Here is a 242,527-nt window from a genome sequence, read left to right as displayed (position 1 = left end):
ACATGCATATGGAAGACAAAATGCACACAAAACTAGTCCATGTGCTGGAAGGCTATAAAAACATTCTCAGAGGTTTTGGCCTGGCAATCTGAAGTTTCTTGTCCAAATCAAACATCATACTCTCCTCTGCCTGAAAACAGTTGAATGTGCCAACACTACACAGCTGTCACTTCATGATGCAGATAGATAGCAGATTAATTTTCAGTAGACTGACTGTTAACATCCAGGTTGACAGAAAGTCAGCATATTTCACAGTCCTGTGTGTGATCCGAACAGCAAATTTCACAAGAAGGGGAATCACATTTCCTCCATTTCACTCCACCTTGGTCTAAGCAGACCTACTTCCACATACCACAACTTTGAAAGAATCCAGCAGACCTTGTAGTTCTGCACTGCACCAACAGCCCTGCTCAGCAACCGTCGTGGACACACATCAGACCAACACTGAATGAAATGGAAAATGGTTGTAGCTCAGCACATTTGAAAAGCCTTCGGCACCTGTGATTTTCCTTCCTTTGAACATGGGCAGAGTCCATTTTCCATGCTGGTTTATTCTTTAGCCTGCTCACTGAGTTTGCTCTAAGGAAGGTTCACAGGGATTATTAATGTTTGGAAACACACAAATAGGACTCAGAGAGTGGAAAAAGAGTAGAATGAGTTCCTCAGTTTATAACAATTTTTTTACTTCTTTGGAGAAAATTTTTAACTGCTTTGAATGTTACGGAAATCCTGATTTTAATGAGGGGTACAGCCTCATTCTTTTGATCTGCTGTGGCTTAAAGCAAATTCAAATATTAAGGATACCTAGGGACAAAGTAGGAATTTCCACTGTTTTTTCTGCCCTCCTCACTCAGACTTTATTACCATTTTAAAATATGATGTAAGTAGTTGTTCCACTTTAATTCTAATTTGTACAAAATACCTGTTTCCTGTTCTACTATCAATCAGATATATGAAATACCATCAGTAATTATATTAAAAATTAAAATATTCTACTTTTACTACACTGAATTGTATTTTTTCTTATAAGCTCATTTAGATGATAGCTAAACTCCAAGGGAAACAGGGTACATGTTTACCACAATCCTAACAGAAAGCACTTCATCATCTTCAGTCATCTCTGCCTGACTGCTTACCACCGGGACCAGTGCTCCTGTAGGAAGCTTCAAACAGACTGTGTTCTTCAAGAGAAATGTTGAGAGCACAACAGGTCCATAACATCAATGTGACTTGAATCTTAACTTCTGCTGTTCCTCTGAAAGGCATCTCACCTGGCATGAATAAATTAATTAAATTAAATAAGAGAATAAATTAGTAAATTAATAAAGTAAATAAGAGAAAAAATACATACGGGGAAAAAAACACTTAAAATTCCATTTAACACATTGTTTTGTTACTGAGAACAAGAGGGAAATAATAGAGATTATTTCTCACATCAGGAATAAAAAAGAAGCTATGATTAGGGAGGGAATTTTTGTTTCTTTAAAGGATTCAGACTAAAAGAGATTCCCTTTCTCTTCATGAATGTTGTGTGATGAGTATCCAGATAATGTGGTTTAGTCTCACACTAGTTTCAAACATTAATGCTTTCTTTCAAAGTAATGGGAACTAGTCCAGAAATGAAAGCCTACTGTCCATTCTGTCTGTACCAAGTTCACAAATGTCCTTTAAAAATGACACATTATTAGAATTATTTCCCTGTTTTGCCCAAGCTCACAGTTTTCCATGGTGTGCTGTCAAAATTCCAAACACCTACCTTACTTCTTAATATATAAAAGCTTTATGTATTTTCCTGTTTAGGAACAGCATCTAATAGATTGCTAAACATTCAATCAAGCTTTCACTTTGTCTTCAATTTGAATTCCACTGTCACTCCATGCATTTTGAAATGTATTACAATGTCAGTGAGTAGCACTAATCAGGATCAGACATCATTTTTGTCTTAATCTGGGTGATACTTTGTCATCAACTTTTTCAGTGATGTACTACTGACTTTAGTTAATGTAGTACTGATGTTCATTTGCTTGCAATCATGCCCTACACTGGCTTGATTAGACCTACTGTATGGCTGGTTGATGACAAAATCCCATTGATTACATGTGGTCTGCTTCTCATTTCCAGTCAAGTTTTCTGTCTTGAGACATGAATAGTTTCATTAATTAGGTGAACTAAACACATTGACAAGCATTCAAGCTAGTCTGGTTCTGGCATAATAGTCCCAGTATTATGGATTCATTTTCTGTAGTTGATGAAAATTTGGTTATTCATTTAAATGAAAGCAGAATCAAAACTGATTGGTGTTCTTTTTATTTGATTATGCTCCCAGAATATATCCAGTACAATTTCCTCCTACTTTCAGAGGCTGTTATGCTTCACAAGGAAAGATAGCAATTATTTATTCCAGATGTTAAAATCCCTCCTGCCCTAGGTTCTGGATGCAAGGCAAAATACTAAGAATTTACATTGAGTCTTCTATTAAAGATGCAGTTGTTTAGTAACACATCAACTGTATTAAATACTTGGAAAAACTGAAGTCAGATCTTTGGGACATTTCATTACTGTGTTGATCTGTACTTGCCTTACATTGCAGTCCTCCTCAGTAACCAATATTCATTTTTTCTCCACCTTGTCATGTTCTGGAGATGCATTTTCAAATCTTTTCAGCAAATTAGGGCTATATTTTTGGATGCTAGCTTTCATCCCAAGGTTTATTTATCATTCCATTTTACCAATGGAAGAGTCATCCCATCAACTTTTGACTGGAAATGGGCATTTCCTCCCCAAGCAGCACTCTAATCCATTAATCTGCTTTAATGCAATACAAGCCAGTAGTAGTTAGACCACAGCAAAACCCGTAGCAGCACTGATGTGCCTCTTGTGGAACAGGAGAGCAGGTACACTCCCTGAAGTGGGACAAGCAGGACCTGTAGGTGAACACAGCATGGTGGCTTCCCCCTGGCAGGACCAGGACAGTAACGGGCTCCACTGATAATCCAAGGATGATCAGGTGCAGGGCCCATCCAGAAAGTCCAGTCAGAAGACAGGAGAAGAGACAAAACTACAGTAACACAGGTTTCAAGGCGTACTCAGGAGATGAGGCTGGAGGCAGGGGCTGCCCATACCTGAGCAGAAATGCTGCTCCAGAGCCATGGGCCAGCAGATGCAGAGAGGAGGCTCGTTGGAGCAGTTAGGGTTTTATATTGCCCTCAGGAGCTTGGCAGCTGGACGGAGGAAAAAGTATACAGAAATGGGGTGAGGAAGGGGTGGGGGAAGTAGAATTTAGTACTCTCTGGGAAAGCAGTTTCCGAGAATTAAGATTTCTACAAGCAATCTGGTCGATGAGAAAATGAACAAGCCGGCAGTGTGCGCTCGCAGCCCAGAAAGCCAGCTGTACCCTGGGCTGCATCAAAAGGAGCATGACCAGCAGGTCGAAGGAGGTGATCCTGCCCCTCTATTCTGCTCTTGTGAGACCTCACTTGGAGTATTGTGTGCAGTTCTGGTGTCCTCAACATAAAAAGGACATGGAACTGTTGGAACAAGTCCAGAGGAGGGCCATGAGGATGATCAGGGAACTGGAGCACCTCCCGTATGGAGACAGGCTGAGAAAGTTGGGGCTGTTCAGCCTGGAGAAGAGAAGGCTGCGTGGAGACCTCATAGCAGCCTTCCAGTATCTGAAAGGGGCCTACAAGGATGCTGGGGAGGGACTCTTCATCAGGGACTGTAGTGATAGGACAAGGGGTAATGGGTTCAAACTTGAACAGGGGAAGTTTAGATTGGCTATAAGGAAGAAATTCTTTACTGTTAGGGTGGTGAGGCACTGGAATGGGTTGCCCAGGGAGGTTGTGAATGCTCCATCCTTGGCGGTGTTCAAGGCCAGGTTGGATGAGGCCTTGGGTGGCATGGTTTAGTGTGAGGTGTCCCTGCCCATGGCAGGGATGTTGGAACTAGATGATCTTAAGGTCCTTTCCAACCCTAACTATTCTATGATTCTATGAAGAATGAAGTAATTATTGTTAGCAATTCCACTTCATTAGTATAAGCAAAGTATGAGCATCATCTGTCCTGTTTCTCCATGACATAATGAGCCATTAAAAAAGCAATTAAATACACAGTAAAAGTAAGTTTACGAATAGCATTTAAAAGGAAGTGGGAAGTGTCTTTACTTTTAAAGATCAGCTGACACATATTTTGATGTGGTGCAAAGATACATTATCTTTTTTGAATCGCATTGACAGTGTGCTTCATATAACCTCATATGACCATGGGAAGTCCCTCTGCAGAAATTTTGTCTTTCAAATCATGATAGCAGCAATACTTTCTCAGGACATATGAGAAATTACTGGATACCCAAGTACTACCATGGTGTGACTGTTATCTTTCTCAGAAGTCATTTCAAAGCACTACTTATTCCCATCATGTACACTGATCAAATAATTCTTTGGACTTGCATGGTGGCAAGACCACAGAAATGAGCAGCACTGGAAAAAAGAAACCTCAATTATGATGGAAAAAAAGCAGGCCATATTTGAAATCATCTGGTCACTTCTGCTTCTCAATACTTCCATTAATTTCCATGCTGCCTTCCTTGACAAAATTAAGGAGATAGGAATACTTAGGAGAGCAAGCAGGGGAAGGGAAAATGGGGGGAGGGGAGGAAGAGTAATCTATCATTTTAAGTCTAGTTATCCAGAAATACTTTCATGCTCACCCTCCATCCTGCTAGCAGAAGATGGAAAACAAAAGGGATTTGACAGACCATTGCAGCTGCTTTTTGTCCTACCTCCACTGTTCCTCTTGGTCTTGAGCACAACCACCATGTAGAAATCAGAACTTCACATAGAGACAACTGCTCAGCAAGGTCTAATATTTCATCACCTTTCAGTCCTACAAAAGAAACATTCAGTGCAACTTCTCAAACCCCTGGTATCCCAACAACAGCTGGGAACCAATTCCTCTAAAGGATCAATCATTTATAGGGCAGTGGGGTTTTAGCACAAGGAGTGCAACACTCCACTTCTGTGCTCGTCAGATGATCCTTGTGCACAGCAGTAGACAGATGACAACAGCTTCACACTTCAGTCTTGAGATGAGGGAATGCCAGAAACAGTGAGTGCTTTGGACCTTCGTGGGGCAGTAATGGCACCATGGGGCCAGAAAGGGATTTTCATGCCTGTCTCCTCTGGCCTTCACAAAATGCAGCTGCCAAAGCCAGGGACTACTGTTCATGCAGGGTTCAACTTTCCACAGGTTATAAAGATATACTTTAATTGTCAGCAATGAACCGAGATTGGGCCTGGGTTCTCAGAAGAGATTTGTATTATAAACATTTATTTCTAGAAGTTTTTCTTCTGCAGCGGAATTCCTAGGCAGCCATACTGAAAGGGTTAAAGACCCCCCAACACCGTCCCCCAACCCTCCTACCCCCAACTTACTTCTTCTTAAAAATAAAGAGATTTGCAGTGGCCATATTATGAATGGTTTTATTGCTGTCTGACAGTCTGTAATACATTGTTACCATTCCAGTCTTTAATATGTAGACTAAAAAAATAAACCACAGATCTAAAAGTACACAGTATTAGTTTAACACATAGCCAATATAGCAACTGATTCAAGGTATGCTACAAAGGCACTTTACAAAAAAGGCAAAAGTAATTTAAATCCACGTTTCAAGGATATTTAACATTAAATTCCAAAGGTTACTTCTGACAAACTCAACTACCCACAGAGCTGCTAGTGTGACTGTTTCCAAACAAAAGCTCACTGAGAGATTCTGTGTACTTACACATAGTATTTCAAAGCAGTAATGCTCTCTTGTGTTTAATGAGATGTTACAAACAATATATTCTTCATTTGAAAAATGTGTGCAATATTCAATGCAGAAATTAAGTTCATTTTTAAAGTGTAACACAAGTATAACCAAGTACATACACTATATACAGGGTGTTAAGAAGTTAGTAAGGCCACTTAATCTTTTAAATCTGGCACGTAGTACAGAAAAGATGTTGTGGAAATTCCCATGAAAGTCTAAATCTAAGTACTTTCAGAAATGTCCCAGCTACTCTGAATACTATTGGACTTTGTAACTGAAGCAGAAGTTATTTGTAGGGTAGTTCCACTATAGCCATATTGGATTTCTTGGATGGATATGTTACTTCTGGAGTAGAACATAAGAAATGCCTACTTGACTGGCCTCTAGACAATCTAAAATTTCTCACTGGTGCTAACATCTGCATGACTAGGCATGCTCTATATTCATTTATACACACACGACAAGAAAACATAAACATCTTCTAGCAGGAAACGGGAAACATTCGTAGTAACATTTCTTTAGGAAAACTTGATTGATATATACAGAATATATTAAAAAACAAAACCAAAAAACCCAACAACAAAACTACACAATTGTCAGCATACAAAAATATGAGTTCAGTATCTTTTTATACTTCCAAACCTAATTATGAAAAACCCATGTATCCTGAGACAGGTATGTACTGTGCATCTAAATTTACCAATGCTAGTGTACTACTAGAGTACATTTAGAAAAGCACTACCTGCATTTATCAGCAAGTACGGAGATATAGTACATAAGGCAATGCATTAGTTCTTTTCATAATATTAAACAAAAATGGTGCAAAATATGCATAAAATGCTGGCAGAAGTAGCTGCAACATAAAGGGTATGGAACAATATGTATATATACTATAGTTACTGATTTCACAATTTAAATGAAAATAAATGAAAGCTACTTTGCTTTTTTGAGCATCATGCTTAACCGTGATGTGTATACTCACATTCAGGCAGTTGTCTCAAATATATATATACACATACACACACTACATCTGACAATGAATTAACAAAAAAAAAAAAAAAAAAAAATCACTGCTGTTTGCTTGTGAATTTCTATGGGTAAAGAGGTCAATAAAACTGGTTCTTTTTTTTTCCATTAGATGATAAATGAACTAAATATGATTATTATAAATCCTCATCAACTTACATTTAATTGTTTTCGCTCTAAACCAGTAGAAGAGCAGTACTGACCACTACTGACTGCATTAAAACAAACAAATAAAAAACAAACTGAAAACCTGATGTGTTTCCTAAACCCCAGTGAAAACTACCTAAAAGGCCAATAAAGACTGTAGCTCTCTCAGTGGACATAAAATTGGTTGTTTGGTACAGCCGATAGCAGGAATATTTACTTTAAAACGGATCTCTAAACACAAACATGTTGGACATTCAGAAACTGGAATAGATACATTTTTGTATTCATTTACATTTACAATCTACAAGGAAAAGTGTTATGAAACACCTCATTTGGGGAACTATACTGAATCAATGCTCATCTCATAAATACTGTTTAGCATCCCATTATTCATAGATGATGGTTACAAAGATAGGCCAAACCCGATCAGCTCTACTTCCTATGGCAACTTCACTGTTCCTTGGCCCTTAAGCCTCCCTTCCCAGCTGTTACATCTCCTATACAAACCCCACAGACTATCACCGGCAGTCAATATTTGGTAGTGTATACCTCCAGATCCTTGAATTTATTCCCAGAACTGAATTTATTCCCAGAAGATTTGTCTTGGATGAAAAAGTAAGAATGACACAGAGAATGCTTTCCCTAAACCAGTACAACACATCCTTTCAAAAACAGGCTGCACAATCTGTTGCTGCAGAAGCAAAGATTTAACAAGCTACGGGTGTTACAGTTCTTGTAAATCATCACTCTCGGTTACCTCTAAGTCTAAAAATTTATGAGAGGATAAACATACTATGATGAGAATGGATTTCTTTCTTTTAGCTCTGCAAGTGCACCTTGCATAGGGAACAAATACATCTGCTACATATACCAAACAAATAATAATGAACATATGTAAATGTATACTTCATGAATGGGCTTCTTATAGTTTCATCTAATGTTATTAGAAGCCAGATGTATTAGAATGTGTTATGAAAACAGAGGGAAGAGAAAAGCAGTTTGAAATTCTTCACAATATTTCAAGAGAACACTGGCTTTTAAAGGAAATTCTGAGAACTTAGTCACCTGCTTTCCACAGACAGGCAGTGGGACATTTATGCTCATTTTCCTCTGGAAATCCTGTACTTACACATGCTACCTATAATCTCAGAAAATCAAGATGTTTCTCAGCCCCTTTGATACCAGGCTAAATAGACACTTTATTTTGCAGTACGGGTCGCCAATGAAGCTCATAGTGCTGATCAAGTTTTTGAAAACTGCCTCTAGGGGTAAAAAAAGAACAAAAACCAAAAAGAACAAAAAATGAGATACAAACCCAAAAGGTCAGGATTTCTGATGCACACAAATGAAACAATAGCTAAAATATCTGTCCAGTGACTGGCTCATAAGTATTTGTCCCTCGGTGTTTACAAATGTCTATTAGCCCATGTTTTCATAACGAAAAGAATTTGGCACTGTATTATACAGGGAGACTGTTTTGGTACATTTGCTCTCCTACCATTTTCAATGCAATAAAGACTTGTTACAATAATGCATGTGCATGCAACAGATTCTCTCCTCTAGGTTATTTTGTATTATACAGGATTAGCAGCAACATGCACCTGACAGCTGATTTGCCTTGTAGTGAAAAACAAAACTCATGTGGGCAAATCTCACAGGAAGATGTGAGCTCACAGCTGGGCTCACACTGACACCATTCTTGGCATGAGGTGATTATGGCTTCTCTAAACTCCTGATGTCTGAACAAGCAGAAACTGAACCATTTTTTTGTGCTTTTGCCTGAAGCGGGAATTACTAGAGCCAACACTGCCTCTCCAAATGAAACACATCCAGAAGTTTGAGATCCTGACTAGAATAGCAACTACACAAATTGTGACTCTTTTTTACATACATGCATTAGATCATCCTAGACAAAATGTGTAATTTCTAAAGAGTAAAACTTTGTTTTCTATTTTTGTTTGTTTTAATCAAAAAGATTATAGTCCCACAGCTTCCAGTAACTCTGAAAGTGTAAACTTCAAAGCACAAAGGTGAAGTTGTTAGTGAAGTGTTCATTACTGCATATCTTTGTCACAGTTTAAGGCAAACATATTTAAGATTGTACTAGTAACTGATATGACTACATAAATATATACATATTGAAACTCACGTATATTTGCAGACATTTATATCTGTGGATATATAAAAATATTTATTTTCTTAGCAAAGTTAAAGTCTGTGTAAAAACATTAAGAATAGTGAAAAAGGTAGGAACTCTAATTCCTCCTTTGGAGAAAAGTAGTAAGTCCCCTGGATATCCTATATAAAAACACTCTCTGCAAGAGTACATCTCATTTTGAATTCTCACTTATCTAATTGTGGACTAATATATTTGTTGAAGATTTCATAAATAATTAGATAATATTCAACAATTATGTTGTGAGGTTTGATTGCTACAGCATAACTATAGGCCGCTGTTGTACAGAAAATAACATTTACTCAGACAGTGTATGTCCTGCTGTAACAGACTGCGTAGCTGCTACAAGTAGAACTATTTCAGAATACAGTTTTTGTTTCAATGTGTTCACATATGAAACCTCATCTGGGGACACCTTCTCTGAAAATTCTTCGGCCAAAAGAACAGCCAAATGCAGATACATTTTCCCTGGTCCCTCTAAATCTATAGCAATTACCACTCCAAAAGAACTGACATGCTGTAAAAAAAACCTATTCTGACAGAATACAGGAAATGCAACAATACATCAACCCCCCAAACTATGCTTCAACTTATACCACAGACATTTCCAGTTAAACATAACAATACTGCCTCATCCTCGCCTTCTGTAGATTTGCTAGTATAACACTATAATACAAGAATATACACAACTCTGGAAAACTCTGAAATGCAGAGACTCAATAATGTAAAACATCTACTAGATACAGTCCGAAATTCAGTCTAACCATGGATGAAGATCTTGCATTTCTTCTCCTTCATTAAAATGGCAACTGAACAAGGGGCAAAACTTCACCTCATATGCCATATAGGTACTCTTTCCAACGGAGTATGACAAAGGACACCTTAAGACATGACTCAGTTTACTGATTACAAGCACATGCTCCTAGCAGTAGTCTGCCTGTAGCCATTAAACACAATTCTAAGATTTTCCACCTTTAAACCTCACTTACATTATACACTTGTAACAGTAACATCACCATTCTGAAAAATTATGATAGTGATGGGAAAAAAGGGGTTATCAGTGCAAAGGGCCCTGTATGAAGTGCATGCTCATTATCAATCTTAGTTTATCTAGGCTTTTATTCCTTCCAGAAGAAGACATTCTGTACAGTGTACAAGTGAAGTCATTCTCTCCGAACAAGACATCTGTATTCCAACTGCTGGCTATACCTATCATGTGGCTGAACAAGACACATCAAATGAACTGGATTCCAGTGTAAAATTCCCAAGGAAGATTCCTGTTCTAGTAGCATATGACTGGAGTGCACAGATTCCAGAAATACTTTTTAGAAGTTGGTTTTGATTTTTTTTTTTCACTGCCAACAGAGAATATTTAGAGTATTTCTTTCTTTATCCTGAGTAAAGGGTTTTTCTATTTATCAAAGCCCTAGGCACACACTGCTATAGTGCAGTTAGATTTTTGTCATATAGTCCCAGTATCCTTAAGGTCATTATTGGAATTTTCTGGAGCAGTTCTCCTCATTCTTCTCCAACAGGTGGTGGTGGCTGGCATAGCTTGTATAACCTGACAATGACAAAAAACAAAGCAATTGTTATTCTGAGAACTTGGTCATTATTAAAATGGGTAAATTTAAGGAACACAAACTAAATCTAAGTCTTCCTGCACTGCAAAACAAGAGACTGAATTCAGTTTAATAACACTGATATAATGCCAGTAGATTTTTATTAATGAGCATGAATGTTCACAATGAAAGTGGTATCATTAAAACACACATCTATAAGCAATCTTATAACTAAAGACATTCCGATTTAGTCAAGTTTTCATATTTCTGCACTGACGACACCGGTCTGGAAAAACCTAAGTCTCCACTAATCCAATTACCAGTCGTTGCTCTGAATGTCTAAATCTGAAAAGCTGCTTGGTGGACACAGCTGCCTCCAATTTTGGTTTGGTTTGGCACAGTCACACCTCACTCTAAAACAGTTCCCTATAAAACTGACGCTGTTTGAAGGACCTAAGACAAATGTCAGATACCTGACAGGCCAGCACTAAGATTTTAAACTCCCCCCCCACACACCCTATTTCTACATGTATGAAGTCAAGAGCAGTTAAGATGTGGTACATATTAATATCGCAGTACATATTGGAATAGCCACTCCTTCATTTATAATGTTTTTTGAACTTCTAGTAAGCCCTTCAGTATGGACTTGGTTATTAGCAAGTGTTTAAAACTTTAACGTAATGTCAGGAATACTGAAAATAAATGGCAATCATTCTGACCTCAAGCTCTCTGTCCTGTAAGTATGTCCAGCATACAGTATCTCTGCTGCAAGCACAGCAATTAGAAGCAGCGATAGACATGATCTCATCTGGAGATTACATATTTTCCTCAGGGAAAGTGTCTCATTGAAGGAACAGTAAAGAGAAGAGACCAAGGATAGCATGGGAAGGAGAAAAAAGCATCAGAAGAAATGAAAAGACAATGACACAGCATGTGCATTAATTATGAAGAATCTCAGATATTGAAGTACCGAAACAATAGAAATAGCAGGTTTGGTAGATCTGGCTACAGGCAGGGTTGTGAACTGTCCAGTAGCTTGAAAGCTATTTAAAATCACAGTATCATAGAATAGTTTGGGTTGGAAGGGACCTTCAAATATCAACTGGTCCAACCTCCCTGCAATGAGCAGGGACATCTTCAACTAAATCAGATTGCCCAGAGCCCCATCCAGCCTGGCCTTGAATGTCTCTAGGGATGTTGCATCCACCACCTCTCCGGGCAACCTGTTTCAGTATTTTAGCACCCACATTGTAAAGAATTTTTTCCTCACGTCCAGCCTGAATCTCTCCTCTTTTAGTTTAAAACCATCACCCCTCATCCTGTCATAATAGGCCCTGATGAAAAGTCTCTCCCCAAGATGCTCAGGATATCTGAGTTTTCCACATATATTTTGAAAATTTGCCTGCTAAACATCACATTTATATGACTCCATTTTAACTCATCATAAGTTTCAAAATCATACTACAAATCAACACAGAAAACAAAAGTCCATACATGTGGCTGGGCTCCACAAACAATTCAAGATTAATGGGCTGCTGCCTTCTTAGCAGCTACAGAAATTATGTGAGGCACAATATGTATGGCTGCCCCCATGAGTATGAAAATGCTCTTCAACTTCTAGTCATATCCTGTCAGAAAAAGCATCCTGTGGCTATGCAAGAGCAGGGCAGGATAGCTGCTGTTCTCTGATTTCAGTTTCTCTAGGAGTTAACCTAGGATACTGACAACACACAATGGCCATGTGCTCAATAACTGTTCTCCAAATCTCACTGGAAGTGATTGTCAAGCACGGATGGTAAGAATGGGGAGCATCAATTCTGTCAGTCACACAGCAATTGCAAACCTGCTCTCAAACCTCCACCATGATGTGTTCTTAAGATCACTGGGCTCTTCCACATTGTCACCTGGCAGATTCAGAAACGTGATCATTTAAGGTCACATTGTGCAGGCACCAATGTTTTTGTTTGGAGCCATAGATAAGGCAGTATACATGTATTTCCCCATCTCCCATTACCAATGAGAGAATAAGATGGCCTGATTTTATACAGACAAGTATGCCCAGTAAAATAAACAGAGCTTGAGTTATTTGATTCTGCTAATGTGATAAAGCAATAATATTCAAAGCTGGCAAAAGACAGATAAAATTACTGTCAGAATCTCCTCAAAGTAACTGGAGCAAGGTTAGTTCTTTGTGATGTTTCTTCTTTGTGATGTTTTAGCAAAACCTAATTTCTCTGGAACCACGTGCAGAAAAGCTGAGCTCCAAGTTCTGTGTATTCTTCAGATTGAGATGGTAATCATTAAGATTACTTGTCTTCAGAACAAGTGATATATGGGAATTATGAAGCAAACAAACAACAAGGCTGCATAAATTCCTAAGGAGGTATAGTTGATGAGGAATGACAGAGTAGAAACAGCCTGTTCTGGGTCAGTATGTATGGAACTACTATCTGAGACAGTACAAACAGGTCAGCTGAGAAAAGACAGAAAGCAGTGGCAACTGCAGAGAACTGAAAACACTGTCAAGTGATGCTAAATGGAACCCTATGTAATGGTAAAATTCTTTTCAAGGTAAAGAACTGAGAACCCACAGTATCATCAAAATTACACCCCTGCTGGCTATTCCGACTTATGTGACATGTCGCTAATGGTACACCAAACGCCTCAAACACTGAGATCAGTTCCTGTGATATTGCTGTTGCTGCTGACTGGCAAGCATGCTGGATGCATCTGTCTATGTTCTAGGAGCTCTCATACTTTTTCTTCAGCATTTCATTGCTATGTTGTGGGAGTGTTAGCTGGAAAGAAGTGATCTTTTCTCAACTGATGCAAAGTCAAAAGATGTCTCATAGCTTAGTTTTTCTTTGTAAGAACTTAGATTTTTCCTTTATCACAAAAGCTGAATCTAGATGCACGCTCTGTCATTTAGAGGTAGGAAAAGTCTGGTTTGCAAAAATTACTTGGCTGTTTTCAGGATTATGTCATGAAGAAGGAGTCCATTTAAGTTCAAAACCATACCATCCAAAATACAAAAAGCTTCTCACAGCTTTTACTGTAATAAAATGTTTTTGTACTGCCTTAGCGTCTCACAATGCAAGACAATTGGTCAGGCAATTTTGGTCCTGGATTGCCTCTAAGCTAATCGTTACTGTGAGAGAAGGGATGCCCTCATCTGCTTGGTAAAGGCAATGGCTCTGTTGCTGATAGATTTACTCTAGAATCTAGTACTTCTGTTTGATCTTACCTAATGTCTTTTATGAGGCATGCAAGATGTGTACATGCTCCAACAAATGTTGCTACTCATCAACAGAACAGTAGCTGCTACTCCGATTTACTCACTCCCTGGACACTTAAGGTACACATCTTTTTTAGAGTCAGATCAAGCACAGGAACCACGTGCAGTGGTTAGGTACAAGCAAATTATGAGCAGTATCTTGATTCACTACTGGGAGAATGGAACCACGTGCAGTGGTTAGGTACAAGCGAATTATGAGCAGTATCCTGATTCACTACTGGGAGAATGGAACCACGTGCAGTGATTAGGTACAAGTGAATTATGAGCAGCATCCCTATTCACTACTGGGAGAACCTGGGACATCAAAGAAAAGGGGAGCAAATTGTGTAAGAAAAAGTTCCTGAGTATTAGTGGTCAGAATCCAGAAGACAGTCCTTCCACAAGTCTATGGACAGCATCGTTAGTCAACAAAACCCATTATGTTTTAAACTGGTTAAAAAAAAAAAAGTCTGAATTAGAGTTGGATTAATAAATCCATATATTAAGATAAAATTAAGAACACTGTTGTTTGGTTATTTCCATTTATAAGTGCTGTGCTTATTAAGAAACATTTCAGGTACCTGCAGTCCATCACAGCATTAAAAAAGATGGATAAATATAGAGCAGTCACATTTTTCATACTAATGAATGTTTCAGAAAGAGACAAAGAAAGATTACATCATCTCTAAAAGCAACTAGGACATGATTTTGCTGAGATAATGCAGTACAGTATTTCATTAAAATGGGGTTATGGATTTAGTTACGAATATTTCCCTCAAACCACTAAACATCACAAGTGATGAAAGACTTACTCCAGTGTTTTCATAATTAACATGAACTAGGCTTCAGTTTTCAAAAATGGCTGTGTTTTGTAGTGCTACATAGCCTGAACTTCTGCAACTAATTACGTAAAACTGTGTGGCTAAGAATGTAATTGATTTTATATACATTAAAGCCAAATCTTACCAGTTTAGTGCATAATGCAGAGTTTTGAGAGCTTTTGAGCTTTTGAGCAGCTAGACCAGAATTTGGCACAAACTAGACAAAATCATGGTCTAGGACACAAACAATCAGTTACCTTGGCACAGACTGTGGTGTTCGATCCCTCACTCCCAAATTCTTGGCTGTGTTTTGTACTCTTGCACCCTGTGAAAGAAAAATAACAACTCTGCTTCATTTATTCCAACACAAGTTAGAAAGTTTCCTGAACTTTCTACATGAATGTAACTATTGACTATAATTAATACGTATGCTCCATGTCCCGAAACAACTCTCCTCTTCTAAGGTGGAGAACAAGTTAGAGCAGTACTTTAATTCTCAACTTAGAGAAATACGCAGAAAAGAGGCAAAATCTTTCCGCTTGTCATTAAATAAATATCAACATGAAAGACTTCATAAAAACCTAACATTCAAGGCTTAAAACAATCCAAACACATCTTGCTTGATTTTTGTCACCATTCTTTGTAGAAGGCATGGATAACAAAGTCTTTTTCTGAAATGTCACTTATTTCCTATGAACTTATGAACAAACAAATATTATACCTTACTTCCTACAAATAACTTTCCAGTTAGAACTAGGAAAAATGGCCTAAATTAAGGCACTAAATTCAGCTTAGAAAAATGCAGGCCCTGCTCTTCCTTTATAATCACAGAATAAAAAAAAAAAAAAAATTAGGTTGGAAGGCATCTCCCAAGATTGTTCAGCCCAAATAGCCATGCTTAAAAGCAGGGTCAGCTAGAGAAGCTGGTCTCTCTATACCTCAACTGATCCTTTGAAAAACAATATTGGAAGTATTTTTGTCTTACTGACTCATCTAGGAAGGAGGAAGTTGAAACATGAAGAATGTTCATATACCATGATAGTGAAAAAAGCACTCTTCTGCAAACAAACTAATTTAGACTTATGAAAGAACTTAGTAAAAAATTGATTTTAAATTATGAGGTCCAGCTTTTAAAGTGCAGTTTTATTAATGTAAAGTAGTCATCATAAAGAAACATCTGTTAGATTTAGGTTTTTTATGTTTTCCAACATTTTAAAGAAGATGGCAACTACTTCTTCTGTCTGTAATACATACATTGACTCTCCCTTTTTTTCACCTTTTGTACTACCTAAATTCAGGACAAAATAACAGGGAACATAAATACATAACCTCAGAATTCTTCCAGTGAGATCTTAGATTGGTGTGAAATTTCAAAGATAATTTACATTCCAGAGCTGCAATGGCAGATGCACATGGTGTAATAATTAGGTAGAATCATTGATTCACTATGTAGAGTAAGACTAGACCTTGAATTTGACTGAAATGTGGTACCCAGGTAATTTAGAAGGTATTATTTCACTGTTATGGGCTCAAATGAAAGATGAAAAAGGCTGGCTGGTTACACACAGGTAGGTTCTCATCATTTATGTAAATCAACATGTGACAAAAATACTGTGTCCTTACTTTTTGGGGGGGGGCTTGGGGGAAGGGATGAGGGAGAAAGTGGTAAAGACAGAGGAAATAACGAGAGTACCTGCAGAACTAAAGGCAGAATATAAGTGATTTTACTAGCTTTACATCTAGTTCAGTAACCTTATCTCCACCAGGTGCAAAAGACACGTGATTACAGACAACAAAAAACATACATCTTTCCCCAGGAACTCCTCCAGAACTCAATCATCAGTCACTCAATACTTCTCTGTTCAGCAGTGAGTATTTAATTGATTTCAGTGATTCTCTTCTTTCCCATCTCATCTTGAACCCACAAATAATTTCACATCACTAACCTCCTTCTGGGAGGAGATTCACATCTTGGGTACAATCTTATCTTGTTGTGTCAAGAACCACTGTTTTCACTTAGTTTGAGTCTGCCAGATGCCTTTAGTTTTGCTCTGATAAGGACTATGGTCAGTCCCTATCCACACTACATGTTCTTTACACCTCTATCATATTCTCCTTCACTCATGAAGCTGAACAATCCTAGATTATTTTGTTGGTTTGTCCTATCCTGTCTATAAACCATACCCAACTGTTGATATTTTTATTTTTTTAAACCTTCTCTGAACTTTTTCCATTCAGCTATATCCTTATGGAAAGGATCAGAACATCAGTTCAAAATGAAGGGTCATGACAGCATGATTTCTATTTTGTCATCTGTCCTTAACTAAACCATCGTAAATTCTTATTTGCTTTCTTGATAGCTACTGAGAATTGAGCTGATGTCTTCTATCATATCCCTGAGGTCTTGAACATAAGATGTAATGGAAAGCTCACAGTCAATTATTTTGAATGTGAACTTAGGGGTTTTTTTTCCCTTGTTTTAAGCGTGCATCACTTAACAGTTATCTACACTGATTTTCATCTGCCATTTTAGTCATGAAATGTCTAAAAAGACCCTTTTGTATTTCTTCACAGTTACTTCTCTTCTTTAATAAAAACTTGAAAAGAGTTCAGAGAAGAATAGGTAGAATGATTAGGTAAGAAAACACAACTGAAAAAAAGAAAGATCACATTAACTGACGTTCTTCTATCAACACAAGTGGTGGTTTATCAGGGAAACGATCATCAAATTCAGGACAGACAGGCTCCTCTAAAGGGGCCTGTAGCAACAGGACAAGGGGTAATGGTTTTGAACTAAAAGAAAGCAGATTCAGACTGGATATTAGGAAGAAATTTTTTACAATGAGGATGGTGAAACACTGGACAGGTTGCCCAAAGACATGACTGAAGTCCTGTGTCTGGAAACATCCACAATACTGCAAGTCTGCTGCTAAAAAAGGGAGTAAAATCTGGTCTCTCAGACTACAGTATGCTGGATGGAAAACAGGACAGTTGAATCGCAGGGGTTAAAAAAAATAAAGAAAGAAACCCCAAGATGACAGACTGCTGAGACTGGCATATGATCAACATAACTGTGAGACAGAATATACATATACATGACAAAATTATCTAAATTAATCACATGTAGATCCTGAATGTCAGTGCTGTGACTACCTCTGAAACAAAATCACCCTATTTTTATTTGCCTCATTCACTAGACGTATTAATTTTAGTATCCTGCTCATGTAATAAATCAAATGCATTGATTTAAAAAGGAGTCTAGCTTTATACAGCCATGTAATTTATTGTTTAGCAGGGGAACAAATTAGACCTTACTAACAACCACCAGATTCTTATTTCTTTTGAGGAAAAGCCCCCAAGAATTACTAGCAACTTGCTACTTGACATCTTTGTCTCCACTGAGCATCATTGTTTTTTTTATTTATATTCCAATACACTGTTAATTTATGCTTCTCCAATATCATTCTTAAAGCTATAGCAGTGTAAATATTGACACTGTCTCACATAGGTGTAAGGGACAGTTGTGCTATGCAAGCTCCAGAACACTTCCCTCTGCATACCAGTTTAGCCAGAGCACTGGCGAATGGTGCTGGCAACACTGAGGAGACACCGCCATCAATCTAGAGTCTTACATACAAACTAGTATTTACACTGCCATGAGAAAAAGTGATAGGTTTATTTTCAAGCTACACACTAATTTGAAGTTAGCAAGAAACAGTCACATAAAGAAAACAGATTTTCTTTATGCCGTATGCAGAGAGCTCTAAATCCGTACAATTCTCATGAGAATTATTTAAAATGTAGTGCTGTTATTATACTCATGAAAAGGCATGGAAAAATTATTACTTACTTAAAAGACAAGATAAATTCTCTCCTAATCTTTTCTGTGTATCAGATTTTTAGTTACCTTTCTTCCTCAGAGCCCTGCACCCTCCTGCAGCTCCTTTCCTACATCTCTGTCCTTTCCATGCTTTGCTGCATCCTGAAGACACATCCTGTCATGATGCTTTACATAGTATTTTGTGGGTACAGATGTTTACATGAATAAACATATATGAGTAAATAAAATTACCAGAAGATAGCTGGGCCTTTTTGTCAAAAAAATTATTTTATAAATCCAGCTAGACTGGATAAGCAGATAAAAAGCTGAAACCAGTTAACAAAAACCATGCCACAGACCCAAGTTCATATCAACTCTCACAAGTTGGTCTCTTTTCTGTAGTTCTCATGGAGCAGGTGCTTGTCAATACCTCATTAAAACTGACAGGGCAATTACTTTGAAAATCTATCCAACGCTATCATGGGGGCTATTATGAGTTGTCATAAACATGATCACAACCTCATTCAATTTACAAGGGAAAAAAAAAAAAAACCAGTTTCTGAGGTCATCCATTCAATCAGGTGTCTTAAGTTATTCAGTACTGATGCCCCAAGCTGGAAGAGGTACCTGCTTTGAGCAGAAATAATTTCTCCTTCTGGAAAGCTGATGCTACTAGGAGCTAATGTTGCAGCCTTCTCCAGAATAACAGATGGAATAGATGTTCTTTCATTTGCACTTGCCTGTGTCTAATCTCTTTATACCACAAAAGATTCAGGGTAAAATAGGCTAACAAAGTTTTTGTTTGTTTGGGGTTTTCTTTTATATTAAGCCAGGAAAAAAGCCTGGCTTTTGCCCTTAACTAAGTGTTCTGCAACAAACCCCAAGAAGCTTTCTCCGTGCCTCCTGCAAGTTTTATGGCCTGCATTATGCTCCTGACAGTTAAATCCTACAGATAATTTCAACATTAAATCTGGAACTGTTTTCTAAAAAATACCATAGTGCATTGTTAAAATTACTCAAAAACATTTAGAATTTAATGGAGGGTTGTATTTCTACTTGAGAACTCCAAGACTGATTTAAATTTACAACAAAAGATTATTACTCTATTAATTGCAGCAGTGATTTCCTGCAAGAGAAAGAATGTGTGAAAAGTCTGGCTTGATATACTAGCAGACTTTCTTGCAGTGTCTGTGGGTGGTATTGAGATATTGGTATCTCTAACAGCTATTGATCACCTGCTGTTTTACTTCAAAGAATGTAGCCTCACTGGAGGCTTCTTTCTACATCTCTATTTGAGCAAGTGCAGCCACTCAAAACCATGCAAGTTACTTTTATTTTGTCTTTCATTTTCATTTAATAAACTGCACAACCACAAATGAATCAGCATTTTTTTAACTGTGTATTGAAAATGCACCCTTGGACAGAATACATCCTGCAGGCAGACATATGTAAAATTCTATGTTCACGGCTTTTGATTGCAAAATACCCAGATATGACTTTTGTCTAGAACTTCAGGAGGAGACATATCAACCTATACATGCAAGTTTATCCTTATACAGCGGTAGCTTTCAAGTCAAGTTAAAGCTGTAATTCCTGAGCAGACCTACAAGTTCTGAATCGAGAACCTTGAGGGTATTTATTAACCACAGAAACTTATTTTATGCACCAAATAAAGTGGAAGTCCAATATGAAAAGGAATGAGCATAATCACTTTGATGTACCCATGTTAGGCAGTAGCACTTACATATAATCAGAATCTATAGCTTGAGGGTATCTCCACAATTGCTTTAACAGACTAAGGGTTTGATCTAGTACATGTGTATTTTTGTTTACAGCAATTTAGAATTAAAGTGCAGCTGGTTAATCATTTTCATAACTCAACTGTGACTGCTGCACAGAATATGGAGCAAAATTAATGAAAATAATAAAATTAGATTCAAATTAAACACCAGAATTTATAAATCTTGTCTTATCTGTGATTAATTGTTCTGATATTTAATTATCTTTTTTTTCCACTTCAAAATTGAGTGCATCCTGTATCTTGTTTATGCTTTTGTCATAAGGTTGAAAGCTACCACAGGCTGAGATATATGTTCCATATTCACACAAGAGTGATTAAATCCCCACTCAACTGCTCTTTGATCAACTGCATAGGTTGAGCTCTTTAATCTTCACTTCATAAGCCTTGTCTAACCACCTATGGATCATTGGTACTCCTCCTCTGAACTCCTTCCAAGATTCCAAACATCCTTTTGGAAGTATTTATCCGATAACAAAATATTCTAGGAAACATAGTGCAGATACAGTAGAGTGTATCCCCTGCTTTCAGTAGATACTGCCTTTTAATCCAGAATTTTTTGTTATATCTTAGCACTAGGAGTCCATGTTGAGGCGGTTATCTGTCCACAACAGCCTCTAAATCCTAGTATTTTATTATGACCAAAGAGTGAAAAAACACTATTTTGAAATAAGCACACTGTTCTCAGAAATCTTGCCTGGAAAACTGAGAACCACAGTATGTATTTCTCCCCTTCCCTCCTACACTTCCCCTTCATTCAGTACATGAGTCATTTTTTATTAACAATAGTCAATAATCTTAAGTTACTTTTATAGATATGTATTATAATTAAGACTGTCTTACTCAACTGACTATTTTGATGTAAGGTGATGCCACAGCAGTTCCTATACAAATACCATTAAATAAAATCATAACCCTGTGAAAGTTATGATCCATTTACACATACAGAGAAAGCAAGTTGGTTAAAAACAGCCTGTTCCACTATTTAAAAACACACCTTTCAGTCAACAACAAAGAAAGAGAATTAACAAATCCAACAAAATACCCAAATTATGAAAATTCACAACACTAAAATGGAGGTTAAAAAATTCTCGTCATTCAATTCAAGTCATTCTTGTTTCATGATACCATGTCTTGTTTGGAAGCATCAGTTCTTACCCACAGTAAGCATCTTACCTGTTTGCGCATGACGTCTGTAGCTTGCATGATATAGCGCGGAGGTAGCCCATGGCTCCGAGCCAGAATGATCGCCTGTTCCAAGGTAACACTCAGAGTGCAGCTACAATGAAAGACAGAAGTCAGCTATCTGCTAGCAGTGATCTCCTTAAAATAATTGCTTTTAGATCAATTCGCTTTTTATAAAAGGTTATCAATGAAACGATTACATAGTAGACCTGACCCTTAATCCTCTCCCACCCATGTAGGCATTAGCTTGAATGCTAAAATGTGTCTTAAGTAGAAAGATTTTGAGTGTGGCAAGTGTTCCAGCTGATTAACAACCAAAGGCATTTGCCTTGTAAAAGACAACCCAACTGTGGCTTGGCAAAAGCACGAAAGAGTGACAATCCAAGGAGAACTTTTTGTAATTGTATAAATCCTTTTCCAGGTGGTTTCTGCCCATGTTATCTCTCACCCTCCACTGTTAATGCAGACCCTAGCCTTGCTACCAGGATCCTGGCATCTTGCCATTGATTTAGCTTAGTTATTAATCTCATGGCACGTTAGTGCAGTTCAGCCCAAAATTAAGAGATATTTACCCCTTTCAAAAAAGCAACTAAATAGGGCATTCCTTCAAACAAACCATCTTCTGCTACTTTGCCAATATTCTTCAAGTAAACACTTGAGGACATAAACTCATCATGGTACCACAGCCTAATGAAAAGGTTGTAATTGCTTTTGTCACAGCAACCGGGAAAGTTTCAGAGCGAAAGATCTTGCTGTAGGACAACCTGTCACGACACTAGACAAGCAGCAGTAGAAAAGTCATTTTGGACATGCCATCTGATTTCAGTTGTCATGGCGAGGACAAGGACAGATAGCTGGCTTCTCATGCAATCAAGACCAAAGCTGTACAAGACTCACAGGTAAAGGCAACAAAACTGAGTTGAAACCGGGATTTTTTTTAAAGCACAACATGTTTGAGGGCTGCTATCATCCAAAAGGTGACAGCGGCTCCATTCTGCACCAGTAAGCTGCTTGGTGATTTTTCTTTTCACAACCAAAGTACTGCAATAATCAAATATCTTCAATCAGAAAGATGAGTTTTACAGCAAACAACCCTACCTTAGCAGACCCTGAAAAAAGCTGCAGATTTCAAGCTCAAATAATAGAACTGAGACACATGGTTAAAATATACTTTTGAGTAGCCTTTTGGCAAAATCCTGACCAAAAGATTTTGCACAGTTTATATTATGCACACAGAACAGACAGTATGTTTCAATCAAACACTCATCTTGCTGAGCAGAAGATCTGTAGGAGGAAAAATGTGTCTGCACTTATTTTCTTACTGAAAAAAAAACCACCCTGACATGTTTTAAATACCACTTAAGTAAATTTATGGACTGTAAAAAGTTTCACAGTAGTGAGTGTAGAAGATACTAAATTTGATCTGTAGCTTTATTAATGGTCTTTCATTAAAAATTTATAAGCTCAGTCATTTTCCTTGGTAATGAAATAATTTTTATTCCTCTGTTTCTTGTGTACACTGACCTCAGAGTTACCTTGAAGCAAAAAATCTATTGATCTTTTGTGTTATATTTAATCTTTAAGGTTTTATATTTAAGGATTAAGGTGCATAATAGTTAAATATTAGGCTAGAAATTCTAAACACTGTGTTTTCATCTTGTCTTTGAAAGGTGTAAGATTGCATTAATAAAGTACATGCTCATCATATTTGCCAGCACCAAAATCTAAACACCTGACCTTCAGGACCAGACTGTAAAGGAAACTTTGATCCATTGACAATGAGAAAAAGCAAAAGTATATGAAATCTGACAGGTGTAATCTAAACCAGAGAAAAAGGGGGAAAATGTCTCCCCGTGGGTATAATAGAGGCTAATGGGCTCAAAGTACAGCTTTCAAACCAACCAGTTAGAGAGCCAACTTTCCCATAAATCCCATCTTCCTGGAACCCAGAAAGAACAGAAAAAAATCATATTCTGCCTGTGATAATCAAGACTAACAAAAGAACTTCTTAAATGAAGGTCAGCTTGAAGAATTAGGTGCAAACACTAATCTTGAATTAGAAATGACTGCCAAACTGTTCCCCATCCAAAACCTGATGAAATGGCTGTTGATCATGGTACAAACCATCTACATTTTGACAATGCCAACCACAATTCAGAAATAAAGTTGCCAGGTTTGTAGATGAAGACAGGACCACAGTGGGAAAAGTGAAGACAAACAGTAAAAAGCCTAATTAAGATTTCTTGAATGGGCTACTGGAGAGGTAGGCAAAACCTACAGTACAATCCCAAAACACTGAGGCTAAAACTGAAAATCTCACCTTAAGGCAAAAAAGAATAGTAATTCTAAGGACAGTAGTTTTAACACTTACGATGACAGCATTGATGATGTTAAGTATTATCACACCTCTTTAATGGAACCTTTTATATTAGAGGGGATGCTGGTTAGATACACCCACTGTTTCTTTTAAAAACATGGTTACTTGTTAGCGTATATAAAAAAAAAAATAGCATCAGTGACTTGATCGCATTTCAATATCCTATTTTCTTAGAGATGTAATTTCATATCACTAGATTTTGTGTTTCTTTTAAGGCACATAAAGGTCTGATGAATGTCAGAATTAAATGTAAATTACTGGTTATGGCTTTTGTCATGTGACTATGAAATAAAGTTACTACTTTCTAAATACTGAAACCAACAACACTCAAATAGCTTTATTTTTGTTGAATACTGAGTCAGTGAAATGTTATCTTCTAATAAAACTGATTATAGAAACCTTTCATGGTGCTACGCTGAACTGGCTCACTAGTAAACATGCATTTACATGCAGGTGCTTTCTCCTAGTTCTTCAAATATGTTTTTGAATCTGAATCTACATATCTGTTACCACAAAGCAAGCTACCCTGCAAATCAGCTGTGAAAGAAACAAATGCACACATAAAACATCAGATGACAACAATATCGTAACTGGAAGTACCTCAGCAACAGGGCTGCCAAGCACAGGGAGATCAAGCAAATGCAGGTTTAAACCAACACAACTTCTACAATTTTACGAAACAATATGAAAGCTGGAAATTCCTCATATAGTAAGACTGTTCTGGTGGTTTGAGCAAGGTTCAATATAAAAGACTGTCAGCAAATATGCACAATATGTAATAATCCACCCTTCTCCTGCATTTTGAGAGCTGATAAGCAGGTGGCATTAACGTTTGCAAAGCGATTTGGAAGCAGTTCTGACCGCTGAAAGCTTCTGGTCACTTGGATGCAATCAGCCCAGAAAACCAAACCGGAAAATATTAGGGAAAAAAACTCCTTTAATGTTCTTAACATTCTGTTACAGGAAGCATAAATCCCAAATCTGTGTATTTTACAGTGCAAACAAACCAAGATCAATTTTCATTTCCCCTCTTTTCCTCTCATCCCTTCTTTTATGCCAGAAAAACAAAAGATCCAAATTCATAATCTCAGAATTTATACCAGCTATAATCACAAATTCCCTGCCTTGACAGATTACAGCAGCAAGGCAGCACAGACGTTTGGCTTTCCCAGCACAACTGGGCTGAGAATTCTTCATTTCACCCATTTGGTTTCCAAGAAACAGAAGGGGCTGCAGCTGCTCCCAGCCCCTGCCTGATATTCCCAGTCTCCCATCAGTCATGACAGTATTGATGTGAAAACTAAATACAAACTTTCAAACATCTTCTGGATCAGACCATCCTGAACAAAATAGGTTAAACCATCTTCTATCACCAACAGCCCATTTGTTTCTGATTGAGTGTGATTTTTACTAAAGGGCTGCAAATTGACTGGATAGACACACATGTACAATGAAAAATGGAGTTGTAAAAGGGGAAAACAGATTGAAATTTCCTAAGAAATAAATTATTTCATGACAGCTTGTTTGATATCCCCTGAAAAGAAAAATAATTTGAGTTCATGTACACTACCTACAGAGCTGCCATTTGGCAAACTGTATATCTGTGTTACCAGAGTAAAATGAATCTAAATCATTCAATTCATTTTCAGGTTTCAGTTAGGATTCCAGCCATCCTACATCCAAAGATGCATCAAAACATCCTGTGGAAAAATGCCCTGAATAGAAATGATGAGTTGAAACAAATTGCCTTAGTAGTTGCCACCATCAGAGATGCCAAAATGAATTATGTTCTAACTATGTGAAAAGGAAGGAAAAAAACCAACATAAAAAGGATGCATCTACGCTTAATCTAATGAAAACTTAAAGCTTCTAATCAACATGCAATTTAATGCCATTGTTACTAATTACTTTTTTCCATACATCATAAGCTAACCTACATTTGACCACCTTTTTAACCAGTTATACTATGAAGTATTCATTTGTTTCTGCCGTCATTTAAATTAATGCTTATACAGCAGCTATTATTTACACCAGTGTATGCAACAATTAAAAACTTCAGTTTTAAAGTAAATCACTTTGGGGTAAACATTTTTTGGGGGTATTTCTCTATAATTACTAGTGATGGCTGGGTAATATGCACCAATTCTGAAGACTAACCCAGAAAAGAAAATAAGCCATGATAAACCTAAAAATGAGGGGAAATGTTTTTCAGGACTATAAAAAACCCCAGCATAATAAGTACAGGCAGGCCTAACTCAAGACCCTCCCACAATTTCTAAGCTGTTCTTATTGTGGGAATATGTCTCCATGCAAGTAAAGTTCAAGCTTGCATTCTCTGTGCCTGTATACTGAAACTGCTAAATAGAATTTCATCTCACAGGGAGAGATGGGCCTTAGGTTGAGTCCCTTTGTGAAGCTGAGATGCTCCCAGTGTGGCAAGACCACTGCTTTAAATCAGCCTTGGACTGAACCCATCCACTGACAGTTAATCCAAAACCTTTGTTATTTTTGCCAACATACAGAAAGCCACTACTCTCTCCACATGAACTGTATTTATTCCATTATGATGGTTCAGTAATCATAAACCATGATTCAGAAAGTAATTACTGTACCACACAGAAATGGATCCAAAAGATTCAAAGTATCCCATGTCTTTTGTTTGCTCATTTCAGTCATACTTGCAAAAACAAACAAAAAAATCTAAAGTCAACTGAAAGCCCAGGTTTGGCCATTATCTCTTCTTGTGTGTGGAAAGTCTTTCACGTTAAAGGCTTCTTTCCATGTAAGCGGGCAAGTAAATCTGATGGAAAAATTGCAGTGTACTTCCTGTCCTGTTCAGGTTATTCATAGGATAATAGTTCAGGTTATTCACTGTTTACACCTCAAAAATTAAAGAAAATCTGGACAAGTTTTTGCTTTTGTATAGTTCAAGAGGATCTATTAAAGTTTTGTTGTAATGTAGCAGTTTTTGTAAGGAAGCATCAGATTCTCCAAAGTCCTGGACTGCAGATATGGCAATAGTGTAGGAACTGAAGCATGACAGAATGATTCTGCAGAGGACAGTGATCAAGTTGTTTGTCAACCCTGCTACTAAATGTCCATAACGTTAAAAGGAGTTCAAATACGAAAAAAAAGAACATATTGAAATCCGTATTAGTAGCAACTTAGATCCATCTTACCCGTTTCAGTGCATTTTATGCACTTTTCTCCATTTTCAGACTGCATTTTACATGAAAGTGTTTCAGAAATTGAAACATGCAAAAGAACTTTAAGACTATAGTCCTTCACATACACACACAGATAACAAAGCAAAAATGTACCAGATTAACTATGAAAGGCAAATATAGATCAAAATAAAAATGATCATCACTGTAGGAACAATCTATTAGTGCTAAATGTCTTGTTTGTCTTAAGACAAATTCTCATGTATCTGACAGTTACATAACTGTTTCCAAATCGTAACCAGCACTGAACGAAATACTCTACTATCCTAAATTATTTTACAAAAAGAAAAGTTTGTGCCTTAGTAGGTAAAGTATCAGAAAAATACACTAATTATAGACAGACATGAAACTGCCATTTAAAAAACCAGAAGGGAATCTTGACTAAATGGGAAGATAGAAGGACTAAAAGCACAGTTTAGATCAGATGGCTGGAAAGGAGCAAGGATCAGTCTTTCATCCTGTGCTGACCTGTCTCCTGAAAGTAGTCCCATCGATTCCAGGAAGCCTTCTTACTGTGAAGCTAATATGTCAGCATAAATGTAGCTGCAAAACTTCAAGGAGACTTTTGGTTTGTAACATACAGTCATTGAGTTCAGGACAAAATTCCTACAGAAAATTTTCTAAACTAATCTAAAAGGAAAAATTCCCATGATAGAATGTCTAAAATGTAAATTCAGAGTACTTATTCTTCACCTTGTTTAATTTGATTCACAGAAAGGCAGCTGGCCATGACAGACAGCTTATGGAATTACTCTGCTCTGCTATGTGGAAGATGAAGCAGGTTTAGCTGGATTGCAGGAGCTGTGCCAGCTACAGGAGACAGCATAATCAACCCTTGGCAAAACCTGCCTCATCATTCAGCTCAGTCTCTGCCAGCCAGAACCCCACTGCTTGAAGGATGGTAACACTAAGGAGAGACTTTTTAGAGGGGAAATTAAAATTCAGAAAAGAAAATAAGACAGTGATTTTTTTATTCACAGGATACTTCTTTTCTCTTGATCCTCCAGGAAATGCAAAATTTTAAATAAACTTGGGATTTGTTTCATTTGGATGCTTTATATGATTCCTTTGAGCCTGTAAGGCCTGTGGTCCCTGAATAGATTTCTGCAGCTGCTGCACCTAATTTCATTTTGGCATGGAAAGAGACTAGGACATGTCTGTGCAGTACAGTTTCCCTCAAGCAGAAGCTAACATCATGATTCAATAAAATTTAAAAGTGCCTTTCATCACCTACATCTGTACAGGGTGACTGCAACTTCAAACAGAACAAATACAAGTAAAAAAAAGCAGAGCATTGTTTACAGGGTGAAAGCTGACTGGCAGGCAGAAACATAATTATGGATGATAAAAAAGGGAAAACAGAAATGCAAACTATTGATTTCTTAGACTAATTTAGTGCTCTCTTCCTGATGTTGATCAACAAGGCATATTCATTTATGATAATCCAAGGAGAGTCTGTAGTACTTGCACATCACTTAGGACAGTGAAGGTTAAAGGGACTTAACCTTGAAGGACTTTTCCCCTAACCTTGTTTTTCTAGTGATTGAAATACATTTGAAAAGAACTGCTGTCTGAAATACATATAGGGTTTCAGGCTCTAATGTAAATTGGTAAACATATAGTCATAATAAAAATCAAAGCAAAGCAATCACCAGCAATACAAAATCCCCAGCATTATCTTGGATACTGGGATGGAAATATGAACTCTGTCAAGCTGTTTTAGCCTAGTGCAGTGTAAAAAACAATTTAATATGGATCACAGTGAAGTCAGAAACCAAGACACTGCTGATCTAGAGAGCAGCAATCACTGTCAATGCAGACAAAGCTGCTGTTTCATAGTTCTTGGCCCCTTCCCAATTGGACTGCCACCCAGCACCTTCCTCCCAGGCTATCTGGGATTTGGTTCTGCTTAGAAGGAGGGGTGGCAGACCACCCCCAATAAATCCATTATAAATATTATATATACATATAGTATATATATTTTTTCTATTTTATATTAGTAAATAAATAAATATATAAAATACCTAAGTTGAGAAAACATAGAAAGGGCTCTGCAGTCAGTTCTCTAAGAGATAAATTGAGTGAGGGAAGGTTCATATGTATATTTTTGGTTAAAGTCTATTAAATATATCTAAATTCTGACAGATTAGATGGTTTGCTCAGTCCCCACTTCCCAGGAACAAAAGGAAGATGCTGACCAGCAGAGCACTCAGTACTCTTCCCCCATTACAGACCAATCACAGAAATTAGGGTAAAATGATGGCTTTTTTTAAAGGAAGTGTACAGAAACCTTGCTCTGAGTTGGTTATTCTTCATTTTCAAGCTGGCAAGGGTGATAAGTGAAGAATATACTTTAAAGATTAACCTGCAAGGACAATTTACATCTTTCCCCCATCAGCTTGCCTAGTAGCATCTGTAGATAATACCAGTTTTCAACTCATTTAATATCCATAGCATAGTGTTAAAAAACAGTCATGAGTAATTGGTCTAGGCCTCCAAAATGTGGATTTCTGCAGCTGATCGAAATCAAGCACTTCACAGCAGTTAGTCCCTAAGAACACAGGAGGACAAATATACAGCCAGAGATAAATACCCTCTTTTACTGAAAATCAGTAGCTTCAACTCTAAGGAACTAACTTACAACTTAAAGAGCACTATTTCACAAGATCTGCCCTGATTAAATAGTATTTAAAAAACAGAAGAAAGAAGCCTTCAAGATTGCAGGGAACAAGCAAAATCATGTTTGTCTATGGGACTCGATCACATCCAGCATCTTACACTCCTTCTTCTGTCCTCATCCCAGGATTTCATGGTGCTGCAAGACAGTTTCAGTCTGCAGAGGAGCAAGGGGTGTAGGTTCACAAAAATACTTCAGAAGTTAGCAGTAGAAATGTTGGGAACAAAATTCACCCAGCAAGCCTAGTGGCTGGAGTCAAAACAAGCTTTCTAGCTACGCAAAAGCAATTTCAGAATGCCAGAAAGTGGAATGTACTCAGTGCTGGGACAAACTTTGCTGCAAACGAAGAGTTGTGGTCAACAGCTCGATGTCCGGCTGGAGACCGGTAACGAGTGGTGTCCCTCAGGGATCGGTGTTGGGACTGGTCTTGTTCAACATCTTTGTTGGTGACATGCACAGTGGGATTGAGTGCGCCCTCAGCAAGTTTGCCGATGACACCAAGCTGTGTGGTTCGGTTGGTACGCCAGAAGGAAGGGATTCCATCCAGAGGGACCTCAACATGCTTGTGAGGTGGGCTGATGCCAACCTTATGAAGTTTAACCATGCCAAGTGCAAGGTCCTACACCTGGGTCGGAGCAATCCCAGGCACAGCTACAGGTTGGGCAGAGAAAAGATTCAGAGCAGCCCTGCTGAGAAGGACTTGAGGTTGTTGGTCGATGAGAAAACGAACATGAGCCGGCTTCAGTGTGCGCTCGCAGCCCAGAAAGCCAACCATATCCTGGGCTGCATCAAAAGGAGTGTGACCAGCAGGGCAAAGGAGGTGATCCTGCCCCTCTACTCTGCTCTCATGAGACCTCAACTTGGAGTATCGTGTGCAGTTCTGGTGTCCTCATCATAAAAAGGACATGGAACTGTTGGAACAAGTCCAGAGGAGGGCCACGAGGATGATCAGGGGACTGGAGCACCTCCCGTATGAAGAGAGGCTGAGAAAGTTGGGGCTGTTCAGCCTGGAGAAGAGAAGGCTGCGTGGAGACCTCATAGCAGCCTTCCAGTATCTGAAGGGGGCCTACCAGGATGCTGGGGACGGACTCTTCATCAGGGACTGCAGTGACAGGACAAGGGGTAATGGGTTAAAACTTAAACAGGGGAAGTTTGGATTGGATATAAGGAAGAAATTCTTTACTGAGAGGGTGGTGAGGCACTGGAATGGGTTGCCCAGGGAGGTTGTGAATGCTCCATCCCTGGCGGTGTTCAAGGCCAGGTTGGATGAGGCCTTGGGTGGCATGGTTTAGTGTGAGGTGTCTCTGCCCATGACAGGGGGGTTGGAACTCGATGATCTTAAGGTCCTTTCCAACCCTAACTATTCTATGATTCTATGAAAAGAAGTGTGGCCTTGGGAGGCCAGCAAGAAAAAACCAGCACACAAAGTCATTTTATATGACTTCAAATTCAGAGGAAAGAACTTCTTCATCCAGTTGTACGCACAACAGTAAGTTCAGGAAACTGTTAAAAAAATTTCTCCAACTTTTACCACTCCAAAAAATAATAGCACACGAATCCCTTTCTAGTCTCTAAATACATGAGTTTTCTTCTGAACTTTTAGAAATTAAGGGCAAAACCTCTTTGAGTACCTATAAAATCTCAAGTAATGCATTCCTTTCTCCTGGAGGGCCTATCTTAAAATTTCTCTGATAATGCCAAGAGGTGATGTTTCTCTCTCTGAAGAGATGGTAGCCACAAAGGCAGTATTAACGTACAACTGAATTAACAGTATCTTTCACAAAAGCTTAAATGGACTCACTTTAAAGCAGAACTAGTCATGCTTTGGAGAAAAGTGTTTTGCACCTTTGCTTTATATAAATAGGTGATCTTGAATCCTTTAACATCTAGATGGAATCCCACACATAATATTTAAATACCATTCCCAGTGGTCATAATGAAATGTCTTGAAATCCAATATGCTGGTTTTCCAGTATTTTGAGGTTTTTAAATATACTTAGACATTTAATAGTTTATACCTTCGAATTAGCCCTAGTTTTGAGCAGAAATTTGACGAATAATTTATTCTCAGGTAAGATCAGCTCACATTCAGAATCAAGCACACCACCATTTATTCAGTCACCAAATTATTCTGAATAATCTGTGACCCACACACTGTGGGTGGTAGTTCATTGGGGCTATTAAAATTCCTCTGCCTTTATTCCTAAACTGTAAGAACGTTTGGCACAAATTCACTGGCCAATTCAGAACTTAACGCACAAAATCATGATGAAACCCGGAGGTAATCTTTTTCAGCTTTACAAAAAAAAAGGCAGAATTAAGCCCAAAGTCTTTTCTAAACACAGAAGACATGCAACTGAAACCCAAATAAAGAGCTGTATAGTTTCGCGGTCTTCTGAAACGACAAGTTCATGATAGTCCATGCTACACAGTATCCCCATCTTCATCTTATATAGTGACTAGTGTTAAATAATACAGCCTTTTTCTGTTATTGCCTAAAATTAAGTACAGTATACAGCATATTATATACACTGATATCACTGATGAGGAGTAATACAAATAGTCTGTTGCAAACTGTGTTAAAAGAAATGGCAAACAGTATTTTTACACAACTTAATTGTGTTGGCTATATCTGGAGTTCCTGCTTTTCATGCCTGATAATCTGCGTTGCAGCTATGTTGCTTGCTTTTTGTTTTTTTTTTTTTTTTTCTTTTTTACATTTCATCCCAAAGCTCTTTTAAAGAAAGGACATTACTTAAAATGAGACGAAAGCAATGTTTGTTCTAACACAATGTACTGGTAACCAAACCTGCTAAAATAAGGATTTGTATAAATCAGGAACTACCGAGCCTATTTTTAACATAAAGCTACCTATAATCTACAGTTTGGAATTGTTATAAAAAGATCAGATATTTAGCATCAGTTTCCTGGTTATGTTGGGGTTTTATCTGTTGTCGTGTTTTCCCCCTTTCTAATTGTAATCTTTACAATTTTTTGGTATAATGTACCAAAAAGAATTGTTATCTACCCAGCTGGAACATAAACATATGGCTGCCTTTGATAAATATCATTAAGTACTAGAGAGCTGTATGACGCTATGGTTGTATCTCTATTTGTCTTTTAAAATCTCTTAGCATTGATGACAAAGATCAGTTGATTATAGCTCAGTTCACTTTCTGAGAATTTGATAATTCAGCCTATAGAACCAGTTGCTCAGTCTATAGACTGAACTTCTAGTTACCATAAGGTACAACTGCAAAAATGCATCTCTCTTCTGTTTCATTTTTTTCTTGAAACAAGCTCTATTACAACTTCCCCTAGCATACATGTAAATACAAATTTCATAATTTCTTGCCTGTATTAAGAGTTTAATATAGTAGGTATTATTCACCTAGGAAACCTTCCTTTTTGTGCTTTAGCAATTAAGGTTTCTGTCTTTTACTGACTTGAACAGGAACAATCCATTACAACTCCACAAGGCAAAATCATATTGGTCATTTCTGTTAATCACTACAAATACACCACAGATCTTTCAAGTGTGTTAGCTATTCAGTCTAAGATATTAGATATTTAGTGTAAGACCATTCTATAAATAAAAAGCAGCAGTCTCCAACCTGCAATGACTGAATAACTGACTGAAACAAAGGGAGGAAAAGAAATTGTCATACCGGTGAACTCCACTGTTGCACATAATGATGTGACAAGCTCCAAGCCTGCTACAGAGTTCGGACGACACTGAAAGCAGTCCAACTCCAGAAGCACTGCATGCAGTGTATGCACAGGCAGCGGTGCGCTTGGATCGGATAAAGGACCCTATGAGTCGGTAAAGTTCATCCAAGCAATTGAGAGGCCTCATCAGCTGCAAGAGAGGAAGAGAAAAAGAAATTTAAATACTTGCTTCTGAAAGCACATGAAATGCTGCTTTAGAGTACATCAACACATGCAGATGGGACAGCAGGGCTGGCTGAGAGAGCAAAAGCCAAATTCCATCACGTAGATACAGAGCAGACTTCTGTAACATAACCTATGACACCTTTTTCAAACTTTTCAATTCTTGCCATCCCTGTTTCATTCCCAGTCCTGCCTACAGAGGTGTCCGCATCTCAATAGATTGCCATTTCCATTAAAGGTACTGGCAAAAAAGGGAAGCCATGAAGTGGAAACCTACACCCATAAGCATATACAGGAGGGATACCAAGACTAGTTAATTAACTCACTGAAAAATCAGCTTGTAATTAAGATACACTGTCCTTTATTTATGCAAATATCTTGTTCCTAATCCTGACTAACAACACGGAAAAAATAAATTAACAGAAGGGACAAAAACATACTACAAACCAAGAACAGTTAACTTTGTAGCTGGACTTAAAATAAACTCAGCTTTACTGTACAGAAAATAAATGATCCACCTAATAAAGAAGTCCTCGGACACTTTCACGGATGGGGCATCCCCCATGGATGTCCTCCTTCCCCCCCATGCAGCCCAGCATGGATCCAAGAAAAGGGAATTATCAGCCTTTTAACACCCATGCTGGATGATACCAACATAAAATTTTAGCCTGTCATGGGGTTCAGATGATTATCACTGTATTTCTCAAGCACACTAGCTCAATCGCTTCAAGTCAGTATAGGCAAGACCTGAGGAACTTCTTTCCCCTCTGCTACGGGGCTGCAATATGGTCATTAACTCTCCAACAATAGGAGAGAGCATTAAATGAATTTTCAGAGCCCCTGGGATCTGTCAGTCACAGAGGTTTAGAGAAAGATGAAGGCATTTGAAGAAAACCTAAATGAGGAGGTTCAGAACAAAGCCATCTGAGCAGGATGCTGAAGGAGTATTTCATTTGGAACAGCACTTCCAGGTTTCAGAACAAAGAATTTCCACTTGCACCTGCTCTCCCACCACCCTACCCTTCCACCCCCTGCATGCTCCTAGAGCAATTGCATCACCCTGAAAGCACAGTGGAAAACGAAAGCTATGGTTCCTCTTCTCAAATAGACTGATACCCTCCAGCCTTTTTGATACAGAACCACATGGCACAATACACCCTTAAAAACACAGGTGGGACAAATTACTGCAAGAGAGCTCCTCCTTTCCATGCCCCCTCCCCAATTTAAATAATACAATTTTTCAATGGAATTAAGAAAGCCTCAGAGAAGGATTACACAGTGTGTAACATGCAAAGTTTAGTTAGGCACTTAACGTTGTTATTTACCTTATCTATATAAGCTGCTTTAGATGTTGAATTTGGAGGCAAGTTTGACTTATCCAGGTAGAATGCCCTGAAAGAACAAACATAATAAGGCAAAAGCTGTTAGTTGCTTAAACTCCTGAACAAAATGTATGTGGCTATCAGACACCATCCTCACATTTGATTATTTTTTTTTATTTCATGCTAAGAGAGGGTCAAGCAATAAGACATGGGTGAATAGGCATTATCCATCTTTCTTTTAAAGTAATAAATATTTTTTTGCTCTGGAGACAAAAAACTGTCCCTCTGACAGTACAGTGCAAAAAAATTAATGTCTAGTTAGTAGAAAAAACAGATCTGAAAGAGATTTTCACCAAGAAAAGGTTTGTGGCAACTGTCTAGATTTAATAGTGACTTTGGGAAACTTGCCCTTATGTAAACAACACCTCAACTAAATGCATTACAAACTTTTTTTATATTAGCTGTATTTAACAGTAACAATATAAAACCAGAATCCCAAACATGAACCACAGCACAGAGAGAGAAAATATGCACAAGCTCACAATATAAAAAGAAATAAAAAAGCAAAAACCCTACAAGGGGAAAATATTCATCATACAAGCAAACTGGCATTTGCAATTCCTTCACTCATGCATGCATGTGCAAGTACAAAACAACTGCCTTTCTTTACAATTTCTTTGAAAATGAATTAGTGCATGAAAGGAAAAGCTGAAGAAAAACTGTTATATACCTGCAGAACGCAAATGCAATAGAGAAACCATGCTTACTGTATCGGGTTTATCTACTGTGTACTAAAGCTCATCAACACACATTCTCCCAGTTCCTTCTATAACCTTTCACTTATCACTGAACAGTACCAGAAAAAAGTTTCTATAAAATGAGCAGATGCGATGTGCTGTTTTAAAAAACAAAGGTTGGCTAATTTCTGTGTGGCACAAAGGAGGCTAACATTCTGAACAGAGGGCTTCCATGCTATCCTCCCCTAGAACAGGAAAGCTCTTACTTAACACCAGAAAGGAAGAGCTTTAGCAAAGAGCACACAGGCAGCACAGAGCTTTTCTGTCTCCTTCAACTCAGAAACCCTAGAGGCTTTATTTCCTTCTTTCTACCTTATAAACAAATTAACTGCTCACCACAGATGAGCTATCATTAAACATCTCATAGACAGAGGAAGTTATCTTACATCTCTCTCTGATAAGACCAGTTTCTCTGCCTCTGCAGAATCACATAATTAAAACAGAAATTGTCCCTACCTACGGCATCAGGGTTGGACCAGATGATCTTTAAAGTTCCTTTCCAAACTAAACCATTCTGTGATTCTCTGATCACAAAATTCATTCTGCTTGTTGAAAAGCTCCTAAAACTTGCTGGGGCAACTGAAAAGGCTTCCCTGCTTAGATGAGGCATTCAGTGAGAACCAGGCAAACAGCTACCACTGCAGCAGTTGTGGACAAGGTTAAAATAAAACTAAACAAGGAAACCCCACTGACCTAAAGAACATGCAAGAAAGAAAAGAAAAAACAACACAGATTCCCCAGTGGAAACCTCAAGGTTCCACTGATCCAGCTGCATTGCCTGTGCACAAGGAGGAGACCTGACTAAAGATCACAGCTGACCTAGGCAGGAGCTATGGAGTGGGGTAACCAAATTTCAGTTGCAATAAAACAGGAAGAGAAATGCACTGAACACTGGAAAGAATGCATCCTTGCATCTTAACTCTCAAATGACAGAATCACCTGGACCCTCCAGTCATCAGAACATTGATTCATATAACATGCACAGATAAAAACTGCCCTCCCACCTTTTTTTATGGTTTTATCTGTGAGAGAAGTTATTCATGTTATTAATACTTGAAGGGCAAGGGTGCACACTGCAGATCTGAATAGCCTTTTATTCTTCAATAATCTGGAATAAATGAGCTGATAAAAAGAAATCAAGAACCTTTAATCCCAGTAGATTTTCTTTCCTATAGCTTTGCAGTTTTGAAAAGCATCTTCTCCCAAATTAAGGTTTGAATTTATCCCCTGAGAAAGCACAGCAAAGCTAATCTAGTTCTATTATTCCATTAAGCCTCTTGCATGATCCAGAATGTACTCTGTGTCAGAGGAAGCTGGAGACTATTGGAAGGAAAAGAGGTTTGCAGAGAAAATTACTCATAAATCACTCTGAATGGCCACAGCACATAAAAGCTACCTCAGCAACGGCAGTCCAACCTTTTTCTTTGTTAGCAAAGCTAAAAAACAAAGCACCACCCTGCCATCCACTGAACCATTATCAGACTGAAAGCCTATACTGTTTTCTACCATGGCACAGGAAAATCTGCTTCACTGAGAATCTGTTCAGCATTCCCATTCTCTTTGGACTGTTATTTAAGCATATTCAGCTGCACTAAACGAAACCAGAAACCAAATATAGAACAGTACACACATTAATGGAGTACATGGAAAATAACCAACTCAGGGTACAAAATGAAGCAACATGGACACAAGAATGGGATATACAATTATAGGAATTACTCCATTAATTCAGTCAATTATTCATTAACCTAAAGAACAAACAAAAATCAACTATACACAACATTAATTTTAAATATCAAAATATCCCGTTACAAATGAAACTATCTTCACCCCCCCCCCCAATCAGATAACTCTCCCAGATGTCTCTCAAGTGCTTTATTTTCATTGCTTTTCATCAAAATTTCTTCACTATTTTACAGAACATGACAAACTGTGGACAGCATATAAATTTCCAAAGCACTTCATTTAATTACTAAATGCTTGTTAAGGTCCTCAATCATATTTTACGGGAAAAGTTAATGGCAATCTTGGCATGGTGCCCAATTTGGACAGTATTTTCTAATCCATTTGAAATGAACAAGAATGAAATCATAGTTCTTTGTCTGCAAATGCGATGCCAGTTTTGCCTTACCATTCCTCTAAGCTGAAGCAGGAAAGCCTTGCTTAAAAAAAAAAAACAGGTAGAAAATCTAAAAGGCATTAAAACTGCAGGGGATTATTGCTGCGTTCCACTTTTGTAAGATACCCCCTATGCAACAATACCAGATAATGTCAGTCTCAGGGAAAACTTTCACTGGAATGAGGTAACAAACATCTTAGGGTTCAACAAGAAAAATGTATCATAAGGTGAATGCATTCCCAAGATGTAAAATCCTGAAAATATGAAATATTGAAAATTGAATTTAAAGGAGGCTCCAAACCTGTAGAGACACAAATTCCTGAGTAACTTTATACATGCAAATACTAAAAACAAAGCCAAGTTTCTAGTCTTGCTTGGTTTGTTGTTGCAGGAAACCCATAGGGTAAACCTAAGTGTTGATCATCTTCAAAATACAAAAAGAGTAAATAAGTGATTGGAAGGGGAGAAAGAAATAAGGCAGGTAATTGGGTTATGGTGTTAAATAAAGGCAAGTGGGGGATTTTGCTCTAGAAAGGATTTGCTTTGATGTTATAGAAGAGAAAAAATTAGTATTTTATATTTTCTTCATCACTGTGGCATGCATATAGATAAATTTGTACTGTCTTTAACAGAGGATAGAAATATAATTTAATTCTACTCGATCTGCGTCAATCACAAGATGTTCAAGATCATGTTGTGACAGGATGAGGGGTGGTGGTTTAAAATTAAAAGAGGGGAGATTCAGGCTGGACATGAGGAAGAAATTCTTTACAATGAGGGTGGTAAAACACTGGCACAGGTTGCCCAGAGAGGTGATGGATGCATCATCCCTGGAGACATTTAAGGCCAGGCTGGATGTGGTTCTGAGCAACCTCATATAGCTGAAGATGTCCCTGCTCACTGCAGGGGGGTTGGACCAGATGAGCTTTGAAGGACCCTTCCAACCCAAACTATTCTGTGATTGCTCAACAACATGGCAAATGATACATCAGTACAGAGATTCAGGGTCAGGAAGCACTATAGCTAGTGTCGCTAATTCTTTGCTTCAGCTCAAACTACAGAGCAACTATTTATGACATAGATAAACAATATCTTCATGTATTTACATATATATGCACACATACTTTGATATTTCTTTAAAAACAATTCTGTGCTGTGCCATCTGGTTGTTAACTATATAGGTGAGCATGTGTATAGTGTGTTTATCATATATACAATATGCACATTTGGAAATACATTTTTATGTATGTATAAAAAAAATAAAACTATATAATACATATAAATTCAACTGTTTCTATAGTACAAAGTATCAATGGCAGAAAATTATTTGATGACACACAAAAAAAAAGAGTAAGTGCTTCACATGTTTCTTTCACTAAATGGTAAGTCTCAATCAATGATAAATTACCAAGTACAATTAACGTCTCAGCTCATATTAAGACCTACTAATTTTAAATAATGTGTCCTAACATCCATTAGTGATAAAATCACTACAGTGTCATTAGTAGTTAGAGAAAGTTTTAATCATAACAAGAGAAAACCTTCATGACAGTATCATGGTTTTAAATTCTCAGCATACCTGATAATATTCACACCTTCCACAACTGTTGTGCAAACCAAAGTGCAGAGCAGAAAATTTTAACACCATGGGGCTCTGAGTTTACAATGGGTAATTCATATTACATGTGTAAGCAACTCAGTAAACCCTTCCTTTGTACTCGGCACTGGTGAGGCTGCACCTCAAAGACTATGTTAAGTTTTGGGCTCCTCGCTACAGGGAAGACATTGCAGTGATGGAGCGGGTCCAGAGAAGGGCAACAAAGCTGGTGAAGGGTCTGGAGCACAAGTCTGATGAGGAACAGATGAGGGTTGTTTAGCCTGGAGAAAAGGAGGCTCAGGGTAGACCTTGTCACTCTCTACAACTACCTGAAAGGAGGTTGTAGCATGGAGGGTGCTGGTCTCTTCTCTCAAGTAACAAGCAATAGGACAAGAGCAAATAGCCTCAAGTTGTGCCAGGAGAGGTTTAGGTTGGATATTAGAAAAAATTTCTTCACCAAAAAAGTTATCAAGCATGGAACAGGCTACCCTGGGAAGTGATTGTGTCACCATCTCTGGAGGTGTTTAAAAGACATGTAGATGCAGTGCCTAGGGACACGTTTTACTGGCAGTGTTAGGTTAACAGCTGAAGATCTTAAGGGTCTTTTCCAACCTAAATGATTCTATGATTCCTGGCTTATTCCAGGTACAAAGTGACAAGCCAGCTTTTGTCAGCTTCTCCTGTAAGTGTAAGCAAACAGAACTGTGAGAAACAGTGCAATCTATGGAGAGGAGAATGTGACTATAAAGTGAGACAAGCAAAATACACAGTATAATTAGATTTTGTTATACACAGAAATACCTACAAGTGGGGAGTTATGTTAAGAAAATTTCAAGAAATGAAATATAAGAGCTTTCTTAGCAACTGTTTGCTTTACTGGAGTAGTCTGGGAGCTCAACTCGGACACAGACTTTCAACCCTGGAAAACCAAATTCCTAAGAAACTGGACTCTTAAACAGAGGGGATGGTGCTTCAGAGTGCAAACCTTCAGCACTTGGCTAAACTACTGGTCTCCCACCAATTGTAAAGAAGGCATTTTGAGAAAATTTGTGTTTGGATGAGTACAAGTATCTGAGGTGCAAACTAAAGAGGATGCTTGAAAAGGAAGAGCCCTGCTATCCCAGCAGGTATATCACAGCTCTACTCACAAACCTTTATGAACACACAAGCAGAGGATCATAGAAATGTGAAGACAGAAAATCATGGATGACAAAAATAAATAAGACCAAAAAAAAAAAAAACCAAACCATTTGCTCTATATAATGCTGTCCACTTTTCACACACTACATTTTAACCACTTTTCTTCTAGGAATCTCTATCTACTTCCAAGATCACTTGGAACCAACCTATTTGTGATGTGAAAGGGAAGCTTTTGGGCCACAGACCAGTTATAGCTGCCTTCTTGTTTCTCCCATCATTATCCAAAGAGCCAAATCCACACTGAATCCATTAGTACTAACTAATTGCTTCCACATTTGCCTTTCAGACAGTAAACTCCTCATATTCCAGACATGGAATACACTGTTAAAAAAGACAATATGCCAAATAGTCATTGGGTGGTCAGGGCTTATATTCCAGCTACAAGCTGTACAAGTTGTAGTCTTGGGCTGGATGCCTATCAATGATGAGGAGTGAAAGAAAAGGCTCCACCTCCGATCACTGCAGATACACGTTCTCTGCATTTGCAGAGGATGAAGAGAGCAGAACGAACCATATGTCCAGCTCAGTGAGCAAACACTCAGTACACATAGTCTATCAAGACACATAATTTTCAATTTCAGAACATTACCTATAATAAATACTGATTATACTTTGTGAAAAGTCAAAAGAAACAATGAATTTACCTTCACAGAAAGAGCACAGCACCGGAAAAGAAAAAAAAAAACTAAATTCAAGCCAGCTGGCAGTATCTGTTAGACCAGCTAGACGAATTTAATTTACTTGTCCAGGATTTCTCTATTCGCTCTCTCTTCTTCCTTCACTTAGATGAAATGAATCTTAATTTCTGGTCTAACTAAAATGCTTCTCATTATGTTCATCAGGAGACAAATTTAGCTATTATTTCCTTGCTATGTCCTTCAGAGTGAATGCTTAATTTTCAATCTCTCTTTCATAAAGATTTTGCATTTAGAAAAGTGTTCAGCCATGAGTATCCAGTTCATTTGTAACCACATCATAAGAAACTAAAAGGCATTAGATTTACAGGTTTTATAGTCTTTTAAGCTACATGATAAATTTGTGTATGAAGCATTGCAGTCCAGTTTTATGGTTGCTTTCTTAAACACAAAGCAACACATCAAATATCTACTATTGAAAATAGGAAAACAGGTTTTCACCTGCTTTATAAATATCCCACTATACAGAAAAGGAACTATTTTCGCAGACTTACTCTCTGGAACCTGCAGCTCTCCTCAGGTTAAACTCCTCTCTGAATTTGACTGCAACAATAAATACTGTTAATGTTGCTAATTAACATGTCACTCACTGAGGTGGGTAGACATGAGAGAAAGAAGAGCAAGACTAAAATCACAGGACAACAGCAGCTCAAGGACAAACAGCATAAGATCCTTAACCACATGAGCAATTTGGTTTGGAAAAGCTTTCCAGTGGAAACAGTGGGGGAAGGAATCTGCCAGTTTTAAGGTGGATCTTAATACATTTATTAGAGGAATTTATATATGATTTGGTCTTTGTGATAATGCAGGTATTGCCTTGTGAGGACCCATCGATCTGTTCTAGAGACAGACAAGCTCTTTCTTTCATAGTAATTAAATATCTCTAGAGTGGATATATCCCTTATGTCACTGTACCTCATTTATACCAAAGTAACCATTACAGAATTTTAGTTTAGCCTGAAGCCATAAGTGCCATCACATCTATTTTCTGCTTTGACTAAATCATACAGGACACAGAAAACATCAGCCTGCCAAGAAGCCTGCAGCTTGAGAGGCTGCTGTGTGTGTATACATATGTGTATAAATAAAAAAGATGATACATTCCTTAGACAGATTTTATTCCATGCTTACATAAATTCTAGGGGCAGAAATAGTTTCATTTTCTTGTCTTTTTAAAAATAAAAAGAAACAAGAAAACCCAATAACATGAAAGCCTCATGGATTATAACATCCTTGAATAAAGAATTAAACTGAATTTGCCATCATTCTGTGGAGAACTACTTATGCCATAAAATAAATACAGGAGGCTTAAGACAGAGAAACTATTTGAAGTTACATAGTAAATGAAACACTTTAAAATGACAAATATTACATTCGGTGTAATCAGATGTTCAATGTAATGAGGGTAGTTAGCTAAATCATTTCTCATTAGATTCACTGATTATAATTGCTTCCTTAGAGTAACAGGCTTGCATTTACCTCCTAAAATGATATCCAAGGAAGCAGCAACATAGGGAAAAAAAAAATAAATCAAAAAACCCCAAAAACGCAACCACAAAAAATGAAAAAAAAATGACCTTTTCCCTTTACTGCTTGCTTTAGTTTTTCTTCTATTATGGCTGTACAACAGGCTACAGAAGTAGCTGCCAAAACCCTGGACACAGCTGACTTCAAAGAATAGTTCCAAATCACACAGAATGAGAGGCAGGAAGGAAGGAACATTTTTTCCAGACATTCTTTGTCTACTGATGCACAGACAAGTTAATTACTACACAGCGGTAATTAGCACCCACACCAGTGGCAAGGATGGACAGCAATCCTCAGCTGTCTTTCCCACAGTGTGAGCTTATCTTTGGAGTGAAGAACTGGGTCATCATACAGTCAGAGGTTTTACAAGAAAACACCATGCTGCGGTTGAAAGAAAAGGTAGAAAAAAGGTCGAAAGAAAGCAGAGCTCTCCTAACCTCAACTTCATCTATTATTGTGCTTATTTCCCTCTGAATATTCCCAAACCAAGCCACCACAACATTGGAAACCAAATTTTAAAGGTGTTTGGATGTCTAAATGCAAGCACAGGTGCTGAAGAGGCATTAAAAATGCTTATGAATCTAAAAGCCAGTGATTTCACTAATTTCTCATCAGCTAAAAATAATCTGCATAGACAATTTTGGAATCCAATCAGGTATACTGATGTGCATCAAAGCATACTGCAGAGCCCAGAAGCTTGAAACATACAGCCACATCCCTGCACCCCACTGAATGACCTGTGCCCTGACAGTCCTCTCTGCCTTTGAAAGACATCCTTTTTGTGCACAGACATGTTGTCCAGGAAAAAACTCTTAAAGAGTAGAGCTGCCTGAACTTTTCTTATTAAGAAGCTAACCAAAAGCACCTGTAGAAAACTGCATTTTAATAGAATGTATAGGAGGTACCCACTATTTTCCCAGAAAGAGAATTCACAGACAAAAGGAGAAAAAAAGACTAATCTGATAAAATTTCAAATACACACAGAGAAAGGAAGACTAGAAGAGCAAGCTTCCCTACTACTGTAGGCTGAAAGTCCAAACCTCTGATAACTTGGGCAAACGTTACAGAAGTTTTCATTCCCACACCCATCAAGGTTTATTTATAAAACAGCTTACTTCTTGCAGGAAGCTAATCCAAAACCTGATTTATCTGAGGATGAAAACTGTCCTCATATCCAACTGTTTTATCTTAAAGTCACTATTCAGTCCAAGGATTAGCTGAGTTATGGCCATTCAGCTAACCTGCCTGTCAGGGCCTGTCCAAGCTTCCATCTGGCTACATCGGAACCAAACCTTTGGTTGCACTGATGTCGGAAAGATTTATATCTATGAAATGTAACAACCACCATACTGAATCTCACTCTGCAGGGAAGAAATCTTTACCAAATATAAAAATCATATCCAAAAGACAGAATGTATTTTAACTAAGTCATTCTTAAAGAAGTGATGCTTTAAAAATTACAATTCAAGTTCATTCTGATGTTTTTACAATTACATAGATGACTCAAGATTTGCAAGAGAATACTTAAACCACTCAAGCAGTTCAAGTAAATATAGTGCATTTGTGAGTCTTTATTATTCATATCAGCATTTGTAGTAGTTACAGATCTAAAAAACATTTTGCTCTGCATTGTTGAAGCAAAATGGCCTCTGGTATCTGTAAAAGCAAAAGGTCTGATTCAAAAGCCTGTTTGAATGGCAAAGAGTACCAAAGGAGGAAGACGGAGAAAAGTGTGAGGAAGCCAGAAAATACAAAATGGCCTCAATTAACATCAGCCTCTGTGCAAGTCAGATACACAAGTTCCTTCTGGTCCTCTTCTAAATTAGAAGACAACTGCAGAGCTATCAAACACACAGTAATAAAGATCTCCAAAATCTTTGCCGACCTAATTACTTTCACTTGGTTGTACTGCATGTTTCTCATTAGCAAACAATTTGATGAGGTTAAATTCACACTGCTGGCAACTACTGGCACCAGGTCAACTTGTGAATAGAATTTGAGCATAACTTTCTTTTCCCTGTCAGTGTCAGGGAAAAAGAATTGGTGAATTACAAAAATAAGTGAAACCTGGAGGACTGTGAGAAGGAAATCCAGCATGATTAAGAATAATTGTGGGCCAGATTTCCCAGCAGTTTCAGAACTTCTACAAGCTATATACTGGTTTTTTGGTTTGGTTTTTTGTAGGTTTTGCTTTTTGTTTTTTAAATAGCATCTTCATCCTGATAAAGGACTTCCTATGTGTTGCTGAGGTAGGGGATGTTGACTCAGGAATTGTAGCAAAAAAAAAAACCCGTAGCAAAACAAAAAAGAAAAAAAAAAATTGTAGAGAAAACTTTGGCTGGCCTTAGAATAAAAGTTCCCCTACATTATAAAATAGTTTGAAATAGTTAGGGTTAAGTTTATTACAGAAGATGGACATTTTCCATTCCACATAAGCATGAAATTCCGTAACTGATTTTCAACTGTCTTGCATGCATTCTTATAAAAATGATGATCTTATCATTATTATTTCATAGTTGAGGTAGTACTTCAAAAGCCCCAAAGCGAGAATCATGAAAGACAGAAGCTCTTATGATGCTCAAATCAATGTCAAGGAGGACAATTTTGCACCTGGATTTATTGTATAATTTCTGATACTGTGGAAAATCTGGTCACAGTTCCACAGTTATGAATGAATTTTGCAATAAAAGCAAGGATTTGTCTTCTTGACTTTATATGACGGATAAAAGTTATCCTTCCTGAAATGTGCTAAAAACTTACTAATATATTTTTTTGATTCATTCAAATAAATTATTTGTAAATGGATTCTTTTAAGGCACACATCTGTCACCCAAAAGACTACATACCTCAAAAAATAATCTATATACTCAGAATTTAACAAGACTTTCCCACAAGAAGTTAAGACGTAGCATACTACTCATTTTTAATTTTACTATTTTGCTCAGGTACATCCCAATTTAGGCCAACATCTCTGTTAAGTGGGACTGTGCACAAAGTGGTCTAATCTGTTTCATATTGTATTTAGTAGAGCATTATTATCTAAATGCATTAGGAATAAGAGAAGATGAACTTGTACCAAGAGTTCTTAGCAACAGATGGCTTGGCTGCAGTGTCACTGCCAACCAATCATTTCATTCCCACTAGTCCCCATCCTCTTTTCTCACTACTTTTTCCTTTGCTGCTGCTCCCATTTGCTTTCTGCTGCTGTAGCAATGGAAAGATTGTTAAATGGTCATTAGGTTGTCATTTCAGAGGCAAGCAATGCATTCCTTTTCTATTGAGAAAGAATAGTTCATGAGTTGTGTCTTGAATGACTTACTTTATTACTGATTAGGTGGTTCTGAGGAGGATTTCTTCCAGGTGAAGAGTTTAAGATAGCATTATTGCACTTGAGTATGTTTCCAGGGAATATTCAATTTCCCTTTTTGTTCTTCTTTAGAGCAATTATCTAAATGTTAATATCTTTTGCTGCTGTAGTTACTTTATTAGATTCTCCTGGTCAAACACCTACACAGACTAAATGGCAGAACAAGAATGAAGCATCTGCTTTTCTGTTTTTTCTCTTCACATTTTGTCACTGAATTTCTGAAGCTGTTTGTGCCTTGCTTAAGAAATGGGTAGAGTTCACCACAAAGCAAACAAAAACAATTAAGAAATTAATTACTGAATGTTCTCACCAGACATTAGATTTTTTGGAAAAAAAAATTCCAAAGTTTTCCTGTTCTTGTGACTGGACAGAGTTATCCACGGTAATTTTTGTTGACTGCTAACTTTTTCATAGTAGCTTCTCGCAAAACTAGGCCTTGGAGGTTACCAGCTGATCAGAGCTGTGAGTCACACCACCATATGAGGAATGTACCTCATTAGAGCCACAGCATGAATGGAGATCCTAACGCACGAGGTAAGCAAGGTCAGGGAACACTAGAGCATAAAGTCAAGAAGAATTTCTTTTAAGGATTTTCATGGTGACTAAACTGGGCCTATTCTTAGAAAAACCAGCACGAAAGATTTTCCTTGTTCAACTGATAGAAATTTCTTTCCAACACTAGCTGACTTCATCTAAGCCAAATACTGACATGACCAAAGCTTTCTGTAAAACTGATATACAGCATAAGCCTTCTAAATTAATACTCAGGATGAACTTTTTTTCCCCAAATAGGAAGTACTAAAACAAGATGGGAAACAGACTAAATACTACATTTGTCATTAACATAGAAGTGCGCTGACACAGATGTCACAAAAAATGAAATACATTTTACTCACTGAATACAAATGGCTTTAGAATCACTTTTGCTATAGTACTGCTTAGATTAATACAGAATCCAGGAGTCCCCTGCGTTGATAACATATTAGACAAATACTTTTGCAAGATCCATGAAGAAAATCTTCCAAAAACAGGAGTGGGCCAACAGGTTAAGGAACTGGAAAAAGAGACAGTCATTCTCCTCCTCTTTCTCTACTGTACTTAGCCCCTTTTTTTTTTTTAACTCCTGTCCTCTGCTGCTTTTGAAAGCGACCTAACCGTTCTAGTTAAATCATAGTGTTTCCATCTAATTCAAGAATTTTAAAACTGATTTTACTGCAGTCCTTTACACTCTTTTTCTTCAACTCATGTGCAAATAAGTGTACTCAGATGTTTTTCACAAATACAGTGAGATGCAAGAGCAGTCTATGTACTTCATTATTTCACTTCGTAAGTAATTGACTACTTTATATATACATAAATTCTGTCTTTATGTGCAACTTCTTAACGAAACATTTACTGAAATACAGAGCTTCATAATCTTTATATATACTCGCAAGAATGCACTCTGTAACCCATATCCACAGCTGATGCAAGTATCCAAATATGTTTATGTTCCCATTAGTCTGGTGGCAAGTGGGGAGGAAGATGCTCAGCTTTGAGAAAAAAAGACTATTTTCTAAATCCCATTCTGTAGATGTTAGGTAAATATGGTATTCAAAACTAGATAGTAAGGTTTAGCAATTTTAATACCCCATTTGTGATATACAACAACCTGGAAGCAATTACATCTACAACTTTCATGGTAAAGCTATTCTTTAAAAGTAACTTAACAGTGGAGAAATCAAAAAAGTTGGAACCATGAATCTTGGATCTTATTCAATCATGCACCAAAAAACAACCACCATGCAATGCACTTCAGTTTAAAGATGCTTCATAGAAACTGAGATGAAAAGCAGATCATGGTAAACTAATCTCAGGAATGATGGTTTATTACCCACCGTAGTTTCTGGTTGTACTGCTTGACTTTTTCTAGTGAGGCTGCATTAATCTGAGCTTGAAATTCTTCTACTGAGACACTGTCTCTGTAATAATATCCTTCCATGCTCTCCAGTGCTGGGAAAAGGGAAGAGGGGAATGGAGAAGAGAAAAAGAAGTATTAAATATTTAGCATTCACCTTCTGTGTATCTTTGTTCACACACTAGTGAATTACTTTTTAACCTTGAGGCTGTGACCCCACCATGGGTTGCTGAGTTGAGTTACATACATCATCAGATAAATACAGCACTCTCTTTAAGATTCCACTGCAAGAAAAATTGTATTTCTTGCCCTGTGGAAAACATAAAGGAGAGCACTAGCTTGGGTTCCATTGCTCTAATGAAAGTACTCCTGCCCTGTGAATATGAATGTGAGCTGTAGTTCTAATACATCCTGTGAGAAAATAGCAGAATGAGCTGGGGTAAAGGAAATTAAAGATCAATATACCAACTAATTTCATAGAGTAACCTAACCTTTCACCTAACAACTTCTTCAGAGTAACCTTTCATTTAACAACTTCTTATGCACCCTGATTTGGGGAGATGTGGAGCACCTGAACCTCTAGTTATTCCACTGATAATGTGAATGCCTTCTCTGTCAAATAAAACTTCTCTGGATCTCTGAAAATGCCCTACAAGCTCATTTCTCAGGAATCAGGTAAGTTTCTAAAGTCAAATACTAAACTATGTCCACCTTAGTTGTATTCACTTCATCAAAGCAAGGATGAATATTGCTACAAGAATTCAGGAACTAAACAAAGACTTCCATTAAAGGAAGAATTGTATGTCTTTCTCATACAATCACTGCACAGAAATTAAAAGAAGGAAGAAATAAATGCACTATGGAAGAAATTCCATTTTGGGATACTCTTCCCAGCAACAGTTGAAAAAAAAAAAAAAACAACAACAAAAAAAACAACCAAACATTCCCCCAGCCACTTTACTTTAGATACTCAGGGAAATTTAACCTTTTCTTTAGCTAAGTCAAATCAGGCATTTGAAATGTTTTCAAGAACTCTGTACTGGAAAAATCAACATCTTCACATTAAGGGGTTATTATAACATAAAACACAGGCTCCTGGTAAAATCGTTTTCTGGGGAGAAGCATTAAAGATTTTACAATTAGGAATATTGCTACTTTAATAATCCATACACATTCTAAGAAGTCATCACCCTATCAGAAAATGCAAGCAATAATCAGAGCTCTGATGGAAACATGCTGCTGTCTTACAGCTTCAGCTACACAAAGAACATTAATTCTGCTTGTACTGCTTAATATGACTAGTTAATAAATAATTCATTCATTGGGAAAGAACATGCAAATTGAGTTGCACTCCCCTTATGTATTTTTGGAGTTTGTAATTCTACTTTTGTGCAAAAAATATTCAATTTCAACAGTGAGATTTCCTTCTTAACTTCCTTGGGGCTAAGTCACACCAGAAAGCCCATACAAAAACATCCAATGAACTCCATTTCTAATAGCATGTTAGTGCAAACAAACCTGATAAACCATACTGCTTATTTTACTGGCATAAAGTTGGTTTCATCCAGTTAGATTACCCAACCAGGAAACTCAGCCATCTGTCGGGACTGGCTGGAGCACACAGTTATGCCTCTGCAGGCACTGCAGGGGTCATGCTCACGGGCGTTGGCAGGGAAGCCTGCAGTGAGAGCTTTCGCTCTCCTCTTTTGAAGGGTTTAACGTTTTTCTACCTAATATATTAGACAAACTTGTCTTTTGTGGTATTCTTGAATCCGAGTTAGGATATTATGGTCTGAATGCACAGGCAACTGAATGGGAAAAAAAACCTGTAAGGATGAGTAGCCTCAAAGAGTAGTTAGACAGCAAACTGAACATCATAGAGAATCATAGAGAATCATAGAATCATAGAATAGTTAGGGTTGGAAAGGATCTTAAGATCATCTAGTTTCAACCCCCCTGCCATGGGCAGGGACACCCCACACTAAACCGTGCCACCCAAGGCCTCATCCAATCAGGCCTTGAACACCGCCAAGGATGGAGCATTCACAACCTCCCTGGGCAACCCATTCCAGTGCCTCACCACCCTCTCAGTAAAGAATTTCTTCCTTATAGCCAATCTAAACTTCCCCTGTTTCAGTTTGAACCCGTTACCCCTTGTCCTGTCACTACAGTCCCTGATGAAGAGTCCCTCCCCAGCATCCCTGTAGGCCCCCTTCAGATACTGGAAGGCTGCTAGGAGGTCTCCATGCAGCCTTCTCTTCTCCAGGCTGAACAGCCCCAACTTTCTCAGCCTATCTTCATACAGGAGGTGCTCCAGTCCCCTGATCGTCCTTGTGGCCCTCCTCTGGACTTGTTCCAACAGTCCCATGTCCTTTTTATGTTGAGGACACCAGAACTGCACACAATACTCCAAGTGAGGTCTCACGAGAGCAGAGTAGAGGGGCAGGATCACCTCCTTCGACCTGCTGGTCACGCTCCTTTTGATGCAGCCTGCAGTGTTGCAAGCAAGCTGGCAACAAGGCGGCCCAGAGCATCCTAAATTGTATTAATGTAAGCACAGCCAGTAGACTGGAAGAAGTGCTTGTCCTCACTTTACTTAAGTAAACTCATCAGATGGCATCTTAAATACTGTGTCTCATATTGGGTTCCATAGTACACAAAAGGTGTTGATCAACTTGTTGAGCAACTTGTTGAGCAGAGGTCATCAAGATGGTCATGGGCTGGAGCACACACTCTGTGAGGAGAGGCTGAGGGATCTGAGCTTGGAGTAGAGACCTCTAGAGGTCCCTTCCAGTCTGTATGATTCTAGTATATTATGAAAAATTTAAAAAATTAAAACCACAACATTATTAAGAGACTAAGTAGCAATTTAAATTAAATTTTATTTTTAATGTCTTTTAATTAAGCTTATTTATTGATGAGATCTCAATGCTAATGCAGGAAATAGAGAAATCTGAGCACCAAGAGCAGTATTTCAACATACTCGGATCCCAGTCCTACAGATCAAGACCCTTTTGAATGCATACACTTAAGCATAAAGTTGTGCAAGATGTTTTTTACAAGTAGATGGATACATAATGTAGCCTGGGTAAACATTTTAAAACTTAAAATGTCTGCACTGTCAATCCTGCAAACATAAAGAGTTGTAATTTTAGACATGGAGCTATGCAACACAAAGTAACACAGAGAGAAACGGACTGATGTTCACTGACGTGTCTCTTGGATAATGCATTCCAAAACCATGATTTTCAAAACGCTCCATTTGAAAACATCACTAATCATTGGTTTTTAGGCAGGAAACAGCTAGCTCTGTTAAGCCTAGGAAGCAAGAATTCACTTCACAGAGGAACTTAGAGACTTCTACATTTGTTGCTAATAAATTTCAGTCAAAGATGGGGATCTACTAAGTTAGTTCAATGGCAGCTCAGCCAAACCTCACAGAAAAGAAGTAAAAAATAGAATCCTGATTAAACACTAGGATTTAACTTCTTATCCAGGATTTCTTATTCTTGGAGAATAATAGACATTTTGGAGGAGGATCCTTGAAACTCAAAAACATTTTGTATGAGGAAGAAAGAAAAACTATTCTGTATCACTAAAAATTATTAAGCAGATAAAACACCTGAAATAATCTTTGCTCTTTTCCTTTAGCTAACTACAAAGATGCTTATCCTAAGACTCAAATATTTGGGGCTCTGGAAACAGAAAAGGAAAAAAATCTGCAAAATCAATTCTGTAGCACGATGCATTCCCTTCCAAATTAAAAAAAAAAAAAAAAGAGTTTCCAGGATTTCATCTGAACCAAGGTATTTTCTGTTTCTTTCATGAGCCTTTTGTGTTTGCTTTACTGAAACGAGTCTCCTGCTCTGTATTCTCATTTCCCACTATGACTGAAAACAATCTGCTCAAAAGAAATCAGCTGAAATTGGACTTTACATTAGTGTGTTAAAACAGACTTCATGAGTCTTATTTTTAATGAATCGTATGCTTTAAGTGTACAGTAAGTTTGGCTGTTTCTTCTTCATGTATTTTACTGTTTCCTATTTCCTTTTACACCCTCCTTGTCTATCAGAGACTAAACCCTCCTCGAAACCTTAATTTGTATGCTGACTTCTGCCTGTTCCTCACAGACCCAGGAAGTAAGGTATGAAGTACTTTCAGCTCCTTCCAAAATCAAAAGCAGGTCAAGGCAGTCAGCACTTTGCATTCACGATTTCAGTGAATCAAACTCCATGCTCCTTATGACTATAATGACACTGCAGCTAATGCAAGCTGCCTGCAATTTATGAACTCTGAGCATCCACACCACCATTTATCACTTCAGTAACGTTTGCAGTGTCATAACTACAAAAACCTGAGATGTTATTTAAGTCTTCATAACATGCTAGAGACAGAAATCTCACAGGATAACAATTTAGTCCTTAAACTTGAAGTAACAGGAAAAGTTTATGATAGCATTTGGAATGCAAAACAGTTTTAAAAGCAAGTTTCATGGTCTAAATATTGCCCAATAATGTCTACAAAGAAAAAACAATATTGATGAAAGAAGATTCATACTCTGGTGTTGGAATCATGTAACAGGCATAAACTGAGAAATGTATACCCATACCTTTATTTTTTAATCACAGATCTCAGCAAATTCATATTTTAATTCAATGTTCTCAATAAATGCCCACATTAAACAACATATTTAAATATAAACATTGTACCCTTATAGCTACAAAGAATTTAAATCAGAGTGATTAAGTAGAGTTTTAAAGAGCGTTAAATATTATGTGAAAGAATTGGGGGGATTAAAACTCAAATTACCTTGTGAAAAAAGTACTGGGTGGATTTTAAATCCCCCTCCATTCTTCAGCCTTTGAGGAAGCTGTTCAAAATTATAACTATCAAGGTAGAAGTAGACCTTCAGGGTCTGCCGGCTTCCTTCTGCTTGGTATGTGATCGGTACATCTAGAATACAATCGGTGTTACTATCATTAAAAGCAATGACACATCCTTTTCCAGAAACTGTTAGATAAAAATCTCTGCAGACGCAAAACTAGTATGTGAAGTATTTTACACTATACTTGGTGTTGCTGTGGTCACTTCTGGCCTACCCATTATCAGAAAGCAGATAAACAGAAAAGCAGTGACTGTCATCTTTGCCAGCCTGTCAATCACAGCAAAAATACTAAGAAAGTAATGTTGTTGGCAACATGCTACTTGTATTCCCTGTAATTCTGAAGAAACATCTATGCACATAGCTTAAAATCACTGCAAGGGTACCTTTATCCATATTTCACAAGTCTTCCTCTGGTGCATGACAGTTTGATATACAGTCAGATTTTCCTCAGACTTGTGTGGGATAGAACACAAGTAAATATACAGTAGCTAACAGCATATTATTATTAAAAACTATATTTTATATATTAAAATTGTATTTTATTATATTATTATCAAAAATCAAGACTCAACTAAGAAAACCAATGTGTTATGGTAGAATAGATAAAACTGGAAGAGCATATTTCACTACACTTTGACAAGCTAAATGTCATAAAACATCAATTGGTGTAGAGTTCAGGGCAACTAAAGGAATCATTTTGCTGTTACAGTGATTCCCCAGCATACATTTAGTGTGTTATGCCAGATGACTAACATGTAATGAGCTTTAGCATAAGCTGATGAAAATTTTCTATTTAACTGAATCTCTCAGAGGAAGTCAGTTTATTTCAATTTAAGCTTTGTATATATTTCCTGTTTAAGTTTCCATTCATAGGTCTCCAAGCTGAAAGCAGTAACAATAAAATTTAGTGATTTGCATTAATAAAATTGTTATGAAGTTTTTACACTGTGTGCATAAATTATTTTATACCTAAATGGAAAAGATTAAAAAAAAAAAAAAACAAAACAAAACCAAACAACAAACCCCAATTTCTCACAATTTTTTTTAAGACAACTTTATTTTCTTTTGATTTCTATTGATTATGATTATTGATTTCTATTTCTATTGATTATGCAGAATCATAAATAAAAAAAAAAAAAAAAAAAAGAAATTTACCAGTTTCTAGTCTTATGTAACCACAGTCAGGATTAATAAACCAAATAAGGAAACAAAAAGGAAATACAGGATTTATTATAACCCTAGAATACACAGACTTTCATTTATCTCTGTTTTAGCACAGACACCTCAGTTGGAAGATTTAGCAATAAGAACAGTTCATAACATAGGCATAGGGTTAAATCCCCATCAAGAGGCCCTGTAACTCTGGTTCCATTTTGTTACCTGGCTTGGCAGGGTTTCTTTTGAAGACAAACACTCTGAACACGGCCCTTACTTGAATTATACAGAAATACATATGGTCCTGTATAGGCTAATTCTAACCTGACTACCAGCTCTGCACTACTGAATTCCTTAGAGCACAGGCAGCATTGTGGAGGAGCTTTCTGTGTTCTGGTTTTGGTTACTGCAGAAGTTCTCTCATGTGTGGTCTCAGTGCGGCAAGGGAATTGTTTTGGAAAAGCTTGATGTGAAGCAGACATGCTTTCCTCCCTTCCCAGGGGAGTTACAAGACCCAGGGAAAAATGAGGGCTTTTTGCTCACTAAACAAAGTTCACTGCAGGAAAATCTCTACTGGCTGAAAACATATTAATAAAGGAGTGGCAGAAAACAAGTGAAGGGTATAAACAGAAGACTGCAAAGACAGTCACTTCCTGTGAGCTGCACAAACGTTGTGAGGCAGGGTTCAGGACTCTGATCGTCTGCACCACCATGTTTTCCAAGAGGAAGTTTCTTGCATAATTCAAAGCTATCCTAATACTGTTTGCCATCTCCTTTCAAGGAACTCTTCCAAGATCTACTTTGTCTTTCAGATGAGAAAACAAAATGTTTTTTACGCTTCTCCATATCATCTTAATGGCACTTCTCTATTAAGATCTTCAAGCTTATTTTGCACATAACTCTTCAATAACAAGTAGAACTTCCAGGGACTTTCCTGATGCAGTCACATACTCCCAGTGGAAAATTCAGTTAAGCAAACAGTTTTGACCCCCAAGGTTACTGACATTACCAGATAATGATTCTGCATTGTCACTGATGTTAGTTGTATTTCAGGGTATCTAGGAGTATTAGGAGCACTACAGATTTACTAATTCTCCATAATCCCAAATCATATAATATTCCCTGTGGGAAGGTAATGTTCTAAGAGTAAAATGTTACAAATACAGAAAATGTTTCTGAACTGTAAAGAACAGATATTAATTATAATTACTCACTTGCAACTTGGGGTTCTGGCTCTGATTGTCTGAAGTAAAAAGTAACTTTTTCCAAGTCAAACAGTGCAACCAGTGTATCTTCTAGCATGGCTTGCTCATCAGCCTAAAAAAGGCAAAAGTGAAACGGTCATTTCAGCCAGATGTTTTCCCTATCAGAAACAATATGAGAGCAGGACATAAAAGTAATTACAAAATGTTGCACAACATTTCACTAATACACTCTTAGAAATTGTAATTATCTTTGTTTCCACTGGTATTCAGGTATTACTAATCCAAGATCATTAAAATGAATGTTATCATTTCACATAGTAAATTAATAGGTAATATATATCTACCATTACTTCTCATGGCTTTTAATCAAATGATCCTGAAATTATTCTTTATGTAAGACACCAGACTTCAACCCCTCGTCTTGACACCAGGTCTAGCTTGTAAATTAAGAGGGGAAATGCAAAAACAAAATTCTTCCTTTTCACAATTTTCTTTAAAAAAAATCTATACCTTTAGCATTTCATTTATGAACAACAGCTGAGAGTTCATTGTGTCCACTCTAAGCACCAGTAACCGAACCAGTAGCTCAGAATGACTACAGCTCAGGGTCACTTGCACCTTTACCTACAACACTTTAGATGCAAACCAAGTATGTAGATACATCAATACACCGATTTGCACATGTGGTTCACTGTGCATTCCTGAGCTAAATAGAGAGATCCAGACTAATTTAACAAAAAAACCTTCCGGAAGTAAATTACTAACTTCTCAGGACATTTCACTGGACTTTTGAAAAGGAAAATACTAATCTGCAAGTACAGTTATCTTGAGTCAAATATGCAGAGCAATTATAGCAGAAGTCAATAATCACTTGAAGTAATACTATTCTTCATGCAACTCTCCCCTAGCACCTGAGGTTTGCAGAAGCCAAATGGAAATCTGAGGCATGCAGTTTTCCTCCTCTAAGAACTGGAAAAGTAGGAAGGCAAAGACTAACAAACTAGCTGCATATAAAATGAGAATAAACTATAGTTTACTGAATTATAGAGAGGCAAAAAAAAATCCCACATGATTTTTCCTGATCAACATACTGAAATAGCATTCCTCCTTGTATTTATGAAAATGCAAATCTTCTAGAAATATTTGTCTCCTGGTTCAATTTACGAAGTCTCTATGGAGAGAGCAGTTTTATCAGCAGAATAGTCTGAAAACCATTCAATGACATGAGAAATCTTTACACAACTGCTCATTCTTTACTGAACTATGGCCATAATGAGTACAATTTCCTTCAAATACCCTTGTTTAAAATAACACATAAAACATACCCTGTCCCACACAAACCCACGTATATACCTCAACTACCTGTGAGTTCTCACACTAGCTCAAGTCAATGTTCTCCACCAATACCACAGACTAAAAAACTTTATGATTTAGAAATAACTTTATTTTGGAAATACCTTTATTTTTATTCTCTTCTGATTTTAAAGTTTATCAGGTCAGCAATTTGCTGACAAGATAACAAGACAAGGAAGGAAGACCTCTGGCACTAAGGAACATCATCTGTTATCTGCATGGATTTCTATACATCATGATGTATGAAATCAGTTGTTTGCAGTGAGCAACTCTAGAGGTTGAGAAGACTGCCACAGAGCAGTCTGCACAGACTGCTTCACAGTTCTTCAGGTTAGCAGGAACTAGTCTAGTGTGAGAAGCAGCTTAAATAGGTGAAGAAGCACTTTGGATAACTGGGGATTAGAGGGCTACAAAGCCATGTCCCTGTTTTAACTGTTTCTTAAGCCATGGCTCTTCACCAAGCCTTGTAAAGAAATAGCAGATTTCCAATCCCCCTGGCAGGCTATGAGAATTTGCCCCATGAGAGAGGCAAAACAGACAAGCATGTCTAGTCCTTCAACTACTACAGACCTGTTGGGTTTTGGGTGAGGGGGTGATGAAATTATCCAAACCAGGTATTTTATTTATCTTGCATTTCTGCTGATTGGAAACTGATGTTCTGGTTATCACCCAATACTACACTGCCTCCTAGGGAACAGCTACAATAGCAGTGGGAAGTCAAGGGTAAACTCACTATCTGCTAACAAAACAAACACAATAATGTCTTAGTGGAAAACGTATTTCCCATATCACAAACAAAACACTTCCTATATCTGTAATTATCTAAATCACTTTTTTTTTCCAAATGGCAGCTAATTAAGCAACAAGCTAAGCACTAAGGACACTGAAAACCCCATTTATAACTAAGACTGTTTAACCATGCCCCTGGTTCAGGGAACAAACACGGGCTGTGACCAAGTGTGTCACACGAGGGCTCTTACCAGGTTAGGTGAAAGCAGGGACTGGAAATGAAGCAGAAGACCTGCACTTGCTATTTGTTCCAACCACCTTCTGCTGGCCTCCAGCGTCTCCATTTCATATTCTTTGTTGTTATCAAACATCTGATTTAAGGCCACCATTAGCTGCTCTGAAAAAGCACAGACTGTGGCTACTAGGCTCTGGCAGAAGACCATGTCTCGTCTCAGTTGTATCTCACTATCTGTGATGGGTAAAAGCCAAAAGAGGAAAAGCAAAAACTGAGCATAAGATTAATTAACAGCATAGGAACTGGGCTGGAATTCTTTTCTTTGTTGAAAAAAAAGTCTTTTTAATGCAAATTACAAGATTACAGCCTAATGCTATTCCTGGTAAATAGCACTCCACGACCAAAACTGCCATTTTCCACATTAAAGGATTATTTTATATTATTTTATATAGAAAATATTTTATATAGAAATCCATTTAAAATCTGGAATTTAAAATAGTTCTCCATAAACAATGGGTGTTTATTTTATAGTTGTTAATGTATATGCCATAGATTCTATGTACTTTGGATGTTACAAGGTGACAGATGCGAGTCAGATCTCTTTGCTGCAATGTGAAAACCAGCTGGGCACAAAACCATTTACTTTTCAGAGGAAAGCAAGGATAGCCAGAAGCTCTTAATACGACTGAATCACCTGGTCAACTCCACAGCTACCAGCTGAGTAGGGCAGATGAAGACTGCCTGCGCTAAACTGGAAACAGGGCATATAGTAGTGTTGCTACCAGAATCACAATCAATCCAAATATAATGTATATATGAATGTGAAACCTATAAAATAAGCACAGAGCAGCTTCACATACAAAGGAAGCAGCAGAGATTTATGGTGTCAGGAAAGTCCAGGACACGTCCCTAGGTAGAAAGTCTATGGAATCATTAGCAGCTGATTTAAAATACAGACTAGCTAACCTACCAATTTATTCTGGAGGGCACAGGCATGAGGTTAGCTAAAGGTCAAAAGAGTTAGAAAGGAAAACATGTTCTCAATAAAGCACAGAATTGTGGTGATAAATATTCAGTACTTCCTTCTTCCCCTCTTTCCTGAAGGTCTTCAAGTATTTTTATCATTATGAGCTGTTAGGCAAGCATCAATCACAAATGGCATAGGTAGACTTAATCTTTCTCAGAGCAAGAGAAGATTAGGTGATACTGAGGTCTTTCCAAAACCTAAAATCTTTGCCCTCACTTCGTGATTCCTCTGCCTCTAGGAAGCTTGGCTCCTTTTCTACCTTCCCCAAGGAGCTGGCAAGACTTTATATGACTGAATAAGTCAGCAGAAATAATTCTGTACTCACAAAACTAATACTGACTTTAAAAATATGCTTTTCTTGGACTCAACTATTCCTCAAAGCAAATCCATTCTGCCTGTTTTCCTTCTGAGATCTTCTTCAATCTTCTCCTCTACTACTTGTAACAGTGACCACTCTTTTATCATCATTTTGATTTCATTTGCCAGCCTCTCAGGAATTGAGGAATATTTGTCATAAACACTCTAACCACTACCTGCTTCTGCACTATGACTCACTGCTTTCTGTTTTGATTATTGAAAATTAACCCCTCTCTTCAACCTCTCGAGTTGTGCAGAATCCACTAATGACAGAATCTGCATCTTTAAAACCTCCACCCATCTCCAGCTTCAAAAATCCCACTGGCTTCTCCATGTCAAAAACCTTCCAATGTCACAGCAGTGCTCAGGGATTTGAGCCCAACATACGTTCTCTCTCCCCACTTTGCTCAATTTTATCCCTATTTGTCTAACAGCAGCTGACTTTCAGTGCCTTCCCATTCTTCCTGCTTCTGAAGCAGCCCTCTTGTGTCTCCAGCACCTCATTTAATACTGCTTGAACATCAGATACTGCATACAAGATCACTTTGGGCTCTTTTTACAAAAGGATTTTTATAGAAAATAAATAATAGAATTTACAGTCTTATGAAAGGGAAAACTGCTTTAAAAGAAAAAATAAGGTCTGAGGTATTTTCTTAGGTCATTTCTTATTTTAGAACATCTGAGAAATTACTAAGAACTTTTATGATATTAGGAAGAAATCTGACAGCCTTTTACAGTCAAATGTGACCACTTACTTGAACACGTATGCACCTAAACAGTAGAGAATCTGCTGCCCTAAGTATTTTTCTCTAAATACTGATTTACCGGTATTTATTTTACAGACAAACATGCCAATTTTGTGTATTTGAACCTGTATGCTTTTTGGGGTGATGGCAGAATAACATACAGAATAATCAGACACCTTCCAAAAAGGAGAGACTTAAATGTATATATTCTCTAAAAAAAATAAAATAAATAAATAAAAGGAAAGGTTTGAGTTACAATAGTAAGGTAAGCATGGAGATAGAGAGATGGAGATAGAAAAGAAAAAAGATAGCAAATAGGAAAAAGCACAACAGAAGAAAGACAGCAGAAGCACTGTGAACAAGCTCAGTGATAGTAGTTACTTCATCTGCCAAGATCCACAGTAAATGACCAGAGAAGGTATTTTTGCATTAAAAAGCTAAAAGAACGTGCAATGTTTGGCAGAAGTATCTTTGGAATTGCTGTGTTCTTCAGGAATCCTCACTGTAAACACAAGGGTAAAGTTGTCGATTATCAGGTTATCACATCTAAGATTTTTTCTCTTTCACTAAACACAGTATTCTGTCCAAAAGCAGAAAACCCCAAACCACAAACCATTCCCCACTTTCCCCACTCCCAAAAAAGCAAAATTACCTGTATATTCAAGAAGCGCCAAGAGGATTCGTGCCTTCACCTCTTAAAGAAAAAAAAAAGTAACATTGAGGATTCAGGTCATGGTTAAAAGTGTTTTCACAATAATAATTTAATACCAGCCTTAACTCCACCTTCCTGTGCAGGCAACCCTGATTTATACCTACAAAACAGTAATTTTACATGATTTGATAAAATTGACAATAATCAAATGCACCAGGCTGGGAAAGACACATGAAGAAGCAGCTATTATCTCAGAACCCATACAGCTAGCCAGTGGAAGTCCATATATGAAGAATTCCACTCTTAAAATTGATTCCCACACTACCCCAATTCTTTCTTTTTTTATTTTGCCTCTCCTGTTCCATTATCCTTATTTCAATATATACCAAAGCATCCAGGAAAAATCAAACACCATTTCACTTTATTCTCAGCCTTCAGGATTTTATTTTGGTTCATTACTTTTCACTTAATCTAAGAAGTAAGAAGTACAGATTAAAAAAAAGTCTTAATTTACACTGACCAAAATTTGGTTTTATACCTCTTTACTTTTTTTAAATTATTTTTGGTTTTTTCTTTCTTTTGTTTTTAGGGACTGGGGTTTCTTAAAGTAATGAAGGCTGAAGGAAATGATTTTTCCCCTCTACCACATATGAGACAGAGCACAAATCTAAATGAGTTAAAACCACCACGGCAAGGAACTGGCAGATTAAAAACCTCCCATAACCTTAGAGAAGGTCAAACTTCCAGCACATCAGCTGTCCTACAGTAACTGCCTGAAGGAATACACTGCTACTTCACATACTTTTGCATCTTTCCAAACTTTATTTCACAAACCCAATTTTCCGTGCAGCCCTATTTCAAGCCCTGGCCAGTGGGCCAGTAGAGCTGCTACAGGGTATATGAACATAGGACAATACTAAAACCAACCTTACAATAAGCTTGAAATCTGAATTGTTTGAAATTTGAATACAAATCAGATGATGGAACTGACGTTGGAGCTGACTGTATCAACATCACAATCTGGATTCTGTGTGTACTTGAGCATATCTATGAAAAGACAGAATCTTTCCCAAAGGTGACTATGCTTAAAAACAGAAGAAAACCTTTCAAGCCTAATCTTCATCCATGCTACACACACACTGTGAAAAGAACTGGCAGTGCCTATGCTTCTGAAACGCATGCCCTCGGTATCTCGAATACAAGCATCAGAACACCTTAAATTACTGGTTATGCTCAAAAATTGCTGGGAGATGGGTCTTTCCTTAGCCTTCTGTCTTTTGGGGAAAACGCAAAACCAAACAAATACAAAACCCCACTTACAGACATTTATAACATGGCATCTTGGAGTCTGAACATAGCTTAGTAACTGAAAATACTGATTTCTATAGAGAAATAGAGCTTTTCTCTGAAGAATTTAGATACACTGAGGCTATAACCTGCAGCTTGATTTATATCAGATTTGGTGGATCTCTGAATTCAAAGGCATTTGAGGTATTATATACAATGATTTCCTGCTTATGGGAAAATTACAGGACACTGCAGCTCTCCCTTATCATTGCAGTAAGTCTTCTCCATTTCAAAACATACCGACAGGCAAAACAGTATTTTTAGGTTTTTTTGTATAAGTAGAGACTTATCTGGGGTTGGATGTCAACTATTTGCTTTTCAACAAATTCCAAATACAATGGAAGTTTTCACCCCTTCTTGCTACACAGGAAAGGAATAGCTACCTAACAATTTAATTTTAGGTTATATGATTTGTAATGCAAGATGCCTTCAATTTCTTTTAGTCTTGAACATTCTTCTGTGGTTTTTTTGTTTGTTTGTTTAATAATCTTATTCTGCTATTCTAATCTTTTGCCAGTAAAGGCTAGATTTAATTTTATTTTGTTTCACACATCTGAAAATATTTCCAAAATAAGACTGAGATTTGCACTGCATGTTTTATGATTTAAGTTGAAATATATTTTTTATACTTGTAATGCCTGAAAGGGTGCTTCACTTCTCACTTTTAACTTAAATTAAAATAGATGTGAACTTTCTCAATTGCACAGTATTTCTTGTTTAAATTTAAAATTACTGTGCAAGCAAAATACTGCACTTCCTCATGCAGTTATGTGATTAGCTGACTAGAAATCTGACTTGTCTCTTTTGAAACCAAATCTTACCTTTTATTCTTTGGGAAGAAGCAACTACAGAAATTTCTCCTCCTTTTTGTTCACTTACACCCTTCTGCTGTTATGGCCGGTTTTGGTAACACTTTCCTTCTGAAGGGTCCTTTTCTTTCCAAACATCTTTCTTGTTTTCCAGGTTGCTACTCAAGTCATTCTTCAGCTTTTCCTCTAGTGCTTTCTGATTCTCATGTTACATATCTCATGTACATCCAGAATCCTGTACTTACATTCTCTCTCTGTTCGGTGACCACTGAATTCCTGCCCTAACTACTGCTCTCTCCTGCACCAAACCTTACTTCTTCCTCATCTGATTTCAGTTAGATCCAGCTGGTAGTTGTATCTCAAGTTTAATTTATCCAGGGTACAAATTTAATATACAAATTTATATATTAAAATATAAATTGCAATGAAGATGTGAATCAAGATTCTCCAGAGTACCTCTCAGAACCAAGAATTACTGATATCAGTTTGGGGTGGTGGTGTGGAATAGGAATCAAATAAAAAAAAAAAAATCTACAAAACAAGAGAATAGAGAGCTGTAAAGACTAATGGACAATAAACAACCTAAGATGATAATTTTACATGTAAACCCATGTGTTTGGTTAAGGAAATGGCACAGAAGACAGTTGTTAGAAATCTCTGACAGTAGCTCAAATGGAATGGGAGAGCCAAGAATATGTAAAACTAGCAGACAACTTCTGAGACACAGTGATGAGAGACAGTAAGACAAAGCTTGTGCTGTCCTTGAACAGCACAAGACTAATGCCTTTTACTATTCAGCTTTCTGAATCATGCACCATTGACAAGCATGACAGTTGCAATAAACTTAATTACTGTCATTTATTAACAGAGAAAACCTTTTTAATCCTAATTTCAAAAATACTAGATAATGCCTATACTATTACTGTTCTGTGAACACCAAGATTCCTTCCGATAAGTATCACCATTATGTTAGAGACATATTGTAAAAATAGGAGGTTTTGTATTTTACAGAGGCAGCAAGCCATTTGGACCTTCTTGAACTCTCCCACAATATTCTGTTATAGATTTCAACCCAAATTTATCCGAGTAACCTCAGCTCAATATTAAGGGTATATGACCAATATTGAAATGGGTTAAGTTTATTCTATTTACAGGCAAAGAAGTTATGTGAAACCAGCCTGCTAGGCTTGGCTTTGCAAGAAGGGCAATGAAGGACTGACTGCTAAAGACACATTTCTATTCCTCCTGAACTGTGAAAGAAACCATGATTAATGCTTGAATATAATTTCATTTACGCTGAAGATACACCTGTATTAAAACGGACCCAAAAATATTTATTCATTTTTCACTTAGTGACAGCCACCATGAAACTAAAAGAAGAATTCTTAGTATTTGAGTGTCAACCCACTGTGACTGACTCAAAAAACAGGAGATATTTTTGTGGTTGTTTTTATAATTTTCTAACCCAGGCTCTTAAAATACGATTGTATCTGAAATGAGAAACACCAAAAGTCAGAGGAGCAGAAGTTTGTTTGCTTTGGCCATTTGGTTTGTGGAGGTTTATCTTATTGAAACTATCACAAAGTTCTTTTCCAGTGATCTGAAATTCAGCAGTTTCTCCATGGGACACCATGAAAACTAGCGAACAAAACAAAAGCAACTAAACATACACACAAATCATTTAAAGCTAGACATGACACAAGTTTTTCTTCCCATGTAGATTCCTGGTGAAAAGTTTTATAAAAATAATTTTGCTCATTATTTCTGTTTCAAACAGCACAGGAGATAAAGCAGAAGCTATAGGCAGAATTTTCTGGAGATGAAACCCCAGTTACTTTATTATCAAGCCAGGAGAGAGAACAGAAAAACCCAGCTCACATTGTCATTTGGTGGTGAAGAGGAGCAGACTACTAGGTAATTTTTAGGGAGGGAGGTGGAGTGATAGGAGCAGTTGTGATGGAGCAAGTGAAAACCAGTGCAAGAGGTTTGGCTTCATGACAGAATAAGGAGCACAATCTTAGAAGGATAATGATTCCATATCAGTGACAGATAAGAATAACATCTGACAAAAGCTGTCCTGTAGAGTCTTCTTCTTCAGTCAAGACAGCAGAAGAGAGTTTAATTTCAAGGAAAGCCCATTTTGGTAAATCAGCCTCATGAAGTTTTATGACAAACTAGTCAAGCCCACCACACTTTAGCAGCAACTGAAATAACACAGCACATGCTACATTGGTTTTCACTTGTCAGAAGAGACGATTTTCTCTTTGGTATCCAAAGCCAACAGGGTGATCATGAGACAGCTGATACATACTTCACTAACCTTGCTATTAAGAACACAAGAAAGTCCTGAAATTCAGACATTCCCCATAAACTATACTGTGTCCAGCAAAGCTTGCCTAGCAGCAACATGAAGCAGTTGTATCTTTTCCCTTCCCCAGGCTCTGTATCGTTAATGAAGTGTTTATTTATGGTCATGTTGTTCTTACTAACCTTCAACAAATTTTCTGATATTCTGGGCAAGACTCCGGACGCTGCTGGGCAGGTTCCAAGGGTCTTGCTTGATGTGGAGTCGTAGCCTCTTTGGACAGTTAAGCTTTGGTTCTATTTCCTGCTGAAACTCTAAGCAAGGACAAAAATAATATTTTTCTGCTGAACCCTCCAGAGAAAGCCACAGTAAGACATTATTTTTTCTTAAATATTTTCACAGCTCAAGTAGTTGCCAACTTACTTAACTCTAGTTAAAACTACTGTGATAGGTCTACAGCTATCTAAGCTCCCTACTTAATCAAAAGGAGCATTCCCAAACATGATACTTCTGAACCAGGTACATAAGTAAGATAGAAAGAGCCTTTCAGAGGCAAAATTAGTTTAATCAGAGAATCAATAAAAAGAGAAAGAGAAAAAAATAAAGAGAGAAACAAGAAAAAGAGGAGGGTATGTGGTCTTCCATGCAATTTCAGTGAGGAGGACGTTTTTCAGGCTTTGTAAAACCAGATAATTGAGGTAAAGTAATTCTGCTCTGTTGACTTCAGTGGAACTTTAGTGGTTTATAAAAGCCAAAGATGCACTCTCTGGCCATCTAAAATTAGTTTTCTTTGCCAAAAACACACATGAAGGATCAATAAAATAATGATCAAACCTATTATACATATTAAAAAACAAACAAACAAACAAACAAACAAACAAAAAAACCCCACCGAAACACCCAACAACAAAACCCAACCAAAACCAAACCAAACTCGGGTCACTGAAAAGTCTTTTGCATTTTTCATCACAATCTTATGACTACCACCAGATAACTATTTATACATTTAGAATTTAGCAATTACATGAGTGTGAGAGGGGTACCTGAAATTACAGGATTTTTTTTTTAAGCAATAAATAATACACAAACATATTTGGCATAAATATTACTATAACTAAAAATTTACATTTGCAAATTACTTATAAGTCAACTTCACAAGTAATATACCTACAAAGAATAATAAAAACCTGACACTAGTAATGAAATAGGTCAGAAATGGCTTCAGTAGTTGAGACAAAAATTTAATGAAAACACCTGCAATATATAAAACCTGTTTCTTGCTTCAAAAACCTGTGTAATTCTATAGTCAGCTCAGAATCTAACTAATTTAAAGTTCATGTTCCAACAAACCTGTAGTTCTTTCATATGTTGTGCAACAAAAGTATAAGAAGCCAGTTTCCAACTAAGACCTATTTAACAAGAATGTCAACAATCAATTACTGCAGAATAGGCCAAGATTAAGAAAAACCACTTCCTTAACACTCAGCTCAATGAGTAGATAGCCATATCCATGTACCCTTCAAGCTGCCTTTTGATTCTCATAGACAGAATTAAATATTACCTTGGAGGCCTCGACCTGGTGTAAAGTATTTTGTCTGCTCAAAGGCCCTCATCACAGCTGGTCCTTTCAGAAGATTGACAATTGAATCAACCTGTTGGGATCAATGTTCTGTGAGAAAGATGGTTTTTACAGCAACAATTAGAAATTCTTTTTTTAAGAAATGCAGACTATGGAAGAGCAGCTTTGGATTCTTTCCTACCTAATAGCTCCAGTTAAAGTAACAAGCTAGGGAATGTTAGACTAAACCTAAGGATCTGTTTAATCTGCAGTTTTGAACTATTTACAGAAAACTGAAGGAGAATGAGTAAATACATACCATCCTAGTAAACAGTGGAAAGCAAGAGTAAAAAGAAAAAGAAGTACTTGCTAAAGACATCTTAGTTCAAATATGGACATTAGTATTTAAGCCAAGAAAAATAATTTCATACTTGACCAAAAAGATGCTCCAAACAGCTATGGAGCTTGTCCTGTTTATCATGGGAGATTCGAACACTTATGGGAAGTTCGTCGCCTGAAAAATATTTTAAAATGGAAAATTGTTTAGAAGTTTCAGCATATTTTCCAAAATCTTTGTGGTTTAGATAATCTGCTTTGCACACAGACTGACGCTTAAGCTTTCAGGATTATAGTTACTGTTCTCCCCATGCATTTAGCATTTAGTAGTCACTTGATATTACAGAAATAGCTCTTAGAGAATGGACCATATTCAAAACCCAACTGGACATGGTACTGGACAGCGTGCTCTATATGACCCTCCTTGAGAGGGCTATTGGACTAGATAATTTCAAGAGGTTACTTCAGATCTCCACCATTCTGTGACCACAGCACACAATACTTCTATGCTGGAAAACATCCTAAACACCAGACTAAATGGCTAAGTACTGTGAACCTAATACAGCAGACCACAAAGTCACTGAAATGCAGTCACCATAAAACTTTTATAGGGATAAAAATTTAAATAAATTTCTACAGACAATTCACAATCTTTATCTTCTTAGTAATTAAATGGTTCTGAGATTTTAGTAATTAAAAAAAAAAAATACAGCATGCAAATCCTGTATTCGATATGAAGCTTTTAGTAGTATATACAACATCATTTCTTAAGAGAATACAAAGGAGAAAGACTCTCCTAGGTCACTGCTGTCACTCACTTGCTCTCTCAGACAATGGGTGATGCAACCTGAACTTCTTCAAATGCTGTGAAAAATTGAGCTTAGAACTGGTTTTTCTCCTTGCTGTTGCAGTGACAGATAAGAAGTAGCCACTTGATAATTTATAATCCAAATTTATTCATGGTCAATCTAGACTCATTTTTCTCATGTCAGTGAAGCACTTAAATAGCACTTTTCTTTCCTTGGGTTTGTGGTTTTTTTTTTTTTTATCTCCTTTAGATGTCCTTACAGGCAGTAGTTATAAGCCTTATAAACCTTCACAGGATCTTAATTGCAACAGATGGAGCACGGTGTCAAAAGGCCCTGATCTGGAGTTAACCAGGTTAGCTTGGGAACTAGGAGAAAATTGAATCAGAAGAGTGGGAGTTTCACTGAGCAGCAGTATTTATCAACTTGAACACTGTATCTGCACTTGGCTAGCATAAACATATTCTTTTGGATAGCTCAGTACTTTAGCTTGATACTGCACAAGTGCATATAAGTTGGACGTACAGACCAAAAGAGTTGGTCTCCTTTTTTATTAACAGTTCTTTATGTCCTTCATCCTTTCCTCTCTAACTGCTCAGCTCTATAAGCACGTATCATTTCCGGAATGTAGCTGCCTAGAACTGCATTATTCACAAGGTATGTCAGATACCATGCATAATGTCATTAATACTTGCACGTCCCAACTGAAAATACTTCTCCTGGTACAACCAGTAGTAAAACTTGCCTTCTTTAAGGCCAGGTCTCACTGGTGGCTCATACGCAACTAATATGCCCAGTTCTTTCTTTTCCTAAATCATTCCCAAATTATAAATTCTCAACTTAGAGCAAACATTTTTTACTATTAGTCCCTAAGTATATGACCTTGTGCTTCATGCTGTTAAATTCCATCTCATTCCTATCAGCAGCTGCATTTATTTAAATTCAATTTGTCATGGCATAAACAAGAATGTGCTTCTATCTGGTCTCACATTCCTTCCTACAAACATACACAGCCATATCCTGCCGTCTGGGGGCTGACACAAGCTGGGAGAGTGTTCCACGCTCACCTAAAATGATCCTTACTCTGTGCAATAAAAAGCACTGTCAAGGTCAAAGCATTAAAGTGATTAAAAGCAATGACTCTAAGAGCTCTAACTAATTCAGTCTCTTCAGAGAAATGCTGGAATGTTGACGTTCTTTCACAGAAGGATTCAGTGCAGCACTAGCTAGGCAGAAGCAAAATGACACATTTCTATTACCAAGGAGGATGCATTTTTTAAAACAAAACCAACAAAACTGCCAGACACATAAAAAAAAAAAAAAAAAAAAAAAAAAAAAAAACCAAAACCTGAATAAAAGGAACGGATGACAATGACACATTCATAGCTGACTTTTCTAAACATACCTGAATCCATTTCATCACTGTGAAAATACGAACTGCACTGACTGCTACAAATGCTGGTGAACGAGGCAATGGAGTTCCTGTTGCTGTTGCAATCGCTTGGAAAAAAAAAGGAAATAAAGTCATGTCCTTTAACGCAGGTTCTGTATCAAAGTTATGAAAGTTCTTTTTCTTTTCCCCTTTTAAATGGAATGATGAGATGGTCTGTACAGTTCTTTATCAACAGTAAATATCCCCATACTTAGGCTATCATCTAGTTTGCAACCCTGCTAGGACTCAGCATACCAGATTACCAAAACTGATGATTCAACTGTCTCCCTTCACCTTGCATGTGAACAAGTACTTCCAAATGATAATATAGAACTTTCAGTGCAAAACCCCACAACTTTTCTTATATGAGTGATAGTATTTGTAACTGTGGCCTCAAAAATTTTTGTAACTCTACATTTGAATTATTTACTTCTAGTACGTGGCTAATGCAAATGACAAAATACTCTGGTTTATGACTTGCAAACTAGAGTCCATAACACGTTTAGAAGAGATTTGACCATCCAAGGAGCACCAAAGCTCAAATTACAAACTATTTTTCCCTGCCAGCCAAAATAGGGTTTATGATCCCATCTTTTCCAGCTTTTCATTTTGTTAAATAGAATTTACATCTGTTACTTCAGTGAAAACTTCTATGCATAGAAAGTATCACCCACACTGGTATAGTAAGGAGATCTGAGGATTAAAATGTGTAATTTTTTCTGCTCTTTCCCCTCAAAAATGAATTGTTCTGTACAGAAAATCATGGAAAACATACCTACTTCTGCAGCATAAGTAGAGTAAAACTTAGCCTTTTGTACTAAATCCTAAGAAGATCAATTTGAAGAAGATAATGTAAAAATCCTAAGAAGATAAACTTGAATTCAAAACCTTCAGTTATCAAGCTGCATGAAGATCATTTAGTTTCAATGCAGGAAATGCTTAAGTAATTATCCAGCAGAGGGAGTCTTAAAAACCTAAGTAAATATAAGATAACGTGCAAGTGTACCCAAAGGATATTTATACATAATGACCTCAATTTGGGTTTTATGAATTGGATGTATTCATTCATTGAGGCATACATATCTGTTTTACATATAATGCTACAGTTATACATGTACCAATGTGCTCCCTCCTTGTTTTTTTCATTTTTGTAATTACAGAAGTAGTCTTTAACTAGTTTTGGCATACTGCCTTCCATTTCCTGGGTTAGGTGTAAGTTTTGGACCTGTAGAAAACCAGGTAAAGTCAATAGGGAAAACTTTTCAATAAAACAATACAATATAATTACAATCATATCCATTAAGTAGATGAAAAGACATAAGTAACAAAATGTTCCTAACCGAGGGTGAACAGTCCCAAGGAGCATTAAGAATTTCTGTCTGGCTATTAAGAATTGTTTTCTAACTAACTCTACTCGCTTATTAAAGTCTCCAAAGGGAGATGAAGGTTATTTAAAACTGGACTGTGCAACGCATGAGAAAAAAAAACAACACAGGAAAATAAGAAACACAATAGATGTATTAGATATCTCATTGTGTAGTATTGTAAGGTTTAGAATAAGACCTACAACACAAAATGAAAGCATTCTAATGGCTGAAATTAGCCTACTAGTTCTAATAATCACAGTGGCATTATAATGGTATCTGAAGATATTAAGTACTGACTAATGTAATTATTTAAGCAAAGAAACAAAATAAATCTCACTCCAACAATTGTTCTAAATTCACAGATTTTATTACTATTCTGTGTATGGAACCCTAGATTTATCATTCAGAATCGACTATAAATGACCAGAATCATAATAAAGAAAATATTTTGAACAAATTGATGCTTGTGTACTAAGTCACACCTTCTTTCTACACATACAAATCTTGTGCCAAGTGGGGAACTCCCCATCTGGTGCAAGCACAGGCCACTGAAGCTGTTCCTGCACAGTCAGTTTGGCACATCGTGAACCTTCAGAAATCCCTAAATGCTCTTCAGTCATTTTTCTTGTGTGTTCATCATGCTTAGAACAAGATGGATTTAATCTGTGCAAATTATCTTTACATTTGTTTCTGTTCAAATTTACATGCATATTTCTATTTCTACTTTGAGACGGAATTCCTACCTACCATGCTGAAGTAATTAAATATTAGCTTATGAAAGAGATCTCAGCAACACACAGTTCTGTAGAAACATGATGGCACTACTGAGATTCTACTTTCTGAGCATAATAATGAACCATGATAATGAACAAATAATGAACGCTTATTTTACTTGCAGCTAAAACTTTAATTTAGATTTTATATTGTGTAGTTTACCAATTCCTGTAAGCAACAGAAGATAATCTTTAAAAAGACTTATGTGTCCTATAATTACTCCTTCCTTTTCAAAATGTTCCGTGTTTTCTTTGTAAATTCTTTGTATTTGAAATGAGATGATGGATACTTAGAGTGGAAGAAGGTGAGCAATATATGTTGAGAAACAGGTATTTTCTTTCTTTAGATCAGCAAGAATAGAGGCCCTGGCATCTTACTTTCCATAGCAGATAATTTGGCTTGTTGTTGGAATATAATAATAGAAATTATTTCTGGGTTTTATGAGACAGGTAATCCAAAATAAAGCTTTACAGCTCTGGCTGTGATACCCTATAGAGATTAGGGATACTGAGATTTAATATCTAGTCAGTAATATTTTTAAAAAAGCTTAAATAAGTTTCTTGATGCTAGTTATTCCTTCGTTAGAAATCTCAGAATCATTCTATTCTGACAGTCTTCATAATCACTTGACAGTGTAAAAACCCACAGGTTTGATTTAGTTGAGAAATAAAAATATTATTAGTAAAGTTACCTGTAAGAATCCCTGTTGCTGATAGTATCATGACCAGAATCTTCTTGTTCATCACCTGTCATGCTGAAACAGACTTTCTTCCCATTCCTTTCTCCCTTTTCATTGTCACTGTCTGCTGGCATTAAAGGCTCAGGTGTTTTACGTTCTGATTTGGGAGAATATGTTATTGAAGAAAGAAGGCTGAGAAAAAAAAATAAACAGAAAAAGATAAATTCATGTCTTTCAAACGTGAGCTAAACACAGAATAACATTTCTCCTCAATGTCTTCCAACTACTATTCTATAATATGTGAAGAGATCTTAATTCAGTCCGTATCTATTTGAAAAAGTGGAAGAATGTGACGCATTCTGCTGTTAAAAAGTGTAACAGTGAAATCCATTAGCATTACCAAATACTCAATCTGGTATGAAGATAATGATTCCAGCTGGGGCAGAAATACAGCACATTTTTGAACACTTGGGGTCAAATTTTATATTAACATGACTGTTTTTAAACTTGCACCATGCGCTTCTCAGCACAAATCAAGAAAACAGACCAAAGAAGCTATCTGTATGAAAAGCATATATACTTACAAGTACTGCTGTACCAGGCTTGCCAGCCTGCATCGCAAGCTATTCAATAAAGGTGTTCTAAGAATCTTTATTAACGTTACCTGTGTATTTCCTGACAAAAAGTCTAAGTCACTATCACTAGTAAAACTGATTATTAATCTACAAGCTTCTGTGATGAGCATTAAAGTGACACCCAGTCAAGAAGAGAGAACATGGCAGACCGCTACATTTAGAAAATGCAGAAGTACTGGAAGCAAAAGATTCATATTTTTGGGTGATTAACTCATACTGAAATGTTCTGCTTTATTTTAAAGACCAGAATAGCTATAATGGGAAATCATCCTTTAATTTCTATTACATAGAATGACATTTTAAAATTAGTATTTAGATATGAAAGGCAACATTTTTTTCTTGCAAAAATTACCATCTAACTACCTGAAATCAGAAGACACTGATTAAGTTGGTTTTTTTTCTGTAAAGTACTTAGACACAGTAGCAGAGTTTTATTGTAGGAGCTATCAGAACAGTCAACTGGCAAACTTTTTACCAAATACATGGCAGGATTCCAACATATGTTAGAACTTTTTGTTTCCCATAATTTTTACTTTTGAATGGAAGCTATGGGAGATGCACATATTTTGCAAACAAAAATGCTGCCCTAATTGTTACTAAAGGGTAGCATTCAGAATTCTTCCCTTTAGTCTTATTTCTTACCACACATACTAGCATTGTTACATTACACAAAAGAGGAATTCTTATTTTAAGTAGTTTAAAGCTCCATCTTCATTTTGTGGGGCTCTGCCAGTTGAAGTAATTCATTCTTAATCCTAACAAACTAAAGTTTGTTCAGCTACAGTTCAGTACTGAGCTATACACTTCTCTATTCCTTTGACGAAGATATTCTACCAGAAAACAACCTGATCCTAAGCTGCTCTTGAACATTGAAGTTTCTGGACTGAGAGCAGTGACCTTTTGCATACAAAACACAGACAATGTGTTCAACACCATGTTCAACTATAACAAGTTCGAGTACAAACAAATAATTTTCTGACTCTCAGGAATGGACAGTTTTGAGAAAGAAATTAAGAAACCCCACACTTCGGCAACGCAAAATAGGATAAATTCTCCCTATAATGCTGTCTGTTGACTGTATAGCAATGAATACATACCTCAAATGGTATATCAACCTTGGTTTCATTGAAATTATGACCTGATAGATGTTAACACAGGGTTTGGCGTTAACTTTAGGGAAACAAGTATGACAAGTAAAGCTTTTTAGCAAATCCTTTCATCATTTCTGCATAACTTTCTCTAGCTAAGAGCTAACAAGAGATAGATAGGTATTTATCGTATATACAGGAAAAGTTACTCATCTGAACTGTAACTGCGGTATAGAAAAACATCACAGAAGGTATAATTTTACTGGACTTTAAACCCACCCATCCACCAGACAGACATCTTTTGGGCTACATGATGCCTTAATACTTCCTATCTGTGTGAAATCTCAATGCAGTTCTTCCCTACCACTTAAGTCACTAGGTAGCAGGATCCCGTGAGGGCAGGAAGAAAGATGGGGCCCCTATTTTGCAGCACAGTTCAGTTTCAGTCAACCTACTAAACGATACATGTTCTTGAACATATACTAAAATAAACATGTTATGAAAATGTAAACCTTAGAAAATCAGTGCTTCATACTTGTAAAACTTATTTTCTGAACACAAAAATACAAAAGGAGTTCAAAAAGGGGTTAGACAAATTCATGGCAGATCATTCAAACTATTCCTAAAACAAAAAGTCCGTTCCAAGAAAACCTTGTAACACTGCCTCCTGGAAGGTGAGTTAAAGACAAGGTTTAATCTATACTTTTGCTTTTTCTTGCCTTCCCAGTTCAACGAAAACAAAAACAAAAACAAAAACGGGCTTTGGGCAGATCCATTCTGGTAACTTCTTGTGTATTTTGTTGTTGCAAAAAAATAATAAAGAGTAAGAAACAAGCATAATGAACTGCAATTTCAGCTTCTGAAAATATCTTCCCCTGAGTAACTGTTTGTCAAGACACAGACAGACTATTATATCCTCTTCTTTTATGTGACTGTTTAGTCACTGCTGCCAAGATCTCAGTAAAAGACTGATTAAGGTAGCTGGAGCTTTTCCTAAGGGAGCTTTTCACATTTTCTCAGCAGGCAGGCTCTTTTTCTAAGGAAAATATTTTTGGTGAACTACCATGAACGAAAGCTGGAACTCTGGATAACAAAGTTCTGGAGCTGGTAGCTCCTGAGGCCACTGAAATGCTCTAAAAACCCAATGCAGGGTCTAAAACACACAAATCCAAAGCTGGATGCAAAAATATCCCTCAGTGATCATGCTTAAATAGACTTTTTTTTTTTTTAAGTGGTTGTTTTTTTTCTTCCTGAACACAGCACATGCACATAGTATTTTCTTTGAAGATGGATCTACCCTTAGCAGAATTATCTTAGATATCTATCTCTCATAGGAGAAATACGTGAATGAAGAGCAACTAACAGCTAGAAAGTAGCTCTGTAACTATGAAGAAAATTTCCCTTAAACAGAGAAATTTAACTCTTGACCAAAAAAAACCTCACATGTGGAATTAATCCTATATCCAACCCAAATCAACACAATCTTAAAAGTATGTCAGAAACAAACAAAACCTGCTGTGGTCAGTCAAAGCATTAAAAAATGAGACCCAGAGGCAGCAACAGAAAACCTACACAACTTGTGAGCTGCTTTGCCTTTTCCTCACTCCATGAAGGCTCAGAAAATGTTCAAGCCTCTTGTATACCACCAACAGACACGCTTCAAAAAGATAAAAAAAAAACCCACAAAAACAAACAGGTGGGATCCTGGGAGCACACTGAGTGCACGTGAACCAGGAACACAGCAGAATCACCATATAGAAAACAACTTGAGGAAAGACTGCTTTCTCTGCAACACACCTAGCATCAATGGTGTGTATTCAGCAATGGTACTAAAGAAGTACTGGCATACTATTAAAGTATTTGAATGAGGACTCAGTGGAACTTTGAGAGGCTGTGGAAAGGGTATATATGTCTTTTCTTGTGTGTGTGCGTCTCTCTCTTTCCATCTTATTTCTGTATTTCCTATGCAACCCAATCTTATCAATGAACCGTGACGAAAGTTATTATGAAGGTAATGACAGGAGCACACAACATTTTTTCCTTCCCATAATCCACAAACTCTCACAGACCTGCTCTTCAGGTGAAACTCTTGTTTTTCAGTTCACTTTGATTCATTCAACAGATCAGAGACATTGGGAAGATTACACGGCCCCAAGATTTTGGGAATTGAGAGAAAGACCTTTGCTGACCTCAACACAACATAAAGACATCTAGTAACATGAAAATGCAACAATTTTTTCAACAATACTGTTATAGAGGGTACCAAAGAGTCATCTAGTAGCCCAATTTTTCTGTCACTCAATATCATATACATTTAGAATTGTGATATCATGTTCATATTTTCTGTACTCAGAAAATTATAAAAAAGATTGCTTATAATAATAAGAAATTCAGTACATAAAGACATCTACTTTATTGTTGCTATGTCATAATAGAAAACAGAAGTTCTACAGTCTTTACAAAGTTTAAGCATCAGTCTGTTCTAACATTTCCTCCTAACTGCTGAAATATGAATATTTCTAATTATGGCACAGCTGTTTGATTATTCTATTTTATTACTCTATCTTTTGTTTCCTAGTAGTCCTAACTTTTCTCTCAGGAGTTAATTAGCAGCTGTAACTATGTTCTAATACAATACACCATGTACTGCTGAACTGCTCACGCCTCTTCCGCACTTTCAAGTAGGTCCCTTTGCTACCCTGCTTCCTGTATAGAACCACTTTCCTCCACAGTAATTACACACTGGCAGTCCACTCAAAGCCCATGAGGAATAAAGCATGAAAAGTGTCAGTCTTACAAATAGCAAAAGGTAAAATTTCCTAAATAAAACTATGCACCTTATAAAAGATCTACTAGCAGGTCAGTGTACAGGAAAATTATGAAATAAAAAAGTGAACCGTTGTGTTTAGTGTCATAACTGCGTGACTCTCCAAATTAATATATCAATATATGTATAGCTGTACACACAATATATATGTGTGTGTGTATTTATATATACATGCGTATGAAAGGCTCTGCTTTTGCATCATGAGCTCAAGGGAGTGAAAAGGAAAGGCGTAGTAGACTGGTAACTGGAGCTTCCTGAAATATTCACTGAACTTCCATATATAATTTTCTGACTTCCTTGAGGAAGAGTGGCAACACAGGCTTTACAGTCATTTTTAAGTGCACTCAAGCACTGAAATTATCTTCAATTTAATAACTAATTAACCAGTATTATCTTCAGCCTGGTAATAAGCAGAATTACGTAAAGGCACAGAAAACAATGCTTTCTTTAAAATTTTTAGGCCACTCTTATTTTATTGCACTATGTAATACATTACAATCACTTATTACTATGTAACTATTACATTACGTTACTGTTAGAACAGTACAAAAAATTTCCCACTCTGAAGTAACTGTGAAAGGATAAATCATTGTATGGTCTTCAAAGTAACAGGAGAAGCAATAATAAACCACTTTTCCAAGCTGAGGATAATGAAAGATTTGCTTTTAAACTCAAAAAAGGTATTATTCATATTTTCAAAAGGAGTAATTTCTGATACTTATATTACATATGGGATCTCTGAAAAATGAAAGACCCATTGTCCTTCTTCATCCTTCTTCATCCATCATTCCCAGACAGAAAATAGCCTAGCACGCAACCCACTTATCACACAAATGCAAAAGCAAATTTTAAATCCTTGTACTGAATTAGGACAAACTGTGATGAGACTCTGGGTCTCTCACATTCAAGTCAAGTGTCCTAATCACTCAACAACGGCTCTCTCTAAACCCACACTTCTTCATCAAGGCCAATTTAGTTTTGAAAAATGTCCAACAAATTAATAATCTTCCTGTAGGTGAAAAATGCTATACCTACAAATTCATATTTAGGACTATTCAGCAACAGCCAAAGAATTTACTAAAACCTACTTTTATACCTCTGCCCTTCGTTACCATTCCTAGTGAAATTTTAGATTACAGGGTCCTCATATTCCTCTCACCTCAAAATAATTATCATTCCTACATTCTAGAGAAAAGCTACAAACTACAGTGGGAAAAAAATCAGGGACACCAAGAAAAACAAAAATAGGATATTACCCACACTTGAATTCTTTGCCTTGTTTCAATTCTATCTATTGATCCAACATTGATCCTACACTACACAAAAAGGATACCCAGGTTTCTTGGTGTCTTCAACAGGAAAATTAAAGGCAAGCTCAGATGGTAACATTTACTTACTCATCTATTTGACAGACACATGTTTCCACCTCTTTCAGTGCAGCTTGTAATTTGAACAGCAATTTTTGATAGACATCTTGTGTTTCTAGATCTTCTTCCTTTAAGAGGTACCTTAGACCGTGGCCCTCTTGCTGGCCAAGAGACTGTCCTGAAGGGGCAGCCATAGTAGTAATGGTATGTTGGACATAAATCATGGGATTCAGTTTACCTGGGAAAAGTCCAAAGGTACATCATTATCTTTTTTTTCAACACACATTTTGAAGTCAGTAGAATATCTAACTGACATTGAAACATTTTCCTGCTTAAAACTTCATGTAATTATTTAATTTTGCATTTTATTTTGCATATCAAAGTCAGCTATTTAAGGAAAAAGTTATTGTAAAATTATGACTAGCCTTTATTATGCTTTAAAATGCTTCTCCCGAGTAACAAGGGGTAGGACAAGACGTAACGGCCTAAAGTTGCCAGGAGGGGTTTAGATTGGATATTAGGAAAAATTTCTTCACAGAGAGGGTGACCAGGTATTGGAACGGTCTGCCCAGGGAAGTGGTGGAATCACCATCCCTGGAAGTGTTCAAATACCATGTAGATGAGCCCCTTAGTGACACGGCTTAGCAGTGGTCTTGGCAGTCCTGAGGTACAGGTTGGAACTGATTATCTTAAAGGTCTTTTACAATCTAGGTGATTCTATGATTCTATGAAAATAACCCTAAATATTGAAAATAGGGAGATTTCATAAAGGCTTGTCCTTAATTCTAGTATTTGGGATATAAACCTAAACCAGTTACCTTTTAGGACTCTATATCAGAAGCACTCTAAGCAGTAGCTCTTTCAAGGTCAACTGACTTACCTTGATCAGTGTTTTTATTCTCCTTTTCATGGGAAGAATGTTTTCTGCTGTCTAACTGTACACCAAAGGCACTACCAAGGGAAGTGGAGGTTTTAGGGTAAGACACTTCCATCACATTGATATGGCAATTGGTAGGACAGAAATCACTGCTGTGAAGTGGTGAAATCTTTGACTTAGCTTGTTTGAAGGTAGGCCAAGCTCTGTTTTTTAATACTCTTGAAAACTAGAAATTAAAAAGAAAGCAGAATTTTTATTAACAACTTTTGAAGTTTCAGCATTTGGCTGACAAAACCTTTGTACCTGACTAAAAACCAAAAAGTTCAAAATACTTCAGGCATTCTTGGTTTCAGATGCCTTGATTTCATGATTTCCATCTTTCTCTACAAGGGAAAGAAAAAAGTATTTCTCATTTTATATTTTTGAGGGGTTGTTTTTTGAAATAAATTATATTTACAAATGTAAATAGCCTTGTAACAAGGAGATAAAATTTATTTTCCTTGCAACATAATAAAATATTAAGTATCTTCCTGGGGAGAAAGTTTACAATGCTCTATGATCCACTGCTGTACTACACATGCCATTTATAAAGACCTGCTGACATAAGTGATTTTAAGTCAGTGTCTTGCAAAAATTTCTGAATTTTTTGCCTGAAGCAAATAAAGACAGCATTGGAAGCAATGAATTATGAATTTCATATTCAGACAGGATGAAGTCCTCCCTAATGGTTTCTTGGCTTGCATTAGGAAAGGCATTGCCCACAGGTTAAGGGAGGTGCCCCTCCACTCAGCACTAGTGAGGCCACACCTGGAGTGCTGTGTCCATTTCTGAGCTCCCCAGAAATAGACAGACATGGACATATTGGTGATAGTCCAGGTAAGAGCCACTAAGATGATGAAAGGATTGAGCATCTCTCCTATGAGGAAAGGCTGAGAGAGCTGGGACTCTTCAGCCTGGAGAAGTGAAGGCTCAGGGGGATCTCATCAATGTATTCTGACATGAGGGTGCACAGAGGACAGAACGAGGCTCTTTTCAGTGACGCCCAGTACCAGGAGGTGGTGGCCACAAACTGAAACATGGGATGTTAACTCTGAACATCAGGAAACATTTTTTCACTATGGGAGTTAACTAAGCACTTGCACAATCTGCCCAGAGAGATTGCTGGATCTCCCTCCTTGCAGATGCTCACAAAGTGTCTGGACATTGTCCTGGGTAACCATCTCTAGATGGCCTTGCTTAAGCAGGGTCATTTCTAACCTCAACCACTCTGTGATTTTGAGTAAATCTGTGAAGCTGATAAACACTAGAGCATAAAAAAATGCAAACACCATATTTTCAGACTTCTCTAGTCCATCAACTCTTCTCTTCCCTATATGTCAGCTCAGTAATGATGAACAGTTCTTCTCAGTCCCCCATTCTGTGGTCCAATTCTAATGTAGTGCTTAGCCATACCTCCTTTACTGTAACACCTGAAATCTGTGCACACTCTTAAACAGGCTTAGTTATTTGTTTTTAAGATGACATTTTGACCTAAAATGGCTGAGACTGAACTGCACTAAATTCGGACACTCAGAAAATAGACCTACTTCAGAATCATAAAAGTCATGAGATAAAGCTCTCTCATTTGAAAAGAGACTTGTCGGTCACAAGTAGGATTTCTGTCAAAACATGTCCTTTCCAGTGCAGTTTGTTGTTAGGGAAGATTTTTTTTCTGGAAAAGACGTAATCACTTCCAAGTCCCTGATATTTTAATCACGGTATCTCTACAGTCAAAATATTGCACAGACCTACATCAGCTACGTCGCATAGCTCATGCATAAGAGTATTTTCAAAGTTAACTTGCAAAGTTCCTTCCCTAATAAATGTCAGTACAAATTGAATCAGTCATGTTTTGACTAACACTTCAGTTGAATTAAGGTATGTCCCTTTTGAATAATAACAGGTTTTTGTGCTGGGATTTAAATTTCTCTTTATTTTGGTGTCGTATTACTTCAACTGGATGAACATTTGACTGATTAGTTATATTTAAATCTCTATATCAGTACAAGATCTGGAAGGTTACAAGAAATCCAATTATGGAATTGTTCGAAGGGTAAAGAATGTACAAATAGTTAAGAAGGGCACTAAGGACATTCAACGATGCAAATGTTCCTGCAAGCAGTACATATTTCACATCTCAATCTCCCACACATCCTGCTCCAGAGAGACCAAACGCCTGGCTATGATTTAATCAGGTCATAAGTCAGGCCCAAAATTCTTTTCATATATGTGTTGAGAAACATCTGGGACTCATGGCACTGGACTCAGCATCTATTATGAGCAAAATGTTCTGATAATAATAATAGTAGGAACTGCAGAAATCTACAGGGTTTCTAATTATAGAACTCAAACTTCCACAGTGAAACCAGGAGCCAAGCTGGGCTCAGGCACTCCAAAAGTCTCCTGTAACTATGGTTACCTTTACCTTGCCAAGAAAATGACACATCTATCCCTGAAATTTACTGCGTTACTAATTGTCATTAAAAGCTATAACTGAAATTACTGATTTTTTAGCAGATGAGCTTGGAAGTGCAGTTTTTATCAGTAATATCTGCTTCTAGACAGTATAAGTACTATGAAAACTTCCCTGAGGCTGTTTGTGTTATACCCAGCATAACACAATGCAATTTCATTTATTGTCTTGGCCTCCTGTAAGGAGGCTGTAGATCATGCTTAAGTTTTTTGGCTACAAGAAAGGCGTAAACCACCTACACATTACTCAAACTCTATATACAATATCATTAGTGTTCAAAGCATTGAATTTGTTTTGTGGGGGTTTTTTTAAGCTATTTTTAATCAATTTGAAAACACAGAGGTTTATAATTCAGGCAAATGGAGAGACTGGATATTTGGTAATGCAGTATCAGAAGCCTTTCGATGTTTCCTTCTGTGACTCAGCTTCTCAGTTTATTTCATTTCTTGTCAGGGACCACCCTGAAGAGTTTTTAGAAAGCTGCTTTTTGGCCTTCATCCTACTGAAGCTACAGGTTTTCCATACAGTCTTCTCTCCTCTTCATTTGAAAAACAACAAACATTATCTGTTCTTTTCCATGCAGCTTTTTGAATTGTGTAAGGCTTCTACAGTGAACCTCTTTTTTCTTTTCTTTTTCTTTTCTTTTCAGTTTTTTGCATATTAAGTCAGAACAGACCAGTCTGTAAATGTCACAACTCAGTAAGACAGGGCAGAGCCACATCTATGTAAACATCTTATGTCTACTTCAAACTAGTTCCAAACTCCCAACAATTAAGTTGTATGGGAGAGGCACCAGAAACCAGGATGAGAAAATAAGTTTGCATTAATATATTCACAAATGGTTAATTAATTTATGCCCTGATTAGCTAAACATTGACAGCACCCAAAGGTCATAGTCCAGGTCATTTATGCATTCACATCTCATTAATTTAGATCTCAAGTGAAAGTCAGGACCTTCTTTTTTCCTTGTTCTTATGTTTTATTAAGCCAAATTAATCTAACAGTTTATAGATCTATTAGCAGTCATGCTAGAAAAAGTTATAGCAATTTGAAGGGCATAAAAGATGAATAAAAGGGTAATGATTTAGTATTTAAAATTAAAAAACATTAGAAGGAAAAAAACAATTCTGCTCTTATTGCTTTATTTTTGGTTAACATCTGTAAATTCACTGGAGTATTGGTTTAAGGCATTTACAAGAATGCAAGCCCTTTTGTGGGAAATACACACTTGATTGTATCTACAACTGAACACAGCAAACAAGAAAGGATATGATCTATCCAGTGTCTGAAAAAAGGGATAATAAAGAACATGGTTTGAAAATAATTTATGCAGTTATTCAGTTTAGGCATTCATGCCTCAAATTAGCTAAACTTTCAGCCATATTTTCACCATTGCAATAGAGATTTTGAAGAGTTATTCAAAATGTACCACATTCTCCTGGTTTTCCCTTAAAAGATAAGTATCTCCAAGCTTAGGACATACCTTTTTATAACTAGAGATTCTTCGGTAGATATGCTCAATTTTCTCACTGCAAATGACGCTGAATTTACTTTGAAGCTCGGTGGGGATCACTTCATTTAAAGAATTGAGGCTGTTACAATTCTGCACAAAATGTTCATCGCTTTTTGCCAGTGCTTCAAGAATCTAAAGTAACAAAAACAAGAGCAGTATGTTATGAATTAAGATGACTAAGATACCCCTTTACTTATCATCCCTTATAATTAAAGATAAAAAGCCTGGTATCAGTTGCCTTTTAACATTACAGGCAATGCTGTATAACAACAATTTATAAAACTTTGAAAGCAAAGAGGTTTCTTGAAATCTATCCCCTGCATAAGTTATACCCATAATAAGTACTTTTTTATTTTGCTTCTCATGACATTGTCTGATAACTACTTATTTCCCACTAATGTAACCACTACGGCTCCTCTGAAATACATTATCTGTTGTATTTACTTGAACAGTGCACATTACACAAAGCTGATGAATTAGTTCAAGTCTTGTAGCAAAAATCTAGTCTGGGAGTATAAGTAATGTTGACACATTTTAAAAAGGATACAAGAAAACTGTGCGCTATCCACTGTATACTCTACATATATAAACAGCTAACAGGGAATAGTATAAGCTATACTGCCCAGCAAAGACTGAAGTTCTGCAATGATGGAAATAGCACCAGCAAATGATGGTGATAGAAAACAGAGAATAAAAAAGGCTTGTTGAAGATATATAAGGGTATTATACAGCAATTTTTTTTTTTTTTTTTTTTTTTACAATTTCAGGCATTGAAATTCACTGTGTCATGGAACTTGGGAGATGCCTACTGCTGGTTGGGGCCACCTCTGAAGGCATGTTTGAAAAACACACCCAAAATAGATTTCTAACTATGGCACCCAAAATACAGATAAAGGCACCTAAATAAACAATGACCTAAAGCATTGATTAGACCAGCTCTAGCAAATCTCACAATGTTGCTGCAAGAAGTTACTCCCTGTCTGTCAACCCGACTTGCTCCAAAGTGAAGCTGGGAAAAAGAAACACATGCCCATGCCTCAGTTATTTCAGTAAAAGATCAGTACTTCAGTTTACACTTTTGGTGGAAAGATCAACAGAAAAAGAAATAGGCAGATATTAATACACTCCCCAAAACTTGGGCTTCAGTACCTCTATTAAGCAATCTTTGTTAGCTTGCATACATGTGTGAAAAGATAAACAAAAACTTATTAAAAGAGCTGTATTACTACATTATTTGTCAATCTGATGCAGACAGTACCAGATACATATAAAAAAAAAAAAAATCACATCCTGTTCATAGCAATCACAGACTTTACCATCTGGAAATATTCACAAAATAAAAATTCCAGAGTAAACTCAAAAGTTGCACTTGTTCTTTTTCTTCCTCCTTGATTTTGCCAATGTGTGCACCTATATACACACAACTTTATTTTACTTTCAGAGACAGAAAATATTGATCTTGTGCTACTCCTTTTACTGAAAGACATTTTAAAAGTTGCACACGCAATTCTATGTAAGTTCATCATAAGAATTAACACACAAAAAAAAGAGCTTCATACCTTTGCAGTCAAGCTGAAAAATCCCTTTGGTTCAATCATTTTTTCTAACACATGGCACTTTATTCCAGCTGTGCTGTCATACTCATAAACCACTCCATACTCCAGATGGACATTGTCAACAGTCAGACTCACATGATCTTTCTTCCCATCAATTATTGCCATAGTGTTAAATTTGTCAATTACCTCTAGAATAAAGGAAATTATACAAATCAGTTTAGGAGGGCTGGCCACTAAACAAACTAAAACGGATGTAGGCCTATTTAAAGATGTTCATCAAAAAGCTCAGCTACCAGCTGAATGACTTAGAATCAGAACACCAGGATGCTAAAATACTAGATCGCTTAAGAGGCATGAACAGACAAGTCATAGTAGTCTCTCTCTACAAACAGCTATTGAAGGTGACTAATTCACTTTCATATAATCAGAGACATACAAAAGCAACCAAAAAAAGAGGTGAAAACTGAGAACTTCTAAATAACCTAAGAGAAAATGACCACGAAAAGTGTCAGCATTCAGAAATGAAACCACAATAACCACATTTACATGGAGAACATAAATACAATTCATGTTAACTGCATCTTTAATTACCATGATGCATATGAATACAGCTTTATCTAAATGTTAACTGCCTGAAAATAATCTGAAGGATAGCTGATTCGTTATTTCTCATGCAGTAGTGACTAATGCATCTAATTTAGCCTTAAATTACTACCAGTGGCAAAAGTAAATCAGGTAATTACTAGATTATGTATCCTATGAATGAAAATTGAACATACTTTCCCTAAAGTGTTCACAGAAACTTTTTCTTGAAACAGTAAATAAAATAATTTTCAAGTAACAGCATGCTGAATTCACATCTTATAAAACAAATCCTTATATATAACTCATTATATGGTCTGCTTGCAATTTCCTCTCTGAAAACAAAGCCACCTATATTTTTCCTGTTACTACACCAGCATTCTGAGCAACAACAAAAAAACAAAGTAAGAATCACATACCTTCCACTTTGCAGTCAAAGGCATCTCCTCCATCATCTCCAGAGGGCTTACTGTTTGTTTTCTGAAGATCCTCCTGTGCACTTTCAATGCTGTTGTAAACCCACTGTATAGAATCTTGCTAAAAAAACAACAAAAATAGACAGATAGGAAAAGCTTTGCAAGTGCAATTGATAGCAACTTATTTCACTGCTCTCCAACATGAAATATTTGCATTAATTCCCTGATGATTATCAGCCTTATTGCTTTCCGAGCTCCAAGTTAAAAATAATATTGTGAAAATTCTGTAAGAATTTTGGCATTACCTAAAACCATCTGAAGCATTTTGTCAACTTTTTATTTCAGAGTATACTGTCATGAGACAGTATGAAATCTGTGACAGCATGACATCCATCAGTTTCATGTCTCTGACAAAAATAATTTAAGCCATTTCAAATACAAACTACAGACTGAAATATATTTGAGACAAGAAATCACGAAAAAATTAAGTCAAATTATTTTTGCCTTGCTAAATCTGCTGTGCAGCCACAAATCTGCTGGCAAATATTACTGAATACCAAAGATACAGATTGTCCAGTTAATCTATCACCCATATGCCACTGGCAAGAAGAAAAGACACTAGAGCTTCCATTACTTGTATTTGCCTTTTGTACAGTTACTTGTATTTGACTTTAGTACAGTTATCTTAGTGGATGTTCTTTATTTTTTCCCCCAGATCAGCAAAGCTGCCAAAACAAAAACAGAATCACCCAAAAAGTCCAGAATCCAATGTGACTGAGTGACATGTGAGCACATGAATGGTGGCTTTGTCATACAACCTATGAAGAAGCCATGTACACAACTTGTACCTTGCTCTCCCCCTTTCACTTACTCAGCCACATGCCAGAAGTCACATCCTTGCAGAAGGGCCTATCAAATATGGCATCTCCAGACTACTCTTCCACTTATACTTCAAAAGAAGATTGACAGTCATCTAATCACTCCCTCTACAACAGCTACAGCAGAATAAATGACACGATTATGACTAATCTGAATTCATAGACCTTGAAGTTTGTAGAAGAATTCAAAGTCAAGCAAGGACAGCAACATTTTAAGCTGAATGTTACAATTTTCACACAATTTCCAATTATGCTTTGCTAACATGCATTATGCAGCTGCTATCTTCATCCCATTAAATAGATAACTATATTTTCGTATGATTAAGGTACTATTTCTCTCTAGGTTTCCTAAATTCATCCATGCCTTACTTTTGACTCAATGGCACTGAAACATTTTAGTAAGGAAGCTTAACTTTAAGAGCTCTCTGTTGATTGTTGGAAGACACCTATGCATCAGCTGATTGACAGAAACACTTCTGAAACCCAGGCTTCTTTGCAGGTACACCTGAAAACTTACTGCTTATTTATGGACTCTTACAGGTTTGTTTGGCAGCATTAAGATTGTCATGCCAACCTCTAATAGAAGATTTGCATTATGCCAAAGGGTTCCTTCATTATTTGAACTTAGTACGGCTTATGGAAGGACCAACTACTTAAACTGGAGGTCCCTCTTTCAAAAGTTAATACAAGATATAATGCAGTATGATTTGGAGCAGTGTTACACAGTTATTCACAATGCAAGAATCTGAAATGAAACTTCACTATCAAGGCAAGCAGGAAGACTCCTCACCCCAAGAAGTGGAATATACACGAAAGAGAAAGAGATCCCCTTTCAATTATGCAACTGTCAACCACAGGAAAGACTGCAATATTTGAATTAATTAAATTATAGGATAATGCATTGTACTTACAAAATAGGAAAAATCCATAGTCATGGTCCAAATAATTAAACCCCAAAATTTCTGAATAGGAAATTAAATTTTAGCTATCTTGACACTAGTGGGAATACTGCCTTTTGTTTCAGTCTAGACAGTTCTCTCATAGCATTTAATAGCACTACATCCTAAATGAAGCTTTTCTGATCAGTCTGGGGATTTTAGTTATTTGTGATTTGCTGCACTATGATCAGCTACATTTTAAGATTGAAATAAATAATACATATAGGAAAAACAGTTACATACACCAACATATTACACAAGAGGATTAAAAAAACAGAGTAATTTCGCATGTCAAGGCATTCGTGTGTCAGCCAACATTAATCAATCCCCTCTGAATGTCACTAACCTCCACAGGAATTCTACAGTTACACACAGAGCGAATACACCTGCTATAAATAACTTATCTTTTATTCTAGCCAGTTTTGTTACTAGCGAACAGAGCACCATCTCTTTACTAGGGAGCATCTTCTTTTAAAAGACAGGTGAGCTTGATCTTGATATGCTATGTAACGACTTCAATACTGCATTAACAGTTTAAACACAAACATCTGACAACCATTTTCATAGAGACTGTAATTTGCAGGACACAGTTCTAATTCTAATTTATAATTCTTATCTCATATCTATGCAGTAGGTGTGGGAGAAGGATTTCACTCTTTATTTTAATTGGATTTTTCTTCTCAATTAACATGTGCTGGAAGAGTTTGGGAAGTTAATTAATGATACAGGTTCACAGTTCATGAAAAATTTGCAAGGACTTGGAAAAACTGCATTATAGAATCCAGCTGGTTTTGCCTTTGTTCCTTAAATTTGTGTCTTGGAAGGCTAAGATTTTCTCTGAAACCTACACGAAAAAGATAACAAAGATTGCATGCTTATATTAAAAAAAGGGGAATTTTGAGTCCTTGAATGTATGTTTATTCCCAATACTGGAATGCAGTCAGAACACAAAGACTTTTATAGATCTAACATGTGCACTCTCTTCTCTCTGTGCTGAAGTGTTACAAAATTCTGGAAGAAGATCCATTTTTTTGCACTGAATTCTCCCATTGCTGAGCATACAGCAAGCTTAAATCCCTCTCCATTATGATGACAATATACCTCCTAATGCTTTCTACACAGAAATGCAGAAACACTTGAAATAATCCTTTAAAAATACCAAATTAAAAAAAAATTAGCTATCAACTTAAGATTTATTTTGATTCAAAAATTAAATAGACCTTGATCATCAGCAATATAGGCAATCTGAAGCTTTTATAATTCAACTGGCTTCCTTTCAGTTTTCACCCATCCTTTCTCCTCATCCCACTCAAACACAACAGATGTGTCAATAGAAATACACACCACACTGTTTGACCAAAAAAGAAAAGTCTTAGAAGAAAGTCTGCAAGGGTGCTAAATGAGACATACCTGCATTGGCCGCCTGTACTTCCTGCATGCTGTGACATGAGCAATAACACTTGCATGAGTCTCTTTGCTGACATTAATCCCATTCACTTTGATTATGCACTGGCCAGGGTGGAGACCTGCTGCAGCTGCTACCGTTCCTATTCAAAATAAACCCACATAAGTAAGACTTAATTTCATAAACATATCCTTTAAAGCTTACAGTCCAAAAGCCTCTTTTTTAATCAGAATCTGCCCTCACCAATTATTACATACTTCCTCTGACCACAGAGTGCTTCTGCAGTCAGCTGGACTCCAAGAAAATGGGGTTCCTCAACAGATGATTTCATAAGAGACCAACTATTTTCTAAATGCTGTTTTACAAATCAAATTATAATAAGTAATATGAAAATGTGGAAAAATTGTCTTAAAGGATTTTAAAAGGATAAAAGGCCTTAGCTTGAAACCTACTAATTATAACTTAGACCAGTTTTATTCTAAATTATTTAATGCGCCCAAGCTTACGAGCTTGTTGACTACTTCAAGTTTCTCTATTCTACATACAAAACAGAAGCTTTCTGACAATTCATAAATATCAGAGCATACTAGATTTTCTTGTTAAACATTAAGCAAAATACCAAAATTCAAGGTTGTTTCCAAGGATTGACTGATTTCCAATCAAGTAGGAGGGGAGGGAGAACAAAACATTTTCTTTGCCCAGCAAAATATATACCACCTTGGAAATATCTTCCACCCAATGAATGAATAGGTACTACAAAAATAGCAGCTATCTCCAGGTCTTTCAGTACGACTCAAGCCCACTCCTGAAAGACAGCTTGCTTGCATATAACCTTAGTTCTGGCTACCTGAACATTTCCCTCCTTATGTCTCTCTTGATACTGGCACAAAGGAGACAGGGAAGTCAAAATCTATTGCCTAGAGACTACAAAGCTGAGGTACAGAAGCTAGCTGCTATGAAAGAAAAGGCTAGACTGAATTTTCAAGGCTGACAAATAGAAAAGCTCATCATGACCTGTCAGCTGAACGTATCTGACAAGGAAATAAACAATATTCCTGGATTTCCCTGATTTTAGCTACTATCAGGTTAGACAACAGCTATATTTTAAATCTAATACTAAAGGTTTTGGAAGTGACACCACTAACAGCTATTGCAACACATGCACCCCGCCAAAAAAGATTTAAAAATACACATTTAAATAGGCCTTTTTAAAGATCTCTCAAAAAACCCAACACAAATCTTTAAAAAAAAAAAAAAAGAACAACAGGATCCCAATTCAGCAAAGTATTTAAGCATATGCTTAAAATCTTTCAGGTGTAGTAAACCACTCATGCACATGCTTACATACTGTTGAGGCTAATTGGAATAAAGTGTTTGCTTAATGAATAAGGATAGGCAGTTGAATTGAGATCCAGATGCAGAAATAATTATCACATCAGCTCAAAAGTCTGTAGTCTATTAGACTTTCTCTTGAAAATCTAATTTCTGGCACCAGAGCCTAGGAAGAAAAATAAAAGTCATCAAGCTCTGTTCAAATCTGGCTGCTCTGCAGATCAGTTCACTTAAAATTCCTCAATAGTAAAGGGAGGAGGGGGTAAAAAAGTACATGACGGCCCCACAACAGCTGAAAATAACTTTAGTTGGCTCTACCATTAACAACATAAACAGCAACAAAGAATGCTTCACCTTCTTTCATCACCAGTGTCGCGGTCAAGAACATACTGAGTTAGAGATGGCAAGCATTTGACAATCACACCACAAAATGAACAAAACAGTATTTACAGGAGACACCTGCAATTACTAAGACAGACGAGGCCACTAGCACCCTTGAAAAGACTTGTGAGAAGTGCATTTTCTGTAAATCGTTTTCAAAACACTGCAGGACTACATGGCCACCTAACAAATATAATGCTCAGGAAGTGAGTGGTTCCTAATAAAGAAAATAAAAAGCCAGAAAATCTATCCAAAGTTTACAAAGTATAAGAACACTAAACAATCTTACCTGGTTTTATTTAATATTGTTTGTTACTTTGGGGGAGAAACCTAAGCTGAATCACTGGACCTAATTTTGATGTATCTCAGCCATGACATTTAGATAGTAAATGCATATTTACCACCACAGTTGACAGCTCTTACCTCTCCCAACAGCATGGACAACTGATGGACCAAAGCCCCGGATTTGGAATCCAAGTCCATCTGCAGAATCAGGAATCTTCACTGTCCTGATACAAGCAAAGATTCAAAAGGAATGTAGAAAAGGTAACATTTTGTTATTTAATATAAAGGTAGATGTATAAATATATGTATTATATATTGATATATGTAAATATATCAATATAAAGCAATAAGCAGGTTACAAGAGTGCAGGACATATTCATTCAATTCACAGTTTCAGATTCAGCAGGATCCACTTACAGATGCTCCGCACCACTGACATCAGAAATAAGAGCAAGCTGAGATACTGAAACCAATCAAAGGAACGCAATACTATTTCACAGGTAAATTCAATATGCCAATTATGACCAAAGCATGTGATTTGGGCAAACTGCCACAACACAGCAACACTGAAAGCCCTGGGAAGACAGGGAGTCTCTCAGTCAAGAGGACAAAGCCTGCGGACCACAGTTCATGCAAGGCCTTGTCAGATAAGCTGCAGAAGATTGCAAAGACTAGATCTATAGCACAATTTGTTAACATCTAAAAGTGACTACTTGATGAGTTTTACTGGGAAAGTATTTGGTGCAATTTTTCCAGGCAGCTATGTAAAATCTGAGGTTTGTCAAGCAAGAATCGCCTACCACTGTCCTAGTAACTCATAAGCACATTGTACTACACTCCTGCTCTCCGAAGTGCAATAGTAATAAACCTACTGAAACATGACCAACAAAAACAGTTCTTAGAATCAAAATTCACATCTACTCCTTAAAATGAAGCCCTGAGCTCACCCAAAGTAAGCCAGCATATCCACATGATATCAGCTCGGGTTCCAGAAAAAGCAACACAGCTGCATTACCCCTTATCAGAGCTAGTCAGGTCATGCATAACAGTCCACTGATTTAGCTTTGCAGCCTTTACTTCCAGAGCCAGTTCTGTTATTATTTCAAGGATCTCTGCCCCAAGCTCTATCTTCCACTGCAATTCAAATTGATGATGAAAAGTGATTTAAAATACATTTGGACTTTAATAAACCTGATTTGCAGATATCATTGCATCATTTCTTGTACTTTCATTTTTTTTCTGGTATACATAATGCTTGGCATTTGGAGACAATCGTCAGCACAGGTGAGATCCAAAACCCACTAAAGTCTATGAAGCTTAAAAAAAATTAGAATATTCTTGAGATTAACGAATTTTCATCTGAAATATTTTCATAAGTATAGAATCATGTAGCATATATTATATACTAATGAAGGTGGATACAATCTGTACAGTTTCATTCTGAAAATGCTTTTGGAATATTCTGATGAGCTATGAAAGACCATCACTGGCAGTTTTAACCTAAGAATTTAGGAGAGAACTGTCTCTTCTGCCAACATAGTTGTGCGAGTGGCAGCTCTTGACAAAAAGCAGGCAGCACTGAGAAACAAATTCTTCAACTCCTCTGAACTCCTCATTCACTAGATTACCTCTGTCAACCTTGAAATTCACCCACATTTTCAAGTTGCATCAGAAATTAGACAAAGATCTACATTAAAGAAAGGCCAAGATATGACTTTCATACTTGCTCCAACACTCTCATCTACTCATTTGGGGAATTTTTCTTATTGCTGTTTTTGTTTTTTTTGTTTGGGGTGCCACTGCATTTCTCAAGACACCCTTACTTATTAATACAAGAAACACGTCTCCATTTTACTGCTGAACCAGAGCCATTTCCAAGGCACTCTCTGTGTGCTACCTGGTAAGAGAGAATGGTTCCTCCTTATCCAGCAAAATTTGATCAAAATTACTTCTGACCACTGTTTCTTACTTTCCTCTTTATTTGGTACATATAAACTAGTAATAACTGCATTAACTTCATTAATAGACCTATGCTCATTTACATATCTACTGAGCCCAGCCATCAGTCCTCACTTTGTATTTCTTTTAAGTAACAAAAATTGCATTCAGTAGGAATAGTCACAATTGTGTACAGAAATACATCTGTTACATAAAGATGGGGAGCTGTTTACTTGCTCCTGCTGTTTACACAACCAGCACACATGCTGAAGGGGCCCATTAGATCAGAGAGTCTGACTTCTGCCAAACCAGCAACTAATCTCCAGGCAGAGGAACTTGTTTAATAAACACAGTGAGAGATAAGTGATCAAAACTGTCCATTATAGTCAAGGAAACTTCATTTACACTTGTGGTTCCTGCATGTATTTAAAGTAGCAGAGACGATGATCTAAAGCACTTGTGTTTTTCTTCTCCTGACTAATGTAATAAAACAAAATCAAAGCAGATCAAATTGCTTGACTTTGCAAAGTCAGATTAGGTACAGCATTTAAAATAATTTTACAGTAGTACTCTCTGAAGCTCCACTGGTCTTTTAAAATTCACTTCAATTGTAGTTCATAAAAATTCCCCCAAAGGAAAGATAACTTACTCCCGTGGTTTAGTGCTCACAAGAACCCGCAGGGGTTTTCTACTGTTTAAACATGCTTTCAGGAAGCAATCCACTTCACTGAAGGGTCGCAGAAAAACCAGGTCACCGTTAATGGCAAAGATTTTTTTCCCAACTTCCAAGCCTGCCATCTAGAAAACAATGACAGTTGTGTATACATTTTCTTTTTATAACCATTATGTTTTCTGCTGCTGGCATGCAACCCCAATAGGAATAATGACATGCATGCTGCTTTTACATTTTTATGCTTCCTTCATATACCACTCACAAACGACTTAAACCGTAAAACACTTCTAGAACTGGTTAAATTGACTTGAAAGGTACATTAAACACTCATTCTGAAGAGACCTAAATACAAGACTTGGTCTTAATCAAGATTTTATGACAGTATTAAAATATCAGTTAATATTTGGAATAACTAATACAGCAGCTTTCCTTGAGCCAATTTACCTTTTTATGATGCTACCTAATTTGTCCATCCATCATTCCCCAAAGGACCTAAAGCTTCTTTTCATGAAGACCTGATTAATATTCCAGTAAGTGAATATGTATTAAGTTCCAAAGCAAAAACAAAAATCCTTAAATATTTCATGGTATCATAAGCCAAATTGTTACAGGTTTTAAACTCCAGTCTAACAAAAAAGGAACTGTTGGATGGCAGGAGTACACACTGTAGCTCAGGGCACAGACTAAACCATAGCACCATCTGAGATCATGGCAGAATCTGACTGCTAGAAATCATCCTATACAGCACTGTGACTGTATTATATTACTGATTTGCTATATCTTTTTTTACCTTGAATTTCTATGCAACCATGAGATTTAGAAGGGCTTGAAATCTGGGTCCAAATTTTTTATCTCATGGAAGAGACTCGTTCTTTATCTTCACACGTACAGAGACTCCCATGCAGTTCAACAGAATATGAAATTACTCAAAGAGCATCTAAAGCAATACTAACAAACAGAAAGGCTGTAATTGTTTCATTCAGCTACTCAAATTCTAGACTTCATCCAAAGCTTGATACATCCTTTATTATGAAATACATCTGGTGCAACTCACAGACTAGCTCTATACTGAGTTTACACTCTACCAAAAATGTTTATTCCACTCCTGATCAATGTCATCACTGGAATATTATAAAATGTATAAAAATATAATTACCACTTTTATATCACCACTCAATATGACAATTTACCTGAGCAGAAAATAAGTGTTGATAATGGTCAGAGCAGCATTTTAAACAAAACCAAATTTTAAACAGGGAAAAAAAAAGATTCATAACCACAGTTTTCTTGGAAAGTTATCACTGCTACCTTCTACTACCACAGATTTTCCCCACTGATCTACAAAACATACACCTGTGATCAAGTGAATAAAATAGGGATGATAATTTATAATACTTGATACCTCAGCATTTGATCCTTTCTCCACCACTTTAATAATTGGCACCTTATTTTTATCTTCTAAACCAAAACCATAGGTGCCTTCATTAGATTTAATCTGAAAAATAAAATTGTTCAAAATATTGTTCAGAAAGGCATGAAGAACAGCTAAAGGACATCCCCATTAAATAAATACACACAGTGCTAATTTATTGTCACTACAACCAATTTCTTCACTCATCAAAGCATAAAAACCTTGGGTTTCACTCACCAGTAATGACTTGGCTATGACATTTTCCACTACTTTCAGATCGTGTTTCATGAGTCTGTGCTTCATATTTGAGCCTTCCATTTCTTCGTCCGCATAAAAACGAAACAGCAGTGGTTCATCTTTAAATTCGCTTTTCTCTAACACTGTATGATGCAAGACCACACGTATTAATGCCTTTCATAAACCACAAAATATTGAACATGCATACACCTATTGAATTTCAGCAAACTATTTCTGTATGTGAATCCAGGGAAATACTAATTTTTAACATAAACAAGGACTTTTACTTGGATCCATTACAGACAGATATCAATAAGTTCATTTTCAACCCCAACATCTGGATTTCACCAACCTGAGGAAGACATTTTAGCTTGAAATTGTTTTAGTGAAAATGCCAAGCACAAGGTTTCGTCCTAAAGAGGATTTAAAAAAGTGGGTTTGAAAAGTTCTGATGGACAGCTGCTGGAGATGCTCAGCACCAAGTTCTAGCACTCTCCAGGTGGTGAAGGATGCCAAAATGGGTTTGGTGGGGATGTGGAAGCAACTAGAACAGCAGGCGGATGCAGTCTGTATGTTTAAAAGTGCAAGGAAAAAAAATGAACAGTGCCAGAGAGGAAGTTAATTCTACCTCCTTCTCTAAACAAGCTGATAAGAAAATAATTTCTTCCTCTTTTCATTTCACTAAATGACCTATTGCTTCAATCCTTTCACTGAAATCTTCCCTCTGATGGTATTAAATTTGACCTTGTTCACCTCATTTTTTGTTCTGCACATATCTCTGCTCTCCTCTCCCTTGTTTTCGCTGATGCCCTTATGATTTTCTCATTTTTCTACACTCCACTTTCTCCTATTGTCACCACTTCAATTTTTTTTAAGGTCATGCTCCTCCATTCATTCCCAAAAAAACATCTCCTTTCTTTCCTATGTGTTTCCTAATGTTTTTATCATCTTATCTGTGCAAACATGTACTACCTGCTTAAGAAACTTCTTTCAGAGTGGCTAATAAAACTGACACACACCCCCCCATATTCTTCAGAGGATGAATTCCTCAGTGCGTGCTATAAAATTGACTGAAAATAATTTTCAGAGTATACAATAGCTTTTTTTTTCTTTGAAGATTGTAGCATAGATCTCTTCAGCAATACAATGAAAGAACTTCCAATCCCTTCTGTAATATCTTTACCAGCCCTTGCATTTCCTTTCAACTATGTAGACAGCATTAAATGAAAGGTAAGCATAGCTCGCACAGAATGTATTTACTTACCATGGTGCATAAACCCATTATCACAAAGAGCTACACCGAATATCATAGCTTCCTCCCTCGTCCGGCAATCCCCCTGTTAAACCATAGCATATTTTTTTAATTTACTTTAATATAGCAGCAAAACACACAACAGCATAAACTCACAGGGTTGGCAATGGTTGTAGATGTTATTTACCCCCCCCTTATATACACATTTATAGCACGCATATTAAACAGTATATACATGCTTATCATAAAACCATAGAATAGTTTGGGTTGGAAGAGACCTTTACATGGTATATATCTTTATAATTACAAATAAAGATGTAAACATTTTAGTAACACTGCATTCCCCATAAAAATTTAATATAATAGAATGCAAAAGTGTCAAAGTTTTTAACTTTTATCTTATAAAACTGGTGCATGTTGACTGAGTGAACAGGATACCCGGTTCTTGTTCCTAGTTTGCTTAAAATAAAACAGAACTAATGACTGCAAATTGGTACTGACTTTCATCCATCCAGTTAGTAATTTAGAGTTATCAGAGGCTATCCATTTCATTTTAAGCCATCAACACTTACAAAACTAAGTCTCATTAAAACATTTAAATTGCACGTAAGAAAGATAAGCACAAAAGGAATAAATAGCATGTCTGCTTACAGCTGATTTCAGTTACCTTACTAGCTTAAGAGGATTATGTTTGCATGTGCTGGTCTAACAACTCTTACACAAAGTGCCTGCATGTTATTCTGCTTAATACATCGTTCCTTTCAACTTAGGATTTAAATGAAAAACGTAAACAAATCCAAAGGTGTATACTTGCCTGTGCAATCAACCAGTCTATGAGTTTGTTAGCCATGACCACAGATTTGTAGGTTCTCAAGTGATAATCTTTATCTCTGTTCAAAATGAAAAAAAAAAAAAAAAATCAAACGAAAACTCGAAAGAGCCTAAAATGCTTGTATTTTATCAAAAAGTTAGTGCAAGCATGAACTGAGAACTTTGTAACAGTTCAAAAGTTGCCTCTGGAGCAAAAGAGCAAGTCAAACCTTTTAGTATAGAAAGAGTTTAACCATGCCAAGTACAAGGTCCTGCACCTGGGTCAGAGCACAGCTACAGGTTGGGCAGAGAAGAGATTCAGAGCAGCCCTGTGGAGGAGGACTTGGGGGTGTTGGTCGATGAAAAAATGAACATGAGCCGGCTTCAGTGTGCGCTCGCAGCCCAGAAAGCCAACCGTATCCTGGGCTGCATCAAAAGGAGCGTGACCAGCAGGTCGAAGGAGGTGATCCTGCCCCTCTACTCTGCTCTCGGGAGACCTCACTTGGAGTATTGTGTGCAGTTCTGGTGTCCTCATCATAAAAAGGACATGGAACTGTTGGAACAAGTCCAGAGGAGGGCCACGAGGATGATCAGGGGACTGGAGCACCTCCCGTATGAAGACAGGCTGAGAAAGTTGGGGCTGTCCAGCCTGGAGAAGAGAAGGCTGCGTGGAGACCTCATAGCAGCCTTCCAGTATCTGAAGGGGGCCTACAAAGATGCTGGGAAGGGACTCTTCATCAGGGACTGTAGTGACAGGACAAGGGGTAACGGGTTCAAACTTAAACAGAGGAAGTTTAGATTGGCTATAAGGAAGAAATTCTTTACTGAGAGGGTGGTGAGGCACTGGAACGGGTTGCCCAGGGAGGTTGTGAATGCTCCATCCTTGGCGGTGTTCAAGGCCTGGTTGGATGAGGCCTTGGGTGACATGGTTTAGTGTGGGGTGTCCCTGCCCATGGCAGGGGGGTTGGAACTAGATGATCTTAAGTTCCTTTCCAACCCTAACTATTCTATGATTCTATGAAAGGAAGAGGCTTACTTATCTTACTTGGGCGATAATGTCACTGGAGTATAAAGGCACGTGGGACTCTCCAAAGGAGGTAATGGAGTGTTAGTAAATATACAGTAAGTATATAAGCATGTCCATCACAACCTAGAAGGTTCTAAAACTCTAAAAAAAGGTCATATTGAATGGAGTCTGTAGTCATTTAATGATTCAGTTATGCTTTTTGTCTTTATAGCCCTTCAGTCTTGTTTGATTATTCCCAAGACACCAATCTTCAAAGGATGGGTTAGGTTCCTGCATTCAAACACAGTATCTTCAGATTACACACTTCTTCCATTTGACTCTTTAAAGATTTCCCAATTTGACTCACCTAATTACTGGGGTAAACAGACTGTGAAGGCGACAGTACAGTCGTACACCCTGTTAAAGAGAAAGGTGAGATTAGTTAGCCACCTGTTCACACAACAGAGAATATAAAAGGAAGGGATGCAGTAAGGAAGCCTATATTTATATATTAAAACACTCTGTTCAAATCTCTATATATTTTCATGTGCCAACAAGTAGTATTTCCAGACAAAAATACTGATGAATAAATTACGAAAAAGAAAACATTTCCAACCTAATCGAAGCTTTATCGAGACACATACAAAAAGACTTAGCTTTAAGGTAGCATTAAAAAATTCTGAAGGTATAGTACTTTGAAAGAAACATACACAAAACCTGAAAGATAAAGCAATGTTTCCATGCATTAACATTTTTGTAATCAGTGGTTGCTATTCTACACACAAAGTAACTGATAAAGGTAAAAACAACTGCCTTTGATTATATGCATCAATAATTTACTTACAAATTTAAATTATAAATAACCAATAAACTTAAAAAAATGCAGAAAGGTCCAAAGATTTGATTTTTTTTTTCAATTAAAAACATAAAATATTTGTAGGAGTTAAGAAACTCTATATTCCATAGGTACGTAGCAAGAAAAAGATAGACTAGGGACAACGTAGGCCCCCTTCGGAAGCTATCGGGAGAACTGGCTACCCAGGATTTGGAGAAGGCTGAGGTTCTTAATGACTTCTTTGCCTCGGTCTTCACTGGCAAAGGCTCTGACCGCACCACCCAAGTCTTGGAAGGCAAACGCAGGGACTCTGAGAATGAAGACCCTAGGCCCACTGTAGGAGAGGATCTGGTTCGAGACCATCTTAAAAACCTAAACGTACACAAGTCCATGGGACCTGACGACATCCATCCGTGGGTCCTGAAGGAGCTGGTGAATGAAGTTGCTAAGCCACTGGCCACCAAATTTGAAAAATCATGGCAGTCAGGTGAAGTTCCCGACAACTGGAAGAAGGGAAATATAACCCCCATTTTCAAGAAGGGGAAAATGGATGACCCGGAGAATTACAGACCAGTCAGTCTCACCTCTGTGCCTGGCAAAATCTTGGAGCAGATTCTCCTGGAAGGCATGCTAAGGCACATGAAAAACAAGGAGGTGGTTGGTGACAGCCAGTATGGCTTCACTAAGGGGAAATCCTGCCTGACCAATTTGGTGGCCTTCTATGATGGGGCTACGGAACTGATGGACAGGGGCAGAGCAGTTGACGTCATCTACCTGGGTTTGTGCAAAGCGTTCGACACTGTCCCACACGACATCCTTGTCTCTAAATTGGAGAGACATCAATTTGATAGATGGACCACTCGGTGGATAAAGAACTGGCTGGATGGCTGCACGCAAAGAGTTGTGGTCAATGGCTCGATGTCCGGCTGGAGACCAGTAATGAGTGGTGGCCCTCAGGGATCAGTGTTGGGACCGGTCTTCTTCAACATCTTTGTTGGTGACATGGACAGTGGGATCGAGTGCGCCCTCAGCAAGTTTGCCGATGACACCAAGCTGTGTGGTTCGGTTGATACGCTGGAGGGAAGGGATGCCATCCAGAGGGACCTCGACACACTTGTGAGGTGGGCTGATGCCAACCTTATGAAGTTTAACCATGCCAAGTGCAAGGTCCTACACCTGGGTCGGAGCAATCCCAGGCACAGCTACAGGTTGGGCAGAGAAGAGATTCAGAGCAGCCCTGCAGAGAAGGACTTGGGGGTGTTGGTTGATGAGAAAATGAATATGAACCGGCTTCAGTGTGCGCTCGCAGCCCAGAAAGCCAACCGTATCCTGGGCTGCATCAAAAGGACTGTGACCAGCAGGTCAAAGGAGGTGATCCTGCCCCTCTGCTCTCATGAGACCTCACTTGGGAGTATTGTGTGCAGTTCTGGTGTCCTCAACATAAAAAGGACATGGAACTGTTGGAACAAGTCCAGAGGAGGGCCATGAGGACGATCAGGGGACTGGAGCCCCATACCTCCCATACGAAGACAGGCTGAGAAAGTTGGGGCTGTTCAGCCTGGAGAAAAGAAGGCTGCATGGAGACCTCATAGCAGTCTTCCAGTATCTGAAGGGGGCCTACAAGGATGCTGGGGAGGGACTATTCATCAGGGACTGTAGTGACAGGACAAGGGGTAACGGGTTCAAACTTAAACAGAGGAAGTTTAGATTGGATATAAGGAAGAAATTCTTTACTGAGAGGGTGGTGAGGCACTGGAACGGGTTGCCCAGGGAGGTTGTGAATGCTCCATCCCTGGCGGTGTTCAAGGCCAGGTTGGATGAGGCCTTGGGTGACATGGTTTAGTGTGGGGTGTTCCTGCCCATGGCAGGGGGGTTGGAACTAGATGATCTTAAGGTCCTTTCCAACCCTAACTATTCTATGATTCTATGATTCTAATACCTACTATCAGAAAACTGTTTTTTAAAAAGAAATTGACTTAGTATTACTTAGCAGACTATCAAAAAACAATTTAAAACATGCAAGAATCATGTATAACAATGAAACGTTGCATCAAATTAGATTCCATCCTACTTTCCCATGCCTTGCAGCTCAGTATTGAAGATTCTTTTAGATATACCTTGCATTAAGAAATACCAGCAGAAAAGTAAATAACACTATAATGTAATGCCCAAAAGCTGACATTTTCTACCACCTCAAAATCATGAAAGTTTGAATATTAATGAGTTTAAAGGCAACTTTCTTCAATCATTTTAGGATTCTATGCTTATGCCCAGTAGTGCAGATGGACAGCACTACCTATCTGTGTTCGAACATCTATATGACTGCAGATTTACCACCTCGTTAAGGCACTAAGAAATGACACTCAGATTTAAGAGAAAAATCAAAACCAATTTTCCACATGTAGCTTCATACCTATTAAAATGGACTGAAAAATACAATAGACTGAAACGTCAGCTCCACCCATAAATATGGCATATGAAAACATTAAATAATAAAACCAACAAACACAACAAACTTTAATTTTGCATTTAAAATGCATAACAGCAAGCCAAAATCTTCCCTTACAAACAGTAAACTGAATTGGATTCACATAAAAAATAGAGATAGGCAAGTGTGAAGGGATGTTTTTTATGCTAGCATAGTATTTTACATTATTTTTCAAGCAGAACCTCCATTTCTGATGTGTTCTTCCTAATAATAGCAAGTATTCTAACCTGTACCTTAGAAATCACATCCTGCATCTCATTTCTGGGGTAGTATGTTCCATCATCATATCGGAATCTGTACAGCATGTGTTCGGGTTTGAACTGGTGTTTATCTGTAACTAAATTAAAAAAAAAAAAAAAAAAATAATTATTTATTGTTAGATGATTTTCTGAAGAAATAAAGAAGAAATAAGTGGGCCAGCATCATTTAATCTAATAACAGCCAATTACACAGCAACAGGTTGATTTCACACAGGGAGGTCAGGAAGCCCAGTTAGATCATTTTTCTTAAGTTCCTTTATGTCACTGGTGACGATATTTCTCACAATGTTAAAGTAGTTCAGAACAAACCAATTTCAACTCACAGGGCAAAGAATTCAGAAAGACAAAGAGACAGGGAACAACCTGAAAAACTAGGTACTCAAATCTTTCTAGCTTTCATCACTTTTGCAAAGCTTTATCAACAAAATAACCAAATAAAGCTTCTTTTGCAGCTATTTGTATTATTTTTCCACATGATTCTCTGTTTTAATTCTTGTGGAGGCCAATCTCAGATGAGTAAAGATACACATCTGACCAGTCCTGCACTGGGGAGGAAAGGGAGAGGGAATATCTTTGTCTATATATAGCCAGCTGAAGGTCTTAAGTGCAAGAGACCAGCAATCATTTTGAAGGTGTTGATAATCAATTTCCCCAAAGACTTCTGAAAAAGGATCTTAACAGATGAATTTCCAGAAATTCACAACATTCCAGAAATAAACCCCACAATTTCAAGTGTTTTGTCAAAACAGTCATACGACATGATACAAAACTGCTGGAAACACTAAGTCTTTCTGAAAACCAGCTGATTTATTTGATGGCTGAGGACAGCACTAGGACTAGCACTATCCTAGCATAATTATCTTGTATTAATTGCTGTTTTGCTTGCAGAAATAAGTTTTAAATTTTGAAACTAAATGAGGGTACTGTAATGTCTCCGTTAATGAGAGTAACAGGCCTGACAGTGTTAGGCAATTCTTCTGTGCATGCCTTCCTACACCAAATGATTAAACCATCATACATTATTTTCTTCAGAAAATGTAGTTAGGCATCATAAACTTCGTATAGTAAGGTGCCTTCTGTCTGCACTGTTTTTCATGCCCCTTCAACCTCTTCGGTATCTCCACACATCATCTGATGCACAGACATAAAAACTGGACTTGTGTCAGTGTCATGTGCCAGAGCAATGTAAATTCTCTACCAATATTTGATACATCTACTAATAGTAAAGCCCATGACACTATTCCAATTGCCTTGAACTGATGGTTCACACTAATGTGGTTATTCAAAATAACCCCTAAGCTCTTCTACATATCATTGATTCTCAGTAAATCAGATGTGGACTACAGAATTTTCACATGTAATGCCTAGCATGAGTATCTAACTGAATTTTTAATGGATTTCGACCATTTTGACTGGGAGAGGGGAGAAGGCATCTTCCAGTCCTGTAATTAAAAAAAAAAAAAAATAAAAACCATATTCTACTATATCAACACACAGTATGAGTTTTTTCAACCAGCAACTACATAAAATAGAAAAACCACCACCAGGATGGTATTGCGTAAGGCCAAATTGCTCGTCACCATTACAGAGATGTGCTGGGAGGGTACCAGGACTACAAAGCACCCTTCCTTTTTTGCATGCCAATGACAAACAGAGCAGGCCATGTCCTCTGAGGAACACAAGCATCACTGTCTTTGCAGCGCCTACTTACGTAGCATGCACCAGAAACTAAGGGAACATGTCCACAGAGCTGACACATCGTGAGTTTCAAACACTTAAAGCTGATAAAAGGCTGCATTACCATTAAAATAAGGAACCCCAGGTTGTTCTGCATGTCATTCCCAACAATGTACCTGTATTTTGTGTTGGGATAGATATTTATATGTCACAGACTAAGAAAAGGGAACTAATCCAGGTATAAAATGGGTTGGGTTTTTTCTAACTTTTTGGGGCCAGGGTAGTTTTGACTCAGATGAGTACACCAGTCCAAGAACCTGCATAGCTACATAAATATCTATTCATTTTAAAACTATTTGATATTCAGATTACCTTTGTAACTACTAAGCTCTTTACTGCCTTGAGAGGAAGCTTCCATCTAATAATCAGTGGCAAGTGACTGGACAAAATATCTCAGCCTACTGGCTGATATAAGTCATTTCAGATATTAGAGAATGCCACCAGGTGGATTTAAAATAGCAACAGATAAACGGATTTTTCCCATTTGCAAAACTGGAGGAGAAGGCAAATACAAAACAAAAATGAACATAAAAAACTGAATTTTGTACTTGCAAGAGTTCACACACCAGGAAATAAAACAATGCCCATACTGCATGGTTCTGTCCTTGCTAGAATGAAGCCCAACACAGTGAAAATGACCAGCAGAGTGAATACGCGAAGTTTAACAAAGCCCTCTGTAACATTTGCAATGTAAATAACAGCCAAACTTTCTTTCTCCCTTGCTCCCTCTGTGAAAACAGATGGTTCATTCAACTTTATTTTAGGAATTCTGTTTTCACTGAACCACAGCTGGATCCACTATTCAGAGTGGCCCGTCTGGCTCACATTTCTATGTTCTAATATAATTACCCTTTTATCTCATGAAATCACACAATATTCATTTAACTCTCTATTGTGAAAGTCTATGGGTGTATTTGGGATATAAATTATAAGATCAGGAAAAGAATCTTTGGCAACAGAATCATTCAATTGAAAATTATTCTCTGTGTACAGTAAACATAATAGCATCTGACATTTGAATGACAGCGGAGGAAGATCATGTAGACTGACATTAAAGAATTAAAGACTACATGACTACTGATGTATAACCTTCATGTTTTTCCTCCTACTCTGCAAATGTTTAAAATGCATACAGCTAAGTGGCACTCTTTTACTCCTGCTTTCTTTTCAGTCAAGGTCACTGAAAATATTGTGGCAAAGAACTTGAATATTAATTGCTAGCTGAAGTATAGAAGAATTAAAATGCAATTCAGCATAAAAATATCAATTCTAGTAACTGTACAATGTAGTGAAAATAAGGCCTTAACATTCAAAAGACTAAACTGTTGGGTCCAGGTTGGATTCCACCAGCTCCACTTGTAATACCTAACACCTAAGCAGGCATATTTATCAATAGCCAACTGTGACTCACTCTCTTCTACAATTCTTAGTTCAACATGTATCCTCAAAAACCTTAATAAAAGGTTTAAATCCTTACAAGCAGTTCTCTGTTCCCCCAGAATCTATTTTTGCTTACAAGAGAAGAGCAATGTTTCTCTAAGTCTCTGTTTGTGATGTTGTGCTCCCAAAACCTTAAATGTAATCTGATTAAATTAATGGAGCCTCTCACAGTAAATCTGCTAGGCATGGACAATGGTCCCATGAGGTCTCTGCAAGGATATAATGCAGATTCAACAACCTGTCTTGCCTTAACAAGACCATCTTTTTGTCAAACAAAATTAAGTCCACTCTCATTACAACAATTAAATTGAAACCAAGTAAGTTAAAACTAATTATATTTACCATGATGGATAATGCCATTCTCTAACAAAGCTTGGCCAAGATGAACGCCTTCTTCAGATTTGTGTATCTCTCCGATTTCCAACAACCAGGACACAAATTCACTGAAATGAAAATAGATACAAAAAAAACCCCAACTTTAAAAGTCATACTACCAGACCTACTACATTTCCCACTCAATTACTAGTGTTTCTTACTATACTAGGAAGTGACTCTTAAGCCTAATAATCTTCAGAATGTCATACCATGTTTACAAACCCTCTCATTTCAACTTATTATTATTATTTTGACATAAATACATACGGTTTCCCTTGAGATGTCTTTTCCATTCAGAAGTTTTACCTGCCTGGTTCACCTTGCACGTGGTAAAGACTTTCATGTTTTCTGGGATTTCCTAAACTATCATAGCCACCCACATTTAACCAGATGGTCAAATATAAGCCAGTCCCAGGCATAGCTACTGCTCTTGCCCAGTACAGATATGCCATGAAGTCAGAACATTATCACAGTACAACGGAATTATTATTTCCAGGGTCTGTAAAACACATCCTGAGCACACATACGAAGTATACACTTCATTGCAGGAAATGCCTGGCTTGTATCGAATTTATAGCACATAAGTTATTTACATGTGTGTTCCAAATCTAAAGAGCAGTGTAGTGAGGTAGTGCAACATGCACAGTCATGGATTTTAACTGGTTACCCGAGGACCAGCACAGGCATACTTCCAAAGGGTCTACTTCAAATATAGCACAGAAAAGAAGTCATTTGATGGTAGGTTTAAATATTTCATACATGACTTCTCTTTACCTGCTTCCAACAACTTGAGTGAGGGAACATGATTCAACCCTAACTCAATCATTAATCTTAATCCTGGTTTCAATTCTCATCAGCTATGTGGCTTCTGATGGCACATGAAAATTGCTCAAGTTTCATTTCCACTTTTGAAGTCAGTGGTGAGTTTCTTCACTAGAATGTGTTTGTGTAAATCAGTCACTGTATGTTATAGAAATACTTTCCAGGCTTAACTATCTTACAGTCAGATAAAACAACTGATAACCCCTCCACCTACCCGACTAATTTTGTTGTCACATGCACATTTTTAGGGTACCTATTGCTTCGTCTTTCTCTTGCATTCAGTCTTCTTAAGCCATAGGTATAATATGTCATTAGAAAGATCATCCTGATAATATGGGTACATTTTTAAACATGTAAATTTTAGTTAGGCAAGAGGAGGACAGAAAGTTTTGAGAGAAGATTTTTTTTAAGTGGAATAAATAAAATCTGATATTCTAAGTATTTCAGACAAAAAAATCATTAAACAAGTTGGGAATTATTTCTTTAAATAAACTATTTTATTTGATGCATTCTCATATTTTCAACACGCCTTTACAGCCTTGTCCCTTTAATAAAGCTATTTTGGAACATGAGTGCACATCCATAAATTTCAGACCAATTTACATTTTGGCTAAATTTTGGGAGGCAAATAGGCCTAACAGACGCTACAAATAAAGTGTGGTTTCCACAGAATCCCAAAGAAGATGTAAAATGTGGGCTTAGCTGGTAAAAAATCATGCTATAAAATGCATATAATACCTTCCAAGAAAGCATTTGGGAAAAGTGGTTAATTTCCTCTTCCTGTCTTTGATGAGATTCCCTTGTTTGCACATCATTTTGTACAGTCGTTCTCCTTGCTCAGAGATCATCACCCAAGTGTCCTGTTCCATACCCAATTTTAAACCTGCCAAAAATGCATTCAAGTTTTATGAAGTGATATTGCCATTATATTTCAGTACTTTCCCTAAAATGGAGAAGCAATACCAATATTTTACATACAAAAAAAAGGTAAAGGAACTGCTTTCTACTATTTTTCTGACAATCAAGTTTAACCATGAACATCTGATCTTCATAAAGCAAAATCATCTTATATCTTATTTCCTCATAGCAAAGTTAAAATGTTATTATATTGACATAACCATTGATTTTGTAGTAATAAATACTAATGCTGCGATTTTCAGACTTCAGTATATGAATATTTGCAAGGAATAGTCATGTCCTCACAAATTTAAATAAAAAAGGGCCATACCATATGATAACAAACACTATACGATAATAAAAATGTTTTCACTTACACAAAACTTTTTCAAATTTCCAGTTAGTAGTAGCTAATTATCTGTTATACACTTATTACTTTCATGTAAGATAAACTAAACCCTTTTCCACAAAAGCATATACAAAACTTCATTTCTATTTCCTTCAGATTTTTTTCAACAACATGAAGACTACTAAAGGTTTTATTTCAGTATTTCTTATTGGGTTGGTTTTTTATCCCTGCTTCTAGAGGAAATTATGTTTTCTGAGTAACAGATGATCAAAACCAGTTTTTGTTGAATTGTGCATCCCACCAGCCACTCACAGAAGTTTGTGCTTCCAAGAAGCACCACAGACCTTCATATCCCACGTGCTTTCTCAATAAATAATTTTTAGTTCTGGACAAAACTATACATTTCTAGAACAACTTATGTACATGTTCTCAGTTTCTGTTCAGATTTTCGCATTTTTAAAACTGTAACTGTCGATATTTAATCTGAGAAATAGTCTGTCACTTGTTTAATTCTGAAAATATAGATTTGATTTAGTTTGTATCAGTCTTGCAAAGGAGATGAAACACTGTTTTCACATGTGCAGTCACCTGGGTTTCAGTGTAATTGCCTATATACATACACATGAACAGGCTCCATGTCTTACTAAGTAAACATACAATTAAAGCATCTTTATGTTCACAGTGAATGAGAAAGTGTTAGAGCTGCATTTAGATACAGAATTTGAATTCTAAAAAGACAGCTGTTTGGTTCCCAAGTCATTTGGCAACTTGACTGCAATTAAGTTGATACATCCTGCTTTGCAAGAGGTGTTTTTTTCTGATATTTTGAAAAAACACAAATCACTGTGTTGGAGGAAGCGGATAAATTTCTAAGTCGACAGAGTAACAGAGACAGTCAAGAAATATTTTTTAAGATTCTGTGTTGCAAGCTGAGTCTAAGTATGTACCAAATCCTCTCCTCTTTCTTTCATGGTTGTCTCCTTGGTGGCAAACCCACTGAGAACACCAGGAGCTGAAAATTTCCCCAAATTATAAAATGCTAAAGTCCTAAGACATGGCTTGACTTTGGGATGGCTTCCTCGCACTTGGCAAGGTTTACCTCAACCTATCTCTATTACCAGCTGCTTGATAGTACAGAGTGAAATAGAAAGAATACGTCAACATAAAATAATCCTACTCTTTCGATTTCTTACATAAAGGTACCAAGAGTGTAAGGGAGTCAAGAAACTCAGCAGCGAAGTGGGATTTGTTAAAAGCCATTCTGCCAAGTAAGACAAGGGCCTATACAGAAGCAGACAACCTCTTTTTTGTTGTATTTGACACTATCTCTACCACACTGCTTTTTCATTTTTATTTTAAAAATTATGGGGTTTTTTTTGACATCTGAGGCACATTTTTAGCTTTTCTATGAATTCCTAGTGGCATTACTAACTAGCCAGTGCTCAGACACCCTAGTTGAAACTCTGGTCCTATGGCAAATGTTCTACAAACATTCAGTATTCAAATTTAAAATGCCAAAGAAAGCATTGTTAGTCTCCATTTAGAAGAGAGGCATAAAGCAATGGCTATCGCAACAGGCTACAAAAAAATCTATGCAGACCAGGAAAAGAAACCCAGACCTAACTACAAGGGCATATTTTCCTTCAATACCAAGGCTACAAAAGTTGTTACTGATTAGAATATTTAAGCTTGCAAATGAAATTAGCTCCAGAAGATGATGATGCATCATCTTTCCCTGGTTCTACTTTGTGCTGGGTTCACCTTCAACACATTACGATACTCATGGTCACATTTGAGATCAGGATTGTATTTTATCCACGTATTCTTCCGCCTTAATCCAGTTATTCAAAATTATAGTGGTTTTCCAATTGTAGTTTCTTACTTTCTTTTGTAAGGGAGAATACCTCAAAGATGGGATTGTGAGTATATTTTGTACCTTCATGCTGGATCATCTGCATGGAGATCCAACACAGAAAACCTTCTCATTTCAGTGATTCAAATGGCCAGTGATTCAAATGGCCAACACAAAAGGCAATCAATGCATACAAATCCCATGAGGTATTTAGGATAGACAGTCATATACCACAAACCACAACAGTACGCAGGCCACAATGAAATTATGATTATTTATACTGCTTCAGGATAAACTATAAAATCATAGCTTAAATCATCTCCCCATTTACAAAACAATGTTCACTACCAGCATATATGATTAAAGCCATTATGCCCTTCCCAGTTCAAAGTTTGATTTATGTTTTCCAAGCTGGTATCCATAAACCTTCAGCTGAACTTGACACCACAAGTTTGTGTGGCAGCTGGTTTTGTTTTATATTTCAACATAAAAATACAGCATGGCTTTCTGGCAAAGCAACACAGGGAAGTTTATTAACCTACCTTTTCTTCTCTCTCGCTCTTTCAAAATAGCTTCCAGCCATTCTTGCTTCTCTTCAGGGGTTTTTGCCATGCATACAAACCATTTGTTCTTTGCTGTGTTGTGGATCTTCCAGCCATTTATGACAGTGTGGCCACTGCTGTGATAGTCGGCTGGGAATAGATAAAATGGCTTAAAGAGCACCAATCACTTAAAAAGCAATAGTTGTTGCAATTACTAAGAACTTCTGTTATTACACATAAAACTCAGGAAATACAAAAGAATAAAAATTACTTTAAAGTTATCTGCTGCTTCTGAACTACATTATAACTTAAGTTGTACTTTTAACTTCTAGTAAATAATGTCCTCCTTAAAATGTGACAGAATTGCCTAGCATATGGAAGAAGGTATAAACGTGACACTAAAACAGGCAGAGTCCTATTAAAAGAACAGATCACAGTACTTGGAGTACTTTTGTTCATGTTAAACTGTAATAAATAATTCCTTTAAAAGCAGCATTGTGGTTTTGCCCTTAAATCACTCAGAGCTGCCATACTGATTGAATGATTTACTATTAAAATTTTTAAAAAATATTAAATATGCAGGGAAAAAATACAATTTCCTTTTGACAAGCAAGCAGATATTTTTCCTTTACTTCTGTAACATTTGAGTTTAAAATGCTGTTCCATAAATCTTACTCAGAAATTAGCTACAGAGACTTCCTTTCCAAAACTAACACCCTTGAATATCCTTCGCTAGGATTACATGCATTTTCTGGAGGAAAATTTGTGTGGCATAAATGCCTCATGATAACTAATACTTTTTGTTTGTTTGTTTGCATAAAGTACAGATTAAAACTAGAAGTAGCAACTTCCATACCAAATATTAGGAAATCAAAGGTCAACATTTTCTCACCAAAAACTCATTAAGAGGCAAGAAAGTCCTAGGGCCAGGCCCTGAATGCCTGTAATAACAACAGAGGTTTTTACCTTATAAATACTTTTTCATAATTCAGCCCTGTTTTGTACAATGAGATGGGATTTTCCAAAAATGAAGCCCTTGCTGAAATGCTTGCTAAGATTTATCATAAATCTCAGCAGACATGCTAGTATCCTTTCAATAACTCTGCATTTTAATTAGATGGAAAACAGCCAAGCTTTGTATACTGGGCTGGGAAACGTCAGGAACTACTAAAAATCATGAGACTGATGGCTAATTTCTAAACCAACAAAACTTTCTAGTACTCAAAGTGTGTAAGAAAGTGCAAGTAAGTCTATGATGGGGAAAAGTAAGTTATTTTTGCAACATCATGTTTATACCACTTACCTATTTATCGTATTTCAATTCACGTAACCTATGCATAATATACTTTGCCTCTTTAAAAACACTTTCTTGAAAACTAGCCATCATTCATGCACTGTTAGAAAATCAGAGTCAAAAGTCAGGGAAAAGGAAGAAGCCTCAGACAGAAGCTCTCAGCTGACAGACTGCAGACCTTCGGAGATCAGAGGCAAGAGCACTGGAGGAAGGAAGGTTAATGCCTTTGCATTATTTAAGCATATACTTATAAACTTTGCAATATGGTGCTAGCTGCGCCTTTGTGAGTTTTTTTTCATTAAAGTAAAGGTTAATACATATAAAACTACAGGGTGATATTTTTCTTGTGGTGTTTGTCACCACATACGTGTCATCGCAACACCCATGTTAGGAAATATTATGATCCGTAATGCAGTGAACTGTAACAGAATTATGGCCAAAAGAATGAAAAATAAAAAATGATGGCTCAGGCTCACATTCGGACTTAGATTCTCACAATTTACTCTGGACAGAAATTTGTTGCCAGCTTAATAGTTTAAATCATAAAAAAATGGCTCACCCACACACTTGAATATCCTGATGCAGAGACGACATTTTAAACATGCAGCTTCCTTGGCATATGAAGTTCTGTAACTGGTAGTTTGACCACATTTACCTCATGCCACTACAAAGTCACATTCTGTGAAAAAGCCCAACCACTTAGCCAAGTACTAAGACTGCCTAATGTTTACAGATGGCAATGGGTTCAGGTGGAGGGAAATGGGTAGCTATCACGCAGTTTTGCAATTGTAACTCTCTCCTGTAATGCCCAGCTCAACTCCAACCTCTGCCTTTAACTGCAATACTCCTAATTTCTCTTTTGCTCCCTGTGTTCCCTGTGACTACAATCCTCCAAGATTCCCATGGGCAATTTTTTTTACCTTAATACACCCATGCCCATCATCTCCTGAAGACCATTTCAGCCTTATGCTATCATCTCATATAACCTCATACCTTCTCTGGACTGGCTATTGGACAAAATCTGGTCATGAACTGCAGATGTGCTGGTCAGCCAGCCAGGAGATGGCCAGCTGCACAGGATATATGCACGTTCTTTACATCAAGGCAATCACAGCTGCCAGTCAGGCTAAACAAATGATTTGCAAGCCTGACAGAGTGGTTACAGAAGGAAGGAGAGCATGAGACTTCAAGTTACTCCATGCAAAGTCTGAACAAGCATGCTTAACAAATCATTAAGCTTCCAGCTTCCCAACAAAAGGTGATGAAAGATGACATCATCTTCTAATGATACTTGGTAATACATTAAAGCTTGTAATTTGAGCTGTAATATATATAGAATATAAATTCAAGACTCAAACCTTTGAAATGCCTAAAAAGTAATTTGTCACAGCCATATACAACAGGTCTTTTTTCTTCCCTTAAAAAGCCAATCAGAAATATCTGTACTGCAATACTTACAAGTTTCTCAGACTTTAGGTTCTTAGAGCCGCAGTGCTCAGAAATACCAAGGAAATAACTACTGCATAATATCAATTCCCTTCCTTCCTTTGCATACTTTTTGATGCAATCTCTGTTTACTAACATCATGTAGTGGTTTTTTCTGTATCATGCATGCCTCATTTCAAGACAACAGGGGACAGAACTTAGTATAAGCAACCATAAATCTGGTATTTCCTAAGACCCAACTGCCTGTCTTTGTAAACTAAGTAACATTCATTTAATGGCTGCTGAATGCATTTAGAAATACATTTTTCTCTCAAAATTTAGTTTAAAAAACTGAATACAGAAAAAAAAATAGCATCCCAGTATATCCACCTTTCTAATACTTGCAAGTGGTTGTGCAGCCACATTGTTTTAAGAAGACAAATAGTCTGCCATGATAAGTAAAGTGCATTCCACTTTAATCAATGCAATTAAAAAAAGGCAGACTGCTTCATGATGCTCAAACAAAAAAGAAAGCTCACACCAACTGTGATGCTCAGCCAAGGCTTAATTTCACCAAAGAAAAATTGCTTTTCAGAAAAAACTTTGATAATTTCTGTAGGCATGTCATTAGCATGACAATAAACCACACTGGGAATCTGTTTTCCTATTTCTATGCTTCTACTTACAAACAAGGAAGACTACATTCCTACATCTATCAACACTGAATGCAAACGCTGTCAGTAACCCTGTTCCCTGGAGCCCTATGGTTCATTATAACAAGTGAGCAGAGGATCCCAAAATCTACAGTAAAGAACTGTGGAACTATCATCTAAAGTGAGAAGTCTTTAATGTCTATAAAGAAACCCATGAATAATACACAAGAAAAAGTCATGTGTAGGTATGAAAATATAAGCACTCTCCACTTGGAGCTTCCACTCTAGATTAAGAATTATAGAAAGTGATAGGAATAGATGATTAAGGAGAATAAAATAATACAATACCAAAAAAGGCACATGCAAAGCTAATGTGAATCAGGCTCGGGCGATCAGATTACTACACTTGGGAATGGGACGAGACAAAAGAACAAAGAAGAACAGTACTGGGTTACAGCTCAAATGCAGATGACTACAGGGGATGAGAAACAAGATGTCTGGGTGCAACAAATGAGAACAGTAAAGACAGAGGAAGGTTAAAGAAGGGCATCATGATCTCAGTGAAAGAAAAAGTATCAGTGTGAGGAGAAGGAATACACTTCTTGACTATAAGGAAGGTAAAAAGGTTTTTGCAGGTTTGTTTTTTTAAAGGGAGAGAGGATGGCAAGGAAAGGCCATGGAAATAACACAGACACTTCCATATTTCGAAGAGAACTATAGAAAGGAGGGATGAAATAGCAGTAACTACAATAATAAAAAAAAAATAAACGTAGGATATTGGACAAACTGAAACGGAGAAGATGGAAAATGAAGGGCTATGGAAAAAAAAAATGAAAAAATGCAGGTAAGAATAATCATAGAATAGTTTGAGTTGGAATGGATCTTTAAAGATCATTTAAACAGGAGAAGTTCAGGTTAGATACAAGGAAGAAGTTCTTTACTGTGAGAGTGGTGAGGCACTGGAACAGGTTGCCCAAAGAAGTGGTAAATGCTCCATCCCTGGCAGTGTTCAAGACCAGGCAGGACAGAGCCTTAGGCAACATAGTCTAGTGTGAAGCATTCCTGCCCACGGCAGGGGGGTTGGAGCCAGATGATCTTAAGGTCCCTTCCAACCCTATCTATTCTATGATTCTAGTCCAACTCCTCTGCAATAAGCAGGGACATCCTCAAATACGTCAGGTTGATCAGAGTCCCGTCCAACCTGACCTTGAATGTTTCCAGGGATAGGACATCTACCACCTCTAATAATGTAGAAATCAAAATTAGCAAACCATTAATTGATGTGTCAGAAGTGTGGAAAGGAGGACAGATTTTAGAAATGTTGCATTTATAAAAGTGACAAGATCCAATGTGGCTCAAGAAAGCAAGCAGGAGGGAAGTACGATAGCCTCCAGTACTGTTTGCAAGGCTATAGGAAATTTAGACAGTTGCAAAATTTCCTGTGGCTGAAGGAAATGTCTGGAGTGGAGAGGAAGACAATTGGTTTATAGCAAATTATACTTGAAGATTCACTGACGAAGTAAACAAATGGACAGAAAGGAAAACGGACAGTGTGAAACTGAACAAGAACTGGATAGCAATGAAGAAAGACGACAGATTTGAGAAATACAAGATAGTCATGGAAGGAAGAAGTAAGAAATATCTGCTATAGCCAACACTGAAAGCACGGCAATATGTAGGATCAGAGCCAGTGAATGAAAAAAGCTACAGCCTTTTTGGAATATTCATCATAAAGAAGATAGTGGGTATACACCACTGTGGTCACACTAACATCAAGAGTTACAAGTAAAGAGATGCTGTCTTAGAAAGTGAAAAAAATTAAATGGAAAAGCTGTCTTTTATTTCTAAAACATATATAAGGAAGATGAAGCAAAATAAATTAAAGGTAGCCAAATAATACATTTATAATACATAAAACACTCAGCTCTGTTCTGCATAAACAAAGTGCTAACTGAGATTTCATATAAATAAAGCTAACAATTTGGCAGAAAAGGAAATAGCAGGATATAGAATATTAGATCAACAGTATTCAAGTCAGCAAGGCTTGATGAAGTTCATTATGGTATACATATAGATATGTCTAAACCACAAAATAAATTGGTGGGCCTGGTGAAGGACATACCCCAAAACAGATGTCAAGGAGTTCCTACAAAATATGTCTATCAAACAAGAAGAATGAATGAAGTGTGATGCCATAGTGCTCTACCATTCAGCATTTTCCACTAGTTTTATCAAGAGCTGAAATATTTCAGTAGTAACATCATTCACAGAATCAAGATAAGAAGCATTGCAAGAGATTTGGGGAACAAGATGTGAATTCTGAATGCTTAATAATTTGTGGAAATAGGAAGATAAAATTCAGTACAGAAAATAAAGTAATTTTTTGTGAGGAATAGTTTAGTCCTGTGAGGAGCAGGGAGTTGGACTTGATGGTCCTTATTGGTCCTTTCCAACTTGAGATATTCTATGATTTTAGTAGGACCTACTCTCAGACATTAACACAGTGTAAGATGCATTGGGATAAGCAACAGCACTGCATAAAAGGATCTGGTGTGGCATTTTGGAACACGAACTGAAAATTACAAAATAATGCTCTCAGAAAAGCCAAATAATCCTGAGACTAATAATAGATATCCCTCATGCATCACTACAGTAATTATTCTGATCTGCTTTGCCCCAGTGAAGTTTCAGCTCTGGACACCTCAAAATATAAAAGATGCAAACAAACTGAATAAAAAGAAAAAGGAGAAGAAAAAAACCCCAACAAAAAATTCGAAAAACAACCTGAAACTCCAAAGGACACAAGAAGTAATAGAAACTTAGAAAACACAACCCATGACGAAAGACTGAAAGACTTGAAAAGAAGAGATGATGGAAAAACACAATAGTCTTCCAATAAACTAGTTTATTGCAGTAAGAACAACAGCCAAACTACTCTCCAAGTCTATTCACTAAAACAAGAAGTGAGGAAATATTTTGAAAAAAAGTCAAGATTAGTTAAAAATGAAATCTTGATTTTCAAGAAATATTCGACTTCTATTAAGCTTAGTTAAGCTGTACCATCCTTGTCATTAATGCTCCATTTTAGAAAATTACATTTAGAAATGCTTGGCATCCACAGTAGATGTAGGGCAAAGCTAATGCTTTCTGAAATCAGAAGAAATAATATCTAACTCATAGAAATTTCCTTCAGACTGACACACTCGCAACGCAAATTTTAAAGTTTCCCTTTTTTTTTTTAATTTCAGTTTTACATTAAAAAGGCCAAGGTTTTATTTATTCATTATAAGGAAATAATAATTGTTAAGCTCAAAGGTTAAACTCAAGTTTCTAAAAAAAAAAAAGTTACATTTGTAGGAATACTTTGGGCTTTTACATTTCTAATGTATGTCGGAAAAAAAATCAATCATATATTATATTCCTAATGGTATTAAAAATTACTTCCGTTTTCTTAAACTCTTATGTTACAATTTCAGCATTTATAGTGCTTGAGGCTTCATTCCAACAGAACTAACTTTTCCATTCACTTTTACAAATATATCACATACCTAGGGGTAACTTCTTTAAGTGCTGGAATGCCGTTAAGTGAAGTTAAATATACTATTTCAGTTGAGCAATAAATGTCACCTTATTTTAGTACTCTGTTCATGTTAGCGTAAAACAGTCATCTATGACCACTCAACTAATAATGCATGAAAGCAATGATGTGTCACAGAAGTAGAGTTTTGATATGAGTACATAATTCTTTTAATGTGGCACCTTACTCTAAGTACAAGGAGCACCCTCCATTCTCAAAGAAATTGTGAAGCTGCATTTGATTTCAGCACCTCGAAAGACTGATCTGTAAATGAGCAACACAAATATACTCACCTGTTCCATCATCTACATTCTCTACCTCCATCACTTCCGTGTTTATTCTGCCCCGAAAAAGGTAACGGTGGCCATCCGTAGATGCTTTGCTGTTCTTCAATCGCCTGATGAAAGAAAGTGCAAATAAGCATGTCACTCACCACTTTCTTTCTATGTTTCCGCATTATGACCCGTACATGCAGCATTTAAAGACTACAGTGAAAATCACAATACATTTATACATGTGCTGTTGAACCGTGGAAACCATTGCTGAACGACACACTGCTGATTCTAATGCAAAGATCCTGCCTCTGGTAAGAGTAATCAGCAAATTGCTGGCTGACATGAGAGTTTATCAGGAAAGTCTCACTCTACACAAGCTCTGTTCCAACACTTTGGTACCTGTCTGCCATCAAGATCTATGCTTTAACAGGCACATGAAAACAGCCAAGCCACAGCACTGATCAAAACAAATGGATATTATAGGTGCAGAGAAATACATCTGTTACCTGGATGCTACAGATAATCCAGGGCACTGCTAAAACACAGCTGGAAAAACGGAATGAAAGTTGGCTATCAAATCTGGAACTACCCTGGAAAATCTTAAGCACTCACACTAATCCAATGGACATGCTGTAGTGATGACAGTAGAACCTGGATTTATGAAGCAACAGTTTCAGCAATTGGAGACAGTTTCCTAAACTGGACACTGAGGTCAAAGGTGGAGCTTCCTCTGACACCATCCACAATTGTGCAGAAGCAGAGGCAAAGATAATGGTACTCAGCAGTGCTATTAGAAAGAATACTCAAGGTCTATCACGTACTGGGAATCTATCAAGGATCTATCTAGTTATAAGTATTCCTGGTTACTCAAAACCAGCTTCTGGATCAGACAGACAACCTTAAACGTTTTCAAGAGGGATGCCTGTATTCAAGAAAAACCTTATTCCTCAGAAGCATAAGAGCACTGAACAGTAACCGCAGAAGCTTGTTGCTACACTATGGAATTGTTTCTTGCAACGCAGGAAGCAGCAGCTTTCTGGCTGCTTTCCCTGATTATAAATACAAGGCTTGAAACTCTTGAATCTGTAGAGACTTGTTTTATAACATAAGTTACACTGCTAATTTGTTTGAACTAAAAATTCATTTTATTTACCATTCCCAGAAGAGAGTGAGTCCATCACATATAACCTGTTGCAGAAGACTGGCAAAACTGATTCTTTCTCCCCACACTTCACCATTTGGATTCTGCATTTGTATAATTTTTTTTCCAATGTTTGAATTAAACACACTTTTCTTTGGATGGTAAATCTCTAAAAATGCTGACTTTTATATTGCAATTAACTGCAGTAAACACTTTGGTGGTAATAAAATATTCTTATGAAAAAGCATACAGAAGATTAGCTCTAACGTGAAAAAAATGTATTATTTCTGAAAACATAAATTAATCACTCACCTGTGCTTTTTTTTGCAGTAAACCAAAAGGTTGTCAAAAAGAAAAAATATCCTCTCTTGGATATTTCCTGCTGAAATTTTCAATAGTAGTCCACTTCGTAGCATTTCTGTGCACGTATCTGTGATGTTGGACCCCTAAAATCAATTGGGAAAAGATTATTTTTTATTCTGTGAGAACTGAAGAACTCCACATTGATTAAGGGAAAGTTTCCTACATAAACTCACAGCCATAATGGTTCTCTGGAAACACCAAGAATAAAACTCATGGCAATTTATTACATTATAATTAAATAGTGATTTCCAATGATGCTTAACACCAGTTTTGTATTCATTTAGGAATGCTGCAAACTAGAAGGTTTGTGGTTTTTTTGAATGGATTAAGTTTAATCACTAAGGTTTGCAAATTACATCTGCGTGTGAGACTCCTCCTTATAAAACAGGCCAACTTCATACAATAATTCTTATCCTCAGTAACTTCACTACTTAGTCAGAAACATCTGAAAATGGGGCTTTACAAGACATGACCTATGCCAAGATGAGCTTGGAAGCTGAAGTCACATGGAACTTGAATATCATTAAGACATATACTTCTACACTAAGCTAAGCTAACTACTAAATCAAATACACCAAGATTTAAAACTCAGACAAAGCTAACAGTGGCACATACAACTAAGACTGCCTAGTGTAGTTCTTCCTAACACATACTGAAGACATTGGAATTTCGCTAAGCTTTACATGTTTGGGATGAAACTTCCCATGCTTCATTTTTGATTCAAGGCAGATCATTCATTCATGTTTAAAGAAGGCAGGCATTTTCATATAGGTTAATGAAAAAGAAGCAACTTTAACAAAGGATAACATTTTCCAAAAATATTTCTCTGAAAAAGTCATGGTATTTCTATGCCTTATAAAGAAAAATTTACCTCTCAAGGAAGCCTTCCTTGAACTTAGAGGTGTATTTTGCTATTCTGAAAATCCATGCTCCTGTGGGACAAAGTTCCTGTCCATGCGTTGCATGAATCCAGCCATGCAATCCTATTGATAATTATGCTTGCTGGCTGCATTGAGCATACACCCATGGTTCAAAGAGTTTCCTAACTTGGGGCAGTTAATAGTCAGCTTGGAAAACCTGCAAAAGCCAGGACTGTCATCTACACATGTTCTGACAGACTTATGCCTGCAATAGCTGTAGCTACTTCCTCTTCTTTATCTAACCACAGTAGCCCAAAGAAAAATAGGCTCAATTAAGAGCCAAGAAGGAATCACAGATTCTGCTCTCAGCTCTTCATCTTATTATTCATCGTTTTTGTGTCACAGCCCTGAATATTGAGCAATAGCTCAGACTGCTCTAAGGAGAACACAGTCTGTTTACAGAAATGATAAGAAAAACTGCAGAACCATCACACTGGAACATAATTCAGGCCTCTAAATAGAGCAGCTTCAGTATCAGTATTAACTAACCACTCTTGTTTCCATTTAGGATCAAATGAGCCAAACATGAACATCATCTATAGCCAGTACATCATACTTCCCTTCCCAGGACAGCATCAGCACCAGAAAAGCTGACATACTAATTTTACAGTTTTATTTGAGACCGATCACTGAAACACCTTAAAAGCATACTCAGTAATACAAATTCAGCATAAATTTCAGCTGCACTTAATGCTTGCTGACCATAACTACAGAAAAGCAGGGTTTTTTCATTCCATCCATTTCATTGCTTTTGTGCATTAAGTAGAATAAACAGTACCACACACTGCTTTTAAAATTAGCTGGAATAATGCTAATAATTTGCATTTTAAAAGGGTATTTTTTTTAAAGATTTTCAGTTTCTTTTTACAGAAAACTTCAGCTTTGCTGGAAAATTGTAATCTTTTGTAGGGAAGACAAAAAACTTCAGCTTAAGGCTTCAAAATTGCATCAGCAGTTTCACCTTTCTACGAAAGGGTGTATTTTTTCACAGAGAGGGTGAAATGAAAGAATTTTGACTCTTTTTATTAGAAGTGTTCATTTTCACTGTAGAAAAATACCTTTTCCCCACAGTCCTTGCAAGATTTGCTACTGTGCCAGCACCATGCCATAAAATACCATATTTTACACATATTTCAAACATCTATAATTCAGGCTACTTGAATTATCAAGATTCGCCTCAATGATGATTCAAGTTCAACATTACAAAACAGCAGTGTGCATTATCTGTATCACATTGCTACACTTTGCTACTGTTTTCCTCTTTATTTTCCTTCTGCCAGATGATGAAAATAACATTCTAGAGATACTTTTTCCCCCCTTAGAGACCTCCTGTCCAAATACTGAACAGTGTTAACTTCACTTATTCAATACCTTTTGACAAGATCACAACCCATGCTGGTGTGGCCACAGGTCAGTGAATTTTGTTACTGCTGTTTTATTTGCTGAAGTCCAAGGGTATAAGGTAAGACTATCATAAGTCACATCTGGCAGTCCTACATAACACTGCTAGCACAGAAAAGTCCCCTGCCACCCTCTTGCCTATGGAAAACTGTTAGACTCGGCCTGTCCCTAGGCATGGGTGCGGCGGGCATGGAGCTGACAAGGAGAAAATAGGAAGGGCACATCATGTGAAAGCACTGCTGTCTGTACATCTCCTCTCTACCAACTCCTGAGGGATGAAAAACACGCCCAAAGAAGAATAGGGTAGAGGGCACACAAGCGCTGCCATATCCATCATGCAGTTCCAAGGAGGATTAACGACTATTAATGTTTTCATGAAGGATATTGCTACACCTTGAACCACCACATGGGTTTACAGCAGGAACACCAAGCTACAGCTGATGTCCAGCCCAGTAGGATAATTCATTTATCTAACTCTGAGCTATCCCTCTCATGGTAGAAAGTTCAAGGCTACACTAACAGAGGAGAATTCACCTTGTCCTAGAAACATGAGGCTAAAATTGAACTACGCTATCTACAAGCAATACTTTTAGAAAAAAGTATTACCAAAAACATCTAACACAACCATGTTTTCATTAAACATTTGTATTGAAACTACCAGGGAAATGTCAAATATAAGCAATTTGAACCACAAAAGTAATTTGCTATTTCAAAGTTTTCACAAGTATGTACATTTTTTACTCACTGCTTGCAAGGGAAGATCATATAGTTGCTCAACCTAAATGTAAAATCACTACTACTATGTTACAATTCATGTTTCTATGCATTTAAAGTACCTGCAGTTAGAGCTGATGGAGTATTATGAGTGAAACCAGCCTTTGTGTAGTATGTCAATTTGAAAATGCCTTGTATTGTAGAAACAAACCTGTTTTGATCATCTCAAAAAAAAAAAAAACAAAACAAAAAACGAAACCAACAACAAAAACCCAAAACAAAACAAAAAACCCAACATATAAAAGACTCAGTTGGAAAAAGCTAACCTGCAAACCAGGCTTATACTGTGAACCCAGATTAGATATTCCCCCCCCATCCTAACAAGTCACTGAAGACTCCAAGACTCCAAATACCTAGCTGTAGAGCAGTCCTCTACTGTGGACAGCATTGGGACCAAGGGCTCTGGTTTTTCAGGCTAGCTGGTGTGGAAATTAAAAGCCCATAAGATCTCAGAGCCTTCAGGCTACTTAGGTAAAACTGGCTTCAGCTGCCATTCAGTCACCTATCATTCCACCAAGGCAATAGCTCAGGCAAGAGGTCTGAAATGTGGGCTACCATGACTACATCACAAAATAAATGCATTTAAAATACACTGGAAGGAGACAGACTATATGCAAGAAATCCGCAACAATATCCCCACCCATCCTTTAGTCATGAAATACCCGTCTTTGACATCAAAAAATGACCTTTATTACCTTGAGATGAAAAGCAGCATTTGTTGGTTTCATTTTGTAACAAAAGCTACTTAGCTACATATTCTGGCCAAATCAGTGATAGAAGTCAGAATTACACATATTAATGTACTCTTCAGTACTTGCACATGGGCACAGGAAAGAGAAATATAATAAAGAAAAGGTCTAAAATATCTAGAACTTAAAACAGAAATCTCCATTAAAATACTACTTTATGATACGTCACAATGGAAAGGAACAGAACACCCCATGCTATTGTCACTAAGTTGGCCTGTGACTCACACTGGGTTGTTCAGTTTCCAGCTTACAACAAATGCAACAATTTTATTTTTTAATTCCCTCACTGAAACATCCATGCAGATTTTCCTGACAGACTCCTTCAGCTGTTGAGCCATCCTCCAGCTGAGACAGCCACCTACACAAGTTCTGAATTCAGGCCAATAAATTTAACCACTTAGGAAATTAAGTGAGAAAGTCATTATACACAAAATTTTCTTCCTTGAAACAGATGTTCCATTTTTTCCATGAATCTGTATCTTTTTCATAATAAACACAAGCTTCATTTTATGACACTCATGTATAGGAATTCAAGTCATGCTTTGATCAGATTCTAAAAATAGTCTTTTTTTTTTTTTTCCCCTTTCCTTCTAGTTGGGGCCAAGCAATGTGCTAAGCATTTCCTTCTGGAAGGAAATCTCCAACAAGTTTGCCTCTTTATTTTTAGGCAATGCAGAAAACCAGATGTTTATTTAATTAAATCCGCTCTCATACATTGCATTCAGAGATTTTCTTGTAGTTGCTGGGAATCATTCAGAAAAGCTCTAAAACATGCTCTTATACATGATTTTTACCATTTCAAGGACTAACCATATAGTATGTTTGAAAAAGGATGCACGTATTAAGATCAGGGCAATTTTGCCAGATTGGGCACCCTGTCAGGTGGTAACATCTAACCTGATCAGCTAAACCACATTAAACGCAACATAACTGTACTGAAAAAATTCTATTTTAAGACAATGGCACTTTTCCAGAGATCAAGCACAAGTGAAATCCCAAGATTAAATTTGGGGAAGAAAATAAGAAAAAACAAACAAGGCTGGAAGGAAATTACTGTATTACGGTTCACAGAATACGGTCTGAATACAGAGAGCATAAATGTATGTTTCACACACTTCTGTCTATATTGTTACCCTTCCTTATTGTTACTTTTTCTCTTTAATATATTTCCAACAGCAAACATATTTATTACTTCATTTTTTACTAAGAATTCAGAAAAAACCTGAATGCAGAAAAGTGGATTCCCTTTTCAGACATGTGAGAACGATACGTTCTTAACCAACTTATATGACTAATAACACACTGAGATACTAATGCTGTAACTTTCTATTTGAGTGTGTTCATTAATATGGATTTGACAAATATCTGTAAGACTCAGGCACTGAAAGCAAGTAGAAGAATCTTAATCACTACAGCATAATAGAAAACTTACTTGGAAGTTGAAAATAATAGTAGAGTCAGTTATAGACAATAAGTATTATTTTAAAATGCCCTTGCCATATAAAATTTCGTAATGTAAATGCTTGCTATTGCTTCTACCATGAAGCTATTGTACAAGCACGTGTAACAAATTTTAAAGTTCATATACACTAATCTTTCCAAGTTACTGCTGATGACAGCAAGTCCAAGCAAATAACAAAAAGAAACTTACTTTCACCTAGTCTAAATAAGCAGCTGTTAAGGTATTTGCTTCTTTTGGAAAGCGTTAGGTCAACAAGACCTCTTCTCAATTACAGTGTTTAGAGTTTTACTTTATTTAACTAGTCCTGTGTATTATGTTCAAAACTGACTTATTAAAAAATTACTTACATTGCTTGCTTTGCATTTCTTATACATGAACTTTACTCCCACCTCAGTGTGGGCAGCTCAGATGTTTCAATACAGAACACCTAAGGCAAATCAAATATATACGAATAGGACTTGGGGGTGTTGGTTGATAAGAAAATGAGCATGAGCTGGCTTCAGTGTGCACTCACAACCCAGAAAGCCAACCATATCCTGGGCTGCATCAAAAGGAGCGCGACCAGCAGGTCAAAGGAGGTGATCCTGCCCCTCTACTCTGCTCTCATGAGACCTCACTTGGAGTATTGTGTGCAGTTCTGGTGTCCTCAACATAAGAAGGACATGGAACTGTTGGAACAAGTCCAGAGGAGGGCCACAAGGACGATCAGGGGACTGGAGCACCTCCCATATGAAGTCAGGCTGAGAAAGTTGGGGCTGTTCAGCCTGGAGAACAGAAGGCTGCGTGGAGACCTCATAGCAGCCTTCCAGTATCTGAAAGGGGCCTACAAGGATGCTGGGGAGGGACTCTTCATCAGGGACTGTAGTGACAGGACAAGGGGCAACAGGTTAAAACTTAAACAGGGGAGATTTGATTGGATATAAGAAAGAAGTTTTTTACTGTACGGGTGGTGAGGCACTGGAATGGGTTGCCCAAGGAAGCTGTGAAGGCTCCATCCCTGGAGGCATTCAAGGCCGAGCTGGACAGAGCCTTGTGTGTGTGAGGTGTCCCTGCCCACGGCAGGGGAGTTGGAACTAGATGATTTTAAAGTCCTTCCCAATCCTAACTATTCTATGATTCCATGATTATATGATCCACATTTATCTTTCTGTATAAACTAATTATAGTGTTCAAAATAATACAACAGGAAGATTCTGGTGCTACAACTACTTGATTTGCAGTTGCCTAAGGGAAATGATGGCTCTTCTGGATACTATTGAAAACAGTAGCTCAGAAATAGACCTATGGTTTCTTCACAGAACTAAAGCATTAAAGCTCTTCCATTTGAAAACTGAACTAAATAAATAAAACCAAAACCAAGTCTTACACAGATTCTCTTGAACACGTTAGTTTAGCTCAGCCAACAGTAAAAAACTATCTACAAGCTGACAAACTCTTAGACTTAGTGCTTAATCAAAATAAATATTTTTTTTTTCAACCATAAAATGCTGTTAGGCAGGCACTGACAGCAGTGAAATCAAGGCAACAGTTAAATTAGGATTTATAGATGTGCATGTTTGCACACAAACATGTTAATGTAAATAGTCAATATTCCAAGCCAAACACCAAACACTGCCCTCTCTCCTGGAAGTCTGCTATTTTATACAGTGGTGCTCAGTCATGGACAACACTGAATTTACAGAATAGAACCCAGATGAAAGCTGTGTTTCACAGGACTGAGGAGCTGAGAGTACCTCAGGTTCACAGAAACAGTGTAATATATGTTTGTTGAAAACTGTTATTCCCTCATCAATATACAAAACAACAAATCTACAACAGTACCTCCCATCCTTCCACATGAGACTGCCATTCTTCCAAAAACTCTAATTTTTCCATTTGTCTCTTGGCTTCATTTATGTTGGAACAGACAGCTTTCATGGCCTGGAGGGCTTCCATTAGTGCCGCATAGTCACTGTGCTTCCTTGGAGTCCGCTTCAGTAACTCCTATTTAGACATTTAAAAAAAAAAAGAAAAGAAAAAAGGAAACCTGTCTTTCATCTCTACATGTACATTACAGGACGCTTAAATTGAATAGCATACAAAATCAAGAAGTAGCCAGACCTCTATGTTACGAAGTGGAAAAATAATAAACCCTCCAGCATTGTGTCCTAGTAGGACACTAAAACCCAAAGAAATAAATTACTAACAGTAAAAATAATCAGTACTTTGGAATTAGTACTTAGTTTGCCTTTCAGCTACTTTCTCACCCCAGCAATGTTTCTTCATGTTGAGCTTTGGTCTGGGCTTTGATTTTTTTGGTTGTTGGTTTTTTGGGGGTTTTTTTATATGCCACAGGATGGAACTGTTCAACAATAACAATTCTGCTTAAAAATGCTGGTTTATTCATGTCAAAGTTAGCACCTGCCTCTCCTGCAACTCTGGGTAAAACCCATCTTCCTTTAGCTCCACACTATTGTTTAATCTAGTGCAATACGCCAGAGCACTGAAAAATAGCTTAGGTGACTCACTGATTTCAAGTAAGCACTGGTAATGGCAGCCACACTAAAACACAGAAGTGGATTTGCCAGTATTCATTTGAGATTTCCCATCTCAAACTGCCAACTGCCTGTTTACAGCTGGACCAACTATGGACAGCCTTCAGCACACACCCTGACTGAGACATGGGTACACTTCCCCGAAGCCCTAAGGCTGCTGCCACCACACCCTGTATTTAAATTTATTTAACATAAATATATTCAGTTCATTATCCTCTAGAGTAATTCATTAGTCATTTTCCCCTGTTAGTCTGTAGATCCTTCATTGAAAAAATAGAATATAAAAATAGTTTTAGAATAGGCCAAGGGAACTGTAAAAACCACAGATATCCAGAATGAATCAAACCTCAATGCAATTATCATATTCTTTAACTTGTTTTAAAAACCTTTATTTGAACATGTTTACTTTTAGGTTTTTATGTCAGTGCAATGAAATGCATATGGCTCATAGCTGGCATTGTTTCAGATCTAAACTCACACCTGCATTGTGAAAAACACTGTCCAATAATCAGGTTTCAAGCAGGTTCTAGAGCAAAATCTGCTCCGGCTTTTCTTTCACTGTTTGAAACAATAAACAATATTAGGCCTCCATTTGTTAAGCAAAAAAATGTTTTAAATATTTACTGTCATGACAATTGTATTACTTTGTTTCCTAACATGGAAAAAAATCAGTCACTCAGTTTTTAATATCTAATTATTATCAGCACATTTAACATTTTTAAGTTTTAAATTGTAACAATAATAAAAGAATAAACATAGAAATGTGCATAGAACCACCTACAGCATCTTACCATTACTCTAGAGCTTTCTTACAAATCATTTTCATAAATATTTTTCATTTACAGTTTTCTGATGGTAAATTAGACTCATCAAAGCACGTCACTAACAACTCTGCTAGCCCAAGCATTTTAAGTAAGGCCATGGTCAAACCCACTGAAATCAGTCTCATTAATCTCCCTTTAAATGGCTCACTTCTGTTGCAATAATGGAGAGGCAACTTAACAACTAGATGCAGAAGGAAGCTAATCATCTTGACCCAGCCAAACTCCTCAGTTCTTTTAATACTGATGTCAGAAGACCTGCCACTAGCTTTAATGAGAGCATGTCTGGGTCCAATATCTAATAAAGAGATTATTCACTGTGTAGAGAGATTGTTCCTGCTGTTCAGAAATATGCTTAGCAACCAGTTTTATACAGAAAGTTTAAAGTCCTAGATAAAAAAAATTTGAAATACCTTCAAAAGAAGGGGATACTTGCATATTCTCTGTATTGGTGTTACCAGATATCCCTCCAACGGTACATCTGTGTTTTTGCGTCCTCCAAGAAGCATGCAATTCTAGAGTGAGAACAGTTTCATAAATTACTAAAAAATACAAGAAAATTACAAGAAATAAAGACAAGGGCATATGTACACAGCAATATTGGCTAAGCTGTATGTAATGAGGGAGGTACGCAAGACTGACAAAAGAACAGGCTTGAACATGTGCGCAGGCACGTACACTGACTATCATACATGACAAGGAAGCCACAATGGACTTAGGCAGACATCTCCCCTAGGTACATTCTTCATCCAGTCTGATAAAGAGAGGACATTTTTTAAGTTTAAAATGAAAGACGGTGAATAAAATGCCAAAAATATGCTTTCACACTTCAACAAACAAAAATAAAAATCATTTAGGGTGACTGCTCTAGGTGCTGCTGCTTCTAAAAGATGTGTTTGTAATATTAAGTAGCATCAAAGATGGTTTGGAAGGCTTGAACCTGGCCATCCTATACACACCCACCAAAAAAGTGTTCTGTTTACATACTTCTATAGTTAAATGTGATGGGCAATGAACAAAATACCCTTAGTCATGGGCTAAAAAATACATAAATTTTCACAAGACACCCAACTATGGAAGCAGAGAATATATGAAATATTGGGTGGAAGCACCCATGAGAAAGCAGCAGAGAGAAAGAGGGAAAAGAATAAGGGCTATCTGGGATAACAAAGCATGCAAGGGACATCACAGCAAATATTAGGAATTGCTGTAATTAAAGTGTAAGTACATAAAGACCTACAGAAATGATGAAAGCTATTTTACTGAGAGATAAGAAGGAATTGTGATGCAATGGTATGAGATAATCTACAGCTTCAAAGTGCAAGATGTCTAAACTGAGACAGCAACTGCTAAACAGAAGTAATTTAACATAGCCAGATGGCGTGTTGACACAGGCCACAAATGTTGATGCAGACATATTGTTGATAGAACAGGGGCTACAAAACTGGGTGGCTGCTCTCAACGTACAACTCACAATGTACATACCACATAACCAGTGCTGCTATGGGGATCTCTACACCCACCCTTAAGTCTCTGCCTTGTACTCACAGTTAACCAGCTTCTGTCTGATACTAAAGCATCCTTTATCCCAAAGGATCTCACTTAAACTGCAAACCAAAAAGCTTTACTGATAAAGGACTGAGCAAGATAATGACAATGCAGACTACAGGTTTATATAATCACTGTCTCTATACTTGAAGGCTCACAAGTCTAGTTTCAGCTTCCCATTATTTATAGATAATGACAATCTCTAATGACCTGAACTGTTCTGTCTAGCTAGAAAGCTTCAGCTGTATCAGACAGTTATTGCACAGTCAGACCTCCTGTTTTCCAGGTTAGACTGATGCCACTTATTCTACAGCCACATCTTGAACCTATGAGAAACTCAAAGCAGATGTGAAAGCCCTGTGCATGTGCCTGGGAGTACATAACAGTGACACATCATGAACTGCCCACAACTGCATACTTCACTTCCTTTCTCACAAAACACGCTTTTAGCAATCTTTCTCCAGAGTATTTTGCTCTGTAGCAAATGTCTCTGTAGTCAGCATTCACTCCTTCTTGAGTCTGGCCGTGCTGTTTCCAATACAAGAACCATGTGTGTGAAACTCCTCAATTTGGGACAAGGTGAAGGATACCATGTCAACCACTAAGGAAAAATAGGACAACTTTGTTTTCAGCTATGAATGGAACAGTGATAAGAGACTCTTAGCAAACAGGCAGATGGTGTTTCATGTCACTTCATAGTCTCTTACAATAAGGAAATTCACACGCTGCTCATTAATTTGGCTGTAAGTAAAAGCAGCTAAGGAGTCAGATCCAGTATCTTTCAAAAAATGCAGTGACCTGCAACAGGTTGACTTCACCAAGAACTCTGCCAGCAGCAGTGAAAGCCTACTGCATGCTAAAAATAATTTATAAGATTAAGTAAAACTTGTGATACTGCCACCATTGGCCATCATCCTTTTTTTCACCATATCTGTGATGCTTTGCTCATAGTGTCATTTGCTCTTCAGTTCCAAAATGCAAGAACTGGATCTGATTACTATGAAATCTGTTATCTTATTCACGGGCACCATCTCAGGTATATAAGTTCCAATATAGCAGGCCCCACATCACAAAGCTGACCTTGTTATCGCAGGACATCAGGAAGAAAAAACACAAAAATCATTCCACACGGAATCCTTCTTTTAACAACCAATGTTAACTATTAGGAAACTCAGTATTTACATGGAAACTGGTTTTGCTGTGAGAAAATCATGAGGACTACCATACTCACAACTAAAAACCCCTCCCTATTTGTTTTATAAAGTGAAAACTAATTGTGTTGCTGTCTATATTGACCTCAGATTAAGTCAGCATCTACACTCAGGATGTTTACTCTATGATCCATAACAAAACATTTTTCTGCCTGGCAATGGTGTTACAGTACCAGAACATGGACCTTCTCTTCAGAAGTTCTGATGAGTCCTTCAGCTTCCTTTCCATAATTTCCTTCCCTATCCCTCTTCATCTATCTTATCTTAGTCTTTTTGCTTTCTACAGACACAGCTGGATTTACACCCTTGTCTCTTGGCCAGCAAGTTCAAGGCACACTGCCTAATGCTTTGTTATGCACGGATCCAATGCAGCAGTGAAAATAGGATGTACACAACCCCTTCCTCTGGAACCACCACCCCCAACTGAAACTGCCTGCTAACCACTTGCAGGTGTGCTTGTTACATGGTGGAGGTGACACTAGTAACAATCCACTGCCCAGTCACAAAGTACTAAGTTAGATCAACAGTTGGAAGTTTATTTACCAAAAGAAACGTCCGCACTGTTCTTATTTTGTTAAGGTCAAGGAGAACTTTCTGTGCCTTCTCGTGATTACTGCAATATTCATCATAAATACGGAATTTTTCTTTCTGCAGAAACAAAGAAATACATTGTTCTTCACTTGCCATTTTGAGGCTTTTTTTAATAAATAAAACATGAAACGAACACTTTTCAAAGATGAATAGCTAATATAGTCTTCATTTTGTAAGGTCAGCTCTTTCTCCTACGTTTATTATTTGACATCCAGTCTCAAACTAGAATTATGAACAGTCTGGAAGCGTCACTTGGGAATTTCAGTCATAGAACACCAGGTTGAAAGGGACCTCAAGGGACCATCTGGTCCAACCTTTCTTGGCAAAAGCACTGTCTAGACAAAATGGCCCAGCACCCTGCACAGCCAAATCATAAAGTGTCCAATGCTGGGGAATCCGCTGCTTCCCTGGGGAGGTTATTCCAATGGTTGATTGTTGTCATTGTGAAAAATCTTCCTCTTGTGTCAAACCGTAATCTTTCCAGGATTACCTTGTGTCATCACCGCTAACGTTTTCCATGTGACTCCTTGTGAAAAGGAGAAACCCAAGGAGAAAAATATACAGAGTGGCTTATTTGCTGGTATCATTACCTATTTTGTCTGCAAACACTTGTTTGCAAAAGCAATTTCCAGTCAAAAACTGATGTTACTCAATTTCTGTAATGTGTTTCCACAAACCATTAATCATTTTCTCCTTCCACAATGAATAAACAAAGACTTAGCAAACAAATAGGACTCTAACCAGAAGTAACAATGAAACCTAGACTTTTTGCTAGGCCTATAACTGAAAGCAAACTAAATTGTCCTGATTTTGCAGAGCTCTTTAACAGACATCCTGGTTTGCTTCAACAGGAAAAATAATACTGAGAGAAAACAATTTCTACAGGACATACAAACATACTTATGGAGGTACTGCAGTTGTCAGAAGTAAAATAACTTCACAGTCCAGAACCATGGAGATATTTTACCCAGCATATGCAGTTCTTTGTTAAGTATTCACATTTTTGCCTAGCACCAAAGGGGAATAAGAAAAAAAACGTATTATTACTTTTGCTGTTTCATGCAACCCTGGCCCTTGTACCTCCAACCCATGCACAGGCACCAGCCTTGCCCATGCTGCAGGGCTGCTTGGCAGCCTGGGCTGATTTGGTGAATATACAGATGATGATACAAGAAAATTCTGCCCATTTTATACTTTCTTTCTTCATTCTCCTTCCCCCTCCGTTTTTTTGAAACTATGCAATCAAGTCATATTTTGTCATCATGACTATGTACACTCATCATGACGTAATTAATAAAGACAACAATTAAGGAAAAAAGGGAAACAAGCCTGTAATAGAAGATAGCCTACATAATGAAGAAAGCAGGTTCCAACTTCATGCTGTGCATTAGGTTCTGGCTGTAAGCACTCCTCCACCAAGGAAAGGAAGTTTTTGTGAACTGCAAGAATATCTTCAATATTTGAAAACAACGTCTGCAAAAGAATAAAACATACGTAAATAAAACATCAGATTAAAAAATAGAAGAAATATCCAATTATGAGACTAACCTTAACTGTCTCTTCTGTGACATTTTTATCTACTTTGGCTGCAGCACATTGGATCATTCGGTGAAGGAAAGCCTGCATGAAACAAGAGAAATAAGGAAAGTTATTTCAGGAAGACTTCACCTTTTGGCATTTTACGCTTATAATTTGCTTCCCAAATTTCTTATGCTTTGGATATAAAGCCACGTCAGTATATTATTCAGAATCTAAACCAAGTATTTTATTTATAAAATATTTAGTAGTCCTGTTATCCTAAGATGCTATAAAACTCTATCTATATAGCGTTAGAAAGAATTAAATACTGAAACATTAAAGAGCCTGAGAAACTGAACATTCTACCGTGGACTAATAATGCAATCAAGCAAGAGCAGAATAAGCCATTTTCAAATTCTTGCTCTAGCACTTTACAAATTGACTACAAGACAAGCTAAAATAAGCCACTAATTTCTAAATTAAAACTACTCAGGAGATACTATTATGAAATGTAACTTCTACCACAGTAACCACATGTAAGATTTCTGATGTACTAATAATCAAACCTACTGTAAATTAAATTGGCTTAAACAACAGTCAGCTGCACCTGGTTTTGCTTAATGAAAATGTTCGGTCTTTCCTCCCCAAGAGCCTTATTCTTGGAGATCAAATGAGAATTTAGTAACACCACTAACGAAATGGCAAAAGAGTAAATTCTTTTTATATTTCACATTCAAGAACTGGAAACAATAAGAAGAAAAGACGTACAGTAAGTCATTCCAAAAGAAATAAATCACATTTCAGGTACAAAGGATAGAATTCATTTTTATGAATTTATTTCATTACAAGGACTTGGTACATTCTGAAAGTATCTACACACTGGAGACTAAAATCTTACATTGATAATTCTTCACACAGACATGCATATTCTTCAGTCATTAAGAACTGGCACCATAAGTGCACAAATGTCATGTCATTCATAACCATTTTGCTTCAAGTCACTGGGCATTGTACGTCATACACAAACTCATCTAAATTCTCGCATGTTGCAAATTCTATAAGAAAGGCAATAAATAACCTGTATGCAGAAGGATAGCAGTCACGGTGCCCCTTTTTATCTTCTCTGCTGGGAGTTACAACATTTTCATTCCCAAGCAGTGATCCTTTCTCTTGTGAACAGAACTATGTAACTGGCATTACACATTTTTATTACTGAAGAGACAAATCTAGTTATCCAGGCCATAAACAGAATTAAGTTTGGATCACTGCCAGCATATTGTATGTTTCATATCACTCTCTACAGTGATGTGGATTTTCTACTTCTTTAAACTCCTCTTTTGCCCTGACTATTCGTACTTTCTTTCTAATGTTTTATTAATGGCAAAACATTGCATTAACTCATTTGCAGCACTTCATTGTTGATGGATGACAGCCCTTTATATCCTTCCTTGCTATGAATATTCACAGGGGTTATAGCAAATTCGCTGTGCACATTGCCTGCACAGTGTACAGCCAATCCCACATACAGTGACAGCCTGATTTACTGCTTGACTCTTCACTAATTTTTGACAGTTTACACTAAACCAGCCAACAATATTCAATACACTTCAAAATTGACATGGGGGGGCGGGGAATATCACAAGAACTACCTCTGAAACTCGTGTCTGTTTTTACTATCTGTAATCTCTCTTTGTTCACATTATTTCCCCATAGACCAAACATACTGCTCATCCGCACTCATGTTATCCCAGAAGATCTTCATTTCCTGTAACTGTGAAGGAAGGTGAACATTCAGTTGGCTGAAGGCAAAACTTGAGAACAATCTGGGAGCTGACGCATTAGTTATTCTCAAGTGATTCAATACACTAGCCAAGAGTCATGAGGTCAAAAAGAGTATATATCAGCTCCAATAAACAGAGTTATCCAAGCAGCACTGTCCCAGATCCCACATCTGCAGAGATCAGAAACTGAATCCAGGAAAATCCAAACTCTTGCAGAACCCAGATACAAGTCACTAATTAAGGTAGAGAGACCTAGGATGACTTCAGCCCCTTCCAGCAACTTTGCGCAAGTCCACATATGGTTTCTGTACCCATGCTGCTGAAGTAGTGCAGTCATGATGCCAGTCATTCCTAAAGATTTGTCACCTGTCATCCCTATCAATGCAGATTTGCTTCCTGAAAAAATCATAACATTATGCCCCACAAATCAATGGATGCAATCATCTGAATCTTTCAGAGCACTTACATGAGCATTACAAAGCCACACATATCTCGAATTAACTGGAATAATCTCACATTTTCAAGAGGAATGATGTAAGAGAATTCAGGGGAGTGCAGGTAGGCATGGAGCTGTCTACTTCCATCCACCTCCCACCAAGACCCTCCTTGGTGGACTTCACCTGCTGCGGAATGAGTAATGCAAAGCAATAATGAAGCCCAGGTTTCCACAATGAAAATGTCATTACCAACTCCCTTCCTGGAATGCAGAGACACCACTAACTCAACACACACACACACACACCCCAACTCTACTCTGGGACTTCGCTATTGAGAACAGATTGCTGTCATCAGGCAGGAGAATGGAGAAGTAACTGCTTTTGTCACAGTGTTAAATAACTTTAATCCAGCACTGTGCCTATGGAAAAGTAAAGTCTCTGAACTTGTATGAACACACAGTAGGTCTGACAGAGAGATGACTACTCAAAAGACTCCAGAATTATTTGAAGAACAACTGAGAACAACTAAAAATAGTTCTTCAAAAACTGATCAACCAAAAGCAAGTCATTTGTAGACACAGCTTTAAGGAGGACCCCAACAAAGAAATCACAGACTTTAAAAGGAAAATATATACGGATGCCCAGGAACTACTCAGGAGCTGACAGCTGCCGAGCCAACAGAAAAGAAGTTTACGGACCCTTTTGAAGATACACTACAGAAACTATTACTAACCATAGAAAAAACCAAACCTGTAAAAAAATGAAAGAAGCTAAATGGACATCTCAGCCGATTTACAATTCAGTAAAGACCTGGACACACAAAAACAAGTCAGAAACTCCTCTGAAACAGCACTGAGTGGTTTCTAAAAATTCTACCATGACTTTCAGTTGAAGTACAGACTCATTACTGAGCATGGCATTACATGAAGGAGCAAAGCATTACAAATTACAAGGGCACAGCTGAATAACCCCTGCTGCTGGACTGAGAAAACAACTGTAGCAATCAATTGGGTCCATGATTCCTATGCTCAAACTTAGTGCCATTTTATTAACCATGCACACATCAGTAAATTGTGATTCATATTTGACTCCCAGAGTATACTGCATGTCTTGCTGAGGTTACTTCCAGATTCATCTACATTAGTGTAGATGTTTTTTAGCACAACATCAAGCATAGAGAATAACACGAACTCCTGTGCATTCCACGATTACAGGTCTTTGTCACCTAGACAGTGATCCTCAACTTTCTCAAAACTTTTCAGGTAGATTCTGCAGTTTCCCTTAACTTCTATCTTAGTTTTCTCAAGTAATAGCAAAGCCATATGGTTTAAACATAATTTTCCAACTTTTCATCTTGTGCTAGCAGCATTCTACTTACATTTGTATAATACAGGGATTCACCCTTGCAGCACTGCAAATGGAGATCTGCGGCCCCTGGCACTCTCTGCCAGCTAGACTCTTGCTGATTTCTCTTTCAAGAGATCTCTATAAAACATTTCAGAGGAGCAAGTTGGCTGGGTACTACAAAGAGCAGGCTAAATTTAAAAGATTAGATGAGAAGGAAAGATAAAAGCAAGGATGTTTTTATTTACATTTAAAAAACTAAATAATCCCGTTTCACTTGACAATTTTTAGAACTGTCTATGGAAAAGTTTGTGACTCTAGGCATATCCTTGAGTCACTCTGATTGCTACAATCCCTGCCTCCGCAAAGTCTGAAATTCAAATTACAAACCCCAAGCATCCTTCTGGAAACTTTGTTAACGGAAAATGGCATCTAAATGATCAGTGTACAGCTGCTTTGGAAGAGAAGAAATGGCAAAAAAGCTGAGAAAATTCTGAACATGAAGAGGTACATCTTTAGAAGTTTGAAGATCTTTAGAAGTCTGACGAACTTGCAGACCAAAACATAATGCACCAACTGAGCCTTTGGAATAGAGGAGCAGCTACACATAAAATATGTAAGATACCAGTTTAGGGCTAAGATTCCCTAACTCCACTCAGGTCCTAATGGGGACATAAAAACTGCTTCTGGCTATGACTCAGGGTCTTCGTACCAAACTGGTAAGGAGAAGGGTAATTCACCTCTACCTTTCAGAAACGTGGCAAAGAATTACACAGAACATTTGAAGAAGATTCCATTCTAATAATATTAATGAAGATAACTACATCGTTTTTTTTCATGATTGTGTATTTATTACCTGCAAAATATTTTTAAGTACTTTCTGTATTAGTCCCTGTTCTTTCACCATTTGCCTGACACAGCTGTGACATGCTATAGGAAACACCAAGACCGAAAATACAAACATAAAGACTGAAAATCCGAATTCAAACAATTATAAATTAATCTGTTCGTTATGCCAAGTGAACACTAACGTGTTTGCTGGTCTGTTGATCTGCTGCTATTTTGCACGGCAGGATATTTCACAGGGAACGCACAACAAGTTCCTGTTACGAGGATTTTACTTCTGGTTTTATCAAAACAAGAGTGGGGTTGTTCAGTTGTCTGGTGGGTGGTTTTTTTTTCTTCCATAGTTGCTCTGTGTGTTGCTGGGAAGAAAAACAAAACGGAACAAACAAAAAAAAAAACCCACACCAGTACAGACAGCACAAGAAGCTGCCAACAGCACAAATTACTTTTCTGACATCTGGAATGAAATCAGGGAAGACAAAGAAGTCTGCCTGCGGAAGATTCCGAGAGCATGAAGGGTTTTCAACTTCTTGACAGCTAAGAAATTGTGTCCTGAAATTACGTCAGGGCACCTAGTTCCCAAAATATACGTAACTCTTTTTTCTGAAAGCAATCATCCTACTTTTGTGAGCCTAGAAAGAAATAGGCTTTTTTGTTTAGAAAAAAGAATTAAACAAAAAGTTACTTATTTTTACCCCCTTGGATTTCTTTTAACATTGTTTCTACCTGTAAATCTATTCCATCCTAAACAAAAACAAGGTGAACTGCAAAACATATGTACTTTTAGTAAGGTAATTTCCTGTGTATTTTCACCTTAAGAGAATCAGTACAACTGAAGCATACAATCTATCATATTAAAGCCTGCTGAATAAAGCTAGCAAGATGTTTTGTACATTAAAACTGAATAAAATTTTATTTTGTATACTGCCAAAAGACAAAATCCTAAAAGAAACCCACAATAAGGAAAATGTTCATATATGATAATATTTATAAGCATCAATGACATTATGCTCATGATCACAAATTTAGAAACAAAGCTGAAAGATTTGTGTTTTCCCTTTACATTCTTGTATACATACCTGGATACTGGAAAATATCTTGCTCTTTTCACAATATTCTAAAAGATCCTAAAGAGAACATGGAGACCTATAGCTAGGAAGAAAACTAATCAAAATTATAGGTGACTAGCCAAATGTATTTTCTTATCATGGCTAATTCAGGTCGCAGACATCATGGTAGGATTTTGCACAGTAGTGCAGGTTTTGCTCACTCTAATTAATTCATGGCAGATTCTGGGTCCCAAAAGAACACCGTGCCAGTTTTATTGAAGCAGTTTTGCTTGATTTTCACACAAAATAAATCACAAAACCCTATTTCAATAGAGAAGAGTCCAGCAGCAATAGCAGCTGTGGTAAGCACTGTGCGTTTACCCAGCTCTTCCCATTGACCTGTGCCAGAAGCAGTGGCAGTAGCTGCTCAGGCTGGCTTCTGCTACTGAACAAAAGACTCTTCTGCTCTCTCCAGTAATGCACCAGCTGAGACACCACCTGTTTCTCCCATCTTGCCTGCAGGACTGGATGAATCACAACCAGCAGAGAGAGCATCAGCCAAGGTCAGATATATTCTTTCTCCCTACTGTACCTAGAGCCACTTTCAAAGTTTGCTTCAGATTCTGCAGCCTGTAAGGACAAAGAATAGATGGACCACATCTGTAATACTTTCCATTCTAGTGCTAATTTCCTTTCTCAACTGATCAAACCATTCCCTTCTCCATTCACCTGACCCAAAAGGTCATCAGTCTGCCTGAAAGAACATCCCTGGCTTCTTTCCTTACAGTAAACATGAACTCAGAATTAAACACCCACTTCACACAAAAATGACTGCATTAAAGAAACATGGATCTTCATAACCTTCTCATATATGATGAATATCTGCCACACTTTGGGAAAAACTTAACCTTTTCTCCATCATGTATAATTATTTTTTTTAGATTTTTCTGCTAGAGTTTTTCCTCTATCAGAAAACTTCTTCCATTCTTCCAAGAGAAGAGAAAGTAAACCTCCCCTCACCCTGTCTGTATTTTGATCACCTTTTCTGCATTTCCCTAGTCACTGACACTATTTTTCAACATTTTACTCCACATCTTGTTCATCCTTTCATGCCGAATGAGACTCCTAGCTCAGCTTCCTCCTTTAATGACGAAGTGTCCCCTAAACTGATCTCCCCCATTTCTCAAAACACCTGAGCCATGACTGTGCTTTCACTTTTTATCCCTTCCTTCCTTTCAGCTCCATAGCAGATGAAAGCAAGAGATTTATAGTCAAAGTCCAGTTCCACTCAGCCAGGCAGGAAGTCAGATGTCTCCACCCTCTTCCCTGTACTGAAGCCATTCTCAAAAAGATTTAGTACAACCTTTTCCTGGCCCAAATCAGAAGATATCTGTTCCTGTTTCTTCCCAGATATCAAGAATCCTGTCACCCATATCTAAAATCTTCATTTTGGGAAATTGGTCATCTACACCCTTACTGGTCAATACAAGTCTGGTTGATGAGTAACAATGGAGTTACTTGCATACTCACTGTTAAGATGCTGCCCCAGTTAACTACCAAATCAGAGGCTGGGTGTCAGGGTGGCTCACATACACTGCTGCAGTCTGAAGCCACATGCAGAAAGCTGCTAAAAGGTCATCCTGGGGTTTTTTTCTACAGCTTTAGAGAAAGGCCATACACTGGCATAAGGGACGAACACTCATCTGCAAGCCGAGCAGAAGGCAGAGTTTGTCTAATATTGTTGGTAAATATTTTACACAACATGGGCTGCTGCTAACCAGGCCTTTATCCCATTAAAAAATAAGAACAAGTTAGACTCCAATCTCAGCATCACCAACAGAGAGTTCTATGGAAGGATAAGGAGAAAAGAAGGATTTGCCTGTCCTATGTGACATTTCTGAACAGACTGCTGGATTGCAACAGATAAACCAACCAAACAAGAGGCATCCACGTTAATAAAATGTTTCCAGCATGCCTGTGAAGAAATACAAGATTAATCTTGATTGTATTTTGACCATTTCCTGATGAAGAAAAAGATACTCTGGGTTGAAATACGTTCACATGTGTGTGGAATTCCCCCAGTAATGTATCGTATAGTCCTCTTGATGCATGTTACAAAGTGAATAATATATTGCTAATCATACAACTGATCTTGCATTACTCAAGTGGGAATGGAAAAGAAATGACGTCTACAAATAAAGTCTACCTCTCATAAAAGTCAGCAGTTTCCTGAATTTACAGAACACTAGGTTCTGACTGGGAAATTTCAGTGAATTCAGCTGTGTCCACTACCAGCAAATCAAAACAAGAAACTAAGAAACCTCAGAGCAACTGCACATCTGGAAACAACAGTATGTCCCCATTAAACTGCAGTCATAATCATAAAACAATTCAGACATTTGAAACCTTTATACTGTAACTATACATACTATAGACATATATATGTATACAGTATATACATATAAGTATATATAACTATACATACATATATAACTATACATACATATATAACTATACACACTATAGTTTCTGCTGCTTTTATGCAGACACACCTGTTTATTCTAAAAATTTAAAGAAAATCTTTAATTTCCTTCAATTTTTACTCCCAAAATCATGATTTTTCTAAACTTTTTTTTTTCTTAGTAAGAGAACACCGATTTGGAAGAATTCAATATTTCAAACTTATTTCAGATTATTCCATTCCAATCCGTGCCAATATTTTTGACACATTTTAATTCAACACATCAGATTTTATTTCTTTTAGCAACTCATGAATTTCATAAAGTGTAAAATGGTCAACATGAGAAAAACACTTACTGTAAATGACCCCTTTGAAAAAACTGATTTATTCACTTTAAGAAATAAGAGTTAATCTTGAACATATTGCAAAAAAGCCACCCTCTGCTAATCTCCCTTTTTCATCTTTCCAAAATTCATTAACATATTCGAAAACAAGTTTGAGCCTTTTCAGACTCAAAAATATCCACCAGATTTAAGACAGCCATTATCTTTATCACCAATTATGAGAAAGGAACATGAAATAAGACATCACAACTCCACCTTACAAATTAAAATTTAGAGCTTAATTCCTACTGCATCTGAATAAGGGAGAAAAGATGACTCAGCATCAATGAAAATTAATTAAGTCCTTAATGACTAAGGCAGCTAATTAAAAAACCCTAACTGTTTTACTTACAAATTGAGACAACTTGAAACTACTGACAGGCAATCATAATGGAAGCCCACCAAACCCTTTTTTGTATGCTCAGTTTTCAACATATAAAATGTCTTTTTTCCTAATATTGGATAGCACAGTCCTTAATTGTGAGTTTGTTTAATGTTTAATATAGTTAGATATTAATTAGGAATTAGTGTGTTTGAGAGTTCTACAATTTTTATTGCCAGAGCTGTATAAATAAAGTGTACTTCTCAAACACTATTCAGTGCCAATTCTGGCTGCCATTTGTATTTGCACACTTACGCCAAGAAAAACACACATCAGGGAGGAATATGAAACAGCAGTTTTCTATCCCAATTTCAGTTCTTCACAAAGCCTACAGAGAAGCTGTAGTGAGTGTAGTACTTCTAAAAAGTGCCCTTCTTATCACAAAAAAAAAAAAAAAAAAATGTGGATACATATCCCTAATTCCTATCACTTGTCATTTAGACAGGTCTTGGGATGGTCAAATAGTACAAAGTTAACAGGCTCATATACAGTGATGCCTCATTTCATGCAACAATCACATTTATACATGATGATGTTGCTATTTCAATGCATAGTGAAACAAGTTTTATCTTCAAGGCAAAATAAGGCTTTAAGAAAACCGTATTACTTTAAATTACTTATTTCACAGCCAGTTCAGATGCTCTTGGCTTCTGAACTCATTTCAGCCACTAGTTTAGCAACATAGACAGTACCACAGAATTATTAAATAGAAACAGTAAATCATAGAAGGGCATTGAAAATATAGCAAATAATCCCAGACCAAAAGCAAGAAAAATATAGCAAATAATCCCAAAACCAATAGCTTTACTATTGTCAACAAAAGCTAACGTAAACAACAAACAATAAAAGTATCATGGAGAGCAAGCTCCCAAGAAATACAACGAAAATTAAAGTGAATCCACACTTTCATAGATATCTGCTGAGTAATTGCAACATATGCATACGATACCACTATTTAAGAATACTAACACTTGCATTTCCAGATTCATGTGAAATAATTTCAGGAGAACAGTTTTCATGGATACATTCATGTTCTGTAAATCATGGCAAAAAGACCCCTACCAATTTAATGTACAATAAACCAGAGTTTATTCAAGCTCCAGGAGAATACTAACCTGCAACCTTTTCAGTGGCCTTGGATGTGCAGCATTAACTATAAATCAATTTGATTCCAATTAGAGGAAATGATGTAACAGAACAGCTGAAACAGACAGAATGGTCATTAAGGAGGGCTTTAATGATAGCCGCCATGAACAAGGCAGTTGAATTTGAACCTTAATTTGAAATCCAAGATTATACACCCTACACTTCAGATGAGGAGAGCCATTCTGACAACAGACTGTCTTAACAGCAGCTCTCCTTCTACGTAGATATGTAGACCAGTAAAATTTTGATGCAAGTGTTGAAGGGCATATCTGATGAATTCAGGTACATTAACCAAGCTTGAACAAACTAAACTTGCCTACTCTGAGAAACAAAACTGGCTGCAGCAGTAAACTGAGGCTTGCAATTTCATATACTGGCACAGACCCAGCTCTCAGATCTGCACGGCCAGAGCCCCAGTACTCCCGATTCAGGATCTCACAGGAATCAGTGACATTCAATGAAAGAACAGCACCCCATTCAACTGGATCATGTTGCAGCGCTAAAGGATTAAACTACAACCAGGACTGACTATCTGTCAAAGACATTCTGATTACAAGAAATGAGCTTCAAATCAGTTGAAAAGCTGAAAGTATTTTAATTAAAATACCTGTTGTTGTTAAGTATTTAATAAATGCTGCATTGGCACATGTATAGTTACATGATTTGTGACTTTAAACTCTCATTTCCAAACAAACATTTTCAAGTGGTGGGGAAAAAAAGCATGTAAAATAGTATGACTGTATTTATGCAAGTGTTGCAACCTGGCTTGAAAAACTTATTGTTTACTTCTAAGCAGAACTTAATAAAATCAGTAAATGAGAAAACTACTGTCTTCTGAAGATTAGATGCCAATGTTAGTTGTCTTAACTCCATTCCAAAAAGAATACAAACATACCGAAACAAAAATGCTTTTATTTTACAGACAGCTTCATACAAACAAGATTGTTACATGCCCCTATTGCCTGCCATGAACTGGTCTCGTGAATTTTCATCTGCCTGTATGGTTTTCAGCCCATTTCCATGTAAATACAACCATTAATATTTTTCTGGCTTATATTTGATTCATGAGATGCTTCAACTGTGTAAATGGAAATAGTTCATCTTTTATTTCTTTATTGGCCTTTAAAGTATATATTTCATATACTTAAATTTTTTTGTCATATATTGTTTCTTGGAAATAAACTCTTTTTTCCTTTATGCTGCTATCTAAACATCTGCTGAACATTAATTATATCTCAGAATATTTACATGCTAACCTCAATTCACATCCATCAACTGGTCCCAACACTGATCCCTGAGGAACACCACAGGGACACCACTCATTACTGGTCGCCAGCTGGACATTGAGCCATTGACCACAATTCTTTGCATGTGGCCATCCAGCCAGTTCTTTATCCACCGAGTGGTCCACCCATCAAATTGATGTCTCCAATTTAGAGACAAGGATGTCATGTGGGACAGCGTCGAACGCTTTGCACAAGTTCTGGTAGATGACGTCAACCGGTCTGCCCCTGTCCATCAGTTCCGTAGCCCCATCACAGAAGGCCACCAAACTGGTCAGGCAGGATTTCCCCTTAGTGAAGCCATGCTGGCTGTCACCAACCACTTCCTTGTTTTTCCTGTGCCTTAGCATGCCTTCCAGGAGAATCTGCTCCAAGAATTTGCCAGGCACAGAGGTGAGACTGACTGGTCTGTAATTCCCCAGGTCATCCATTTTCCCCTTCTTGAAAATGGGGGTTATATTTCCCTTCTTCCAGTCATTGGGAACTTCACCTGACTGCCATGATTTTTCACATACGATGGCCAGTGGCTTAGCAACTTCATTCGCCAGCTCCTTCAGGACCCGCGGATGGATTTCATTGGGTCCCATGGACTTGTGTACGTTCAGGTTCTTAAGATGGTCTCGAACCAGATCCACTCCTACAGTGGGCATAGGGTCTTCATTCTCACAGTCCCAGCATCTGCCTTCCAAGACTTGGGTGGTGCGGTCAGAGCCTTTGCCAGTGAAGTCTAAGGCAAAGAAGTTATTAAGAACTTCAGCCTTCTCCAAATCCAGGGTAGCCAGTTCTCACGATAGCTTCCTGAGGGGGCCTACATTGTCCCTAGTCTGTCTTTTATTCGCTATGTACCTATAGAACATTATTTTAGAAAAATAAATGGAGCATATTCACATCCAGAATAGAGCTGCAGGAATAAAGCCACATCATTTGAATTTATCCACATCAGCTGGGGTGTTTTAGTGTCAAATAAATTTGTAATTTCAAGAAATATAGACCTGGATTCTACGCACATGCTGGGGAGAATCAACCCCACACACCCACAGGGTTTCCATCTCTCACTGGTTCTTTTCTCCTTTTCCTGTTCAAGCACAGACTCTTTTTTTTTTAGTTCTTATGTAGGTCTATGGTCTGTCTTTGGCTTTGATGAGTTCCCAGCATAATTGCACAATTTCACCAAACCGTCTGTGAAGCATGTGTTGCTCTTCAGGAATACAAAGATTAATTTTTATAAGGGAACAGAAGACAAAACCTGATTACAGTACAATTTTTGTTGCCCTCTTAATGAAATTCTTTGTTTGAATGCTGGGACCTTACGGTGAGAGAGCTTTTTATTACCTTACCCTGAAATAAGAGCCTCAATCTTTTAGGTTACACTCAAAAGCTTTAAACCATCCTCCAGTCAAAGCACATAGAATTGGAAATATTTCTTTGTTTTTAATATTAAATTGTAAAAAAAATTACAATAAAAACTGCCCCTTCCAATCAGTCCACAGGGACAGTTTGCAAGACTAGTACTTGAATTAAAAAAGGAGAATAATCAGCTGTAGCAGCATCACACAAATCACCCTTCTCATCAAAGTACTTGCACATTAACTGTAGAAAAGTACAAGCAGAGCACGCTGGTGACAACTGCCATCTGTTAATACACAACCAGAGTTTGACAGCACTGAATACTGCTCATACTAGGACATACTGCTGATTATCAAGACACCCACATCGATTACACAAACTGAAGTGTCACCGAGTCTTTCCACATAAGGTTACTCAAGGATATGGGGCATTTTTTTATTACTATTTTTATTTCATTCATGAATTTGCTGTGAGGAACATACTTTCTGTTCTTATTCTCCAAAGGAAAAAAAAAATGTCTAAACCATTCAAAACCCCAGATACCAGACTTCTAAGAACAACACAAGGGAACAATGGTGTTAGTGGGACCAGGAAAACAAGAAACCATAAATAAATATCAAGTACTGTTTGCCAGCAACTTCAATAGTTTTGGATCCTGCAGTCCATCCTCTGCATGAGGAAATGACACGTCTGCAAGTTTCCCTCATGCCCACAATAGATCACTATAGTTTGCCATACCTAAGCAAGCCATCAGCACTGAACTTGCAGATGGGGAGCCATGCACACAGGCCCATCTGCTGGGCAATAAAATCTGTGACCACAGATTCATTTCTTGACTACAGGGTGCTGCTCCTTCACTTACAAAGCTTAATTTCTCCCTTTTAAGGAACACAGTGTACAGCTGTCTCAAAGATGACCAATTCATCTGCATCAACATACCAGTAGTGACAGCTTGAAAATGTGGGTGGAATCGCTCCAGGAGCAATATCATGGCTAGGGAGCAGCTTTAGAAGGAGAGCTGACACCAAGATCAACTCTGAAAGACTTCAGGTCTATACCTGACCTCGGTAAAAACCTCTTCATCTTCCTTCCTCTATTACATTCTGCCCATAGGAAGGACCAGCAGCAGGGAGGCAAGTGAGGCAGTGTGTCCAGGGCAAAATGTTCTCTACTAACATCATCCCAGATGTACATTATTCACAATTATAGAGTCATAGAATAGTTAGGGTTGGAAAGGACCTTAAGATCATCTAGTTCCAACCCCCCTGCCATGGGCAGGGTCATCTCACACTAAAATATAGCAAAAGTGAGGGATAAAGAAAGAAAAACTTGTGGGAAGACAGATTAATTTTAAATTAGTAAGCCCAAGCCCAGAAAATGAATACTTCACATACACAAAGGAAGCGGACACTACACAAACAGGCTGAAATCCTGTCAGAAGGAAGCAAAAAGAAAAGCAGATTGCCTGCTCTTTCAGGCTTAATCTTACTTTCCCCAAACTGCCTGTTAAAAAGTTACTAATTGCTCGTCTTTGATTTTTTTCCAGTGGCATGTGAAAGAAACTGGGGTAAGTACAGAGGAAAGTTGCCAAATCCACAGAGTTAGAAACTTTCCACACGCTTTTTTCTTTTTTTTAAGAGGAGACGGAGCTTCATTTCAAAATATTTTTCTAGCCTCTTCTACTGTGAAGTCTGCAGTGCAATGATTTTCAGAATGGATGCTATCTCTATAGATAAACAAAACCATCATTCCCAAGAGATTTGACCTTCACCTTCCATCCTAAAATAGTATGGCCAATTACATAGCAGCAGCAGCCCACATCCTTAAAATATGTTTGACTGAATTAGGGAATTAAGCGCTGTTCTTGACTTCTAAAGTTTGCTACAGACTGCAATTAACTAAAAGAATAAAATATACAACTAAAACAAACAGTTATGTTTGGCAGAAAATACATTCCAGCAACTAAATGGTGATGCGGTACTATGTACTGCTGAATTTGTTGTTCTTGTTAAAAAGAGGAGCCAAAAAAACAACTTATCATCGTTACATCAATTTCAGCAGTAAACTACAAGATTCCAGGAAGTTTATCATCCTGTTTGCTGACTATAATTTGGCTTGTTTTGCTTTGATACCATGTTCCTGTTCCTTCAACTCACGTCCTCCACACCAAGCAAACATCAGACTCTCACTGACTTTACTCAAAGCACTTCCCCAGCCTATATGCTTTCTCATCCCAAAGATGCTATAAAGAGTGTTGTAGGACAGAAACACCTTCACATCTTCTCTCAGATTGAGGGAAAGAGCAGAAGTGTGTCTCATTTGGCTAGAGAGGGTAAAAAAATGCACCTATGTGAAAACCATCCTAAATTTGCTGCATATTTACTGACCAAACACAGTGCAACCATTTAGGTAACAAGATGGTAATCTGATACATTGTCTTTTAAAGAGAAAACCACTGCAAGTCCAACAAACAAAAAATATTTAAAGTTTATAATTAGGTCTCTATTTGTTGGATATTACATTTTAATCCTATCTTTAACATAATTTTAATAGACTTTTCTTCTTCTTCCTTCTACTTTCTAACTACTCCACCAGAATTACCATTAACAAATGTCAGAAGAAAAGCACAAATCTACAATATAGTCTCAGCCTTAATATCACCACTATCATTTCTGCCACAGGGATAACTCTGATGACCAACATGTGATACTGCTCACTACACAACTTAGATTTTCCTATCCTTTAAATGGCTTTCTGCAAATTCTGTTCTAAGTCTGGGATAATGGGATTAACTCTATCACACCAGAGCTAAGGCAAAATTTAAACCCTTATCAGTGATTCTATAAGCCTCTCTCAAAAGCAGCAACTTTTGAAATACCATAGTCATCACAGAAAACTGAGCTCCCTTTATAAGATAAATCATCTGAACAACATGAGTTCAAACATTAGCATGAGAGAAAAACTAATTTGGCATTAAGGAACATTTTCTCCTCTCTTTTATAGTCTCTGCCATTGTCTTCAAAGCACAATAAGCATGCATCATATTGTACTCAGTGTAAAGAAACTCAGCATCCAGGACTAAGACAACTGAACAGAAATAAAATTTCAAGGAAGTTTTGTAATACGGCAAATACTGCACACTTTGCTTCCAAACAGAGTGAACAGGCATCCTGATTGCATATAATAGAGAAATACAGCATCATCACTGCAGAAAAGCCTCCTGCAGATGCCTCCATGTAGTGTTACGGACAAATAGTAAGGATTTAGTGCACAGAGCTGACATACATGAAGATGAAAACTTCCAGATCCAAAGAGCTTCAAGGAGCTCATAGACCCAGGATCCCTTCTGTAAGCACCAGAAGTCTCGTCTCATTTTCCAAAGGGATGGGTGACATCCAGATATTGTTTTTCAGTTATCCATTTAGACAGCAAGGACACTTCTTTTTTATTGCCTTCCAAAGAAATGGACCAAAAGAAAAGAGGGCAATTTCCTGCCTATTTTGAAAAAATCAGAGTTCACCTAAGGAACAAAGGAGGGTGGAGGCCCCAACACTACCAAGTCCTTCTGGATCAGAGTAAGTGCTCAGAAACAGGCAACACTTATAGCACACCAACTTAGAGCAACCAGACCAGGCGCAAATAAATAAGGCTGACAGACAAATAAAAATAAAACAAATACAAAAAGAAGTCTCCATGTGCAGAAAAGGTGGCCAACATGAAGCCAAATCCCCAGTGAAGAGGGGGATAGCTCAGCCAAGAGCAGCTCTGAGCAGCTCAATACATCAGCACACTTTGCAATGCAAATACACAGAGAATGTAATGGCCAATGTAGTTTTCCTGATCCTGTGATATTACCTGGCATTGGACTGTGCATTTTCAGACACAAAGGAGCCTTGGCTGTGGGCCTTTTTTCAAGGGCTAAGGCAGAAAAAGGAACAGATTAGCAGCTGTATCAGACTGAGAAGTCAACCAGAAGTACAGATACCCTGTTTGTCACACAGCTGGTATGTAAACAGGTAGTAGTGGCTAGCATGGCTTTATACAAGTATGTGCCTACACAACTGTGTTCAAGAAAGCAGGACACCAAGTCATTCTGTAAACATGCCACAGCACTCTATTTTTATTTTCTCTTCCAAAACTGGACATTGATTTGAAAAGATTTTGCAACATGCTCCTATTCATCAAATGGGCAAGAACATTGTAATTGCACAGCCAGATTCTCCCACAGTACCCATTTTTGTCAAATTTCTGCATATGAAAAATTCCAGCAGCAAAACTGTGGATTACAACACACTGTGAAACCAGAAGGGTTTTTGAATGCACCTTGCACAAGTCTCTGTGCAATGCTGTCAACAGCTAATCAACATTCTTCATTTGAGCAGCAAAGGTCTTGAAATGTCCCAAAGAACAAGCAAAGTTGTCAATGGATGTGAGCTTCCCTCCCGCTCCTTCATATCAGATTCTTATATGGGACTCCCAGACAACCATATAAGGGAATCCTCTGAGAAAACACCACAAAACAAAACACATCTCTCTTCTGAACTGTTTTGCATTCACTGGAACTGAATACATGTTTCCCCTCCCCTTGCCACAAGAGAGAAAAAAGGACCTGCTTGCTTATTGTATTTGCCCTGTTTTGTTCATGTCCTAGATAACGGAGGAACTGTGGCAAAGTTCTGGTCTTCCTTCTGAAAGAGCACTTTTTCAAGTTTTCCCATTAATTCTATCATGTAGGTCAAACTCAGATTTCACATCTTGTGTCCCAAAGCCTCCTTCTTAACAACCAACTAGACCATTGTTTTTTCTATTGGATCACACAATATAGCATAAGACAGGCAAACGGAGGCTTCTTAAATTCCAAAACCTTCTCTGCATCCGCTAGAAGTCGGTACATAGTGCAGTTTGTCAGAAAGGAGTTCCTGGTAATTCACACACAGTCAGGCTGCTGAGCTATGGCTATTTAATTTATTTTTTTATTTTTCTTTTTAGATTATGTAGCATAATTTGTGCAATTCAGATAAAGTAACAAAGTCTGGGCGAGTTTGGCCCACAGTACTGGGCCAGTAGATGCAATGTTCATGCAAAAGCTTCCGTGATCACCAGAGAAAACTATCAGCAGTTCCTTCAAGCTCTTCAGTCTCATAGTTTCCAGTGCTGTGAAAATCTGCACGAAGGTCTGATGTGTCTAGTTCCTGAGATTCCGGGGTGCTATAGACAAGACAAGTAGACACAATCCTCCTAGCTCCTGTGTTTAGACTATGTATGTACTTTGCAATCCCCATGCATGCCAATGGATTAATTTTCAACCACAGGAAAACTTCCCCGGCCTTACTGTTTGCCTTTGGTTGGAGCGAGCGCAAAATTGCAACATCCTTGATAGGAAGGAGGATCTATACTCATCTGCTTCCCTGAACCAAGTCTTGCTATCAGAAAATTACTATATGCCTAGTCACTGATTTCAGTGAAAAAAATTACTTTGAAAAGATTAACATTTTATCATCAGTTTTCAACGCTAATCCTGAACTGAGAAGTTTTTGTTTATTGACCGCTTTATGAATAACTGCAATCAGATTTTACTAAAAGCTGACTTTTCACTACACTTCAGAGTATGCATAGAGGACTATCACTCTGAAGTGCTTTGCTAGTAGCCTTCACACTCACAGAAGCTGATACGAAGTCAAATATATTGACTGTTATCAGATCCACTATCATGGTATATAAAATCAACAGGTTTTCTAACAATTTAAGAATGACCTGGGACATGTCAGAAAGACAAGTATCTGCGTAACAATCACTAGGGCTTCAGAACTCAACAGCAGATTTCCTGCCTAGTTAGTTACTTAAATCCAATAAGTGATAATCATTAAGTGCTTTCTTTAGAATTCCTTTATATCCGTATAACATATAAGGACTTCCTGATCTATCAGTCTGAATGAGTTTTCCAAAGATGTTAATAGTACAGAGAGGACAGAGCAAAAGCTGACAGATGGAACATGAGGATCTTAGTATAACAGCCTCTGTTACGTAGCTTGAAATGCCAGATTTGTTACAAAGTGGAGTGACTTCTCACAGGCTATAGCCACCCTACATGGCGGCTTGACTGCCCTACAACATAAATTATACAGACTTACATATGCACTGTCTCACATGAGGCCCTACAGGTGGAAAAAAATCAGCATATTATTAAAATGATGTGTAATTGAGAGGATATTCTTTTCTGGGTTCTTGGGGGTTTTGTTTTGTTTTGTGGTACTGTTGCTCTTGTATACAGCAGATCTGTTCCCTTGTTTTGCCCTCCTAATGAATCATATACTTTACCTGCATGGTCTAGTCCTGCTTGATAGTTCTCATGCTGTTAGATGAACCTCAGGGGAATATAACTGAATTTGACCACATATTTTTGATAAATGTCATGTTACCCATTTAAACTAGGCTATGTATGATGTTAAATTAGGCTATTCTAAACAAAAAGTAAATTGTCTGCTAGGTTTTGTCAGGATATTGTCACTTGCAGCGCTCCATCACACATAGACAAAATAGTAACACCTTTTTTAGAATTTGGTTATATGGCTACAGTAACTTACAATATGTTTTAAAGTCCTCTTACATGACTCCAAGTATTTGGCTAGGTTTACACTGGGTTAGAACTTCAGGATCAAGGTGTTTTGTTAATTGGGTATGCTGTCATTCATTTTTTGGAAAGGATAGACACTCTCAGTGAAATATATTCTTCAAGCATTACCTTTCAATCAAAGCTTATGCAAGTCAAAATCCCACATCAACATTTCATTCAATATTTTTGCTTATCCTTAGGACTGCATGCTAAACATACCAGATTCAAGTCTCAAAAGTTCATAGAAGTGTAATCCTTGATAGAGTGTTATAAATATAACTTGCAACTGCTGGTATGTTCTTGCCTCTTTTTCCCCCACCACAACATTCAGACCGTAGAAACTTTCAAGGTCCAACATTTTCCAATAAGTTCTAAGAAAACAAATTCCCAAAGATCATTTCACTCAACCTCACTCGCAGTCAAAAAAAAGCTGGAGAAAGCAGTCAGAACAATAAGGATGTGCTGATGCAAGCAGGAACTCAAACTTTTTTTTCATGTTTGAAGAACATCCCTCTCAAGGAGTCAGAGACCTCAAAGGTAGGAGGCTCGTAGCTAACTCCAGGCTTAAGCAATGTCAAGGACTCTCCTCATTGTGCTACACGAGATCACAACCAATGCTAGTGATACAGCATCAAAGAATTAGTACTTCTATCTCCTTTCATGCATTCATTAGCCGGTTATGTTTGCAGAAATGTAGCATTCTGGATTAAGTCTTATAAAGTATCCAGGTTACATCTTAAAAGAAAAACCCCAACTCCTGTGGGAAAAAAGAATCCTTAAATCATTTAAGACTTAAAAGCCATGCTTTCAGAAGCATGCCCGCAGACCCAGAGGACTCAACCTGAGGTTATGCTTTTCCTGAGTTCTGCTATACCAGCCAGCCCAGCACTGCTGTCCAGGAAGCGTGAATGAGGCATGGCAGTCTCAGGGAGCTCTTCTAAGGTGTCCACAGAGGCAGAAAAGGTCTGTGGTTTCCATTCAGAATGGGCCCCAGATAGCTAGCTAGACAGATAGCTAGCTACACAGATATATCAATGGATCAATCACACAGCGCACTTACTCAGTGTTTACTGCAGGCTTTTTACCCCACTTTTTTTCTTTTTTAAGATTACTGGCAACATAAGTGCAAAAAACATCAGCTTCTAAACATTTGGAGAACAAAAATTATGCCTCTCTACTGAGGCACAGTCATCCAGGGGTATGGAAGCACTTCACAAACAACACACGGAGCTTCCAAACATACTTGCAGCTTTAAGTATCTTCTGCACATCATAGCTGTAGAAGCCAAAAGTGAAACAGGGATGCTATCACATGTTTGCAACAAAGCACAACTCCTGTATATACAATCAACTAGCATTCTTTGCAAAGAAAAGTGACTTCTGAAAAGATGCAATTAAAAGGCTTAATTTCCATGAAGGACAATCAAAACTGAGAGGACTAAAGCCACGTAATTCATTAAATCCACTTATGTTCAGCTGGAATATTTATTAAGGCCCATATTCCCATAACAGATCTACGTAAATGTAAATGTACCCCAGCAAGAAGCCTTCGGTGCCTAATAACTCCAACTAGTGCAGAACACAGGCACAACTCTGCAGCGAGATAAATTGGAAACATCACACGTATTCACCTTCTCAACAGAGTTTTAATATGGCTTCAAGGAAATGCACAGAAAGAGCCTTGATTGTCAAACTGCAGCATAACAGTTATGATGAACATTTCCACTCCCTAGGCTCCACGCAGCTCTCTGAAAGTAATGGTGTAATTAATTCATATAAAAAGAAGAAACTTAGAGCATAGTCAGTGGTTGTACAAGAAACATTTTCGGATGTTCTTACAGGGAATAAGGCCCATCACTGTCCCAGTCACCTTCCGCTTCAAGTGCGGAACACATTCCTTTGATTTTGTCTCCCCTTTAACAAAAACATAGCAACAAGAGTATTTAAACAAAATAATCCAAAACATAACCCTCCTGAAACAAAACACTTCACTGTACATGCTTTCCCCTCCAAGCAGAAAGGACGAGAAAGCAAAGACGATATGACAAATGTTAGTTACATCATTTAGGATATAAATGGACGACGGTCTAAACCCAGCTCATGTTCTCTATTAGTGGGTGAACAATCCAATGCTTGGTGAATTCTGCTTCACAATGATAGGAAGAGCCGACATCGAAGGATCAAAAAGCGACGTTGCTATGAACGCTTGGCCGCCAAAAGCCAGTTATCCCTGTGGTAACTTTTCTGACACCTCCTGCTTAAAACCTGAAGTTTTACCCTACTGATGATGTGTTGTTGCAATAGTAATCCTGTTCAGTACGAGAAGAACTGCAGGTTCAGTCCCCTGGTGCGTGCGCTTGGCTGAGGAGCCACTGGCGCGAGGCTACCATCTGCGGGCTTATGACTGAACGCCTCTAAGTCAGAATCCCGCCTAGACGCTTGATGTTGTGCTGTTGCGTCATTGGTGACTTGAGATTGACCCAGGAGATGACAGTCTTGTTCAGAATGCAAGGGTAAAACCCTTTCCAAATCTTTGTTAGCGAAAACATGCCATCCTCATAGGAGAAGGAAAACTCTATCTTCAGACCGGGGCTGATGGAGCTCGTCTAGCCTTGTAAGGTCTTCCATCTAAGAGAAGGACACTCTTACAAAACCTATGACCTGAGGACTTTGCTGTCACTGTCCTAGCTGTCTAGGCTGTGGCAGACAAACCTCAGGTGTAAAGGGTGGGGCCAGTTCTGCGCACGCTGCGCCTCACCTAAAAAATCCACTGCGCAGGCTGGAAGGGTTTGCTCACACTTGCAAAGCCCTGTAGCGACAGGCGAGGGTCGAAAAGGCAGGTGACAAGGTGCACTGGAAGCTGCAGGTCCAACCCTGCATGCGGGCCATTCAGGCCTTTGGTCGCTCAAGCCTGATCCAGGAGATGACAGTCTCGTGCGGAATCTTCCTGATTGCTTTTGCAGCTTTTCTTCAATCAGTTTTGCCTGTTCCACTTGCCCTTAGTCATCGTGCTTGTAGTGAGTGTGGGTAATGCCCTTCCCAAATCTTCATTCACGAAGCCAAGCCATCAATCAATCAATATAAATGGAAGACACTCATCATAATGTCCACGGTACAAGAATTTACGTAGGGCTAAAAGCTAGAGAGCACTCTTTCTATCCTAGATGGGTATTTTTTTAGCAAATAGTTTTACAACCAATGCACACATTTCATTGGTTTTTCAGAAGCATACAGCTTTGAAACCTTCTTTTAAAACTTGTGTTTAAGTGCGCACACATTAAGTGCTTGAAAAGGCCCATTTCGGAAATCCCTCAATTCTTGCATCAGAATTAAGCTGCTTGTATCTGTTCTGTATGTACGTGTTTTTACAAAATTTGCATCAAGTCTGAAATGCAAAACTTGCCAGTCCACTTCTTACCACCTGCTTTTTCCTTTAATCTGTGTAACAGACAAAGAAATGAATGTGAGGTTTTAAAACAATTTTTTATATGATTTTATTTTTTACCTTCAGAAATTAAGATATTTTCAAGCAAAATTTTGAGCAATGGCAATTCTTACATCATTAGCTTGGAGAGATCATTGTCTTTCAACTCCCCCCTTCTTTTTTTATCATTACTAAGAAGTTACAATAAAATGCCACAGTCAAAATAAAAGGTCAGAGAATCATGAACCTTAACCACACTACAGTTAACTGCTTCCATGGTTTACGTGGCATCACTGGGCAGAATAGTGGGCTCTTCCTGAATTTACAGATCATATTCCTATAGATACCAGACCACTGTGGATTATGTTTGATGCATGGATATACCAGATAGAAATGGTATTTCTTTAAAGGTAAGGACATGCTTTCCATGGCTTCCTTAACCTGTGCAAAGCTGTACTTTTAAATGCAGTGTCAAATGATCACTTGTATCACCATCTGCCTTATAAGTTTTAGTCAGTATTTGAGAATTCTGTCATCCAGCTTCACAAAAGTAAGATTTCTGACCTGCATAAACTGATCCCTTCAACAACGATTAAGGAACTGGCTGAAATGGTGGACAGTTTACTGCCAATGACCTTTAAGGTCTGAGGCTAACAGCAGCTGATACTGGTTTTCTCAAGAGCAGCATCAACAGCACTCATCTTTAGCTTTTTGTACCATTTACTAGTACTAATAGTTCTTACTTCTTTCTAATAACAACATGACATTTTGCTAAATGGTATTATCTCAGATATACTCCTCTACAGGAGGGCCCACTGGCTGACACGGGAAGACAGTGCTGCCAAGACATCTTTGTGAAGGGGCTACAACTGCTGCCTGCCACCTTTTAATGGGGAGGCTGGTATAATAAAAGAAGTAGCTGAAGGTATATTACCATTGCTTACTTACAATTACAGTAAGAAAGGTTTTAATTACTTCTTACTAAACTTTCATTTTTATACTGCTTTACAAGCTGAAGAAAAAAAAATTATAAATTACTACTCAGAATGAAGAAATTTATAACAGCGTATTTTTTTAAACAGCGCTTTTATCAATGTCTACTACATAAACATCTTGTTTCCAAAATCACTGTCATCTGCAGCATCTACAGTTAATTGTTAATCAGTAAGCACATATAAGCTCAAAATTTCAGAGTTAGAAATGCCCCATACATGCCTGGAACAGGCTACAACAATAAGCATATAACTTACTTTAAGGAACTATGTGGAGGAATTTACCCACCAAGCAACATATTCAAGAGCAGTTTTAGTCAAAAAGGCTGTAAAAAGTTACAAAAAGACTAGGACAGGAAATAAATACTTAGAATGTTAATATCCTGCCTACGGACCAAATTCCAAAGATCATTAAGTTTAAACGTAAATTGGGACTTCCTCCATTTACCATGGCATGAACTGTTCCTTGAAATAAGAATATAAATTCCTTTCTTTGAGTTCTTTTTCAATTAATTCAATTGATTAGATTATTGCATTACAGAAATACTTTTGTCTGTGTGCACTGCTTTTAATACTTAGAATCTGAAGATTCAAAGCTTTTCCCAGTTTTTGCCTCTCTGACTCTGATGCAAAGAACCATGGTACAGAACAACATAAACTCAATGAACATACTCCTACTACTGCCAAACTTTGGTAACGATGTTATGACGAGCATCAGAGTTTTTTGCTGTTCAAAATCAACTTAAAGCACTGCCATACTTAGTTGTGATCATTCTATCCTTGTCTTGGACAGTACAGGATAAACTTAAGGGCATCTGCATTTCATCACCACATCTTACCACAGATTACAACAAACTAATTAATGTCTAGTATAACCTAAGTATAATTTTTGAAATATAACTTCCCATTTGACTTTTTTTTTTTTAACAAATCCTTGAAGAAGTAAAATAAAAATCAGTACATTGAAGCATTATCATGTTCTTAGCCATTCCCCTGTTTCCACGGTTATTTACAGAGTTGTTTCTTTTTCATATTACTCCACAGTTCTGAGTTTTGGTGTTTTGGGTTGTCTCAGACCACTGAGGTTTGGTGTTTGCCAAGAGCATGAAGATGAGGTACAGACTGGGTTCCTAATTACACCAACTGAAGAGCACAGGACCTCTGTGCTGAAGTCATTTGTTAACAACTTTGTTTAGATAATACACATATGTCTGAAAGTCTTCCTCTTAGAAATGAGACCTTCCTTAATGGATGTTATCTCTAAATCACACTGAATTTCAGTGGCATACAGTCTTCACACTCTCTTGACCATCTTCATAAAACGCAAGGCTTCATTTATAAGCAATGAAACTAAGTTTAGAGAATTACAGTATTCCTTTCATAAAATAAGAAGTACAGCGTCAGTATTGAAAACAGACAATTTCGTTCCCCAGTCTATAGGCAAGTAGCCAGGTAATCTGTGCAGCACTGGAAGAGTAAGTTACATCTTTTTGAAGCATCAGTAGGAAGAAAGTCACATCAGAATCTGTTCTTTTACTTTACACTTATACCTGTCAAACCATACAGAAATGAAAGAAAGTAATTCTTTGAGTGTAATGAAGCAACAGAAAAAATCCTCTAAGAATTCTGAGTTTATGGAAGCTAATTTTCTGAAAATGAAAAAAAAAAAAAACCAACAAATTAAATTCTGCAACTGCCTGTTGGATTTCATAGGGATAAGGAATTCAAGTAACTTTACTAACACACTGAGCCTCACAACTCAATTAATATGGTTGCTGAAATCTCTAATTTTCCATTCAAGACTCATGGAATGTGCAATAAAAAGCATAGGATTTCAAGTATATTAACATGTCAGAGACAGTTTAATGCATCACATCGGGGGGGGGGGGGGCAGGGCACCAACAAGAATTCCTCCTATTCAGTTCATATCCTAAACTCCTACGGAGAGAATGGAGAAGCACTGCAGCTCAAACTGTATCAGAAAGCAAAATACCAGAGCATAATTATTTTTAATTGGGTCCCACTAACAATGGGAACACTTCTTACCACTCAAAAAGTAAGGCAGAAATATTAGTCTAATCATCATCGAGGGCACTGTCGTAACCACTTTTTTCTTTTCATACACTTTTGGTGGTCCTTTTTCCTGAATATCTTTTCTATTGGGTGCAAATATTTTAAATACCACCTCTCAACTGTGCTTCAGTACAGTGGAGTATGTTTAAGGACTACATAAAACAGCTACAAAAGTATTTCAATTATGAGGACTCATTCCCATTTTTAAGCATCATAAGAAACTGCAGACAGCTCAGTGCAGCAGAGAGGAAGAAGAATGTCCTCAGATGGCAATAATAAACAAACAACCTTTTATTCTGGTCAGACCTAGTAATGATTGGGCATGACAGTACTTAGCTCACCCTATGAATTTAGATCACCAAGATCTTTTATTCTGATTCATCAGCATCTTTAATTCCTTGAAATGCCTAACTTTTCTCATGCACCAAGCCCATACCTGTATCACTACCTGAATGTTTCTAACTGTCCCATCGAGAAGTTTTAGGACCCTTTACCTACCAGCCAGTAGGATGGCCCAGGGTCATTCCATACACAAAAAATGAATCTATTGTGGCTTTAATTTCATTTTACAAAACAACTGAGACCTAACCTAACGCAAAACCTGATTGCATACATCACACTGGTCATGCAAAACTAGAAAAAGGCACTATTTAAAAAATGTTATTTGGGCATCCAAGCAACAATAGGGGGTTGGGCAAAAAATCTGTGTACATTTCCAGCTCTGCAGACCTATTCAAACACAGCAAATGTATGACAGTACAAGAAGACGATTTGCTCCACATATTTCAAAAGCTCGTAAGCAAATTTGTTTTCTAAGTCATACAGACTGCTTTCATCTTTAGCGCATTACTAGCTAATAGGTGGCAATGATTTTTGCAATTTTTTTCAGCTACCCACAGAATTCTTTGTCCTTACTTGAAGCAGTTTTGTCTTCCAATTAACAGTTTTCAGTCATTAACACAGCTTGGAGAGGACAAAAAAAAACATCCAACCGACAAATTAAAAATTACACAGTTCTAATTAGAGGTGTACACAAAAAGGTTACATGTGAAAACAGGTATGGATAGTTTTCAAGGTTAAAAAGAACCCCTTGACAAAAAGCTGGTTACAGTCACACTGACCATTACAGCTTTATTCTAAGCTCTCCATAGTTTTTTTTTCTTTACAAAACAACAGCATCACCGCCCATCCTCCAAACTGAAATCACATTAATTAGCTAGCAGCAAAGTTTCAAAGCATACCAAATGCTTACTAGAGCTCACTCAGCTATTGTGTTTAACTTTGCAAACAAGTCATGATGAGGGAAATCTACATGATAAGCATACTTCAGCTACTGAAAAAAAGGTTTTAATCTGCCTAGAAATTGGCAACCACTGGCTGTGTTTTCTATACTTTATGTTATGTTTTTCTGCTCACTGGAACAAATTGGCTGCTATGAATGAAAAGAAACTTTGCATCTAATCAGTGGCATGAATTTAGACTGAAAGCTGCTGTGCAGGACTTCTGTGAAGAGCCTGGGCCCACTGCCATCCTTGTACTTGTGAATGAAACGGCATGAGCCACATGCCCTCCTCCTCCTCCTTCGCCTTCGCCCTTCCCTTTCCTGGGGAGTACTGGGGAACCAACCCTTTGCTAGTGAAACAACCATGACCCAGAAAGGCATTCAGTGCCATCAATGCATTCGCTTGAGAGATCTCAGCTGCGCTCTCCATCCTGCAGCTTTCACTCCTGGTTTCTAAATCAACTTGTGAACTAATGGCAAGGCAGCCCTCCTGACTCATTCCCTTGACAAATAGGCCCCTAAACTGCTCTCTGACCTCTCTACATACTTTTCCTAGGTTACTGCTGATTCCAGAGAGTCTGCACCCCGCTGCCCATACAGGTTTGCCTTTGTTTTTATATGGGGACATACTGATCAAAAAGAAAAAACAAACAAAAAAACCTTTATTACCATACAATTACTCTAACAGCAAAGTCCCTATTCCTCTATTCACTCATAAGAACCACCATATGATTTTTGATCAAAGTACCACAGCCTGTGAGTTTTCAGGAGATACTAAATAATATGAGATCCATTCTGGCCAATGAAATTTCACATTTGCTTCAAAATTAGTGATAGATGTCCCATTTAACCAAAGAAGTTCAAAACAAGCTAAATTTTAAATGTAAAATATTGCTGAATCTGGATAAAGAACCAGCTGCTGTTGAGCAATTCATCTAATTAGGAGCCCAGTCAGACTTGGAAAACAGACTATTAAAAATGTCGACAAACACAATGACTGTTTCGGATGTACATTTCCCTAGTTCTCTTCTATAGTCCTTCACTATGTTCAAATATTACTTAGAATTTCAATAATGCACCTTTGAAAACAATTTTAAACACGTATAGCAGAACTAACACCATTTTCCACAGAATAGTTTATTATTTTCTCTCATTTAAAACATTAATTTACTAAACTTTCTAGCATATAATTCAAGTTTATCACTTAAGTTTTCAGAAACTTCTTCAGATATAATATTCAAATTTTCCTGTTCCAGGATAAAGTGGCTTTTTTTTAATATATCTACCCAAAGAACTTATGCAGATATGTTTCCCTCCAATAGTAAACACTACTAAACCCTTGGGCTTTTGCATTTTTCATTAATGAACACTTCTATTACGCTAAACTACTTTAAAAAGCATCCAATTTTACTAAACAAAAGTATACTCTGGTGCATCTCAAATAACCTACAATAATACACAAAGACCACAACAGATCGATTCCAAACCATCAAGGAAGCTTTTGGCTTCGAGTGCAAGGAAGGTTACTGATCTCCACTACAGGCAAGAAACCTTTCCCAAGCACAGGATCAGTATGACTTGAGAGGCAGCTTCCCCTCATCACCTCTCTCCATCCAACACACATGGCATCTCTTTGTCTCATAGTCAAGGAAACATCAGACAGCAAAACTGCATATGAAGTGTGAGGTGCTTTGTCAAAAGTTGAGAAACAGGACTTGAAGCTGTCTTCCAAGGAAGACTTCATACCAGAGGATACACTACAAAAGCAATGGACTTCTACTGCGATCACTCCCATGTCATGTCACATGACAGATCCTCAATAAAACATATTCCCTGGCTGTTGCAAAAAAATGGGGTTGGCCCAGCAAAGACATGATTATGGCAGGAAGCTGAGTCAGGATTTACATCTTGCCTAAATGAAACAGCAGAGACTGGCCTAGTTCTCCCCAGTGTCGTAACACTGGTGCACAAATTACACCTTTATCTACACCACCACACAGATCCAGTATGGAAAAAAAGTTGTACTTATGATAACGGTGAAAACAAACAAGGGGAGGAGTAAAAGAGTTAGCAGAACTTCAACAGACACCAGACACCAGCACTGCAATGAAGACTCATCTTGCCCTAAGCCTCTCGGTCCAATTCACTTAACATGAGCAGTGAAGTACTACTCCAGTAATCACTTTAGGTGGGTTTTTTTTGAGCTGAAAAACATACATTCTGTCATGTAAATTGATACTCACCTCTGCATAAGTCATTAGCCTTTACACTGAGAGCAGAAATCTTTACTGCTTCAGTAGATTAAATGGAAATAGTAATAGACTAAGTAATCCTCAGAGTTTACCAGAGCAAGAAGTAACACTTTCCTAGTGCTTCACAACTATTTCTAACTAGCCCAGGAACAAACAGGAACACCTAGGAACCTAGAATTTCTGAACAAGTTTTGCTTTGTTTTTTATGCAGAGTGCACTTTGGTTCTCTTATGTATTGATTTCTGATTACAATTTATTGGCTTTTCTTGACTGTTCTAGCTTGCTTGCCATCTCCACTCCCAGCTCATAATTCTGTTGACTTCTTCTTTCATGATCCTTTTCCCTTATTTTGCATTTATTGACACATTCAAGTGGGGGAGGAGGCACAAAGCCTTTCCCAATCCAGCTTTAAGGTTTGGTACTGAAAGGATCCTGGCTATCAGAAATGTAACTGCTTGGAAAATCCCACTCAGGCCAGTGGCTGTGGACTGGCATGGGCTCAGCAGCTGTAGAGAGATGACAGACGAAGAGTGAAATCAGTGCAGCAGTGTGCAGGGTGCCAAGAACACTGAGTGCAAACAGATTCTGTGGGCAGCAATGGTAGATGCTTCTAATTAGCCTCCACCAAGTGCTTCCGAGCTTTTCACTTGGTTGAACTGACTGGATTCTCTGACATTAGGAAAACAACCTCACCATACTCTTCACTTTGCCTTACTTGTCTCATATTTAATAAAGTTCTACAAAATACAAAGGTGCCAGTTTGCTGATCAAACACACAGAACTCTATTCTTGCACCTTATCTGTTTATTAACAGCAAATGTAGTGTACTTTACTGACTTGGTCATGAAACAATAAAGATAAGCTTTTCATTTGTGCTGAGTGCTTAAATACATGCAGAATTAAGTTACCATTCTGTGCCGTACAAAGTCAGCATCATTGTATTTTTTCTATACTATAATTAAAATATAAAATTTTAAATACCTCTTTCCACCCTAACAACTTTAAATCATGAGATCAAATGAGTGGGGGTTTTTTAAATCAAAATGAATGAAGCGCTAACTACCTTTTGCTAACATAGAGCACGTACATATCACTGAAAGGCACCACTTTAAATAATTGTTAATACCTGAAGCACTGTGTTTTCTCCTATCCTATTGCTGTGTTTTCCCTGCAGTAACTTCAAATTAACCAGCCCTCTCCTTTAACTATTTCCAAAACAGGTTTCAGCCAGGTTCCCAAAGCCTGCTGCTCCTTCCCCAGCAGTATCGATGGCTATTCTCATACCAGTGATCCTGTTCAACAGGATGGCAGGTTAGCTTTTCACATCATGTTTCCTCGCACTGTGGCAGACCAATCTGCCTTGACAGAGGTACCTAGTAGTTCAGTATTTCAAACACATCACTAGGAGACAGATAAATTACACTTCATGTTATTTCTCTAACCAAATACAGGAGATCCATAGAAAGCTTCACATTCAAACTTTAAGGTGCCCATAATGATTGAAATCCTTAATCTAACACAATAAAATTCCAGACACTCAAGTCTCTTCTTTTGCAATTTGTTATTGGCAGGGCTAGCAGTTGCTGTGGCATTCATCAGTCTCTGTCTCTGTTCCTCCCTGTATTTCATTCAGCAACTAATCCAGATGCCAGACCAGAATACCCACCCACAGCAAGAAGTGGCATCACTGACAGAACAGCATGGTTTGAGTTCCAAATAATGAAAGCCTCAATGTAGCATAACTAACATGCAAATCTCAGAATAACTTGTGTATTTTGAGAATGCTTCTCCATTATGTGCTATCCAGCACTATTATCACAATACACCATCTACAATACACATTAACAGTGCTTTTGCCCAATGTAAATTTGGACTTTCAAAGTATATATTTATTTAAACTAAGACAAAGCACTTCCATAATGACACTAGAGTTCCAGGATAATGTCGACTTCTTAGTGCTTTTTTGAACTACAAGTACGTACAGTAGCTCCTGTAAAAGCCTTCAGAAACACAGACACTAAGTACACTTCTGGAAACTTAAATATCTCTTCATGGTCACTTAACGAATTCATTTTTGTGGTTACCAAAGAGAGGTGACAAACTGTCATCTTTTATCCATACTAGGGACAGAGAGAAAAGACTGAAACTAAAGAAACAGAATATGAATAAAGGAATTCATATGCATAAGAACAGCTTTAAAGGGAGATCTAAAGCTGAAAATTTATAGACAAATCTGATGGAAATATTGGCTGCTGAAATAACACCAATAAAGAAAAATTAATCACACAAAGGAAAAATTTATTGGTCAGCATTCAGGAAAGGTATTTAACTTAATATGGTGAGCAAGTGAAAAAAGAGAGACAGAAAGCCTCCTAACCAAGGTGCTCTGAATTAGTCCTTGAGGCAATTTCTCTTCTGCCTTTAACTTCATAGACAAACTCCTGAAATAGCCATCTCTAGTAGACGCCTCAGGGTAGGACAGATGCCCATCCATAACTGCATATATACAATTTACACAACCATAATTCTTTTATTATTCTGATTTAGCATTGCTTTGTCTGCTTCTATCTAGAAAGAACCTGAAAATAAAACCCGTATTAGATTAGGATCAGCAGCCTGTTCCCAACCTCACCCCAGAATGTAAGGTTGAGTTTGTTTACCTGTCATTTCCAAGTAACAGGACATCATAAGTATGAGCATACAAATTTAGAAGTTTACTGTGCAAAAGTTTGTTTACAGAAAATTAGGGGCAATCTAAACTATTTTCATTCTTGCATTATCAAAGTACTTATCCCTAAGCCATTCTTCCTCATTAAGGGAAAAACTGGACGTAAACTTTTTAATTAAAAAAATCTGAGCCTCTGTGGGGCAAGAGCAACAGTATCTAATTCCCCAAGGCCAAGTGGCAAAGTCCTGAACAGTACTCATTAAAAAACCATTAAAAAAAAAGATTAAATTAGCAAGTGTAAGTACGCACAGAGGTTGAGATGAAGTGCCTTGCCTAAACCCCTTTCCCCGTGTGAATAGATGGGAATAGCATGAGCACTGGCAGACAAACTGCTTTCCTTCTGCTTCAGAACACTGGAGATCTGAGGAGAATCTGAAATTCAAGCAGCAGCCTGGTTCCTTGGTTCATCTTAGCCTGGGCATAAGACTCCATAGTTTACGTTAATTATCCATTTTTACCAGGATATTATTCATTTCCCAGAAATAGCAGATTCACACAGACAGCTGACTTTTTCTTCTCTGTGCCCCACACACAGGTTGATGCTTGCTGTGAACGTGCTCATTTACAGGGAGCTATCACTTAGTGATTCCACATGGATTCTGAAATCTCTTTATGCCAGGTATCAGACAATATTATTCCAAGATTGGCTATAGCCCTTTAATATTTTGAAGCACTGTCTTTAGCTCTCAGGCTCAAACAGATTAGTTGGCATCCATGTGTAGTACTTTTTGAATAGATAGAAAATATAGCACCTGAATTTAAATATTAATGAGATGTTATTAAACTCCACAGACCAAGATTTAGAACTAAGCAAAACAAAAAAAAAAAAAAAAAACAACACACACACACACACACAAAAAAAAAAAAAAAAAAAAAAAAAAAAAAAAAAAAAACCACAAGCTCCAAAGAAGAAAATACCTATATAACACACAACAGACATAAAGGGAGAAAACTAAAGGTTTAAAATCTGGTTTAGCAATATGTTTGTGTAACAATTAAAATGTGATAAACAAATATGTGAGGTCTAAACAAATATGTGAGGCCTTGTTATGACTCATCACAGCTGTACAATCCATATAACAGTTTGGCATGTGTGTAAATCAGAATTAGAGACATACTAGAGATGGTGGGCTAGGTATACAGTGATATGAAATGTCTTCACGTAGAAGGTCAGGATTCGATAGCACCCATGGAAGCCACTTTTCCAAACTTAAATTCAGGAAGACAGTAACTCCCCAAAATCTGGGGGTTCACTGTATTAGTAAGGCTTTTTATAGGCCAAAAATCTTATTCTAAGATCCTCTCTGCACCAGTTAATGCTTTATTTTCTCCCAAAACCTTAGAAGGGAACTGAGTTAGAAATTTAGTTGCATATGGCAAGTCTGCCGTTCATTTACATTTTTCATTAATCAGGAAAAAAAAAAAGAAAAAAAAATCAAATTTTTTACTGTACAAGACTTAATAAAACAATGGGAATATTCAATATGCAAATATTTGCTTCCCATCCATAGTGCACAGTAAAGCTGCCTTACTGCCACTGAATGTTGTATCTATCCCTTAAGTCCAGTTATCAAGAACAACATTATTTCCTGCAAGACAAAAACAAGAAAATTGGAATAAATGTGAGAATAAAAGCATAGTGAATTCTTCATTCCATTACTACTAGCCAGTGTGTAAACACGAGAAATGTTTACTCTGTGAAACTGAAAGGTTTAGAAATAAATGGGAAAGTCAGAGCACTGTTTTAGCCCAGAGCTGTTTGGTGGCTTCAAAACAACAGGAAAAGGAATGGAATAGCCATTACAGCCTTCATTGCCATGGCACATTAAGACAGACAACAGCATACAAAGAACAAACAGCTTAGACACAAAATAACATTTTGCCATAATCCTGTCTTACACCTAACAGTTCTTGGCAAGTAAATATGGGGCATTCTCCAGTACAAAGATGTGTAATATGCAAATACATGATAGTAGCTGTGGTGATCATAATTTAAGTTTGGGTTGTCTGGGGTTTTTTTTAATATTCTAATACTATACGGTTCAGGTCTAGCCCTTTTTTACTACTTATTAGTAAAATAAGTGCAGAAATTCATTGTTATTTTCTTTGCTGGAAGTTGCTGTAATACAGATGAAAACTAATTAATCCAGTGTATTTCCAGCACATATTTCTCATAAGATGCCCAAATTAACTTCATTTTTCATGATACAGCAATTGTCAGCAGCAAGCAACACATGCTTGAACATTTCATACAGTAACCTATACAAAATCAGTTTAAATGTCAGGAGAACCCAGTATTTTATGTAATACTGCCATTGAGAACTGTTGTAAATGGGCATTCGTATACAAAATGGGTTTGACACAGACAGAGGAAAAGCTTCAGAAGAAGCAATTCCTTCTTTCCAATTCACCTGAAAATTTTCATTCAGACCCAAGAACGTGTCTGAAAGGATCCAATTACTGAAAGCACTTCTCAGTGAAGAAGTGTCCTGCAAACGAGTTTGGAAAACCTATGTTTTACTGGATCATGTATGTTGAATCCTGCATTACAAAATCTAAGCTAAGAACTTAACTGAGACTGAGTAGCAACTAGTCAGCTTAATGACTTAAAAAATTATAATACAAATGTTAAATTACTATAACTATAAAATACAATTCTACTTTTTAAAAAAAAAAACCAAACAGTTCTTAACTACCCAAAAGTTCCTTCACTTGGTGTCTCGAATGAGGAATGGTACCAGTGCTACAGCTCTTGTAAAATTTTGGTTTTTATGTATTCCAACTAGAAAAACCTTTAATCACAGCTGAAGATCATCTCCATCATCTCATGGGAATGTTCTGCAATATATGTATATGAAATACAAAGACAAACACCACATCAGGCTGAATCCTGACTTAGGTTTTCTGGGGGAGGGTCAGCTGCTTTGTCTTTCCCTACATACGGAAAACCACAGCTTATATTATAGCAGTATCAGTGTAACTTATCCTCAGCTTCACATTAAAATTTCATCACTCTATTTGCCGAGACACGGATTTACTAGCCTCCCCCAATTTTGTCCTGGCACAGTAAACTGAAAACACAAAAACAAAGCACGCTTCATTTTTGCAGTTCAAACCCTTAATATTCTTAAAAGCTTCCAAGTCTACTATTAATATTCTTCTCTGCTTCCCTTTTGAGGATGTCAGAGTCAGGCCAATAGCAGGTACACAAATGTGAGGATTATTTACTATATTGTTATTTCATCACCTACCCTAAAGTATTTTAACAACAGGACATTATATTTGAGTGTTTATAAAGAGGGAACTTTAAGCTTTCTCTGCTGTAATTTACTACTGCTAAATGCAAATCCTGAAATGTAATAACGATAGGTGGAACAGACAGTAAATTGCCTGTAAAGCATTTAAAGGAATAAAGAACACTCAGACTAAAGAAAGCTTTACCTTCTTTGGAGCCAAAGACCTCTTCGATATCTGCACAAAACAGGAAACTTTCCTTCCCATTGTTTCTGTCCAGACTGACTATTGTAACAGTTCAGTATAACTAAACATGGGAAAAAGTCCCTTTATTTCCTGTGAGGACAACCTTGTAGCATATGGGAAGAAATTAACACACTCATACAGAATATAACTGCCAACTTCCAGGCATTATTCTTAATAAACAGGATCTCACACAGTGTTGAAGAGATACATGAATGAGGAGTAACCTTAATGTAAACAAAAATAAAAATTATTGCTATCAGGTCTTCACTCTCCTGCCCCTGCCAACACAAAGAATGCTGCCAGCTGTATTACAATGTATTTAAATGTAGTGACCACATCCAATTAATTTTCAATTTTCATTTGTTAATTCCAATATTATTAATGGTAGTTACATATTGCTTTGTGTAACTGAACTATATCATCAACATCTTATCACAAAACAAACCTTTCCACTTAGTGAAAACAGCAGATACAATCCTTCTATTTAACAGGTCTCTGCAATTCTTAACCACAGAAAGATCTTAACTCCGCTAAAAATATTTCCAAAATTATGAAGCAATCTACAATTTGTCACTTCAAAATGTTAAATCAGTCATATCATCTTGAAAACCTGGGGGTCTCTTTCACTGGGAAGCATGAGATCAGCTAAAGACGTGCACATTTTGCTCTCTTTAATTACAAAATTCTCAGTTATCTCTTGGTAATTACTGAAACTTCAAGTTTTATCATAAAATAAATGAAAATAAGGACACAAGTACCAAATGAAAACATAATGATATTTTCACACCTTAAGCTGACTATATTTGAAGATGTCTAAGCAACTGCATTTCTACTTTATTGTTAGCCACATTCACTTCAATCATCCAACAACACAGTCAACTTCCAGGACCATGAGTGGCATCTAATTTAATGCTGCCAAAAGCCAGTGATGCCTGTCCTATTAACACAAATACCACAATACGAGGAAATCTCATCACATACTTGACATGTTTCAAAGGGGAGTTTCCATTTTTAGAAGAACCAGTAACCATTCCTTCTTCATTTTCCATCTTGTTCATGCATTTTATCCTTCATTTCCAGTATTCTCTCCCTCCTATTTCCAGAGCACAGAGTTTCTGCTGTAATCTCGCGCCTCTCATTCTTCATATTTATTCCTGTTAGAATCACAGAACGGTTTGGGTTGGAAAAGACCTTAAGATGATCTAAATCCAACCCTCTGCCAATGGCAGGGACACCTTTCACTAGACCAGATTACTCTAGGCCCTGTCCAACCTGGCCTTGAACAGTGCCAGTGATGGAGCATTCACAACTTCCTTGGACAACCCGTGTTGACTATTTTTATCCTCCCCTGAGACCTCTTTCCACACCTTTTCCCCATACACAGTTTTACAGTGCAAAACAGAATGGGGAGAAGGAGCAAATGGCAGCTACAACTCTTACTTAAGCATCTTCCCCAGTCTCTAAAAATGCCACTTTCGATATTCACAGGTAAATGAAGAGAGGAAAGCAAGGCCTAAGGAAGGTACTAACTACACTTTGTGAAATGAATATAAGCAGAATAACATCTTTTGTTGTAAGAAAAATAATAATGCAGTACCTCAAACATCTGTATTTTAATTTTTATCCTCTGAAAACTATAGTACAGAAGACCAAGGAGCAAACCAGGGTGAAGATCAAAGATACTGACACCAGAAGAATTCATCCCAAAACAGTGTGAAAGACGATCAAAATTATGACAGGGGTTTCGTAACATGAGAAATTAGACGTGGACTTCTGACAAGAAAAATAGTGACACAAGTACTTAGTGAATTTTTCAGGCAGAACATTTAAAATGAGCAAAAGGAATTATCTTGTGGGAAACACATTCAGAAGTCACGGGTGCCAAAAAAATACAAAAGGTACAAAAATTAAGTCAGCAAACTCAGAGATTAGTTTGCATCCAGGCCATACATCCACAATCTCTAGTACAGATAACCCCCAACCTACTGGTGCCTGAAGTACACCCTCAAGTAATGTTACTAACCACCATTATTAAAAAATTACTGTGATAGACCTGCTAATAAATCTATCACAGCAATTAACAAGTTTCTTCCAACACCTCTCATTTTAGATCTTGATCTTTTACTGCAAGTTCATTTTTAAGGGGCATTTTATAAGCTTTCAGGAACAAAAAACCAGCAGGCACTGGAAGGAAGGAAGCAGCTATAATTATAAATTTAGGGTGGCCATTTTTACAAAGGGGTTCTATGAATTAGGATTCATGTATTTACTGTCTCCTGCTTTACACAGCTTCAGCAAAGTAACTCTCCCCCATGGACAATAAAAGAATAAATCAGAACTATTCACTGATGAACATTTTACAAGTGACAAAACACTAACTCTACAGGTATGTGCCACTGCTTCCCTCTACCTTGTAAGGCTTTGGTGTCTTTTTTATGAAAGCATTGCCTATGCACTGCAGAGCTTCACTTGTTTCCACATCTGTTTAAGTCTCAAATGCCTCTGTGACTCTTAAAGGAAAATCCCTTTACTGCACTCACACTACAGAATCCGAGGACATTGTCTCAAAGCATCCTGTCGCACACTATTTCTTCTAGGCATCTGGATACATCATATGCTTAAGTCCCTTGCGTAAGGTAATAGCACACACTAAGCAATAAAATGAAGTGATTTTCCAGCCTTGTTACACAAATTCATAGCATCCCAGACATCAATCACTTGGTTATATAGTTCATCATTTCAACTTTATAGCTTTGTGCTTATAATGCCAAATTTTTTCCAAAATGCCACAGTAGGGATTAAGAAGTAAAATCGTGGCCAATTAAGTTTATAGAAGAACCCAAGAACATCCAGAAAGTGTATTAAGGGCCAGAGGAGAGAAATCTTGCTTATCATTCTTCCATTTTGTATCTGGTACTTTCTAGCTTATTTCAGCAACATAAAATGGGAAGTTGATTATTCTTACAGTATCTTTAGTTCAAGAAAATACAGACTAATGAATTATTTCAGGGGTTGCTCCACTTTCATGCCATTGCCTATTAATCAGTCTGTAAGTTAATCCCCAATCTAGAGTTTTTAGCTGAGTGATAACGTAAAACCAGCTTTGTTTTAGGTATGCATTCATCATGTTTTCATCTGTCATGCTCTAGGGAGTGGGGAACAGTGAGGACAGAAATATAGATGATTCGCTAGGGTTCGCCACTGGACATGTCTCAGAGTGTCTCATCATCAGTTTGTGTCTATTAGAAAGTAGTCTTCGCAATACAGATAGTTGACTACCAAACTCTCCCTTCACTGCTTACCAACAAACCATTCCTAAGCAAGCCCCAAGTTACAGGTCACTAAGGCTTTCTGTAAGCACAACTTCATGAAGTTAGTAAGGCAAAGAGATGAAACTCTTCAAAAACTGGACATTTAGAAATGCAACAAGTATAAACATAATTCTAGTCCGAGTACTCAGAAGTCACAGACACACATATATTCCAATTGTCACCTTCAGATTTGTTCCTCAGACTGCTGAGTACATGACACTAGTCACTGTCCCTCAGCCAGACAGACCTGGCCAGCCTTTAAGCACTGACCAGCCACTATTCAGTTACATTTTCTTAACTGCTTTTTGTGACACAAATAAAAACATCTTTATTACCTACGAAGAGGCTGAAGTCCCAAGTACAGAGAATTTCCCATAGCCCAGCTCATACTTAACCAGCTGCAATGAGGATTAACTGCATAAATCCCATGGGTAACTTTTCCTGGCCTAAATATTCTCCATGTTTGCAGGCTATTTCTCCTTTTCTATTAGCCTGCCAGTTGATTGTTTTGGTATTCAAATTGATTTACATCCCTGATGGAGCCCTTAACACCTCATATTTAAATATCACAGAAAATTACATGTATACACCTCAAGCAACTCAGCTCTACCATACATCATGGCATTCCTGTTGAGATCGCCTGCAACACATTACTAGGTTATATAGGTAAACTTTTATATGTAGGTCAACCTAGGTATATACCAGGTATTTTCTGAGACTTGTCTTCAGAATGCTCTGTCTCCACTGGTGCTCCTCTATCACATCATGTCAGATGTAGGCATAAGGAGGCTGTGATTGTTAAAATCAACATGCAGGAACACATTCATCCTTACTCTAGGAATGACTCAATTTAAACAACTGGAGAAGTTACAAGTGTATTTCACAGGGCAAATTATAAAAAAAGTTATTTAATGTAAATTCATCTGTCAGCTGATACTGACCACTTGCTACAGCTGTTGCAACAGGCAAAAGTATATTTAGAAAGCAAACATATCAATACATAGAGTGTATTTAAACTTCAGCAGCAAGTATCAGCAGCTACAGCCAAATTTCATTTTGAAGTGAGACTGCATTTAAAACTTCCATAGAAAGGTCACAGAGTAGATGATTTATTCTGCTCCATTTGGTGAGATTTTATCTATTTGTCAGGAGTTCTGCATCACACAAATGATACTGAAATAAAGCAAGCTACCTTAATACATCGCGTCACTGTCCTTTTCACTATCGCTCAGTTTTACCTGTTTCCTCTAGACTAAACTCATGCTCTTCAGCCTTGAAGACTCCTGAGGTATGGCAGGTGACTTGGCAGCCAGGCTGCCAAAAGCATGAAAAAGAATCAGGAGGTCTCATGGGACCTAAAGTAAGAGTCAACCCCTAATATCTCAGTCCTGTGATATTATAACAGGATAAATTCAGCTGTGAACAGTCTATGAGAGAATCACAACAGTAGTAAAGCTTGCACAAAATGAAGCTGGCTTTGAAGAATTACCCTTGCAGTTTCTCAGACATTTTAAGTAGACAACCATTCTAGCATTAATATATATAAAAGGGAAAGGGCTGCTTTGCCGTCAGACTACTGAACTGGGAATCAAGACATCAGATTATATTTCTGTCTCTGCCACAAACTTCCAGTGGGAGCCAAAAATCAATACATGCCTCTAAATTCTCCATTTGTAGAACTACTCAGATTTGATTTACTAATGACAGCAATGCACCAAGATCTCTCTGTATACAAAATATTACAGCAGTGTCAGGTTATCTCTTTCCTGAGCAAACAGAATACAGTTGAAAAAAGTATCTGTGCAGCTGAGTTTCCTCTTAGATTTTGAATATTTGTTTGCTGAACAGTATAATCTGGCCATCTGCACTGCAATTTCAGCCTGAAAAGCTGAAACTTCATGGCAGTCAGTCTTTTTTTCCCCAACCATACCAATAAATTTCAAAATTGATGAGTCACATAGGTTGGAAGGGACCTCCAGAGATCACCTAGCCCAACTGCTTCACCAAAGCAATGTCAACTAGAACAGGCTACCCAGTCATGCCCAGTTAAGCTTTGAAAAGAAATAAATAAATAAAATTAATTAAATATATAAATTAATAAAAAGGTATTCCACAGCCTCTGGGCAACCTAGTGCAGCTTTTGACCATCCTTATGATAAAGAATTTTTCTTCTCACACGGAGTTGGAATTTCCTGTTTTTCATTGTCTCTCCTTCTTCCACTGTGCACCTCAGAGGACTGTGGCTCTATCTGTTCCGTATCTACCCACCAGTGAGTTGTTGACAATAAAAACTCCACTGAGGGTTTTCTTCAGCTTGAAGAAAGCTTGCTCTCCCAGCCTCTCTTTGCAGTAATATTCTCCACGGCCTCCACTAGACTTACTCCAATAGCTAAATTTATTTCTTGAACTAGGGAGCCAAAACTTTGAGCCACAAAGGTCTCTCAACTGTAGAGGGTAAAGAATCATTTCCTTTGATCTACTGGTGAGACCCTTGCTAAAACAGTCCAGGATGCTGATTGTTTTCTGCACTGCAAGGGTGCAGTGCTGATTCATGTTCCAGTTCTTGTCCACAACTCTCAGAGCATTACTGAAGACATGATACACTACAGGTTCTTGAGGGACACCATTCATAACTTGCCACCACTTTTACTTCATGCTGTTGACAAATGTCCCTTGAGTCAACAGATCCACCAGTTTCTCACCCACCTTAATGTCTACTTATCCAGTCCAAATTGATGAGATCTGAATGTAAGGATACTACGTGAGACCATGCCAAAGACGTTGGTTAAATCAAGGTAAATATTATCCACAGCACTGAGCAAGTTCACTGAGCCAGTCATCTCCTCCTGAAGGCAATCAGGTTAACCTGATTCACCTTGATTAACCTAACAATTCACCCTTGATAAATCTTGAGAAGCTGCTTCCAATCATTTTTTTTTTCTATCAGCTGCATGGAAATGGTTTAGAAGATAATTCACTGCATCACCTCCCCAAGGACTGAGGTGAGGCTGATGAGCTCACACTTCCCCAGATCACCTTTCTTGACCTTCCGGAAGCTAGGTTTGATATTTGTGTTTTCCCAGTCATCAGGAAATTCCCACAATCACCATGACTATTCAAAGATGACAGACAGACCTCACACTGATATCAGCCAGCTTCTTCAGACACATCTCACCTGATATCAGCCTTCTATGTATCCAAGTACTTTGTAACTGTGCAAACTTCTGTGGTAGGCAACGACACATTCTCACAAAATCTGCAAGTAAGCTATTAGAGGTCTAAGCGAAACCCTTACTGGAGAAAGCTCCAGGAGAAAAAGCATGGAGTAACCTAGACTATATAAATATATATAAATCAATTCAGTTTTACAACACCCCTAAGGATATCATGATCTTCAGCATGATACATCTTAGTCTACAATGAGTCTTCAGAATAGAAAAGCTTAAATGCTATGAAACAAAGATTTTCCTTTCAATATTTTAGACTTTTCACTGAACAGCTAAACAAACAACCTTTCTTCTTAAAGAGCAGCTTTTCACAAAATAGGCTAAATACTTCTGAGAGCAGTAAGAGAAAACCCACTGAAAAGTACGAAACATCTGTCTATAGTGAAATATAATTTCCTACACTTCCAAACACAGGTATATGCTTGAAAATTCTTCTGAAAAAACTCTGCTTTTTGCCACTGCCATACCTTGCATGAAGTTTGTGTTCAGCTAGCAGAGATGTGAATAATCTTTCTTGCTAATCCACGCCATAAAGCAAGCATTCAACTTAGGGGGCAGGGGTTACAAAGAAATAAACAGCCTTTAAGCAGTTACCCCTACTCTGATAAAGACCACAGGCGCTGCTATTGATACAGCCAAGCAAAGTCAAATAAGAATAGAATACCACATTTTTTGTAACACTTAAGCAAGTCAAAACCAGCAGAAATTGGAAGTGAATGGAAAAGATATTGACTTTCTATGGTAATTGTGTTTGCACTTCCTTTTGACTTTTTATGATGAAGTAGCCATAGAATGTTGTTTTTCTTCTCCTGAAGAGAAAGGAAATCACATAACCTTATCAAAAAAGACAGCCAGCTAAAACCCTTCCCTTCCATTCATTTTAATCCCTTTTATAAAATATTAATGCAACTATGCAAACCATCATGAAGCCACTAATCATTACTGTAACTCAGATATAACATATTTAGGGAGCTGGACTCTCTGACCCTTATGAGTCCTCTCCAACTTGAGATATTCTATGATCCATGATATATACGCACAAAACAACACACATATGTTGTTACTGTATCAAACTACAGACATAAAAGATCACTTAAAAACAGCTCTTTTGTGAAAGGCCGAATGCCTCATTTCATCATCTAGCATAATCATTTCAGGAGTTTCAACCCAAGACACAACTCCTCTATTGCTGGTCAGGGTTAGTAACACTAGATTTGACCGGTTTACCTTGAATCTCAATTACTATTAATCATTTGTCCAACTAATTAGTCTGCTCAACAATCAGAGAAATTCCTATTGAGCCAAGAGAAAGGCAAGGCTCCACATGGCAGGGAAATACAGATCCTGGGGAGTGACACAGCCACTGAGAAGGCTGGGCAATAAACCTTATAAACAAAATCTCTTTATGCCTGTTAAAAGCCAAGGACCTGGCTTCCCTCATATTTAAAGGAAACGAACCCTTTTTTCACTTTAATGCAAGCAGAAGATAGGGGGAAAGATAGTACAGTAGTATCTAATGGAATTAAACTGAGATTTGAGAGTTAACTGGCAGAAATGTATATATATTCACAGAGGAGACTCTGTAAATCGTATTATACTCTACATAATGAACTAGCTTTGTTTTCTTTTCCCCCCAGCTGCTTCAACATCTAACTAGTCACCCCAGCTGAGGCCGTGGGGTTTTGGAAAGCTTATGCAAGTGCCAACATCTGCTTCTATTCCCATCAATGTCAAATTTGTCAAAACACAAAACTGCACCAGAAAAACAATCCCTGTCATAGAAAAATAAACTCTACTTAATGGATATCCCCTGAAGTACCAACTGCAGCAGGTCTGTTACATTTCTAATTTCTATTCCAAAATAAAATTTCTTTCCCCCAAATACATATACACATTTATATATATACATATACATATGTGTATTTATGTACTATTGTGCCTAGCCTACTTCCCTGCAGTGTACCTGCAAACTAAAGCTCTTCATGGCCTGGTTTGCCTTTACTAGCCAAACAGTGTAAAGCACTATCATAAAAACTTAGCCCTACACCAAGTCACAAAGTGACAAATTAAGCTCACCACTTTTTGGCAAGTCTTTATTATTAAATACTTTTTAATTTCTCAGCAAGCACTACTCACAGCTTTACTGGTCTCTTTATTACTGCTACACTGACAGTTCAGGTGAGTACCCTGATTTATACAGTAAATGAAACTGTACATGACAACATTACGAGAATAAAAAAAAAAAAAACACACAAAAACAGGAAAACAACAACTTATTTTATAAAGTTATTTTTTTAAATATTTTATTTTATAAAACATTTATTAAAACATCAATTATATTCCCCAGAATAAAACTGTGGGCCAATGAGAGTCAATGAGAGGCCAATTTATGTAGTTTCCATCTACTTAACTAATTGTGCTTTTAGAGCAAACTATGAAATATTTATTATGTTTACACAAAGCACAGTAAATATACACACATGTTAATCTGCTGTAAAGGACAAAACAGATAAGTACATATTGATAAAGTCTCAAAATTTTTTATGTGATCACCAGAGATACCACCCAGCAGCAGAAAAGTCCCAAATGCTAATTTAGGCAGCAAAGTATCAACAGTTTGTAACAGAAATCTCATCCTGTAGCTCATAAAAAAAAAATCCACCTGTAGACACAGTCTTCAAAGACATTTGAGTGCATTAGGTAAATTCTTCCACCAGTCGATCTATTTCTTTTAAGAAATGCTAAATGAGAACAAGAAAAAAACCTCTGGTACTGCAATGACACTTCAAGTGTGATAATGAAATGTCTGAAGGAAAACTGTAAGCCTTTCTTCATCATTTTCTGTGCATGCCTCCTCCCTCCAACATTGCTGCAACTACCAGTGGACTTAAGTTTATCCCCCTCATGTATGTTTACATACCTCACTCAAGTAGGCCCAAAATTGTTATTGCCCAGTATTCCTGATGTCTCAACATACTTTGCTACTACTGTTTATTACTGGAAGATTCAGGAGATCTGAAAGTATAATATTAATAGAACCAAACCTTTCCACTCAGGTTTGATCTGTGATGAGTGCAGATTAAAAACAATACACTGTATTTATACAGCATAAAGCCAAAAAGAAGAGGTGAACAAACTCACATGGGAATAACTGCCCAACTACATGTGCCTAATAAAATAATGAATGTAATTAAATCTTCCACCTTGCACTTATAGACTTTTTATACACTTTTGCCTTACAGACTTTTGACTGAATACACAAACCATGCTGCTTCTCACTAAACTGATGATAACTGGAAGATGAAGAATCACAAAGGAGTAGGGGAATAACAATACTTTCAATAATCAATCAGAAATTTATCCTCCATGAGACACTCTAATTCCATTATAAACTGAAGAACCTAAGTAAGTCTAACACATAACAGGCATGTTTCCCGTGCCAGGAAACCAGCAAAGCATTTCCCATGTTGACACACACCAGCAAAGTCACTTCCTTCATAAAACCTCTTTATTCTTCAGTTAGTCACAAGCTGTACCAGGTAAAGTCCCATTCCCCATCATGACTTCATCAGCTAGAGGGGTCTCCTCCTCTCACCACTCGGATAAATCAGGCTTACTCTTCATCATCCACTCCTGTCTATATTACATACTGCCCATTGCAACAGTGTAGTTTTGCCTCAACTTAAGGGGTCGTGCATGTTATCAATTGACTCCACAAGATGTCATGAAATACTCAGGAAGATGAGTTAGGTGTGATATGTTGTGCTTCCACACAAATCCTGCTTACATAGTGTCCCTTTCCTAAGCAAAAACTATCGACTGAAGGAAAACAAATTCTCCTGTTCCTTAACTGCCCCCTCAACAACATAAATACACAAACTGGAAATTGCAGTCCAAATGGGTGACCAGTTAGGTCTCCTGCCCACCACTACTACACAAGTGCGAAATGTACTTTTCCATATGAACCATACACATCATAAAAGATTACATTCTATAACCCCACAGAAGAATTTGGCTCTCACCCCAAAACCTCAGGGATTTCTTCATCCAGCTGAATACTCAGTTCCTATTAACTATGGTGAAAACTGCAGGTACTCCATGCAAACTATTAGGAAGACTTTAAATGGCTTCAGCTTCTCCATCATACAAGAAACATAGTTTATACCTCAGTGAGCTCCATTGATGGTGTTGAGGTGACCTGGAAGCCTAACTCTTAACTTCTACTGGAACTTCAACCTATCACGCTGCCTCTATTTTAACAAAACATCCTGTAAAATATGGTAAGGTTTGGACAGAGATATAGCACTGGGACCCCACACCATTTGGGAGACAGGGGTGTCACTTCAGACTAGCTCTAGTCTAGTCCCAGGAACTGTACACTCATTATCAGCCAGATGCACGCCTACAGAAAACCTTCCAGTTCACTTCCATCCATAAGAAACCCAGGCTGTGTGCCCCAAGACCACCTCATGATGTGAAAAAGGCAATCTGGGGTAGTGTTTGTATTTCAGAAGAGCTGGAACTATAACGGGCAATGTTTTTAAGAAGAATAAAAAGAACCATAAGCCTAGGACACCTAAATGAGTGGATCTAACCTCCAGATCAAGATGCTAACATAAAAACAAGTACAACAAATGGTTTTGATGGCTTGTGTAAAATAAATGTGGTAGTCTCCAGTGGCCCTCATAAATCCACCACCACCTAGCAGATCTAGTAGGTAGGCAAAAGGAAAGCTCCGAAGTTGCTTTCTGAAACTCAGGCTGAGGTTCAGATTAATACACATGACATTTCCCTCTGAAGCATTTACATCTCCGAACTGTCACTTGAACCCTGTTCACAACCATTAACGAATGTGACAAACCTGACACAGAACCAGGTATTAAACTCCAGCCCTCCTCCCTTTCTCCATATGATTTATTTAGACCATCTTGTTCCAAAATGCAAAAATACTTATTAATGAATTCAAAATTTGGATGCAACTTGGAATACATGGGGTCTGCTTTTTAGAAGGAGCTGAATACTTACTGCTTGAATACCAATATCCATTATGTCTTAAACTGTAGAGTCCAAAATTAAAGACAATACAGATTCTTTGAATTTGCTAAAATCATCTAAGACTCCGACATACACCAAATTCAGGGCTTCACATAAAATACTGAAGAACTTTTGTTGTTTTTTTTTGTTGTTGTTGTTGTTTTTGTTTTTAACAGAAAGCACATTGGACCATTTACCATTTTTCATGGTTCTGCTGAGGATAAACATATGGAGAAAATAAACTACTCTGTAGATCTTCTTTCACTCCAGCGCCTGTGCTTTTATTCTCCCTGTCACAGCCAAGTTGAGAATTTCCTCTTTCATGATAATAAGCAGAAAGCTCAGGATCTCAAGGCAGCAAAGCAGGAAGTTTGCAGTTCGAAGATTTCCCCTCTCCAATGGGACAGAGGAGGAGAGAAAAGCATGAGGGGGCTTCTGTGAAATCTTCTGCAAACTTAAGCAGCTGATTTGGAGACACTGATCTCAACAGGGTCCTAAAGAGATGCTATAGAGACCATGTGCAACTGGAACACTGCCTGCATCTGTTCTGTGAGAATTTGTCACTTTGGCTTTTTGAAAGAGTGAAAACTCCTGCCTTTCCGATTAGAGTATTAGTGATAATCAGACGTGGAAAAGCTAAAACTGCTGTAACAGTGCTCGCACCATAACGTGCTACTTTCCCAGCTGACCCCGTCACCAGACAGGGCGGAATGCCACATGTGGCTCTAATGCCGAGCAGCTGCGCCGCACCAGCACACCCCTACTCTCCCCTTACCCCCCGCACCGCTCTGCTTCAGGGACTATACCAAGTAATGGAACTGTAATGAACACAAGCCCCCGCACCCAAGGCAGACCTGAACACAAACACACTAACCCCCTTGAGCGTCCGTGCCCGGAGAAAGCGAGATCACCCCTTTCAAAGTGGTATCACCAGTGGAGGCTCTCGGAGGACGGCCGGGTTGGAGGGCAGAAGGGGGACACAAGACCCTCCCTGTCCATTTCAGAAGTTGTTACTCTTCCTCCCTCCCTTTTAAGCCAAAGCACAGCTCGGGGCAGAAAACCCTCTCCCGGGTGCGAGTCCCGCTGTCCCAGCAGCGTGCACCGCCGAGGGCGCCGTCTTCCCCGGGCGGCCGCAGCGGGACCGGCGGGCGAGGCGAGGCCAGGTTCCCCCCTCCGCCCCGACCCTCTCCGCACCGCGCCTCTCCGCTCACCGACACCAGGAACTCCAGCGTGCCCACGTAGTCCCGCTCCGTCTTGAGCAGCTCGTTGAGGACGCAAACGCGCAGGCGAAGCTGCTTCTCCAAGTCCTTCCCGCTTTCCCCTCTGCCTTCCCCTTTGCTTTCCTCTGTCATGGTGCAGCGAGGAGGAGCGGAGCTCCCTCCCAGCCCGGAGGCTCTCCCGGCTGCGGGCAGCGCTACCTCAACGCCCAGCACTACACTGCGGACAAGGACAACAAAAGACCCCGCTCAGTTACATAGAGGGGCTGGGCTCCGGCCGATGCCCAGCTGCGCAGCAGCAGTCTCAGGTCCTTTCTCACCCAGCTCCGGCAGCGGCCCGAGGTCCGGAGGCGAGGAGCCAGACCGGTGCGTGCTCCTTTCCCGTCAGGAAGGGGACACAGCCCGGAGGAAACAAGCGGTCACTGGTTCCCAGCTCGCCCTGCTAGCTGAGAGGTTGGAAAGCCTCCGCAGCAGCAGCACAGACTTGGACATTAATCAAAAGCTTTGTATCCATGTGACTCCAGCCCCTTCCCCCCCTGCGCTAAATCTCAGGAAAAAGGAAAGGAAACAACTTCAGGGAAGATTGCGTGCCAGCAGCTGCCTGGTTCACACACAAGCTGAGAGAGCTCCAGTTTGAGGCTAATTGGAGATCTCCAGCAATAGAGCACAAGAATTTTAAAACTGTCCCAGCAAGCTGGCTGGCCAGGGAATCAGCAGTTGTTTTGGTTTAGCTTAATCATCTGCAAAAGAGCCATTTCAGCTCCCCGCTCCACACCTTCCCGCGAGACGTGTATCACTGATGTGTATTACAAATACGAGCTTTAATAACTCTTGTAACAAGCTCACACAGCTAAGCATGTACATATGCTAACCAGGTACAAGCAATACATCCTACAATAGCTACAGATTAGTTCTTCCGAGATCTGGGGGTTGTAGGCGTGGAAGTTTTTTGTTTATTGAAGCAAGGTGCTATAAAATCCCTAGATTATACGGTTTTCCCATCAGCATTGGAAGTACAGATTTGCATGATACATTAGAAGAGTAAAAAAGAGTTCAGCAAGGTTTTCAAACAGTTAGCAAAAGTACATAGGTACTTCATACAAGGGGAACTGAGTTCTTGAAAACTGTCAGGACACTACCACCTGAATTTTGGGACTGCTGATGGAAGCTGAAGGTTTCTTTGGCCAGCTCTTTAATTTGCGTCTGGAAAGAAAATACAGGTCTTCAGTGTAGAGATGATACGCATCAGATGACCCTTCGCATCAGATGCCATTTCAAAGTATCATTCTAAATCTGCAACATCCTGAAAGGAAAGAATAAAATGAAAAGCCGCAGTACAAGCTAAGGCTGTGAGAAGGGTCCTTATTGGGAGAGAAGCAGCAAAGACTAGACATCATCTTAGCCATCTGCCTCAGACATCTTTTGGGAAAAAGAGAATACAGTTCCCACAAGACGTTTCTCAAAGAACAGAAATATAAAGGCTGTTTCTTTGAATGTGTCCTACTTCCCTGTGACCTCCCCTTCCCAAACACAGCTCTCTCACATAAAACCTAGGCAGGAAGCAGCAGTTGCTGGGGCTAATTCTGCTCAGTGTAGCCTGCTCAGCCATTTATGCATGTGCAGACTAGCCTGCAAACTTGCCTACTGAGCTCAGTGAAGCTCTATCCTCAACGGGACACTAATCCATTCAAAAAACAGATATGAATTTTCATGAAAAATCACTTTTCATGGATTTTTCACTATGTCCTGGGTTCAGTAGCAGTAGTCAGTTTTTCTCCTTCTTAGTAGCTTTTGCAGCACTGTGTTTTTGACTTTCGGCCTGGGAATGGAGCTGATAACACTGATGTTTAGACTGACCAAGGACTTTGTGAGTCTCATTCTCTGCCAGGGAGGAGGAGAAGCTGGGAGGAAGCAGGGACAGGACACCTGACCCAAACTAGCCAAAGAGGTATTCCATACCACAGCACGTCATGCCCAGGAGGTAGAATGGAGAGCTACCCGGAAGGGCTGGATCATGGCAGGGTGGGGGTGAGGTACCGGTTGGTGAGCGGTTGTATTCTCTTCCTTGTTATTTCCTTTATCATTATTATTATTGGTGGTAGCAGTAGTGATTTGTGTTATACCTTAGTTATTAAACTGTTCTTATCTCAACCTGTGGGAGTTGCATTCTTTTGATTCTCCTCCCTGTCCCTCCAGAAGCAGAGGGAAGAAAGGTGGGGGGGGAAGTGGACTGCGTGGTTCTGATTTACGGCCTGGGCTTAAACCACGACAGTTCTTTTTGGCGCCCAACGTGGGGCACGAAGGGTTGAGATAACGACAGAACTGACGGAGGCACAATGCTGATTTATTGGCTCTCAAAGTTGTTTCTCTTGATATCACAGTTTCAGTGTGCTGAGCCGAGCCCCGCGGCGGCCGAGAGCATTCCCCAGCAGCAGCCCGCCGAGCCCCGTGAGCCCGAGCCCCAGGAGGACACAAGACACCACGCAGCACTTCCCAGCAAGGCAGAGGAGGAAGATCTGGGCTCAGAAAAAGAGAAGCTGGTGGTGAGAGAGCCTTCAAGTACAGCAGCATCATTTGAGAGTTCTGAAGGTTTTGAATGGCCTTTGGGTACCCTTGGGACCTGCCTGCTGATTGTGATGGGGATCACCATGTTGGCACACACACAGAGTGTGTTCTACCCACAACCATTTTGTCTGATCCCGAGAGTTAAGCAGAGTCAGGTTTGGGTCTTGTCTGGGTTTAGACGACGATATATGGGGACCAAGAGGTTTTCCCCAAGGATGGACAGCCACGAGTGTCATGGTGTGTGGGACAGTATGGGCGAGTATCTAGTTCACTGGGCACCTCCAGTGCTTTGGAAGCGTCGGAGATGGAAGGCAGCTGTATGGAGTCCCCAACAACAAGTTGCAGAAACTGCTGGAGGGGAGGGTGAATTATTTTGAGCCTGATAGGCCCGTGACACTTCAGGCCATCAGGGCAGAGATGCAACACAGAGATGGACTCATGATCGAGGGGTGGACTTAGCAATAGACACTATTGCCCAGGTTATTCACGAGTGTGCACACTGCACACAGCCTCTCCTGCTCTGAAAGACTGTTACAAGAGATGGAGCCCACCATCATGGACCGAATGAACTCAGCAGCTTTATAGGGATTGGTCCGTGCACTAGGATAAGAGTGCACTGAGATGAAAGTGATGGTATATTGAAAATGTGGGATCTGAGCATGACGTGAATGGTATGGAATAAGGGGTGGATACTGTCCTGGGTTCAGTAGCAGTCAGTTTTTCTCCTTCTTAGTAGCTTTTGCAGCACTGTGTTTTTGACTTCCGGCCTGGGAATGGAGCTGATAACACTGATGTTTAGACTGACCAAGGACTTTGTGAGTCTCATGCTCTGCCAGGGAGGAGGAGAAGCTGGGAGGAAGCAGGGACAGAACACCTGACCCAAACTAGCCAAAGAGGTATTCCATACCACAGCACGTCATGCCCAGGAGGTAGAATGGAGAGCCCCCGGAAGGGCTGGATCATGGCAGAGTGGGGGTGAGGTACCGGTTGGTGAGCAGTTGTATTCTCTTCCTTGTTATTTCCTTTATCATTATTATTATTGGTGGTAGCAGTAGTGATTTGTGTTATACCTTAGTTATTAAACTGTTCTTATCTCAACCTGTGGGAGTTGCATTCTTTCGATTCTCCTCCCCATCCCTCCAGAAGCGGAGGGAAGAAAGGTGGGGGGGGAAGTGGACTTCGTGGTTCTGATTTACGGCCTGGGCTTAAACCACGACACACTAAAATCAGAATTTCGTGTTTTCAGGGACCTTACTCCCCTGTCAGATCTGGTTGAAATGGTCTGATGGGTTGAAAACAGGCTAGGGCAGAAAAGCCAACACAGTTTAATCACTGAAGCTTGTTTTCTTCAGAAACCTGTCTAAAATATACAACATGTCTGATGATTAGCCACCCTCTTGGGCAGGCTTCACTAGTGAGGCACAGAACCAAAGTCCCAAAGCACTGTGGCTTCTGCCCTGCTATGGAGAAGGTTAAGTGTTTCTTGCTTGCTTGCACTGGCACCAAAAAAGCTGGTGCTATGGTTGGTACACTGAACCCCAACATGAAGTTTTCTCCAGAGATAACCAGCAAAAGGATCCAAACCCACTGGAGTAGAACACCATGCTATTGCTTTCCGACTCCTAAGCACTTGAAGGTGCCGTTTCTCAGGCAGTCATAGCCAGATACCTCAAACTATTTAAAGTGAGCACCCCCTCATTCTTTTAGGAGAGTAGAAATAAAGGACCTCTGCAGTTTCTGATTTTGGACATTCCCCTTTGCTCTTCTCTCCAGCCATGTGCAATTAGTTGTTACAACCTACACTCACAGACCAAGATAAAGGATAAAAGAGCAAGGAGCACCAGCTTACTGTCTTTTTCTTCCTCATCACCTTTAACAGTAAGAATCCCTTCCCTTCACAGTTGTCATCTCATTGCCAGGAGAACTTAAAGCTGAAGTGGTCCTTGTCCCAGTTTACACTCCTGCTGCCCTCACACAGCTGTTTCTTGCTCCTTAATTCAGGCTGGCAGCTATAGCTATTTGGGCCAGCAAAAGCATTAACTGGCAGCACAAGAGAGGTTTTTGCAGCTCACTTAAGGCCACTGGATCCAGCAAAGCCCACAGCAGATGTGCAGTGATAGGAGAAGTAATTCTAAGTACGCGATCTATGGAAAACACACGTGCATACAAGCTTAGCCAATTTTCCTGACAATCTGCTTGAAGTACCAAAGACAAGGGCAAACTACTCTTTTCCCCTTGTTTAAGGAAAGAGCTGAATTGCTCCAGTTGTAGCTTTCACTACACCAAAATTGAGGGGAGAAGGGGGAAAGAATAAAATAAGGGTAGAGCATACACACTAGATGAAGACATTCAGACTGAACAAAATGTTTTAAGCAACAAAAGGGCAGATTTTACACTGGGGTGTATGAGGGAACATGACTAGTAGATTGCACTACCTGTCTTAAATACAGAAAAAAGTTATGAAAAACAGTATACTGATTATGCTGACATGTGAGATACAGCAATTCTTGCTCCCCTTGGGGAAAGCCACATGTTTGGAGAAACTGCAAAAATCAGATTGTTCACACGGAATGAAAGAACTTTAAATGCAACAAGAACTATTTCAGTCCAAAGGTACTTAAGGCCCAAGTTTGAACTCTATATAAAAGAGTCCTGTTGGAAAACTATGGCACCATGCAAATTTTGTACTATTCATAGGAATACATAATTGAGGATAGATGGGACCTCTGAAGATCATCTAATCCAAAACCCCTGCTCAAACAGGGTCACTTACAGCAGGCTGCCAAGGGCAGCAGGGCAGGTTGTCCAACAGGTTTTTAGTATCTCCACAGATGGAGACTCCATATTATCTCTGGGAAACCTGTGCCAGTTGTTTGACCAGTGTGGTACAAGCCTTCTCTTGTGTTCAAACAGAATTTCATGGTTTTTAATGTATGCACATTGCCTCTTGTCCTGGCAGCAGGCACTACTGTGAAAAGTCTGGCTTCCTCTTTTTCATTCCCTCCCATCAAGCATTTAGAAACATCAGTAAGACTGTCCATGAACCTTCTCCCTTCCAGGCTGAACAGTCCCAGCTTTCTCAGCCTCTTCTCATATGCAAGATCCTCCATTCCCTTAATATGTTCATGGTACTATCTGGTGACCTGCAACAAGTTTCCAGATATTAAAATACTCATGCATGACAGATGGTAGTAATTAAATTTCAACAAACTGCCATGATTCTTGTGTACTCTATGGGAAAATCACATGAACGTGCTTCTGTGTTGTGACTCAATGATGGCTATCTGTGCAAGACAGCTGCAGTTATCACACAAGAATTAAATCAAACTTTCTGAAGGGCATATTATCTTATATCACGCAACTGTAAAGGACTCTTCAGTTCAGCTGGTAATTTAAAATCATCTTTTCAGAGAAAGCTGAAATACGTTTCTGAACATATCAATATGTTATTCATAGATGGGATAGCTTACTTTGCAGGCTGCTCACCAACATGGAAGACTTTTCTTTCTCCAAGGTTAGTTGTCCTGAAGTAAGGAAACCAGGAACAGACACAACCTAGCCACTTCTGCCCCCTTGTAGATAACAGTACTGGGGGTCCCTTTTCTCCAAGTAATACTGATAACACAGCAATTTCTCCCACTCTAACCTGCCTGAACAGTCCATGAATGCAGAAGTGGCTGTCAAAGCTAAAACCATTTTCCTGTAGCAATCTTCACTACCAGAATTTACCAGAATTAAAAAACAAAACAAAACCAAACACGTAAGTATTCTTAAGAGACCCATGCAAGAAACACGATTAACAAACAACACTAAAAAAGTTCACCTGAATAAAACCAGTTTGTTTACAGGTGTCTAATACTGTACTAAACAATTGCTAAGGTTAATATGTGCAGGACTAGATGTAAACTCTTACAAAGTAAGTGTTGGAGGATAAGTAAATCAAGGAGTTTACTTTTCACACGCTGCTGTCGGCTCTACACTAAACCAGCTTTGCACTGAGAAATTTTAAAAAGAAGTCATTATTTCTACAGAATGGACGACAATAATTGGTTCTGTGATCTTTCTTTATGGCATTTTTGAAGGAAGATATAGGTACTTTAACCACAGAGATATTTTCCCCAAGCCCTGTAAGTCTGTGAAGGCAATGTAATATGATCATCAACACGATGCTTTCAGTGAGCTCATATAATCAAAAGATTGCTGCAGACTTACTTACCCCAGACTGCTACAATATTACTTTCCAACTATGGAGACAATGAACTTCACCACACAGTTTTTCCACAAGCCTCTAATAATGGTGCATATCTATCTACTAGGCTTTCAACCATTTCATTCCCACCTGCATAAGGGACACAGCAAACAAATTCTTAACATTCAGTTTTACTTTACTATGTAAAGAACTAATGTGTAATCCAAATCTTACGTATCTAAAAATAAATCTAAAAGGATACGTATAGATTATAACTCTTAAGGGGTAATCTGTAATTCACTTAAAGGAGTATATTTGACTTTCCATATAATAATCAATTGTACCTTTAAGAAATCCTGCAGCAAGAAGCCACCTAAATCTTGTAAAGGCAAGTGACCACTCCAAATGTTTTTTCTTCAGAAGGCTATCTAGCATGAGCCAGCACATACCTTTTGAATTTAAATCAGTACTAAAAGAACATGAATTGATCCAAATGCATTGCAAGATCTCCTCAGGAAACCCTAATTAGCTCAGGAAGAAACTGTCCTTACATGGAACCAGCATGATAAAATAAAAATGGTCTCCATGCAGTTCAACACCAGCTTAGTGTACCTTGAGGGAGCTATTTAAACTAAAACTTCATCTTATGTAGGACCTAAGCAGAAGGACAGAATAGACAGCTGTGGACAATTACTCCACCTCAAGTTCAGGAGAACATCTGATTGCAGCTTTTTCACACTGGATATTTAGCAACCTTTTTAAAAGCTGATAGGAAGCTGAAACAAAATTGATTATAAACCATGCAAACTGAAATAAGATGAATACAATCTAGTCAAATAATCTGAAAAAAAAATACTTCCCAAATCTTAGTGAGAAATAAAACAAATTAACTTCAGAGTATGAAAGGTCTCTCATGTTGCTAGCCAGATTTATGTCACTCTGGATTCTCCATGGGAAAGAAACCATAACTGATAAATTAAAATACCTTTTTTGATCTGCTCATGGGAGCTCAGCAGAGCAACTAGAGATTGAAGAGTAGAGCTTTATTTGGAAACAGTGGCAGAAGAAAAATTCAACCACTTCGGCTTTTGAATAACAGATAGTAAACCAAACCTTGTTATGAAGGAAAGTGTAAAGACTTTCCATTCTTTTTACTTTATGGTAAAAAAACAAGCAAACAATCTTCTAATATAAGAACCCACCTATCAGCTTTGAGGAGAAATGTTAGCTAATGTACACTGAGCTCCCCAAAGTCAGTAGCATGTTTGTTTATAGTCAATCAGAGGACAGTAACTCATCAATAAGTTTCTAGCACTAGTGGTTGAACAATTATATAAACATGCCCAACCATTCTTCAGTATTTAGAAGGTGGAAAGAGAATCAGATTCATCAGCTGGTACAACGTGTAAGACATGCATCTGTACCTTGCTTTCACAGTTACCTTTTATATCTTGGTGAGTGTGTGACATATAGACTCGCTTGAAAACACTCTTTCGCTCAGCTTGAAATACCTTTGATACAAGAGGTAATCTTACCACATCCAAATAAGGAAATTTTGTCCCTTGAAGTACAGAAACTTACTACTGTTATTCAGAGGCTAATTCATTCCATATTTCATTTAACTAAATCTTTGGTTTGCTGTTCAAAAAGCTGAAGTTTTCTTAAGTATTTTAATATTCTTACTTAATATTCTTACTCTTACTTTCATCTTTTTCATCTTTTTTTTCGAAGTGTAAAACTGATAGTAATCCCTCTAGTAACTGCACATGTAGTGTAATGTACTGTCAGTATTTGCGGAAAATCTTAAATTAGTCTTAAATAAAGCAAGGCTACCGATGAGGTTCAGAAATTTTCTATCTTGCTTTAATCGCTGGATGAAGTGATAGAGGAGCCTCAAACATCCATCAGTTGAAAGCCCAAGACAAAAAAAAAGTCCACCCTAAATTTGTACTTTGTCAGAAATTATTTTTTATGCTTGTAAATGTGTGTTTGAGCGAGAGGGTGAGGAGCAGGCAAGGAGAGGTAACATAAAGCAGATGTCCAGAAGCAAACTATACAGATATAAGCAGAACACAAGCCACACTGGTAATACCAGCACAAAACAAACAGCATTTGACTGGTCTTAAGGTTTTCAGTTTAAGTAACCAATACTTGCACTGTAGCTCTTTGTCAAAGCAAGAGTAAATGCAGACTGTTCAAGTTATGATGTGATATAAGGTACATGACAGCTAAGTTTCCTTTTTCTCTTAGTTTCTTTTACCATGCAACAACTTGCATAGATAATAAAAAACAGCTGAGATACTGAGTTCAATGGTTAAAGTTGAAAGTACAGAACAAACTTCCATTATACTCCAGAGATTTAATGTTGATGATACCCAAAGCAGATATTTTGTATTTCTAACCCTTCAGAAAGTACAAGAACAGAGAGAGTAATATTTTGAAACAGCTCTGAATTAGGGTTTCTAGCAAGACCTGTCAAAAAAAGATAAACTTTAAACTAAACTGAAAAAATAACTTGGGTTTTATTATGGTTGATGCATTTTCTTTATTAAGGAGCTGAAAGAATGATAACTACTACAGACAAATGTAAATATGTTCTTCCATAGGTAGGATTGTTACAGTCAGAAGATGAAGCTTCTGCCAAAATGAATCCTTTAAAAATCTTTTTCTATTAGGGATTTTTGCCTGAAAAGCAGAGTAAGACTGGACATGACCAGAAAGCATGACCAAGCACAGCAGAGGGGTACAGTACTCATTTGCTAGAAGGTTTTTATATAAAGAGCTGAAACTGTTCCATTCGTAAGAGCAGGATTTAAAAAAACAAATCTGAATGCTAAATTTACCACAGTGGCAAGTTACTATTTTATAGCAAGGTATTTAATATACAAACTATGATTTGTATGTTCTCTGTTCATTTGTCCAAACAGGGAACAAGCCAAGGCTCTGCAGTCCAAGCCATGTGCTTTAACCATGAAACAACATGACACAAGGTTAGATCATCAGCTGACATAAATCACCGTAATTCCATCAGTTTCACTGATCATTAAAGACTCAAATGAAATACGGACTAGCAGTCTAGCCCTACTTGAACTATCACCCATTTATTTTAGCTACATACATGGCAAAGAACAAACATACTATCGTGGAGTTGCAGTACTTATTCGAAGCCAGAAATGTTGCTATTTTACAGCATCTTCCTAATACACTTGTCTGGGAAGGTAGGAGAAGGAAAGAAAACATAAAAAACAAAACAGAAAATCACTACCAAAAAATCTATCAACTAAACACCACCACACATATTCCTTCATAGATGTAGTTAGTTCTTCAACCACAATAATATCAAACGTTGCAAGAAGCTATTGGGAGAATTGGCTACCCAGGATTTGGAGAAGGCTGAGGTTCTTAATGACTTCTTTGCCTCGGTCTTCACTGGCAAAGGCTCTGACCGCACCACCCAAGTCTTGGAAGGCGAACGCAGGGACTGTGAGAATGAGGACCCTTGAACCACTGTAGGAGAGAATCAGAATCAGAATCAGAATTACCAGGTTGGAAGGGACCTTCAAGATCATTGAGTCCAACCCATGCCCTACACCTCGACTAAACCATGTCACCAAGTGCCACATCCAATCTCTTTTTAAACACATCCAGGGATGGTGACTCCACCACCACCCTGGGCAGACCGTTCCAATATTTTATTATTCTTTCTGTGAAAAATTTCTTCCTAATATCCAACCTGTACCTTCCTTGGCGCAGTTTGAGACTGTGTCCTCTCGTTCTGTCAGTTGCTGCCTGGTGAAAGAGACCAACCCCCACCTGTCTACAACCTCCTTTCAGGAAGTTGTAGAGAGTGATAAGGTCACCTCTGAGTCTCCTTTTCTCCAGGCTAAACAACTCCAACTCTCTCAATCGCTCCTCGTAGGGCTTGTGGTCCAAGCCCCTCACCAGCCTCGTTGCCCTCCTTTGGACACGCTCAATCATTTCCACGTCCTTCTTAAACTGAGGAGCCCAGAACTGGACACAGTACTCAAGGTGCGGCCTCACCAGTACTGAGTACAGGGGAAGAATAACCTCCCTGTTTCTGCTGGCCACACCATTCCTAATGCAGGCTAGGATGCCATTGGCCTTCTTGGCCACCAGGGCACACTGCTGGCTCATATTCAGCTGGCCATCCACCAATACCCCCAGATCCCTTTCTACCTGGACACTATCCAGCCACACTGTCCCCAACTTATAACATTGCAAGGGGTTTTTATGACCAAAATGTAGGACTCGGCACTTAGACTTATTAAATTTCATCTCATTGGATTCTGCCCATCTATCCAACCTATCCAGGTCTCTCTGCAGAGCCTTCCTTCCTTCCAGAAGATCGACACAAGCTCCCAACTTAGTGTCATCTGCAAACTTACTGATGAAAGACTCAATACCCTCATCCATGTCATCAATAAAAATATTGAACAACACCGGTCCCAGCACAGACCCCTGAGGGACACCACTGGTGACTGGTTGCCAGCTGGATGCAACACCATTCACCATCACCCTCTGGGTCCGGCCATCCAGCCGGTTACTGACCCAGCAAAGAGTGCTCCTGTCCAAGCCGTGAGCTGCTAGCTTTCCCAGGAGTATGTTATGGGGGACAGTATCAAAAGCCTTGCTGAAATCCAAATAGACAACATCCACAGCCCTCCCCACATCCACCAGGCGGGTCACCTGATCATAAAAGGAAATCAGGTTGGTCAAGCATGACCTGCCCTTCATAAACCCATGCTGGCTGGGTCTAATACCCTGGCGATTTCTTAAGTGCTGCTTAATAGCACTCAGTATGAACTTTTCCATTAACTTTCCCGGCACTGAGGTCAGACTAACTGGCCTGTAATTACCAGGATCCTCCCTCCTACCCTTTTTATAAATGGGCATCACATTGGCCAACTTCCAATCATCTGGAACCTCACCAGTGAGCCACGACTGTTGGTAAATGATGGAGAGCGGCTTTGCAAGCTCATCCGCCATCTCCCTCATCACCCTGGGATGGATCCCATCTGGTCCCATTGATTTATAAATGTTCAGGTGCCTCAACAATTCTTTAACTTCCTCTTCTTGAATAACAAGAGGACCATTCTGCTCCCTAACACCACCTACCAACCCCAAAGTACAGTTATCGTGAGGGCAAGGTGTCTTCCTACTGAAAACTGAGGCAAAAAAGGCATTAAACACTTCTGCTTTCTCCTCATCTTTAGTTACTAAGTTTCCTGCCTCATCCAATAAGTAGCAAAGATCAGTCTTACCCTTCCTTTTACCATTGATATATTTATAAAAACTTTTTTTATTATTCTTTACGGAAGTTGCCAATTTAAGTTCAAACTGAGCTTTGGCCTCCCTAATTTTCTTTCTACATGCCCCAGCAGCCTCCTTAAACACTCCCTGAGAAACCCTACCCTCCTTCCAAAGATGATACACCTTCTTTTTATTTCTAAGTTCCTTCATAACCTCAGTACCCATCCAGGCTGGATGCTTGCCTCGTCGGCTCATCTTTCGGCACACAGGAACAGACTTTTCCTGTGCCCTCAAGATCTCTGTTTTGAGGCACACCCATCTTTCCTGAACTCCTTTATTTTCAAGGGCAGTTTCCCAAGGAACTCTCCGAATGAGTCTCTTAAACAGGCCAAAATCTGCCCTCCGGAAGTCCAAGGTATAGGTCTTATTGATGTTCCTCCTGATTTCCCTGAGTATTGAGAATTCTACAATTTCATGATCACTGTGCCCCAGGCAACCTCCAACCTTCACCTCACCCACCAATCCATCTCTATTAGTGAACAACAGGTCTAACATAGACCCTCCCCTGGTAATCTCGCTCACCAGCTGTGACAAAAAGTTATCCTTTACACACTCTAAAAACTTTCTGGACTGCCTTTTTTGAGCTGTATGAAATTCCCAACATATATCTGGTAGGTTGAAGTCGCCTACAAGAACAAGGGCTGAAGATCCAGAAACATTCTTCAGTTGCTTATTGTCCTGGGTTCAGCAGTGGCAGTCAGTTTTTTGTTTTTTTTTTCCTTCTTAGTAGCTGTTGTAGTACTGTGTTTTTGACTTTTGGCTTGGGAACAAAAAAAAACTGATAACACCGATGTTTAGACTGACCAAGGATTTTGTGAGTCTCATGCTCTGCCAGGGAGGAGGAGGGGCCGGGAGGAAGCGGGGACAGGACACCTGATCCAGACTGGCCAAGGAGGTGTTCCATACCACAGCACGTCATGCCAGGGGATGGAACTGGGAGCTACCCGGAAGGGCACGTCCCCTGGTCGGGCGGGCTGTCTTTTCCGGCGGGCGGTATCGTATTCTCTTCCCTTGTTATTTCTCTTGGCGTTGTTATTGTTGGTGGCGGCAGTGGTGATTTGTGTTATACCTTAGTTATTAAACTGTTCTTATCTCAACCCGTGGGAGCTGCATTCTTTTGATTCTCCTCCCCGTCCCTCCAGAAGCGGAGGGAAGAAAGGTGGGGGGGGGGGGAGGGCAGTAGACTGCGTGGTTCTGATTTACAGCTTGGGCTTAAACCACGACAGTTCTTTTGGCGCCCAACGTGGGGCACGAAGGGTTGAGATAACGACAGATCTGACCGGAGTGTGTCTAATCGTATTTGTGATAAGCATTCAGTGTTTTGGATTGATAGTCACTTGTCACAATGCTGATTTATTGGCTCTCAAAGTTGTTGTTTTTGATCTCACAGTCTCAATATGCCGTAGGTTACTTAGAGCCGGTATTTGCTGTGTTAGTGTTTTTCAAGTGTGGGGCTTGGGCTAAGGTTATTGTCTCATTATATTTTATGGTAATGACTTGTAATACAATAGAAAAATTGATCATGAAACTGATCTGGCTTATGTTCCCAGTGTGGTCACCACCTTTATACTTTGGGAGGTATATAATACAAATGCTTAGCAACTATACATCTTTTTTCTCCTTCCTGGGTGGTCAACCTATGAAGGAGACATTCTTTTACCCTCCCAGTGCCCCTTCCAGACCGTTTACAGCATCGTTTGAGAGTTTTGAAGTTTTTGAGTGGCCTTTTAATATTGTTGAGACCTGTTTGCTGATTGTGATGGGGGTCACCATGTTGGCACGCATACAGAGTGTGTTTTGTCCACAACCATTACGTCTGATCTCAAGAGTTAAGCAGAGTCGGGTTTGGGCCTTGTCTGGGGTTAGACGACAAAATAGGGGGACCGAGAGATTTTCCCCGAGGCTGGACAGCCATGAGTGGCAGGGTGTGTGGGATAGTATGGGCAAGTATCTAGGTCAGTGGGCCCCTCCAGTGTTTTGGAACTTCACCACCGAACAAGTGCAAAATCCAGAAGAATTAGTAAAACACTTAAATGAGGTGTGCTGTCATCCTGGTCATACCAGAGAGGGACAAATCATGTCAACGTGCTGGGGCTTGGCCTATGCTTACCGGGCCTTGTTCAACACTATCCAGCACCTTCAAAAGGAAGGAAATGTCCTTGGATCTGAGGGCGAAGCAACAGACAGCGCAGCTACTCCAGCTCCGAGCACAGCAGCTACACCACCCCTAGCGACAAGTACAGCCACTACTCAAACTTCGACTGCAACAGACAGTGCAGCTACCCCAGCGACAAGTACAGCCACTACTCAAACTTCAACTGCAACAGACAGCGAAGCTACCCCAGCTCCAACCACAGCAGCTACACCACTCCCAGCGACAAGTACAGCCACTACTCAAACTTCAACTGCAACAGATAGCGAAGCTACCCCAGCCCCAACCACAGCAGCTACACCACCCCCCGCGACAAGTACTGTTGCTACTCAAAGCACAGTGATAATGACTGCAGCTAAACCAGAGGACCAATTCGTACCAATATCGATTGCCCCCATAAGCAAGAGAAAAAGCAGAAAAGAGGCAAGAAGGGTGAAGCAAGATGAAGAAACAATGTATTCACCACCCAGGCCACCACCTGATCAGGAGTCATCATCCCATGATGAAGAAGAAGAAGAAGAGGTGACTTCTCGACCTCGGACCTCAACCGAGCTACGGAATATGCGAAAAGATTTTACCCGTCAACCAGGGGACCACATCATCACCTGGTTGCTCCGATGCTGGGACAATGGGGCCGATGGTCACAAACTAGGAGGTACGGAAGCCAAGCAGCTGGGATCACTTGCTAGAGAAGGGGGAATTGACAAAGCAATTGCAAGAGAGAAAAAGTCCCTCAGTCTTTGGAGGCGGCTCTTGGCAGCTGTGAAAGAAAGGTTTCCATACAAGGATGATGTTACGAGTCGTTCGGCCAAGTGGACTACTTTAGACAAAGGCATCCAGTCTCTGAGGGAATCAGCCATCGTAGAGATGATCTATCACACCAAACCGAATAACGGAGATATACCCATAGACCCAGATGAAGTCGAATGTACACGACCCATGTGGCGAAAACTTACACGGAATGCACCGTCATCATATGCCCATTCATTGGCAACGGTAACCTGGGGTGACATAGTAACACCAACAGTGGATGAAATGATTCACAAACTCCGAGAGTTCGAAGACAATCTCACCCCTTCCATCATCTCAGCTGTGGAAAAACTGTCCCAGGATGTCAAACAATTGAGGGACGATCTATCTGATTTATCCAGCTCCTCACGTGTACCAACATACGTCTCAGTTGTTAACAAAAGACGTCCTATTGTTCAAGACAGAAGATATAGAAGGCAAACACCACGGGCCACCCTATGGTTTTACCTGCGGGATCATGGAGAAGACATGACGAAGTGGGATGGAAAACCTACTTCAGCTTTGGAGGAACGGGTGCATGAATTGAAAATAGGAACAAGGGTCAAGACTAATCATCCCATGAGAGCTGCGGCTTCAGTCTCTGGTGAGCAGGTTCCCAGATGGAGCGGAAGAGCTGATTTTACTCCAGCTCCTGTGATAACGAAGAATAATCCCTTTCAACATGACTTAGGTGTCCAACGTTGTGATGACTGTTAGAGGGACCCTGCCTCCAGCCAGGTGGAGGTAGGGGATAATCGGATTTACTGGACTGTGTGGGTCAGATGGCCTGGCACATCAGTCCCGCAGAAGTATAAAGCTCTCGTAGATACCGGTGCACAGTGTACCCTGATGCCGTCAAGCTGTCAAGGGGTGGAACCCATCTATATCTCTGGAGTGACAGGAGGATCCCAAGAGTTGACTGTACTGGAGGCTGAGATCAGCCTGACTGGAAGGAAATGGCAAAAGCACCCCATTGTGACCGGTCCAGAGGCTCCATGCATCCTCGGCATAGATTACCTCAGGAGAGGGTACTTCAAAGACCCAAAAGGGTACCGATGGGCTTTTGGTATTGCTGCTTTGGAGACTGAGGAAAATGAACAGCTGTCCACCTTGCCTGGTCTCTCAGAGGATCCCTCTGTTGTGGGGTTGCTGAAGGTCGAAGAACAACAAGTGCCAATCGCAACCACAACAGTGCACCGGCGGCAGTATCGCACCAACCGAGACTCCCTGATTCCCATCCATAAACTGATCCGTAGTCTGGAGAGTCAGGGAGTGATCAGCAGGACCCGCTCACCCTTTAATAGCCCCATATGGCCAGTGCGAAAGTCTAATGGAGAGTGGAGACTAACAGTAGACTATCGTGGCCTGAATGAAGTCACACCACCATTGAGTGCTGCTGTACCGGACATGCTAGAACTTCAGTATGAACTGGAGTCAAAGGCAGCCAAGTGGTATGCCACGATTGATATTGCCAATGCATTCTTCTCAATTCCTTTGGCAGCAGAATGCAGGCCACAGTTTGCTTTTACTTGGAGGGGCGTCCAGTACACTTGGAACCGACTGCCCCAGGGGTGGAAACACAGCCCTACCATCTGCCATGGACTGATCCAGAATGCACTGGAACAGGGGCAAGCTCCAGAACACCTGCAGTACATTGATGACATTATTGTGTGGGGTGATACAGCGGAAGAAGTCTTTGAGAAAGGGAGGAAAATAATCCAAATCCTGCTGAAAGCTGGTTTTGCCATAAAACGGAGTAAGGTCAAGGGACCTGCACAGGAGATTCAATTTTTGGGAATAAAATGGCAAGATGGACGTCGCCAGATCCCTACAGATGTGATCAACAAAATAATAGCAATGTCTCCACCAACTAATAAGAAAGAAACACAAGCTTTCTTGGGTGCTGTGGGGTTCTGGAGAATGCACATCCCGAATTACAGTTCGATTGTAAGCCCTCTCTATCATGTAACCCGGAAGAAGAACGATTTTAAATGGGGCCCTGAGCAACAACAAGCCTTTGAGCAAATTAAACGTGAGATAGTTCATGCAGTAGCCCTTGGACCAGTCCGGAATGGGCCAGATGTAAAAAATGTACTGTACACCGCAGCTGGGGAGAATGGTCCTACCTGGAGCCTCTGGCAGAAAGCTCCAGGGGAGACTCGAGGTCGACCCCTCGGCTTTTGGAGTCGGGGATACAAAGGATCTGAGGCCAGCTATACCCCAACTGAGAAAGAGATACTGGCAGCCTATGAAGGGGTTCGAGCTGCTTCGGAGGTGATTGGCACTGAAGCACAGCTCCTCCTGGCACCCAGGTTGCCCGTTCTGGGCTGGATGTTCAAAGGCAGGGTCTCCTCTACACATCATGCAACCGATGCGACATGGAGTAAATGGGCTGCACTAATTACACAACGAGCTCGAATAGGAAATCCCAGTCGTCCAGGCATTCTAGAAGTCATCATGGACTGGCCAGAGGGCAAAGATTTTGGAATGTCACCAGAGGAGGAGGTGATGCGTGCTGAAGAGGCCCCACCATATAATAAACTATCAGAAAGTGAAAGGCAGTATGCCTTGTTTACTGATGGGTCCTGCCGTATTGTGGGAAAACATCGGAGATGGAAGGCAGCTGTATGGAATCCTCAACGACAAGTTGCAGAAACTGCTGAAGGAGAGGGTGAATCGAGTCAGTTTGCCGAGGTGAAAGCCATCCAGCTGGCCCTGGACATTGCTGAACGAGAAAAGTGGCCAGTACTTTATCTCTATACTGACTCATGGATGGTGGCAAATGCCCTGTGGGGGTGGTTGCAGCAATGGAAGCAGAGCAACTGGCAACGCAGAGGTAAACCCATCTGGGCTGCTGCACTGTGGCAAGATATCGCTGCCCGGGTGCAGAACCTGGTGGTGAAGGTACGTCATGTAGACGCCCATGTACCCAAGAGTCGGGCCACTGAGGAACACCAGAACAACCAACAAGTGGACAAAGCTGCTAAGATTGAAGTGGCTCAGATGGACTTAGATTGGCAACATAAAGGTGAATTATTTTTGGCCCGGTGGGCCCATGACACTTCAGGTCATCAGGGCAGAGATGCAACATACAGATGGGCCCGTGATCGAGGGGTGGACTTAACAATGGACACTATTGCCCGGGTTATTCACGAGTGTGAAACATGTGCTGCAATTAAACAAGCCAAACGGTTAAAGCCTCTTTGGTATGGAGGACGATGGCTGAAGTATAAATATGGGGAGGCCTGGCAAATTGATTATATCACACTCCCACCAACCCGCCAAGGCAAGCGCCATGTGCTTACCATGGTGGAAGCAACCACCGGATGGCTGGAAACATACGCTGTGCCCCACGCCACTGCCCGGAACACTATCCTGGGCCTTGAGAACCAGATTTTGTGGCGACATGGCACCCCAGAAAGAATTGAATCAGACAATGGGACTCATTTCCGGAATAACCTTATAGACACTTGGGCCAAAGAGCATGGCATTGAGTGGGTATATCACATCCCCTACCATGCACCAGCCTCTGGGAAAATCGAACGGTATAATGGGCTGTTAAAAACTACACTGAGAGCAATGGGTGGGGGAACTTTCAAGCATTGGGATACACACTTACCAAAGGCCACCTGGTTGGTCAACACCAGAGGATCTGCCAACAGGGCTGGCCCAGCACAGTCAGAACTTTTACATATTGTAGAGGGGGACAAAGTTCCTGTGGTGCACATGAAGAATTTGCTGGGGAAGACAGTCTGGGTTATTCCTGCTTCAGGTAAAGGCAAACCCACTCGTGGGATTGCTTTTGCTCAGGGACCTGGATATACTTGGTGGGTAATGCGGGAAGATGGGGAAGTCCGATGCGTACCTCAAGGGGATTTGATTTTAGGGGAAAACAGACAATGAACTCAATTGTACGCTGTTGCCTGCTATAGTCCATCAACTAGAAGTCTGCAGGGCACCAGCGACTGGCTCTGACTTCCCTCCGACCATCATCCCAACAGAGAATGAACTTTGATAGAACCGGATGAGTTCTACAGTAAAGGAATGATCAGCATCAGCAGGCAACGATCCAACACTGCATACAGCTTCTTCTGCCCTGAAAGACTGTTCCAAGAGATGGAGCCCAACATCATGAACCGAATGGACTCAGTAGCTTTATAGGAATTGGTCCGTGCACTAAGATAACAGTGCACCGAGATGAGAGTGAGGGTATATGGAAAATGTGGGATCTGAGCATGACGTGAATGGTATGGAACAAGGGGTGGATACTGTCCTGGGTTCAGCAGTGGCAGTCAGTTTTTTGTTTTTTTTCTCCTTCTTAGTAGCTGTTGCAGTACTGTGTTTTTGACTTTTGGCTTGGGAACAAAAAAAACTGATAACACCGATGTTTAGACTGACCAAGGATTTTGTGAGTCTCATGCTCTGCCAGGGAGGAGGAGGGGCCGGGAGGAAGCGGGGACAGGACACCTGATCCAGACTGGCCAAGGAGGTGTTCCATACCACAGCACGTCATGCCAGGGGATGGAACTGGGAGCTACCCGGAAGGGCACGTCCCCTGGTCGGGCGGGCTGTCTTTTCCGGCGGGCGGTATCGTATTCTCTTCCCTTGTTATTTCTCTTGGCGTTGTTATTGTTGGTGGCGGCAGTGGTGATTTGTGTTATACCTTAGTTATTAAACTGTTCTTATCTCAACCCGTGGGAGCTGCATTCTTTTGATTCTCCTCCCCGTCCCTCCAGAAGCGGAGGGAAGAAAGGTGGGGGGGGGGGGGGGGGCAGTAGACTGCGTGGTTCTGATTTACAGCTTGGGCTTAAACCACGACACTTATAAAACAAGTTGTCCACTTCTTCTTTCTGGTTGGGTGGAGGATAACAGACCCCCAATAGGATATCAGCCTTACCGGCCTTCCCCTTGATTCTTACCCATAAACATTCAACTTCATCATCATTAATTTCAATACCTATAACATCTAAGACCTCCCTAATATAAAGGGCCACCCCTCCACCCCTTCTCCCTTTTCTGTCTCTTCTGAAGAGCTTGTAGCCATCCAATACGATGTTCCAGCTATTTGACTCGTCCCAACACGTTTCTGCGATGGCGACTACATCATAGCTATATTGTTGCACCATGGCTTCCAGCTCTTCTTGTTTATTCCTCATACTACATGCATTAGTATACATGCACCTCAGCTGATCCACCGATTTCACCACCAACCCAGGCTGATTACCCTTGGACTTGCTTCCAGTCAGCCCAGCTGCATCCCCTTCCCCCTTCAAACCTAGTTTAAAGCCCTTTCAATGAGTTCTGCCAATTCATGAGCAAAGATTCTTCTACCCTTAACAGAGAGATGCAACCCATCCGTGTCCAGTAGGCCAGGTGCTGTAAAGGTTGTCCCATGGTCAAAGAACCCAATGTTCTGCCGACGACACCAACCCTTGAGCCACTTGTTAATAATGTGGGCTCTCCTGTTCCTTTCATTAAATTTTTCTGCCACCAAAGGGATCGAGGAAAAGATCACTTGGGCTCCTGTCCTATCAACCACCTGACTCAGTACCCTAAAGTCCCTTTTAATTGCTTTAACACTCCTCCTTTCAATCTCGTCACTGCCAGCCTGGAGTATCAGCAGTGGATAATAATCAGAGGGCCTAATCAACCCAGAAAGTCTCTCGGTGATCTCCCGTATCCAGGTCCCAGGGAGGCAGCAGACCTCCCTGTAGAGTGGGTCCTGTCGGCATACGGGTCCCTCTGTTCCCCTTAGAAGTGAGTCCCCCACTACAACTACCCTTCTTTTCTTTTTGATGTTAGAAGTGGTAATTCGTCCTACAGGTAAAGCATGATTGAGATGCTCACTGGGTAAATTATTGTTTCCTTAATCATCTAGTTGGCTCTCTAGATCCTCCTGATCCAGGGTCTCATATCTGTTCTGAAATGGTATCTGAGTTGGTAATGGGGGTCGGGAGAAAATGTTATTATTACCCCTCCGAACAGAGACCCATTTCCAATCCCCTTCGTCAACCAGGTGCCCTTCTACTTCTTGGCAGTTGGAGGCATGGGAGTCTTCTGACTCCTGGTGGGCCTCCCTCAAAGGTTCAAGGGTAGAACTCCACCAATCTATTTCCTTTTCACTTTCCCTAATACTCCTTAGTCTTTCAACTTCTTCCTTCAGCTCAGTCACCAATAATAAAAGATTACTAACCTGTTCGCACCTTAGGCAAATGTCCTCTGCCCCTGGTACTACTGATAAGCTCAAACACTCTGCACAGGAAGGGGTCTGTACAGACACATCCTTTTTGGAGGGTTCCATTAAGTTACTTACACTCTTGCTCACTACAGGTTTTGATCGCATAAGAACCATTACTTCCAAAGCCCTGCTTGCCCTGCCTGCGCGAACTGCCGCGCAAACTGCCTCTTCTATAATCGACCCTGTTCGCCGTGCTCCGGGTCGCCGTGCTCCCTGGAAGCTCTTAGCCTTAAATACTAGAGCCAAGTCCCCCGTTTAAAAGCCCCGCCAAGTCTCCTCCTTCCGGCCTCTCCAAAGGCAGGCTGGGAAAATGGATCTGGTTCGAGACCATCTTAAAAACCTAAACGTACACAAGTCCATGGGACCTGACAACATCCATCCGCGGGTCCTGAAGGAGCTGGCGAATGAAGTTGCTAAGCCACTGCCCATCATATTTGAAAGATCATGGCAGTCAGGTGAAGTTCCCGACAACTGGAAAATGGGAAATATAACCCCCATTTTCAAGAAGGGGAAAATGGATGACCCAGGGAATTACAGACCAGTCAGTCTCACCTCTGTGCCTGGCAAAATCTTGGAGCAGATTCTTCTGGAAGACATGCTAAGGCACATGAAAAACAAGGAGGTGGTTTGTGACAGCCAGCATAGATTCACTAAGGGGAAATCCTGCCTGACGAATTTGGTGGCCTTCTATGATGGGGCTACGGAACTGATGGACAGGGGCAGAGTAGTTGACGTCATCTACCTGGACTTGTGCAAAGCCTTTGACACTGTCCCACATGACATCCTTGTCTCTAAATTGGAGAGACATCAATTTGATGGGTGGACCACTCGGTGGATAAAGAACTGGCTGGATGGCTGCACGCAAAGAGTTGTGGTCAATGGCTCGATGTCCGGCTGGAGACCGGTAACGAGTGGTGTCCCTCAGGGATCGGTGTTGGGACCAGTCTTGTTCAACATCTTTGTTGGTGACATGCACAGTGGGATTGAGTGCGCCCTCAGCAAGTTTGCCGATGACACCAAGCTGTGTGGTTCAGTTGATACACCAGAGGGAAGGGATGCCATCCAGAGGGACCTTGACACGCTTGTGGGGCTGATGCCAACCTTATGAAGTTTAACCATGCCAAGTGCAAGGTCCTACACCTGGGTCGGAGCAATCCCAGGCACAGCTATAGGTTGGGCAGAGAAGAGATTCAGAGCAGCCCTGCAGAGAAGGACTTGGGGTTGTTGGTCGATGAGAAAATGAACATGAGCCGGCTTCAGTGTGCGCTCGCAGCCCAGAAAGCCAACCGTATCCTGGGCTGCATCAAGAGGAGTGTGACCAGCAGGTCGAAGGAGGTGATCCTGCCCCTCTACTCTGCTCTCGGGAGACCTCACTTGGAGTATTGTGTGCAGTTCTGGTGTCCTCAACATAAAAAGGACATGGGACTGTTGGAACAAGTCCAGAGGAGGGCCACGAGGATGATCAGGGGACTGGAGCACCTCCCGTATGGAGACAGGCTGAGAAAGTTGGGGCTGTTCAGCCTAGAGAAGAGAAGGCTGCATGGAGACCTCATAGCAGCCTTCTAGTATCTGAAGGGGGCCTACAAGGATGCTGGGGAGGGACTATTCATCAGGGACTGTAGTGACAAGACAAGGGGTAACGAGTTCAAACTGAAACAGGGGAAGTTTAGATTGGATATAAGGGAGAAATTCTTTACTGAGAGGGTGGTGAGGCACTGGAATGGGTTGCCCAGGGAGGTTGTGAATTCTCCATCCTTGGCGGTGTTCAAGGCCAGGTTGGATGAGGCCTTGGGTGGCATGGTTTAGTGTGAGGTGTCACTGCCCATGGCAGGGGGGTTGGAACTAGATGATCTCAAAGTCCTTTCCAACCCTAACAATTCTATGATTCTACTTTAAATAAAACATGAAAATCTGCTCCGAGTCACTTTGTTTTTAAACTTCCCTTTTACTTCTACCTATCATAATAACATATGTGACTTTATCGGTATATTCATGCCATCTGCCCTGAGTGAGCTATGAAATGACAACTGTAGCAGGACAGATTTCTTTCAGTCAAGACTGATGGAACAAGGATGTATAACTTCTTTTTAAAATACAAACTTTTTCATTTAGCTCCTCTGTCTTCCAGGATTTTGTTTCCATAACTCAACCATCCTGATATATAATTTTTAAACTTCTCAATTTTTTTCCAAAAATGAAGATTTTAGCTGTAAATACTGATCTAATTTTATACAATAGAAAGTTGAAAGATTCAATATTATGCTTACTTCTACATGAGTTTAACCTAAACACCTAAATCTTACAGCCAAATTATACCAACTAAACTCCACAGTTTATTCAGATTTTTTTCTCAGTATGTTCATATGTGACGCTACAAAACTAGATTACACTGGGGGTAGAAGGATCTAAGCCTATTGATAATCACAGTTTTCCTCTTGGCTGATGTTCCTCCATAAGCCTCTGGTGCACAAAACTAGTATCTTTTGACCTTAAGCTTTTCTACTTTTCTAGTTTTCTGCACTGACTGCACACTTATGAGACTGCTGTGTTTATTTTTCAGAAGTATATAGATTTTCACCTGATCTTTGTGGTATGATCCAAGAGACTACCACTCAGGCATGAAGTAACATGACAGGGATCTCTTACGTATTGATTCTCGTACCCTTCCGTTAAGGGAAAAGGCCTATGCTGTTAAGTGTAAAGGTTTGGATTAAAAACCAAAAAAAATTGCATTCCAACACACAAATATTGCTATTTTTAATGGATGAAGGACAGCCAAGGCAATACTCCTTACACTTCAGGCAGAAACTGGTTAACACAATAACAGTCCCCAATTTTGGGGTAAGTTAATTGCAGCCCTTTGAGACTATGAGAAAGAAAGTTTCTTTCTTTTTCTTTTCTTTTCTTTTTGTTTTCCCCTACATGTACAACTAATAATACAAGTGCTTTAGAAATGCTTTGGCTGTGTAAATCTAGACTTCGAGGCCATGTCTCTTTTCTGTGCATCGTGGGACCAGATAATAACCAATTGTGTATCCAGCCAAGTAAATCAATCAGGATTCCTCTAATATGCATGTTTTTATCTGTAGCTTTAAAATCCCTTTTGCCTGGTCCATATGCCAGAGGTCTGGAAGGAAGTACAAGAACTCTTACAGTAACATATAACCAAAAATAATTGTATAGGTGGAAGGGACCTCTGGAGCACTGCTAGATCAAAAATCCTGCTCAAAGCACATACGGCAAAGCTACACAGGTGAGATTTTAGTGTCTCCTACTTCGGGACACCTGCTCCAGTGTTTCACTGCTCCTATGGAGTTTATTTCCCCTTGTAGTGTCAGTATTTTCCATGTTGTAACTTGTGTCTGTTGTCCTTCATCCTCCCATTGTACAAGGAGGTCCTTGCTCCATCTCTCTACACCTCGCCGTTTAGGGAGTTACAGAGAGCAACACCACCACCACCTGCTCTTCTAAAGGTTGAACAAAGCCAGTTGTTTCTCTCAGCCCCTCCTCATATACCGTGTTATCCAGCCCTCTGAGCTTCCTCTTGGCTCTCTGCTGGACTCATTCCAATTTGTCAATGTCTCTCTGGTACTGGGGAGCTCAAAACTGAGTGCAGTGCTCTAGCAGCAGTCTCTGAAGTGACAGACACATGGAAGAATCACTTCCTTCAACCTGCTGGCTACACTGTTGTTCTTATAGTCAGCCTGGTATGACATGAATAACTTCTTATGAAGTAAATGCAGAACTTTCTGACTATGCTGATTTTAAAGCACTTTTGTTCTTCCAAGAAGCAGTGCAACCTGAAACAGAGCCAAGTGCTGTCTCAATATTAATCTTGATTATTAGATAAGTTTAGAATTATTCTATGGCTAACAGAAGTGTTGAACATCAGCAGCAGTATTATGCCACTCTGAGACAAAAGCTTACTAGCTGCAGGATATAAATGTGCCTGCCAGTGACAGCACACTGATTTATGAGTGCTGAAAAATCAGTAATCTGAATAAAAGTTACGTTTGGAACAGCAACCATTTATGACCATCCATAAAGGCTGTATAGCAGTAAGTGCAGTAAGGCAACCATGGGAATGGATGATTGGGAATTTCCTGTGGAAGTAGCATTTTTATTTTCCAGGGTAAAGAACTCCCACTCAGCCACTATGACATTGTTTGGAATCTAGAATGTTTCCTGTACAGGTGCTCCATGAATGCTGAAAGGAACTGCAGAAATGCCTGTGCAGCTAAACAGCACACAAACATGTTCTGTCAACAACATGAAATCAATTTAAAATATCTTTCAATATACTGATGAAGTCACATGGCTCACTGGCCAGGAAGCAGTAAACTAAAAACTGATTCTGGAGTTTACCGCTAGTTTGTTGTGTAAGCAGTGTTAAGTCGTTCCACTATATGCATCCCTGGGTTCATACCAGCTATTAGCTTCATTTCCACACTTGACTACTACTAACCCTCAAATCAATATAGGCTTTTTTTTTTTTTTTTGGTAGCTGTTATAGAATCATAGAATCATAGAATAGTTAGGGTTGGAAGGACCTTAAGATCATCTAGTTCCAACCCCCTGCCATGGGCAGGGGCGCCTCACACTAAACCATGCCACCCAAGGCTCTGTCCAACCTGGCCTTGAACACCGCCAAGGATGGAACATTCACAGCCTCCCTGGGCAACCCATTCCAGTGCCTCACCACCCTCACAGTAAAGAATTTCTTCCTTATATCCAATCTAAACTTCCCCTGTTTAAGTTTGAACCCGTTACCCCTTGTCCTATCACTACAGTCCCTAATAAATAGTCCATCCCCAGCATCCTTGTAGCCCCCCTTCAGATGCTGAATGCAACTATGAAAATAGGCCTTCATAAATCACACTTCCTTGCTCACATAATGTCAAAAAAAACCCTGGTGGTATTTCCATAGAGAACCTCCCACAGAAGACTCAAATTTGCTGGAAATACCAGTGAAGGGCAGCACTCTTACAATAGCAGGAATTTCACCATAGGAGTCTAAACGGTAACGCTGTGCAAATCAGTGTAAATTGTAATATATGATTGGTTTTCCTTCTCAGACAACAGAATTCATTCTGTTAAAGTAATGATGTTGCCTCAATATTTATTATGTACAGTATTTTTCAAATTCCTACAATACATGAGATTTTATTTTTACTCTACAAAGAAGTTAATGTAAAACAGTAGCACAGCTGTAAGATCAGCTATCCCAGCAAATTAACACAGTTTTGCATACCACTTGATAGTGCAGTTGGCTTCACTGTGAGTCAGTGGCATACTGCTCTTGTACTTGACTTCATGAGTGCTTAGTAACACTGGATGCAGGATTTAGACTACCAGCAAGGACTGGTGAACCAAGGCTTGTCCAGCAAATGACAAGAGTAATCACAGAGTTTGATTTGAGAAGCTGAGCGGTATCATTATATTGAAAAACCTTCACAAGATTCAGTCATGACAGGGTGGTCATGTTGCTTGGGATGGAGTTGAGCCATTTCCAACGTACAGCTTCAAAATCCAAGGCTTCCAGTCCTTTTGGTAGAAAATATCGTTTTTAGTTTATCAAAGAATGACACCATATGATACATTTGGTAATACAGGAACTTTATCTGGTATCCTTACTATGTACATCTGCAACTGTTTAGGCTAGACTGGGACTCCGTAGCCCGGAGAAGGAAAGGCTTGGGCTAGGAGGTTCTATCTGAACACACCTTTTCACTGTGAGAGTGACTAAGCACTGGCACAGGTTCCCCAGAGGGGTTGTAGATATTTCCATCCTTGGAGATGTTCAAGAGTCGTCTGGACATGGTCCTGGGCAACTGGCTGTAGGTAGCTCTGCTTTAGCAGGGGACTTGAACCAAATCACCTTCAGAGATCCCTTCCCACCTCAGCCATTCTGTGATTCTGTGAACTACCAGGCTCGGAGGGTTTTGATCACTGGCATAAAGTCTGGGTATACCCAGGGGCTGATACTGGATCTAATACTGTTCAAACACCTCATTAATGATCTAGATGATGGGGTACAGTGCGTCCTCAGCAAGATCATGTGACATAAAACCAAGAGCAGTAGCTGATACACAGAATCATTGTTTTGCCATTCAGAGGGACATCAACAGGCTGGAGAAAAAGGCACAGAAGAGCCCATGAAGCTAAACAAAAGAGAACATGAAATCCTGCATCAGGGAAGAATAACTGCATCAGCCTGCCCTGGCAGCCAACCAGCTAGAAAGCAGCTTTGCAGAGGAGGACCTGGGGGTTCTGATGGACAAGATTAACATGAGCCAATGATGTGCTGCAGTCCTGTGGATAAGACTAGCACAGAGCAGTGGAAAAATGTAAGAAGATAGGGACAGTAAAAGGAATGAAGTAAGGAGCAGCAGAAGGAAACTGCTGCACACTGATCCCAGCTGCCTGTGCCACCCATCACCTCACAAAAGGGAGCGCGTAACCTGCAGTGATAAGAAGGGGTGTGAAGACAGGGAAGATGGAAGGAGAGGTATCTAGATTGAATTTAAGCCTTGGAAAAGGGTAGGAAAGATGTTTTCCCAGAGTCTTTCAATCTTTGTCTTCTTTCTCAATACCTGAATCAAGAATTTAAGGTTTATGTCAATTGGCAATAGATTCTCCAACTGAAGTCTGTCTTGCCCATGAATGCCCTTTGATTCCTGCACAGCCATACCCTACCGCCCCTTAAGCTCCCCCTTGACACTCCTCCCCATATGCACACAGGCAGCACCTACTCCCAGAGTCTTAGGAGTCTCACCTTGCAGTTCCCAACAGACCCTCAAAACTTTCCTTGACCTGAACCCAAATCACACCAGCATCCCAACTAACAAACCCACCATAAGTCTATTCCACCAGCAGTGCCCCTGATACCAGACACTAACCAGGTACACCAGTCTCTAGTCCAAAAACCTTTTCTGCATGTTAAATCACCACATGTAGAATTTAATGTCAGGTTGTCATTCAAGTCTGTAAAAGTTGCTTTCTTATCTCAATCTTGTTTCATCCTTGTGCTGCCATTTCAGCTAGTGTGGCACATCCTGCGTTTAGCTCTGTAGAGCTAGAGCAGGGCTATTGTTCCAGATTATAATTGCTTCGTTGTTCTGGTCCTCTTTTCTCAATCGTTCACAAGAGAAAGCAGAATTAATAAAACAAAATCAGCAAAACACAAAAACCTAAATACACTTGCTCTGGTTCTCACCTGGAATTTAACCTTGTTAAAAGCAGCACTTCTGCAACCCAAACCCTACATCTTCTGCTCAGGTTTTGCTGCACTATCTCAAAACCTGAATACAACACAGCTGCTGTATGATTTACTAGTATGTCACCTAACTGATCAATTCCCCAATCTAAAGCAACCACAGAAAAAAACATTTTCTGAAGCAACTTTACTATGAAAGCAATCATCAGCTGTTAGAATAAAGTACAATGTCTGGTGTCTTGCCCTAAAATTGCACATGCATTATAAGAACAGCCGTGTTGAGGACTTAAAGAACAAAAATACATGTAGGATATAACCTAATCCACAGAAAAAGAAAACCAAACCCAATATTATGTATGCAGCAGGAAATCAATAATCTGATCTATAGCAATTAGAGACTATATGGGAGACAGTGACTGAAATAAGGTAATGTCTGAAATGCAGTCAGAGGGCTGTCTCACTGCTTGAAAACAGCCCAGTTAGTTACTCCAGTGGGATCAGGATACCTGAAGCAATACAAAAAACCATCCAATTTTCTTTCTCATTTGGAGTTAAGGGGTGTAGAATCTACTGCAGTTATTGCATGTTTGGACACAATCTTGGGCAGCAGGCTCTGGGTGGCCCTATCCAGGCAAGAGAACATGGACCCCATGGATCGTTTGCCACCTCAGCCGTTCTGTGATTCTGTGTGACTGCATTTGTACAAACTGTAATGATGACCCCACTTTGCCATTTAAATCGTCAAATATTCACAGACAGCAACTTCAGGTTAGGAGTATTAAAACAGATACATTTTCTGTCAAGTGGGACTAGAGACATACATATTTTTTCAGGGATCTGAGAGCACTGATGAGCCTTAACACTCTTGCCTTGCCTCCCTATGGCTCCCCTCTATGCTGCCCGTGGCCCAGGAGGACATTTCAGTTCCCCACAGCTCCCCTGAACCTACCCACAGCCCAGGACCCCATGTCAGCTCCCCAAGGCTCCCTTCACCCTGCTCACAGCCCAGGACCCCATGTCTCGCCCACTGGAGCCATCAGCCCTTGCACCAGCGATGCCGCAGCAGGGCTTGTCTCCAGCCCCCCACAGCCCTGCCCTACCCAGCCATGGGTCCACTGAGCTAGGCTCACCCATGCCCTGAAGTCCCAGCCCAGCCTCTGCCCAGCCCCATTACCATGGCACTGCCCAGCCATGTCTGACCCTTGTTCTCCTCACCAGGCCTGATCCTGACTCCTAGCTGCAGGCCAGCGTCCCTGCCTGACCCCAGCCTTGCTCCGTCACCATGGCCCTGCCTGATGGCCACTGGGCCCAACTTAAGACTGCCTCCATCATCTTCTGTTTTTCTGTTCCTGTACTATTAAAACATTAGTGATGCCACTGCACTGCCACTGCAATGTATTTTTTATGTGTGGTAGGTCTACCTTTCCTTGAAAAGCAGTCACTTCTGTCTTTTTATTCTGCCCTACATAATCTATCCACGCTTAACAGCATGAGTTCAAATCACAGCAATTAACATGGAAACCATTTAAGAAGCTTAAAGTAATGAACAACATGGGAAAGACTGCTTGAGTTGAAAGGTTCATTATATGACTGCTCATCTCCCAGAGCTTTTTTGCTTTGGAGTGAGAATTTATCACCTTTCTCCCAGCCTTTTTACATGAAGACACTACTTCACTGTTAACCTTACTTCATATTCTAGAAAATACTTTCTTTTACACAACTGTTGCTTCTCTGCTACTCAAACATCTGCTAAAAATGGCAACAATTTCCCACTCTAAAAATTTAATTGGACCTTGTGTTTATAAACAAAGGTGAATGTGTTATTTGTCGAATTAAGATTTTTTCCCTTATGCACTGCAGTACAGCTATCCGGCATACTACTGTTGTTCTCATGCACAGAAAATGGGATAAAACAGGAGTATCATTTCATACAGTTGGACTTGATGATCTTAAAGGTCTTTCCCAACCTAGCTGATTTTATGATGCAGACAGAGTTCATCCTCCAGACCTCAATTCTTATTTAAAATAGTTAATAAAAGAAAGATAAAAATAAATCATAGTAGAGAAAGAAACTTAAAACTTTTAAATCAATACTTGTGTAATCTACCCAATCATGATGATTTGAAGTTAATAGGGACCCAGTCACCCAACCCTTAGAATCATAGAATCATTTAGGTTGGAACAGACCTTTAAGATCATCAAACCATCAATCAACCATTAACCTAGCATTGCCAAGTGCACCACTAAACCATGTTCCTATGCACCATGTTTAGACTAAATACCTCCAGGGATGATCACTCAGCCACTTCCCTGGGCAGCCTGTTTGAATGCTTGAAAACCCTTTCTGTGAAAAAACTTTTCCTAATAGCCAATCTAAGTCCCCCAGCACAACTCAAGGCCATTTCCTCTCTGCTTGTCATTTGTTAAATTGAAGAAGAGATCAAAACCCACCTCAACAACCTCCTTTCAGGTGGGTGTAGAGAGCGAGAAGGTCTCCTCTTGGCTTCCTTTTCTCCAGACTAAACAACTCTAGTTCCCTAAGCCATTCCTCGTTAGACTTGTGCTCCACACCCTTCGCTGGCTTCCTTCACCTGCCCTTCTTTGGACCCATTTCAGCACCTCATACTGTCTTCCTTGTAGTGAGGGGCCCAGAACTGAACACAGGATTCGAGGTGCAGCCTCACCAGTGCCAAGTACAGGGGGACGATCACTTCCCTGGTGCTGCTGGCCACACTATTTCTCATACAAGCCAGGATGCTGTTGGCCTTGGCTGCCTGGGTACACTAATGGCTCATGTTCAGTAAGCTGTTGACCAACATACCGAGGTCTTTTCCACTCAGCAGCTTTCCAGCCACTTTTCCCCAAGCCTGTAGCATTGCATGGGGTTGTTGTGGCCCAAGTGCAGGACCCAGCACTTTGCCTCATTGAACTTCATACCATTGTGCACAAGCCCATCGATCCAGTCTGTAGAAATTCCTCTGCAGAGCCTTGCTACCCTCCAGAAGATCAACACTCCTGCCCAGCTTCTCATCTGCAAACTTACTGAGGGTGCACTCTTCTCCAGGTTCTTGATACTAAAGATGTGAAACAGAACTGGCCGTAAAACAGACCCCTGGAGAACACCACTTGTGATCACGTCTACCCTTCTCCACTAAAGTAGGGCTGCCTGCAGCTGTTTACTCAGGACCAGATGGCTTTTGAATACCTCCAAGGTGTCCAGATGGCTTTTGAATACCTCCAAGGGTGGAGATTCCACATCCTCCCTGGGCAACCTGTGTCAGTGCTTGGTCACCCTCACAGTAAAAAAGTTTTCATATGGTGGGTAGCAGAATTATTCTCTCTGAGTACTGTTCCAGCACTATACAGCCTTTTATTTTCCTAGTAATTTATCAGCTAATTGCCAAACATCGCTTGTGATAATTCTATTATTTTTATGCTTACTGCAAGATGCAAATATGACGCCCTTTTGTGCAAAAAATGTCTGGAAAAAAGCTGAAGCTCAGAGATTCTAATGTAACACCAGAGAGTGACAGAAGAGTAGCTCTGAAGCAGAAACAGTTGTCATGATCACCAGCACAGTTCACAAAACTAAAAATATATGAGAACTATGAAGAATGTTCATGAGGAACATTTGAGTAAATCACAGAACAAGTTGAGTCATTTTGTGGAACACAGCTGAAAGAACAAGAGCTCATTGATATGCCACTGGAAAATATGTCTTAAATGCAGTCGATCCTCTGCCAATATTGTAATACTGTCGTAGCAACTGTAATTAGGACAGAATAACATTTAAGAGCATCTTAAGAACTAAAACCAAGTGAAGTGGTGATGGTGCCTCTGTCTGGTCATTAGCTATGTATCAGATGCTGCTTGATCACATTTTTCACAGCCCCAGACTGATCTACACTGTGTAGAAACTTAACCCACAACATTTTAGATATCAATCATCACAGCTCTTCAGGATTATTTGATTTCCCTGTAGAGGAACAGACACATCTAGTATATTTATAGATCTTCCAGCTCTGTCTAGTCTGAGAAATGAACCATCTATTTTTAAAATGTATTTGTTTTGGTTATATTTCCAAACTGATGACTAAAACACTTTAAAAGCCTAAATAACAAATAAGCATTTTTTTGACATTTTCTCACAAAAAACAACCTCTTTGAGTTGTGTATGAACACAAATTGATAGCACCAACAGCTGAGGAGCAAGTAAGAACAGACATTCAGATAAGAAATTAAAACTGCCAAGATATTATTTGCCATATTCATATGCCATATTGCCATATTCTTCCATATTCCCTAGAAAGTATGGATTTTCATCTGTGAAATTGAAGTCTCCAAGTCTACATTCTTCATTATAGATAACAGTCAAGTTTTTGACATAAATGCAAAACAAAAGCATGAGCTCACATGTTCTTCTTTCATTTATTTTCATTTTAAATAGGTAGGCCAAAGAGTCCTTATTAAGGATGGAAATGCAGGGAGTTGCAGTGTTGACTGCTCTGTCAGCTTTTGCAGGTGTACTGGCTCTGGCTGGGATGGAGTTAATTTTCATCATGGCAGTGTTTTAGATTGGTGACCAAAAGTGTTGATTACAAATGGATGATTTAGCGATAGCTGAGCAGTGCTTGGACAGCATCAAGGCTTTCTCTGTTTCACACTTTGCCCACCAGCCAGCAGGCTGGGGGTGTGCAAGAGGCAGGGAGGAGACACAGCTAGAACTGCTGACCCACCTGAGTAAAGAGATATTCCTTACCACATGATGTCATGCTCAGCAATAAGGCTGTAGAGGGGGAGGTGTCCAAAGTAGCCATTTGTCCCGTTGCTCAGGGACTGTCTGGGCATTGGTCTGTGTGCTGAGTGAATTTTTTGCATCACTTGTTTTCATCAAAGAATCATAGAATAGTTTGGTCTGGAAGAGACCTTAAAGATCATGAGATATGAGACAATGAACATGAGCCGGCTTCAGTGTGCGCTCGCAGCCCAGAAAGCCAACCGTATCCTGGGCTGCATCAAAAGGTGCTTGACCAGCAGGTCGAAGGAGGTGATCCTGCCCCTCTACTCTGCTCTTGTGAGACCTCACTTGGAGTATTGTGTGCAGTTCTGGTGTCCTCAACATAAAAAGGACATGGAACTGTTGGAACAAGTCCAGAGGAGGGCCACGAGGATGATCAGGGGACTGGAGCACCTCCCGTATGAAGACAGGCTGAGAAAGTTGGGGCTGTTCAGCCTGGAGAAGAGAAGGCTGCGTGGAGACCTCATAGCAGCCTTCCAGTATCTGAAGGGGGCCTACAAGAATGCTGGAGGACTCTTCGCTAGGGACTGTAGAGATAGGACAAGGGGTAACGGGTTCAAACTTAAACAGGGGAAGTTTAGATTGGATATAAGAATGAAGTTTTTTACTGCAAGGGTAGTGAGGCACTGGAATGGGTTGCCCAGGGAAGTTGTGAATGCTCCATCCCTGGCAGTGTTCAAGGCCAGGTTGGACAGAGCCTTGGGTGGCATGGTTTAGTGTGAGGTGTCCATGGCAGGGGGGTTGGAACTAGATCATCTTGAGGTCTTTTCCAACCCTAGCTATTTTATGATTCTTCTATGATTCTATCATCTAGTTCTAACCCTTCCACTAGACCAGGTTGCTCCAAGCCCCATCTAACCTGGCCTTGAACACTGCCAGAGATGGGGCAGCCACAGCTTCTTTGGGCAACCTTTTCCAGTGCCTCACCACCCTCATAGTGAAGAATTTCTTCCTTCTAACCTAAATCTATCCTCTTTCAGTTGAAAGCCATTCCCCCTTGCCTCTTCAATCATTGTTTCATGATAGCCTTGATAGTCATAGATGCAACAGTTATTAAGAACATGGCATCATGAGGCTATGGTCTCACTCCTCTCCTATCATTGTTCCTGGCTACAAAAACAGGACCTACCTTGGTTTACCCTGGTTAATTTTCTGTTCTTTTGTCTTGCTCAGTGTATCTCTTCCACATACAGAAACCATGATAAAAACAACACTGATACCTCAACACATTCACCCCCAGACACTAATTGGTTTTATTTACTTCAAAGAATGACTCAGAAAAAAATGTTTTTCTTCTGGACCTTGTTCCATCCATTCTAATTCTGCTGCCAGTAATGATTAGGAGAATGACTTCTACAACAGTCAGTAGCTTAAACAATATCATAGAATCATAGAATAGTTAGGGTTGGAAAGGACCTTAAGATCATCTAGTTCCAACCCCCTGCCATGGGCAGGGACACCCCACACTAAACCATGTCACCCAAGGCCTCATCCAACCTGGCCTTGAACACCGCCAAGGATGGAGCATTCACAACCTCCCTGGGCAACCCATTCCAGTGCCTCACCACCCTCTCAGTAAAGAATTTCTTCCTTATATCCAATCTAAACTTCCTCTGTTTAAGTTTTAACCCATTACCCCTTGTCCTATCACTACAGTCCCTGATGAAGAGTCCATTCCCAGCATCCTTGTAGGCCCCCTTCAGATACTGGAAGGCTGCTATGAGGTCTCCACGCAGCCTTCTCTTCTCCAGGCTGAACAGCCCCAACTTTCTCAGCCTGTCTCCATACGGGAGGTGCTCCAGTCCCCTGATCATCCTCGTGGCCCTCCTCTGGACTTGTTCCAACAGTTCCATGTCCTTTTTATGTTGAGGACACCAGAACTGCACACAATACTCCAAGTGAGGTCTCACAAGAGCAGAATAGAGGGGCAGGATCACCTCCTTCGACCTGCTGGTCACGCTTCTTTTGATGTATCAAACAATGCAATATCCTACTTTCACATCTGTTTTCATCAGGACTTGTTATTTTTCTTTTAATGATAAAAAATATTACTAATTTAATGCCTCTTGCATGGTTACTGAGGAAAAGGAAAAATAAGTGAGTGCCATACATAATTTACAAATTCTTTTGATTAATCATCTTCTGTTGGCAGAACTGCTCATCTTTCCTGTAAAAAGCTCGGGAACGTTGAATAGTTCTACTGGACTGACACTATATTAAAGCTACTGATCAATTATTCATACACAGTCTAGAGTAAATTAAAACTGTAATCTTGGAACATCAGGAAAATATAAAATTACCAAGAATTATTCATATAAAAAACTTCAAAGAAGTTATAAAAGTCAAATTCTCAGCTACAAGCCCACTGTTATCTTTCTGGTCCAAAAAATCAAAAGAAAATTATTATTTTATTTTTTAACATGGTCTTTTATTCTTTCACAATTTCAGTTAATTCTGCCAAAGATTTCTGAGAATCTTGTTCTTTTTAAAAGAGACCATTTAAAGGGAAAAATTGCAGAAGTACTTGACAGAATCAATTCAGTTTATGCTGTCCTCAAAGTCCCCTCATGACTAAACAAGGCAATCTGGAGCTACACACTGTGTTCTCTGCTCATGATGTCTAGGAGCTGTAACATTTATATCTTCAGTTCTGTCATTAACTGGGGGGAAAAAAAATGAACCCAGCTTTGTGCAGCAACATCATTCTGTGATGAGAGCTCCAGAGAGTTGTCAAAGAGTCCAGTCCACCTTTCTCAGCAAGTTTTGGAAGTCATTTCGGTAAGGCTGAGGGTATCATTCAGAAAATCAAGATGATGTACAGTCAGTCTCTTACCTGACACATTGTTTTGCACCAAGAGTTGCGGTCTGTTAAGGTCCTAGTGAGAAAGGCACTCAGACTCCATAAGGTATCATTTAAGAGAAAAAACAAGAAAACAAATCTATTCATTTCTACTGTCAGACTTAAAGGATGTTCACATGAGAACTTCTTGCTGCCCTTTTAGACGAAGGCAAGGCCACGCAGGTGACAAAATTGCTGGCATCCAGTGGGAGCTGTCTGCAGGCTCTTTCACAGTACGCTGGCTAGGTATCGTATCCCAAAGCCAAGAGATGTGCAACAGCTGCATGTGCAGCACAGCTCAGCCCAGCCTGCTTGGGTTGACTGTTTTGTGAATCACTAACTCCTCAATGTACAATGGTCGTGTGGTATCACTACATACATCCTTATCCTTCAGTCTCTTTGCCCTAGAACATTTGTGTGGCTGATGCTGTATTTTTTAGGGAGGGACAGTATGATTCCGAAAGGCACTTATATTTCTCCCCAAAAGTTTGACATACCCATTCTGAAGGCTTCCTGCCTTACAGCTGCTGTCCTACTACAGGGAGAGCAGAGGTCACCCCATGGAGCTCACATACAACTACCAAAAATTTTGCTACCTCCATCTGCTCTCCTTTCATGTAACTGTGTACCATTAAATACATCTTGCAGAAAATGGTATGAAGTCAAATTAATTGCACAAACACACAGCTATTTTTTTCCCACCTGCTTGTTCAGTTGCACTCGTCACACGTTCCTGTGGCTTTTTACTATTTTTAGCCTTTCCGTACACTCCTTTCTCAAACAGAACACAGTCCTTATTTCCACCAGTCAGTTCTAGCTGTATTCAGCTCTGTTCATCCCAGCTATGCAGAAACATGGGTTTGCATGCATGCACACTTTATGTGCCCACAGCCCTCTGTCTGAACACCTATCCTTCTTCACTTCTATATCCAAGACAAAACGCAGAGAGGAAATACGACGTTGTATGAATGCGTGTGTATATATGTATCTGTGTGTGCTTTGTTGTGCATTTAGCCAGAAGCACACACACAATTGTGCATGTACTTGGCTAGGTGCTGGAGCAGGAGAGGATGCAAACAGGCAAAGCTCAGTGGGACACAAAACCAGATCCCTGCAGGAAGTGAAAGATAGAGAGTTGTGTCTCCACCTGCAAGCTGAGATATGTAGGATCTTTATCACTGATGCTGTCAGGGCTGAGCAGAGCTTAAATCCAAGGGTAAATGAAACCTTCTAACAGCATCATTGAAGTCTGAAAATGAGGAAGGCTGAAGTCTGCATCCAGAACTCCATGTACGCAGGAAGGATGAATTTCACATCCTGCCTGTACAAGTCACTGTTTTCTCTACTAATACTCAAACTGTGGTGCACCAGACGTAGCCATAGAGAATAAACACTGCCTACCTCTATACAGAGCACATATGAACAACTGGGGTCACATTGCAGCTTGCTCTGCAGTGGACACTTAGTTCAGTTGTGCCTATTGTGGCATTTGCAGGCAGACCAGCACTCAGGTTAAACTGACCATTGTGCAAGGCAGCCATGTCTTGGTCAGTGAGTGGACAGAAGTCGTTAGAAAGGTTAGGAACCTCTGGTAGGTTAGCTATAGAAATGTTGCCATACCTTTTCTGAAGGTTAACTTCAAGCCTCATGTGTGACAAATGAGGTGTGGCGTCTTCTACAATGGGAAAGAAAAGTGAGCGGGGCACAAAAAAATACCTGTTACATCTGCAAAATGCTTGCCATTTGGACAACTTGCCATTTGGGTTTAAATATTTGCTTAGTTTCATTAGCTCATTAGCTAAGTAATATTCAGAAAGTCAACTTCTATTAGGGAAGACAAATTTCACTTCATTAATATTCAGAATTAAAATAATTCAATCACAAAGGAATACTGAATTTTTATCGTACATCAGGTGCAACCTTTTCATCACCACCACATTGCGAAGCCAGTGTACTGCTGTCACAAGCACAGGTGATTTAATCACTAATTAATGAAATGCTGCAATCAGAAACATAGCATACCAAGCCTTTGAGACTAAAGGAGAAAGTCTAATCAGATTTAAATAGTTCAGTTTAAATTGTTCAGTTATTCCAGTTATTGCAACAATCTTTGAATTCATGTAGGTTTTTAATAGGATGAGACAATCTGTGTCAAAAATGCCATTGCCTGAGTACAAAACTACACATACTGTAGGCACTTCTCAGTTGCCTAATTCTTTTTAGAGTCTTGAAGCAGCTTTGTAAACCCAATGTTTGTTGTGATAATTTATTATCACTAGTTTTCACAGTTTTTATTTCACTATATTTGGGGGCTTTTTCCATTATGGCCACTGCACCTTTAGTATCATGATTTTGTTTTTGTAATCCACCTTGCTTCCTCTTTCCAAAAAAATACACAGAACTTGCATCTGTGAAAACAGGAGCCAAGTATAACAACAGATTCCAATGGCAGAAGACAAAATTTTCCAAAAATTATACTAAATATAATAATTTTTGCAGACTGGGCTAATTTTATTTATTTTTGTTAATACCGTGAGGGATGCTGAGGACCAGGTTCCTTGTTTTTTCTGATTCTTCTGGTGGTGTTTGAAGATACCTGCAGTAAAATGCTCCGTCGTTACTCTAGCTGTGTACTGCCCTCTCGTGGGTTTTTTGTCAGACAGAAAACACCAAAATAAACCCAACGGAGTAAGAATATACACCCACCAGATTGTTTCCCCAGGCCCTGTACAGACTTTGTATATGCTTGGATACAGTCACAGAAGCGGGTCCACAGGAATTCACATTTAGACATATATAGCATTTACAGAACTGATCTTTAATTAAGCAGGGATAAATATATATGCACTTTGTATTGTGTATATTTTAAATTCAACCTATAGCTCTTCATGTCTTCAGGGAATACCTGTTCATGGTTTTTACATCAAAACATCTCAGACATTAGAACTTGATCATTTCTGCTACAAAACTTTCTCTTTGAATCCATTATAATTGAAAAACACTTTAATTCATTAAGGCCTTAAGCTGCTTCAGAACAAAGCCATGTATTTTAAAAAGAAAACAAAGTCTAGAGAGGTTTTAATAAGCATTTATAAGTAATGTAAATAATTCAGAACTTGCGTAAATTTATGATACACATCTTTTTAGGCCAAGACTGGTAAAACATCCAAATTTTGACTACAAGAAGGAACATTTTAAACAAGCTGCAGAAAAGAGAGTCACTTCAATACAGCTGACACATTGAGCAAGACAGATCTGTGAATATGCTCAAAAAAAAAAAAATCCTTTGAGCATCAACACTTGATGCTCACACGTGGGGTTGCTCACTCCATATGAAAGTATGAGTTTCTCCACAATTCAGTGTGCTGAGATTCACAAATTGCTGTTGTTTTGGCTTGGTTTTTTACTCATTCAAACCAGGTAACTAATCTAGGTCTGAATTTGGGGTTTCGTAGTTGGCTTGCATTTTTTAAAGGCAAAATTGAATGTACTCAAAGGAATGCCACAGGAGGGGTTCTTCAGTCTGTAAAGTCTATGACTGAAAGTCTGGGTCAATAGCTGCATTCAGTCCAAAACCCCCACATTCCTTTCTACCTCCTCCCCCAATTAATTGATCATGAGAGTCATAAGGAAAAATATCAGAAGCTCTTAATTATCATGTTTTACTATACTATGACAAACCAAGCCCTGCCACTGATCAAGGAATATAATACATGTATTGATATATTGTTTCCACTGTATTTTAAATCAAGACTTCACAACAGGGTAAATTGTTCTCTATTTCTCCCTATTCAAAAAGTCTGCACTCCGTAATGTTGTCACAACAAGCAGATGGACATTTGACAGGGAAGTCAAATCCTGATAGTCTCTGATTTTAATCCATGTACTTAACTCTGTTATCACTCAGATCAAGGCATCTTGGCCAACAACTTCAATGGGAAATAAAATCAAGCTTGGATTGGAGATGAACAGTTACATTGCATGACTATCTCCAGACATGATGAGAGATAGTCACAGTTCAGAGTTCAATGCTGTAGTGAAGCTGAAGATTCAGCCCACAGTCTGAATTCATTGCCAACATCTAGGGGCAAATCAAGGGTATAGATTGTCCCATGCCAGCAGTATATGCTTCGTAAAGTGCTGGAAAAGACTCCACCAGAGCCCTTTTGCTACCCAGGTGAGTCTGTGCTCATTTCTTCTGATTCCCAAGAACCAGAAGATTGAGTGCTTTTTGATTGCTTCATTCAGCATTTAGCTTTTGTGGCATTGCCCATTTTTAAATACACATCAGGGAACAGATGTACAGGGTGACAATTTTGCATGTCTGTGCAATATAATTCTTTATGGAGCAACTTTCTTAGTTTTGTATTTTTAATTTACAAGAATGCTTTTATACCTTTTATCAGCTTCAGACACTGAAGCTAAATTTCAGAAGCAGCTAGAAGTAAATAGCTATAGATTTTAGAAATGGGTAGAAGAGGAATGCACTTCAGGGAATTTCAAATTCAAAAGAAGTCTATTTGAGCTTTTGGTTCTTTTATCCATGCATCTTTTAAAGCCAACTAGGAACACTACAGAATGAGCACAAGAAAGTTTTCCCTCCCCTATCATCCAATCAAATTGAGTAGGTCAGCTTTAGAAATGAGTGTTCTTCTGTTTCCCTTTGAGACTTACACTCATGCATTGATGTGATATTCTGGTTTGCGCCTATTCTGTACTCTTCTATTAGCACAAGAGGTCCCAGGCTCAAGAATACTGGTGGTTTTGTTTGATCTCTCTCATAGTAGTAAAATCAGAGCAAAAGCAGGATTCAGCAGAAGAAAAGGCCCAAAAAGAGCTTTAGAGACTTGTGGATTCCACTGATTTCCATGGCAGTAGCAGAAAACAAAATCAGCCTTATGCAGTTTCTGTCCTCAGTGCATTGCTTCCTTCCTATGGTAGATGGCACTAGCAGCACCTATTATCAAGTTTACCACTTTCCACCTAAAATTTTTTATTTAGTTGTTTATAGCTTTGCCAAGTACCAGTAGTTTGCACTTAGATTTTGTTTCCAGGCGAAGTATCATGTCAGCTTGAGATCTGAGGAGGAGAGGCAAGGGAAGGAAAGGAACAGATTTCAATAAAAATAATTCAGCTGGGTAGGCAGAATTGGCTGAGGCGGGGTTTGCCTGTGTTTGTTAAACAAAAAAGTGCTTTGTTAAAAGTTCTAAAAATTTATTCTTTGGACTAGGGACTTGAATTTCAGGTGGGCAAGGAGGGAAGCAAATCTCAGGATATTCAGACAGCTGTCACTCAGCATTAAAGAGAGAGAAAAGACCATTTATTCATCAAAATGCTTGCTGCTTTAGTAGAGCACTGAACAAGTAAAAGCCTTTTAACTCTGTTTTGGTACATGGACAATGTCATCTTCATCCTTTCTCCAGTAGTATCTATCCTCTTACTGACTATATAACACCCTCTTCACAGTCAGGAAACTTTCCTCTGAAGGAAAAGCAGGGGTTGGCAAGGTGCACCCACCTAAAGCTTGCAGGAAAACTAGCAACTGCTCTACTATTTGAGATGTGTGAAAGCTGCTTAGTAGCTTCCATTAAGTTTAACATGGCACCAGGGCAAGGTGCCATGTTTGGAAGCAGTAGCTCTTCATTTCAATCACACAGCTAAAAACTTCAACCCCTCTTTCCAAGTGCATGCTACTTACCAATACTGCTCACTCCAATTTTAAGTTCTACTTTCCAAATACTATAGTCATTAGTACTAGTAAACTAGTAATATTTCATTTTTGACAAGGAACATCTTCAGGGTAGGTTATATTAAAAAGTGTGCAAATCTAACACATTCTGTATTTCATTTAAAAAAATTTATATCATATTATGTCCTGCTGGCAAAACAAAAATAATGGAGCTCCTCTTTTTAAAGAGCTGTTAATCCTGTTTTAATCCTAAGCAAGCCTTACCTATGTGGCAATACTGCTCAGAGCAATGAGACCTGCAGCCTTGCAAGGAAATACTAAGTCCCACTGAGGTCAAAATATGGCAGGGTAAAAATAACTGCACAAAGGCGAGTAAATCAGCATTTATAAATGATAATCTGAGAAGTGAAATGTATTCAGAGGGGATATTTCAGAAAAGCAACCGAATGCTGATCAGAATTGCGTGTGATGTTCCCAGAAGTTTTGAGAAAAGCAAGCTGTGACAAAAATCTTGAGTGCTTTGCACAGATGAGAGCTCTAAGCAATTTGGAAAGCGACAGCCAAAATATGGAAAACAGTGACTAAGCTATTTTCTATGAAGAGAAACAAGCAAGTACACCAGAGAAATGAGGTCTTCAGATTTACTGAGACTCTGCGTTGATGATCCTCTATTTCGTGTCTGTGCTCTGACATGCTAACTGGAAAGTTATTTAGCAGCGTTGTTACATCAGCAAAGACAAAGGTTCATACTGTTGCCTTTGAAAGTCAGGTAAACCATATAAACAAACTGCTGACAGGTTTACAGAATCACAGAATGGTTGAGGTTGGAAGCGACCTGTGGAGGTCATTAGGTCCAAGCAGGGCCACCCAGAGCCAGTTACCCAGGACCATGTCCAGGTGGCTTTTGAATATTTCCGAGGATGGAGACTCCACCACCTCCCTGGGCAACCTGTGCCAGTGCTTGGTCACCCTCACAGTGAAAGAGTGTTTCCTGATGTTCAGAGGGAACTTCCTGTGTTTCAGTTTGTGCCCATTGCCTCTGGTCGCAAAAAGAGCATGGCTCCATCCTCTTCACACCCTCCAGTCAGGTTTTCATATATACTGATGAGGTTCCCCGTGAGTCTTCTCTCGTCCAGGCCGAATAGGCCTGGCTCCCTGCCTTTCCTTGTAGGAAAGATGGTCTAGTCACTTGTGGTCCTTCACTGGACTCTCTCCAGTATGCCCACGTCTCTCTATTTCTCTGGAGCCCAGATCTGGAACCAGCACTCCAGGTGTGGCCTCACCAGTTCTGAGGAGACGAGCAGGGTCAGCTCCCCCCATCTCCCGGCAACATTCCTCTAGTACAGCCTAGGACACCATTAGCCTTCTCTGCCACAGGAGCGCTTTGCTTGTTAGTGGTTAGCTTGGCATCCACCAGCACCTCAAGAGTCCTTCCCTTCTGTTCCTGATAGGCTTCTGGGATTCCACAAGATCCTCAGACAGAAGACAGGAAAATAACCATAGGTTGTCTGAGGAGGCACCATTTTTTTTGAAAGAATAGACTATTAAAATGAGTTTGGATAACCTGAAGTTTAAGTTTTATACATTAAAATACAGTAGAAAAAATTTAAACATGACCTAAGTCACCATTCAGCAGCTGAAGATGGAATAGGGATGCTTGGTAGTGATCATAGCAGTAAAGTCGGGTGCTACATTATTTAAAGACTGTTGTGTAACCACACACACTTAATTTTGCACACTTTTCTGTTCTTTTTTCTGTGCGTCTGACATGAATCCCACTCAAAAGTACCATGTCAAAGTCACAGGTTTAACTTTGGGCAGAGGTTCCCAAGAAAGAGGGAACCACAAAAGCAGTAAGTCAGGGTCCTGGCTCACTCCCCTTGCTGATGCTTGGGGCAGGGCACTGCTGTGCACCCTCAGGACACAGGGAGATGTACTGGACTCATTGCCCTTCTGTCTTTTCCCACTCCCAGGGCCCAGGACAAGAGCAGAGTGTGGGGGCAGTGAGACCTGGTGCCAGTCCCAGGTCAACACCTCCATTGTCTCTTGGCCCAAGAGAGCCCCATATCTCCCTGACTGCTGCTACAGCTTTGCTGTGAAGCAGCCTTCATCTCCAGCTTTGCCCAGACACGTTACATGTTATTCCTCTAAACATAACTCAACCATTCTGGTCTGCACTCTACAGGGACTAGAGGGAGTTGCAGCTACCTATATGTGTATCACAGAATCACGGAATGGTTGAGGTTGCTCAGTGCAACAATACTGTGTATTTTTGTCCTAGTGTTCATATTTCATATATAAATCATGGGAATATTGAGTGAGAAACAGCAAAAGAACATTGTGAAATTATAACTTTGTTGTTCAGCTTCAGTTGAGAGAAAAATATGTATTATCTGATATTTATGTTCTTTTAAAATTTGGAGCAGGGTACTCAAGAAGAACCTAGAGAAATAGAGAAATTCAAATTAAAAAACAGCACGATGTACATTTGCACATATTCTGTGGGGATTTAGATCCTATGCAACCAGAGAGATCAATGATTTGGCACACAGTGTGAACTAAAAAGAGAACTTTGCCCAAAATGTACAAACGACTTTTTCTCACAAGGAGCACCGCAGTTTAGTACATACCCCAGCTTATATTGTATACTCCAGGCACTTAAGTCTACAAGGTCAATGATTCAGCTACACTGCCAGAAATCTCCCTTGTGACAAGTCACCTTGTTCCCAGATGGTTATGAAACAAGAGCATCGACGCTCTGTCAGAAATCTGTTGGGTGTTTTTCTCTCTCATAATGTTTAGTCAAGTTAGAGCTACAGAAAAGTGTGTGAATGACAGACAGCCCTGGTGACTGTATTTCTCTGTAAATTCACAAAAACATTCAGCTTGAGCAGAACTGGTACCAACCTCCCAACACTTACCCACATCCATCAGCCCCAGCCTCCAGTGACCTCTTCTTCATTTAAACCCAATTTAGGCAGTGGTTTCTGTGGTGACCAAGGCTTTCAATGCTGACAGCTCTGTTGATGTGGCCAACTGAATTTAGATTGCCAGCACATTTCACATAGTTCTCCAAAAAGTAGATAGGTGATAATTGCTGGTCATCATCTATCCAACCTGGAACGTGATATTAACTGATTTTTATGTCCATAATGACTATTGTTTGCATCTATATTAGCATCCTTTTAAAGACAGCTCAGAGAGCTATTCCTAGCAAGATGTTCAGGCCTTGATATTAGGAGATGAATTATACCATAAAGCAATTAAAGTTCTTCAAACAGCAGGGAGAAATACAGAAGCATTGCCTAAACCCTAAACTAATCCTGCAAAGACTTGCATCCAAGCTCCCTCATTGTTCAATAGTGGAACAGAAGTTTTTCTGAGAACAGTTCAACAGAAGACCAACTTCAGTCACACTGTGTCTCCTTCTAGAAGTGTCCTGGTGGAAGCCTAGTGTTACTAATTACGTAAGGCTTAAGATAACAGGATGTGAAAGAACCTTTAAGAACACTTTGTACAGTAAGAACAACAATAGGGGCTTTTGGTGGTGTTTTGGTAGGTTGTTGGGGGTTTTTTTTACATTATTTTTGACTGCTCAAAAACATTCTGTAATTCTGCATATCCATAAAATTTCAATTCTCAATGAATAGCACTCAAATTCCTTACAGGATACATGTGTAAGGCAAGATGTTACTTTTTATTTAGCATACCCCAGGGATGATGTCCCTATGACTTTCTCTGTGATTTTGTTATTTCCCCAGGCCTACCTGACAACATCTGCCATTTCTGTCTGACAGACCAACACATCTGCAGGGAAACACCACAACAAGAGTTAGCGAGCAAGGTAACACCTATTCTGACATGATTACCATATAAAAAAATGTAGAAAGATCTGATGTCTGGTTATGGGCATTAAGAGATATATAACTAGGAACTAGGAAAACTTAAGTCTTCGGTGGGGAACAAAGTGAAGGAGGAAGGAAAGCACTGCCTGCCTGCCTGCCTGCACTCACTAATTCCACAGTCATACTGCAGGCACTGTTGGGATCCCCTATTGCAAAGACCCACACTAAGCTGCCTTTGCTCTGTAGCAGTTTACTGGTTTACACAATTCCACTCTCTCACTCAGTCACAATAAACCTCCTATTAAGCTGCAATAGCTTAGTCATTACAATATTTTGACTCAAATAGTATAACAAAATACTGCCAATAGAAATAATACTCTTAGACTTATTCATAATTATAGCATGGACATTCCCAAATATTTTTAGGGGAAAAAATAATTCAGAAATTATGAGTTTGAGATGTATGTAAAGAAATTGTACAATCTATAAAAATATTATTAATAAAATGCTTTACTGCTAAAGTGAAATGTGTTAATTAAGCCTCTCAATGGCTGGTCCATAATTAGGCATACATATATTACTCCTAGGGTTGTGGTTGTAGTAAATGCCTGAGATACATTCCCCAGCATTCCAGTATGTTCTTTTAATATTATAAAACTGTATTTTTCTTGTGCAAGTCTTTATAGGTAAAGAAATTAAGTGGCTTATAGAAAACAGAACTAATATACTGATTTTGAAACAAGTACTTCTGATACATAAGTGACAATACTAGATGGAAATATTTATAATAATCTGGTTAATTAATGGTTAAAAAATAGTAGACCAGATCCTGATCTCACATGTATTATCTACCGGAGATGACCCTGAGAAGCCTGGGTGGTGTGCTAGCACCTCCTGATGCTCCAAACCATGCATACATATCCAGAGGCACATTACATGCTTCCCATGGAGACTTGACATTGCATAAAATCAAAATAGCTCTTACTGTGAGATAAGCAGTGCAAAATATGTATGTATGTATCATATATTACTCATCCATGAAATGTAAGAATTTTTAGATGTGGTTTGAGTGATTTTATGATAATGGCAGAGGTATTTACAATAATGGTTACATTGGGGGGATTTTCTTAGAATATTTCCATGTTGCTTAGAATTCTTCTCATGTATATCAGAGCTAAGATATCCTGCAATTGTTGAGCAGCTGGAATGACAGCCCATTATACATTACAGAGTAAGAAAAAAAAAATTACTTGGCTTCTGATAAAGAAGCGATCTTGGCCTCCATATATAATTTAGGTTATAACTCACTGGAAGCAGCCTAAAGGGGATTTTTCTGGGTTTTTAATCACCACAAGTTTATTCAGAAAAAGCCTTCTTTCAGATCAAATTAATAATTCTGTCTGGTAATATCGCACACATTTCATCTAAACTGTCTAGACAACTGGCTAGCTACAGGGGAATGGAAATTTGTAATGCCATTGCAGTGTAATCTACAGCTGTACCAGAATGTAAAGCAAATGGCACACCTTTGACAACTTCTCCCCATTTGGATTCCTGCTTACACTATTCATGGAATGAATGGATTCCATGAATGGATACCTAGGATCTCTTATATACCGATTGTATGAATTTTGTTTCTGGCAAGCATTCAGCATGTGATAACATCTAACTGGTTTTTAGCTTGTTCTCTTTGCCAGATCCTTTGAGCTGATTGAACAGCTTAGCAAACCACTTCAAGTGTTGGGAAGATTTGTGACTCTATTAATTCTCTAATTTCCTTCCCACACAACTTCCTTGACACAAAAGCACACTGACACCTGCCTACTCATCACAAGAGTCTTACTGATTGGCTTAAGTGCTAAAATTTAGTAGTCTTAATCTAGATTTGTATGTATAGATCAGTTTGTATGTATAAACCTGAAAAGTTCCAAGGGATATAAATTGTGAAAAAAAGTAAATGATATTGTATTTACCACATATCCAGGGTAGCCTGTTTTCAGCTGTAACAGGTATTTTTCTTCCTAGTGGTCTAAACTATGACACAGGGCTAGAAGATCTCATCCTTGCAGTAATACTGTGTTTATGGGAGTCTGTCAAAACTTTGTGGGAGTCTGTCTCACCACTATGCCCGGTCACTTTGCACCAAAATCAAAATATATTCTTCATCATTATATCATGTTTTGACCTTGGACCCTTTGAGCTTAAGTAAGAACTGAAATAGTGGCAGTACACTTGAAAGGACTGTCAATCCAAAGACTAGCAAGTAAACAAGGAAGGAGGATTCTGGGCTATGTTTATAGCCACGTAGCCAGTATACTGATGGCAGTGATTATTCCCCTCTGCTTGCCATCTAGATGGCAGCTAAAATACTGCGTCCAGTTTTGGGACCTCAGTATAGGAGAGACATCAGTTAAACCAGTGCACATCCAGTGAAGTGCCACACTCACTTCTATGAGAAGAGGCTGAGAAATCTGGACCTTCATCCTGAACAAGATTATTTAGACTAAATAATCCCCTGCCAGCACCTATGAGGAGATCATTGAAAGCAGAGAGCCAGGCTAAGACAGCAGTGCATGGCATGGTGTGAACACAAGAAACACCAGGCACATTGAAGCAAGAGAATATTTATTAATATATTGAGATAAATTAAGATATATTAAGAAATACTTTTTCACTGTGAGGACAGTGACAGTGACAGAGTTTGCCCAGAGAGGAAGCAGAGTCTCTGTTCTTGGAGGTTTTCAAAATCCAACTGGGAAAAGCCCAGGTCTGATCTTATATATGTGTCTCTTTTGAGCAGAAGGTTGGGTTAGAAACCTGAAATCCTTTCCAACCTAATTTTCCTATGATCCTATGCAATACTCTCAAGAGAAGGGTGATTAATCTAGTTGAGTGTCCTCTGTGTATACTTACTCAGGACATTATTTTTTTCATTTTTTGCTGCTAAACTCAATGTTATTTATAATTTTCATTAATGAGGGGTATGAACCTGTTATGACAGGTCCAACTGCAATGATCATACCAGAGATTTTAGTGTTGCATAGGCTTACCACCACTCTCTTATATCAACTGCTTCAGGTCATTCTGGCTCACGTATGTAGCTCCTAGCGATGACAGTGAGAAGGGGGAGTTTTGAAAAGCATAAGGTTTGAAAGCAGAATAGTAACAAGACAGTAACTTTGCATGCAGTTATAGTGGGAATAGTTCAGGTGGCTCCACAGACAATCAGCAGCCCTCCAGTATCTGAAGGGGGCCTATAAGGATGCTGGGAGGGACTCTTCATTAGGGACTGTTGTCCAAGGGGTAATGGGTTCAAATTTAAACAGGGGAAGTTCAGGTTAGATATAGGGAAGAAGTTCTTTACTGTGAAGGAGGTGAGGCACTGGAATAGGTTGCACAAGAAACTTGTGAATGTTCCATCCCCGGCAGTGTTCAAAGCTGAGTTGAACGGAGCCTTGGGTGACATGGTTTAGGTGTTCCTGCCCATGGCAGGAGGGTTGGAACTTGATGATCTTAAGGTCCTTTCCAACCCTAACTGTTCTATAATTCTAATATTTTCCCCAAAAAGTTTCTTAATTTAACCTGTAAATCCTTATTCCATTTTACCCTCTTCACTGTACTTGCAGTATTATTTGCACATCCTAGACGTGATTTGCACTAGCAACTGTATCAAGAAATATTAAAATAGTTTGAAGCAGGAAGAGTGGAAAACAGTATCATTCATATATATTGTTTTCTTCATATTGTTTCTCATTATGAAGTATTCTGTTGAAACACAGCCCTGCGACCCCCCATTTAATAACTCCTTGCACATTTACAGATTTAGATGGAGCCTTCAATGGAACATCAAACCCTTCCTCCCCAGTAAGAAAGGATTGAGGCTGTTGAATTGCCAGTAATTACTGAGACATGGAACACTAAGATATGACATTTTAAAACCAGTAAGCCCTAACCTTTATTTGTTAAGATCAAAGGGTAATTTGAGTAACCATACTTTCCAGAATACCTATTTCTTGGGTACACCAACAACTGTTTTTTTTAATCTCACATATTCTCGCCAACTCTATTTATAATGGAAACCAAGGTGTGTGCATACCTGCAAAAACATCTGCATTTAACAACGTGCTAAAGTGCTAAATACTTACAAAAAAGTAACTCCACGGTACTTTATAGTTTTTGTCATGCGGTTTAAAGTTGCAAGAGCATGTGCCAGCTGTAGGAAGTGGAAATGTGTTATTTCTGACACTAGATGGCAGGAAACTGACGTAAATTATTCGTAGTGGGTCATAGCCTTCTTAATAGGTCAGTTTAAAAAACAAATGCCGGACATTTTATAAATTGAGTAATAAAATCAAATTGAAAGATACAGAGAGGGTTCTGAAATAAAGCAGAACAAATTTTTATGCTTTAAAAGCTAATATGTTTCTTAGAGAATGACTGTGTTCAAATACACACATATAATCACTGTGACTAGATGGAGTTCATCATGGGTTAAAAAAACGATGGCACTGATTCTACAAATGTCAAACCCCAGTGAAGTTTTGCCAGGTGTGATTAGAAGCTAGCGCTATATTTAGAAACTGAACTACATATAAGAAAGTTGTGAAATATCAAACTTCGGGGTACATGTTTGTTAGAAAGAGAGATCAGTATGAAACCTAATCAGAGAGACAGACTATTCCACACTAAGTAAAGGCTTTTTGTATCTTCTACTAACGTGCTCCTTGGCTCAGCTAAAGGAAAGAAGCCAGATTAGAGAGACTGAGGTTTGATAAGCACTTTAGATAGGTTCATACTCACCCTTCACTCCCATCTAGTTTATTCTTCATAGTCTCTGGCTTAAACCTTCATTAGTTTTGGACAGAAATTTTTTGTATTATCAGTGCAAAGGTGCTTCTTAATGCAATTCTTTACTAGTAATCCCAGTAATTTGTCACACATTGTCATGTTGTCTGAGAGGGATAAAGGTACTACAGCTGCCTTCCTACAGAGCTGATAAGTTCTTTGGGCTGTAGGGAGCCACTCACCCCTTACAGCAGCTCTTGCTTTAGCACTGGACTTGCAAATAGGCAGTGCCTCCAGCTCTTCAAGGCCATGATGCTGATGTGCTGCAAGAAAGCTGTGGAATGAGAAATATCAGGTATGCCATACGGGTGGCAGATCTTTTTTATGGGTTTATTTTTAAAATATAGTAATTCTTGATAGGATTAGTTCTGTCAATGTTCATGATTTTCTAGAATTTTTGCTGTCACTTTCAAGCAAATGTCAGGACAAGCAGGAGAGGTGCATATCCATGCATTAGTATGAAAGAGATTGTAAAGAAGGCATTTTTACTGAGAAGTTTCAGCTGTCAAAGTAAGTAGTTCTAGCTCAGCTGCCAAAAGAAGACCCCAAAGCTTTGTTTGCAGTTACCTGTCTCATGCCACAAATGGCCTGCACTAGCTAGAAAAATCGAGTATGTCTCTACAGCTTACATGGGGCTACTCTGCAGAACAGCACAGTGAGCTGTCATTCTGATTCTTTGAACTTTGAATATCACTAGATGCTTGGAAGTATATGAGACTCCGAAAGACATCCTCACTTCTACATTCCTTAACAGTTTTATCAGTCTGTTTCTTTATCACAAGTTTTTTTTTACAGCAGTTATTAGCTACATCCATCACACAAGGCTGTAGTTAAGATAATACAGGGCCAGTAAGACCAGCTGTCACTTTTAACTTTTCATTAAGTGCTCTTTGAAAATCCTGAGTATCATTATACCTCTTTTCTAGACAGGGAAACTTGAGATGAGAAAGATGATGTAATTTGTGCAGCAGGCTAGCAGCAAGGCCTAGTCAAAAATTTAAGTCCCTCAGACTCCTGGCCCCAGATTTTAACCACTGTCTCCCAACAGCATGGTAAATACCCATAAATAGTTTTTATTTTCTTTTGCCATCTCTAATTTTGCTTTCATATTGAAGTTTCATACGTACTGGGTAATTAGGAGATCAACTACCCCTAGTAGTCAAAACTGGGCTAGTCCCAGTCTCCTACTAAACAACTTCAGCTGATGGTCACTTCCACATTTATTGTGGATCCTGTCAAACACAGGATAATTGTCTCAGATATTATAAATTATCCCTTTGCAAATAGGAAAAGCACATCAAACAGAACTTAAGCCACTCAGGTGATCCTCTGTATGTCATTGCTCCTCTGCTGATTGCACTAGTTGAATGTGATTTGCAAGTAAATACCTTCCAGTAATGCATTTACATTTACTTCCAAATCACAACTGGAAGTCCTATATCAGACTTAATACTTGTACCTATAGAGCCTTACTTAGATGGTTCCCATTAATTACAATTTTCTAATAACCACCACTTTCTGTGGTTTATCTGTCAGTTCTTAAACTGTGAATTTGCTCTTCACTGATGTTGCATAGAGCTATTCTTAATTTGTGCTAATCAGGACATCAGACAATATGAAATCATGTATTGTACTTCCCCAAAGTCTGAAAATGTTGCACTTATACAGCAATCAAACCAACTTCCAGAGGGGTAACTTACACTTTTCAAACAAGTGTAAAGCATATTTGATTTAATTTTTTTCCACAAACTGTACTTACTAGCATTACTTCTACTCCAACCCTCAGACTTTTTTCTAATTGCACCATGTATGAACCACTCCTCTCTCTTCCTTAGGATTTGTGTCAGAATAAGCTTATGCTTACCTGGATCGGACACTGTGCCTTTGTAATATATAATATGTGTTGTGGTTTAAGCCCAGCCTGTCACTCAGAAGCCACACAGCTGTTCACTCACTCCCTCCCCTTTCTCCCCCTGCTCCCGGAGGAATGGGGAGGAGAATCAAAAGAATGTAACTCCCACGGGTTGAGATAAGAACAATCCAGTAACTAAGGTATAACACAAATCACTACTGCTACCACCAATAATAATAATGATAAGGGAAATAACAAGGGAAGAGAATACAACCGCTCACCACCTGCCGACCGATACCCAGCCCGACCCAAGCAGTGATCTAACCCTTCTGGGTAACTGCCCCCAGTTCTACATCCCGGGCATGACGTGCTGTGGTATGGAATACCTCTTTGGCTAGTTTGGGTCAGGTGTCCTGTCTCTGCTTCCTCCTGGCTTCCCCTCCTCCCTGGCAGAGCATGAGACTCACAAAGTCCGTGGTCAGAGTAAACATTACTGAGCAGCGACTACAAACATCGGTGTTATCAGCGCTGTTCCCAGGCTGAAAGTAAAAAACACAGCACTGCACCAGCTACTAAGAAGGAGAAAAATGTCTGCTACTGCTGAACCCAGGACAATATGGAGCAGTATTTGACTTTTCCATAAGCTTTTCAGAAATCCTGTATTTAAAATCATGAGGAGCCAGGATACAGCTTCTCTGGCTATTCTAATTAATTTTTTTTATATATCCTTTGTTAGACATTGTTCTTGTTCCTCCTTGATTACTGCTGAAACAACTTCCCGATTCTCTTGTGGTATAAGGATATAATGTTGTTTCTTGCTTCTCCCAAAATACAGAACAGATTATCCTGTTGCTATTTCTGCATTATTATTAGCAATTTACCTATCAAGCAGTGGCTCTTTGCCACTGCTAGGATTTACACTGTACCAAATGTATTAAAACTCTTTTGTTCTTAGGCTTGCCAGTCATTAATTTCTTCCTGATGGCTTTAGATTCTCTTATAATTCAGAATTTATAAGGGTAGAATATGTGCATCCACTGCTATATATTTCTCCTTTTTTCTTGTTACGTATTGTTTTCGGGTTTTTTTTTTATTTATTTGCTGCTCCTATTTCAATCCTGAATCAGGATGGGCTTTTAGCCACTGCTGTCCTATTTCCTGGGAGACAGAAATCATTCAATTGTATCTATCTTCAGGCCATCAAATAATTTCTTCTGAAAGAACATTTCAATTCAGTACTGTTTTTATTTCTGTATATTAGAGCACTGTTTAGAAAATAACACATCTTTTTCATTTAACCCTTAATAAATCCCAACCAGTACCTTTCCTGGGCTTTGTTAATATGTAGATTCACAAGTATCAAGATCCCACAATTCTTTCTTAATCAGATTTCAAACAGATTTCAATGGTGTATTTAATGTGAAAAACCTTCCCATTACGTGCTTTTTACTCTCTCCATCCTCCCCCTACATGAGTTAAAAGCAGTTTCTCTACATTAGAGTAACTGGTCTTCTTGAGGTGTTACAGAAGAACAACTGTATTACAGCTGTTCTACAAAGGAGTGCCATCAATTATCTGTATTTCTGGTAGGTAGCTGAGAATACTGACAGAATGTGCAACTGCCTCTAAACCACCCAATGCCATTTTGAACACCAAAGATGGGTGGAATGGAAGGAAACATCATGGCACTTCTCTTGCTCTGGAAAGTAAGAATATATTCCACCAATGGGATGGTACAACCTTCAGTTAGTTGTGTAGTAATTTCCTCTTAAGTATTGTCCTTCCCAGCTTTACAGAAAGCTCTAGATTATCATTCTGAACCCTTGGATTTAATCCAGAGAGAACTGTCTTTGAGCTAAGAGATTTTTGCTATGGAAACAGTTTCCATGGTACATGGATAGTCTAATTCTATCAGATGTATCAACCAATTTGGCAAAATTTGACCAAAGTACATACAGACTTACTTGCCATTTTCTTGGAAACACCAGTAATCTCAGCTGCAGTCATTTGTTTATCCCCAGTGATAGCTGCGTCACTGAAAGCAAAATAGGATTCTGCCAAAATACTTCCATATTAATGAAGACATTACTTGGATAGACTATCCTTGACCATTCATAAGGATCTTCACAACTGAGCTTTGCACTAATAGAGGGCAGCAAACTGTAATTCATTCCTAGGGAAAAGGTCCCACAGCTCTTCTTACCTAGTGTCTTAGAACAAAGGAAGTTTTCACTCTGTGGAGCCCAGCTCCTAAAATATTCATTTATTGTCTGGTATGTCAGGTGCATGTTGTAGGCAGGAAAGCAGGACACCAGCTGGGCTGGAAGATAAGAGAGGCAAACACAACTTTTAAACTTTAGCAAGGTAGTTGAATTGAAAATTGAATAATTGAGCTGATAATTGAATCTGAATTGAATTTATCTACTATACTTAATTAAACTTAACCTGGGTTAAATGTTACTATAAAGAATTACCCCACTTCTAGAGTTACACAGAGATTGAAAGATGACATGTGAAACACTTTTAAAAGCATTGACAAATAGCAGAGAAAGGCATCACTATAAGTAACAAGTTGCTGTCCACTGACTGACTATGCAGAGAAGTGAAACACAGTTTAACAGGCTCCTAAGGGATAAAGGTATCTTCACTCTGCTTGGCTGTTACTGCCCAGTGTCTTCATGTGTTTAGATCTGTGGACAGTAACAAAGCAGCTGAAAATACTTCTGTTTTATTTTTATTTAATGTATTGCTTTCAGGGTTTTTTTTCTTGTTCCTCCTACAGTGAAACAGCCTACCAAGAGAAAAGTATATATTTACATTTGTGGGGCGGTGAAGGGGGGTGTTTTTGCTTATACAGGGAAGTTTCATCAGTCCAAGTGAAAATGAAGTGAAAAAAATTTACACTCCTATATCTCAGCCACTTTCTGAGAGCAATGAGTGATAAAGACTACATGCTATCCAAGTTATCAAACACTAGGTACTTCATCTAATGAAGAAAAACAGATACTGCATTCAGATCACGTACTATAAAGACTAGCAGGACTAGCTTAGATGTTGCCCTCAGATAACTCTCCCTATCAACAGCAAGGAGAAAAAGCTAAAATGTCATCTAAAATGTTCTTCAACTATACCATGTGTCCTTCCTGTACTGTAAGTCTGTGTGAAACAGCATTACCAACATGGATGTCAGGTGAAAATAACTCTTGATCTGCACTGGAGGAAAATATTAATGAGCATCTTTAGCACATTTTTCTTTCTTTCTGCAAACTTTTTTTAGTACTTTCTCTTAGGAAAGAGTTAGAAAAAGTTTTACACATTGTCCTTTAATTAATTTTTTTTTTAATAAAGGAGTAACTAATAGTTCACTTTTAAAGGACAGGGCCCCCAACAGGAGATCACTACAGATAACTTCTTATGCATATTCCAGTCTTTCAGTGCAAATTTCTGAATCCCACAACTTCCATCTTGTTCATGATGAAATTATGAAATTCTCATGATGACGTTCCTTCCTGACCCAAAAATTATGTAAAGTCAGCTCTTGTTAATTCAGGAGAATATTTGTCAAACTGACTCAATGGCTGGAAACTCAACAGGAGTGTTAATCAGAAACATGGAGGGTTGAGTTCAGGTTTTTGGTTTTGGCATCATATTTTCATATTTATGATTATGCTGCAACTTCTGGTACTTGCAAGCTTCTGCCTCCCTGCCTTTTCTGGTTTTGTAACCACTTGCCTCTGGTTTGAACTGCACTACCAAGATGGAGAAGATGATAGATAAACATCAAGTTAATGTTAGGGAGAATCAAAAACTGGCAGCTCCCTGAGGGCCAGGAGCATTAGGGGTTCCCTAGGGTACCACCATGGAGCAATCAGAGACACTGGGAGCAGCCCCAGCCCCAGGCATTGGGCACCTCCACAAGGACAGGGACAACTCGGAGCCAGGCTGGGATGTGGTCCCACGGGTGGGCTGAGCTTGGTGGGGCCCATGACTGGGCAGGGCAGGGCTGTGGGGAGCCAGAAACCAGCCCTACTGCAGTGCCACTGGGGCTGCCATGGGGCCCTGGACTGTGGACAGGGTGAGGGAAGCCCTAGGCCACGGGCAGGGGCAGGCAGGGTTGGCAATGCCCTCAGGACCCTCAGGATACTGCAGTTCTCTATCATCTCCCAACTGAAAATATTTCCTATGGCCAAGCTCACATGCATCCAGCTTGTTGGAAAAGCTGACGACAGACAGGTGGTATTGTCTCACTGTAATGCTGTCTGCTTGTAAGACACAAGGATGTTTGCATTAAATATTATTTTCCTCCTCTGTTCTGTTCTCTTCTCTGACGTATTTCACCAGATCTAGACTTTGTTCCCTGGCTTTTTGACGTTTCAGTCTTGCAATACCATTATTTTTACCATTCCCATTTTTCAGTCTTTTCAGCATTTTTCAGTATTCAAGTTGCATAAATCTCTGAAGTATATGCTACCTAATTATATACAGTTTTAGGCTATTAAGGCATCCAAATTTGAAGGAGGACAATCAAAATATCATTCCAGGCACAGATGGTAAAATGACCTGATAATTATCAGGCAATGTTAAGGGTAAGAAAGGGAGGAGGAGGAAAGACACTTTTCATGCCAGTGCAGCTGACAGATAAATTAACAACTCAGTCGTTTCCTCCAGAATGATATTCTATATGATGTTCCCTTTCCTCCCAGATGATGTAACGATAGTCCACTGCAGAATGTCTGCAACTAAGAGTTGTGTGGGGAGTTGCACAGCACACTACTGTACTGAACTTATTCTTTCAAAGGTACCTTTCCTCCTAAACATTTTCGTATGTGCACATATGGTAAATGGTAGTTGGTATAAATAAAAACTCAGCACATGTCATGTTTTGTGTGCAGTAGCTGCTATAGAGCAGTTACAAACTCAGTTCAATGGTTCAGAAGTCACTTAGATTTCTCACCATGTTTCAAAATAAATATTATTATTATTTGTTCTTTCTTCTCAACATTATAAAAAGTCATTACTGGGTATCCAATGACTGCAAATAATATGTATATTAAAACTAGATACTGAACATAATCTTTCATTGTGAATATGTGTCCTGGATTCAGCAGTAGCAGTCATTTTTCTCCTTCTTAGTAGCTGCTGCAGTGCTGCGGTTTTGACTTTCAGCCTGGGAACAGCACTGATAACACCGATGTTTGTAGTCGCTGCTCAGTAATGTTTACTCTGACCACGGACTTTGTGAGTCTCATGCTCTGCCAGGGAGGAGGGGAAGCCGGGAGGAAGCAGAGACAGGACACCTGACCCAAACTAGCCAAAGAGGTATTCCATACCACAGCACGTCATGCCCAGGATGTAGAACTGGGGGCAGTTACCCAGAAGGGTTAGATCACTGCTTGGGTCGGGCTGGGTATCGGTCGGCAGGTGGTGAGCGGTTGTATTCTCTTCCCTTGTTATTTCCCTTATCATTATTATTATTGGTGGTAGCAGTCATGATTTGTGTTATACCTTAGTTACTGGACTGCTCTTATCTCAGCCCATGGAAGTTAAAATTCTTTTGATTCTCCTTCCCATCCCTTCGGGAGCAGGAGGAGGAAGCGGGGAGGAGTGAGCGAACGGCTGCGTAGTTTCTGGGTTGCCGGCTGGGCTTAAACCAGGTCAATGTGCCACTCCCCTTGTAGCAAAAGAAGTGAAACTGTATCTAAGCTTGAGTATGCTCAGACAAGTTTGACTCCAGGAATAAATGTATTTGCTTTTTAGATTAAAAATACAACCTAATACAAATTCACTAATTGCATATGTTCCAGTGGTTATTGTCAGGAGACCCAAATGCTATACTTACTGTTGCCAAGGACTTGCTCTTCTTCCTGGCACAAATGTTCAGCCTCCCAGTATCTTAGTATCTCCACCTGTGAAACAACTCCAAAATACTGGTTACTGGTTACACAAAGTTAGAGGAAGGCCGAGATCTTTGTTTACTGCAAAGTACAGAAATTGAGAGAGGGCTGGAGGAATGTGCAATAAAAGTTGAATGTGTTGCTAGACACAAATAATTTGTACAGAAAGTAAACACACATGATTTGTGTAGGAGGTGCAAGAAGTTTCTAAATTGCCATCCTCATAGTTCCCAGTCTGCAATTTTCACCACAACAGAAAAGCTAGAGAAATCTCTTGCCTAATGAAAGACTGTATTTTCACTCAAATAAAAATCCTGTAGGTTCAGCTATAGGAAACCTGGTTTTATGTTTTTTAACTCTTTAAGTTTAACAGGGGTAAAGAAACATCTGAGACAAAGTCTACATATAGTTACACTGCAATTTGTTTGTCCACTTCTATACACTTAGAAAAAGAAAAAAAAGGCTTAGGGAATTGTCATGAGCAATGCTTTATTTCACAGCTCTTGGCCAAAAGCTTAAAACCAAGTGGCCATGCATATCTTAAAGCAGACTCTCAAGACAGAACAAGCTTTCCCTCACAATGTTGCCTGCCAGAGATCCTTCAAAAAATTTTTTTTTCCTCCCATGGTTAGCTTTAATAAGAAATTCCGTATGTATAAAGAAAGGCATGAACCCAAGTGTAACAGTCTTTCCAAGATTAAAACCATGCTAAGGAACAGAACTCATCAGGTTTGTAATGCTATCATCTGAGGTTATCTATCAATATGGTTTCTAAGGACTCCTGGGGGGGGGTTATCTGTTGGTGATTTGTCTGTTATATATCTAGTTTCCTTTAGCTCCTTTTAAAGCATACACATATTTAAATGTCTCTCATTTCTACAAAATAGGAAAGAATATTTAACCTGTGTTACTATCCTCCTGCAGAATAACAGGATAATAGCAGAAGACAAATACTTCAAGAGTTCCATTCTTTCACTTAATTGAAACATTTTATAACAGTTCAGTGCCACTGACATAAGTCCAAATAAAATGACTCAGTTGTAGTAATGCAGCACCCCCAAGTAAGCTGATGACAGAATCTCAAAGTTCTTAATTGCAAAACTCATCCCTTTTGAAGACATGTGTCATTCTCTTGAGAAAGCTAATTACATCTGAATACCTTGCAAGGCAATGTTCAGAACTGGTTCTGAACACTGTTACAAAACCAGCTATCATTTATTCTTTCCTGTGCTGCCATGTGTTAGCCTCAGTGAGGGCAGGGTGATGGTGACACCTTCCCAAGTACCAATTATCAGGAGACCCAAAAAGAAGTACCTTCTGAAAGCTGGAGGTGGACTTTTTATAAGAGCAAGTAGTGATAGGACAAGGGATAATGGCTTTAAACTGAAAATGGTTAGATTTAGATTAGATATAAGGAAGAAATTCTTCACTATGAGGGTGGTGAGACTGGCACAGGCTGCCCAGAGAAGCTGTGACTGCCCCATCCCTGGCAGTGTTCAAGGCCAGGTTGGATAGGGCTTTGAGCAGCCTGGTCTAATGGAAGGTGTCCCTGCCCATGGCAGGGGTTTGGAACTATATGGTCGTTAAGGTTCCTTCCAAACCACTCAATGATTCTACAACCACATAGCTGTGTTAGCAGGCTGTCTGGGAGGTTGAAGAAACTTAAAGGAGGTGGGAGCAGGGACAGGTAAGGATGCAAGGAAAGGCAGCAGACCTACATAGAGAAGCACAGACATGGCTGTAGCAGCGTGATACCCCAACTAAGTTTAGGCTAGCTCAGGTACCAACAGCAGCTTGTCACTGACAGTACAAAGCTCAGCACAACCTATGAGTATTGCTCTGTTGCTACAGGAACACTTCTCTCACTACACAGAGTGGTTAAAGTTATATATGAGGCTTTGGCACTCATGCATGAATTATATTGCTTTCATGTTCTTTTAGACCCTCAACCTAAGTTAACACAGAATCTGCAGGGCCACTTTTATTTTCCTTCACCTGCGAAGGTCTCTGTGTGAGTTAAAAGAAATGGAGAGCAGATCTTGAAAAGGACATTGCACTCAATCAGCTTCAGTCTTTTTAAACTAGATATAGCAGTGCAAATCCCAACATGAACACACTCCAATTTATTTTTGACCAGTATGATTTAAACTAGAACAAGATGAACGCTGTTTTAACTCCTGTTTCTGAACCATTATGGCTCTAACAAACGTACAGCAAGGATTGTTTATTCAAGCTGATGCATCCTTCTCATGAAGGGCAGAACAGGTAGCCCAGAGAGGTGGTGGATGCGCCATCCCTGGAGACATTCAAGGACAGGCTGGATGTGGTTCTGAGCAACCTGATCTAGTTGAAGATGTCCCTGCTCATTGCGGGGAGAGTGGATTAGATGACCTTTGAAGGTCCCTTCCAACCCAAACTATTCTATGACTCTATGATAAGGTGAGAGTTGGGACAGCTCAAAGGTATAAAATACACTTAAAAGAAATTATTCCCTTTTTTCTGTTCTTCTGTGTAATTACAGACTTCTCAATAAATGGCATGTTCTCAAGTTCATGTGGCGAATGTAGGCTGCCTGCCCACTCACTTTACATGAAGCCTTTCTTGTTTCCATGCCATGTAGAATTGCCTCTGTTTCAGCAGCCTGTGTTCCTTGTAAAGTGTGGGATGCTGTGATAAACCCCACATCTTGTTTTATTAAGGGAGAAACCATATCTCAGTTTTTTTCGTGTCCCTTCACAGTCTCCCATCACCTCCAAGTCAAAGCTGCACATTAAAATCCTTGATGTTGGCAATTCCTCTTTTCAGCTGCAAGAAGTGAAGGAAAAGAAACTCCTACTTTCTTCCTCACAAATCCTTTGCTCAGCTGGGTTCAAGTTTTATAGCCACATCTTGTTAGGAAAGTAGACTTATCACATGCGTAACTTCAAGTTGAACTACAGCATCTTAATCCCTTCCTAGCTGCCAGCATGTCAGAGTTACAGCCCTCCACCCAGTCTGCCCCATCACCTACTAATGGATCACAGAGAGAATGAGACATCTGTACCCCCCTCACTACCGCTACCCCTGTTAAAGCCCTTTTTGACATTTTTGAGCTATTTCTCTCTCCAGATTCTCCACAGCTCTAAAGGCATGATTTTTAATTATTTAAAAATCACTTTTAAACATGCAGAAATAGGACATACTAGCAAAGACAGCAAGATATTTCTTTGAGTGCTTATTCCACACTCTGTTACTTATCTTCACTATTTAGTTTTGGTGTTGAACTCCCATTTCTTTCTCATATCTTCTTGCATTTTACTTTCAGTGAATGTTGCAGAAAGGCAGGATTTAAGACTGGAATCTAGAGCCACAGAAGCCCATAATAAAATTCTCCCTAACTCTAAGAGGAAAACTCTTTTTTGTCCTCTTGAAAGCAATAATTCTAGAACAGTAGCCAAACCATTTTGTGAACAGAAGCCAACAGTAAAATTCTTCCTAACTCCAATAAAGTCAGGTTTTTATCCTCAAAGCAAATATTTTAGAATAATAGCCAAGCTACATTTTGCAAACTTTTTAATAATTGATGTATTACCCGATGCACTTCAGGTGTAGCAAGGACACGTAGTAAGAAAATTAACCAGGAACAGTATGTGAAATAAAGCACTGTTTTCTGTTCAGTACCACAATCATGCCCTTCAAAAGTCACTTACTTCTTTTCAGAACAGCTGGTTTTACCTTTGAAATCACCTCTGAACGAACAGTAGAGCCTCTATTAAATAGGTGCCTGTAAAGTTAAAGTTGCATTTGTTACAAGACTGAAGATTTGCAGAAAAGGCTTTGGGTGTTGCTTGCAGTAAATGGGAAGTGTTTTCAAGAAGAGATGAGCAACATCTCATGCTGAATGCACGTCTATGTATAAGCACACACACAAATTCACCTCTGCAGAGCCTCACCAGAAATCAAGATTTTAAGCACAGAATGTTACAGGGGGACAAGCAGCTCAAAGGTGAGAGCACCAGTAACTTAACAGAATAATCCTGCCCTGGACCGAGTCTTTTCCATCTCCAGACTCTTATCACAAAACTAGTGTCAGATTTAGTGTCGGTATGGAAACAGAGACAAAGGAAAATGTTCATTTGCCTTTCAGCCATAGAATATGTAGTGTGCAAGGTTTAATACAGTCCTTTTTGAAAAGCTCCCTGTGTCTCTGAAGCATTAACAGGGATTTACAGTAGTTCTCACACACATTCAAATGTCAGCAGTTTTATTTGTCTACAGCCACCCATTATTTTTACTCTGAGAGGCTGAGAGAGGTTTAATCACTTTTTGCTTCTTGTAATGAAAGTCAACCTAACAGTATCAAAGGGGCTATCAGTT

General features: G+C 38.8%; 1 protein-coding gene across 1 annotated transcript; it reads right to left on the bottom strand.

The window, feature by feature from the left end:
* Positions 1–10,676: 10,676 nt before the first annotated feature.
* Positions 10,677–180,064, bottom strand: PREX2 (phosphatidylinositol-3,4,5-trisphosphate dependent Rac exchange factor 2; the record flags this gene model as incomplete). Its single annotated transcript, XM_080610600.1, has 40 exons — positions 10,677–10,722; positions 15,073–15,140; positions 21,610–21,712; positions 33,565–33,755; positions 35,113–35,179; positions 48,289–48,403; positions 53,118–53,261; positions 55,563–55,665; positions 57,887–58,104; positions 60,653–60,694; positions 65,299–65,427; positions 66,675–66,765; positions 67,103–67,185; positions 69,219–69,313; positions 72,078–72,257; positions 78,013–78,220; positions 78,863–79,085; positions 82,855–83,016; positions 84,444–84,628; positions 85,442–85,559; positions 88,665–88,801; positions 90,796–90,881; positions 93,245–93,393; positions 94,671–94,763; positions 94,917–95,059; positions 96,181–96,253; positions 96,983–97,058; positions 98,352–98,401; positions 101,541–101,644; positions 105,087–105,187; positions 106,680–106,824; positions 109,582–109,731; positions 116,824–116,927; positions 118,259–118,392; positions 125,437–125,598; positions 127,384–127,485; positions 130,273–130,377; positions 131,671–131,793; positions 131,869–131,940; positions 179,924–180,064. 40 exons carry the CDS (start codon positions 180,062–180,064, stop codon positions 10,677–10,679), a joined length of 4,821 nt encoding a protein of 1,606 aa, XP_080466726.1.
* Positions 180,065–242,527: the final 62,463 nt, after the last annotated feature.

The sequence above is a fragment of the Psittacula echo genome, assembly GCF_963264785.1.
Source record: "Psittacula echo genome assembly, chromosome: 2".
Taxonomy (NCBI): domain Eukaryota; kingdom Metazoa; phylum Chordata; class Aves; order Psittaciformes; family Psittacidae; genus Psittacula; species Psittacula echo.
This window is presented reverse-complemented; position numbering and strand designations above follow the sequence as displayed.